Source organism: Molothrus aeneus, chromosome 1, assembly GCF_037042795.1.
Source record: "Molothrus aeneus isolate 106 chromosome 1, BPBGC_Maene_1.0, whole genome shotgun sequence".
Lineage (NCBI taxonomy): Eukaryota > Metazoa > Chordata > Aves > Passeriformes > Icteridae > Molothrus > Molothrus aeneus.
Genome location: NC_089646.1, coordinates 64557801 through 64801593, shown reverse-complemented (window position 1 = coordinate 64801593; position 243793 = coordinate 64557801). Strand labels below are relative to the sequence as shown.

The following is a 243793-nucleotide window of genomic DNA, read 5'->3' as shown; positions in this document are numbered from 1 at the left end:
GCATGGCAAAAATTTCAGGTGTTGTATAATTCTTTTTTTATAAAAAACATGTCTCAGATCAAGGACTGAGAAAAAACATTGGGAATGGGGAAGAAAAGGTTAAACCTTATTGATATAAAAACTCTTCTGCCTAAAATTATGTATCATATTCTGAACAAGATGTTTCAGTGATGTGAACCATGGGTGCAAAGATTTTTTAAAAAAATTAAATATATTCAAGTATGAACACAGTAAAAAAGCCAAATGTGCTTATAAAGTCCATGTCAAAAATTAGAAATTACAGTTTTCCATGACTGCAAGAATGGGATGTGATCATTGTATTTTAAGTAATTTTAACATGTTCTTTCTTACAGTAGGAAAAGAAATGTAGGACAAAGTCAGACCATACCTTGAGTCAAATGAACCGTAACATTTTCAACCCTAAAAAGTGTACGTGTTTTTAATATGCATTTAAGTGAAACAAAAATGTAACTGAGAAAGATGCAGCTATTTTTATTATTTTAGCTGGCTTTTTCAGAGCCAGTTAAAAAGTGTACGGTATTGTTAATAGAAAAATATAAACATTACACATTATGAATTTATTTTGGCTTTCTTCACTTAGGGAAAGTTCCAAGAATGATCAGTCAGTTTATTAGGGTAAGAACAATAATTACTTTTAAACAATACATTGGATCAGAGGTATATGTCCTGTTAGGGTTTAGATTCTTATAAAAAATAGGGCAACACCAGCACTCCTTTTTGTACAGGAGAGAAAGTAGCTGCCTTCATGCCGAGCTATTCTGTTTCTTTTTCTTCTTTTGCACTGGAGCTTCCACCTTTTGTTTCTCTTGAATATTTTTTCTCTTTCTTTTTGCTATTTTAACCCTTTTAGTAGTCCAAAAATCTTTGTTTATCCTGGCTATTGATGATTTTTCATCTTCTGTTTCTGAAAAAAAGCAAGGAATTATTCACACTGACCTTTATGCCCAGTCTTTGTAGTCTAAATGGCAGAGAGACTTATTTGTATCTCATTTTTTAAAAAAGGGTTATAAATATATTTTTATTTTACAGTAGAAAGTGCCATTTATGCTAGTTTTGCCTGTGAAATTAAAATACATAAAGATCAAGTATGCAAATAGATTACAATGCAGGAAAACAACAGCAGAAAACCCAAACAAATCTGAGCTAGACTTCTTAAGTTTGCCCCACTACAGTGGCCTCACACCTAATTTTGCTTATAGGAAAACAAGACATGCAGTTCTATCAGCTGTTTGTTTTCTTATCTGTCTCAAAAGTTTTGCAGTGGTTTCCTCAGTATGTTATTCCAGGAAACAGAAAGAGAACTTTAATAAAAGTGAAAAGAGGCTTATGCTCTCCAACAAACATATGGGCTTGAGACACTATCAGATTGCTAAGTGTATCTGTATCACTTGCCAGCATCATATCCCCACTTCAAAATACCAGAACATTTTCCAGTCGATATTGGAGAAGCCTCCCACTTGGTGTATTCCATTTCACAGTCACCTTAACAATTCAAAATACAAAGTTCTGTTACCTTGAGATGATGATGCAGTTTTATCAGAGTTTTCTTTCATTTCTGAAGCTTGGTCAAGCCACACTGCAAGACATGTCAGCCTAGCTTTGGTATTGACTTCACACAGTAAAGATGGCCCATCTCTAATCTGAACATAAAAGAAGATTATTTAAACCTTATTTTATTTCTGGTTAAATTTAATGAAGTATTTGAAGTGAGAAAGCACCTTACTGCCCACTTTCATTGTTAGGCAATTATATCACTCAGCTTTTGGAATACAAATATTCTATTACAGATATCAGGGGATAAAGTGTCACAGACACATGGGCAGTGTTAACAGCATCAACCCACTGGAAACTGCTGTATTAGGATATTCTACCCCTCAGAGCTGGACAGAGCAGCCCACACAGTTATGCAAAACTTTGCCTGCAGGGAAAGGAATTTGGTCAAAATAAATACAATGTTACACAGAAAGGCAAAGATCTCTCTGTCAGTTCTGTACAAGGGGAACAGAAATGTAAGGTGAAGAGGAAAAGGGGAGATCACTCCTGCACTTACAAGTATAAAAATAATCAGAGTGGGTGAAATTAAAAACAGGCAAATTCAGATTTGAAGTGTATATATGTTGAGAAATAATTATTTGAACTATCCAAGATACTTATCATAAAATATAGTAGATCCTTTGTAACTAAGCAATAAATTGTAAAAATCTATTTCTGATTTTAAGAGCAAACAATAAACACAATAAACGTTAAAGATAAGACATGATTCCTTGTTGAACTGTATTACTCAGAACTGTTTGAAAATACAGGAAATACAAGTACTTAGAACATTTATGTATTGGAATTTTTCCAAAGGATAAGTTCCTCCCCCGACATGAACAACCATCTTCCCCTGCCCAAACCATAGACTTTGTGTTTTCAGAAGAGTAGCAACAGTCATCAACATTACAGAAATTCACAGCAGTCCTTAACTAATTACATAGTCATAACATACATAACTGATTAGATAGTCATAAGCCCAGCTAGGTCTGATGGAAAGCATGACTGTACAAAAAGTGGAGATGAAATATCATAATATCATCAGGTTTTATAGTTTGTTAAAAAGGAAAAGATACAAAGATGAAAAAAACACGAGTGCATAAATAAATGTGCATAGACATACATCTCTACTGAGCATAACATGGAAGAAGATCAAGACATCCACATTTCACATAAAATTTCCTCTTAAAATGAACTCTTACAACAGAACTGTCTGCAATTTGGTTCTCTGTTGATTTTCTTAAATGTAACAAGCAGTGTAATATACCAACCTTATCAAGATCCAGATTCCACATTTTAATGTAACCGTCACTGGATGCAGTAACAATGACATGCTGTCCTTCTCTTTCAAAACTGTAAATATCTTTTATTCTGTGAAAAAGAATACATTTTTATCTTACAGCATCGCGGTTCACTTCAGACTAGTAAGCTGAGACAAATTAAAGATGAATAGGCAACAGTCTAAAAAATCAGTTTGAACAAAAATCCTCCAAGTGACAGGCAGGAACTTGGATCTGCTTTGAGTGCTGTCATTTATATTAGGAACATTTGCCTTTGCTAGGCTTATTAGGATTCAATTCAGAACTCTTTAGTACTGTAAAGCATACACTATTAGACACATCAGTGACATTACTGCTAATGCTTTTTTGTTTTGATGAATTCAAAGCAACATTTGGACAAATAATTGGTATTCAAAAACACAGAATACGTAATTACACTCCTATTGTTTGAACTGAATAAAACTAGTTTGTTTTTTTGAAGCATTCTAAAGAGTCAGATTCAGTAAAGACTGGTTAAACACAAGTACACACACTCACAAATTTACAATAGCAATATTCTTAATTCTGTACCCTATTGTTTTTGTAACATGCATGGACACAGTACTTGTGCTCATACAAAAAGCAAACAAGACTGTTTGGAATTTAGCACATAAATAAATTCACTTTCTATACTAAAACAAAAGCAAAATATGCCAAACATTACAAGCCATAGAACTTTAGAGAGGAATCAGCATTGCCATAAATATTTAAATAATAAACAAATATAAAATACCTGTTTTCATGAGCTTTAAATTCACACAAGCATTTTTGAGAGTCACAGCTGTAGAACCTAATCATTTCATCATCTCCAGCTATGGCAAGGACAGAATCCTTGGAATGGGGAAAAAGAAATGCAAGTGTGATTAATTTAATGTGTTTCAAACCAGTTCATTTCCCAACACCTCTCATTTTTGTACTTACTGTAATAAATCTAAGTGAAGAAATCCTCTTCTCTGTTGTAATGGTGCCAGTGATTGAAGCTGTGTCAAGTCTGTAGATATCCACTTTGTTTGCTATCACAGTCACATACTTCTCTCCATCAGGGGACCATTTAATTATGTGTGCATCTGTACACATTGATACAGAGAATCTAAAAGTAAGAATCTTTAGAAGCTGCTAGACACTGTTTTCTACCTAGACCTAAGAATATATTCAGTGAAAAATCAAATAAGCTAGAATAAACAGCTATGCTCTTAAATGTTTATTTCTGATTATCAGAATCATGTAAAGAAAAACAAACTGAAACACATTTATTTTAATGCTCTGACCTCAAATTTCAAGGAAAAAAAAGGATTTACTTTAGTGGTACTATGTTTTCCTTTTGCTAAATTATTATTAAGTACATGAGCTTACATATGCTTGCCTTCACGTGTAAAGAAGACATTGTATAAGTTTGCAGTTAACTGACTTGATTAATTCAGTCAACTTTTCTTTACACGAAAAATAAAGCTATCAAATTGCACTTAATTAGTGGATTTAGATTGATAAACTCACTTTGCTTCAGGTTTTTGATGAAGGCTGATCGTCCTTCAACAAGATTCCAAGTTCTGAAACACAACGACAGGCAATGTGCATTCTGGTTAAAAACAGCACAGCAAAACTGAAATCCAATCTGCTGTCATGAGGCACTCAAAGGAAGCTTTTAAGCCTCTCTAAGCATTTTTCTGCCTTCTTAATGCAAAAGAAAATGATGAGTTCATATATTGCTTGCATGCTATAATGTTGATCTTGTGTTATTTATTTTCTAAACCACCATTTGCAATACTGAGCCCAAAAGGAGACCAATAGAAATTTGTGCTATTAAAATAGCATTTTATATCTCTAAAACAGGTATCTACAGCAACATGGAAACACTCCAAGTGAAAACTGACACTAAACAAAACCTGTCACTTTTCAAAAGTTTAAGCAAATTGTGTTCCAAAATGCAAACATATTTATACATCTACAAGTGACTTGTGAAGAGTCAGAACTCACAAGAAGAAGGTATGAACAGCTGGCACTTAGAACTTCAAAAGACAAACAGATGGATCTTTGAACCATTTGATAACAAATATGTTTTATCAGTGTTGCCTAGTCCCAACATGGAACTGTTGCTTATAGCACCTTATTAAGAGTTACTGAATTATGATTCTCAGCATTCCTTCATCAGTTTTGACTCACCTTAATGTTTTATCTGTTCCAACTGACAAAGCTAATTTCCCAGAAGGATGAATAGAAAGAGATGTTACATGTCCCCTGATGAAAACAAAACATTAGTCACATGTATTATTTACAAGGAAAATAGTCATGAAAATGTATGTGAACATGAAGATTTAAGAAACTTACTTATGTGCCTTAATGGATTTCAGACATTCCCATCTCTTTGTATTCCAGATACAAATGAGTCCATCTTCAGCCCCACTCAGTAGATGTGCTGTTCCATAGAACTCCAAAGAAGTTATCGTGCCTAGAAATACAATTAACAATGTTGTACACACCAAACAGTTATTGCACAAATTAACAGAGAATGTAGAACTTAACAGAAAAGCTTCTTCCATCAAGGCATGCCAGCCACTACCCTAACCTTGGGAAAATCTAAATGATTTCCTAAGTATTTTTTAAAAAAACCCTCGAACTTTCTTGCTATATTCAATAGTCTGATATGCTCTATCAGGCACCCTTTACCCACACATGTCTGCACTCCATCTGGTCTGTTCTGTCACAGCAGTACTCAAACACTGGGGCAGAGAGAGCTTCTATTGGTGATAGGAATGCTCCCAGTCAAAGCCCTGCTCCTGACACACAGCTGAACTTACTGCACTTGTTGCTTCCCCATAATCACCAGATGTATCATACATGAGTTAAATGCAGTTACCATGCTCAGTCTAGCTCCTGGATCTTTTTGATTAATCAATACGGAGCTACAAATGACTCAAACAGATTTATTTGCACAGCCATTAACAGATGACTGTACCAATGATACAGACAGAGGGTGCACCCTCAGCTAGTTTACAGATGACACCAAACTCTGTGAGTGGTGAGGGATGGGATGCCATCCAGAGGGACACGAACAAGTTCAAGCAGTGGGCTTGAACCTCCAAGTTCCACAAAGCACAGTGCAAGCTGGTAGCAGCACAGGCTGGGGGATGGACAGATTGAGGGCAGCTCTGCTGAAAAGGACTTAGGCTTGCTGAGAGAGGCTGGACATGACCTAGAAATGTGTGCTTCCAGCCCAGAAAGCCAGATGTGTCCTGGGCTACATCTAAGGCAGCGTGGGCAGCAGATTGAGGAAGGGGATTCTGCCCCTCTGCTCTGCTCTTCAGAGACCCCACCTGGAACATTGCATCCAGCTCCAACATGTCCCCAGCATAAGAATGATGTGGACCTGTTGAAGTAAGTCCAGAGAAGGGCCATGAAGATGATCAGAGAGATGGAACACCTTGCTTGTGAGGAAAATCTGAAAGAACTGGAATATTTCAGATGGGAAGAGGCTGCAGGGAGACCTTATTGTGGCCTTCCAGTACTTGAAGGAGGCTTAGAAGAAAGATAGGGATAAACCTTTTAGCAGGACCTGTTGTGATAGGACAAGGCAATGGTTTTAGACTGAAGAGGGTCAATTTAGATTAGATGTAAGGAAGAAGTGTTTTTACAAGGACAGCAGTTTTTACTGGAACAGCTGTCCAGACATGTGGTTGATACTCTGTCCTTGGAAACACTCAAGGCCAAATTGGATGGAGCTCTGCGTAACCTGATCTGGTTGAAGATGCCCGTGCTCACTGCAGTAGGGTTGGACTAGACGACATTTAAAAGATCCTCTCCTATCCAAACTGTTCTGTGACTCTATCATGTACTTTGAAGCTGTAATTCAGGCAGCACACACAGGGGGAAATGTACCAGGTTAACTCCTCTGACAGCAGCAGCCTGCTTTCCCACACAAACTCTCTTTTGTGGGGTTCATGTACACTTGTGACAGGGCAAGAACACTGGGAAAGACAGTAGCTGAGAGTAGGCATGATCTAGATAAACCATCCTGATAGAAGAAAAACAGCACATAAGCCATTTGTGGCTCATAACTTCTTAATCACTTCTTAAAACTACAAATAATTTAAAGCAGCAGCAGCATTTGTGAGCTAATACCAGAATAATTGTTTTTACCTTCTATGCTCAAAAGCTTACCTTGTTTATATGATCACACCATCATGGCTGCAACACCACCACTACTAGAGTCTTATTAGAAAAAAAACAAGTCTTCTTCTAGCAAGGGCCAGTTTTTCAGCTACAATTTTTTATCATAAAGGTTTTTTACAAAGAAATGATCCCTTACCATTGTGCTGTAGCAGCGCCCCATGTTCAATCTTCTTTTTCATGTCATAGATTTGGATTGTCTCATCTCTGCTTCCAGTGACCACATATCTGTTATTCACTGCTACTGCTGACAATGAGGCAGTGTGGGCATGATGTGTAAAATCAGGGACGACTGTCCAAGACTGTAAACGAAATGCAAAACAAACAGGTCTTTCTCAAGCTTACCACAGAAAGCTTCCACTTCATTGTCCCATAATTTTATATTTTAAAAGCAAAAGCTGAAAAAGTATATGTGCAAAAATCAGAATCACAGAATCAAATAGGTTGGAAAAGACCTCTGGGATCATGATGTCCAACCCATGACTGAACATCACCTTGTCAACCAGACCACGGCACTGAGTTCCTTAACCTCCATGGATGGTGACTCCACCACCTCCCTGGGCAGGGCATTCCAATGTCTAATCACCCTTGCTATGAAGAAATTCTTGCTTGATGAAGGCTGAATGCCCAACCTGAATATCAGCTGGCACAGTGTGAGGCCATGTCCTCTTGCCCTGTCACTGGCTGCCTCAGAGGAGAGGCCAACCCTCACCTGGCTACAGCTTCCTTTCATACAGTTGTAGAGAATGGTAAGGTCCCCTTGAGCCTCCTTTTCTCCAGACTAAACATCCCAGCTCCCTCAGTCCCTCCTCATTGGACTTGTGCTCCAGACCCTTCAGCAGCTCCACTGCCTTTCTCTGGACTTGCTCCAGCATCTCAATGTCTTTTCTGATTTGAGGGGTCCAGAATTGAACACAGCACTCGAGCACCTCACGAGTACAGGCGGAGGAATTATACTTAGCTGTAAGCGTAATGGGATCTTCCTGAGTTAATGTGCTGTTAGAAGATTAGTCCAAAGGATTTAAGCGTGCAAACCACCCCTTGTAATCAGTGCTGTGCTTAGACGAAGCTATCTCTGCACAGAGATAAATCCCAAGAGCAGGAAAGGCGGACTCTCTCGTTTTCCATCACGGCAGGCTGGAGACACGCCTTCCACCTGCCCCCAGCCCACGTCCCATCCATCCTCCGCACCGCGCCGGGAGGAGCGGCCTCGCACCGCGGACCCCGCACGCACGTGGCTCCGCCGTAGCTGCCGGGAGCCCTTCGGGCCAGCGAAGGGGCCGAGTCTGGCGGCAGAGGCCGCGGAGAGGCCGCCCCGCCCCCGCAACGCGCTTTAAGAGCCCCGGCGGCTCCCGGAACCGCGGCTGCGGACGGGCGAGACGGTGAGTGCCGGGGCGCGCTTCCAGAGGGGCGGGCGGGGCATTTCCCCACACACCTCCCGGGAGGCGTTCGAGACCGGGCTGGATAGGGCTCCGAACACGCTGGTCTCGTAGCGGATGTCCCTACCCGCGGCAAGGGGTTGGAACGAGATGGCCTCCAAGGTCCCTTCCCACCCAGACCATTCTGTGCTTCTTCCCTCCCTCCCCCCCACCCCGTTCCCCCGGCTCCCGTTACCTGGCCGGGCCGCGTGGCGAACCCCAGCAGCACCTGCTCGTAGCACCCCGCCACCAGCTCCATCCGCCACCGCACGGCGCCGCCCCGGGGCTCCCGCTGGCTCTTCCGCCCGTCCGCCGCGCTGCCTGTGCCGCTCTGCGCTGGCCCCGCGCCTGGCGTCCGGCAGCGCTCGCTCCCTGCGGGTGAGGAGAATCCCTTGGGAGCCGCCGCGGAGCGGGAAGCGCGGGAGGTAGCGGTGAGGGTTCAGGCTGCGCGCGGGACAACCCGCGCAGGGGGGGCCTCGCGGGGCGGAAGCGGCGCTGGCGGTGATGGCGGCGGGGAGGACGAGAGGCGTTAGTGCCGGGATGGCGAGGGGGGGAGGGGGAGCGGTGCTCGGGATCGGGGGCTAGCGGGGAAAAGGGGCGCGGACCGATCTATTGGGAACGAGGCGGGGTGGGTTGGGCTGGGATGTTCGGCCCGTTCCCTTCCCCGGGGCGGCGGGGCGGGCGCGCTGGGCGAGGAGGCCCTGGCTGCGCTTGGGCCGAGGCACCAGAGAAACGAGCACCTCCCCAGCCCCGGGCCCCGCCGGCTTTTGTTATTTCGTCGGGTCGTTTTATATTTTTTCATTACTTATTTCTTATCGCGTAGTACGATAAGCAGGAAGCGCGGCCCTGGCGCCAGTGTGGCCGCTTATGGAGGGCCGCGGCCGGGCGGGGCGCACTTGTGGTCGGGCTCTTCCCGTCGTGCCGAGGGCTCAGTTAGAGAAATGCGTCACGGCTCGGGCCTGGGCTCGGCCGGAGTCACCGCGCCGGCCCCGAGAGCTCAGGGAGGCGCCCTCATCCCCGTGCCCTGCCCCAGCGCCTCGTATGAGCGAAATTAGTGCCAAAGGAAGGGGGGGGGATTGCCCGCTGCCTGCCTGAGCGGTGTTTGCACGGACGATTAGGGCCGTGAACAGCTTCGCCCACCTTTTTGCCGTATGAGGACACTAATGAAAGAAAGTGGAATAAAATAAAAAGCTGCTATGGTGTGGTGTGTAATCCAACTAAAGATCCGTTTGAATTCTGGAGGTTGAAGCTGTTTCAATGAAAGCTACCTGTGACTGTAGATACAGTTAAAGCAAATGTAAAAAAATGTATTATATCAGTACATGCTGTTTCAACTGCTTTTAAAATGATCTTGTTTTCTAGTGAAAAGGCAAACATTGGACAGGGAGGTGTACAAAACCATTTTTCATAAAAGTTGGTGATAACCTACCGAGAAGCCCTTGTATCACTTGCCTCCTGATAGCCTCTTGCAACACGAGCACTCTGTCGTGCGTGCCATCTTCCATCAGGTCTGCAGGAGTGAAAAGTGGTAAGTTTAAGAAAAGTTTCTGTGCAGTTGTGAATTCAAAAACCAGTATTTCAGTGTTGAGAGCATGGAGGAGTTGATGGTTCTTTTTATTGAAAGCTAACGTTACAATAACATTGTTACGTGGATATTTGTATTAGTAATGACAAGCCTTAAAGGAAGAGTTTGCTGCTGATAATTCTTCATAGTGAACACAATTACTTTCAGTTAGCATGTGTTCAGTGTAGCATACACTAACCTTACTAGTATTTTAGGCCTGTTTGTGCTTGACTCTTTTCTTGGCTTCACAACGGCTGTGATATGAAGTCCATAGTTATTCTGAATAGCACCATGCATGGATGCTCTAATTATGATTTATGGCTATGCTGTGTCAAATTAGTCTAATCCAAGTAGTGCTCTGAACTCTGCAGGCAAGCCTTGAAGGCATTGTAGATGCTCTGTGCTTATTGCATTATGTGGCTGTGGATTTAATCAGCCAGGATCTAAAACATTACATAAATAAATTCCTGCGTGGAAATGGGAACTAGAACTTTGGGCATCAAGTATCTGCACAGGATACACCAGATGTAAAAAATCGGTAGGGGCGAAGAACGCCTGTGTGTGAAAGTAGATGCAGAGTATTTTGCAAATGAAATTAGTTTTTGCACTGATTTATATTTGTTGGATGACTAGGGGAAAAAGCCTAAAGAAAGGATATTGGGATCAACGAAGATACATAGCTCTTCAGGAAAGTGTGTCCACTGGTTTAGCGATAGCAGTAAGATGTTATTTGCTGGTTTTGGTTTTGATGGTAATGAGTGGAATGTGTATGTGGAGAAGGCGAGAGGGAGGAGAAAAGGTGCAGAGAAAGATGTTTGCTTGTGCTGTGCCTTCATCCTGCTTTTATTTCTCATATCCTTTAGTACATAGGAAGTGTACCACTGCCTGTTTTCAGCTGCATATTTTGTGGTACAAGTAAATTTAAATTTGGCTAAAAGGGGAAGAAACTGACGAGGTTATACAAAACATACTGAAACCCCCATCTTTTGCCTTGCTTTTAACTATTTTAGAATCTTCTGGATTACTGGGTTATTATATGTAGGTATTTCAGAATTAAGGGTAAGGTATAGGGGACTTAAACAATCTCTAGAATTTTCTAGTGCTTTGGACAGTGGGAAAACTTTGTGGTCTGTTACAGTTTAGGACAGTGAAGATTACATCTAATCATAATCCTGTTAGCCATATATCCTTTTTATCTCCAATGTTTAAGCAGTGGCAAGTTGGAACTTAATGTTTTAAGTTTGGAATTAACAACATTAAAACATATGGTGGGGTGAACATATTTGAAAGTAATTAATATTGAGGATAAAGTCCTTCATCTTCTTCTCCCCTACATTTTTTTCAGCTGAAGGAGTGTAATAAATTGAACCTGTGCAGTTTTACTGTTTGAGAAAGACAGAAGACAGTTTGAACCATGGCAAGCCAGGTAAGATCATTTAGTCAGAAATACAGGCATGCAATGCCTAAATGGATTCCAGAACCATACTCAGAATTGCTAATAAATGTAAAGCTGACATAGCTAGCTTGCTCTGAGTTGGATGTTCTCTTAGTCCTAAGATTTCTTCTGGCAACTGTCCTCAGGACACTTCATTGTGTCAACTCAAGCAGGTTGGGGGGCATTACATTAAGCTTTGCAGTTTACATTGTTTGAGTGCAAGTTCTTCTGAAGGAGCTTGCACATAACACTCTCTGTATAAGATACATGTGGAGATGTTATAGAGGAAGAACATTAAAGCCTGCGTAAGTAAATGCTGTGGAACATCATTCTTATTTTTCGAAGTCCCTGTTCTTCAGAATCTTCATTGAGGGAGGCAACCGGTGTTAACAAGGCTGTTTCCCCATCTCTTTTGTGTAGTTGCCCCACTCACTTCCTTTTTGAGCTGTGTTTTTTGGGGTTTTATTGGTTTTTTTTTTTTTTCTTTTTTCCTTAATTTTTCCTTTTTTTTTTTTTTTTTTTTTTTTTTTTTAATTCCCTGAGGGGCACTTTTTATGCCTCTTTCCTCCTTGCCTTGCATCTGGGTTTGAGTTTTCCCTCAGCCGATCTAGTGCCTGATCCTGGTCTGCTTTCTCCTTAAATTCCATTAATCGGCCTCTTGTTGTTGTTGTTCCTGGCCTGGGAGAGTAACTCACTGCTGGGTAGTGAGGAGAGGCATCTCACTGAAGAATTCCTAGGTGAGGAGAGATAGGGACAGTGGAGATTCCTTCTAGGCAAGAGTGACAATTTCCCTGCCTCTTCATCATGCGGATTGTGCTGCGGCAGGGTTTTTTGCATCCTGGAGCTCAAGCGGAACACGGTCCAGTCCTGAAGCTAATTAACATTTAGGATTGGCCAGCATCAAAAGGCTATCTGGTTTGTCCCTAATTCCCAGAGGAAGCTGTCAATCCTTTAGCCAGCTTGACAAGTCAGGGGAATATGGCTGTTCATACAATCCTTTGGCTCTGTTATTTTTGCCAGGCGTTTTCCCCAGAGGCTGCTTTCCCTCATGGGAGGCGGAGGGAGAAATGGGACCCCAGGCTTCTTTCAAGGGCAAGGTGAATATGGGGAAATCACCTGTGGTGATGGGGAGTGGGAGGGAGGAATGTAAATGAGGCTAAATACTATAAAGGTCATTTTTTTCTCCCTACAGGACTTGATGGCAAAAAAAAGAGAATGTCTCCAGGCCTACAGCTGGTGGAGAACACCCCAGAAGAAACGGAAGAAAAAGAACAAAATAAAACCAGGAAGAATTGAGTTTGTCCCTAGTAGTACTAACACAACCAGGTAAAGACCTTTAGAAAGGAGCAGCTCTGACCCTTTATCTGTTTAAATTGCTAATGACTAGTGAATGTCATCAATTAATTTTAAAATCCTGAAATGGCACACCTGGTGCCTATATACTGAGTATTGTTTATGGAATTGTATTGCTATTTGAATAATGAAGATTTTTTTTTTCCTGGTTTGTCTCATAATCACTTGAGATGCGGTGTCAAAATAGTCTTGGGTCTTTTTGAATTCTGGCTGTAACTTAATATTTTTTTCTTGGTGTTTTTGGGTGTCCTGCCCTTCGGGCAACAAAGAAGTTTCTAAAACCCACTTCTCAAATTTATCAAAGAATCTTTAGTCTTTATTGAAATGCTTGCAGAAGTGGTAGAATGGACTCAGAGAAATTAAGAACTTGCTGGAGTGGATGGCATTGCAGTTCTGTACAGTGCTTAGCAGAGTTTTGCAGTTAATACTCTCTTCATATTTTGTCTCCTTATTTGTTCAGTGATAACTACTTGCTTGTATGTTAGGGACTTTATACTGACATGAACTGTTATTCTCAAACTTAATGGTGGTTCTCTTACCTTTTTAAAGACCGGACTATTCAATATTTGTTGGGGAGCTGACTCCAGAAGTAGATGATTTTCAGCTCTATGACTATTTCCTAAAGAGGTACCCTTCATGTATTGACTGCAAAATAGCAACAGACCTGCTGGGATATTCCAGGTAATGCCTGTGAAAATGTGTTAATGCTGTCAGTATGTTTGTTGCTATAAGTAATGTATAAGAACTTACATTTGAACTGGTTTTGTATTTTCTTCAGAGGCAGGAAGAGAGATTATTCTCTGGCATTATTTTTTAACAACCTAGATCCTTGGGGTTTTGAAACTTTGTGGTTAGTTATAGCTAACTAATGGGTTAAGATTCAATTTAGCCAAATGCATATCTGCATGAAAGCGGTTAGATGGTGGGAGAAAGGAGAGCTCTGCATGGGCATCTGTGCTTACTTACAGCAGTGTGTCCACCTAGTCAATGCAGTACTCAGGACAAAATAATTCCCTTTTTACATGTGGAAGAAAAGTGTAAGGCCTAGCAAATCTTAGGGGGTTGGGAGATGGAAATACTAGTATTAGTAAATAAATCTTAGTAGAAGTTAGACTGGCAAGGCAGAGAGTGAAGCAGGGATAAGTGAATTTGCTGTTCAGAAAACACTGGCTGTAATGGACTAATTCAAGAAACTTAAAAAGAAATCTGAGAGAGCAAATTTAGAAAGAAGGTTAGAGCTGTAGAGCATAGGAACGGGTTAATACTGATATATTGAATATACTGAACTGCTGTAAGTGCAGAAATATATAATCTGGTTACTTACACAGATAGCAGTTAACATACATTGTTTTGCTGGCTTTCAGCAAGTTGCATCTTAATGCTATCAACAAAGCTTTTTGCTTCTGGCCCAAGTTCTTAATTTTGTGAAAGCATCTTCTGTGCATGCGCACATGCCAGAGAGGTTGCTTAGGTAATACAAGCTATAGTAGCTACTATTTTCATGAAGACAGAAATTGAATTAATTGGCTTTGTAACTGTTATGAATACTAGAATTTGTTTTCTCCCTTTTGAAAATTGTAGAGGGTATGCCTTTGTCAGATTTGGTGAGCAAGGTGATCAGATGAGGGCACTGCAAGACTGCCAGAATGCACCAGGTCTGGGGGGAAAACGAATCCGGCTGAGCATAGGAATTTCTAAAAGGTAACAAATGAGTTGTGCATTGATAAAGTAATTCTGAATAATTGGATTCTTTTAGCTCTGCCTTTGTAAAGACTGTGGCCCTTGCTATAATGGCTGTACAGGATGCAAAATCAAAATCAAGAAGCATTATGTTTTGACTGCCTGGATCCATCAACCTCTTTGAGGATTGCTGGGGAAATCCAACTCTTAAGTCTAGCCAGATTGTATAACTTGGGCTTAGCTGCTCTTGTGACCAGCCTTAATGCTTATGGTAGTGAAGCTGAATGTATTTGTAAGTGTGTCACGTTTGGGCTTGAAGAAGGTAGAAGGGACAACAAGTGTTTATTTTTATGCTAGGAGGCTCTTCTGGGCCTTTCCCCTTGGCTTAGACAAGTTAGCACATTGCTAGTTTTAAAGTAGGCTGGCAGAGGAAGGAACTTTTCAGTGGGAAAACACAGAATATAGAGGGGAAGAAGCCAAAGGAGATGTTGCTTGAGCAGTTTGTTTAGAAGACTGCTCTTTGCTCCTCAAGTGATTAGGGCAGTAGGAAATTGAAAGTTGATTTGGTTTCAGAGGTTTTCTTCTCCTACCAGCTCAGTTCTCTCAGTCAGTTATTTAAGGCAATCCAGTTAGAGACTTGATACCAAATTTGATAAACTGTGATCCTGAATACAGACAAAAATAGAAGTGTCTATGAAACAATTTCAGTATATATTCATGAGGTTAGCTTGTGTGTTCTGTTAGAAGGCTAAAAATAACAGCTCCTGCTTCTCTTCCCTGGATAATTTTGCCAATGTTGCATCATTGCTTTGGAACAGAAATGCCCTTACCCAAGAGAGCACTGTCCAGATTTGCTTTCACTAACTTGCTCTGAAAATGAAGTCCCAAAAAGAGTTTTCTTCACTTCTGCTATCCAGAAGAATGTCAGCAGTATTTTTAGATGTTTCTTTCCTATAGAGATGGATGTAGGAGAGAAGTTGGAAGCAGAAGACGGAAGCAGGAGACATTATGAAACATCATTTATTTGCTACAGTAGTAAGACAATAAAATACCTATTTATTAGAATGTATGTGTAGCTTGATGGTAATGAAGCAGAAATGCAGTGTGAGTATTGACATACACACCTCTAATCTACACCTGTTTCTGAATGGCTGAGTACTATGCTCTCACAGCATCCAAAAATCCAGCCATCAGAGTAGTTTGTCATTAAGTTACTTACACTGGATATTGTTTCTGAGCTCCTTCAGTTTGTGGTCTTGGCAAAAAGCTCCAATCTGAATTTTCTGTAGCAAAGTGGAGATAAACACACATTGGACACTGCAAGCATAGGAGGTCTCCTTGTATGTAATCAGCAAGGAAATGTCTAAGCATAGGGGATTTCTTGGAATGTGTAGCTGATTTGTCCCAATGTTTTTCATGTGGTGTATCTCTGGTTTAGAACAGACTATTCTTGTTTGTTGATACTTGTTATTAGTCAACTTGAAGTTGCCCCTGGGAAAAAATCTGCTCAGGAGAGGGAAAGCAGTGAAAACTAATCACCTGGCCCTTTGGTCTTCATAACTAATAAGTTTTGTAATTTTCCTGCTGCTTTGGCTTCACTCTGGATAATGGCAGTGCTGACTTCACCTGACAGCTAAGCTTTGGCAACTGTTCATGGACCAAAACTTGAGAAGGTGAAGGTAGACATGGTAAATTGACAGGCAGTGTCAGATGCTTCTCTGAAATAGATAATCTGACTTTACCTCTTGTTTCTGGAAATAACAAGATTTCATGTTAACAAAACAAAAGATGGAAGGACTAATTAATCATTTAAAGTGTCATTTAAAAAGCAGTGCTTGGTGAAGGTCTCTGATCTTAATGAATCTTTTTTTTAATCAGTAATTTGCTTAAATAATACCAAAAGTATTCAAACCGAATACAGATAAATGTAACTCAAGTTAATCCAGAGAAATAATTATGTTTGGCATTGCTGAAGGCGAGCATTTGCTCTCCTCATAAACATGAGGTGTATTGTGCTGTGACATAAGACTTCCTGAAACTTTCTCAGGAGAGTTTCCTCATAAATTTGGAAGTATGTGAAATTCTTAACTTCAGCATTGGGTTTACAGTTGTTCTCCAACTCTTAACTGTATATACACCTTCTCATGTTTCAGACTGAAAGCAGAATTCCAGCGGTACCAGTCATACAACTATAATGATTATTATCAAGATTATCAGAACTACTATTCACAGTGGAATTACGATCCTTATGCTGACTACAACTACAGCTCCTATACTCCCTATGATAGCATGCAAGCTGTTGGAGACTGTTCTTTAGGAGATGCTGTTATGGCTCCAGCTGTTTTTGAGGTAAAGATACTACATAGTTAATTAAAAAACCCCCACAATTAACAAGTCATATGGATTGTGTAAATCAGAGCAAAAAAGTCCTAAAACTGAAATCATGCTGTCAGATAAGTGTGAAGGTTATGGTCAACATGACCTTTTGGATTTAAGTGCTTGAGTGCATTTGTAGAATTAGATATTTATGCAGTAATATTTGTTTTTGTATGTCAAATAACAGTTCTAACTGCAAGTTTTTGCAGTGTTTCTCTCATCCTGTGTTTGTGATGTACTTTGCTTAAAGCAAAGAATAGTTGTAATGATCAACTGGCTGACCTAGATATGATCATCTTACAACTTCCAAAGTGCATTTCAAGTGGAACTCTACTATGGTTTTCTCAAAAAACCCAACCAAAGCATTAAAAAGCAACCAACACCCCACAAGAAACCCTCTCTCAACAAACACTACCTGCTTCTGCTTATTTTATAGCTGTGGGAGGAAGGGAATGTTTGGGAGCATAAAATTATTTTGGATTTGTGATGCTTTCTGAAACTGATTATGAATACTTTCTCTTTTTTTTAGGAAGCTTCAGCTATGACTGAAATCAATGATGACCTAATAACTGAAGGTAATGATACTGCTTGAATTTAGCCATACTTCTGCCCTTTAACAATACAGGCCAGTGACTCTTGGGTAAAGAATGGGTTATAGCTGAGATGAGGTAGGATTTTTAAAGCTAATAGTGTACACTAGGTCAAGTAGAATGGGACATTGTCAACAATGCTTTGCAGTAGGTTTCTTGTAACTTTGCCTTCATTCTCTGTCCAGAATGGTCTGTTGGAGAAGGTACTAGATCTTTATATTGATTCTGTTAAGATTATTGTATGTTAAGCTCTTTAGTAGAGATATCTTGTAATGGTGTCCAAAAATTTTAGTTATCCCAAAATCTCTGCTTGATGTGGAAATACCAGTACAGTCCTAGCATTTGACTACACTAATTCGAAAAGAAGCTGGACTTCTTAGCTTTGTTAAAATTCTAGGTGAAAAAACATCTCACTAGGTGTATTATTAAGTTTGTTACATCGTTAAATTTACCCAAAGTACACTTTCTTAGGCATTTACTTCAGGTTTTTGTGTGCAAGCCTCCCAAGTTCTGACACTTGTACTTACCAGACTTTTATTTTTAGATCCACAGCTGTACTTGGATGTTGATGAAATGAACAGACAATTTATGGAGACAAGTGAAGAACTCTATGATGCCCTCATGAATTGTCACTGGCAACCTCTGGATACGGTCACTTCTGACATCCCCTCTGCTATTTAAGTGTCTTATATAGCATGACCGTTATGACCAAGGTGCTAAAATTACATTTCTTCTACATTACTCTAGATCATAAGTTTTAAAGCACAATGATAGGTTGGGGTTTTTTTTGCTATGCTTTTGGCAGTTTCTGTAATCTTCTTTGTTTTGTTTTGTTCATCACTTGGAGCATCTTGAAATCATGTAAATATTCTAGAAATGTAAAGAGTTCAATGGGGTCTAAAGATAGACTTGCCTGTGTAAATAAAATTTTGTTTCTGCAAACTGGCCAGCAAGGGATTTTACTTATATATGCGAAACACTTTCTCCTTCTGGCTTGTGGAGCTTAGCTGGAGGCAGTAGGGATATTTCACTTGTCATTGGTATGGGCATCAGCACTAGCAAGATACTCCCAAGATGCCTAGGCAATCTTACAAGCTCTTAATCTTAACGTGCTGTCCAGTTTTAACATACAGAAGGGTAAACTCAGAGCTGCTGTTGCTGCAAACATTCCAAAGACTAAGGATGATACCTACTGATAATTTTATTTCTGCCCTTCTTGTTAGTCTTCTCATCTGATCTTTTACAGCAAAGAAACTGGTGTAATATAATACCTGTTCTTACATGTAAAAATCCTTGGAGAAAACCCTGTGGTTTAAAGAGGGAAGAAAAACCCATCAGGAATTAGACTACCCCAGTACCCTCTTCAACTAAGTTGCACCCTATCCTAAACATCTGTTATTTGTTCAGTCTTCATGCTCAGATGTTTTATAGTGATGAGGTCTATAACATTTTAGGATGACAGTTCTCAGTATTGAAGTCAAAAGAGGTTAGGGGAGATGGCAATGAAGAAAGTTCTGCTTTAAGACAGCAACTTCTGAGTGGCTTAAAGGGTATAAAGTATTTTCCAGTCATAGGGTCTTAAGTTCCTGTTACTACTTAATGTACACAATGAAATAAATTCAGACTGGAAACAAAAGAATACTTTTTGAAGAGAAAAAGGTATAAATTATCATATAGCTAATACATGTGAAAGCTACTAAAGCTACTGAAGGCATTTTGGTACTGATGTGTGTTTTGGGGGCAGTCTAAACCATAATTGCTAGGATGGCAGGTTTTTTTTTCTTTAATGACTTAATTACATTGACGTGGTGGTCATAACCTATATGCTGTTCTTAAATGTGAAACTAGTACTGCATTGCAGAGTGATGACTTGGCACAGCAGGTCCCTTCTACCTGCTCACCAGAATCTCCCTCTTTTCACAGTTTACTTTCAGGCGGGATTTTTTTTTTAAGTCCCACCCGTGAAATCCAGATGCACTAAACTAGAAAGGTCTTCTGGTGTGATATAGGAACTTCATTCTTCCTGAATTTTGTGCATTGCGTATGTAGAAAGAGAGAAAACAAAAGCTGTTAATTTAGGCAGGGAGATTACTATCACAGTCTTAGAATGTTTTCCTGCTTTGGAGAGAACTAGTTGCAAAATGGCTGAAAACTGGGATTTTGTACATGAATGTTTCCCTGGTGTGAGCTGGGCAGTCTTTGGAGAGTCACAGGAGGGAGATTATTATTGGGAATGTGACAGAAAGTGGAATAAATGAAGCAAAGAGAATCTGGATGGTGAAGGGAATTGTGTGTCCGTATAGAATTGTTTCACAGGATTGCAGAAGGAGGAAACTCAAAATAGTAGATGCAGGCCCCTTGAATTTGGATGTGGGGGTGTTAAACTTTAAAAACCATGCTGGATTTGATGTCACTTCAGTTGTAGCGCACAGTTGTGGTGCCTGAGCCTGGTAGTACAAGCCAGTTGCTAGGCAAAGGATTTTGTATCTAGCAAGCACAGTCATCACAAGCTGGAAGATTACAACCCAGGCAGAGACCTGGAAGCTTCCTGCTTTGAAGTGCATATCCTGCTTTGCATAGCATTACCTAACACCATACTTCACTTGCAGCAAGTAATTTCTGGGAACCTTTCATTGTGTTATCAGATCCTAAGGGTGCACGTTCGCTTGGTAGAAATACTATAGAATATCCACTGATTTTTTAGCTTTTGGGAGGTTGATCCATGTGTGAATTATGTAATAAGGAGCCCATGTAGTTGTGTGATTTCACTTTGATCAGCACTGTATCAGCACAGCACATAAACCTCAGTCTGTAGTCACTATATTTATGCAGATTTTCCATCTCAGCAAGGTCTCCACACTCTGCATTAGAGAGTCTTTTTGGACATGCACCACCTGTTCTAGGCTGTAAAGTACCCATATAGTGAAAATACTGTTTATGCAATGTAGTGGAAGAGGTTGTTTGGGCCATTAGTTGTGCAAACCTGAGAGATGTTGGGGAATATATTTTCTTTAGTCAGCACAGAAGAAAAGTGAGGTGAAGGGGGAGTCTGCTGGTTGCAGCCTGTGTGATACTCTTTTAAATAGCTCTCTTTGATTTCTGTCTCCTGAGCCTTTCTAGTCTATACTGCTTACCAGTTAGGAGAGTGCATATGTGGGATCAAGATACTGTGTGCAGCACAATTCTTTACTGTAAATGCACACTGAAAAAGATTCTGTGTTGGTGTAAGCACAAATTTGGGAAAAAATGAGTGCATCATATCTGCTGGCATTCATTGCTGAGACTTTTAATTGAGGAAACTTCCAGCACTGGTCCAACTACTGCCTGAATTAGCAAGCTTACACAAAAACCTGAACATGTCCATCATACAGATGCCCTTTCTCAGTTCTACAAAGAGCTGATTGCAGTAGAAACATAAAAAAAAAAAAGTATTGGGAGCAATGTTTTCAACACCACACTATTTCACTTTGGTTGTGTTCTGTCTTTTTTACCCAGATGAAATGTTGTGGGGTTTTTTAAGTCTGATGAAGGGGGTTTTTTTGAAGAATCTTAGTATTGGTTTTATAAACTCTTCATTGTACCTAGCTGTGATAGATAGTGCCTTTACCTAAAACCCACTTATTTCTTGAAGAAGAGTAATGTTTTTGTTTTCCACTTCTCTGAACAGAAGAGCTTTAGTACTATGGTTTGAGGGGCTAATGATCCTGCAGTCAGTGAACAGGGAGAAAAAAACAGGCTAAAAACCAGTGAAGACTGAAAAGTGTTCAAAAAGGTTAAATGGTACTTAAGCCGTGAATGTTTCTTTTTGCAGGGATGCTCTTGGACCAACAGCTTCTTTCTAGTGCTACCTCAAAGTAACTTGCAGATATAACTCACAGGGAAGATTGATCAAATGGTGATGATCACTATCATTCTGCTGGAGATATATATATATATATTTGCCTTTTGTTTTGTCTCATTTTTAATGACATCTATTTAACTTCAATGACTCATGTCAATAGATGTTGTTTGACTACATCCACAAGTATTTCTGAGTCATGAGTTTCTTTAAAGGTATGTCACCATATGGAAATTGTTCTAAGTAGGTAAAATAAGTAAATAAAGCAGCACTTGAATTTACAGAGCAAATGTCTAGTGTAGCTGCATTTGACATGTATGTGGAAGGGAAAATTGTGTTTACAGCTTACCTTAATACTCTTAGCATGCACGAAGAGGGAGGCTTGTTTTAAATTTGTTCTGCTCCTACCTGACCAGCACAGGAATGATTTTAGTCAGTTCCACACACAGGTACCATTTTAGAAGCCAGCATTGTCACCAATGAATGTATGTTACCAATGGGCAGTTTCCATCCCCTCTGTAAATCTAGCTCTTCCCATCATGGAAACACATTATGCTAGCCTTCCTTCCCCTCCTCTTAAGCTGAAAGCTAGCATGGTAATTAGTTCTTGGACAAAATGAATTGCAAATCCAGGCAAAAATACTATTTTTTGTTTTGATAATTATATTGATGTAGATCTTGACATGCCCATTGTAGAAGCAGACCATCATCCTAAAATTAGTCAGCAGCTGTAGCACACCAGCCGTTTACACAAAATGAGGTGGTTCTTGCAGGTGACTTCAAACAGGCATGTTCCAGGATAGGGATTGTCTGTCACTGCAAGTCATCTCCTGCATGTAAAATTGTATTCCCAGTTGTGGGGCAGGAGAGTAAGAGTGCAGTTTATGAGGAGAAATATCTTGATAGTAATTCCACTCTGTGGGGTATTGGGTAATGGTTATTTCCTGTAGATAATGAAAAGGGGACAAAGAATTGAGGAGTTAAGTCGTGTAAGAGAACTGGTAGGACCCTGATGAAGTTCAAAAAAACCCAGTATGAAGCAGAGATGAGGCAGCACGAAATTCCCCAATACCATTTCTTGTTACAGCTGTTCCTCTGCAGCTGCTGCTGTTTACATTTCTGCATGCTTTCAGAATCACCCTTGCTTGAGCTCCTCATAATTCCCCCCATACCTCTCCTAGTTCCACACACCCTTTCTTCAGGTGTGTGCTGGGATAAATGCATAAATGCTTGCTTTGTTTTTTTTTTTTTTTTTGTGGAAGGGGTGGTGTGGTACATCAGGGCTCTGTCCTGACTAACAGTTTTATTGACTTGCACATAGGGAAGATGCTTGCGATTTTCTGCACTGGTCAGCTCCATCCTTCCCACAGCAAGTTGATACTAAAAATAAAATGTGAAACCATTGATTTTTCTCAACTTTCAGTAAGATAAAACCCCACATTTTTATGTATTTTAACTTGGTAATAGGAATGTACTCTTCCTCATGTTTTGAGGAAGTAAAAGTCATGGTGAAGCTTTTTCCTCCTACCTCCTTTCCACATGCCACCACTAAGCGATGAAAAACCTGCACCTGCTGTTTCTCTTGCTTACACAAACCCACTTGCTAGTGGCAGCACTGCAGACTTCCCGGTGCCGTTTTTCCTGCCGCGTTCTCCATGCTGTTCCTCAACAGGGGCAAGGGAAAACATCCCCCTCGTGCTGTCCCTTTGGGGAGGTTCAGCGTGGATAACTTGTGGATAGCACGCCGGGGGCAGAGTGTCAGGAGGACAGACGCAGGCTCTGCTCGGTGGTGTCAAGCAGTAGTAGGTCAAGAGGCAAGGGGCAGAAACCGATGCACAGGAAATTCCACTAAATACGAGGAAAAAAAAACTACTGCGTGAATGACTGCAGACTGGAACACGGTGCCCACAGAGGTTGTGGGGTTTCCCTCACTGAAGAAAGTCACGAAGTGTCCGGATGCAGTCCTGTGCCGTGTGCTCTGGGACGACACTGTTTGAGCGGAAAGGTTGGACCAGATGACTCACTATGGTCTCTTTCAACCTGAGTCATTCTGTGAACCGCCGCGGGAAGAGGGGAGGCGGCGGTGGAATCACCTGCGGCGAGACCCCGGCACAGACCTCCGCTCTTAGCGCTCAAGGCGTCCCTAAGCTGCGCCCGGGGGCAGCCGTTTCCCCCGCCACATCCCTTTGCGGGTCGCGGCAGATCCCAGCGAGCGCTTTTCCCGCGCAGCCGAGCCGGCCCGGCCCGGCCCGGCCCGGCCCCTCCCCTCCCCTCCCGCTTCCCTCGGGGCGGGGGCGGTGCGCGTGCGCGTGCGCGGCCGGGCCCTCGGCCCGGCGCCGCTTGTGTGACGCGCCCGCGCGGTCTGGTGACGCGCGCGCGGCCCGGGGCGGCCGCCGTGTGGTTGGTCGGCAGGGCAGGGGGGTGCGGCGGCGGCGGCTCGGGCCGCGGGCGGGCGGGCGGACAGCGCGCGGGGCGCCGCCGCCGGGCGGGAGAGCGCGAGCGAGGAGCGGCGGGCGGAGGGATCGCGGAGGGAACGCAGGGAAGGGAGAGACGCGCGAGAGGGAAAGACGCCCGAGCGCGCGCGCGCGCGGGTAGGGGCGGGGCGGAGGCCGCGGAGGAGCCCCCCGCGCGCGCACCAGAGGCCGCGCGCGGCGCGTGGCGAGCGGGAGCGGCGCGGGGGGAGAGAGGCCCGGCCGGGCGCGTCCCCGCGGGGACGGTGACAGCGACAGCGCTGCCGGGCCGCGGCGGAGCACAGCGGCCGCACCAGGAGGAGGAGGACGAGGCCGCCGGCGGCGGCGGGCCGGATCGCATCATGGCCTCGGGCGGCGGCGGCGGCGGCGGCGGCGGCAAGATCCGGACCCGACGGCACCACTTGGGAGCCGCGAAGCCGCCCTACGCGAGGGGCAAGCAGCAGGTGAGGTCGCGGGTCAGCCCCGTGAAGCCCTTCCCCTCCTACCCCGCTTGTCCCCCGGCGCTCCCCTCAGCGGCGGCAGGAGGCGCCCCGGAGGCCCGACCTCTTCCCTCCGCCACCCTCCCCCCCTCCGCTCTCCACGCAGTCCCACGTGCGCGGCTTCGGGCTGGGGTTTCCCGGTGGAGCGGCCTGTGGGGAGAGACGAGGGAAGGGTTTCCCGCCGGGGCTATGGGGATTGTGGGATTTCCGGGCGCTCACCCCGCTCCGGCGCCGCCGGGCTGCGGGGGGATTTCGCCTCCTCTTTGTCTCCCGCCTGTCCCCCGCTAGGCAGGAGCAAAGGCGGGAGGAGGAGGAGAAGGCGGCTAGGAAGGGGTAGGTGCGCATTCCCTCTCCTCGCGGTTGGAGCGGGCTGGCTCCCGCTCCGTAGGATGCTTGTTTTGTCTCCGCGCTGCCCGGTTAAATCGTGATTAAATTGACCTTAACTGGGTTATCAAGTTAGAGTTACTCGTCAGATTTAGGTGCATAGCTTCCAATATTTGCTTTTCTGACGAATTCCAGGTTCCAAATGAGTCTCTGAGGGTGCTTGGTAGTTAGGCATCTTCCATTGTGGTTTCTTTTTTTTTTTCCTTTTTTTTTTTTCCTTTTTTTTTTTTTTTTTTTTTAGTAGGATGCTGCCTGCGGAACCCTTAGGTTTCTTCACCCCTTCCTTATGCCTAAACGTGCTGTGTGCAAATGTGAGCAAAATTAATTCATGAGGCATTTGTTCTTCTTTGTATTGTAGAACAGAATAGATAGATAACATTTAAAAAACAGTTTTTAAATTGCAGTACATAGATCCTATGTCATTTAGAGTGGCTGCAGGGAGTAGAAGCAACGATCCTTCCCAACTCCTGTTTGTCAGAGAATTTCAAGATGCCTGGAGACAGTGCTCTGGAAATGCCTTTCACATGTATTTATGAATCTGAAATTGACTGTAAAACCAAAGCGTTTACATTATTAAATCGGTAATATAAGCCAGAACATTAAATACTGTATGTAAAATTGAGGATGTGTTATGCATAAATTGTTGCTCAATTAGTTTTTATTATTTGAGAAGTACTATACTTAATACTTTGTATAGCACACTGATCAGCAGTGTTGTCCTTGTAAAGCGGGCAGGGTGACGCTTCATCCAAAGAATCACTGCACTTCACTTGCAGAGCAAATGTTGAAAGCTCATACGTGAACAACAGAGTAATGTTGAAATTGCAATATCCTGCACGTGGTGATACTGTGTAGATAACCGATAAAACAGTTGAATTTAAAAGAATTAGGTTAGATGATTTTCGGATTATTCTATTGTCTCTTACCTCTGTGTTTTCTAGTAGGTTTATTTAAACAATGGGGCAAAGCAAACACGTGCTTGGGGGGATATCTGTGGGATTCTGCCCAGAGCATGGATGCTGCAAGTCAAATACATCAATCAAATTAACAAGTAATATATTGGGGAAGAAATGGTAGTCAAACAGATAGGTGTCAGATACGTGCATTTATTGTAAGGAATGACTTTTTAACCCTATGTATCTTGCTAACCTGCATTACATAAAAAGATGAGCTCTGGGTAGATAGCTTACTTGAATTGGAATTAATTGATAAGTGTTCTTATTTTCAATATAACATCCACTCTGCAGAAAGTATTCTGTGGTTTGGTGTTGTCCCTCAGTAATGAGTTTGGGAAGACATGGAAGTGCTCAATGCAGTCTGGACATGATCTCCTGCTCCCCAAACTATTATCAATAAGGAAGCTCATAGAAATACTGTATTAAAACTGTTCTAAGTGCTTGGGGTCAAGACTGCAGTCCTGAAAATTCAGTCTCTTATCACCAAGTTCCAAAGGTGTCTAAGCACTGAATGCCATGTTGCTAATACCTTTAAAATTCTTAGGATATTTGGTTCTTTTCCACTTGTATGAAAGATGAGTAGCATGATGCCAGGCTTACAATAGTAAGCCTGTTGTGTGTTTTTCTGAAGTTGTTATGCTTTCTTGATGTTGTTATTTTGCCATAGTCTCCTAGGGAGCTTGGTCAGGTGGGAATTCTCCAGTCAGCCCAGCATGCTGCAGAGTCAGTCTTCCATTAAGTGCAGCAACAGCTTTAGAAGACATTTGGAAGAGGAGATGCTGCTGCTTTTCAAAGATGATTAGCTAAAGCATTTGTTCAAAATGTGGTAGACCCTGCTTCAGATTTTTTTTTTTTGCCTAGAGACATCAACCTACATCTTCCACTTTCTGGGCAAATATCCCAGTTGCCAAGCTGTGTGCTGTCTTTGAGTTCTTCTGACTGAAACTGTGTTATTCAGAACAAGAATGTGTGATTCCTTGAGCCAGGAAGAGGATGTATAAGATGTTACCTTCCAAGAGTGGAGACATACAGCCTCTGATCCGTGGTTTCAGAAGTTATTTGTTTTATATATTCTTGGAATAAACATGGAAAGTGCAGAATTTCCTGCCCTTTTCTCCCCAGGTGCCTGATAGAGCCACATTTCATTACGTTGGTGTGTGTGTTTTTTTAACTGTAGAGTCTTTTTTTAAACCAGTCTCAAATAGGAGAGATGAACAGATGCTGCTTGGAGGATGTGACTTGCAGTTTGTATTTTCTCTTGGAAGATGGAGCTATGAGTAGATTTCCCCCACTAGTGAAGGAACTAAACCACAGTATTTTCTTTTCTGGGCTACCATCCTGCTTTATAAAAAGTGCACTGTCAGCAGCTGTATTATTAAACCAAGAAACAAAAAGTAGTAGCACCACGAGGTAAGGACAGTATCCACTCCCTTACCATGAAGATTTGAGGTGGGAGAGTCACATATCAGAATGAAAAGAGCCTTTTTGTATCTCTTTGGTGGGTGTTCTTGGAGTAGGATGGTGGAGTTCTTCCCATTGACTATGCTTTCCTTGGGGTAGAGTGTTGACAGCTCCACACTGAATGCATCGAGTTTAGGTTATGCTGTGCTCAGCACAGTGTTCACTTGGCCATCCCGTGCTGAAGTACCCTGCCTCCTCATGCACTTCTTAAGGAGCTTAGGCACTTGGGTTAAAATTACAGCTTCTCTGAGAACTAAGCTCATGCCAAGTGAGGGAGCTGTTGTGTCCGGCATCTCGGTTTCATCTTCCAGATGTGGCCCCAGTGTTTCTAAGTGCTAGTTTGTCCTGGTCATTTAGGTAGACCGATGATGGGAATTACCGATGCGGATGTGTTAAATGGGAGGGATGTTTGCATTGCTGGCTTATTAAACTGCTTCTAGAAGAGTATTTGTATGTTCCTATTGTTAATTTTATGTTTAATTTTGTGCTTTCGTGTGTGTGCTGGTTTAACTTGGAACAGTGCCATTCTCATCCAGGTAACAGATTTCAGAGATTTTAAGTGTGACTTAAAGGAGAAAATAATAAAATAACTTCTAGTGGTAATTTTTTTTTTTGAGTATTAAGCATTCAGATGAAGGAGTCAGAGAACTTTGATTTTCCTGCACTTTTATTTAAACTCATACAGGCAGATTTAAGCATGAGAAAAAAACAGTTACCTGAAAAGTGTTTATAACCTTCCCATAAACTTCTATATTCACATTAAGCTTTAGCTTAGAGCTGTTTGATATGAGAGATAATGTCTGTACATTAAAACTTCTGCCAAGGAGCAATGTTTTCCCTTTTTCCTACATGTGTATGTGCCAGTGCATATTTATAATATAGATGTCCAAATCCAAAGATGCTTTCCTTGATGAAACCAGCGTAAATCTGTGCATGTATTGTAGTTGGTCTTGTGCTGATGTAGTTAGGACATAACCTGACAAAGGGGACCAGAAGGCCTCTGGAAGTCACTTTCATAGGCCTGGGTCATGAAAGCCCCTCTGGATTTGTGAGTTTCACCAAGTCACTTGAGACATCATAAAAGGTTCTTCCCAGAGGGACTAGGTACAGGACTGGGAACTGAAAATTGTATGCAGCAGTGTCTAAAGCATTGCATTGCTGCCTGCTGCTGTCTTGAAGGTAGGCCTTGCTTGGCAGTGACTGCAGGCCGTGGGCAGAAGGGATCTTACAAACCACCAGGTTTATTTTGTGAGGAAATTTTGAAACTTTGATGCTTAAGAGTTCTTAGAGTATCATATTGAGCAATGTAACCTAGGTTTCATAGGCCTTAAACAGGAAAAGGATAATTTAAAAAGAGTTTATTAAGAATGTCCATATGGACCTACACAAATACCATTTTATTAACTCCAGTCAACAGGATTGCACCTTGAAGCACACTTAGTATGGTTGTATTTGTATGCAATTCTGCTTGATTTGGTTTAGTAGTAAGCTAGCACATTGAGCTAAAACAAATAGATTTGAAGAAATGTTTAATGTGTATTTAAAGATTTTTTTTAAAAGATGGGCTGATAGTCAACATCAGAAGTTTTGTCGTTGTCCCAGCAATATGATACTGTATTGGCAAAACAGGTACTTAAATTTGGCACTTGGCTTTCTACTGCTACTGTAAACAAAAATGTATCCTAATTGGGAAGAATTTATAACACTGAGATATTGACAGTTTTCTCTCATTTAGGCTAGCAGTACTATACACTTTACAAATTGTAGATGATGATTGCTATAGCATTTCATTAATATTCTAGGGTTTGTTTCAAAGTGTTGTTGTGACAGTCTTGGAGGCTGTGAAGTGTTGGGGACAAGCAGTATTAATGAGTGGTATCTTAGGAAAAGAAAAAAGCAGATGAAATAATTGAGTGTGTTAGCTGGGACACTGCAAATTGTCTTTGGTTGCTGGCAGCACATCACTTCCTCTGAGTTATTTATTCCTCCAGTCAGTAATTAGAACCAGTTCTTGCTCCCCTGCCATGGACAAACTGAGCTGCTGCTCAACAATGATTGATTCTAACAACTCGGTGGGACAGAGTTCAGAGTCTTTTGTGCGCCAAAAATGTTTGAGCAAAAGTATTGCAGGTTACTGCAGGTGGTGGGCTGCTGCCATAGCATTATGTACTGAATTCATAACACACTGGGATGACTGGCTCAGTGGTCATGGGGCAAACGGTGGATGTTGTTTACCTGGACTTTAGCAATGCCTGCAGCATGGTCTCCCATGTGATCCCTGATGTCCACTTGGTGAAATACGGACTTGTCAGGTGGACGGTAAAGTGATTGGAAAATTAGCAGGACCATTGACCTCAAAGGGTTGTGACCAGCAGTACAAAGATCCAGTGGCAGCCAATTGCTAATAGAGCTCTCCGAGGTTGATATTGAGGTTGTTCCATGTCTTTATTAACAACCAAGGAATGCCATGGATCCTCAGCAGATAATACCAACCCTTGGGAACTTCAGCCCTGTTGCATAATGAAGAATGGGGCTGCCATTGAGGGAACTTGGCAGAAGTCGGCTGCCAAGAACCTTGTGAGTCTTAATAAAGGCAAATGTGAAGTCCTTCATCTGGGACAAAACAACCCCACCTACCTGCTGGACAGCAAGTTGAATGTGAGTCAGCAGCACACTCTTGAGGTAAAGAGGCCAGCTGCATACTGGGAGGTATTAGTAAGTGTGTGGGAAGGATGTTAAGGGAGTCGCTTTTTCCCCTGAATGCAGCACTTCTAGGACTGCATCTGGACTGTTGTGTCTAGTTTTGTCCTCTCCAGTTCAAAAAAAGACAAGGAAAACATACAGGAGTGAGTCTGGTTGGGAGACATCAAAATCATAATGGCTTGGAGAACTGGGTGTGTTGAGATTAAGAGCAGCAAATACCTAATAAGACTACAGAGAAAGTGTAGCAAGCTCTTCTAGGAGATTCATAGCAATACAAAGGGACAATGGACTCAAGATGCCAAAATGGAAATTCTGATTTCATAATAGGAAAAATCTTTTAACTGTGAGACTCGCCAGCATGTTGGAAGAACTGCCCAGAGATGTCTCAAAACCCAGGTGGACCTGCTGGTTTTGGCCATTGTCTGAGGAGGAGGTTGCAGTAGTAGGTGATCTCTGGGGTGCCATGCAGCCTCTGTGTCTGTGGTTCTGTCAGAGCTGCTGCAGCTGGACCACAGAGCACATGCAGGCATAGTTTCAGTGTAAATGTCACTGTTGCTCTAGGTTGGTAATCCTTTTGCTGGTCTATCCTCTAATTCTGTCTTTGGGGTTGTGCTGTCTCTTGAGGATAATGCCTCTGTCTCACTGTTGCAGTTTTTCCGGAGTAAATTGCGAGCTTGCCCTCAAAAAGAGAGTAACTAAAAGGCTTTGTTCTAGGGTTCCTATTTTGCTGACCAATTTTTAAAAATGTCTCCTGTCTTAGTGGCAGGTCATGTGATATACTTTTCCATTTTTTTTCTGCCATTAAATTGAAAAAATCTCGTGTTTTTTGCTTTTTAATATTCTGTGTAATCAGTTTAGTATTTATTGTACTGCCCTTGGCTTGGTGCAACCCCAGTACCAATGCAAGCTGGGGCATGAGTAGATGGAGAGCAGCTCTGCCAAGGATTTGGGGTTGCTGATGCATGAGAGGCTGCCTATGAGTTGGCAATGTGTGCTTCCAGAAAGGCAAACATATCCTGGGCTGCATCCAAAGCAGTGTGGCCAGCAGGTTGAGGGAGAGGATTCTGTTCTTCCACTCCTCTCTGGTGAGGCCCCACCTGGAGTATTGCATCCAGCTCTGGGGTCCTCAGCCCAGGAAGGACATGGACCTGTTGGGAGTGAGGACAGAGATGGACGTCAAGAATTGTCAGGGGGCAGAAGAGCCTCTGCCATGAAGACAGGCTGGGAGAGTTAGTGCTCTTCAGCCTGGAGAAGAGAAGGTTCTGGGAAGACCTTATGAACACCTTTGAGAACCTAAAGAGGACTTAGACTCCTTTAACTGAAGGAGGAGGGTTGATTCACACTGGATGTAAGGAAGAATTTTTTAAGAAGAGAATGATGATAAATTGGAACAGGTTGCCTAGAGAGGTGTTTGAAGCTCCCTTCCTAGAAACATTCAAGGTCAGGTTAGATGGGGCTCTGAGCAACCTGATCTAGTTGAAGATGCGCCTGCTCATTGCAGGGAAGTTTGGACTAGATGACCTCTAAAGGTCCCTTCCAACCCAAAACATTCTATGAATCTATATGTGTTGCACTTAAGTGCAGGATTTTTGGATGGTTTTGGCTTGAGACTACTGTGGGTTTTTTCAACTGAAACATGAGTTCATCATCATCATTGCATTCCCATTTGCTGGGATGAAATGCTTGGGCTAACACAGATACACCAGCATGCATTGAGTCCTACACCTGTGAATAGCACATACACAATTTGCGAATACATGAGGCAGTAGAAAACTTTGCTTCTCTTTGCTGAGACTATTTAATGTTTTCTTGATGGTTTTGCTCTTGGAAAAAGTTGTGTGAGAGTGTCTTGGGGAGCTGGCTGACTTTGCTTTTAGTTATGATTGTATTTTGAATCAAATGTTTTTGAAGTAGATATGTCACAAAACTCTTTCCCCTATTAGAGCTCAAGGCCTGGTGACTTCCAAGACTGAAGTAAACCAAGCAAAGAGCTAAACTGTTCAGTTGTCATTTTCTTTGAGACTGAATTACAGTGAGGCACTGAAATATTTATAGTAATGAGATATAAAATTGGTGAGACTGTAATACAGGTGCACTTGTAATTAAAATTATCCTAAGCAAAACAGATAAAAACAAGGTTTAAACTGATTTAAATCTAGCTGTGTTCAGGAATTGCTGTGGTGCAACCAGATGTGTATTAAATTTATCTATATCAGTGCATGTGTTCTAATGTCAGCCCTCAGTATTTGTTACTAAACTTACTTTACAGAGCTGTAGAATATATACATATTTTAGACAATTTTTTAGTGACCTTGAGTCACCAAAAAAATAATCTCTACATGCAATAGCAATTTTTCATGTTGCTGGTAAAGGAAGTGTCTGAAGATACTGGTTATATGTTTAAAGTGAGGTGCTCTTGGTTCTGTCAGTTGCAGTGTGATGAAAAAATACAGCCAGAAAGATACTGCTGCCTCTCACAATGGAATATTACTGTCCTGCAGCAGAGTTGAGGCTACCTGGGCTTTCCAGTTTCAGAATATTACCTGAAAATGTCAAGGAATGTAACAATACCCCTCCCTGCTCCAGCTAAAGCAACTGTGTCCAAAGGTCATTTATTCCGTTTCTTTAAGCACCAATTCTTAATTCACCAAACGTTTTAGAATCTAGTCAGGAACTGTATGCACCAGGGTTAGATGTGTCCAATTTAAAGTAATTGCAGGTTATGCTGGTTAGATGAATTGTGAGGCATAACTTTTGTATGGTGCACATCTGTGGATGATACTTAAAAGGTAGGAAGGCTTTGAGTTTTGCTGAAGTACCAAATTATCACAGCAAATAACTAAATGCGATGATTTACTTACTTGATTTTAATTTACCTGTTAAAATTTGTGAATTAGATAACATACTGAGGGTGCAACAGGATTGGCTGTAGATTTTGCAAAATGACTGGTATGTGCTATTATCAGCTCAGTTTGTAGATCAACATGGACTGAAAAGATACTTCAGAGGGAGGATGTGAATATTTTGCGTTTTTTTACTAATACTGGTTTATCTTGAAAGATTTAATTCCAGTCTTCTGTTTTGATGACTGTGTTCTCCAAAAAGTCAGGAGTGAGATTTTGTAGCTTAGTTTTGTGAAATATGCTTCAAACCTTCAAGCCTTATCCTCAGTAGGAAGCACTGGACATAGGGATGGACATTGGCAAGCTCAGATGGCATTTAACTGCTGCTTCAGGAGTTGTTGCAGAATTTGGGCTGCCCGTTTTTGGGTTTAAATACATAGTGTGTCCTCACCACTATGTGCCATAGTGTGATGGTACCATGTTTTGTTTGTGAGTGCTTTCAGGCAAAATAACGTTGAAAATGTTTAGTTCTTTGCTGGGAGCCTTGTGCATTGTGGCAGGTAGCAAATTTGTAATGTGGGGTATGATGCATTGATAGCCTTTGTATGTATGCATGAACTCCTTGGCTATAAATGCAGGAAAGAGGAAGACTTTGCCATTACCAGTTATGTTTGGTGATATTGAAATACATAATGAATTGCATCTTAATGTGTATAGAGTGCCTATAAATAAGATAAACAATTTTATGTGCAAATAATGTATTTAAATCGTAAATATAAAATGCATGTTATACTTTGCAAAATCTGATAACTTGTGTTAATGAACTTGTAAAGACCATCTGTTGCCATGGGAAATGTACTTCTGATCATTCTAGTTTTAAACTTGTTCCTTGTGGTTATGTCAGAAATAAAAGTAATAAGTTTAGACTATATGGTTTCCTTAGAGGAAAGATATTCTGAGCAGCATTTCAATTAATATAATTCTAGATATTGCGTATGAAACTTACCTGGGGACACACTGTAGCAGCTGAGATGAGCAGTCCTCAATTAAAAAATACTAACTACTTGGAGTTCCTTCTTAAATTGGGAAAGAAAGAACTTTAAAACTGCTTTTAAAGTTGTAAGGGAAAATAGTGTGATGAATCTTCAATGTTTTGGTTTTGCTGCTGATAGATTTCCATCTCAAAGGGTAATACTGAATGTAATCTACAGCGCCCATTGCTGATTGCTGCTGAGAGTTAACTAGTGCCTGTGTAGTGCTTCTTAAAAGGAAGAAAGAAAGGTACCTTGTACTTTGTGGTGTGTTTTGTAATGTTGTCACTGTGTCAGCTGAAGTTGTGGACAAAACTTCAGGTAAAAACCATTCAGTGTCACAAGGATTTAACCTAGTGTGTTAGGCACTGATTTATCTCTCAGAGCGCATACTGGTGTTTTGCTCTCAGTTTTAAGTGATAATAATGTATACAGATGTGCATACAGTGCCAGAAAATACATTAATTTCCCTTGAACCTTTATTCTAAAGCTAACTAGACTAAGGAAAATAAGGCTCACCTAAGCAATAAGAAAGAAATACACATGCATCTGGTAATATAATCCTTTCTTCAAGACTTTCAGGAATAAAACTGAATTAGTCCACTTGCCTTAAATAAAATTGTTGTTTTTCAAATGTTACATAATTAATAACATTCCTGAAAAATATTGTTCATATTAAGTCATAAGTTTTATTGTCTTTTTTCTAAATGAAATATCAAACTCTGCTGTCCTACATCCAAATTGAAGCCACTCCCTGAATAGCAAAAGCAGAGTTAGTCTAATCCAGTCTAAGTCTGCTGCTACAAGAGACTATCATGTCATGTTTCCATTTCTATTCCTGCTGTTACATGAGCATCAATGCAGGCACATGGTAAGCTGTACCAGCAGCCTGATGCCCCCCTGAGGGGTAGTCCCTCACCATCATGGTCTATAGACAGATTTTTGGTTGGACCTATTTAATAGAGTCTTGCTACAGTTCATCATTTGGTTGCTTGTATGTGCTAGTGGCAGCACAAGGGAAGGGTGAGATGAAGAGGAGAATGGGACAGTGTCTTTAATGACAATATGGGCACAGGATGATTGAAAGAAAAGAGAAGTTTTATTTCATGTTCCTCTGGTTCTGACTGCCTGATCGTGCTTTCTCTCAGGCCAGTTCTGGTGCACTGAGCCAGTTTAACTCATTGGCCCAGCAGAGAAACATGTACTTTTTGCCAGATTAATGAATTCAGCTAGTATGGAGATTAGCCTGTTATGTGCCAGAGCTGGCATGAGCTAACTGTGGGGGGGTGGAGGGAAAGAAAATTCCTTTTTGGTGTTTGGAATTGGTTAGATTGATCTGCTCTGTCTCAGTGAACTTCACTGATAACTTTCTTTTTGAGGACTTACTGATTCATATGTTCTCATAGCTTTAACTTTGAAATTGGAAGCAAGGAAGTCTCTGAGAGGCAAGAATTTGATGCTTTACAGAGGTGTGTGTACAGTGAAGTGGAAATCAGCTCTTTTATCCAGTTGTGTATTTTGCATCTCTGACAAATTTCTCTAAGTGTATGACTGCTATATAATTTTTATACAATTTTTTCATACTTGAACCTTCTGGACTGAAACTCAGTTACAAAATGGATGTTTTTGAGTAATGTGTCACTGCTGAGTGCTTCTGCCAGTACTTTCCTCACCCTATGCTATGTGAAAGACCCTAACAAGCTGGAACAACTGTCCTATTCTGTAAATATTTTTGGCCAAGAAATATATTTTTGGCCAGCTATTGCCTGCTTTTAAGTTTGGAATTCAAACTATGACCACAAACTACTTATTTTTCTTTCTTTCTTTATATAAATCCTTTGAAGAAATGGTCTTTTAAAGTAGTAAATTATGACACCTGTTTGGTAACTGATACTTCTGTCTGCATCTTTTGCTTAGTGTTGCAGCCAGCATGGGTTTATGAAGACAGATCCTGCTTGACCAATCTGATCTCCTGTGGTAGAGTTACCCACTTGGTGGATGTTGGATGTTATCTACCTAGAATTTATTGTAAAGCCTTTGACACCATTTCCCATGGCATTTTCCTGGCTTCCCATGATGTTAATGGGTGTGATCTTTGCTGAATAAAAAACTGTGTGGATGGCCAGGCCCAGAGTGTGGTGGTGAATGGGATTGCATCCAGCTGGTGACCAGGCACAAATGGTGTTTGCCAGGGCTCAATATTGGGGCCAGTCCTTTTTAACATCTTCATCACTGACCTGGACAAGGGGGATTGATTGCACCCCAAGCCAGTTTGCAAGATGACACCCAGCTGGGCAGGAGTGTTGATCATCTGGAGGACAGGAAAGTTCTAGACAGGGTCTGGGAAGGCTTGGTAGGTGGGCTGAGGCCAGTTGTATGAGGTTCAGTAAGATGAAGTGCCAAGTCCTAAATTTGGGTCACAGTAACCCCCTGCTGGCTGGGGTAAAGGTGGCTGGAAAGCTGCATGGCGGAAAAGGACATGGTGGTGCTGGTCAGCAGTGTCTGAAGAGCAGCCAGCTGTGCACAGCTGGCCAGGAAGGCCAGTGGCATCCTGGTATCTATCAGCAATAATGTGGTCAGGAGGATCAGGGCAGTGATTATCCCCCTGTACTCAGCACTGGTGAGGCCACACCTGGAAACCTGTGTTCAGATTTGGGCCACTCTCTGTGAGGAGCACACTGAGGGGCTAGAACCTGTCCAGAGAAGGGCAGTTGGAGCTGGCACTTGAGGATGTGGTTGAATGGTGAACATGATGGTAGTGCTGAATTAACAGTTGGACTTGATGATCCTAAAGGTGTTTTCCAACCTTAATGATTCCATGACCTTATGAGAAGAGGGCTTTGGACCCTCCAAGGAAGGATTTGAGTCTCCAACACAGGAGTAGGTTTTTGGAGGTGAGTAGGAGGGTTTGAATGCTGCAGTTGGATTTTCTTGGATTTTGTGCCCTCAAATGATGCTTCAATACCTTGAACTGAGGCTCTGCTCCCTAGAAATGGGGTTTTGGAGGCACAGAGGAAGGCTTTGAGCCCATTAGATAAAGGCTGAATCCTAAATAGGAGGCTTTGGAAGCTAAGGTTTGGGCCTGGAGATGTGCCTTTGTACTTTATAAAGACTTTGAATTCTACAAGTGAGGCTTTGGGCCTTCCAAATCGGACGTGGAGCCTTCAAAATAATGCTCTGGGCCATTCAGATGAGTCTTGGGACCTAAGGAGCAGGGCTTGAAACTCACTAATGAGTGTTTGTGCCCAAACAAGGAGGGTTTGGACTCTTGGGTCCCAGTTGGACACAATGATCTAAGAAGTCTTTTCCAGCTTTAATAGTTCAGTGATTCCATGATGTCAAGCCAATATGCCTTGGAGTAGCTGTTACTGTAGTTACTGTTGCTATGATGTTTGTATACATAGACTTAGATCTAGCAGAGCTGCAGACACTTGAGATGATGCACAGATATTGAAAAACTGTTGTAAATACCTATTCATAAGACACTGGGTCTTTCTGGTGGATTTTCATTTTGTTCAGCTTTCCTGCTGATATTTTTTGGGGTGAGTGTATTTGAGGTGATAGCAGTTGATACTGACAGCAGCTCAAACCTCTGAAATCAGTCAGTTAAGGAGTAAAACATTTTCACTGAATAAAACACAGCAGTCACACAGTTGGGACTGCCCCTCTGAATCTTTTGCCCTTCCATGATACTAAGTTTGGTACCTGTGTGGCCTGTAGAAATGAGAAGTTATGAACATTAGACTGAGTGCCAGTGCCATGTCCTCTGCTCGCAACCTGAGACTGGGAACTAGAACAGTTTTTGTGCAGTAGCATGTTCAGAGTAGCTGTACTGAATGAAGGTGTTCTGGAAGAGGCTGGTTCATATTTGTGGCGTGAGAAGATCAGGATCTGAGCAGTTGGCTGGAGAATAAGCCTGCTAGAGTTGTCTCTTGCTGTGTCTTCTGTACTTCATATCTGAAGATCTGTTGGCATCAATGAGATGTGTACTATCCTTGTCAGCTTTCTAGAAGGATTAATGATTCCTCTCTGAGGAGATGGGATGAACAAAGTGCAGAGCTAGTGACACAGTAGTAGAGGGGGTGTGCTCTGCTGCTGACAGGGTTGGCTTGTTTGCATGTGCCGAGAGAGGGAAAGGGTGTTCAAATGCATGTGCTGAAGTTGAAGTATAAGAAAACTGCAAGTTAGGGTAAGATTAAAATGCCACCTTTAAAGACAGTAAGGCATGCCATTTTGCTGAATTGTTCTGGCAGGAATAAGCAGTATGCATGTTCAAATGTGTAGTTGGTCAGTGGTACCTTAACTGCCTGACTTGATCAGGAATCCAACCACAGAGCTTTATTGATTGGCTTTTAGCTCTGATGGGCAGATAAGAGATGATGGAAGGAATTCTGGTGGGTTTTCTTTTGGTGTGTCATCTGTGTGTATTTGAATAGGCATACCTGGGGAATGTGGAATACTTTTAGGGGGGAGGTGTTTTTTTTTAATGGAATCTGTTTTTGATGATGGCTCATTTATAATGCCTGCATAGTTCTATCACAGTGCCTTTAACATATTTTACTGACAGAAAATGTAGGTGCCTTTACATGTATTTTGCTTTCTCTTGCTTTGTCACTAAGCCAGAATTATTCTGGAGTATAAAACTATGCTCCTTGTCTACCACTGTGCCTAAGCTGGATGGAGCAGGCCATTAGTACTTGGTGCAGTACTGCTGTGCTGAGTTCCAGCTCATGGGCAGGTTTGGGAAGTTACCCTGTGTTATCCAGCTTGGAATGCTGACTATGTGGAGAATGGCAAGGCTGCCATTTGCATGAAAGGGTCAAACCAGTCTGGTGTCAGATATGGATGGTAAAACATCATCTTAGTTGATTACTAGTCTGGCTACATTCTCCAGTTACTCATTAGGATTACTAATGGTTGGGTGTTTACTCTTCTGGATGCCTGTGGCTTCTTCCATTTTGAGTCTCAGGTAGTTTTCAGTCCTGGGAGGATTTCCTCAGCAAGAGAATCATACTGGCACCTGTTTTATGTCCAGTAATGTCTCACTCTTTAATGGAGAGATTCTCTAGCAATACTGAATATAGTAATGCCTGTCTTTTTGGAAAGAGCAATTGCCTTGGATGCAGTTTGTGTCCTGAGCATTTGCTTATTTTGGCAAATTTTGACTCTGAGTTCCTGATATGCTTTTATTCGTAGCAGCAAAATACTCACTCCCCTAAAGGGGGACAGTGTGTCACAAGTAAAGGTGAAAATAAGGGGCTGGGAGCAGAGGTACAGGCTGCCTCTTTGCTGGTGCCAGGCACTGAACTGCTTTTGAAGCTCTGGTGTTGAGGCTTAGTATTTATGTAGAATAGCAGCAACACTCTAAGCATGGCATATTAGTGTGCATCTTAGTGTGGTAATTGTGATAGATGCATTTATTATGCTATATTCTATCTACTTCAGGCTGTCCCAGGCTAGTTATTCTGTCTTTGTGCAAGTAAAAGATTAAATTACAGATCATTATGAAACATGTCAAATTGTAAATTAAGATGACTTTCTTTCTGTGAATAGACTTTTGTTTTCTACCTTGCTTTTCTCCTCTTTGCCAGCCCCCCTCCTAACTCCAGATTCAAGGCTGTCCTGTAAGTTGGTGTTTGTGTTACTGTGTATGAAATATGTGAATGACAGATATGGACTTTTTCTTTCATGTGTGCTGAATTTTTAAAGAAAGTTGAATACAACAGGGTTCTTGTTTCAGAGTTGTTTACTAGACTAACTACTACATGTTCAAAGAATATTCTCCATTTTCTACGCATGAATAATAATTTTTAGAAATTTTTGTTGCCTAAACCCAGAAAAATAACGTAGTACCTTGATGCATGTGTTAGCAACTGGCAATGAAGTTCAACAAAAATCTTTTTTACGCTCTTGTTGCTTTTCAGTTTCCAAAGTATTGAAATTGTGGAGGTAGTTTTGGTGCTTTCTTAAGCTTGTGGAGGTTAGCAGCAGGTTCTGTGGCTGCTGTCAGTGTAAGAGGGGCAGCTCCATGCTGCAAGCACTCTGCTGCACAGGGTTGAGATTTGACAAGAAGGCATGTTGAAATTTTGAGGATATGATGGGGAACAAGCGACTGCCTAAACCAAAATGTTAAATAAATATTTCTTACTAGAATGTAAGCATTACAAATAATTGGTAAATGTCAAAATGGAAATGGCTTTTATGTATTCAGTAACTGCCAAATATTAAGGTTTGTAGATACAAAATGAAAATTGGTCAAATGGAATCTGATCAACAGTCCTGTAGTGAGGAGTCTGTTGTTCAGCTGTAGCTGTTTCTTTGGAGATTCTTTCAGGATCCCTTCACTATTCAGAGCAGAATAGTGGGGTTTTGGTGAGCATTGTTCCTGCAGTTCAGCATTAGAAAAAGAAATATTTAAGTTCACTGATTTTAGTAGCTATTACTGCTTATCATTATTGCTGTAGATAATTGCTGAGCTTCTGGGTTTGATGGTTTTTCAAGTGAAGGCGTCCTCAAAACATGTGTACATCAGGAGTTATTTAGAAATTTAATTTCTTTATGACTTTGTGACTCGACAAGCCTTTGGTGAACTTCAGCTGTATTTTCAGAATGTGGAAGTTTTGCCAAGGTGACTGGGAAGTGCAGAAACTGATGGGTTAGTAGTAAATCAGTGTTAAGTGCATTTTTGTCATGCACGTTCCAGAAGTATAGGAATTCTTTATGAAGGATCCACCACCTTCTTATCTTACTCATCTGAATATTGCTATCTAATGTCTGTCTTTGAGGTCTGTGCAAGGTTGCATCCCAGATCATGCTGCTGACTGTGCTCATATATTTTTCTTTCAAGCTGGGGCTCCTTAGCAGAGTGACCGAATCAGTGAAAAACATTGTACCAGGATGGTTGCAGAAGTATTTCAATAAAAGGGAAGATAAATGTGTAGATATGAATGAATCTGCAAACGAGGAAGAGAATCCAGTAAACTATCACCATGATTATGCAAATGAAGATGCCATGGTAATTGATGGGAGAGTCACGCCTGAATCAGCAAGAATTAATTTAGAAGGTATGTGCAATATCATTTAGTATTCTGACCATCTGTATTTATTCACAGATTTTTGGTTTTGAATCTACATTTCTAGGGGAGGCTGGAAGGAGCGTTTGGACAGAAAAAAAGCAACAAAAAACCCTGCAACACCCAAACCAAAATGACCAACCTGCCGAAAACCCCAACTCAAAATAACCCCACGTATTGGAAAAACAAAGGAATAAACCTCAGTAACTCAGTTTTTAGAACTGCCTTAGCTTCAAAGTTTAAACATACTGGAAGTTCACTTAGAGCCCTTGAAAGTCATGAGTTAACTTCAGGTAGTCAAGTAGCCAAGTGTAAAATACTGCTAGCATTCATTTGCAAGTGTGTTGGGTTACATTTTCTTTTTAAAGGATCTGGGATGAAAGTTTATCTAATTGCTTAAGGTAGTAGAAACATTAATCTGTTTTGTTGTCCTCAAAACAAAAGACCAGATGCTAGAATGCCAGAGGAGAAGTCCTTCATGTGTCCTGATATTTTTTTCTTTTCTTTTGAGCTTCTTCAATCAATTTATTAAATTTCTTTGTTAGTTTAGTGGAGATCTGGGGAACTTCGTTTATGACACTATTATTTTTGAAATATTTTGTAACATTGTGTGGCATTGCTAGCTTGGGGTCTTTGGAAACTATTTGGATCCTTGGCGAAGAAGTTTACTACTCTTTTATCATGTTAAAATTTAGCTGTGCTTTATATCTATGCCTCTCACTATTTCTGTAGTACTCTATGAATTTGCATATGCTCTCATTTGAGTTTCTCTTAAATTAGCAGTTTTGGGAACTCAGTTTTTAATTAGGGGAGAAATGTTGTCTGAGCACAAGTATGGAACCATCTGTGTGGACAGTCAGCTGCTTGTTGGCAGAATGAAAAGTAATGAGGAAATACCTTTCTCACCAATGTTATCTGATTGTAAATAAGGAGCTTTACAGCTCTCTGTGTAGCTGTAGCTTGAGCATAAGTTTGTATAAAGGAATAGAGAAGGTTTTCATGAATGAGTAACATGTGTTGGCTTTCCTGAAGAATTGTCTGAAAGGACCTTTCAGTGAGAACAGCTGCACAGCAAACTTTCTAGCTCCAAGAAATCAGGAGCAGATGGGACCCGCTAAAACCTTCAGAAGCTTCTGTTGCAGTTTGTGGACGTTGTAGTTAATTTTTCTAGCTATAGTTAATAATATTTTTTTATTGTTACTGGTGTTTTTATTTTAGAAAGCCTGTTTCTTTGGCTCTGAGGTACCAATGTGCAAGAGCCTATGTTCCTTTGCTTGGCTGGCCTTTGGTCTGATAAAATTTCTTTCATCTCAAACAAGACAGGCTTAAAAATCTACCAGTGCTTTGGAGAATTAATTACTAGCAGTGCAGTGCTTATGAAGATTGAAGTAGCTAGTTTAAGCTTCAGCAGAAATGTCAGGATGATAGTGTCTCAAAATTATGTTCATACCCAGAAATCGTGGGAGGGACTGTAGGCATATGGATATCAGGCAAGATGGTCATTAATTGCTATTCTGTTCATGTGGCAAGCTGGAGCTGTGAGACCACCTCTTGCAGGACACTGGCAGTGTTTACCGACCCTTTTAATGAGGAAAAAATGCCTGTCTTACAACTGAGGCCATGTTGCTTACTTGTCCTTTGTGCCAAAATCTCGAAAACGAATGGATAGGAGATAAATTGCCTATAGCATGACCTGATATGGTAGAATTTGGAAGGGAGGATGATGACACCACAACAAATAAACCCCTGAAAATCTTTGCAAATACATATTTTGATGTTACGTATTCAGACTGACACCATCTTTTTTACAAGAAAAAAAGATAAGTTTTGGACAACTCTGCAGTTTTTGTCATGTAATCGCAAATTTTGGAAAGCTTATTGTAAGCATTATCTGGAGGAGAAGGAATTTATAGATGTTTGATTTAGTGAAAGACACAGTTTAAGCGCTTGAGTGCAGGGTCAGATTTTGATGAAATTCAGAAAAATCCCATCCTTAAGTACTTGTTAATGCAACATTAATGCTTAGTATTGCAAGCAGTGTTGCTGTTGTAATCAGACAGATGAAACCCTATCTGGGTGAGGAAGTTAAATTCGGCTTCTCTATTTTTGTGCATAGAACTTGGCAATAAGCATGGCTGTTGATAGAAAACAGGTTTTGGCTTCTGTGAGCTTGTCTGTAGGGAAGCTGATTGGCTGTTGTTGTTTAGAACCATCCACGAGCAGGTCTGCATTGAACTTCTCGGATGTGTTGACAAGGCCCTCCCTTCACCGGAGCCATTTGAACTGCACCGTGTTGGATTCCACAGTCCCGCACTGTCAGCCCTCCACATCTTCCACACTTGGCATCGGCAGTCCTGGGCTGTCCCTTGTAAAGGAAATAAAAGATTCTACCTCTCAGCATGATGATGATAACATCTCAACAACCAGTGGCTTCTCCTCTAGAGCATCTGATAAAGGTAGCTTCTGTGTTCTCTCTTTGGTTTGTTTGATAGCATAAAGTACTATCTATTCTTTAATATTCCACATTGCCTTAGTAAATAAAGCAGGAGAATGTCAGCTCTCGATGTTAAATTTAATTTTTAGTATTTCAAAAGGATATAATCCCGTCACCTTTTAAATATAGCCATGCTTGGAAAACATTTATGAGTCCGTTATATTGTAAAGATTCAGTGCTGATAAATACAATTTTAGCTTGCTTATCTGTAAATCTTGAATGGGAATAATAGAAGATGAAGATGACTTTCTGTAGCTTGATAGCTGGGTTGGTTGCCTAGCAGGAGGATTGACTCAGAATATCTCTCAGCTGGCTAAATATGAGTAAATACGGTTGAAAAATAAAAACACAAGATATTCTTGAAATTTTTTTTTACCAGGAGTCAATAAAACAACTATTCTGATTGAACACGTTTGGGCTGCCTTTTTTTTTTTTTTTTTGCTATTCTTGATAGAGGGCATAATTTGTCAATACTTCCTTTTTTTTTGCCAAACTCATTAGAATCTACACCTTTTTAAGTAAGAAAACCCCCAAGACGTTGTATTTATGTAGAATGTGACCTAGGTGTCTCACTGAGAAAAGGCAAAACAGCAGGTTTGCAAATTATTCTAGTTCCCCATCTAAATGGGGATAGAGGTGTGCTCAGCCAGTTCTCTTGAGACCACAGTTTGACAATTCAGAGTAGGTGTTGCCAGGGCATAGCAATATAACCTGAGTTTGTTAGAACTTTCTGCTATGTCTCCATAAGACATAGAGAAAATAGGTGGTTAACTGTGTTAATTCAGCCTTTGGGTAATTTTTCAGGTTTAAGACCTGGTCAGTTCTGTCCTATGCTGGTTTCCAACCCTCTACCAATATAAGAAAAACTTTGCATTATTAGAGATGCACCAGTGTTTATGCAGTTCCTTTATTTTATCATGAAAGAAGAAAAAATAAAATTGTGTTGTATTGGAAATGTGCTGTTAACTTGTGAATGCTTTTGAAATATTGTTATTGGGTCAGTATTGAAAATACTGAAAGGTCATGTATTTGCAGTTCTGTGAACAGATTTTTAGGTTCAGAGTTGGTACTTGGGTTTCATACCATATGTGAAATTAATCTGTTTGAAGAGCTTTGAAGGTTAGAGTGCCAGAGAAATCAGTGTTAAGGGACCTTTTCATTTTGTGAGATGTTTTTGTAGAGAACTCTAGATTTGTGTGATGTTTAATACTAAATTTCTCTGTGTACACAAAGCATTTACATATGGCATTTGTCATTTTGGCAGATATCACAGTTTCAAAAAATACTTCAGCACCACTGCTCTGGTCCCCAGAGGCTGAAAGATCTCATTCCCTCGCACAACATCCTGCATCTAGCTCTAAAAAACCTGCATTCAATTTGTCTGCTTTTGGATCTCCCTCTCCTGTAAGTACTGCACAGTATTAATTTTAGTCAAGTTGCATGTGTAGCCATTTAACTAACCAGTTACCATAATACCTTTCTGTAGTCACTTGGAAACACTTCTGTCTTTAAGACAAGACAGCTCGGGGATTCTCCATTTTACCCAGGAAAGACATCTTATGGTGGTGCAGCTGCAGCAGCAAGACAGACAAAAGTGCAGATTTCTGCTTACCAGGTATGAGAACAGTAGTGCAGTAGGAGGGAAAACATAACTGAAATACGGAAAGGGGAGCTCAGCCAAAAAAGCTCTGAGCTGGGAACTTAACTTGAAAAATGTGGCAACAGTTCCTATCTTGCCCACTCAGCCTATAGTTTTTGTTTCAATTCTTGTGTAACACTTTATGTAGAAATGCTTATCATAAAGCAGAGAATGACAGTAGCATTTTAGTTCCTGGGCAGTTTCTTTTATTAGGGGTTTCCTCTGTTATGTCTTCCAGAAATTTCCATGTTCTGCCATGGTCTGCCTCTGACTGTATTATGGTAAAATAACATGTAAATAATTACAATGATGGCACAACTTCTAAAACTTTGTTAATAGCAGCAAAAGTTACCTCCCTGATACTTGCCTGTAGATCTTACACAAGCACTCAAACTATGAACACATTGCGCATTTTTAAATATAGGAGTATTCAAAAGGCAAATTTGTTCCATCCTTTGCAGTTCTGTTACTGAGAGGGAGGCATGCAAGTCCTACATGCTATATCACGATAAACAAAAAGATGCTCTCTATTTTACTGTCATTCAGATGGCTCATGAGAAAAGCTGTTTGTCCCCAAGTGTTCTTTGTGGTCTAAAATCAACCAGCAAACTAAAAATCCTGACTGCTCTCAGTAGCTAGAGTTGACTCTAAAAGCAAGTCAGTAAAATCTGATTTGGTTCTAATTTGTTTAAATGAGAATGCCCTTTGTTAAAAAACTGAAAAGTCAAAAGGAACTTTAAGGAACTGAAGATAAGTTTGCTGGACCTATTTTGGCAGTCTGTTTCTACCATGGAAAAAGGGTACTCATTTCCTGATTCAGGGAAATCTTGAACCTTGTGGGTTTTCCTGACTTGGTGTTGAGTCAAACTTGAGAACATTTAAAATTTCTGTAAGCTAGAAGTCCTCTTTGGTCGGCTATTTTTATTTTTTTTACAAAAAATCTGGCTTATGTCGAAAAGTGGAAGCAAATATTAGACTTTTAAAGGAGAGACAAGCTTGTTTTGTTGCTGCCTACAGCGAGTCTCACTTGCATGTTCTATGTGTTGTGTGGTCTGCTTCCTGTCTTCACGTAGTTGTGTGGGAAGCATGACATGGTTACATAAGAGGTGTAACATACTTTATTTCAAAAATGGTCACACTGAGGTTTTTTTAAATTGTTTTCAGTCATGTGGTACAACATTGACTTTTTCATTGTATTATTTTAGATCAGTGACGGTTCAAATCAGATCTGATCTTTCTAAACAGAGTGAAAAGATCTGCAGTCAGCTGCAGTCTTAGAGGAAGGGGGAAAACGAGAGAAGTTGAACTAGAAATTCATGATGATGGTTGTATACTCTGGCTTAAGATGCCATGCTTATGCCATCATGAAACTCAGAGATCTGTTTTGCTTCTTAAAGTACTTTCTGCAGCACAAGCTTTTGCTTCATTTCTGTTTTCCTCATCACTGCTTCAGAGACCCTATGACCCCAGCATCTCCGTTTTATGACCTTTTACATTTAAGGATTTCTTTTGTTGCTTTATCCCATGTGCAAGATACACAGGGCCCCACTTAAACTTCTGTAGAGTCAGTGGAGTATATTTTTCTTCTTCATGCCTAGAATGCTCAGTGAGTGTATTTTTCTCTGTCATTATGAGAGTATTGGTTGTATCACCAGTGTAGCCGTAGGGCATAAAATCCACACGTGTGGAACTCAGAATCCACTATTGTAACATTGGCAATGCTAATTTTTCAGCCACCAATAAAAAGACAAATGAAAGCTAAACAAGCAAACGTGCAGTCCTATGGTGTGACAAGTTCCACAGCACGGCGCATCTTGCAGACATTGGAGAAGATGTCAAGCCCTTTGGCGGTAAGGGGTGCTCCTTTTAACGTTTTACCGTGTGTTTGAAAAACACAGTGAATGTGCCAGTATAGGATGAAGATGTTACTTGATGTCATGTCCATTTTAATTTAGTGTACCTGTTTTTTCAACAGGATGCTAAAAGGATTCCATCTTCTGTTTCTAGTCCTCTGTCTTCTGTAAGTTGATCACAAACTCCCTCGTGTTTTTGTTGGATGGAACCCTCTTGTAGGGAAAAAAAATCCTCTAATTTTGGCTGTTTTTTCCCCTGTTAGCCTGGGGACAGGAGTGTGCTGAATATGACTAGCTTCCAATCCAGACAAAACCAGGTAAGAACCAGTAACATATTAAGCTGTGATAGGTAACCTTTTCTGCTTTACAGGTCTTAAAAGAAATGTCACAAACCTCAATGACAGCACACACATGAATTCAATGTGAGTTATAGCTGCCTTGGCTGTGTGGAAAATTCTAAAAATGTCTTTTCAATCCACACTGGATGAAGGACTGTGAAGATTACTCACTTCTTATCTTTTTGTGGTGTGCTGATAAATCAAGAACAATGTCTCTAGAACACACAAAGTGGTTTTATCTTGGCCTGCAACTTGGAGTTAAGTTGCATTATAACATTCTTGTTTCAGGAAAGCTTTCTCTTGCAGAAATAACAAGAAATACAAAAATATTGATTGATTGTTCAGATCTTGTGCAGATTTCCATGTTTATTTTAAGCAAAAAATAAATACTTCCATTTTTCATTACTGCTCAAGGCAAGGAGAAAATTGGACAGTCGTTAAATTTTGTTACTTCTGTAAATTTATGCTCCTAAATTCCTATTTGTAAGTAGCACAGAATTGTTTCTGTGGTAGATCATTATTTCCTTGGTTTTGTTTAAAAATTATATTTATTAAATTATGATACCACAAAGGGTCACTTTTAGCTCTGGCAACCAAAGGAACAAAAATGGTGTTTCTTTAATGCAGACTTTTAATCTGCTGTTTTAATGAGGAAGTGGACAGAATGTTTTTAAAAGTTTCTATGCCGTTGGCTTGGTTAGAAGTATAATTAATTCTGCAGTCACTTAGGAGTTTTTAAATCTCAGAATTTTTGTACTGTCTTTGGCCACATGATGAATTGAAAGAATGTTGAAAAGTAGAGAATGTAAGTTTTTTACCACCTCTTAAATATTATCCCAGTAATTGAAAACAAAATTGAAATGGATTCTGCATTAAAATGCAGAACCACACCTGTGATGAGGCATTAAAAAGATCTGCCAGATTTGCAGCATAGACCCTGGCATTGGTCAGAAAGTGAGTGTTGCATACAGCTGTCACTGGGTAAAAATAGAGAAATTGTCTAGCTCATAATGCTAGATTTCATAAAATTTGGCAGGGAGAAAGGGTAGCCCTTGATGAAAAGAGAGGACAGGATTGTCTGTGCCCAGAAGAGGGTTGTGCGTTTTCCTGCTAAAGCAAACAAATGGTTGACAGGACACTTCGACACTCAAGCAGAAGTTTTACAGGTGGTTTGGTTTTTTGGTTTTTCTTTTTTTTTTTTTTTTTTTGTTTTTTTGGGGGGGGGGTTTTTTTGTTTTTTTTTTTTTGTGTTTTGTTTTTTTTGTTTTTTTTTTGTTTTGTTTTTGTTTTTTTGGTTTTTTTTGTTTGGTTTGGTTTGTTTTTTTTTTTTTTGTTTTTGTGGTATTTTTCTTATTTTGAGGATCTACACTAGACAGAATAATTCTTAATGGATTGAACATGTTACTGTGTTACTTTTTTTTCTTGTTGTGCATACCTGTTTTACTAGTTTGATACCCTTTTGCAATAATGTCATCTGCCTGGCACGTGAAGATAAGGTGGCAGATGTAGTTTCCTGGATTTTTGTGTGACTTTTGGTACTGTCTCTCTTGCATCCTTCTGGGCAAGTTTTCCAGCTCTAGGACGAGCTGGTTGAACAGCAGGATGCAAAAGGTTGCGGTGAATTTTGCTACATCTGGCTGGTGAGCAGTCACCAGGGGTGTTCCTCAGGATCAGTTCTAGGGCCAGTGCTGTTCAAATACCTCTCAGTGATCTGGAGGCAGGAATTGAATGCCCCCTTAGCAGGCTTGCTGATGGTATGAAACAGGGAGGTGCTCCGACTCTCTTGGGGGACAAGAGTCTTTGCTGAGAGGTAGAGTGGAGCATTGGGCAGTCATAGTGGGATGAAATGTAACAAATCCAAATGCCAGATCATCATCATTGAGACCTTGGGACTGAGTGCACCCTCAGCAGGTTTGCAGGTGACACCAAACTGAGCGGTGCAGTTGACACATCGGAGGGATGCCATCCCGAAGGACCAGGACAAGCTCTAGAAGAATTGGGCCCATGTGAAGGTCATGTGGTTCTGCACCTGGGTTGGGGCACAACCCTCTGTTGATACTAATTTAAATAGTAGGTACATCCTAAGTCTCACTTTTCTTATCACCAAGGCTACAGATTATTTGATATATCATGGAGCCTTTTTGGGTCTTCCTTCTTTCTCTATTCAGTTTTGCAGAATGTATACTGCTTTCTGTTTAGTAATTAGCCTTTGTGTGTAAAAAAGCTTTGGCAAGAAGAATCAGACCAGTACTTTTAAGAGCATCAAATGCAAATCTAAAACATTGGAGCATGCATTAATGAGACTTCTTTAAAAATATTTCACAATTTATTTTTTTAAGTGTAACTTCAAAGGAAGAAAATGTAGGAAAAGGAGAAACCCAGAACGTGGTTTAGCTTTGCTTAAGAGTTTCAATACTAAATTAATGGATTTAGTTAGTGAAAAAAATCACAGTGAGGGCAGAGGAGTGGAAAGGATGGGAGCATATTATTGTAACATGAGTTATTTTGCTGTTAGGAATATAGTTTGTCTGTGAAGTAACTGCCAAAGTTTGACACAGGATTCAGTCAGACTTTGACTATTCCTGTAGCTTTTTGGATTTTATAACTGGTTTTCTGATGATTTCCTTCTGCAAGCTAAATATTTTCAACACTTCCACAGTTTTCACTGGGTGCTGAGACTGGTGGGAGGTTTGCATTTCTGTAACTTTTATCATCAGTCAATGCTGTGGTAAGTCAGGTGGGTGCAAGGATAAATTGATTGCTGCTTCCCTTTCAAAGGTGGATTCGCAACATCCTCCTGTCCAGAAACTTGTGACACCAAAGCCAATCTCCCTGACAGGGAGTCGGATCACGTATTTTAAACCATCTCTGAAATCAGCTACTAATTCCAGAAAAATTCACCAAAGGGTAGATACAGACCATCAAGTAAGCAAATTTTCATGTCCTAATTTGCCTGCTTCTTGCAAAATTGGAATGTGTCTAACCAGTCTACTAAGGTGCTCTTTTTTGCCAGAGCACCAATAGTATTCTTGAGGTAAACGTTAAGAAAAGACAGAGGGAAGCATTGTGAAAGAGATATTGAGAGGTTTTATGAATGTAATTGTATCTTTGGCATACTAAGAGGCTGGTGCTTATTTTCAGAATGTGGTGGTGTGCTGTTGGGCCAGGGTTTTTGCAGTGAAAGAATATTAAAATACAGAAACACAGATTTCCTTTACATATGCTGCTGTTCAGAAAGCTGATGGAAGGTGCTGATGTTGTGTATAAAATGTTTCAGGTGAACTGTGGGCTCCAAGTGAGACTTCTAGCAATTACCAATTCAGATTGCTTTTTAAATTGCCTATTCTGATCACTTTGGTATTGATGGAGTCCTTGATAAACTTTCCTTAAAACAATACTGGAATCTCTTTCAGAAAAAAAATCATCCATGGTTTTGGTATCATTCTGAATGTAAAAATGACCAGGTATTAAATATATGGGCTGGAGATGAGGTGGATAATCAGGGTAGTTAGGGAACAAGCTTAAGCACATGAGGTACATTTAGTGAAATAAATAAAATAACCAAAACAGTACAAAATGTGTGTTTTGGTTGTCTTCTCTTTGTGTTTTGTTTATAAATATATTCAGATAAATCTTGAAATAAATAAAACTTATTTTGCAGGACATGATGGAGGAGAGTTTTCCTGCAGAAAAGCCTGTAAAATCATCTGAAAGGTATGACAAATATATTAATTTAAAACACTTGAAAGAAGAAAGCCCCCCTGCTTTGTCAGTACAGTCTGCACGCTTGCCTTCTTTTGGAGGAGCAGGAATTGTTCTCAGTAAAAGGGAATTGAAAAAGTGAAAAAATTGTATTATGAGAGAGTTTAACTACTTGTGCAATTTGGTGTTCATTAGGGGAGCAGTTGTTAGTGTAAGGTAATTAAATAATTACTTGGAGTCTGAAGGCTTTGTCACTCCGGAATTTCTTTCTGAAAATTTTTTTATAATCTGAAGTATCTTACAGTTCAGGAGTAAATTAAATTTTTAGGGTTTTTTATGGTGTTGTTTTTGGTTGTTTGGGGTTTTGTCTGTTTTTGTTATTTATTTCTTTGTTTATTTATTTTGTTGTTATTTATTTATACAAGAAGCTAGAGGAAGATTGTTTTTTAATATTCCTTACATGACAAAGGCACTTGTCTGCTCTGTGAGTTTTCATGAAAAACAGAAGCTCTTTAGAGTCATCTGAAGACAAATGCCAGCTTGTCTCTGGAAAAAAAAAAGGGAGAGTTAATAATTGTATTTCTTCTTGAGGAGATTGTCTTGCATTATGCTGCTTGCTCAGCATAGAATAACATGAGATATTATTGATGATTCTTCCTTCTGGGGAACTAATCTTTTGGCTGAATTAAGGCACTGTGTGCTCAGAAGATATCCTTTTTTTTTGAGGATTTCAACCTTTCAAATAACATTATTAGGGAATCTGTTAATGTGCTGGCTCTGTGTTCATCTTCCAAGCAATTCTTACATTGCCTTGGGCATTCTTTGGCTTGCAGAAAACCCCAAAGCCAATCCTTTGTTTTACAGTCTAGGAGTTTGACTTTACAGGAACCATCTTTGGTTTTGGCAGAGGTGCTAGCAGGTGTTAGGTTTTAATTGTGGGTATTCAAGCTGTTCTGGAGCAGTTCCTTTCTCCATGTAGAAGGGAGATCCAGGAAACTGATACTGCTTTTCATTTGTTTCACAAGTTTTACTGCTGTGTTTCTACTTTTGACTTACGACTAGATGGTCCTTTCATTTTAACTCTTTTGTAAAGCCAGTCTCTATTGATTGTCGTATTATGGAGTAGGAATGCAAACTAATAAGGGCCAGAGTCTCTTCATGCAACTAACCTGCAGTACTTTGGTACATCTCTGTTCAGCCTAACAAAGGCTGTTTAGCTTTTAAACCAGTGTCAGAGTTGTAGATTAAACTGACTTGCTTGAAGACAGAACTGTCTTTGCCCCTTAGAAGCTGACAAGTGTTAACAGAAAAGAGGAATATGGACTATCATAGACATGCTATAATTGTCTGAATAAAGATTTATTTTGACATGAGATTTTATTTCATAATTCAAATTGATTGTCACTTTGGATTAGGGAAAAGTTTGAGCATATGGCCTTAAGGATCTGGTTTCCTCTCAGTGGTTGCAGTGCTGAGCAGATGTTTGCAACTATCTGAGAGATTTAGACAAATTCTTTTCCTCAGTTCTCTAGACACTTGACCTGGTATCTTCCAGTGTCATCCAATGTACTTTTGTAATGACTGACTGATTGGCTGCAGGATAAGCTATGGTAATTTTTTTCAGGGATACTTCATCATAATGCCATACTGCTTTTTATTGATATTATTCCTTAGTTCACTTCTGTTTTGGGATGTGGCTTTGGTTTGGTTTGGTTTGTTGTTGTTTGGGGGGGGGGGGAGGTGCACAGTTGTTTGTTTTGAGGTTTTTGTTTTGGTTTTTTTTTGTTTCCCCTTCCCACTTGGATTAGGGAGTCTTTCTGGTTTAGATCTAGGCTTTTGTAGTGAACAGAGAAATGCCTTTGTATGCCTTACAAAGGGATCTGTATTCATGTCTAAATAGACTTCTGGAATGCTGGCACACCCAAACACCTCTGTTGCTTCTGCTGATGGCCTCAGGAAAGCCAGAGCTGCTTATGAAGCTTCTGTCATATTTCCTTGCCACACAAGTTTAAGGCTCTCAATTCCATAAGAGCTGTTGGCAGCATTTCCTGTGCGCGCACACACGCCCGCCCCCTACCCGTATATTTTTAGTTATTCTTTTATGTCCCTTCAGAGATACATGCTCATCACAGAATCAGAGAACTGGCAGTCAAAATTTCCACTGTCTGGACTATTAAAAGCAAACATTAGAAAATAACAATCTAAATCAGTTCTTCTATTTCAGGTCTTCTGGCTTAGTCATCATTCATTTATGGATGTTGTGACTGTTTTTTATGTATGTTATTCTCACTGCTGCTCTTATTCATCTTTTGCTGTTTGGAACACCAGCTATTTACCAGCATTTAGGAACTTGTGGGATGGTTTTTTCTGATTCTAATTACCACATGACAGTTCTAGGATTAATAGTGGCTATAATAGCTTGAAACAATTACTTGATAAATTTTGGGGGTTTTCTCCTTTTTTTCTTTCTTTTTAATCCCCTTCCTCAACCTATGTATTTTTATTCCGTGCCAGCAATTTGAGCTACCCCAAACTCGACACTCCTGCATCCAACGGTCTCTCTTCAGGAGGAAGGATGGATAGTGCCTGTGGCAAGATGAGAAGGGAAAGGGAGCGATACTGTGCATCAAGACCTGGACAAAAACAACAACTGGTAAGGGTGTCTCAGGTTAATTGATCTCACTGTGATTACTGAGATAAGTAGCTTCATTGCCTCATAGTAATTTACAATAATGCCATTTCAGTTTTGTGGGTATTTGGCTGTAGGTTCAGAGCAGGCTCCAGTTTAGTTATCTGTATAAGTGCCTCAACTTTGGTTTTATATTTTTTAAATCTTCCATTGTCTTATCTTGGATATTCTTCACGCTATAAAGTTTCTTATTAGTTGTTGAATGAATAAATTTGGTAGAGATTTGTGGAGTGTTTAGAAAGGAATGAAGTGCCAAGTATTTAAAAAAAAAAGATTTTTTATTTTGTTGGGTTTTTTAATATGTAAGTCATGTAGAAAGGTATGAGCCAAGAGCCTGAAGCAGAAGACAGTGTTTTGCATGTTTGCTAATGATCATTCACAATTTTTGGCACTTGCTCAAACTCATTGTGAAGGATTTTTTTCCCTTGTTTTAATGGGGAAACTCCATTTAATGCAATGATAGTCATTATTATCCCAAGGACTATTTTTCTGCCTGAGTGTTACATAAGTGGCCTACTACTAGATCTTAAATCTAAAGAGGTTAACTTGGTCTTCTGGCTGATGCACAATGAAGAAGTAGTAAATGCTGGAGAATGTAACAGAAATGGTCTCAATATCAAGGTGTGATAGACTCTTCAGATCAGATCTCTGAAATATATAATCTGTGGGGTACATTAAATGTCTGTAGAAGCAATGTGCATCTCTGCTTAGTCACTTCTGAATAGACATTGGTACTACTGTCCAAATCCTGAAGAGATTGGCTATTCCCATTTAACTCTAACCAATCTAATCTTGGTAATCAAAGGGTTTAAAAGACAAGGGTAAGAACAGAAGTTTTTAAGGTGCGCTGATTTCTGAATTTTAAATTTGCATCCTGATACATAATACTGACTAGATTTACCAGAGTATGATATCCTGTATGTTGCTCGTCACGGTTTCATTTTTGACTTTCTGTGCTTTGGTTTGGTTTGGGGGTTTTGGTACTCAAAGGAACACACATCCTTCTTAAAATATGATGTTTTTCCAAGTTCAAGTGACTTCAGAGACTTCGTCAGCTGTCCTACCTAGGACACTTTCTTACTTGCCATGGAGTTGTGCTCTTAATTAAAGAGATAAGGGAATAATAGAATCCTAGAATGGTTATGTTTTTCTAGATCTGTACTAACTAAAGGACAAAACCAAAAATAAATCTTACCTGCACCCCTCTCTCTTCTGCTCAGGTAACAGTTTTGACCTTAGTTTCAGTACTCTTACTGTACAGGTGGTGGATGTAGTATTGCATAGAAACTTGCCTGCCATAAATAAAAATGATGTGGCAGACTCATGTGGGAGGTTAGGATTCCTTTGGAAAACCTGCTTTGTCTATAGATCTCCCTGCTATATTTAACTTTGTTAAGAAACTAATGGGGGGACAGGGTAGGATGGTAGTAGGTCTTGTGAAAAAGAAAAATAAAATTTATAACTTTTAAAAGAAAGATTGAAATCGAAAACTTTTCTAAAGAAAGTGAAAAATTAGATTTTGCAGCTTCTTTAAAGAAAAAGTTAACAAAAATTAAACTTTGCACCTAGGAGATGGAGCAAGAAGAGCTCCCTGAAGTACCCCTGCCCATCAGTACTTCATCGCTGCCGACGTTCAACTTCAGTTTCCCTGCCAGTAGTGCTGTCTCCTCATCACCCAGCATTATTTCAAAAGCAGTGATGAACAAGGTAAATCTTTGCTGTATACTATGAATACTTTTTCAGGGTGGGTATACATCCACCTTGCTGAATGTTAACTTCTTCTGTGGTGCTCATGAAACTAACCAACCTGAGTTTATAATCTGTTGGATTAAACAGGGTTTTATTCAGATTGGGGGTGGGGAGGATGACATATTTTGATATGGCTTCTTCTATCTTATACACTCACTGGCAAGCTTTCTCTTATAACTCTTAGCTGTGGATCAGAAATATCAAACATCAGATTTCCCAACTTCACTGCAGAGTATCTGTTGGAGAGTGAAATCAGGTAGTTGCTGTTGTTTCACTGGGACATTTCTCTCTTAGATACAAACTTTAATTCTTTTGAAAATACAGGTACAACCAGCAAGTAATGTTGGCAGTCCTACATTTGTATTTTCATCTCCAATTGTGAAATCTACTGAGGTGGAAGTGCTACCTCCCTCGTCTGTAAGTAAATCACAACATTTTCTCAAGGTTTTAGTAGAATACTGTGGAACAATAAAGCAGAATTGGCCCTGGTAAGGGGACAAACAAATGTATAGATTTCTGATTTGTTATTTTTTACCCAGCACCCACCAAAAGTTTGAAGACTGGATTTCAGATTATTTATTTGTATGTGAAACTTGATTAAACTTAAAATCTAAAAAAACCCTCTCTTTTTTTTATAGCAAATCAAGTTTACATTTAGTGTTCCTGTCGTAAAGTCGTCAGAGCTTTCCAGATCCACTGATACACCAGTGACATCCATCCTTAGTCCAGGTAACAAAAATTTTAGGGTTTCAAACAGACTGCTAATTCTTTTTTCTTTTTTGTATGTTAAATAGTTAAGCTGTCATTTCTAAGCTTGTTACAAATTCCAGGCAAAGTGTGTTTTCAGTGACAGGTCTGCTTTTAATCAGATTATAACTATAAACTCTTGTAAATAAGGTTAAATTTTAAAGATTCTTATTTAAGAAGAATGAAACATGGAAAGTCTTTTTTCTAGCAGATGTGAATGTATTCTAAGTGGATTTCTTTGTAAAGGGTGGGTTTTGTTTTATTTTTAAAGGTAGTGCCACTGTAAACAGCACCAGCAATAAGAAGGAAGAAGAAGAAGAATATGATGGGTTCTGCAAACCTGCTAAGTTCTTAAAGCAAGGAAGTGTGTTAGACATTCTAAAAAGCCCTGGTGAGATAATGAACTCTTTTAAAAAATATTTTCCAGAGAATACGCTTGCATATAGCTGCATTGATTTTTAAAAAGCTCAGCACAACAACAACCAAAAAAAACCCCAGACAATTTGTCACAGTTAAGGCAGTGTCAGCAGTAAAGACAGACTTAAATGCTACATCTGTTATGCTTCATGCCCCCTTCTGTTACAAGGGGCTTTCATTGCTGACGGGAAACCGAGCTCCTAACCGGATGTGTTGCTTCTCTATTACATATTAGGTTTTAATTCAAACTTAAGTATAAGAAGAATTAGTCAAAGAATCAGCGTTTTGTTTAAATAAATAAAATGTATGTAAATGGAAATTCCTCTCTTACCTTCACTGTCTCCAGAAATTAAGAATGGTAAAGATAATTTCATTCCTAAAGGTGTTTCAGAAGTTGCATATCTTTCTACCTAAAATGTTGACAGTTATTATGGGTTCAGATGTAAATTTTAAGTAGCAGTTAAGTAGCAGTCTCACTTCAAAAAAAAAAGGTTTCCAAGTCATTGTGATTGTTTTCAACTGTTGAGTAAAAAGTGTAGATGAGTAAAGTGTGTGTAGATGATGTTTTTTGTTTTAGGAAAAAGGACTTAATTGAACTTGATCTTTCCCATAAGCTTTGAGATCCAGCAGGACTTCTTATTACTAAATCTATGTACAGCTTAAGGCAGTGCCTATTTTTATATTGCAAAGAGCTAAGTAAGAGAAAATACACTGTGTGTTTTGTTTAAGGAGAGACCTGTGGGTGAAGGGGCTTTAGTTTTCTTCAGCAGTTTAACAGAACCAGGTTCTAAATCCACACTGTTCAAACATTCCAATTCTAATATGAAGAAACAATCCCAATGCAACAATAATATAACAATAAAAAGAGAAACTCTTTATTTTAGCTTTACAGTTAAACTGTGCTGATATTTAAGATGTGTTGCTATAGCATTTTCGTTTAGTGTTTCCGTATTGGTGATTCTTGTTTTCTGAAAAGTTTGCACCTTTAAATAAAGAGTTAGCTTGTGCCCAGCACATTTTGAACCAAGTTTATAGAAAAAAAATTGTGTGTCTGTCTTAATTTTTATTGCTTAATTATTACTCAGTATTTGTAGGGTAATACTGTGTGGATTGCTGCTCCAAGTACCAACTGCTGTACAGCTACTAAGTAAATATGAGTCATCTACTATGGCATAAATAGCTTTAGAAATTTTATTTGACTGGACATGGTGTCTTAAAATGAAATTGGATTGTTTCCAGTCTGTGACGGATCATCAGCTTTCAGTAGTGTTTGTTTATCCTTGTATCTACCAGTCTAGTGGCAGATAGAAATGAGATGTGTATTTAAAACTTTCTTGGAAGTGAAGAGTTAAATCAAGCTTTAAATAAGCGTTCTGTTGTGTCCCAGCTCAGCATATGAAATTTCATCCCTTTAGATAAGTTTTCCATGGACTTCCTCTTGCAGTTAGTTGGAATGTATAGTTGTAACCATTGGCACTAGGTTTAGATTTGTGCTGTCTGCTATTATAAGTAACTTCCATGTAGCCAGGGTACAGCTTCATTAGTAAGAGCTCTCCTTTTTCTTTGTTTTTTAAACTAGGCTTTATGTCTGGGAAATCACCCTCCTGTTCATCGGCACAGCCTGTGACAAGCACAGTGATCTATACCAGGCCTGCAATAAGTAGTTTTTCTGCAGCTAAAGACACCTCTAAACAAGCATCCTCGTTTTGGCAGTCTGACACACATGACCAGTGTCTGCAGAACAAAACCACAGATGGCAAATGTGTGACATGTGAAGCTGCTAAAGTGTCCACTGCTGAGAGTACGAAGCAGACGGTCAGTGTGAGTCCGTGTGTCTCCTCCAAGACAGCAGTCCCCACAGTGGGGACACTGGGCTTTGAAGACAAATTTAAACAGGCACCCAACATGTGGGATTGTGATACCTGTCTGGTCCAGAACAAACCTGAAGCTACAAAATGTATAGCATGTGAGACACCAAAGCCTGGGACAGGAGTGATGCCTGCTCTGACAATGCCAATGGTCACAGACAACTCAGTGACAGTGACATCCACCTCCAGCAGCACTGGCACAACAGTCACTCTGGGGTTTGGAGACAAATTTAAACAGCCAAAAGGCTCTTGGAACTGTTCAGTGTGCCTTCTACAAAATAAGGCAGAAGACAGCAAATGTGTATCTTGTCAGTCTGAGAAACCAGGTTTGTTCTTTTTTCTCTGTTGTTTCAGTCTTAGTCTATGTGTATTTTTAAAAGAATAAAATATGTTGCATATAAAAAATACTTTGAGCAGCATGGCGGTATGCCAGACAGGATGGATTAGCGGCTCTCTGCAGGAGTGGTTGCAGGCACTTTGGAGGTCTCAGCCCAGATTCCAACCTGTCGCATGAGTTGAACTGATTGTGAAATGTGTTAGTGCAGAGCTGAACTGAAGCAAATATACCCTGCTCTACTGAAGCAAATATACCCTGCTAGTGAGGAAAGATGACTAAAATGGATGCTTTGATTAGCTTAAAACCATTTGACTCATTTTCTTCGGGGAAAAATGTGAACTCCTTGAAAGGAGCTAAAAACTACTGGATTTGTTGGGCTTTTGTTTTCCTCTTTCAAAAAATAGGTAGAAGCAGTATTTGCACAACATGGCTTAAAATGTCTCCAGTCAGCATTTGTGTGGAATTGAGCAGAGGTATCAAGCCAGATTCCAAATCAGTGTAGTCTTTATCTAGTTGTCTTGTGCTAAACCAGAACCATATGTTCAAATTTGCACAGTTACATTATGTTTGTCAAGGGGATGAGTGAAGCCGGTAAAATGGGAGGACATAAATTTGCTGGATGTGCTGTGGAAAAGAAGAGCCATTCCTGTCTAGGAAACGTCACTGCTTTGAGCTTGAGAAATTACCTTGTGTCTCTCCCTTGAATTCCACCCTCAGTGGTTCATTGTAGGTGAAGAGTGCAATTATGTGATGCTTTTGTGCCTTTGGGATGTCTGCTTCACTCCTGACACTTGTGGAGCTGAAGTTTGCTCTTGGGGTGCAGCATCAAGTGTCATCTTTTCCTTTACAGGGGAGAAAAGTCAGAGGGCAAGTGTTGGATTTCACACCTCAGCAGCAGTAGGTTTCTGCTGCTGTTGAAGGCAGTGTAGCTTGTGTGGTGAACACAGGGTTGTGGGTTTGGAAGCTTTCAGTTCCTCTTTTAGTTTTGTTACTATATAGTTTGGATGTGTCCTGTCCTTGTGACTTGCTGATGAATCATTGTAGTAAATTCTCACCCTTGCATCATTTGACAGTGATCATTAACTCGAGTGATGCTAAGTTTGACTACTGGTAACTGGTGTCACCAGGAATTCTTTTAGTAGTTCTAGTTCAATACAGCACCTGTAATTTACATCTGAAATTGGCTGTGTTGCTGCATTTTATGAACTGCAGTTGCTGTTTAAATGTCACTGGTTCAATTTGTTCTTGAATTCATGTATAGATTATAAAGAAGAATCCAGGTGTTTCTATTGTTTACATTCTCAGATTGCGTTTGACTCAAATCAACTTGTAGCTTGAGGTTTTTTTACTGTTACACTTGTGTGCTTTGCAATTTAGCGAGCATTTCTTAAAAGATTTGTGTATTATTTAAGCAGGATGATTAACTATTTTTCTTCTTTTTCAGGGAGTTCAGTGCCTGTGACCAGTAGCAGTGTTTCTGCTTCTTCTGGAGGTTTTCTGGATTTAGACAAATTCAAGATGCCTGAAGGAAGTTGGGAATGTGAGGCCTGCTTGGTCCAAAACAAAGCAGAAGCCACAAAATGCATAGCCTGTGGAAGTGTGAAGCCAGGCACCAAAGCAGAGCTCAAAGGTAATACTTATTAAGAACAAGGATGTGCATTCTGCAACCTTTTTTTTTTTTTTTTAAGTATAGTGATTTTTCCTTTGAGTATGGCAAAACTGTCCATTTGTTGTTTAGCAATATTGCTTAAATAAGACGGTGTGCATGTTTCCACACCCATTTTCCAGATAAGGATTGGTTTTTTTAGAGGAAAGCTTGTGTCAGTGACACACTTGTTTGTTTCAAGCCCTTATGTGTGTTGTTCATTTGGAGTTTAGACAAAGACCACGGTCTTTCAAGGAGCTCAGCTGTGTGCCTTTCCAAGCCAGGTGCTGCACAGAAGAGCACCATGACAAAAAGATACAGAGAGGAAGTGTAGAGAGGAAGTGTGGAGTTTCCTTACTGGTCTGCGTGTGTGTGGGGTGTTTTGTTGAACAGTTTTGACTCTGGGAAAGCTCAAGACTAGAATCCCATCCATGTAGCTAAAGCCTGCATGTATTACATCATATATTGCAAATTTTACACTGTTGCTTATTTCTGCAGGTTTTGGTACTGCTACTGTGTCTACAAATGCTGCAATGCCATCATTTACATTTGGTGTCCCATCATCGTCCTCTGAATCCTCTCAAACATTAAGTAGCACAGGAAGTTTTAAATTTGGAGAACAAAGTAGCTTTAAGTTCGGCATTGCATCTGAATCTGCATCGTCCAACACTGTGACTGGAGGATTTAAATTTCCTACTGGTTCAGGAAACTTCAAATTTGGAGTTTCTTCCTCAGACTCTAAATCAGAAGACAGCAAAAATGAAAGTAAAAGTAACAGTTTTACCTTTGGACTTCCATCTACAAGCAGTCAGGCTCCTTCAACATTTCAGTTTGGAACGACGAGTCTGGGACAGCAGGAAAAGAAAGAGGAACCAGTTTTGGGAGGTTTTGGTTTTGCTACAAGTTCTACTTCTTCCATAGCTACTAATGAGAATAAAACTGGAGTCAGTGGCTTCACTTTTGGAACTGTGGCAGAAAAGGATGCAGCGTCACCTGCTTTGCCATTTAAGAAGTCAGATGAGAAAAAGGATGAAACTGCTTCAACGAAGGGAGGCTTTTCTTTTGGCAGTGTGGAGTCTGCACCTGCCTCACAGTTTGTTTTGGGAAGGGCAGAAGAGAAGCAGGATTCTGTCACTTCTGCTGGTCCATTAGCATTTGGAAAGAAAGCTGACAATGAAGAGTTAAAGGCACAGCCTATATTTTCATCTGGGACAGCTGAGAATACCAAAGAGGAGAACACAGCAAAACCTGTATTCAATTTTAGTTTTGGTAAACCATCAGAAAAGGAAAGTGAGCAAGCAAAGGCACCTTTTGCCTTTGGGGCACCAGCCAGTACTTCCGGTAAACAGAACATCTTTTGCCTTCACTTCTCTGCTCTATCAAATAATCCCTCTGAGGCTGTACTGGACAACATCTGTGGGATTGATATACTACCTGCAGCCTGTCTTTAGTCCTAGTTGTTGATGTGTAGGCAATATGTAGCAATTTCTTTGTAGATTTCAGTGAGTTTTAATACTATGTTGAGACAAAAAAAAAAATTGCCACACCTTAAGGAACCTGTATGTTGTACTGTCTCAATAGTAGCAGCTTAGTTGGTGATAAAATCTGTAATATGGTGCAGTATAGAGGCCTCATACTAGTGTTGTTTTTTATAGTGAAAGGGAAGAAGAGAGGGAATATCTTCTTTCTGTCTACTTGCAGCTGTGCTGCAGTTTCTCTACTGCTATAAAGGTGCAAAAATCGCTTCTTAGATAATCGCACAGTTTTGTATCCTTTAATTTGTTGAAAGTTTGCAGTGGAGGATTAAAGTTTTTCAGTGATGGTTGCTGTGTGAAAAGTTCTCTGTTGTTAAACGCCATTTGTGTGACTTAGTGGTAACTGTGTTTCTTCCTTTCAGATCAAGGAGCATCCTTCAGCTTCTTGAGCTCCAGTTCCTCCAGCACAGTGGTACCCACCACTTCAGCCAACAGCAGCAGCGTGTTTGGCAGCACCCTCTCTTCCTCAAACCCTCAGCCAGTTCCCACTCCCTTTGTGTTTGGACAACCCAGCAACACTGTGACCAGCTCTGTTTTTGGCAATCCTGCAGAATCTGCAACATCTCAGTCATTTGGCTTCTCTCAAGAAAACAAACCAGCAACCACATCTTCCAGCACTGTCTCGACTCTCACTCCGTTTCTCTTTCGTTCAGGAGAGAGCAGTACCAATGCAGCAAATTCAGGATTTACTTTTGGAGCCACAACTACATCAAATTCAACAGGTACGTTTTAAATAGCTGCTCTTCTCATTTTCTCCTTTTTGCCATTATGTAGTAGACTAAGGAGATGCTGTTCCATTAATATTTTTCTTCGGAAAATGTGCAGGCTCAATGCATAGAAGTAGAGAAAAATACTGAGGATTTATATTCAGCAATGTTAATTTTCCTTCAGTGTGGGAAATACAGTTTAGGAATGAATTGGCACCACAGTAGTTTTATTGTAAAGGACAAACCTTTACTGGATTTCAGTTTGTACAGGAGCTTTTCACCATGGGAATGATAATTTCTTTCTTGAGTCACTGTTAGTCCGGTGTTTACAGTTAGAAGTCAATGAATTACAACTTTCCTGCTTTTGCGCTTCTATACCTAAAACTCTGAATTCCTGGAAATAATGTCAAGCTTTGCCAAGTCCTTCCCTCACAAGTATCTATAAATGAAGTACCTCAATATGCAATTAATTAATGCTGCTTAAGGGTTGGTTTTTACTAAGGCCATGGCCAGTGCATGTTAATTTTCTAGCAATTCAGAGAAGACAGCAGTAAGAAATACAGAGTTTCTTCATATTTTATATTTGTTACTCCACTGCCTGAATTGCATGAACAAGTGCATGACTAAATACACCAAATTATCTGTATTCCTATGAGCCATGCAGGATGTTGGAAATAAGATTGAATCTGTCAGGAAAAGACTTAATCTAGTTTGATCCTGATGGCTTAACTTTGTCAGTCACAAAAGTTTAATTTGCACACTTTTTTGTGGATCAGAAACAGAGAAAACAGTCCTAAATTACAACAACCAGCAGATCAATTTGAACTGCTTACATTCAGTGTAATTTTGTTAGTAAGTGACACCATATTTCAAACATCTTCACAAATTCAGAAACCTGAGTTTTAGCATGTATCTCATCTTGGAAAGAAAGTCAGCTGTTCCGAGTTATGGCACAACTAGAGGGTATTTCCTGTTGCATGAGCATTAGTAATGCTGTTTAAAATGCCCCTTTGGCATAGCAGGTCTGCCATGTACTTTCAGAGTCACTGTTCAGGCTCATTTCATTATTTCTGCTGGCCATGTAGCTCAACTGCTGGGCTGCTTCTCTCTTGATGATAGGTAGAGAATTACTCTGCTAAACCAAGTTTTTGAGATTTCTGCAAGGTTGATTTGGCCTCCAGAAGTTGATAAACACTTAAACAGGAGAGAGGTGAAGCTGCTGAAAGAAAAAGATACATGTTCTCCTAGTCCTAATAAATCAGGAGCTGTATTTTGCAGGTTGGAAAAATCCAGTTTGAATGAATATTCCATGCGTATGGTAGAAACAGCTTTTAGTAAATGCAGATTAAAACACACTGTAGGAATCTATCTGCGCAACATGAAAAGGCAGCCAGCGTGTTTGAGATTTAATTTTATCTGACTCTCATAAACACCATATTTCTGATGTTGCTTAAAAGAAAAGATGCAATTCCTGTTGTAGCTGAGGTAGTGTCGGATATACTCACACGATTAGTTTGAAATTAGGATGAGTATTCAGCCAGCAGACCTGAGGCTTGAGAACCTTTTGTTTCTGGATTCATTCTGGAGGGTGGGAGGGAAGGGGCCCATTCTGACATCCCTCTCTGTCCCCAAGGGTCATCGTCTTCGTTTCTGTTTGGCTCTGGGCCTGCAGCGCCTGCTGCTGGCCCAGCCTTTGGCGCCACTCAGTTACCAGCATTCGGGCCAAGCCCAGGCTCCGGGCAGCAAAGCGCTCCAAGTTTTGGGTCGCTGTCCACACCGTTGTTTTCTGCTGGCTCTCAGCCCGCTCCCTCTGCCTTCGGCTCGGTGACAAGCAGCACTCAGCCCTCCGTGTTCGGACAGCAGGCAGCCCAGCAGCCAGCCTTTGGCTCCGGTACCCCCAGTGCTGGTGAGTGCTCACCGTCCTCTCCCGTTTAGGAATATATATATTTTATTTTATTTTTCATGAGTTATATGGAGAAAGATGACTTCAGCCTTGTGTGTGTATTTAAATATAGCAATTGCCGTCCATAAAAATAACGGGTATAGGGTTGTCATTTATGTCCCAGTCCTGACTGTGGAGACACAATGTGCCATGGGTATCCAGCTTCACAGGAAGCCTTTTCTGCAAGAGACTTAGCAGACATGGAGGTTGCAACTCTACAACTAAATTTTGAGCTTTATTTTCTTTAGAAATCTAATGATTAAAAGGAACTGTTGAAAATCACAGAGTAATCATTGCTAAGATTGTGTAATACAAAAGAGCAGACACAGTGCAAAATGGTTATTTTTTTATTTGAGAATTGAATCAGTCATTTTATTGCATAAAATACAGTCAGAATTCTTTGGGGTTTTTTTTAAGCATTTATGGGTTAAGACTGTATTAAGATCTTTTTACTAATGAAGTATAAAATGCCATGGGAAAGGGGCAGAGAATGAACCTTGTAACTTAAGAAAGACCTGTTCCATACTAGTAATAATGAAAAAACAAAACCAGTGCCAGAATGTCTATTTGATATCACATCAAATACTGAAAGGGAAAAGCGTCCTTTTTTCCTCTCAGAAGTTTTGCAAAATAACCTCCATTAAAAGTAGCTGACATTTTTGTACTGATCAGTAGATTAGTACAAGCAGATTAGTGCACAACACATTACTCAGTTGATCTTTCATTGATCAGATAGCATTTTAAAGGTAAAGTTCTCTCTGGATTTTCTGTATTACTTCTTAGTTTACTCTGATAATTGGAATGTTTGGAGTTTTTTCAGATCAAGGTACTCCTGGCACATTAAAGGAAAGGAAGTCCCCAGATCCATTGCATGAACACAGGAAAGTTTACCTGAATATAAATTTACAATTTAAGACTTGATTAATAAACTTCAGTATGCACAGGTATAAATCTAATAGTGGCATGGAAGCTAGCAAACAAGTAATTATCAGTGTGCCATCAGTATTTACTTTAAAAATTCCTCAGTCTGTGTGAATGGATGGATGGGCAGAGTCCAATGCGAGGAAGTTTAATAAGTTCAAGTGCCGAGTCCTGCATTTTGGCCACAATAACCCCCTGCAGTGTCATAGGCTAGGGATGGTGTGGCTGGACAGTGCCCAGGCAGAAAGGGACCTGGGGGTGCTGGTGACAGCCGGCTGAACATGAGCCAGCAGTGTGCCTTGGTGGCCAAGGGCATCCTGGCCTGTATCAGGAATAGTGTGGCCAGCAGGAGCAGGGAGGTCATTCTTACCCTGTACTTGGCACTGGTGAGGCCACACCTTGAGTGCTGTGTCCAGTTCTGGCCCCTCAGTTTGGGAAGGACATTGAGACACTGGAGCACGTCCAGAGGAGGGCAACGAGGCTGGTGAGGAGCTTGGAACACAGACCCTGTAAGGAACGACTGAGGGAGCTGGGGGTGTTTAGCCTGCAGAAAAGGAGACTCAGGGGTGACCTTGTCACTCTCTACAACTCCCTGAAAGGTGGCTGTAGTCAGGTGTGGGTTGGTCTCTTTCTCCAGGCAGCAACTGACAGAACCAGAGGACACAGCCTCAAGATGCGTCACAGGAAAATATAGGTTGGATATTAGGAAGAAGCTTTTTACAGAGAGATAAAGACTGGAATGGTCTGCCCACTGGAATGGTGGAGTCACCATCCCTGGATGTGTTTTAAAAAGAGACTGGATGTGGCACCTGCTGCCATGGTTTAGTTGAGGTGTTAGGGCATGGGTTGGACCCAAAGGTCTTGAAGGTCTCTTCAAACCTAGTGATTCTGTGAATTCTGTGAATTCAATAAACTGTTCCTGTAGTAATCTGATGCTTCTGGTGGACCCCCCTCCAACTTTGTCATCTTGAGCAACCTGTAAAAAGAATAATCTTTAAAGATAATGGGGAGGAACATGAGAATTTTACTGAAAAGCATGAACTCATATTTCAGCTTTCTTACTTCCTTCTGCTTCCACCCCATCTTCCCAGGTTCTGTATTCCAGTTTGGAAGTAATACTACTAATTTCAGCTTTCCAAATAACCCAGGAGTATTCACTTTTGGTGCAAATCCTCCTGCATCAGCAGCTCCTGCACCACCTTCTGGCACTTCAGGATTTTCGTTCAACCAGCCTCCAACATTTACAGTGGGGTAAGAGACCATATCAGAATTTCCCTTGAGCTTCGGGTAATATCAGTGGACAGTGTTCAGCCTCTGCTGCTGTTAAATCATGAGGTGTTCAGATGAACCTTGGAGTTTGAAACTAAATTTGGCATCCTTCCTTTTATTAGCCTGACTGGCTAACTAAGCACCGCTATCTGTAAAGGAGCCTAGCTGTCAGGAATGTCACACATCAACACATGTGAGATTCTCTTGTTCTTGAAAGGTAGAACCTGTATCCAGCCATTATGCTGCTGCTTACCTTCTGAATAAGAGAGATTAAATTGGTTTCTGGAACTCTCTTCCTTCTGTTCGTCATTTGCTGCTTGTTGCCAGCTGGTAACTAGTGAGACAAGACTATGAAACAGTTGTTCTGGAATATCTGCTCAGTGCTGCTACTGAATTTTCAGCTACACTGTCCTAAACTCTGAACTACTAATTTCTTTTAATAGGACTAATGGGAAAAATGTTTTCTCTGCCTCTGGATCTTCAGTTGCTGGTCGGAAGATAAAGACTGCAATTAGACGTAGAAAGTAAACTCCTGATCGGTAAAGCATCACAAACATTGGAAGCAGCTACTATCCTGAATTGTTCAGCTTCTACCCTGACTGAATTGTTCAGCTACTATCCTGAAATGTTCAGCTACTACCCTGAATTGTTCAGTTACTGGGATTGTACCTCACACTGGCTTGTTGGAAGTCAGATCTGCCTAAAGGAATATAAAACTTAGCTTTCCTGTCCTTCCCTCCCCTCTCCCCGTTATTTTTTTGGTAGCAAGTAAAGTTGGCAACAAGGCTGTTCTCAAGCAAAAGTCTCAAGTTACTTCTTTCACTGACTCGGCATGGTCTGGCTGTAGCCCTGAGTAGAGCCTGCACAGTGAATGGCTTGTCGATACCTCTTCATCCGCACCACTACGTGCGCTCATCCGCGTTTACTGACGCCTCGAAATTGTAATTATATCAGCGAGGGATGCTGTATAGAGTAGAGAATGTTGATAACGAATGATTTCTATGCTGAGTTTGTGCTGGTGTATGTGTGAAGTGAGTGAGTTTGGGTGTATTGTGCACTAAAATTTTCTGATAGGGGAAGACTGATTAAAGGATGATCCATGCTAAGGACTTGTTAGATCTGTAGTTCTTCATTTAATAATTATATGCTATTTCTATATTTTCATTCTTACAGCCCTTTATCACCTGTCTCGCCTTGTTATTTTATTATGAGATGTGTAAATACGATTTTGTTTCTCTATGTACTTTTTTGGCATAACAAATCTGTGAAATTGAAATTTTAATTTTGTGTGTTACAGCCATTTTTGTTTAGTATTGTCTCAGATTTTATGTAAATCCCATTATTCAAAGTTGCCTAAATCCATTTAGAAAATCTTTAAAATTGGGAATTCTTAAAGTAAGTTTATTGGCTTTTCTGATCCATTTTTGTTTGGACCAAAAACCAGTATTGTACAAAGTATTAAGTATATATTTTTATATTTACTGAAATGGACTGTGGTGACTTTGGATAATAAGGAAAAGTTTAATATTAAAGCCATGTTTATTACAGTATAATTAACATGTTAAACCATGGGATAAATGCCATCAATAAAAACTGCGAAATATTACCTGGCAATTTTAACTCTCTGTAAAGGCATCCCCAGCTGTAACTGTATGAGGTGGTTCCCTCAACCTGAGCAATGTCTTGTGCTTTCTTCAAGCTCTGCTTTTTCCCATTGATTTTAGAGGATCTTAAATTTAGAAGTCTCCTGTTAGGAAGGAGAATTTTATTGTGGGTTGAAGCTTGGAGCAGCTTAGCAATGTGTCAGCTGACTGCAGTTAATTTTTTTGTAGTGCTATTAAAGAAACCCAACCCAATGCTTATAAACATTCACCACTGTTCTAAGTGAAGACTGGAAATGAGTAATAGGGGGTGGGCGCTTCTGTAGCAGTTACAGGAACTTCTTGGAGAACAGACATTATTCTAGTAAAATCAGAGGAAATGCTTGTTCATCTGGGGACCCACAGCTGAATTTGTACCAAGTCACAGCAGTCTATCTCTGACTCAGATATTAATTCTCCCCTCAGCTAGAAGGGCAGAGACTGCATCACTGTCAGTGGTGTAAATGTCTTCAGAGGCACTGCTGGGGCCCTGGCTGGCACTTCTGTCATGCATCCCAGCACTGCTCCTGCAGGTGCTGCTGGTGTGAGATGCCTTTCAAGCACAAGCTGGACATGACAAGAGAGCAAAGGCCTACTGCTCTTTTCAGGGCCCCAGTCACTGTTTCTGAAACAGAAAATGCTCAGCAACTTGACTTTCAAACCACACACACAGTCTCACTGCTATTCAGGCAGTCAGATCATGCCACTGTAGCCATGAAAGGATTGTATGCAATTACCTGTTTACAGCTGTCTACATGTGAAAAATGCCACAGATTTCCACTTTGTCCCCCTTAGCCCTAAATCACCTGCCAAGCACTTGTCTTTCAAGCAGAAACAAGCCACATCTGGGACGAAGCTTGCATAAGAGACAGACTAAAAGCCAGCCAACAGCACAATGTATACCTATTTCCACGGACAGGCTCTGTGTTCTTGCATTGTAACTGTTTTCTTTACCTGCTGGAAAAGGTGGTATTTTTCTGCAGGGTAAGAGATACCTTCCCTTATACCTGAATTGGAGTAATAAAGTTTTAGCCAACAGTGTTGCTTTTCCCTTCCTCCCCCATCCCCCTCCTTTTGAATCCTAGTTTTTAGGTCACTGCTAGACTAAAGGAAATAAAAGTTCTTGTTGTGAATAGGCAAAAATTACCTTAGAAAGAACGTTTACGTTGGTTCTGATAGCTTTAGCTTTCATCAGGCTGATTGCCATGCACAGCCTCAGTGCTTAAGTCTGTGTAAGAATGGAGCACAAGCCCTGTCAGGAGCAGCTAAGGGAATTGGGGGTGTTTAGCCTCGAGAAAAGGGGGCTCAGGGGTGACCTTATTCTCTACAATTGCCTGAAAGGAAGCCGGGGGCGGGGCAAGGTTGGTCTCTCATCCCAGGTAAGAAGTGGTGGGACAAGGAATGGCTTCAAGTTGGTGTCACAAGGTTTAAACTGGATGTTAGGGGAAAAAAATTAATGGAAAGAGCTGTCAAGCATTGGAAGAGGCTGTCCATGTAAGTAGTAGGATCACCATCTCTGGGAGTATTCAAAAAATGTGATTAGGCAAGGGCTCTAAAACAGTGTTCTAGCCAAGACAACTTTTTTTTCCTTTACTTCACAAATAAATACTTAAAAGTAGTTACCTAAAATGTTAAGTGACCTCATTCTGGAGATGGATGGCAAAACATCATTCTGCAACTATAAGCATGGGATCTAGTCCTGAATAATCATTCCCAATGAAAACTGAAATGCGTGCACAATACAGTCAGACACAGAAGAACACAATTTGTCCAACAAAAATATTGCAGCGTATGAACATGTTACTGATTAAGATATTACACCTGGAGATAAGAGCCATAGCCAAGCTCTCAAACATTTCTCCTGTCAACCAAGCCATTGGGCAAAGTTGAAGGCAGGGCAAGAACTGCAGTCACTGAGAGTGGCATGTTAAGCCTAAGAGAGGAACATACAAAAACTGATTAAAGAGTTCCAGACTCGGAGTTCAGTAAAACATTAATACTGCTTACGTTAATTTCCTGAGATGCTAATAACAGGAGAATAAATGAATCATCGAAGCGATATATCATGCAAAATATTAGGTTTCTTTATTCAGTATTTAAGTTATTCTGAATATACAATTAGACAGAATGATAAAGTGAAAATAACCAGTATTTGTACTACTGCAGATTTACACCCATAACACATTTCAGTTAATGCTTTCTGCATGCTTCTGAAACACATTCACTTCTGTTCTGCATTATATGCAAGAAATGGACAAGTGCTTTCACTCCAAACAGAAGCAAAAAAGTTACCTTTCATTAGCATGGTCTGTATTGTTGATGGCTCCAGAATTATTTACACACACCAGATCACTAACACTGCAGTGTAACATACCCTTCCCGGAGGAAAAAGCAGCTATTGTTTCACTTCTTCATTAGCTTGGACAAGTGAAGTAAGTGACAGTGCTTGAGACAATCATGCAAAAAACCTTTTCACATCAATGTTGTGAGAAAATACTTAAAAGGTGAAGAAATACCATCTGTGAAGCAATAATAAAAGACGCTGATAACCACTGCTGATCTCTCTAAATACATGGCAATTTAATTAACATCATTTGCCTTGCTGTCTAATACTGCAGGTTTCTTCCTCCATATCCTTTGACAGGCAACTGCCTGGAGAAGAACTTCATTTTCTAGTTATCTGCCAACATTCAAAATTGTAGGAGCAACATTTCTTTTAAGGTGGCATATTCCTAGGGATCTGCTTTCCACAGACTGATGAACAGAACAGCTTTTTGCAGTTAAAGCAGGCAGGTTTTGTCTCATCAGTTAGAGGTTAATACTCCTGGATTTAATATGTATTTTCTCTCCCAAACTTCTTTGGTGTCCATGAAAACTCCAATATTTCAAAGGTAGTTGCTGGCATCATAGAGGAACCATACATTTTCTTCAGCTTCTGAATCAGTTCCTATTTAATTAGGGCAAAAGATTCCAACAGACACCTCAATTTCAGTTCTGGGGTAGGTCTTTTATTCACTGGGGTTTGGAGGGGATGTTTAGAACCAGTCCGGAAATCTCATTTTTTGGTATCATCTGACTCCATTTCTTCTGACCACAATAGTTCCTGCTACAATATCATAGGCGGTTCTGTTATGCTGGAAAAACAGCAGTGTAATGAATGCAGGAAAGAATGATGCAATAGAAAAATTCTTGATCAAAGCTCGTACTGTGGACCTGAAATCAGAATAGAACATTCAGTGCCTTACTTTCACTTTTCTGCTTACATTAGTAGTTAATTTCAAAGTTTAGTGCCCAAGTTTTGCACAGCACAAAAGTCAAGCTCTAGAGGAGATTTAATCACCTACCCTGAAAAATACTCCATGTGACTGAATAATTACCATTTTATTCTTAGATCACAGGATCTGACAATAGCTGTTGCAGTCTAATTATTGCAAAGGTCAACAACAAAGCAACAGTGAACTTCCTTCCAAATCCCACGCTCTCGACACTGTTAACCTGAAAGCAGCGAGACCGAGCCAGGAGCACTTACGTTGTCATGCTGACATTAGAGGATGGAATGACTAACACACGGCTGGGTGCAATAAGGACAGAAGTTTCACACGTCACAACTCGCAGTCCAAGCAAGAATTTCCCTGGGGTTGCTCCACCTGCTCCCCAAATACAGATTATCTGTAAAAGAAAGGTTATTTTAAGTCCACACATCACCATGTTGTTGACAGGTCTCCCAAACTTGGTTATCCTCAACTATGTGAATGTCATAAGCTTCAACATAATCCAAAATAGCGTTAAGAGGATTTACTTTATTGGCCAACGATAACATTATTTTTTAAAACCATTTCTTCAACAACTCACAACTATTAATTACAGGGGTTAATGCTTATGAGTAGTTACCTCATAAAAGCAGACTAATAACCTGTAGATGAGAGCTACTATCATCATTTTCTGCAAATCTTCCATGGACGTATCTTCATCTATTTCTTCTATGATGTAATGCATGGCAAATTTAGAGATGTCCCTGTACAAAATAAAACTGAACTTTAAAACCATCCTTCTCCCAATACCAGTGTTACCCCTTTAATACCAGAATTCACTCTCTCCATTCTGGTATTATAAGACAACAAAAGCTCCTTGCCCTCTCTGATACTAAACAAGTCATTAAAATTCAGAACACTCAGTTTCATTCTGAGTTACTGCCTAGTTTGTTTTGTCTTTTTCATTAAGAAAAGACCATTCTTTATTACCACTTTTGCACAATGGTGTCCCTGGGTAGTGAGCTGCAGAATTGTTCTGAAAATTCTCACACTTCTTGGGAGGTAAACAGATTTTGCACATAATCATCTCACTTGATACAAATGGAAGGCATCCAAGTCTCCAAGTATCTTCTTACACTACACTCAAGGAAAAAGAAAAGGGCACTCTTTACGAATGCAAGGGAGAAGCTGGCAGTCTCCCTAAGAAATCAGGGGAGCCCTATATCCTCCTCTGCATGATCAGGGTTTTCATCAGGGTTCCTCATTCTCATTCTTTACGGCTCACCATACTTGTCTGGAGGCACCTTGGTATGCAATAGGAGGATTCAAACATAAAGCAATTGAAACCTTAAGGTTTTAGGCCTAACAGAGCTATGCAAAGCATCCATTTGGAGTTAATGGCATATTTTCGTAAGATAAACTCCGCAGATGTAACATTCTTATCTGATACCTGGAATGGATATACTTGCAACACACTAAGGCAAGAATTTCTCACTCACGCATCTAATTAAGGCTCACATAGAACTGTGCAGTCCTACTTTGAAACAGTCCATCTAATATTTGTGCTACCTGCCCTCCTTTTTATTCACACTTGAGGACAGAAAAAACCCTCAAACAACCCAGGAATTAAAAAACCAATGTAGCACAACCTACATTTCCTTTCAATGCAGCTTTGGCCTGAAGTGTCTTTCTTGAGCCTGTGGCGGCCTATGTTTTCCATGACAATTCACCCTAACCCCAAGCACACTGTGTCTCTTAAGCAGAAAACCTCTCAGAACATTTCTCTGGAGTTCCCTGTAAGCAACTGTCTCACAAAACTATTAATATTGAAAATGCTGTAAATTCCTCTTTCATCACTTTACAGCAGCAATATACATATAGTTGTTCCCCATCTTTCCACTACTTCACTTTGTATCATTCTCCACTACTAAAGGCAAAGTAGAAACACAAACTGTCAGGTTACAGGTGATGGGATCTGGCCACTAAACAGAAATAAACGTTTGGCATTTTAATTGCTGCTTATCTGAACAAAACCCAGCAATCATTTACATTGACGTATTTATTGTTTTGGATTTGACCCTCTTCCACACCCCTTTCTAGCTGCAGGTGAAGGTGTCTGGAAGATGTTATCTGCATGCCTGTTATTAATTTACAGTCAGGCAACGTTTGGATGGTTCTTGAGCAGAAAGCCTGGGTTCCAAAATGTGTTTGTACAGTAGTGGAATTATCGACTGCACCCAAGATCTCATCTCTTAATCAGACTGGAATATTGAGTACACCAACCCAAAGCAAAAAGAGAGTTAAGGAGTAACATATCTACAGTTAAAGAAGCAGTTAAAAAAGGAAGTGTTTGAGGTAAACTACTACATCTGTGTACAAAAATGCGAAATGACGAATCTTTCAGTCTAATGTATGGTTGACACACACTTTGATTACTTGCACTTTTTAAGAAACCAATTTAAGTCCAGTGAAGCCTGCAGTGTGGCAGTATTCCTAGCAACCAGGATGTATTTTCAAAGTATATACATATCTGATCTGCTTGATCAGATTTTATTGTTTTTGTGGGGTTAGCATTGCTTAGGTCAGAAATCTAAAGTACAGCACCACAGAAGATGCTATACATTAACATGAAAGATGCTAAAATTAACTTAATCCCAGCCAGATCTAGTACATTTTGAACACTGTTTAAAAGTTTGTCAATGTTTTTTCTTCAAAAATTCAAAAGAACTTTTTTGTAATCTTGCTATTCCCCCCCCTCCATAAATGTGCAAGCCTAATCTTTCCTTAGTAGTTAGTGACTTTGAGATCCTACAGACCAGTACAAATTCTGTGTTTCCATAACTGACCCAAAATCAGGATGTATTTACAATGAAGTTAGCCTAATGGTGCTGTTCCTCAACTTCTGTCATTTATTTAATGATATCATATGCAAAAACATACCATAAATACAACCTGACACCTCAAAGAGCATGAAAAGCTTAAAGCTGTATGTAACAAAGCTTTAAATTGTTCAACTTACTTTATTCCACTGAGGTGCATAATACTTAAAATGATGGTTGCCTTTATAAAGAACAGAATAAAAAAATCCACCATCTCTGCTATGAACCTGTGTGCCAGTGAAGGGATAAGGAACTCCCGACCTGCAACAGAAATAGTTCACATTACCCAGATTTTACTGCACTAACACAAAGTTAACAATAATGTCTAAAGCAAAATCCACATTAACCTCTCTACAAGAACATAATCTAGAGCTCTGCTCACATGTTTTTTGAGAAAATTTATAAAGATGTATGCATAAAAACTAATCTGAATTGTTTAAGTTGAATTTGAAGAAGCTTCTTGAAGAACTGTAACTGTTTCAGAACCGAGCCTCTCATAATTAGGATCACAGGCAAAATCATACCCTGCTAAAGAACTGAAGTACAGAAGATCAGTTTTTGTGTTCTTTTGTTTAGAATAATCTCATAGAGAACAGATTTGTGTAAATCTGAGAGGTCAGATTAAAAAGAAAATCAGACCTACCACAACTTTTTTATCCCTCAGCACCAAGGCTTCTGTGTATACCAAGTACCAGTTCTCAGAGTAAAACACTATTTTATCTCCACTCAAATACAAACAGGAATGGATGAAAATACTTGACATAAACATTTCTACACGTTACTTTTAATAAAACACAGCATACTGCTCTACCTCCAGCCAGAAAACATAACATATTCTCCTATTTAACTGGCCACATGCAAATGGCCACAAAGTAAGGAGCCACAAGCTTTTGTTACCCAGGTGATTTAAGCAAAGAAAATATTAGAGAGTGTCTTAGAAAGTTTCCAAGAAATAGTGTTGCAAAATAATTTCATCTGGACCCAGCTACTCCTCTATTTTCCAAAGGACATGACTCTCACATGTAGCATGCAATGACTCACATCAATACTTCACTTAGAAATGCCCTTCTACTACCAGATGGAACCTGTGGAAACAGGGACTGGTTTTGTTACTGTTTCTGAGAATACTTATCCCCACACACAGTAAGGACAAAAGAGGAAATAAAATCACCCTACTCTCTAGTCTCAAAAATCATCATCAAATTTCATTGAGAATAAGCCTCCCCAGTTCAGCTGCTGAGACTGATGCTGCCAGCCATGGACCCAATGAGCTGTGAGAGCCAAGCCAAAAGCCCAGAGTACTTTTAAACGGGGTAAGAAGAATCTGGCAGAGATTAGGTAAGAGCCAGCTCTTATTTAAGATACCTGGGTTTATAGAACTCTGTTTCACACCTGCTGCACTCATCATCTGCATCGATAGCATCAAGCAGCCTGGTTTGAGGCAGCAGGGTGGCCACAAAGATGGACATGCTGCTGGCCAAAACTGGGCCACCGAGGGAGGCTGGGAATGCCTCTGTGATGGCATATTTAAGAAGAAAATCGAAACAAACTAATGGGTTTTGTTTCTTAGAGAAAAGGAGGAGGTGGGAATATGTGAGGGAAACAACATAGTGACAAGGTCAGTGGAGAAGGAGGGCAGGAGGTGCTCCAGGTGCCAGAGCTGAGATTCCTCTGCAGGCTGTGGTGAGACCATTGTGAAGGAGCTGTGCCCCTGCAGCCCATGGGGATCCACAGGGCATGCAGAGATCCACCCACAGCCTGTGGGGGAGCTGCCCATGCCAGAGCAGGTGGATGCCTGGAGGAGGCTGTGGTCCAATGGGAGACCCAGTGGAGAGAAGGAGTCCCTGCTTCCAGGCTGGAGCAGCCTGTCCTGGGAGGACTGCATCCCATGGAAATAGGCCCATGTCACAGCAGTTTTGGGAAGGCTGTCTGCCTGTGGGAGGGACTCATGTTTGCAGCAGGTGTGGTTGGGCTACTGCTCATGAGAGTGGACCCACGCTGGGGAAGCTCACAGAGAGCTGTCTCCTGTGGGAGGGACCCCCCAGTCTCATGGGGGAAGGACTCCTCTTCTGGAGCAGTGGAAGAAAATCTTGGTGATGAAGTGGCCAAAACCCCATGCCCTTTTTCCCTGCACTGTCGGTGGGAACAAGGGAGGGGCTGCGGGTGAAATGGTATTTTACAGGCTTATTTTACTTCTCATTATCCTCCTCTGATTCTGTTAGAAATAAAATGCACTTTGCAACTAAAGTTGAGCCTGTTTTTCCCTTGAAATAGTCCTCCTTGTCCTTATCTCACTCAAGAAGCCTTCCTTAGCTTTTTTTTTCTTTTTTCCCCTCCTTTACCCAGCTGTGGCAGAGGAGGGTGAGCAAGTGACTATCTTGGTACCTGGTGTTGGGCCAGTGTCAAACCGTGACATGTATAATACTAAAATGGATTCCACTGGCATTTTCAAAGCCTATCCAAGTTCTCTAATTCTAATTAGAGATTCTTCAACTAAGGCATGAGGGAACATAGCCAGTCTCCCAGTCCTGGCTTGAGTACACAGTGCCAAGTGAAAGCTTTCATCTGCTCTGTCAAAAGCAGCACATTTGTTGGAGTTGGTAGCAGAGACTGATTTATTCACCATTGAATACATTAAATTAAATGACTGCCTAAAGAAGAAGCTACATGGGGCTAGGAAAATAAGTATTCAAATTATGTTTAACTCCATCATATTAAGAAACCTTGGCAACCCTTAGATTCTGGCAGATTTACATTGCAGCAATTCAAGCTGTTCGTGATATCAGAAATCCACTCTTTTGCCAAGGGTTACTATTTATTCAGCAAGGACAGCCAAATTCAACATCCATCCAGCTCAATGTCTAGGATATTACATCCACATGGCGCTTAAGAGGAGTTTGCACCAGTCAGCCACAGGGCAGCTGGGGCCTGGATGCACCTTTTGCCCTACTGTTCCCAGTGGATCAGCAGTAATCTCCTGCAGTAAGGTAGGGAGGGACCAGGCAAGGAAGAGTCTTAAATCATGGACACTGTCCACAAAGAGCCTGCCACTGCCCAGGGTGCTGTTAAATTTTGCTGCTGTCACACACACCTGCAGGCAGACTGAAGAGGCAGTTAACAATCCCACTTTTTGACATTCCAGTTTGAAATCTTCAACATTAACATAAGCTGTCACTTATTTCAGCTTACATAAGCACATGGGCTGTAAACTGCTCTGGCACAGGGACAGATACATGACCTGCCCTGCCTCGCCTCACTGCTGTGTGGGCAATAATCTACAGCAGGGAAGAAGGAGCCATAATCACTTTAGCTGTTCCAGATATATCCATCTGCAATCTGAAGCCAAAGCATCAGCCCAGCAGCCTTTGTTTATAACTGTATTGTATTGCTGCATCACATACCTACTCCCCTCAAGAAGGCCAAGTGTATTGCAATAGTATGCAATATTCAGAATAACCATGTTCAGCAGCATGAAATGTTATTCATGCCCCAAATAACCTTTAACATATGGAATTAGCTCCCGAAAAAACAGGTAAAATTCCAAGAATCATTTCAGCCTAGCCTTTGTCCAACCCTCCCTTTAATGACTGGTAACATCAGTTCATAACCGGACTATAACAGAATCAGGGCATAATTGCAGAAAACACTATTCTGTGTCCTAACCATGTTTAAAAAAACATCTGCTTAAAAACATAAGAAAGAAACAAGCTCAGAGGCTAGGCTCCCTTCCCTTCAAAATAAGGAATAAAGGAACGAAAAACATCTTCCACACACATACGGCCACTAAGCTTATTTATAATGTCACAGATCAGCAATGTCGTACTTTGTCCTGCAGAAAGAAACGAGCTCTGGCTTTTTTCCAAAGTCCATCAGAAGTGCTCTCCTCCAGTTTCCTACATTGCTCACAGTAGTATGAACATTCAAGGAATGTGACCTAGGCACTCCTCAACTTGTGAGGAGTTGTTGCTGCTCCAGGTCTTACCTCTCATGTAATCAGAGTGAGTTTGCTTTATTCCTGAAAAATATAAACAGAAGGCCTGCTGCTGCACTGCCTTCAGCGTTTACAGCTGCAACAGACGTTTGTTTATCTCGGGTCCCACTGCCTAAGCTTGTTTAACGTCAGCATGTTTTCACTTCTCTGCTTCGATTCCACGAAATTATTTTATTTGAGCACCAAGAGCTCACTAAAACAGGCAAAGTTAGTTTAGATTACATAATCCAAACGGGCTACTTATAAAGCCAGATGCATCACAAGCCTGTGACCACAAGAATAAGTTCCAGGGGAAAAAAATCAACTCCTTCGTATGCAAGAAAACATCTTTACAAGCTCTGAAGCTGTAAGTCAATGCAAGCCAACCGCCCCAAACCTGCTTATGCATCAGGTTCTGGATTTAGAACCTCGGTATTAGGGCTGTCACCCTGTATCCAAACTTGTTTATGGACCAAGTTTCGGACTTACGGCCTCGGTATTAGGGCTGTCACCCTGTGTCACAAGGCACAGCCACATGCCCGGGGCCGCAGCCAACGGAAGCGCAGCGACTCCCAACGTCGCACAGCCCCGGCTTCCCTCCAAACCCCGCTGCCCGGAGCTACGGCTCTCCCCAGGCTCCCCTTCCTCCCCAGGCCCAGCCCCGGCCCCACTCACCCGCCGGCCGCCCCGTGTCCCTAGAGGCGCCGCTGGCGCTGCTGCTGGCGGCGCTGCCGGAGGCCGCCCTGGGCACGGGGGACACCGCGCCCGCCGCTCCCGGCCAGGCTGGGGTGGCAGCCGCGGGGGCGCGGGGCCCCGTCCCGGCGGAGGCCGTGTGTGCCGGCGGCGGAGCGAAGAGGTAGAAGGGGCTGTAGTAGGCAGCAGCGGCGGGTGGGGGCGGCTGCGCGGCGGCGGCGGCGGCGAGGAAGGCGGGCGGGCAGCCTTGCCAGCCCAGGTACCCGCAGTACGAGTCCCACAGCCACTGGTGTACGCGCCGCGCGTACTCCGCCGCGCTCAGGGGCTTCGTCCCGCCGCCCTCCGGAGGGGAGCACGGCGGTGGTGAGGACGCGGTGTTGGTGTTGGCTGCTTCATCTCCGGCGGGGCTGCCGCCCTCCGCCATCGCCGCTGCCCCGGCGCCAGCCCGGCCGCGCTCCGCCACCTCCTCCATCGCGGCGGGCACTGAGCGTTCACCGCGCGTGCGCTGGGGACGCGCCTCGCCTCTCCCACTTATCGCGGCGGAGGGGGGGGGAAGAGCCTGACGAGGAGAGCACGCGCCAGCGGATAAACAGGCTTCTCCCCCGCCCCTGCCACGAGATGGTATCGTCGAGCGCTGAGGCAGAGGCGCTGCCCCTGACGTGCGAACGAAGCGGTCTGCGGAGCTCGTCGCGGTGCGCGAGGTCTGTGGTTTTATTTTCCTGTATTAATGTTGTGGGGTTTTTTTTCCTCCTCTATCTCCCCCTTTTCATTTTTTCCCCTATACATATCATATTTGTCTTCTGAAAAAAACAAAACAATCGAAACCAACCAAACAAAACCACCCAAGTAAAAACAAACAAAACCAAAACCAACAAACAACTCCCCCCCGCCCCCCCCCCCAAAAAAAACAACCCCACAATCCACAGAGTCAATTTAGGTTGGAAAAGACCTCTGTAATCGAGTCCAACTTATGACTGAACATCACTGTGTCAACTAGACCAGGGCACCGAGTGCCACCTCCAGGCTTTCCTTGAACACCTCCAGGCACGATGACTCTACCACCTCCCTGGGCGGCCCAATCCAATGTCTAATCACTCCTTCTGCGAAGAAATTCTTCCTAATGTCCAACCTGAAACTCTCCGGAGAAGAGGCCGACCCCCGTTTGGCTACAGGCTCCTTTCAGGGAGTTACCGAGAGCGGTAAGGTCACCCCTGAGCCTCCTCCACGCTAAACACCCTCAGCTCCCTCAGCCGCTCCTCACAGCACTTGCTCCCTTCAAATGCTGGACAAAGAACCAGCAGCAAGTTTAAACACACTTCTTCTAACTAACTTTTAGTCTTTAAGGTTTCTGTGTTCTGTTAAGCATCTCAACCAGACCAAGAGTTCTGTCTGACAGAGATGCTAACACAGCTCAATACTGAATTAACCAGTAATACATACTGTGAACCTGAAATGTTTCCCATGTTGAAGGCAGCACAAGCCACAGCTAAACAAAACCAGAAGCTGCTCTTTCTGGTGAACTATTTTCCCATTTAACCTCACCTAATTTTAAAAAATGGAAGTAATTTCATAAAATCATAGAATGGCCTTGTTTGGAATGGACCTTAAAGATCCCTGCCCCATGGGATCTAGCCCACTACTTCCACTAGCCCAGGTGGCTCCAAACCCCATCCAACCTGGCCTTGAACACTTCCAGGGTTGGGGTATCCACAGCTTCTCTGGGCAACCTGTTCCACTGCCTCACCACCCTCACAGTAAAGAATTTTCCCCGTGTATCCAACAGAAATTTCCACTCTTTCAGTTCCAGAAGTTTGTGTGGAGCAAGTCTCTAATACAAGCAAGCTGAGATGAATTGCCTAAGTGATTATCAAATAGTGACCCATAAAAGATTATGCAGTTATGTAAGGTGCTGGCACTCACTATGTAGCTATAGTTTTAATTACCGTGGCATGTTTTGTAACATAGACCTTGGTGAAATCAATATGGGTAAATGTTTAGGGAAACACAGCAAGTTTTAGCATGATTAGGAAGAAAGAAAGGAGGGAAGATAGACATGTGTATAGAGGAAAACATGGTTTTAAACCATCTATTAATTCCTAATAGAAAAGCTATTTTGGAAAACTGACAATAAATTAAATGTAGCAAGACTTATTTTTCTGTAATATTTCACTTCTTCCTTCATGAATTACAGTCTATTTAATTTTTTTAAATTTGATTTCTACCACAAACCCTTCAGGACCACGGAGTATCTAGCCCTTTTTTATTTTATTTTTTTAATAGTTTGGGGTTTTTTTGTTTTGTTTTTTTTTTTTTGGTCTCTGTGGCCACAGGTTTTGGAAGCCAGATCAGATCTTAAAGTACAATTACAAGATCTCAGAGACTTCATATAATGCTGCCAGTCACGTGTAAATTTTAGGCTCACCAGCAGCAGCATTACACAGGCATAGCCATAGTTAGAACTCACTATGAGATTATTCTGGATATTCAAGGTGAAACAGAATCACTGACAGCAGAGAGCAGGGGACTAACAGGTAACAATGTGATGTTTCCTCATGCCCAAATTTTTCAGTTATTAGTTTTTCATTCTTCTGCTTAAAAAAAATACCCCACATCTGACCCACAAATTCTGGGAACATTCAGATTTTTCTGTTGTGGGACGCAGATGACAGAGATGCTGTGACAACATGGCTTGCCAGTAGTGAGAAACTCACAGCTTAGGCTTTTGATGGTAGAGGGTCTTGTTTCATTGCTGTGTCAGATTGCCACACAGGGCAGTATTTATAGTCTTCTGCAGCACCAGTTCCTTGCTACATTGCTTTCTCTTGTGGGTGGGAAGCTCACTGTACCAGCTGATGAAAGTAAGTAGTTGAATGCCTTGGCAGTTAAATATCCTCTCCCCTAGAAATGAGATTTAGGCAAGAGAAAATGTTTTGAACTAGATCAAAAGAATGTGTGTCATAATAGTTAAGGTTTAAGGGGAATCTGGAATCTCACCTTAAGCTCTTTAAGTGTAGGTAACGCTGAAAAACCTGATCAGTCACTCTTGAGTGGGGAAACCTTCATGGTCAGAAGGAGGTAATGAACACTGGTGTGCTGTAAAACTGGCTGATGTTCAGAGCCACAGACATTGTACCTTTGCTCATTTTTGCTATGCCTTCCAACATCTTGTTTTCAAGATGTTTTAAAACCAAGGAATCATCCAAGCATTGAAGTTCAGTTCTTTTCTTTGCTCAGGGATAACAGACCACATCTCCTGCATCATGCTGAAATATTCTAATAATAGGAGCTCTTCTAAAGAGTCCTTGGATGAGAGTTGTTGGACATTAATCAACAACAAGCTCTTGTCATTGCAAAGTGGTTAATTATTGTTGGGCCCAGCAGCTACAATTCATGCTATTTAGACATTTGTATCTGGTATTTATAATCATGTACAGAATGAAATTAAATACAAATGATGGTTAAAGAGATTCTTCATCAGTGAAACTATACAGAGTCACCAAAGAATGAGAACCTTCCCCCTTGTTGGGGCAAGCAGCCAGATACAGAACATGAAACTTGAGCCAGAAAATATATGTATGCATTTACATAATGTAAAATGTTATACATTTAGTGTGGAAAATGGTACAACTTTCTCCCAAATTAAATTAATTGAGCCTTTCACTCTGAAACTGATCTGTCTCATCCATCTAAGGAACTTGAGGGAGAGATTGGCTCTAAAGCCTTACACAGCTGACTGAGGCAACTTCTTTCTAATAGATGCAACTTCAAGTGGAATAGAGAAAACAGAATCCTGGCGGCCACAGTTGATAAAAAATACAACTTTTCCACTTTTATCTTAGGGTACACAAGTTTTTTGTGTCATTGCCTGTTTATTAGTACTGTCTGGTTTTAGGAGTTGTGCTTGAACACCTTTATTTGCCTTTTACCTTGGCCTTGTTTGAAGGAAAAGTAACAACAAAACAGCTTTACTCAGGAATGTGGCCCTGGGAAGCCTTACTGGTTACCTAACTCCCTTCTCTGTCACATTCCCTTCTCTTCCCAGGGAGGAAATATGGTGATGCCTCTGTTGAAGCAGCAGTGGGACTATGGCTTTGGAGAGTAGGAGTCTTTGGTGGTCAGTGGTGATCAGGTAGGGTCCTCAGCATGCCACAAGACCTAGGGAAGAAGGGTTAAACCTAGGAAGTCACCACTAGGGTCAGTTTTGGGTGGTGGAGTAGGGAATGTTCTCTGCTCTTCTACAAAACTTCTGGCACACAAAAAGATTTTTCAGTGTTATTTCAACCATAAAGACAGAACAGGTTCTTGTCTTCTGGTAGTCAGAACATTCCCTGGGGAGCATTATTTATGATTTTCATCTAATAAGAGGGGGATTTTATCACAAGTCAGGAGCCTGTTTATAGGCATCTTCAGAGAGCAGTAGCTACTTCTGGGCTATATTTTCACAGCAGCTGGGCCCAGATCATGTCCAGAAGAGAAGCTGAACCTGCTTTGTATGTTCTTGCTAACTGCTGTGCTTGCTAGCATATTGTGTCACCTCCATTTGTCTGGAAGCTTCCGTATTTTAGAAGGAGCCCAGTTGAACAGCACATCAGGAGAGTGCACTAAGGGTGCACACTGAACTGAGCCCCTGAAGCATTCCAAATGGCCAAATGTCTGATCTCTAGGAAAGACATGTGAGGCACAGGGTGATGAACACATAGTGCAGTAAGGAACTCCTGCAGATCCAGATATGTTGAGATTCAGGAAAGAGTAAGAACAAAAATTATTTGTATGCAAAATAACTATGGCACAGGGAAGCCTTAGCAAGTGCCTAATTCTCTAGCTCATGGAAAAGATTTCTGGTTTTCAAACACAGATTTGAAATTACTTACTCCTTTATCTTCAATGGCTCTGTTAAGTATTACTTTTAAGTTCAATCAGGTATTCTTTAAATGAAGATGTGCTTAGCAGTGTTAAAAAAAAAAAAAAAAAGAAGGAAAACCAACCCAAAGTATCTATTTAATAATTGGTAACAAGTAGTTATTTTTTATTCTTCCTCGTTCATCCCACTCAAACATTCACCTTTTACCAAGATGATGATTTCAAGATCAAGGTAATATTAAGTGTTTTACAGTGACTTTTAGAGGGCAGAATTCCCCAGCTCCATGGCAAAGAGCATTCACGCCCTTAGTAAACGCTGCAGTCCCGCAGGTTGTCATTACAAGCTTGCAAAGGCCTGGCCTCGGCTGTTTCCTGCCATCTGGTGGGTACTTGGAGTTACTACCTCGATGCTTGTAATTTCCGTGGGTTCTTGGTAACAACTAAGCGAGAATCACAGAACGCGGAAGGGCTGAGGTTGGCAGGGACCTCTGGAGTCCACCTGGCCCCTGCCCAAGCAGGGCCCCCTAGAGCTGGCTGTTCAGGGCCATGGCCATGGGACTTCTGAATTCTCCAAGGGGGGAGACTCCATTGCCTCTTTGTGTTAATGTTGGTCACTTGCACAAAAACAGTTTCTTGAGGGACAGAGGGAATCTCCTGTGTTTGTTTCAGTGTGTGCCCACTGTCTCTGGTCCTGTCACTGGGCACCCCTGAAGAGAGCCTGGCTCCCTCCTCTTTGCACCCCGTTCTATTTAAGAAAGTTTGACATCCATTGAAGCTTTTCATATGAAAAAAAGCTCTTTACCTTTAGACACTTCAATTAAAAACTCACCTTCCCTTTTATGTGTGTTTTACTGTCTGATTGAGACCATCTGTACTAGTGAATATTTGACCCATGCAGGTTTATAGAAATGAACTGGCTAATTCCACCAAACACATTTTTTACCTATTAATATATGAACCAAATTCACTGTTTTCTGTTTTGGCAGTGGTACTGACTTTAGGGCATGACCACAATATTAGTGCAGTGTAACTCAGAAATCAAGGGGTATATCTTGTGTGACAGCATGCAGTAAAAAAAAGATCAATGGGACCTTAGGGATGCTCAGCATTTAGCAATTCATTCCTTGCTGGAATCAACCATCAAACACAGATCAGTCTTGTGCTGAAAACTTGGTGGCTGCAACTGCTCATGGTTGAGATGACTCATCAAATGACTCTTCACAGTTTGTTGGCTATTTCTATTCTTAAGATAAACTTGATTTTTCACAAAATGAGTTTTTAACCTTTAATTGTACACAAATTCATGTAAAGTAGAAGCATAACTTTGTTGATTTAGCACTCCTTTGTAATTTTGAATTTAATGACAGGTTGCAGGGAAAGAACAGTCCAACCTACAGGAAATGTATGACAAGTATTTTTTATGATGACCAAACTGAACTGACAAAAGGTGGTTATAGGTTTGTTGTCGTTGTTACGTGGTTGACTAAGAGTGCTGGATATAATCTATTTTAGAAGTCTCTCTCCTACTTTTTTGGTGTTCAGTAATGCATTGGCTTGGTATCCTTTTCTTAGTTTGAAGCAATTGCCTTGGGTCTATCTATGCAGGGCCTTCTTCCTTTCTTTTAAACTTCTACCCTCTGACAAAGGTCTGAGGTGTGCTTAGACTGTCAGGCATGTGTTGTTACTTTACAGGACCTATTTCTGCTAAGTAACCAGTCAAAGCAATGTACTTAACATGAATGTTAAGGTGAAGGACTAGCCATGAAGGAGTTTGCCTTCAAATGTTTAAAGAAGAATCAGATCAGCTTTCGTAGACTTTGTATTTGATGGAGGAGTTAAATCTCTCAGAGGAACTATAAGAATTTTCCCCAGTAGTGATTCAGGGCTGTATTGCTGCTTTCTGTTCATCATCAGGATTTGATACTTGGTTTGTGTCTTACCTCCAAAAGCAGTAAGTGGCATCCTGCTGCTGCATAATGCCTTGTTCCCTCTTTGATGCTGTATGAAAGAAAACGTCAATATCTCAGGCCAGACTGCTCCAGAAGGAGATTATTTGTGGAACACGTTACAATTATGATTTACAGAATAAACAGCCCTTCAACAATCCTTTTATCGTGACAAGTATGCGAGACCCATTTTTCAGAGATTAGGCACATCCAAGTGATATACAGAATGGACCACCTGTGATTGAAGCCATATAGAGAAACAACAGGAAAAGCTAAAAATAGAAGGCAAACCATACCAACTTGCACTAGATCATGATCATCTCCCTAGACATAATCCCTGGAACATACAGGTGTACCTAGAAGTGAGAATCATGAAAAGCTCAATTTGCTGGCTGTCACCAAAGTTATGTGCATGACACTTCAGATTTATCTGCCAGCATACAGAATATCCTCTACTCACTGTGAGGTGGGTTATGGCAGCAAAAGTGGTGATATTTTAGTGAAATGGGAGGAGGAGCTACTTTTTCTCACCCCAGCTTTTGAAACAGGGTTTAAGGAAGAGAAAGCCTGTAGGACAAACAGTGCAATAGGTTAAGCTCTGAACAACTCTGTTTTTAAACAAGTACATTTTCCTTTTTATTTCATAAGAAGTTTACTGTTGAAAAAATGATATATATTAAAGCAAACACATTATACACATAGGTTAAACATCAGATAGCAAAACTGTAAGGAATGAGCACTACTGGTTGTATTGTATAGGGTTTACAATCAAAGGTATACTTAAAAACCCTTAAGAGTTAATGTACTTTCAAGATAAATTAGGCACAAAATTTAGCTTGTAACTAGCTCTGCAAGCATCTCACTGTGATTTAAGTGATACAAAGTATTACAAGTGATCAAAAACATAAATTGACTTTTAAAATTTTTTAAGTTTTATTTGTACTATGTGCTGAAATAGTACAAATGTATGCAATACTCCACCTTTGTTTAAAAAAAAAGTGTAGGGACTGTAAAGTAGAGTCAAAGGGCTAAACCAGTCCTTTATTTGGGCTCAGAATTAGTATGGCATAAATCTATGGCTTTGCTTTGTGAACATATTTGAAACTAACTCCTACAAATGTGGGGAAAAAACCCCCAGGATGATACTTTTAATGAACATGATGAGTTACAATACAAATATTTTAAAGGAACTTTATAAATAAGGGAAACTAGCTGGTATCAGATGTGTCTGTCTTTCTTGGTCTTCTGTATAAGATGCAACATAAAATGTGAAATTTTAAAAAGTGAGAGATTGTGTCACCCAAAAAAAAAAAAGAAATCCAAGGAGCAAAAAACCTTCAAGTAATTTCCTGCAAGGTTTTAGCATTGATGAGGCCCTAGCTTAGAGCGAATTACTAATTTGCAAGAAAAGAGAAGGCAGCAGCAAGTCTGTGAACCACAGTAAAATCTTCACAGAAAACTGTGGGATTTTCTAAATATGCATATTAAAAACATCTTTTATTAAACTACCAGATTTGTTTTTCATTTTCATTTTTTCATGTATTGCTGTGGTGAAAGTTGTCCTTTTTTGCTTGTTTGAAACGAAACACATTATGATTGCCACAGAACTGCAAGAAATTGCATACTTTCTATAGGTACATTTTTACTGCATCATACAGGAATTGCTTAATAGGCAAAAATAAACACCTTAAAGTCTTAATGCTGTTTTTGATTAGCAGAAATACAAAAAGGAATGCACTGAAGCAAGATGATAAAAAAAAGTGTATCATGCAGTATGTTGGCTTAATGTATACAAAATTTCAAACCAATGATGTGACTGGAGGGTGGGGGGGGTTTAACCTATTGCATTCTCATTCAGAATTAAAATTGTATGTGAAGGCAAACTCTGTGGAGATGTGACCAGGACCGGGATGCCTAACAAAAGGGTGCTAGATGTGTTATTGTTCCTAGCATGCAGAGCTAATGCTTGAAGGCCTATGACAGCAGCATGAACTCCTGCTATGTCTAGTTCTTTACATTACTGCTTTGTGTGTGCTGGCCGCAGTCTGGCCGCGGTCAGCAAGTGCTCCATGGCGTGAGGAAGTCAACCCACAATCTCTGCAGGTTCAGTGACCAACTTAGATCCATCCCATGCTGTCTTGAACTGTTCAGGAACCGGAAATTCTTTCTGGTAGGAAACAAAAGCAACAATGATGGTTAAACAAACTGAGGATAGCTCATGAAAACTGGTGGAATACTATTAGTTCTACATGACTGCGAAAGCATTGATAGCTCAGACATGCCGGGATTAGAGAGAAGCCTTCTTCATTACCCTAGGAAGTTATTTTACAATGCCACACAGGAAAAAGGCTGATTGCTACCCAGTTTCAAACAGCCTTGGTATGGTATGACTTTGCAATAATCTCTCTCACATCATTATCTTCATCAACTAAGTAAATAAGCCTCATGTCAGAAATGACTTCAGATTCCATTGATGTCTGGGTTGGAAGACAGTATAGAGGATTTAGATATGGAGATTAAGCCAGGAGTCTAATTTTAAGCAGCTGTAAAAAAGCAAATACTGTAATATGGAAGAATAAAATAAAAAAAAATCCCAGTCATTTTAAGTGTGATACACTTCAAAATAGTCAGCATCCTTTGTGGGGTACATAAAATGAAGCAGAACATCAAATAATATGCCCCTCTATTCTACAAATTCAGTGAAATGATGGGGGATGTTGTTGAGTATTTCTCTGTACCCAGTAAAGAAAAAAATATGTGAAGAGAAGTGTTTTTTGTTTAGACCTCGAAGAGATGTTTTGGTAGCCAGTAATTTCTGATGTTATGGTGATTTTGAGGTGAGACTGAACAAAAGGACTCTTCTTAAAAAAGAAATAAGTGAATATGAACCCACTAAAACTTGTTCCCTTTTTACTTGTGTAAAGCTGGGCATCTAGCAGTCACATTTGGAAATGTGAAGCACAAAAGTTCTCATTACACATTTTATTTCATAAAGCCTAAACCTCTGTATTAAATTCCAGCCCAATAGACTAGCAAGAAATTTAAGTTCTGTCTATGGCCATGCACTGCAATTTCAACTCTGCTCTATTGCCGACACCAGAGAACTGTTACGAGCACACTTTGCCTGCTTGTGTGTGAAGTGACAGAGCATGACTTTACTAGAAATGCCACTGTGCACAGTAGGAAAATTTTACTAGAACGGGAAAGGAACTGGAAAAATGCCAGTTTAAGTGGCTTTTAAGGACATATGTTGAAAATAGTACAAAGTACTACAGCTGCTGCCCGTGTATCAATAGCTGTAGAAAAAACAAGTATATAATACTGTATTATTTCACCTGTAATAGCGTTACATTTATCTTAGTTTTGGCCTCATCATCTTCCAACTTAAGTGCTCTTCTGTGAAGGTAATTTCTTTGGGAGACTATGTTTAGATATAAAAAAAAAGATCAAATGGATAGGACATGAAGCCATTATCCATCAGAATGGAAAGAGAGGACATGATTTTTGATCTCTGAAATTACTTTGTGCCCCAGAAAATAAAGAATTCTTCCTCCTGAGATACAGACACATAGAAATTAAATTGTTTTGCATCATTTTTGGTGACATAATTATGTGTGTTACATCAGTTTCTTTCCTACCAGCTTAAGTGCTCTTAACTGCCAAGACTAATATGAAAGAGAAAGGAAATTTAAAAAGATATCTCACTCACATAATCACCATCCTGGGGGATGAGAATGTTCATCTCAGATGACTTGGCACTCACAATCTCACAATCCAATGACTCCTCACTGAGGTAGATGTGGCAGCCTTCTGTTTTGTTAATAGAAATGGTTGGCACTTTCCCCATCACCTGCAAAATAAAATCTACTTAACATCAAATCTTAAAATACAAACAGAGATACTGCTAATAAAATCCTCATTGCCTTCTAGGTCTAATTTTTGCCACCAGCACCTGATCTATGTGTCACCTACCTGCGTGACGCTTTGATTTGATTTATTGGACACTGAAAATTCTTGGTGGTGGTAACAAAGACCTATACACAACAGCAAAACTGTAATGTACAGCAAGCTTTTAATATACAGTTTGATGACAGTACTTCTCTGATTCTCTCTAATTTCAGTGATACTTTTGTGCTGACATTTAGGCAGTGTTCACCTTGCTCAGCAGTGAGTATTGGCTTAGAAGTCAAACATGTCAACTTCAACCCAGTAAGGGCAAAGGCAAGACCCCAGCATAAAGCAGTACTCAACAAGTGATTTGTAATACACTCTGAAGACTTCAAAGCTCTTGTAGCATGCAACAGGAAAGGGTTTTTATCCTCTTCAGGCAAGCTACAGTTCTGAATATGTACTAAGATCAACTTAATTAAATCTCTAAAACTATTTCGTATGTCTCTTTAAGAGCAAGCACAGGATTTACTTGAGGTGAGGAAGGGAAATCTTCTCTTGTTTACAATTTTACAGATTGAAAGATATCTTCATGGCCAACAGTCTTGACTCACTTTTTGTCAGTAAAATTCCTGCTCCTGCCCTCTCTAGCAAGGACAGCAATATACTCTGGACATCAAAACACCAGAGATTATCCTAAGCCATAGAACAGTGATAGCATGTGACAGAGATGTACTTGTTAATGAGAATGTCTCCCATCACTTAATTAAAGAGTATCTTTCAACTTCAGTTCCTTAAATGTGGCAGTAAACCAAGTGGTCTGTCCTCTTGCATCCCACCCTTATCCTGAAGTCTGAGCTATGCAGTGGATCAATGCATCTTAAAGTTCTTCTTAAATGGGTTCTTATGCAATCAAGAACAGAAGGAAGGGGTGTTTAAAAATTTTTGCAAACATCTGGCAAAAAAAAAGATACCACTGAGATAAAGCAGAGACAAGCAATATGGCACTGAAATCACTATAGCAAAATCTCTAGGATTAATTTACTGAAATCTGTTGCCCTAACATATCATGTATTTGGACATTATGAACTCAGGTCTTCAAATTACTGAGAAAACTGAGGTGCTTAGCACTTGGCATACACCAGCCCTATGGGAGCTGCCTGATTCAAGCAGCATACAGCAGATAACCAGATCCTGCCTTCCTAAGTGGATGCCCACTCTGCTCCATGATATACATAGAAGCCTTATCAATATTCATAGAACATGCTTTATTTTGATTCCAAGAATTTTGATTCTTATAAAAGGTATTTCCACTTTATTTGAGTATTAGCAAGCTGGGGCTTTGCTATTTATTACATACTAATTTTTCAGCTTTCATGAATAGTTTAGGAGGTAATGATTAAAAATAATATAATTATTTTAAAACTGCTCAAATAAGTGCCTGGGATCCATAACTAACTGTCTCCTCTGCTGTAAAAAGACATGTAGTGATCATGAATAAAACTGATGTTATACTTCAGTCACTTGCATAAGGTTCAACATATAAAAATCCCATCTTGCTCCTATTCCCTGTGGTGGCTGTGACCATTATTTCTGAAGCATGGAGCAGGACTGCCTATATTTAATATCATACAGCAGGCACAGCCTCTTAAGCAAAAGACCTCACTTTGAAGAGTGGCAGTTTAATGTAATAATTAACATTTCTTTTTCACTCAAAATAATATGTCCTGGAGTCCCTTCTTGAGATTACACTTTGTGTGTCAGACACAACCCAGTATTAGAGCAGGTAGTTAGACCTCTGTGGAACAGGATGACTGAAGTGCTGTAAATGTTAGGTAGACGGTACATTTTGAGCAGGACAAGTGTCCCCAGTAGAGAGGGCAATGTATAGATTTAAAATACGTGCATTTTCTTTTCATGAGGATCATAAGGAAGATGATGTCTGATTAAGCTTTTTGAAGGCAAATAAGTACACTACTTCATTATATAAAGTATCACATCACTGGCCAGGGAGATTTTTTGAAATCCCAGCACCTACTTTTATGTTATAGCTTTTAGTTGTCCTTTGACAGTCTATTTTAACATTTCCTTTGAGAGGATAAGAAAAGAAAAAAATCTTGTGCACTTAGAAGTCAATTAGCTAACTGCTAGAATTTCTGCTGTAAGCACTACTGAACTTCAAAGTGCTGGGAGTTGCTTAGCATGAAAGCAAGCAGATCAGGGACAGAGGGAACAGTTCTGCCAGCGTACAGATCTCTCAGCTTCACCAGAACCAGAAGGCACTGGGCTATGGGAGGTTGGTTCAGTGATAGTAAATTTTCACAAGCATTTTCTAAAAACATCAGCAGAATTTAGAGCATATAAAGATCCATTTGGATACTTCTTAGTTTTGTTGTTCTCTGTGAGTTTTTAAAATCTCTTGTAACCATATGTTGGGCTTTTTCACCCCCACTTGTTCTAGGTCTGTCTTCATCTCTCAATTGGATATTTACCTGAATCTGAATATCCCTGGAGTTGATCACTTCCACGATTCCCACAACATTGTCAAACACAAGGCCAAACTTTTTACAGTTGTCTAAAATAAAGCAATCACAAATAAGAAAGGCAAGACAAAAGCAAATACATGCACACCTGCTACATTAACTATGAAAATTCCGAGTCCTGCACTGCATAGCTGAGTGACTTTACTCTCATAATCAATCATTAAAATGAATGGAATGATTCAGATGCATTATTAATCACATAAGTCAGTTTTTTCAAGACTGTCACTTGAAGCCCAGCTGAGCTACCCACTCACCAATAGTAATTGAGTTGATTTTTCCTTTTATCTGAAGTGTAGATTTGTTACACTTAAAAATATAGGCCACTTGCTTGAGTTCAGTGTTGGTAATGACCAGGTCATTCTTATCCTCTTGATATTCCTATTTCAAAAGAAAGTTTATTTAATTGGTTGTCTTTAACTAATGGTCTTTAGCTAACAGTCAGACAGAGTTTAGTACAATTTATCCTCGAGTCATTGCATCTTCAGTTACAACAGAGCAATATCCTTCCTGTGGCTTAAAATCCTAATCTGCTTGGTGACCAGGTATCTCACCTAACTGACCCTTAGATGACACTGTATCTTTTAGAGCTGCAGAGCTGAAGAAGTTAGCATAGAGAGTGATAAAATCCATTAATTTTGCAGCAAAGATGTTATGCTCACAACAATTTAAAAAAGGCACTCACAAAACTGCTGTTTGGCTCCCATCTGATTCAGACTGAAGAACAGAGCAAGTTTTTCTTCCCCAAGTGCTATATAATATTCGGAACACATACAGGCATTACCATATACAATAATGGAGTAATAGGCAGATAAACTTCCTTTCACTAGGCTTAAAAGAACAATTACACTCCAGGGATGTCCAGGAAAGCCTAGGGACCCACAAGGAAAGTTCCAAGTAGTAGAACCATAACAACATAACACAGGCAAACAGTGACTGCTCCTTACACAAACTGGACTCCACTGTAATATACACTGACTGTGTATATAACCTTCTGCATGACTAAATTGCATGTTCTTTCTGCTCTCTCTTAACCAACACAGTCACATCAATTTTCATTCATAGATTCTTTGGTATATGTCTACATAAATTAACACCCAAACTTTAAACAAATCTCCTTTTTCCATCTGCAGATTGGGCAAAAGGAAAACACTCCTCTACTTTTAAGCACGGAAGACATGCTTGAATAGAATGGGCAATGAAATATAAATGTATAATTCCATTGGCTAGGGAAACTGTAGAGTGTGGTCTGTGATAACTGTTCTCTCTCATTCACAGGAATGGCCTGCAAGAAGAGATTTTAATTGGTGTTCTCTAATGGACTTGTTTCTGGAGCATTGTTCTGATTTTGCAAGGAATTTATATGCTGGTTCTGATGTTCCCCAGTGAGATGAATTAATAAGTGATTCTCATAGACAAATGAATTAACTTAAAATCCTACAGAATAGTAAAAGTTGAACTGTAGCAAATGCAGAGAAATGGAGGACTCAGCCCTTTTTAGTTGTAACTTCGTTTTGTTGCATGTGAATGACAGACAAGATATTTCAGTGCTCCTCCTGGTTTGCAATGTGCAAGTTGCAATTCAGAGGTGTGACTGGAACTCACCACTCTCCACTTCTTTCCCTCTAGCTCCAAGACAGGGGGATGGTTCTGCTGTGGAGAATTCTTGGGAGAGGTAGGACTTGGAGTATGGCTTTTTGTTGGAGAACGAACAGGTGGACCTTGGGCCCGTAGGTTGGGGTTCTTGTGAGTCTTCTGGTCATCAGAGACATGCCGAAGCCCTAAAAACCAAAAAGAAAGGGTGCTTGTGAAAGAGAGTCTATTTTCCAATCCTTTAAGTGCTCATATTGAAGCATGAGAAGTTTGTTTGTAGTTGTGTTATTCTCTGAAATTACCTTTTAAAAAAATTTCCTCAAGGTTTAGCTGGGTAACAACCTGAAGTGTAACTGCTGACATACTTTTAGCAGATCATATAAAAACTCTTCTACTGTGGATGGGCTCTTAGTATCTTCAACAGAAAATTGCACAATGTCTTCTAGGTCCCTCTCTATCTGTAACAAGCTCTGAGAGCTTGTTGTATCATGTTTTTCCATCAGAGTTCCTTTTTCTAATTTATGACAATATTTGATCTATCCCTGCAGCATTAAATGCAAATATATCAATCATATGTATTTAAATTCACAGATATATACTTAAATTATAGCTGTCCAATATTAATACAAAAAGTTTTATTTCACCTGACACGTAAGACGTTTTGACACAGGTTTGTACACTCAATATGAGTCAGAAAGAGACATAAAACTTGATTGCAATTGCAACTTAAGAGGCTGACCAGCTATTGGGAGCTGAAGATATCCAGCTTGGCTGCCTTAAAATTAAAAGGAAACCTCTAAATGGTGTGAATGTCAGGTATACTGAACTTATTTGGATGCTAGGGCTTCTAAAGAAGGTTTTGGAGCAGCCTTCTCCATCGAACCATTGCAAGCCTCAGAAGGATCTGAGCTGCTAGAATGTAACTTAAAAATGCTGTGAGAGCTGTGAAATGCTGTGAAAAATGTAACAGCTCTTGATGTAGTTTGACTCCTGGATCACAATTCGATTTCTTGTCTCCTGACCTTTGGTAATTGCCTCGCCCTGGTTGAGCTGTGCAAAGAGGGCTGAGCGGGATGCAGTTCCTTCGTCCTTTGCGGTTTCCGTATCGAAGATGGGGGGCGGCCCCGGGGGTGGCGGTGGCGGAGGTGGCGGGGAAAGGCAGGAGCTGCTGGTTAGAACAGATCGCATGGACATGGGGGATGCAACAGGACCCTGTTGGAGACAGAGGGAAATATTTTACACACGGTGTTTCAAGGAACATTGTATATCACAACAGCTCTTATTTATTAACATCTTTGAATGCTGCAGGTTCGGGTGACTCTAGAAAGCCATAGACTCAGGAGAATTTCTGGCTTCATAATCGAATATAATCCTATGAATCCTTCCCTGCACCTGAGCAAGCACAGCTAGAAAGACTGACAGCCCACACTCCACCCTTACTGCAGAACGATTCCACCTAAAATATTTGTCTTAAACACTTCTAAGGGCTGATGTTAAAAATCTTTAACAGTAACTATTCCATAACTTATTCCAGTGTTTACTTACACAAAAAGGAAAATATCTCCTTTTTTTCCCCTACAAAGATGATGTTTTGATAGAACACAAATAACGGAGAGGTTCATGAACTGTCAGTTATACATAGGGAACATGATAAATTGTATGCAAGATGCAAAATGCTATTCTTGGAACTGTTCAAGTTATCTGTAAAGATTCAAATACCACAGAATGTAAAACTATGGTGATTCAAGTATCTTGATTCTGAAATTCAATTTTTGAGTTCTTAGTTCAATTTCTTAAATTCTTTTTTCCTTTTTTTTTCAGTTGCAGGAGATCACAGCACACGAGTTAGGAGTGAAGGGGGCCTTGGCAAAGTAAGTAACTAAATCTTTCTTTCAGTTTGCATAATCAAAAGTACATATTTTGGTCTGAATTACAATTGTTACATAGAATTTTATCAAAAAGACAGAAAATACTAATAATTATCTGGCTAAAATTTTATGAGAATGTTGTAACATCCTAATAATAGATGTTAGAGACAATCTGAGAATCACTTTTACTATCCTGCCACTGAGTGTCACTCTGATTCTACCTCTCTGCAGCACAGAGGGAACTTCTAAAAGAACTATTGAGAAAATTAGATTGGTTCTGATGAGTTCAGGTAGCTACAGAGATACTGTGCATTGCAGCAGCAAATATTAACAGGTGGGCAGATACAATGGGAAAATTACAGCGACTTATGGAGTCACAGCTCCTCTAACTGGCTGCCTTTGTTAAGAGATACAGGTTGTTACTGCGCCCCTGGTAATCCATCCTGGAAACAGATATTGCTTAGCTGGCCTCTGAGGATATTTTTAACCATTTATGGTACTACTCTTTCTGCTTTCCACTAAACTGAAACAGCAAAGCATTGATCTGATTCATGCATCTCACGGGAGTGGAAACTACAGCTATTTTTTAAAAAGTAAAACTTGTTCTGGCCTGTAATCCCAAACTGATAACAGGAAAAGGGCTGAGGTCCACATACTCCTTTTTAACTTACTCTTCAGATATACTTTAAAAACAAAATAAAAATCCAAGATCTCCTAAGGGGATAAGCTCTCTTCTTCTTATTAAATCTTTTCGATCAAATGTAAACAAATTAGAAGAGTCTCCTTTTGGAACCAATCATAATTTATTGTCAAGATATACTGGAACTAAAGTCAACTGCTTTTAGAGACATTCAAGTGTTGCATGGATACATTTAGCTCAGAGCTTCTGCTTACATATTTCCTTATTACAGGTCAATGTCTTAGGCTGGGGACAACTTCTTCACTGGGCCCTCAGTTTATAGTGCCTGTTCCCTGCCTCTGCTAATGCCAGTGAAGTTACCTGCAGCAGAGTCAGCAGAACAATGAATTCTTGTAATTAAAAAAATAAAAGAATGTAAGTGGATTTAGTGGTACAATCAGTTATTGCTGCCTGAGGTGCAATACAGATCTTCCCCTTCTGTTGCCTGCAACCATAGCAACTGAATCCACTATGCCCTGGTTATCCAGAATTATGAACATTGCATTTGCAGGGCTTTTTAAAACACTCAGATACTCAGAAATGGCACTCACCATTCACAGTGTGAACATGCAGTTATGAATTATGTACACTTTATGAAAGGCAATTAATAGCAGTAGTGGTAATGGCTAATAACTTTTAGTCTGAGATGAAAATTTGCTTGCCAAATTCCAGACTGACATGTGATTTCTCAAAAATACCTCCTGCTTCCACCTGCCTATCAGTACAGTGCTGTAATTTTCCAGAAACTTGTGTAAGACTCACACATCCACTTAGAATTAACACCATCTAAATTGTGCAAAGGCTGCAAGGGTGCACGAGAGAAAAAATTTCTGGAAGCTATCTGGGTATTCTGCATATAACACAGAGTGGTAGGTCACTCTGGCAGTGTCTTTGCTTCAAGTGTCAAACTCAAGGCCATCACAGACCAATGCAAGACACTCTGGGCTAAAATAATTCTGCTGAGTAGTGTATCAAAGGCAGTTTCCCAAATGGCAACTGAAGTATGGGAATATCCATGTAATGAGACAGAACTAAAACTTAGGAGGGTTTATCTGTGGAAGGAGGTCATCTCTGTCTCAGAACTCTGATAGAACTTCCTTGTCAAAGTACAGATAAAAGGAGGGATTTTAAATACATCAGTTAAGTTTGGACATGGTTTTGTATGACTGGAGATTGTTATATTTATTTTCAAGGAACAGAGGAGGTAGGAAAGGATCTGGGAAACTAGGAGCTTTTTTCCTTTTAGTGGAGTACTGATGAAAAAACAAGTCTACTCAAAAATCTCAATTCTTGACCTGAGCAGCTAAGACATTCTAGTCCTTTTAAGTGGATTTCAAAAGTAAGAAAAAAATGTATTCATTGCACTCATGCTGCTCATCTGCCTCTTCTTTCCTTTACAAGCCTGGTCCCTCTACCAAAGTCAGTGGTTATCTCCACTGAGCACAAAAGATTTTGAGTTAGATCTAATTAAGAACATAGAAGCTATCACAAGGTAAAGACACCTGAGGTTCTGTCACCCTTCCCACTCCTTTATTTTGTGCAGTCATAGAAATAAAAGACAGACTGAACCCTGGTTGTTAGCTTTTCTCCTGCATGGCAAATCTTGTCTAGTTTAAGACCTGAGTTACAGCTACACAAGCTAACTGATATCGTAGCATGCTATTTTCAATATCTAGGGTCATTCTGGAAACTGCAAACAATTTCAATCATAAATTAGGCCAGGCAAAATTGAAAGAGAAATCACAGGAAAAAAAGGTCTCCAAAGTACATGGTTTAACTGCTCCACTGTAGATCTCCCATCTTACAACATGGACTCCAGTAGGACAATCTCCCATTGAAATAAAATGGCCTGGAAAAGACCGACAAGTCTCACTAATGAGAAGGTGCACAGACCTGCTGGGAAGAATGGTACAGTCTAACTCTGGCTACAGTCTTCTTTTCCTTGCCATTTTAACGTACCTAACTGAAATCAAATAAAAATTCATATGAGGTGAAATTCTTTGTGGGAGAGTGGCTCAGGGAAACTCTCAAAAGGGGGCAGAAAGCGCAAAAGTGAACTGGAAACATAGAATACGCATTTCACTTCTTGCATTCCCTGCATGCCAGGAAGATGGGACCTGTGCTGCACTCAGACACACTGATGTAAAGGGCAACTTAAAAATCAGCCAAGTGAAGTAGGTTTTCCAGTTGTTTTTTTTTTTTTAATTCATTTTGACATCTATTAATAAATGAACCTCCAAGTTACCAACCTCAGTCATTGACAATTACTTTAGTTCCTCTTCTAAGACAACTTACATCCTTCAGGCTCTAGAATACTTCTGAACCAGGCTCTTAAACTGTTCTGGTATCTGGTAATACTTGTGTATAGTCCTATCCAATTTCAACAGAAGTTCCCTTCACAAAGTCCATTCATTTCTGTTCTGTATAGGGTGGTGTTTGTGAGAGCTGCTGGGAATAAAATAGCATGTTACATGCCCACAAAAGTTCATCTATCCTAAAGCAGCAGGTGCTTAGCAGCTTTGCTATTTGCAAACAACTCTTCAGATTAACTTCACGCAGATGTTAACAACAGTGTGTCTTTACATAAAAAGTATTAGGAGCCATTTGGACCAGTGAAGGCGGTTGTTTGCAAGCTGCCTTTCTTCCTCTTTTATTTCAGCTGTTTGCCTCAGCAACAGCTGCTGCTCTCAGTGCTGTGGTGTCTGCATACACACATCAAGTTACACTGATTGCTGACTGCTCCTATTAACATGTTTGTGTGGTCATTTTTCCATCATTTACAAATACGCCCCTAGTGGGAATTAGCAGGGGGCAACAGATAGAGTCATCCTTACTGTGTGAAAATATAACACAAAAGTAAGCTGTAACTTATAACCTGGTACCTTTGCATCATAGTGAACTTGAGTACTTTGAAATGTGCTCCTGGAGCTTTTTGAAATGGAGGAAAATGTAATTCCCTGAGTAAGGTCCTATCAGGAACAGGAGATGCAGGCCCTGTGGCCATGTACTAAGAGCTCTATAGGGGATAAAACATTTCAGAAATTTCCCCCCAGGGCTGTCTTCAGCTTCCACCCATGCTCTAAATGGGGTGACAGGAATGAATCAGGGTTTGCTCCTTGCTGGATAGCCCCAAGCCATCTGCAGAGAGGCCCAAGGGCCTCCCATTGACTGTGGCAGAGAAGCTTCCTTTAGCAACAGTGTCTGATGCTGCTCACATTGCTGGGTCTGATAAATTTCACTGTGCAGGTTTGCAGGATTGTGGTACAGACTCAAAGTATCATCTTGTACAACTGGCAGAAGGGTGAGGTACACTTCTTTTTCTCACCTAACTGCCTTGCTGGAAGAAATAAATGATTGTTTATGTTGAGATAGCTGCCTGGTTGAAATTCTCATTTAATTCTCTTGAAATTACAGCAGAGCTGAGTGATGCCGTTTGCTTTTGAGAAGCTGGGCCTTCTTAAGCACATTTCTCCTAAAGGCTTCCTTCCCCCGGAGCACAGGGCAAAGCAATCTTGTGAGAGAAATAAAATGCTGTTCAGATATAGCACAAGTGCTCTCGATGCCATACTGTCACTAATTTTCAGTGGCCATATGCAGCTTGATGTGTCTTCAGGTCTGAGCCCAGCTACGAGAGACAGTAAGAATTTCTTTTTATGTCTTATCACAGATGTTACTATTTCCTGAGCTATTCTTAATGAACAGCTCCCTGGGTTAGCCTTCCATGTCACTGTTACTATATTTGTAGAAGTGCAGCAGCAAGGAGCCCCAGTCAGAGGCTCCTATCTCTGGGGATATGAGGGGCTTACGTGCCAGACCCTGTACAAACACCCGCAGTGTTCCTCTGTGTTTATCCAGCTTTTGGCTGACACAGTGCTGCATGGACACTGAGGGCAACAAAGTTCTTGTGCTGGGAACGGGCTGGGGAGCATCTGAACAATTCATTTCTTGTAGCTGCAATGGTTGAGTTTACTCAGAGCCAGAAGATTATAAGCATCTATATAATGCATTTAAATAAATGATACATGCATGTGTATGATATACAGTACCTATTTTGTTGGTCATTCCTATTAAGAGGTAAGTATCTATTTGCAGCTCTAGCAACAGGTGGCTTAGAGAGAGGTCATGAAATTCCTCCCTTAATTTATTGAAAAGCCTTCTTTTCATGGCAGCAGACAAACAGGAATCCTAATGGGGAATACATTCTTCCCCCCCAAAAAAGGAAGAATATCACTGTTTTCTCCCCCTTTATAGTAATCCTAGTTTCACACCTAAAATTATTACGGCATTCTGTATTGTTCTTTTCATACATATGCACAGCCAAAGACAAGAATTGTGAAGCTCAAAATATCACATATCAACCTCTGGGAACAGGTGGACTGTGACTCAGAGGCACAGAGCTCTTGTTAAGGTGTTTTTTGTGTAAAAGTAGCTTAGCACAACAGTTCTATTACCTACTCTATTTAAGCCACCTGTCTGCAAGGAGTTATGCTGCCTAGAGAGCTGCAATTTACTGGATGAAACAGCTGACTTACAGGGCCTGTAATCTTTGTCAGTTAAAACACAAAGCAAGAAAAACCCGGCTCCGTTCTTTTCTTGTTACTGAGTCTCAGCAGAATTATTTATCTGCAGAGTTTTCAAGCTTTGCAGCCCCCTGTAATATACTTTTGCCATTCATCATCTGTTCAGGATTTAAAATGATGCTCACATCTTCAGAGTTACCCAACCAGAAAAGTTTTATACAGCTATGCTCTCTCTAAATCATTTGAGAACTGTATGATAATGTAATTGCCAACACGTAATGTGCTCCAACAGGCAAATTCAACCATCTTTTACTTATAGAAAATTTTGGTTTAAAAAAAGACCAATCCCTTTAGCAAGATAGTGAAGTTTTAAAAGATATACCTTTCCTTTTCTCTCTTCCACGCTTTCAATTTTGTATTTCCTTTCCCTTTTCCACTGGAACTAGGCTGCAGGCCTCGCCCAGTTTTTTCCCTAACATGTCTGAATGGTGCTTGTTCCAAGTTAGAGAATACAATTGATATACAGTAAAGACAAATATTTTCACCCACTGTTGGAATAAGAGAGTAAAAATACTTTCTTTCAAAGGGACAGGGATGTGATTGAGGCAGTCTCCACCAAAAAGGCAACTATTGTAGAGGTGCCAGGATAGCCAGTTTTTTAATTGACCCTGCACCAAAAACCAGAACACTGCCTATTTTGAGAAAGAAACACTTACAACTAAAGGATGCATTTTTTTCAACAAAAAAAAAAAAAGGGAATAGGGAAGGGTAGAGAAAGGAATGGAAGGTATACAGAAAAGGAGAGAAAAAGCTATTACTGAGAAAAACTGAGCACTGTGGAAATGTCTACATCTTCTCCGAGATACAGGCATCTAAATTGGTATATCTGTGCTGCCCTTCCTTCTCTCTGAATAAGGCCTCTGGGATTGCAGTCCTGGCTGTGGCTGGAATTTGGCACTACAGTTTTGACCTTTAGCTTTAGTGAAGTGGCTCAGATGATGGCTGCTTGATAAGTAGGTCAAACTAAACACAGCACAGAAGAGATACTGGACAGATAATAGGAGGCTTTTGCCTGCAGAAGTTGGTCTTCTGCAGCTTGTTCACATCAATATGTATAGAGATGATGTATTACAGGAAAATGTTTTGATAGAACAGGAGAAAGGCAGGGCCAATTTATAAGAAAATGTCTGGAGGTAATTATTTTAGACTAGAATAAAATGCCCAAGTCTGCACTGAGACTAGGATAATTGCACTCAATATGGCTAATGTAGGAATTATGATGGTACTTCTTGGTGTGGAGCTTGTGGAGATTTTCAGCTTTTAAAGAATGTTTTTAGAGTACTATCTAAGGAGTAATAAATGTTTTTAAAAATGCTATTTTAGGGGAAAAAAATACTTGAAGATACTGGCTTCAATGGTAACAGGATTTAAATAAATCTCAACTGCTTTTAAAGATGTGCAGACTTCATCCTAAGTTGTTTTGATTTGTAAAGGGAGAGAGGATTTCACTTATCACTTGAGTGAAATTCTGTATTCTGCTGGTAAAATCTATCCTAAATTACAATTGTATACAAAGAAGAAAATGTTAAGTACAGATCCACCTGCAACTGAAACATTCAAGACAATTATCTTTGAGCAAGATTTGTGTCTTAAATATTATTTGATATATGGAAAACTACAGCAGTCTCTTATTATTACTGGTTGTTTTCTTGCTGCAAGGTTAACCTACAGAAATAGGAGCTGAAGATTCACTTCCCCCAGATTACTCACACAGGCCTTGCATCAAACAAACTTTTCATTAGGCATTCTTGTGAAAAAGGACAGGTCACCATTACAGCTGTGGATTGCTTATTAAAAACAGAAAGCTGTAGCAAGCAAAAATGACAATTACTGCATGCTACCCTGGGCACTTAAAATATTTCAGTGTAACAACAGCTTTTTCCAAAGACTCACTGACATCTAAGAATGTCATATCTGGTAGCAAATTAAAACAAATCTCCATTAGGCTGGTAATTGCTTATTGTCCCCATTGCCAAGATAGCTAAATTGAGATGTAGTGAGTATAGTGAATGGCCACTCAGCACAAGGTGTAGGAGGCAGAAGGACACTTTACATCCAAGATAACAAACTACAAAATTACACTTTTAAGGAAATATTGTAGATCCATCTGACTTGCACTGACAAGCATATTTTCTCTGCCACAGGCACAATCAATGAATGAAAATGACTATTTCAGATTATGTTGAAAATACATGGAACTTTTTACTCTCTGGGACAATCCTGCTCACAAACATACATTAGATACGTACTTTTGTTCTGTGAGCACAGTACCATCAAATATCCTAACCATATCCATCATGCCTTGAAATGCCAGCTTACACAGTCCAGTCTGGTTCTGTACCACCACTCCCCACGAGGAGCAAAACAGGTTCAGATGCACAGAAGTCTAAAGGTCCTTAACTACACTATTTCCTTCTATGTGTATTCTTGAATACACTACATTCTTCACTATTTCCTTGGCTTTCTCCTCACACAGGCACACATTTCAATAGAGTGCCCTTAATAAGTAAAATATTGTCACACAACTTGGCACAACCAAAGTAAGACAGAACTGTGTTAGATCCAAAAATCCATGAACATCTGTTTTTATCACAAACTTTTTATAAAGCAGATAGAGATAAGTGTTATTGTCAGAAGTGACTGCTTGAACATTATTTCAATCCTTTGCACCAGTTTTTGTGTCTGTCTTCTAATTTATTAAGACATTTCTTTCTCTTTCCTCTGAAGTGTCTGCCTGTGTGCCTGCTGCCAGAGCCAGGAACACTTTCCTGTGTGTACTAGTGATCTGTTCCAAGGCTGGCTGCAGCTGCCCTGTGCAGCTTGATGGAAGGGTATGGGGGGCTGGAAATGGCACAGCTTTGGGATATTGCATGCACACAAATGTGCACACCACAGTATAGCTTAGTGGGCCAAGCACCAACTCAAAAATCCTGTCCCCTTTTTGGAAACCCAAGCATAGGAAATCCTCTGATCTAGGCTTATGCTCCTGGGGTTGTTGGAGTTCAAGCATTGACAATACAGCTGGGAGAGAAGAAGTAGTTAATATTCTTCCTGACTCTTCACTCTCGTTAGAAATATCCAAATGTGCTACTTAAGAGCTTTTTATAGAAACTTCATGCATTGCTTTGTTGACTTCTGCAGATATGAAGGGTAAATTATTGGTATAATAGACTTTGAAATCTGTACTTACATGCCCCAAGACATTTCTCTCTTTCTCTCCCCCTCTATAATAAAATACCTTTTTTACACCAATGTCTGCCTCTCATAAACGTTCCACTTTGTTAACGCCTTGCCAAACTAATGCTTTTTCCTTTTTTCCTTTTATGCATGTAAGTGGAAGGTGCTGTGTGCAATGATTAACAACTGTGTCTGGAATATATCTACAGCCTTTTTACATATCACATTTTTTGTCTAGACCCTGCTTCTGCAGACCTTTATGCTTAACTTCACACAATGTGAATCTGTGACTTCCTTCCTCACTTTAAAATGTATAACAAAAATGAAATTATCACTTGAGCAGCTCGTTACTTTCTGGAATGTATTTGTTACCAAGCTTCATAGAAATATTTAAATAACATTTAAGCGATTTAAACAACCTGCTAACTTACTGGATTCTAATTTTCTTACATACACATTTGGTAAAACTTAAAAAATATATACATCCATAAAAATGAGTCTGCAATTTAATCTTTGAGACTTGTATTACATAAAGGATAATTTAAATGAAGCATACTTCCAAGACAACTTCCAGATATGAGTGATATCCAAAGTGAAGTGAAATCAGTACTTCACATGCAGTGATGGGCTCATCACTCATGATGGAATGAGCACTGTTGGCAGGAAACGATGCTTAATATAAATAAACAAGTCGCACCTAGATTTCAGCAATTTCTTGGACAGCTGAAGACAGAGAAATATAAAGACACAATGGCCGAGGTACTGGTTTTAGGACCAATCAAACTTAATCTGCAACAGCTACCCTTCTGAGTAAGACAACCAGTACTCACCAGCACTGAGAGCTCCTCCTGTTTGACCAAATGGCTCTAACAAGCCTTTACCTTATAACACTATTTCCATATTTGTGAAGTTCTATTAAAGGTGACGATTATTCCTTTTCTGTATTAACAGAATGAATTATGTCCCAGATTCTCAGGCTAATTCAGCTAATGGGGTACTACAATTCCTTTTCCTTTTGTAATAATAATTTAGCAATCATTAGGTCTTCTCACGTTCACTGATCATAACAGAATAGGATGCACCAAGTGTGAAATTCTGTACTAAATAAAGGAATCATGGTTAGTATTTAACTTTTTTGCTACAGAAACTTACAACGTAGCTAATAATTACAGTCTTCTAATTTATCCTGTTCAAACATTTTTGCATTGCTTCAGACTAAGATGTACGTGCAGATCACAGTTCTCTCCCATGTTTGAACCTGCACTCAAATACTTGAGAACTGAAAGGCCTTGTACAATGCCTCATGAAGGCTATGAAGGGAAAGCTGCAGCCTGTTGCTGAGCACAAGTAACTTACATTCTCCTCACATGGTTATAACCTCCATTGAGGGAGAGAGAAAACAACGTTTCCAGGTACCATAGAATCAAGGGAATGTTTGGCTGGAAGGGACCTTGAAGATCATCCAGTTCCAACCCCCTGACATGGGCAGGGACACCTTTCATAGACCACGTTGATCAGAGTCCCACCCAACCTGGCCTTGAACACTTCCAGGGATGGGGCATCTACAGCTTCTCTGGGCAACCTGTTCCAGTGTCTCATCACCCTCAAAATAAAAAATTTCTTCCTTATATTCAATCTTTCAATTTAAAACTACTGCCCTCTGTCCTGTCATTACAAGCCTTGGTGATGTCTTTCCCAGTCTTTCTCACAAGCCCACTTTATATATTGCAATGTTACAAAAAGGTCTCTATGAAGCCTTCTCTTCTCCAGGCTGAAAAAAATCTCAACTCTCTCAGCCTGTCTTCACAGGAAGGGTGTTGCAGCTCTTATTCCATGTTAAGCTCCACTTCATAGAATCACAGAATGGTTTGGATTGGAAGGCCATTAATCTGAAAGTTCTACTTCCCTTCCCTATGTTCCCAAGTTCTTAAAACTGTTTGTTTTGAGAACTAAATGGTGGCCTGTATTAGTCCTCTGAATATTAAAATTAAAAATAATGATATTTGTGTACACCTAAGAAATTATAAATTTGGTGTGAAAGACTGCATGTGCAAGTATATGGTAGGTTTAGGAGATGATATCAGTAAAGAGCAGGATGATTGCATTTTTTATACATTTCAGCAGTTCTCCTAATCTGATGATAAACACGAGCACATTATTAAAGTAAAATAGAACACTGTATCAATGTAGATGGTGGACATAAACTCTTACATTTATACCCAACGTAAAATTAATTTTTCATGTTTATACCTCTCTTAGAGAAAAATATTCATTGCTGCCATCTCATATGTAACACACAGAAGCAGGTTATATAAGGAGCATAAATAATTAGGTATGCAGTTATATTTACTCTCTCTGTTTCCAGAAGCTATTTCTATATATCTAAAATAATAGTTTTATAAAGCTATAAATCTACAAAATTATGTATCCCTTGTCTTTGTCTTCCCTGTTATTAAATCTCTCTCTTTGTTCAGATTCTTCCCACCATCCTTCTTCTTTCCATGACATGCCCCCTCCCTTTCCTTTGGTCTGACATGTCCTTCAATTTTTTGCATGCCTTCTACAGACATGGACAACTGTGTCTGTCTCTCTTTACCATCTGCAGCTAAGGGTTATGGCTATAATAATCCCGAGTAATTATTTTCTCTTCCTCCAAACATGTACCATAATGGCCTGAACATCTCCACCTATATGTCAAACATTTATTGGCTTGGCTGGGAAATCCATGGACCATGACTTCTGTTCCTGGCATAGATATTTATTTTTCCTGAGCTAATGACCCACATTAGAAGACAAAGAGGTTACTGGCTTTTTATGGTTCTTCTTGAAGAAAGAAAGAGTACTTACAGTTTTACTCCATGTGAGACCTGTCGTGTGATGCTCTTTGATATAAGCTTGAAGCTCAGACCAGATGTTCAGATATGACTTCACCCAATCAACATGGCGTGTGTCACTGTAAAAACAGAGGCAATATTTATCTGTGAATTTATTTAAAAACAGAGAGCAGTGCTGCTCTTGCTTAAAGCAGGTAAAACCCAATGACCGGCTAAAAGCCATGGACAAATCAGTTAGCACGCAGACAACCAGCCCAGTGCTGCAAAGACTGAAGCTACTACATTGGAAAGCTTCTAGATCCTTCTAGAGGACAAACAAGAGCAAAGGACGCCTCTAGCAGAGAGTGCTTCCTGCTAGAAATGTGTGTCACCATTCTTCTAAGGCTCAAAGTCAACTGAAAAAGCACTAAAGGCACATTGAGCCTTACAGCAGGTACCCAGACACAATTTCAGGGTACTGAACTTTAGAAAATTAAATACCCATGGATTCTGTAAGATATTCTGGCTGCCATGTTCAAATGTGGCCAGGGCAATACTGGGTCATGTTACAGTCATCAGACTAAAATATTTATACATGAAGAATTTTTAAAGTACAAGTCAAAGTTGGCTTTAGAATCTTTGTCGTTAGTCCTTCAATGGGACTCATAAATGAAACCAGGAAATAATGAAGAGAAAAGCTGCTTGTAAGATGAAGCCCATATGAAGTCCAGTTATAACCAATTATTAGTGAATAGTGATTGCTTACAAGGATTTGTGTGTCTACCTTCTATTTATTTCCTTTGGAATTTTATCCTTAATAATGCGGAGCACCTGGTTCAACATGTTTAATCCAAAGCCTACTGAAGTCAAGGGAAAGCCTTCCATACTTTGAAAGACATTGTGGTCTGATTCAGTGAAAAACAGGAAAATAATTCCTCATTAAAGGAAGAATTAAATACCTAAATAATGTACTCCATTTATACCATTACACGAGACATTTTTTTTCTCCAGTGTAAACACTGATACTATGCTGTAAAAATCATCAGTTACCCCAGCATCAGTTACTACCTTCAGTAGGTAAACTCAGGCTTTAGGAATAAGATATAACATATAATATATAAAAAATAACATATTATAGATAGCATATAATTTCTATTTCTACATATTCAAGAAACATAAATACATGTGAAAGGTTTTAATACTTAAAACCTTCTCCTCACTAATGAGGAAAAATTCAATAGCAAATACTGTTCTTCACTGGGATATGAAAATCAAGAGCCAAAATCTGGCCTTCAAAAGCATCAAGTCAGCAGGATTTATACTTGACTTTTCAAAGAGGGCATAAGAAGGACCTGAATTTTTTTCCCTTTCTCCATCAGTTCACAGATATCATTCATGGAACTTTTTTTGTGAATTCCTTGTGCTCTTTAAGAATAGTGAAGTGGTGCAGAGAAAAATCAAATCAGGAGCTATGGAATTTGAATCTGTATATATCTTCCACCTAAATACACATTTTCAAGCCAAGAGCAAGAACAGCAACAGTATGAGAGCACAAATGAGAGGAGGATGCACAGCAGCCAGCTAGCCACACGTTGCTATGTAAACAGGCATTTGCATATAAGCTCATGATGCTGGAATGCCAGAAAAATTAAAACTAATCTTAAAATGTGCAGAGGGTGAAAGCCAGCACTGCTAATGCTGCTGCCATTCTCACTGCAGCATGCTGCAGGTCAGAGGTAAGGAGGGGAAACTATGCTACTGCAAGAAGGTTTCACCAAATGCTTTTTAGTTTACAAAACACTTCCCGTGATAGCACTGTGAACCCTACTGGTATGGTTAACGCTCTGTTCTCTGGCTAGTCCATACTGGAGCTTGGTAACATACCTGTTCTTGTAGTCCTTTAATACCCTGTTAGTATAAAAGGTAGCAGCATCATTCATCTCCTTGACATAAGGGCCTGGTTTAGGAGACTAGGACCATCACCCCATGGTAGCAGGAAACAACAGAAGGAGAAAGGAAGTAAAACATTAGTCAGACACCTCCCCTGACATACTAGGTTTATTACCTTCTTGGGTGTAGTAGACTGAAGAACTATATAGATGAGACTGCAGAGCACTGCAAGATTTGGAACTATCCTGGGCTGCACCATCCAGAAGCTTCTTAACAGCCCTCCCAACCATACCATTTGTCACTCACCACTGCTATCCACCCAAGGGCAGGGATGCTCTCACTGACAGCTGACAGGTGGTTGAACATTTTACTTCCTCTGTTCCTTTCTCTGAAGTTCTGGATTTCCTGAATCTTCTCTGATATTGGCTTGAGAAGCATTGCCACCTCATTCTGCAAAAAAAAAGAGGAGAGGGGGAAAAAGAAAAAGAAAAAGAAAAAGAAAAAGAAAAAGAAAAAGAAAAAGAAAAAGAAAAAGAAAAAGAAAAAGAAAAAGAAAAAGAAAAAGAAAAAGAAAAAGACTGCTGTTAACAGTGGGTGGTCCAAAAGCACCAAGTAGTTTAATACTGTCCTCCTTGCCTTCTGATTTAACATCCATAAAGAAAGGTCATCATAAATTACAGCAACAGTTTAATTACTCTCCTACAGTTGCAGTGATAAAATGCACAGACATTAAGTATTAATAATGTGTTGTAGCAAAAATTGTTCTCAGCACTGGCAGCATTTCACATGCTGCCCAGACTAAGACCCACATCAACCCCATAGCTCAGAGTCAGCAGAATGACTGTCATTTTCATCTGATATCCCTGGAACTTCTTCAGATTCTTGAGTTTTTCATGTTATTAACCAAGTTGTTTTTCCCAAGAAACACAAACTACTTATTAGTTGCCTGTTATCATCTGGCAATAAGACTGAGAAAGTAATACACTGTAGGCAAGATCAATTTTACCTGTCCTTCTTGATACATTTTAATGTTTTGGCTGCAAGCAATGCAGGAGGATTTCATGGGAAATTGCTGCCTGCAAGCCATGGTTTGGGGAAGTTCTCTTGGGTTAATCAGAAACGAATGGTATCCATGGGAATGACTGCTGAGTGGAAGGACTAGTGTCTGGAGAAAAGCAAAATGAATGCAGAAGCTATCCAAGCTCTTTCCTGTGCAAAGTGAATGCTAATCACACTGGTCCAGTGTCTCAGAAAAACTAATTTAGAGCACTAATTCACTGGGGAAAATTCTTCCACTCAGAAAACAGCAGACTGAGGGACACGGACTCATCAGTTTACAGGCAAAACAACTGCTGTACCTTGCAACCCTATAACATTGCAAAAGTATGCTCCCCAAACCCATACAATGTCCCACCAAAGGCAGTGCACCATTCTGATCCTCCCTGGCACTTCACTTGGAAATCACTCAGGATTGCAGCAGAACTCTGCCTTTTTTCTCACCTTTTCCAGGACTATTTGTGATGTGCTTGCTGGAGACAACTAATCCTCATGATCTTGAGGACTAATGCTGCCATGACACACAAAAAATGATGGGCACATATGTCCTGCTTGATCTCTGTCATCTTAAGGTTTTTCTTTTCACCTTTCCAGAAGATTTCAGCATTAGAGAATTCTATGTCAGCTTAGAATAAGCATGTTTGCTATGGATCAGCACAGGTCAAAGACACTTCAAAAATGTGTCAAAAAGAGGTTGTGCATTTTGAAAAGTATTTTGATCTACCTACAGAGCCTGAACATTTTAGTGGTAGAGCAATTTTGAGAAAGACCTATGCATCAGAAATATATAGGCATATGTGATCTTCCCTACAACAAAATGGGTTGGGAGAAAACAAATATTTACAGTATTACTGTGAAATTATAAGATTTTTTGTTGATGACCTAATGACCAGCACAAGTCATTAAGTCTGAAAAAGCCCTGAAACCCCCATGATTTGTAGTTCTGAAAACATGATGTTGTTGCCATAACATGATAAAGTCTGCAGAAATTGTCCTTTCTAATTTTTGCTTGTTTACAACATGTTGCAGCTGGTATTTTCTTGGGTATTTTCTTATTTTTCAGGGAAATCTTTCAAGTATGACAGTAGTTAACAAAACTGAAATTTAAGAAAGTGCTTGTTCTGCTTTGATATTATGCCAGTTTTCCTCCCATAAAGTCTGAGGGATATTTACAGTCCTGAGCTTACTGTGAATCTTCATGGCCCAGTTCCAGACAAAGAGAATATCAGGCCTAAAAATACAGCTCCACAGATGCTTGGTATATCTAGACAGCACTGGGAGGCAGTACATTTCTGTGGATAGTGCATTGAAGTGGGAGTCCTTAAATGGGGGTTCTCTTTGCAGCTCTCCCACCAAATTTCATCAGGTTTCAGTAAAGCTGGGTTAGCTTTCTGTGCTTCAATTTCCTAGATATAAAATGGCATTAACATAGCGGTTTTATTTTGTAGAATACTTTGATTTCTAAAGATAAGAAGGCAAAGTTAGGGTCAAACATTTCTCTGAATGACCCACAATGACCCAAACCTTCTTCTATTCCTTCTAGAAAAGCTCTCAGCCACTTTTCTGAGGATCTGTCAGTGGCACAGAGATTCCGTCCCTCAAAACACAGGACTTAATCTATCCAATAATTACATATTTATAAGAAATGTTTATAAAAATGTAGTGGATTTATTTAATTTCACAGAACCTGTGCAAGTTTGAAAGATTAAATACGTATTGCTAGGGAAACTTTCTCAAAGTAATCATTCCCTTGGCACTGCAGTGACACCAGAGTGGGCTTGAGGCTCTGCTCAGCTCTGTCCCACGTGAGAGATCTTGGCAGAGCAGCAGAGTCTGCCTCCCCTTCACTCTGCACTCATCCTGTTCTGCAATGGCTGCACAAAATATGTGTGTTTGTGGAAGCTTTTTGTCTTCCAAGTTTCTGTGTAAGGGTTTGACACAGGAACACAGCCTGCAAGGAATCACTGAATTGAGTTCTGTCTCAGTTCTAAATTTTTAGTTAGTGATTAAACTGCAGATCAATTACACTGTATATGGCATATGGGTATAGAAAGGCTCATTAATTCTGGCAGTAATCAGTCTTGTTTGGCTTTACAATGCAGAAACAGTTGTGCTGAGGGTTCTAGAAGAATAATCTTTTTATTGCAATGAATATTAAAACAGCTGACTTAAAAAATTAATGTCTATATTGTATCTCTAAGACAAGGGAATTCCAGGAGACGAATCAGAACTGTTGGAAAAATCTTCAGCATGCCTTTGGCATGTGCTAGATAAAATTTCTTGTCATTTAAGACACAGCACAGTTGTTTAACAGAAATTTAAGAGTCTCTTTATAAACACCATTCCTATTATAATATCAGTTTTGCTGAAATGCTTAAAAATGCAACATGGGCAGAACTGACAAATATCAGAAGTAATTCCCAGTATCCTTTTTTCCTTTTAAAATAATGATTAAAACCAGATTGTCACTTTAAACACAAATAACTAGACAACCAGCCAACTTATAATATTTTATAATTCTTATTAGAAAATCAAGAGTAGTAAGACTGTTGCCATGATTAGCCAAAACACTCCAAAAAGTTCCAGCATGCAAAAGAACTGCCTTAGGCTTTGGCTGCAGAGACTTAACAGTCTCAGCCCAGTCTCATAAAATGGCCTGGAATACCGGTACTCCAACAGACCACACTACACAGACTTTCTTCTCCTTCACCTATCTGCATTACCCATACAAGAAATACCTCAGGTGACAGGCTTAATAGGACTGGTGGACAGGGACACTCAGTTCAGCAGAAAGGCCAAAGTTTTGGATTTTGTGATGTTTGAAATCTGCCTGTAAAGTCACATTAAACTGAATAGCTTGCCTAAATTTTGGCTGCTTGAGCCAGTGATTACTTGAAAATCTCAGCTTTAATTTGGGAAAATGGGTATTTTCTCAGGACCACTGTTGCCCAGTAACCTGCCAGCATGAATCACAAAGGCACAAAACACAGCAGGTAAATAAAAACTATAGTTTGAAAGATCTTATGTATTTTTAAGCTAATCTTACATGGTTTTGAGGGGTGAGATTGTTTACCAAAGGATTTTTATGTTGATGAGTGGCAACACAATTCAGACCTCACTATTACAGTGTTCGAATCAACCTGACCTATTATGAAAAAAACATGTCAAGAGAACAAATACCCTTTTAAGTTATGCAAAATGAGGGCATGGCAACCTCTGGTGTAGGAGCAGCAAAAGAAAACTCAGAGAACTTGGAATCAACAGCCCCTTCCTTCTACTCATTTGCAACCCAAACAGGGTGAGTACAACCTTTATTCCATGGTGTACAGTTCTGTTAGTTTCTCCTTCATACTTACATAAAATCTCCATCATACTTGCTTTGTATTTTTAAGGGGCAAGTTTGAAACATGGAGTTGATCTGAATCAGCTGTCTTTGTATGTGTTGGCAAGCAGTACAGCCTAATAGGAATGGTTCTGCAGAGCAAAACAGTTGGTGCTGAGGCTCCAACATTCACAGTATACATTTAAAGGGGGGAGGGGGGGTGCAATTTGGGACTAGCTGTAAATTGTGGTTTAGATGCTGCCTGGGAGTGGATCTTCCATTTCATCAGAAAGATCCCCACTTTGTACACATTAGGCTGCTATAATGTGAAACACAACATAGTAAATGGGGCTGATTTGAAGGAGAAATACAGTCCCACAGTGAGCTAAAACACTAACAGAGACACAGCTATTATCTCTGCAAACAGCCTAGTACAGTCCCATCCCACATCCCATCCTTTCAAGGGATGAAAGACGTCATGGATAGCAACCACCACACTCAGTTCTAACAATTTAACAGACCAGCATCTGCTCTCAGCTGAGACTTGATTCCTTCTACTGTAAATGAGGAAAGAAATATCCCTGAGGAATTATTTGCACACGTTAATAGATACTAGATGACTATATGTTAGAAGATATTAATAGATGTGAAGAAATGGACTCTAGAGGTGCTGGCCATTACTGTTAAGAGAGCCTAGAAAAATACCTTATACAAGGTATAAGGTGTGTCTACAGGAATAAGATCACCAGTGAGATGCATTTCTGCTATGAGTGGCTGTGATTCTAGAACTGAAATAGTTTTTGATTAACTGTAATTTCCCAATTTTTGTATTTTCAAAATATGTAAAGAAGATTTTAACTTCATACTTTTTTTGGTAGGTATGCAGTTTAAGGAAAGCATGTGTTTTTCTTTAAGTCTTTATACACAGGCTGGATGGAATCAGTGTTCAGATTAGGCTGAGAAATAACCTATTTATTTAAATTTATATAAAATAATTTTTTTACCCTACTCCACCTAAATCCAATATTTTCTCTGCAACTATTTTCTGACTGGCTGTAGAGACCATAAGTGAGATTTTTCTCTGAGATCACTACATTAATACTCTAGTATTCTGATATTTTCAGGGTTCAAACCTCTCCTCCTACCTAACTACATTAATTTATTTATGGCCTAGTTTTCTTAGACTGTAAATTTTCAACACAGTGGTGTAACAAGTATTTGACGTGTTGATCAACAGTACAGGTTTTGCCACTTCAACTCACTGCTGTGCAGCAGCAGGACTATGACACAGAGAGACAAATCTGCATAACTGTCAGGTCAGCTTCATCAGCACAGAAGCTTAGACACATTTGTGTGCTTCCAAAGTGACTTAATTGGTATTTGGCTTTTATTCCTCTTAGATAGCACAAAAATTCTCAATCTAAAAAAAACTGCTGTAGCAGTTTTGTCCTTTGTGGGAAAAAAACAGGGAATACCAAATCACAACCCCACATGACAAATTACTACTTTAGTCACTTGTGAATTTATTTTTAAATATAAACTCTGAGGCAGGGCAAATTGAGAGAAATGTGAAAGACAAATCGCTTCTAACCAGTGGAGAAATCCAGGGCCTGATACAACCTGCATGCGTCAGTTTACAGCAGTGCAGAATCACACCCACTGCCTTTGGCTGGGACTGGTTCATTTTAAATTGACTTGAATGTTCTGTGTGTTGTGTTCTTGTCCACTGCAGCTCTCTGTGGGCAGCATTTTCAACAAGAAAGGGTCCTCCTCCTTAAGGCACACAGGCAACACCCCACAATTAATCAACAAGAACAATGACAACTTAATAAACTGCTTTCAACTTTTTGATTTACTACTCCTCATTCCTGCTGCTGTGATTATAGTCCATGTCGGTGGGGTCCAGGGCATTCCAGGTAGCAAGAAGATTCTGTTAAGCCACAGTTTCTTTGTTCACAACATCTGAGATCCTATGAATCTTTGCTAAGAGCAATCACCTTTCATGGGGCATGTCCCAGGAAAGAGATGTTAGATATTGCAGGTTTCCAACTTTGGCCAAACTGTAAGACTGTCCAGTTCGTTGAGCAGTGCTGGAACTGACATAACTTTTGGAATTCACAAATGTGGTCTGATTTAGACCAAAATAAAATTTGAAAAAAAGAAAATAACTAACTTGTGAATCAAAAAGCCCTGCTTTTCAGTCATCTGTACCCCCTGTGCTTTCCTTTTCAGAAGGTTATGTGCATAAATCCCAGGAAAGAATTGCATAACACAGAGAAAGGAGAGTACTAGTTGGGATTTGCATATAGCAGAAATAAAGAATATGGTACTTAAAGGGAGAGGAAGTGTCCTATCAGCTTAGCTCAGTAGGGTCTCACATGGCACAGTGTGAACATGAACATTGCTACAGGGACTGAAAACTATCCTGGTGATTTTTGGACATTATCTTACAAACAGCAGAAATCCAGTAAAGGCTTGAAGATCCCTAGAATTGCTTAGCATGTCAAATGAGGATCCAGAGTACACAGGTACACTGGAGGTCACAAGTGCAAGGAGCCTTTGGTTACTGGAGCCTGATTCTTTCAGAATGTGAACTGCTGGCAAGTCTGTGCCTGGGGATGTTTGTGTGAGCCAGTCTAGAGCTGCCACTGATGTGAATCTCTGCCTCTACTCTGTACAAGCTGGGTGATGCTGCACTGATCATGGCCCTTCTGCATTCCCATGATCCCTGAGTGCCTCTGGGCCTTCTTACTGCTGAGTGCACTGCCCCTCGGGCAGAAGTGAATCTCAAATGCATCCACCTTTTATTGACTTGGGGTTTTGGCAAACACAAGTGAAGAAAGTGAAATGGGACCAGGATTCCCAGAGAAGTTAACTAAAAGAGAGACATTGAGGGCTGGAGTGTGTCCAGAGAAGGGCAATGAAGCTGGTCAAGGATCTAGAGAGTGAATCCTATGAGGGGCCAGTTAAGGACCTGGGAGTGTTTAGCCTGGAGAAAAAGAGGCACAAACAGACCTTATTGCTCTCTACCACTACCTGAAACGGAGTTGCAGTGAGGTGGAGGTCAGTTTCTACATCCAGATAACAAGTGACAGGACACAAGAAAATGGCCTCAAGATGCAACAGGGGAGGTTCAGATTGGAGTTTAGGAAAAATTTCTTCCCCAAAATGGTTGTTAAGTACTGGTACAACCTTCCCAGGAAAGAGGCTGAGCCACCATCCTTGAAGGTATTTAAAAGATGTGCAAATGTGGTGCTTAGAGACACAGTTTAGTGGTGGAGTTGGAAGTGCTGGGTTTATGATTGATGACCTTAAAGATCTTTTCCAACCTAAACGATTCTATGAACTGAAAATACAATGAGTTTGAGGCTGATAAAATGCAGATGAGTGATTTTGAGACAGAATTATGAGGTAACAGGTGTCAGGGGCTATCTGGATGTGAAACAGAGTAAGAGCTTGCAACAATATCCAAAAATGAGCCTGTGAACTCTGCACTGCAGTGGGTAAGTGACTGGAAACTGTTGGTCCATCCCTGTGGCTGTGACCACGCGTCACATGCAGTTGTAGGCTTGCAGATAACAGAAGTATGCCAACAGTTTGGCAAGATTTCAGAGAACAGGACCGGGGGAAGGGGTTTCCTTTCGAGCTCAGCACGCTCAGGCTCCTGTCCATGTCACTCTTGGCACCTTCTCTGAGTTTGAGGCCTGAGTACCTTAAAAGGCTTGAACTAAATTCTTCCTTAAGCTATTTCTAGACACAGAGGAGCAGGTTAGCAGCAGTAAACTCTCAGCAGCTGAGAGAATGGCATCAAAACTCTTTTGCATAAGAATGTAGTAAATTAACAAGGTGAGAAGTATCCTACTGTTTGTATTTTTGGAAAACAGTAATGGTGATCCCAGTAAGTATGAGGAAAAGTAGGGGGAAATGGAATGACATAAGCAAGTCAAGGTAATTAGAAAACAAATCCTGCTAGAATGCAGAATAATAAGTCCCAGGAGTCCTGTAATTGAAGTACTTTAAAATAGAGAAGAAAATGAGCAGTCCCACACTGACAGAGAGTAGGGAACTGTGAATCTTCATCTCTTGATTTCTACATAAAAATCCTGAGAATGAGTCCTTTACTCAAAGATTTTGCCACAACTATTCTAATCCTACAATAGATTTTTTTTTTCTTTTTGCTTGGCTATAAAAAATAAAAACAGAAGGACTTGTTCTCATGGCTTTAAGTCCAAATTCAAATACAGTTTCTTGGGTTTCTATGAGGTGGGGTCAGGTCTCCCTTTTCTAGGAAAAAAAGGGAAAGCTCTCCTTTACCTCTCACTTTTTTCCACCCCTCTCTTCCCACCTGTGTGCAGGATCTGGATATTTAAGCTAGGTATTTAATTGGATTGTTTGTCTGCACAATGTTAGGAATAAATCCATGAGCTTCGGCAGTCATATGAACTCAGCATTCTTCTTTAATGAGAAATTACGTAATCATTTATAGTCTGAACTGCATCTGTCATTTAAATCTGTTTGTAGTACTTCTCACCACGAACACGCTCATCCTGCATATGCTTATATTGATTCACAAAAATAACAATCTCATTAATTTGTTCTCAGCATAGGAACAATGGATTCCTCAAGCCCTCAAAGCAACTCTTAAAACTGTTTGAACATTTAAAGTAAAATATAACAACTCATAAAGAGAAGGCAGTATATGAGTCACCATTCACAAAGAATTTAATACAGTGACTTTGAGCAGCGATCAGCATTCGTGATCGCAAATTCAAAGAAGTTGTTAAACAGATAAATTTGCTCAGGAACACTAAAAACTTTTAAAATTATTATGCAATGAAATAAAAAACACATTTCAGTCAGAATTGCATTTGGCTTAGACTGTGGGAAATAGAAAACCAGATCCAAACTGTTTCAGAATGTTTTGTGAAGGTTCATGCTGAAACCTCTCTTCTGAATAGCCCAAGCAACATGCAAACATATGGTCTGAAAATATCTTTTTAAACAACTTCTCACAGATTACAGCAAAATTCTAATTTATTTTCCCATCTTCTTTGCATTCTTTTATAAACTCATCTATTCTCTTATACTATTTATAGTAGTAAACAATTTATAACAGACTTTTTGTTTTAATGTTTGAAGTTTTGCATCAGATAATAATTTCTCATAAGTAGATGGACTGAAAAATCCCATCTTGCTGAATGAGCCTGTATCTAGCAGCCATTAGCTGGGACATACACAAACAGGAATATCAACTGCTGGTTTTGTCATGTGATCTCTTCCACTGCACATACAAATATAGAACATGACCATAAAAAGTAACAGAACATGCTCTCTGCAAAGTAATTTATTGCAGTTGATGCTAGACTGGTATGCCAGCTGGAATTACCTTCCTGGCTCCTACTATTTTCACATATACAGATAATAAAGGCTGTGCACTGCAACAGATTCCAAATGAAAAAAACCCAACATTATTAACAAGAAGCAAAACTCCACAAAAGCATCTTTTAGGAATCTTGACTGTTTGAAAATGTTTGCTAGTGACTCAGAGCACAAACTGAAGAGTGAAATGAATTCTATAACTTCACCATTTTCATAGAGAGAAAAAAACCCCCACTTTTGATGATATATGTTTCCCTCTTTGCTGAGCACAAAAATATCCAAGGATTATTATAGATATAGGAGCTTTCTTTTTGTTTGAAATCCTTATTCATTAGTTTGTAAGCTGCAAGAGCTGAGCTAATTTATTTTTCCAGCACATTTTCCCCTCCCTCTTTTTTTTTTAAAGGCACCATGTATGACATCCCAACCTGACAGGAACTCAGTAAATCCCCTCAGTCTCCACACCGCTGTCTCTGAATGTCTACAAAGCTCCTATGCCATAATTGCAACTCGCTGGCTCATTCACAGCTTTACATTATAAAGCAAACAGTCTAGACAGCTGAATGACAGAATTACTCTCTTTTCTCTTGCATTTATAGATATGCTGTCATCTTCTTTTGCTTTTCTCTACTCTGTGCATTCTGATACACTAATGATCAGCTTTCCTGTTTGGATTCCACACTGACTCCATGGCTCTAGGCTATAAATACAACCAGAGCCGAGATGACATCACAGCAATAAGGTCCCGGGGGAGCAGGGGCAGGATGCCTATTTCTTTCCTTCTCCTGGGTTAGCTGGTGATTACCAGCTTTTTCAAAATGCTTAACCAATGTGACTTTATAATAGAAAGTTTTTTCCTTATTGTGATGGAGATATAAAAAACCTAATGCCTGGAACCATCACTCTCTGCGGTGGGAAAAAAAATCTCAATTTATACAGAATAGGCAGCCTTCAATTACTTTCACATCTGTCTATAGTATAATTGAGTGTATCTGTGCAAAAAAAGTATGCAAAAAGAGAAAGAATGGACAACAGTGTGCGTTTTGATGTCTATAAAAATGTGTAGCTAAAAAAAGTAGTCTTTAAAAAAAGGTAAGTAACTGGACTGGGTTTGCTCTCACTGATAAAAAGAAAATTTAGTCTGTAATAGTCCTGGTATTTTAACTTTGGAATGATGTGTATACACATATCATGTGGCAATTCCTCTGTTCTAAAGGATAGTAAAATGATAAAAGTGTACTTTCTTGCCTTCAACAAGATGCAGAAATCTATGCAAGCCTAATAATGTACAACTAAGACATATGGATGGCCAGCTCTGGTGATGTTTTAACAAGATTTTTATTATTTATTGCTTTTCTTAATGCTTCTGTAACCATCATCCTAGATTGCTAGAGAATCTCTTTTTACCTCTACTCTTTCATTGTTGTTTGTTTTTTAGCATTGTTTTGTTGACATTAAAAAAAAAATTCTAAACTTTACAGTTGAAAAATCTCAAACTTGACCTCTGACTTGAGGTCAGAAAGTTGTAAGGGTAGGAGTAGGCAGAAGCCATTGCCACTCTCACTGGAAAAGCAGAGAGAATCCTACTGATAGCACATCAGCACAGAGGCCAAAGCAGGACCCACAGCTTATTCTTTTACCAGAGCTGGGACAATCCCAACACTCCAGAACACTGCATTACATTACATTATAGGCCATCAGAAACTGGTCACTGGGGAATATTTTACCTATGAACGTGTAGAATTTTGTGGGCCACTGGGTGCCATCATATTCACAGCCAATATAAATGACTGCTTGAGGCCTGTACCAATGGGAATTTTGCCTGTTCTGTGTGAGCCATGACCCACTTTTACTCCCTGAGATCAGGGACAGCTGGAAAAACAACTGATCCTTTCTTGCTTGGAACTCTGAAGTCTACCCTTGAATATCTATGGGCTTTTTTTTCTTTTCCTTAAGCACCCTTGCCATTAAAACATACTGATTAGAAAAACTTCTAATTTGCGTCTCTAAGAACAATAGTGACAGCGTAACTTCAATAAATTATACCATGTGCAGAGAGTTCTGATTTGCAAAAATGGATTTTAATGTACTTTGGAGCAGGGAACTAGTGGAAAAAGGCACAACTGAAGGCCATGATGAGACTGTGCAAGGGAAGACTTAATTCTCTGCATACTCCAAGAAGGAAGGTTCAAGGGTGGTCCCACAGAAGAGCTAACTGATTGCTATTCCCAGGAATGATAAAGTGCTATTGGCCCGGAGCCTTCTAAAAACTACAAATGAGATTCATAACAACTCCACAGATTCCATGAGCTTTGTAGTGAGGGGAGAATTTAAACAGTTGCCACTCAAACAAGTATATAAATCAACTTGATAAAAGTTTAGTTTTAATTTTCTTGACAAAATGCTTTCCCCTCCTCCCAGAACTGGCCTAACCTGGACCTCAGTTTGAGGAACACCGAGTGTATGGGCTAATACTGGTTTTTCTCTCACTAGCATCTACCGTGTAGCATCCCTGGAGGACTGGCAAATAGCCATTTCCAGCTTCCAGAGAAAGACTGATCCCACTTTCAAATGTAAAGTGGACACTTCTTTGCTTTCTTCAATGATCTTATATTCATAGGTTCATCACAGAAAAGGTTCTTAACCCCAGATCATGGCTTTCTGATTATTACAGCACCATGCTTATGAAAGTGAAAGCAAGCCCCCAGTTGCACTGTATAAATAAAGGAACAAACAAAGCAAACGCAGGATCAATAACATACAGCAATGCAGACTTTTTTATACACTGCCTCTTGAAGCTCCAGGTCACTTTCCTTACCTCTTGAGGCTCTTGACATTGAGATGCTAACAGCAAGAAAGATCTCTGTGCTTGGAAAGCAGCACGTACCATCTCTGCCTGTAACAAAAGGAGGAATATAAATTAAACCTTAGCCTGTAACCTCCAATGCCTCTTTGTGGCAGCTGAAAGTCAAGTGTGACAGCTCAAATCTTCCTTGCTGCTTTTCATCTAAATCACAGCAATGCTGACTGGAAGAAATGTATTAAAGAACTAGCTTAGCTATAATTTTTTTTTTTTTTACACCTAAGGTTAAATTCCCTATCTTCTTCAGACAGGAAATAAAATGAGTTGATAAGCAGGCTTTTAGTTATAATTCCTACTTTTAGTCACAGGAGGACTTAATTTTAACACTTCAGAGTACGTCTAGGCATTTTAATGGTGATGCTTATACCCAAGTGCATAGCAAAAACTTATTACCACTGGGAACAGCAATCTGCAAGCTTTGTGTTGAACTGCAGCTTAGGCTGTGGTGATGTTCAGGATGAGTTGAACTCAGCATATTTGCTGAGCGACTATGCTGCAATTCATTCCTTGCCTGTGATCTGTGGGCACAATTGATGGCCAGGAGAGATGGTGGCTGAAGGTTTTTGGGCACTTTTCCACTCACAGAACTCTAACATTTGGGTTAAAGCTGCACCTGACAGTATGCTTTCATGTCACCAGTTTGGATGGGTGATAAATCTCTACACTCATGGCTGTTTACTAATGTTCAAATTTCTGGTCTTTTTCGTTTATTTGAACCCTATATATTTTCTGTACATTCTTATTGATATATACTGATTTAAATGAGTATTCCACCTCTACCTCATCTAGGTGGAGGAGTAGTGACTAGGAAAAAGCATTACTGGTATAGAAAAGAATTATTCATAACTAGTATATATTGCTAAATACAAACCAAGCCAAACCAAATGCCATTAAGTTAACCTAATATGAATAGGTACATTTATAATCACTTTGTGAAAGGGTGGGGAAGTGCATGCCATTTTTCCTTGGGGTTTTTTCAATCTAAAAAGAAAACAAGGTAATTATATATACAGACCCATGTGGATGCAACTTAAAATACATGAAAGTCAGGAAATTTGATGTTGTAGCAAAGTAAAACAGCTAAATTGTGTTTATTCATCTTAAAATGTGATGGCATGAATAAAACATAATCTGTTAGGATGAAAGTCACTGCAAGGAAGATGGTAAAAGAGACCCAGCTTGGACAGCATTTGGGGAGAAAGGGATAATATGGTCTGACATCTGAGATTTGGAAGGGTATAATCATCTCTATAAATAGATAAAGAAATAAATAATAAGGGAAACCTAAATTTTCCAGAGATATAAATATAATCAATAATAGCAAGGTTTAGATATTCTTAGAAATGTCAGATGACGTCTTTTTGGTACAGAAATTCATAAAACAACAAGGTGTGGGTTATTTTAAGCTTAGGAGGGGTTTTTGTGTGTGTGAGGAGAACCTTGTAAAACAGCTGAGAAAAAACTGATTCCTGAGGAGGAAGTGATTATGAATGAATTCAGTGCTGCTTAGATTGCAAGATGGATAAAAATAAATCTGTAACTAAGGCTTGGTATAAGGCAAACTTTTAGAAAACAGAAAAATCAATGAAAGAAGATGATTGGTCTGAGTAACTTAATTACTTGAATGAAGGAAAGGATGGATTTACACTGAGAATGGAAATAACCTGTGTGCGCTGGGCAGGAGAGAGAAATTGTAGGAAAGGGTTAGAGTCTCTACATGAACAAATAATGAAAGCAATATAATAAGAATAGGTACAAAACCCTCACAGAGTGAGAGGAGGCCTGGATTATCAAGCAGAACTTCTTTTCAGGTACTGTAACATATACAGCAAAGGAGCGATGGATAAAGGCTTTTCTGAACTGCACCTTGCATGGGGAAGTAAAACAAAGACGTATTTTTTTAGCTACTGGAACAATAAAGAAACAAAGAAATGAAGTGAAGCCCTGACACTGCTCTGAAGGGCAAGTTTGATATGTCTACATTATTTTTGATGTATAGATTATCTGCTGCTGAATAACATGCTCTTCCCCAGTTTCAAGGAAGTCAATGTACATAAAGATATTGAAAGGGTAGCTAAGGAGAATGATGGCAAATCAATGGGAATTACATTATTTGAAAGGGAAGTCAAATATCCACAGCTCAGTGACAGAATCATTGGGTCCACATTATCTTTTTTCCAGAGTACTGAAGACACTGGCAGATGGAAGCACAAGTAGAAAATATTTTAAATATATATTATTTGGAGATGGTACTACATGTCAGAAATATGCAATGACAGCAAAGATGCCCAAGAAGAGGGAGGGAAGTTAAGTCAAGTGATATCATAACTCTTAGCTTGACTTCAGCACCATGAACATTTAAACCAGATTTGAAACAAGTGATTAAAACATATGGAAATGAAAAGCAGGAGAAACTACAATGGGATTACCTATGGTTCAAATCATTACTTTACTTTTTACACAAAGATAATGTGTCAGATCTAGTATTTCTGGGTATCATATAAAATGCTTATTGTGGGTCCTCATGGGAAACTGATACTTTGAGTGGAAATGACACAAATTAGTAATAAAATTTTTCACTTGGATAAGAAGCTTGATAAGCAGAGGCAATAATAAGGTATATTATAGATGGTATTACTTGAGAGGAGGAAAGTTGCTAGTTGTTCTTCTCAGGGATTAATTTTAGGAGCAATCAATATGTTTCTTAGTATCATAAGAGCAAGAATTAGGTGTGCACTCATAACATTCTTGGGCAACCCAAGGTTAGGAGGTTTTAACACAGTCAAGAAGGACTCATCACTTAAGAAAAGTAAGTCAATTTTGTTGGTACAGATAATATGAATTGGAAAAAATTAGCAATCCTCCCTGGTACCTTTTTAAAACAATGCATAGTTCTCAGTGTAAATATGGAACTGATTAAATGGAAATGCTGAAAACTGGAAAACACAAGTAAAAATGCCAGGAAGGTGGCTTTGTGAAAAGAACATATGCAGTTCTACAGAGGATATGGCAAAGTATTTTCAGCAGATCTACAGAAGTGTCATTAGAGAGAATCTCCTCTGGAATTATGTGCTCAGAATTAACAGTCACCTGTGTTAAAAAAGAAAAAGAGCTTAAATCAGAGTTGATGCTGAAACAAGCTACTTGGATTTTTAAAACAATGACTATCTGTCACACAAAGAAAATGTAAGTGTCACTTATTTTTCTTAGCAAGAAAGTGGCTGAGGAATATGACAATTCTTTCTGATAGACAATGCAAATAGAGAATGAAAAAAATGGTAGTGTCAGCACATAATCACAGGTCTGAAAACTGGGCCATGAGTAAATATGGTCTCAAATTTATAAGACTTCCAACAATGCAAAAAGTGAAATTCAGAAGGGATCTTTCCAATTCCTCCAAAAAGGCAGCATTATTTTAAGACTGAGCTTTAAATGCTGATCAAACAGATCATAAACATGAGAAAAGAGTCCTTAGATATAGAAAGTTAAGATTCTTTATTGAGTTCCTGAACACATACTGAGCTGTAACATCAATGAGGTTTGAAAAATGTGCCTGTCTGGCACTTTGTCTACACTGCATTAAATACACACTTTCGGGATCCTAGTGGTCACTATGGAGGCTGAAGAGGATTTTTTCCTCCACTCTGAGTACAAAGCAACAACTGATTTCTTGTCTCATTGTTCATTTCTCTTTGATGAAGCACTGGAATTTGGTCAGAGCTGGAGACAGACCATAGGATGATACACACAGTGTTCCTAAAAGACTGACATTCCTTGACTATGCCTCATGTGTGTGTCAAAACTATTGTTGGATGTGGAATCAGGATTCACTTCTCCTCCAGAACTCTATAATTTCTTCTCTAGTGCAGAGTGTGGCCAAGGCCACTTTCTCAAAATGTCTGGGAACGGTCTTTAAGAAATCTTGTGCTATTGAGTGCATACAAGCACAGAAGCCATAGGGAACACTCACTCTTTTGAGTTACCTCAAAAGAATGCTACATTTAAATGATGGCTTCTTGCATTTTTTTTATTATACAAAATTTATTAAAGATGTTTGAAACATTCAGTTGTCAGTAGACTATGTATTGATTGCAAGGCTTGTGCTATGTGCCCAAAATTTATCCACTCCCAAAAGCTTTTAACTGCGTAGGGATCAGAGCAGCCAGATCTCCCGCCTCTGAATGTAAATCTTAATAAAATGATCATGCTAACACAGTATTTGCATTTTACAAGTAGAATTTTATAAGAATTCTGCCACAGTGACTTTCTTCTTTCTGCAACAGCATTAAAAACAGCTTTCAGACTTTTACTGCTTCTGAGCATGCTGTATTTCTTTCCCTGCATCCCTTCAAAGTAACAGAAGAGTTTCTTCTCATTAAGAATGCATTAGTTCAGTCTATCACCATTCCACTTCTTTCTTGTAGTCTTTCAAACATGACACTTCACTGCTACCTCCTTGTGCTTAGCAGCCAGGCTGTGTAACTAAGCAGGCAGCACTACAATTTTGGAGGGAGATGACTCTTTCATGAGAACCCCCATCAAAACCAGCAAAGACTAATGAGTGAAAACACAACAGAGGGCATCTTTCTCAACAGCTTGTGTGGTTCAGAAAAAAGACTGCTACAGAAGAAATCAGCTGAAACTCTTTCAGTTACATTCAATTATAGTAATGAAGCTTGAATGTCAAAAGTAGTATAGGAATCATGATTAAATTTGTCAGAATAGAGTACACCACCAACTTGCACACATCTATCTACAGACAAAAATGGACATGTTCTGGAGCAACAGAAAATTGACACCTGATAACTTAGGGTAATCCTTTTGGCTTTCCTGGGATTACATACAGACACATCAATCATCAGACAGATTCCTCAGATGAGGTGAATATTTTGAAGGAAGCAAATTCCTCAAAGCATTTCCTACTCTGCTTTTAGCAATTTGTTCTAGAGGCTGGAGGAGACAGCTGTGACTTAGGACTTGAACTCCAGGACCATGTGGAGTTCCATGCACCACCCCAATTTCCCCACTGGTAAAGTGTGGAATAATGCATCTTAATCCTTCACCTCAGGTCTGTTTGACAGCTGACTCAAGTGACTGATGTGGCTGGAAGAGCTGAAGTTGGACATGTGTGCCATGACAGCCCAGTTCCATGCTGTGGAAATCTGTAGTTGACCACAGTGAGTGATCTCTCTGTTGCCACTGCAGTAACAGCACAGACTGGTCTCTTCTCAGTTAAGCCTGCAGAGGTTAATGGAGGAATCATATGTATTTAGAAATAATCTTTTAAATAGCAACTGGTTTAACCTTCTCTGTCATAACATAATGCCAAACTCTGATATTTGTCAGAAGCCACTGCTTGAAAACTTGCCAGAGGCTCTGTGAGAGATGTCAAATGAAGACAACACTGCTGACCCGTTTGAAGGAGCATGAGTACAAATTCCACTCAAACTTGCACTGTTTCAAACTGAGTAGATGCAGATGCACTGGACCCGAAGCTTAAATTTCCAGTTTGTTTTGCTGAGGTTCAGCTCTCCAGAGCACATGTAGCTTCATGATCTGCCTCTTTCTCATTTTAAATGTTCTGTTCAATCTAAGTTGACCTTCACTCTGGTATCCAAGTACCAATAAAGAAATATTATTTATGTGCCAAGCAAGCTACAAGAACAAGCAGGCACATGCACTCTGATCAAGTTACATTTAAATTCACTAGTTGAAAAAAACCCAAAACTAAATAGAAATAAGAGAAACAAACAAAAGATTTCCTAACGAAATTTTAGTCAAGAAAATTACCCTACTGACTTTATAATATTGAATTTGTTAAATACTATTTTATTTAATACTGTATTTCCTCAAAATCATAGCATTTAAAAGCACAGCATAAATATCAGAATCCACTGGACTTCTATTGTTGGAGAATATTACAAATCTGCTTAGATATACATGCTAACTTTAACAGAGATAATTAGCAAATCAAAATACAGTTCTAGACAGTAAAGAGAACACAAGGGAAAAATGGGATTTAGTGGTCCTTAGTTCAAAATGTAGTTTCTGCAGAAATAATTATGGGTCCTTTGTATCTATCAAAGGACACAGTGACTGACTGTAGTTTTCATTTCAGCAGATGAAAACTACAGATGCAGCTTCATTGACCCCAGCCTTTCTCTAAGAGTGACAGCACTACCAGAGGAAAAGACACAGTTTGTCTTTTACATTTTGCTTCCAAAAGCCTCTTCAAAGTGAAGTAGTAAAGTGGCTGCTGGCTTGAAGGGAGAGGAAAGAAATGGAATAAGAATTGAGCTTAAGTTAAGATGGGACTGCTATAGAAACCACCCAGGCTAGCGAAATAGACAGTATTTATTTTGAACAGCTAATTGGCTGATAGAGATTTTTAAAAACTGGACCAAGCCTTAAAGAGTCACTGGCAGTTCTACAAACAAAGCACTTTTTACTCTGGAAAACAAAAAGGAAAAAAGAAGAAAACTGTCACCTTTCTCCCACTGGTCCATGCAGAAAACAGAGTTGAAATTCAAATCAAAATCAAAGTCAGTGGGAGATTAGCCATTGGTATTCACAGAACCAGATACCACCTGAGATATTTTCTTTTCTACTTTCAGACAGATACATTGACTACCACCACTTAGCTGTCCCCTGTACTGAGGTTTTCTGGTGTTTTTCAGCCTTTATGGTTATGTCTATATTAGGGAATTTTAGCTGAAATTTCTCAGCAGTGCTACTGCCTATACAGTACCAATCAGTGCTGGTCTCTTTGGATGTTTATATCTGCCAGTGTATTAAACACTGTGTCATGCAACAGGGCACAGTTTCACTTGCTTCAGCGTAGCAGCCGTATCTCTGTTCATTAACTTTAATTTCTAGTAAGCTTCACTGTGACTTAAACCGCTCTTACTTCTGGTGGAAAACCAAACCATACCATTCTTTAAGATCTCTCAGTGCTAATTAATGATGTAAAATGGATAGAATCCTTTAGGGTAAATTGTTGCTGTCATTTTATTTCTCCATCTGAAACTTGAACTGTACAGATCAACTGGAGAAAAGGGATACTTAAAAACACAACCGTTGTTTTTAAATTAATTGCCTTAGGTAAAGAATATACATGTTCTGCACCATTTGCACCAATAAAGTTTGCCGCAATGTTCCAGAATGTCCTCTAAACTCTCTCAGTTTTGAATGAAATGTGGTTTTCTGATTGATTTCAAGGGACTGTTAAGTTTAAAACGTAATGAATACTATTTAAATGTCAGCTTTGTTAATTAATTAATTATTAATATTAGTAGCAGAAATAGTCAATTATTTTGTTCATCTGTCACTACTTCAAATGGATATAAATATTTTGCTTTAGGGCCATTGCAGCTATTTATTTTTGCCAAGTGAAGCAAGAGGAGATCATATTCTCCAAAAATGTCTCAAATAACTTTCACCACCCATAAGAGAGGAAGAGCAAGGCCAGACCAAAGCTATTGACTAGCTGATGATTTCCTAAAGCTCAGACTGCTTTTTTTCCTTCCAGATTCACAAATTCTTCATTACTCTCTTTGACAACAGCCAAAAATATATAAGTCTCTTGACCTCTGTTCATTTCAACTTTTACACAGAAGTTCCAAAAACAGATGTAACATACTCATAGTTAGAGATTCCAGAAGATTCAGCACAGAAAAACATCGCCATCTTATTGCAGGGATTCCATACTGTTGTCTCCTTATCACAAAAGTTTCACACCTTCTTAGTGTTTCTCACAGGCAGCTCCTCAGAGCACTGACTCTTTCTTCTTCATAAAGCAGCCAACTGACTCCAGTTCTCTTCTTAACGAGCCACCCCACTCTTGTATAGCACTCTTCTTCTCATGGGTTACAGCTGTGGCCTGTTAAAGTCAGGCCTGTTCCTAATCTTTGATAACTGGCCCAGCTGCAATTCCTTAGGTGTAAGATTGTTGGTGGTTTTACACCAGCTTTCTTTTCTGAGCAGTTTTGAAAATGTTCGAGAATTCAAGTTTGCCATTTCCATCACAGACTTCTGCAAAGGGCCGAGTCACCTCATGGAGATTTCCTGCCACCTCACTGCACAGCACACAGCCATGGATCCACGTTTAGAGGCCTCCACATCAGTAGAAGTAAAGGGTGCTATTGTCACATTTCAGCACCTGATCTAGATGTAAGCGCCTTGTCCCTGGTACTTATCTATAGACCAGACACAGCCACAAAATTGTTTGTCAGCTCTGAGGGATTTGTGCTGTGACTTTCTGCCTCTGTAATATGTCATTAGCGATCACCATAGAAACAAACAACAGATAAAAAGAGCCAAACATTTTAAAAACAAGCATAAAACCACCATAAGAACAAATGGCTTCTCTTCATCACTAAAATACCAGGCCACCATTTTTGGCTGGACCTTCTAATAACCAAAGACTGTCAATACTGTATTTTATGAGCATTAGAGTATGAGTAACAGCAATCAGTGATAAGCAGGATTTGACCTGCCTCCATTTTGTTAAATAACCCAGGACTCCTGAGATGAAAGGCTTTTCCAGGGGGAATACATTTAAGTGAAAACATTACATGAATATTCTTTGTATCACATGATCACATGTCAAAGATTATGCCGTGACTTTTTTTTTTTTTTTTTTTTTTTTGGTAACTGTATTAGGGAGAGTAGACAGAAAGCACCCCAACCTGCACAGGGAGGAAATTGGCCACAATCTTCCTGAGAGCTCTTACAGCTCCTCATCCTGACTAGTCTACAAAAACCACGCAGGTTTCTCCAAGAGTGATGGCAAAGGGAAACCAGCTCAGTTCATGATTTGACTGAGGAACAGAAAGCGGGGTACATTAACATTTCACAGCCCTTTGAAGCCTCCATTTTCTCCTGTTACCTGCAGCTACATTATGTATCTCTGAAAAAGTGCATTACTTCTTTAAATAAACAAAAACTGCATACAATGCACTGAAGTAATGAAGTCTAAACTTTGTTATTACCAAGATCAACAGTTTTTTAAATTCAGGTGCCTTTTTTCTTTCCCATGAACATTTGAGCTCAGAGTTCTTTGGAGGACCTGGTTGCTAGTATTGAGGAACTATTTGTGGAAAGACCTCATTTCCCTGAGGAAAAGCAAACCTACATTTCCTCCCTGGAGCACATGTAGTAAGCCAGCACATCAGAGAACCACAGAGATCTCGGGGCCTGCAGGTCTCATTGTGATGTGCACAAACACACTTTTGCTGTGCTGGTTGCAGGCACTCTGGTTATTTCTCTGCTGGGCTGCTTTGCCCCTGAGGCTGCTACTGAGTGCCCCCACTCTCTATCACCAGCTGTTCTGCCAGAAGCCCTTCTCAGTGAAGGTCCAAATCCATACTAAGGGAATTTCAGAAAAGACTTTAAAATTTCACAGGCCTTAGATGTGTCCCTGATTTAACAAATACAAGTTCTAGGAAGTTCAGATGTTTCTGTAAATTAAAAAGATTACAGCACTTCTTGAGGTTTTACTTCAGAAATATTCTTCTAGCAGTTATCACTGAGCACCGTTGTGAAGAACTGGTTTCTTGACTTTGTCTGACAAGTTGTCTGATAAAGACTGGAGACCCACTGATTTCTAAGAAATTGTACTACCTTTAGAGAGAAAGCTTGGACAAATAGGTTCTTATATAGAAAAGACTTTTTTGTATGTTCTGCCTCTCATGCACTTCAAGACAACTGGTGACATTGCCACCTCACTCTGCAAGTAGTCCCACCGAGCTCTCTGAAAGCAACTCAAAGGCTGAAGGTGCCAGACCTTGTCCCCTTGTAAATTCACTTCCACTTTCATCACCTTGAAAGAATCCCAGGTGCCCAACCAAAATTTGCTAACATGGAAGTCAGTTAACAACTTAAAGCTCAGACATCTATAATAATATTTTAGTATTTCTTCCCACCTGAACAATATTTTCCTTTTCAGAGGTGCTAAATAACAAAAGCCTTCATGTACTTGGAGAGGGAGCCTCAGCCTCTCTGAAATGCAAGGATGTGATTAAAAAGCAGATCTGAACTAAAGTGTTTTAAAAAACAGAACATGTATTAAAGCAACAAGAAAGAAATATTTCAGCCTCAAAGTTCTACATAAAGATGCTTAATGAATCTTTTTACTGTGTCTCTGGGATAAAACACATAATTAAACTTATAAAACTCTGCACCAATACTTAAACTGCTTTGCAGTGCAGATTAATTGTGGAAATACATAGTTCCATTTATGGGTGTCAGTAGACTAAAAGAAGTTAGCAGTGACAGTGACACGGTTTAATCTATCCTAATGGACTCTTCAACATTCAGAAATGTGACCATATTGATCATGCAATTCATACTGGATAAAAAGAGGCAATGCACGTTTGTGGCCACATTATACCCTCATCATTCCTGACAGCACTCCCAGCTTATTTAAAACAACATTCAAACCGCACACTGGTTTCCCTTGTGGCTTAATTCTCATTATTCACTGAACTCCTTTTTACTAGAAACTAACTGAAGAGCCAGATTCTGAGCTCATTGTTTGGTTTTTTGCTGACGACAATGAACAGCCTTCTCAGTTTCCATGCCCAGCATTTCTATACACTCAAAACAGTTGCAACCAACTAGCAAAATAAAAGCAGGTCAGGGATGGGGAGGCAGATGAGTGAAAAGAGTGTACACGTGCTCTTCAGAAAGAATGAGACTGAAAATTAATAAAAGACTTATAGCCTGTAGCAACAAATGACATCATTCAAGCATGTGTTGCAAAACAAAAACAAAGGGGAAAAAAAGCATTCATGGATGTGTATTTCTCAGATTGAGGCAAATGGGTTTGAATTACATTACCACTCCAACTCATAATCTTCACCAGAGATATAAGAACTATGAGCACCAGTAAAAAGAATTTTCAGTCCCAAGAGGTTCATGCTGATGATAATAGCAAGGATGCTGTCTTTGTTTTTCTGATGGATCGAGAAAGTGTAACTTGGCAGTGGTTCACCAGAAATTACTGCTGTGAGAACCACACACCTTACAGCAGTTGTGAAGCTGAGTGCCTGAGATGGCTGTCACCTATATGCTCTCTTGATCCTGGACTGCTTTGAAACAGAGAGAAAAGTCATTACCAAGGCTTCCTCATGGACCCTGGCTCTGTGCCAACTCCATATATTCAATCCTCCCTGATAAGTTTTCTCCTGACTTTACACTAGCACGTGTCCTAGGAAATGGCTTTGCAATGGGCTCGTGGAGACACTATCACACTGTATTTGTGGCTCTGAGTGTAGGTGGTTCAAACTCTAAAGCCATCTGTGATTTAGCTCGCTCTTTTAGCGATGCAATTTTATCACCTTATGATTTTTGGTTAAGCTGACGCAGTGGTTTTCAACTTGTGGAACTCTTATGCTTCTAGTCTTTACACTGCTTCTCTTGGAAAACCACCAAGAAAAACTGGTTTCCTGCCAGTTAACTCAAATATTCTCTTAAAGGGCTTCAATGAAAAATTGTATAGGGATAGCAAAATTAGCATGACCTAAAGCATATGATCAGTTCTGACTTTGACTTCAAATGGCCAGAAATGCAATGCATGCCTTGATTAATTGCTCCATTGATTAAGTAAATTGATTGGTAAAACATGGACCTTATAACTCATCTGAACACTGAATATTATTCTGAATTCATCTGGTCAATAAAGAACCCTTCATGATCAGATTTTTTTCGTAAGAGTGACTTATCTAACATTTTCTTGGGCAAACATGATGAATTTTTCTTTGTTTTCACACTGCATATAAAGTTTCCCACTCAAGTCATTCTGATATCTTTTTCTAGCATCCTTGGGAGATCAGAAAATCCCATTGCACTGAGCAACCATATACACATAATATCCTTTTTAGTGGGCAATAGTTTTAGACCTTGGTCAAAATGGTCTGTTATGCTCCCTGATCAACTGCGCTATACTTTGAAATCAATGCTTATGGATTAAGTCAGGAACACCTCCATATGCAAAGAACCCCCATGAAAACAGGTTATGAATAACTCTTGATAGCCTTGAGTGTTTCTGATTTCTTATGTTTCTGACTAAATGCCATATGGAATGTTCTCATTCTATATTCCCACCCCTATCCCCCCCAGATTTACAGGTGCATGTTTCTCGTGCCAGCAATACACAACTCAAAGCCCAGTACTGGCCACTATGGCATTGATTTTTCAATACTTGTTTGACTTTTATCTCTTCCTTGCCTTTTTAAATAATAAGAAAAACAAGTGGTATTTACTGCAATGTCAGTGTCAAGAAACCAACAGCCTGATCCAGTTCCCATCAAAATTATTGGAAAAACATGCACTTTTTCAGGAGGTGGTGTTCTAGACTTGGAATGGACAGGTCCTTCTTGCTCAGGAGCCATCTTTATTCCCAAACAGGTTTCTTACAGTCCAACAGGTACAAGCATGTTTGCACACCACTGCACCTGCCTGAAAAAATCCTGCTTGTTTTGAAAGCCAGACTCAGTCCCTAGGCCATATGGGAAGTTGTCCTTTAGAGCAGAGAAATCAAAAGTTGTAAAACTTCTAGAAATGTCAGGTTTTTTCTAAACTAACCTCTAAAATAGCCTCTTGGCTAGATTGTATATGTTGCATTTCCATCTTTCTTCTCCTATTAAAGTGACCATTCTTTTTTGCTCATGTTATGAAGTACCTTGTAGTACATATACAGGGTGAGAAACACAGCTGAGTTAGCGTTACAAAATCAAGTTTAACTCTGACAGAATTCCAAGGCTGATGATTTGATTTTATTTTCCCTTTTGGTGGACAGCACTACCATTTTCTACGCTCTAAGACTCTTTCTCTCAGTTGAGTGCACTTTGTATGCTGTCAAAAATATCTATATTTTTATTATATTTTTTTATGCATTCAATTTTCCCCAGTCCTGCACTAGCACCTTGGTTTGGTGTTTATTCCATGTAGCAGAAAATACCTCTCACAGAAATGCAAAGGCAGCCTGACAGCAAGCTTCTCTTTGGGCATGTTGACATCATCCTCTTCTCTGAGCTCTAATTCAACTTTCAACACAATGCCTAAAACCACACAGCCTCTGAGCACAAAAGATGAACACGAGAGTACACTTGTGCATTCTGTTGCCCTGTAAGCAAATTGCCTTGTGAATGAGGAATCAGTCAAATAATGGGGTTGATAGTCTGCATTTAGATAAGCTAAGATAAAGTGCAAAAGTGGGGTTTTTTTGGTGTAGCGCAGACAGCAGTACATCCTACTCAAAGTTCAGGGCTATGAACATCATTGACTCCTTCTACAGCATCTCTCACATGAAAAGACAACATGCAGCTATTTCATGTGTCATAACTACTCTTTTGAAATAAACCAGGAAGGTAGGATTTTTTAACTTCACTGACAGTCCAAACCAGGGTGGCACTCTGCAAAGTGCATATATATCTCATAAAACATATCTCCTGCTTTCAGCTCTCTATTTACGTGGACTTTACTGAGAAGAAGAGAAGAATGTCACTGCTTTCATGTAACAGATAAAGAAATTCTCTGGGTACGTGCATACGACATTTGTGGGGGTGCACATTGCTTTCTCTGCTCACCGTGATAAGAAACAAGTGCATGCACACAGAGAACTCTTGCAGATTGGATAATGTGCTGCGAATTACTTCTCGGTGCTAACCTTGTTCAGGTAGTCATACATTTAATGGATTGCGTCCAAACCCTCTTCCAATAAGGAGCAACTGAACCACCTACCACTTAATTTCTGAATGCTCCAAGCTCTTTGAGCTTTTGCTTTGAGCTCTGCATTTCAGCAGCTGGAAGTTGATGGAAGAAGGGAGGGAAAAGGCATCCATATTTTTATAGTTTTCCATTCCAAGATAAATAGGCTTGGATGAGAGAAGAGGGAACATAAATGAATCACACAGACAATCTGTTCTTTCAACTGGTGGGGTTGGGAGGTTAAAAGATTTTTACAAATAAACACTTTTTAAAAGGCAAGTATTAGCTTATGTGTTTGACAGAAGGCTGCAATTATGCTCTGCTCTGTACCACATAAAATACTAAAATATGGAAATGTGAGGTTATCTATCCTTCTCTTGTAGAACCAGTACATTCTCTTCCTATCATGATGTCTCATCTGGTACATTACTCAAATTCAGGCCAAAGTATTCCACCACTTGAGATAGCACATAAACAAAAATAATGTGAAGAAATTCATAATAAACACATTACTAAAACCTGCTTCTTGGCCTTCTGAAGTCTTGCTTTCTTTGCTCTGCCAATGCGAAGAGCCCATCAAACCTGCTTGAACCCAGCTTCCTCTCTGGGACACAATCTAAAGGTACACTATGTCTTCCAGAAGCAGCTCTTTGTCATCCTTAACACATTTTCTGCAGTGCTGGTTTCATGGCCTATGTTGTAGAGTCACAATCTGTTTCATACTGATTTTGAATTTCCCTCATTCTGACAGAAGGACAGTTTTTGGTGTTGGCATATATGGTGAGTCAGCTTCAGGGCTGTTACAGCCTGTAATGGTTGGTGACAGCCTCCAAGACACTGGTATGTCAGGCCAAAGACAGCTGGTTGGTAGCAGTCCAGACTTTCCCTCTTTTACAGACTTCACATGCTCTAGTTGTGACATGGACAGCAGAAAGTGTTTTCATAAAACCTGTGCCTATAGGGGACTTTGCATTTCATAGAAATATCCATATAAATCACCAGATCTTTATTCCATAGTGACAGAATAGGGGAAAGATCTTATCTTAGCTGTTTAGGGCTATTTATTTAAAATAGAGTATGTAACCACTCTCCCTGTCTTTTAAAAAGTGGTTTATTTCTTCAGTGCAGTTGACCTCAGACATTCACCACTATATGTACTGTAATTTGAATGAGAAATATCTTGCTCTCAAGAGCCTAAGCAGGACTCTGATAAACGAATCTTTATAAAGCCCACTGTACTGCTGTGTTTAAGAGAGCCAGAAGCTAGCTATTAGTTATTTTTTGTGGTTTGCTTGTTTTGTTCTCTTTCAGCAGACTTTTTAGAGTACAGCATGCTGAAAAAATAGGAACAAGGCTCCCCAACAGATACCAGTTGTGTCTGAATTCTTCCTTTTGCCAGGCACACAAACCACACAACCGTTGCAGCCATCAGCACAAAACACATCATGTTAAATCCCTCATTTCTTTAACATAATATGAAGTCTCTCTTTCTCTCATATTACCATTCTGGTCCGTCAGGTATGTGAGGTTTTTCAAGGCAACAGGTGTTTTTTGAAATAAAATACAACCTTCCCTTCAGCTCATTATGTGAAAGAGACAGCAGCTGCAAGTATAATGCTGAGGACACATGGTCTATAAGACACCCAGAAGAAAAATACTCCTTGTTCCACTTGTTAAGGTAAAGCGCAGATGTTGCTTCAGTGATAAGCATGAGCATAAGGCAACCACAGTCTGCTCCACGTTGTAAATGCAGAATCTATGATTTCAGAATATTTAGTAGGCTGCAATCAGAATCACCGGTTTCTTTATGTAAAGAAAGCTAATGCAATGTCTAAGCTCCCAGCACTAACAAATACTCCATATCACAGCTTGCATTACACTATCATCAACAATATGCTAGGGACTGTCCACAGACTTGGCTGACAAATTATTAATAATCTTTTATATGGACTCAATTATGAGTAAGAAATAGTGACAAATGCATAAATTAATACACTTACTGATTTAATGATTTAAACATTTACAGATAGTGTATATTAAAAAGGGTTTAGCAATTTAGAATGTTTAATGCAATCCCTTTCCCTGCTTAGTATTGGTAGGAAGACCAATTTTGTATCACTCAGATCTAAACTGTTGAGAAATCAACTGCAAAATAATGATGTCTAATGAATGTAAAAACCAAGTTAGAATCAATCCTTTCCAGGGAGCAATCCTCTGTTCAGTTAGGTCCATAATTCTTCCTCCAACCCTCCGACCCCCATTTATTTATATTCCCCTAGTTTCTCTGAAGAACAAAGTACATATATTGTAGCTTATAGTATAGTCTGGTCTTTTTCAAATAAAAAGGGAGTGCAGCATTTCCTTAGAAAAACAAAGATCATCTAGGATTGCCTGGTCTTCTTATTCCCTCCTGTTTTCTAGGCCTAACTAGGTCAGACACTCTGTCCTACAAACCAGAACATGTAACACCAGAGGAAAAAAACACAGATCACAAAATAATCCAGTCATCTTTCTCTGTAAGTAGATATAAATAGGAATATTTATGTTGGCCCTGCAACATGAATCTCAGTAGCTTGTAGGACTGCATGTTTTTCTGGCTACAGTGTTTGTTACATAGAGCAGCAGCAGCAATCAACTGGGAACCGTACACACGGAGGAAAGCCTGATAGCATGGATCTACTAGAAAAGTCAAAAGTATCACACTCCTTCAGATCCAGCTTGCACTGACTCCAGTTCTCTTGTGTGTGGGATGGTTTTTTGTTGGTTATTTTTTCTCCCAAATTTATATTGGTAAGCTGTTGGTAAAATGACTCCATCCCTTGTCAATTACATCACCACCCATTTTAGGGAAGACCAGCTTAAAAAAATAAAACAACACAAACAAGTTCTGATCACAAGGTTAAGATCATAAGGTTAGAAAGTATTGTCATCATGAAAATGATACCATAGTACTTCCTTGCTGCAACTTATATTTTTAACAAAGGGTCATATAAATGGCTGAATTTTTAGTGTGCTACATTGTTACAAATGAAAGAGATGTGAGTAATAAAAAGTGAACAACCAGAACAAAATCTCTATATTAACTGGAATGATGATACACATGCCTAGAAAACAACCACAGGAAATTATCATTGCTTGGGCCCACCTGTTGTTTGCTACTAATTTGTTGGCATGTGTTCTTAATTGTGTTCCTGCCCTGCAAAGAGCTCAGCAGCCAACAGAACTATTCAAATTGCTTGGGACTGAGAATATTTATATATTTTGCATTTTATGATGTTCAACTTTGGTGCTGTAGAAAGCGAGCAATCTCTTCTTATGAATCCACACAACCGTGTGCCATTCCCGAACCAACTGTACTCAGTGTGTAATGCCAGGCTATCTCTACTACAAGAATTAATAACTTAGAGTTTGTTTTGCTATTAAGATACTCCTCTACTCAGAAATCAAGGCTGATGACACAGATTCCAAGATTTTTACACTTCCATCATCACGGGAAAATCTGAGTAAATACTTACATGTGTCTTCACATCACCTTCAAGAATCTTGCTGTACCTGAGAAACTCAGCAACACTTCCATTCAGCAGCCTATCAAAGGCTTCCACATATGGTGCTATGCCTGTAGAAGAGGAACATTCCGTTATAATGGGTTCATAAAGTATATAATGCATAGGATGTGTAGCAGATGGAGGAGATGTAACATAGAAACTGAGGAGATTGCAGTAACTTCATTTCTGGTTTATGAAATCAGTGAAAAAGGATGTAAAATTATTTTCGTCCTAGATAGAAAGAAGAGGAAAAAATCCTGCTCTTGGTAGAACTTGAATAGGAACCTGTAAGAAAATTTCCTGTGTATAATGTAATGGGAAGCCTCTTTTGTCTTAAAATAACATGTGCTAAAACAAACAGCCCTTCAAAGGACCTGAGGAGTGTAATTCTCTTAACAAAAATTCCCTATTGTACTTTAACCAAATATCATCCCCTAAAAAGAACCTGCACTGTACTTAACCACTCTTTTTATACTACTCCATTCCTGAAGATCTCTGTGATGTTTGGTGGCTTTTAATAGCAACCAATCCCATTTCCAGGAAGAGAGTCCTTGGAATGGGTTGACAGTAGATTTATGCGGTGATATATGGCTTTGTAATCACCTCATTTTGTTGTCTCACCTTGTGAAACTGTCACTGGGTAAAGAAAGCTCAAACAAGTCTTCCAGACAACATATCCTATTGACTTTATATATACTATACATTACAAAGTTCCAGTGCTTGGTCACCTGCTATTTTCTATATGGTGCACAGAGCAGTTTCCTGATTAGGTGAACAATCAGAAAATGCAGATCAGTCTCAGTTTCTTAAGCACGTGGCTTCTACCTAGCACTACGTGGTACCTGTTAAGATAGCAAAAATAATCTTTCCTTGGATGCTTTCCAACCCTTTCTTTACTCCATCGTGTCTTGTCAATGCTCAGAACCTTTGCCAGATCCAGCATCAATGACACACATGTGAATCTATGACATATGCAGGATCTGAGAGAACAAGGTTAAAATTCTTCCCTGCCTCTCTCCCTCATTAATAAAGCCTGAGGATTGCTCTGAAGGAGTACCAAGCTTTCCCCAGAGAATTTGCTTTAACCTTTTGGCACTATATAACAATTGTGTCCAAATTCATAGTTATGAAAGCCCTCTTTATTCCACAAGAGTCATCTGGCTCCATGACAGAATAAAAGACAGGCTCTGGCAACTGGAGTTTGCAGTGGCCTGTGTGAAAAAGAAAATGTAGTTAGTCAGCTAGGTGGGATTTCAAGGCTCCTTTTGTTCTCTTGATGCCATTCACCTATAATTCTGAGGAATTTCTGGGCTTTCTTCCATATTAAGTGTTTGTGTGTAAACCCCTCAACTGACCCAATGCACAAAAGGTTTTAGCTGGGGAGATGCTTTCCAAAGCCCATTTATGTTCTTTTTCAAAATCTGTGCATGCTTCCAAGAGATTCATTGTAACATTTTCCTTTTAGAGCAGAGTTTTACATAACAGTTCACAAATTCTCCTATGCAGAACTAGAAAGCAACTATGCTATTTTTTACTATTCAATGCAGCTCACTCCCAAAAGCACTTACTAGAATTTGCTGTGGGCCATGCAGAGCAACAGAATGATTTATTTGCACTTCTGCTGCTGTAATGCCCTTTAGGAAAACAGTAAAGGTACAGATCTCCCATCCTGTTTCTGAAAATGTACTAATTGAAAAGACAAGGTTATTTTTTTATTAATTCTAATTATGGAATGGTCTTTTAGGGGATAGAGGTCATGGTTGAAGAAATATATCTCCATTTCAACTGGAGATTTTAAAAAGGTCACACTCTGGCCTGAGTGACAGTTTTGAAGGAGAAAAAGAAACAAGATACCTGTAAGACTGTTTCCTTTGCAGTGTCTGTGGCAATGTGAACCTCTGCAGAGGCACAGTGACACAGGCACACAGAGTGATGTTTGGGGCACTGTAGGCGGTACCAGCCACACAAACTGAAGACTTTCCCAACTGCACCAGCAAAAGCTAATTCCTGAGTCCCTGTGTGAGACAGCTCTGCCTGGAGACATCATGCAGCCTGGCAAGCACCCCATGGTGTTGCTCATCTCAGCTTCTTACTGCAGTCTCCCAGTGGGTGTATTTTATAATCACACTTCAACAAGGCTTCTCAGTTGGTTTCTTCTAGGGATCTGCAGGGGTGTTCAGGCTCTGGTTCCCTGTGGGGGGTGAATCTCTTCACCTAACTGAGCTCTTAGGTCAGGTCAAGAATACAAGCAGTTTTCATGGAAGTACTTGGCATGGTGAGTTATCTCCTGTTCTGAAAGTAGCCCTGGTTCTGCAATACTGTGCTCTGGATAAATACAGATTCACCTGAATGGCCTCATTACATGACTAAATTCTTTTGAAAATTGCACAATTCCTAGTGGTGATTGATTTATTTGTCAGTTTGTATATGGATATTTCTCCCTGACTTTGCTACAGTTTGCTAGCTGCCTAGGTTCTCTCTGGACTGCAAGCACTGTTTTTTAGTGAAGCTTTCTGTGCCTGGCTAACTCATCTGCCATGGAAGCCTGCTGGAAGATGCTCCTTTCCTGCCACAGAAACACACTGCTCTCAGTCAGCTGCGCCACAGCAGCTGCCAGTGTGCAGGCCCATTGCACACAATGGTGCAGGGAACATCCCTCACATGTGTCAGCTGGCACAGGGGACAACACAGCATCTCACACACTTCACTTGTTGCTGTGTCAGTAAAGGAAGATGCCTGCAACTTTAGATGTGTCCTGCAGCTCCTGTACAGCAGCTGAGTCCATGCTGAGATGTGCTCTTCTCTGAAAAATGCAAGAAAGGGCAAGCAATACAGAAAGCAAAGAACATGAAGCTAATAATGAGATGCATGTTGGGGTTCTGGATGGAAAAAAGTCTTGGAGAAAGAAAAGAGCATTTTGATTCCATCATATTTAGAAGTACCACATATGTAAAGTTACTTAGCCTATAACTTCAAGAACCACAAAATTAAGGCATGAAAAAGTATGATTCAATGATATGATATGAGTAGACAAAGAACAAGCTTTTTTAGTATATTCTCCACTGTAGTGCTTTGGAGAGCCACTTGAGAACAGAGAGCTCAAGAGATAAGAATGTATGGCCATGGATTTATAGCAGTCTTTAGTGAGCAAATGCTTCCAAACAAACTCATGTTTGATTAAGGATGTTAAACAAATTAAGTGGGTCTGCACCATGAAATTCAGAGAGAGCTGGCAAATCAACAGGGTTTATATTAGTGACTTCTACAGGAATATTTATGCTGCACATTTAGGGGATGTCTCATTTATTCTGCTGATTGGGCTCAAGCAGATATTTTCACCTGGGGAGTTATTTACAATAAAAGATCCTTCAGGTATTTGAACTGGGTTATTCCACTTTACATGGAAAGAGTAATAAAGCTTGAGACATGAACAGTATATTTAAGAAACAGTAAAATCATTCATTTTCTAGGCCATATTAGTTTAGAGTTGTGCATGCTGCTAAGCTTGTCACATGGCACTTCTAAATAAATTTTTAAAAATATTACTTTTTTTTGATACAGAATTTGTAGGAGGTGGGATCGTATTCCCTCTTAGAAGACAAACATATACATTATTTGCAATTTTTTAATGACAGAGAGATGGTACTTCAAAACAACATACTTACTTCCATTGACTCCATTGATGCCATCACACTCCATTCCACCAGATCTGTGTGAATCTGAAAACAATGATTCAAGTCGAGTCACTGCTTTCTCCAATCTCTCCATCAAGCCATGAGTCTCTGCCATTCTGAAAAAAATCGTTACGGATAGAAACAGTGTTAGACCCCTCTCAGTAAAGTCCTTGCTTCATGCTGCAGTTCTGTTCATCTTGTGGCTTTTTCTTTTATGGTAAAACTCTCATTTTTTAAGCACTGTCTTTCTGGCACATAAGCATTTGCAGTGAAGCAGCTGACAAAGGGTAAGTTGCTTCTTTGTCAGCAGGGATCAGCACTCAACTCCGGCTCTTCCTTCTAAGTAGCAGGTTCCAACCACTGCTAGTGTAGCTTTTAATAGTCTGCACATGAACAGCTTATGACAAAATGCAAATATATGCTCCCAACCAAATATTGAGATGACCGGAATAGTCATAGAAGTAACTAGTAAAATCTTATGCCTACAATGATTTGAGTCAGCATTTACAGAGACTAACATACAGACCCAATTAATACTCTCTGATTTTTGAAAAGGTTAATTCTGAAATTTGCCTCCATCTTTTATACTTTCTAGTAGGACCCAGCCACTTGACTGAAGACTACACAAAAATCCAAGAAGGTCTCCTGTTTATTTTTCTTATATGCTTTACCATCACTTTTTTTCTTACAGAAGCACCCGATATGAACCAGTGTTTCCCAAGCTTTTAAAATCAAATGCAGATTAACATTTGGATAGGAAAAAAAATCCAGAGGCCTGCTTGTGCAGTACTGCTGCAGTGCTTTTGGTTTAAGATTAAACAGAAATTAGGTTACATTTTTAACAACTCACACATTGCCTTCTTTCTTCACAATGTGATTATCTGCTCTCTTACATGTGAGGCAGTGTAGGCATTGACATTTTTGAATATTGGCCAATCTCTTGGGAAAAAAGTGCTGTATACCATACAGAGTGAGAAAGAGTTACATAAGCAAAGGCAAAGCTATGTTTAAATCCCCTATCATTTAACAGAGCGAGTTTAATGTACACGTTCCCCACTGAAGGTTGTGAGTGTTTGATGCTGGTAAGTGACATTTGGCAAGGGGTGCATGTGGTGATGATGGCTCTTGATTATCATGCTCCCTGTGGCCACTTCCAGCCCAGCCCCCACACCAGGCTGCATCCCCTGCCCAGCACCGGGATGTGCAAAAGCAGGAGCAACATGGGAATGCACATCCCCAGCTGGGGCAAGCAGGGAGTCAGAGGCTCTCTGGGGCCATCATCCTGTGGAGTTCTTCCACAAGACATTGATTCCTCTATGGCTCGGAGACTAGAATGGTTAGGCAGACATGGAACAAAAGTGTAAATGTATTAGTTCCTAAAGAACAGCCTGCTAGTATTACAGAGATATTAAAGCCTAATAGCAGATTCCAATAAAATGCACCACTATGAAACACTCAGCAAACAAACTAAACATTGCTGCTTCAGTGTCTCCACAGCCAGTGCTGAGTGCCTAAATGTTATAATTAATAAGTAACGTACCATGGAAACAAATGTTTTCATTTACAAACAAGTACTACTAATTCTTATTAGTAAAATATAGTAATATTTTTCTACTAAAAATTTAAACATGAGAGGAAATTAGAGGAAATTAGCTACTAGGACTGTGGAAACACGTGCAAAGCTCTTGTGCTCTGAGTCATGCTGCCTTTCAAACAGGGTGGGACTTTCAGACTTTACTCTATAAATGTAATGAGGTTTGTGTTTGACCTAAAAGTGAGGCAGAAGATTTTACAGCATTAAGCCCTTGAAAGAATCATTCTTGTGAGAAAGTTTTGTTTCGAATTTATGGGGTTTTCCTATTTATATTAAATAAAAAAATCAAACCCACAAAGAGGATGACATTAAACAGCATGCACATGAACAGTGTAAAAATTCAGAGGGGCTCTCTTGTCTTATCACAGAATGGGTCAGGTTGGAAGGGACCTCAGAGGGGTCATCTGGTACAACCTTCCCACTTAAACAGTCATCCCAGAGCACATGGCACAGGATTGCATCCAGACAGTTCCTGAATATCACCAGTGAAGGAGATTCCACAACCCCTTTGGGCAACCAGTTCCAGTGCTTGGTCACCTGCACAGTAAAGTTCTTCCTCATATTCAGGTGGAACATCTGGGCATCAGCTGCTGCCCACTGCCTCTTGTGCTATTGCTGGGAACCACTGAGAAGAGCCTGGATCTGCCCTCTGGGCACCCTCCCTTCAGATACTGATAGACATTGATGAGGTCCCCTCTCAGCTGCCTCCTGAGGCTGAACAGGCCCAGCTCCCTCACCCTTTCCACTCTTTCCATGAAAGAGATGCTCCACTTGATTGGTCAGCTTTGCATCTGTCCACTGGACCTGCTCCAGGAGCTCCATGTCTCCCTTGTGCTGAGGAGCCCAGAACTGGACACAGCACTCCAGGTGTGACCTCACCAGGACTCATTAGTCATGTAATGAGTCCATTTAGGTGAATCTGTATTTATCCAGAGCACAGTATTGCAGAACCAGGGCTGCTTTCTCAGAACAGGAGACAACACACCATGCCAGGTGAGTTATCCATGAAAACTGCTTGTATTCTTGACCTGACCTAAGAGTTCAGTCAGGTGAAGAGCAGAGGGGTGGGATCACTTCTCTTGACCCACTGGCAAATACTTTCTTTATACTGCAAAATGCACAAATTGATTCTGTTTGAAAAATCAATTCGCTTTAAAAAAACACACCTTAAATTTTTGTAAGGTTACAAATATCTTGGCAGGAATTAGATGAATGGATCAGGGAAGCTTCTGAAATATTCAAACTTTTATGAGAATATTAAAACTTTTCTTAAAACAAAGCACTGTTAATCCTAAAAAATATTATGAGTACATACTTTTCACATTTTACCCTACTACATAAAAGCCTAAAATGCCGTCTATTTTAAAACTCCTGTTTTCAACCACGCTAAAGTCTGGATGGTGTAACACAGCATACTAATATATAACATAGCATACAGTCAACTAATTTCATCAGTATTTTAAAATATATTTTTAGTATAGTACCTATTTTTTATGTAAAGATACAGTCTGGTAAGTTGCGTTTTTTTCATTTGCCTTAAAATTTTCCTTAATGATGTCATCAAATGCCACAAAAATTATGCAGAAACTTCTATGGAAGACCTGTTACTTTTTGGCCTCTTCAGCCTGATTTTGCCTGGGAAAGAATCCGATTGCTTGATTACAAACTCAATGATTTGAGTGCACACACCAGGAGGTCTGAGGAGTCTCACAAATGAGCAGACTTCTAATGTATTACCCAATAAATGACCTTCAGTAAGGTCAATGTAAGGGAGTAAAAATACACATTATGGTGTCCGAAGTTCAGGGGAATAACCCAGCTCAAAAACCTGAAGGATCTTTTTATGCAACACCTTCCTGCTACCACATAGTCTTTTACTCACTATATTCTCCACTGTTTTATTCTAGTCCCATTAACTGGAGAACTAAATGTTCTTCCAAAAGCAGGCATCACCAGCAATCATAGAATAATATATTGTCAGAGTCCTTAAACAGAAGTAGAAACTGTTTTTACCCTAATATTAGGGATGTCAGGTTTCTCTTCTTTTTATACAGAATATTACACTCAATAATCGTCATCTTTACACTGTCTACCTTTATATCTGTAGATTTACATGAGTACATGTTATTTCCATCTATTTCTATACATATATGTACATGCATATAAGATTACACACAGTTATGCCTGTCATGTATGAATAAAGTGCAAAAACATTTTTGTGATTACTGTCCATAACACTAAAAGAGCAATCAGTTGTACATAGTCAAATCTTACATTTACACCTCTCTTTACCATTAAATGACACAGTGTTATCTACCTTACAAACAACACAGGAATTAAAGTTACTGTTCTAAACATCCACTGAACAACAGCATGAAAACTCTCTTCATCCATTCTCCATCTAAACACTGATATCTTTGCCTATACATTGAGATTTACATATTTGGCTCACATTATGACACGCTTCAGCATTTTCTGGGCCTATATTCAGCTGTTTATCTGATTACTTATTCCACACTGCACATTGCCTGGTCAGAGACACCACAAAGCCACAGCTCAAAAGGAATCAGAATACAAATGGCAAAGCTTGACTCTGTGAAGATACTATCTGCCATGATACAGCATCAGAGCTTTTATTATAAATAAATAATAAGACTGGTCTACTTACAGTGTCAAATTAAATCTCTGCACATTAAAGAAAAGGGATGTAAATATGTCTGTGGCATGCTTCCAGTCTCATAAAACATGTTTTTACTTCAAGACAGACTCTCTATCTCACCTGTCAAGATTTTAATTAAAGAATTGAAGAGATTATCAGGGTTAACCATGTACCTTTTCCCAGAGCTGATGCTGACCACCTATGAAGAGTTAAAATAACAATGCTTTAACTCCCATGTAATCCTCAACCAGTTGTTCTCCTGGTGAAGAACGCTGTCCTTCACTGAAAGTAAGGTCACCTAAGAGTCACGGAAGGTGTTAACACACATCTACCGACAATCATTTAAACACAACATCGTTAACCGTCTCTTGGGCACAAAATCAAGACAGAAGATCCACAGCTCTGCCCTGTTTACTGTTAGTGGTATCTTTTTTGGGAGTGCTAAAGGCATGTGGTAGTACTACCATCTGTCATTTCTTCCACAAAAGAAGTAAAGCCAAAACCAGGTAGAAGAAAGCATGCTGAAACTCAAAGAGTGGATTTCTTCTTATAGATAGGCCTTGGGAGATCACTGCTTTCCTCCCCAGCTGTTTCAAAGCACCATTTATCTATTATCAGGGGAAAAAAACTTGGCTGTAGACTAGAATTTCCTGACATACTGATCCCAAACAGCAAACTGTAAGTCAAAACACACACATACTATTCCTGTTACTACTGTATGTGACTTACAACAGAGGACAATATTGCTCCATCCTCAAGAAGAAACAAGTTGTAATGAATGCACAGGGAAAAGCAGTACAGTAGCATAAAGGGGAAAAAAAAAACATATGATGACATACCAGACATGTAAAAATGGAGTTTTGAACAAAGGAATGGTGCTACCTTGTAAAGTATGAAATGATTCTCACAAACATCAGCAAGAGATAGAGTACAAAGTTCCACAGTTTTTTTACTTCCTAGCATTCTACTAATTTGAAAGGAAAAGAAATTACCTGTTAATTTATTTGTTTTCCTCCCCTGCCCCCACTCAGTACCAGTTCTTCCAAATTCATCTAGCATCTGAAAATTGATGCCAGGTCTCACTCATGCACATCATCTGATATCCTACATGTCAGATTTGGATTTCTTCTCTATGCCAAAAAAGGGCAGACGCCTAAACCAGAATATAGGCAGCAATGTGCATTTTAATTGTATTCACCATTGCTGCACTGCCTTGGAAGTGGAAAATCACACTGTCGCTGGAAGTACAGCACCTTGCACATGTGCTTTCTCTCTTAATCTTTTAATAAATTGCTACCAAGTTATTAAATAAAATACACAACTCCCCAGATTGCCAGCTGGTACTATCAGAGAGCGAGTCAGGAACATTTTATAGATCTAAAGCACCGTGTCCTCTGAGAGTTCCTCTGTACAATTTATGTCAACATACATCAAGGGAGGAGAAATGCATTCCTGACTATCCCCTCAAATTACAAAAGCATCTTACAGCACTTCATTTCTGACACAAACACAGACAGCCTGGGTCTGAAATGGCTCTTTTTCCTACATCATCATTCGAACACCTACAAATCCAAGCTGTTTTGAGTAAGCAGTCTCTTTGCCAACTTTGCCATGAGACCCAAATTCCTTTGTTCAGAACCCCACTGGCTTGGGGTCTCTGGAGTTCCTCATTCCCAGATAGAGCTTGGAAGCAGCTCAGTACTGGCTGGGTGGTAAGAAGGAGCACTTGACATTCTTTGGGTTGCTATCACAAAAGATTCTGGGCAGAGAATGCAAAGGGAACAGTGGTGAGAAGAAAGTATGTGTTGGTAGACCAATGTGTTGGTAGACCATTACCTTGTATGGTTTGTATTTTGTTTTCCATTAGCTGTAGGGGAGGAATGTAAACAGAGTCTTCTCAAATTGATGTCAATTTGGATTAAACCAGAAGACCTCTCAGTAAGGTCCTGTGTGAGAAGAATGATTTGAGTTTCAAATCAGAGCCTTTTTTATTGTTTTGCCCCTAAATCTACTACAAGCTCATTGGGGAGCAATTAATTCTGAAGTATAGAGAATTATTTAATTTTTAAACCTAGTTAAAATATTTAGTTTTGTATATCAAACAGTAATAGAATTTTGACTTTTTTTTTGTTAAGATGGACAGTTATACCTGAAATAGCAAAAAGACAAAAATGTCTGTATGACTTCTGCTTTTTGTGGATGAATGTGCCATTTTCACTATTAAGTTGATCTGAAGTCTTGGCTGACTCTAGCATACTCATCATAAAATATTTCTGTCTGTAGCTCACTGTGTGTGTTAAAGCCACTGCTATGCTATAAATGAGTCCCTTATGGCTGTGCATAAGAGTGTGCTACATCAACTATCTTGTGTGTGGACTTCTTTCTTTGGCATAATCTCTGTGTTTTTAAAGGGCTACTTTTTATAAGCAAAAAACCATTTGCATAGAAGAAGTAAAAGCAGGTTCACGTTGAATCTCCCATTTAACCCAAGTGTTTTCCTTTGTCTGGCCTTATGCTGTTGGTACCACAAAGCATTATTTTCTGTTTGCATTCTGGCTTCTCCTCTGCTTCTCTCCCTCTCCTAGTGATCAGGCTGCTGTCTACAAAACCATGTTGAAAAAGAATAGAACCCTTTATTCATCCCACTGTTCAGAAAAATTGTAAAATTTGCATCATAAAACAATCTCTGTTTTGACAAATACCTCTAAGACTGTTGATGCATTTTAGATTTCTTATTACATCCCAGTTTAGTCCCATAATATGGGTGAGTAACTGCACACATCAAGCTGTATGTCTGCAAGTCAATGTAATAATAACAACATGGACTGCAAGTAGGCCTCTGATAATTTAATATGAATTCTTTAAAATATGGCATGTGTTCATGTATGTGCTTAGTATCTCCTGGAGTATCAATTCACTTCCTAATTATTGGGAAGTTCTGTGAAGAGCTTCTATCCCTTGCCGAATAATTTTCACTGTCATGAATTTTGTGATCACAAAGAGCGAGTTCATTATTTAATGATATACTGAAGCAGTCAAGACTGCTTGACAGTTTGTGTAAGCATGATTGACTTAAAATAACCAAGGCAACCCAGTTTCTAAGTACATTCTCTTATTTCTTTTATGCTCACTTTTCATGTCACCACTGCTCATGGTCTTTTGTCTTGGTTTTATTTTCTTCTCTCCCTCAAATGAAGTGTACAAGTTTTAGTATCTGTGCAATCAACAGAAATGCAGTGTTCTTAGCCACCTCATTTACTATATATTAGTGTTGTGCTCTTCATGTAATCAAGCATCCTAAAGGCCTTACAAGCCATTTAATTACCTGTCACAAGTCCAATTACCGTATGTAAGCAGACTGCCTCGCTGAACTGAGAAAATACTGTATGCATTGATTTTATTCAAGTGCTTCAGTGCAGTTCATAATAACTGAACAGTAAGATCTTTATGCTATGGTTCCAAACAAATTGAATTTGAACTCTCTGAAAGGGTAAATTCCACAAAGTACAAATGTTTCAGTACTTCCAGGAAGTGAAAGGAAAAAAACAAAGGAGGAAGTTAAAACTAAGTGAAAGTTATTGCAAGCTCTAAAAACAGAAACTGTGAAATTACTTCTGAAGAAAAGACTAGAGTTATTCAGTACCAAGGTTTGTAAAAGTTTTGTTTGCTGTGCTGGTGGCCTTTCACAAAGCTTCCACACCCTACTTCTCATGCATATCCATATTATGTTGAAGCCTGAATAGTTGGGCTTGATTTGAGCCAAGTTTGCAAGTGTTCCTGTTCTTACCAGAACACCCTGCTGCAATCTGTGTCTGATGGTCTCAGGTTCATCATGGCTGCTCTACTCAGCCTGTAGCCAGTGGCTCTTCCTCCAGCATAGCAGCAGCCAACGGGGCTTAAGCAAACTTTTTGCCATATGAGTCCTCTCTCTGCTCTGTAGCTCAATTGGGATCTTTATTGGTCACAAAAACTTAAGGTCTTCATGCATCTCCCATTCTAAAACTCATCCCACTGATTTTGCAGTACTGCTGGCATTGCAATTTGTGCCTTTGCTTCTGATTCAGGATGAAATGGGCCAGCTGCTACTAAAACAGACCTTTATTTCCAGATATAACCTGGTTACTACTTAAGAGGCCCTAAGCTTTAATGGTAATCCATACAACCTGCTCACATACAAGATCTTAGACATTTAACTGTTTATCCTTCCTGTATTTCAGTGTGAGGTCTTGCTAAACACAGAGAAATCAAACTGGACCTATTCTAGAGGCTTGTAAAAGTCAGCCTTTTTGAGGAAGGCTGTTGCTTTAGAGGACCCAGAGCTGCTAGGTGAATTAGTCTGCTGTTTCTAGACAATGACAGATTACGCACAGAAATGTAAATGATTCTTTGCATTCCTTCCAAAGAGCAATTAATTAAATATTTAAACTAATACAAAACATAGCTTAAAGCTTAGGATCTGAGCAGATCTTCTTGGAAAAATGTGCCACTATTTAATGATGTAATTGAGCATTTTCCTGTTTCATTTTTTTATATAGCCCACAAAAGCATTAAGGCTTTAATTCCCAGCATACAACTGGTATTTGGAATTCTACAAGCAACCTATTTTGCTTGCCGTTCCCTGAAAAATTGTGGGTCAGACAAAGCAATTGCCATTAGCATATACTCAGGAAAGTAGTCTCAATGGGACTTTTTAAATAACAAAAAGTCCCTGAAACTGGTACTCAGAATACCTTAAGTACACAGGTGAAATTAACACAGCAGTAGGCAGTATGTGTATACACTGTAGTGGTGTCTGTGCCATAAAGTCTTGCTAAATGGTGACAGAGGTCACAGAGACTTAAGAAGCTCCACACTCCCTACTCTTGATGAAGCATCTGAATCAGCATAATCATTGCCAGAGATGCAGCTCTGCTCACACATGCTTTTGTCACTTCAGCATACAGTGCTGAGTAAAGGTGTTGCTATTCTGGTATAGTTGTTAGCAGTGATATTCTGAAGAAGAGCTTAATCTTTAGAGTTTGAAGTATTATGTAAGCAACTGGAGTGGACTCTACCACATGAAAATGACAAGTTCCCATTTGTCCCCTCTACTGCAAAAGATGCACTTGAAGTTTTAGAAAAAGGAATTAAAATTATTTTTATATATCAGGGGTACTTTATCAAGCAAAATCCTTTAACCAGTTCATAATAAAGCAGAAGAATAACTGCAAAAAATGTATGCCTTATCTATCATAGGTGTTTCTTTGGTTCTGCCCCAATAAGCACAGAATGTTCTCTTTCATGTAGTCAGATGTTCCAGTAGGCAGCAGCTGCAGCTACTGAGTTTGCTGCTGATGCACGTGATGTTAGAACTCGTGCAGAACCACTAAGAATATTCTTTAACATATTTGGCAGTTCATCATTTCTCTCCCTAGAGTTCAAACCAACTGCAACTTTATTGCCACTGATAGGCCACAGATTAAAGCATAGATTATCTGACTTTGTTCAGGTGATGTTGCAAGTCAACATTGAGCCTGAGAGTTGAATACAAGTTGCCTGGTTTCCAGTCCTCCTTATTCACTCTATTTTTCCAGTACCTGCTAATTCAGATTACCAAGAATTTTGGACCTGGGTGGATTTTAATGACTTTTTTTTTTTTTAACTTAGGGTGCCCAATGTATTTTGCATGGTTAATAAAAATGATACAGTGGGATCAGAATATCTAATGATGGGAGGGAATTTAATACATGTAATCTTAGTACCCTTGCTCCTTAAGATATAATAAGAAGCACTTTTCTCCGTTGAAGTGAGAGCCACAGCTGACAAAGAATAATGAAAACATGTCAGAGGTTGGTTCTACCATTATAGTAAATAATGCACATCCTCTTCATTTTTATTTAATTGAGAAAACATATTTTATTCATTAAGTTTGGAGTTCTGCCTGTCCACCTTCCACATCTGAGCAGCATTCAAGGGGAAAGACACAAAGGAAAGACACAAAGGAATCATAGGAGTATTCAGAAGACTTGCATTTTTGTTAAGCTCAAGACCAAAAAGACCATATTGTTTTATGTGCCTGGCTTTGTTACAGAAGGTAGACTGCCTTTGTTCTTGTGCAAACTTGCTCAAAATAGAGCCAGTGTTATGAAATCCTGGTACTGAAAATACATGAAACCAGAAAAAAGTTTACTATCATTTGCATAATAAGCAATTAAAAGGAAATGCTAGGATAAAATTTGCACAAAAATTAGGGTATCACAGTAATGTCTTAAAAGGCCGTATTTGAGAGTAGTGTATTGAGTTCCAACTCATTCCATCTACCATGTTACTATTCTAAATTACTTTTCCAGTTACATTTCTGAAGTAGGATGAATCTTCTCATTACAATTTCACAAAACAATGAAACGTGGTAGTCCATAAACCACTGCCACTTTTGCCTGGCTTAGAAACAAATTTATAAAATCTGCAGGTTTATCCCACTCAGATCCCCTGCTAAACAGATCCCTTCCATCTACTTCCAAATGGACTGGCCACTATGAAGGGGTTTTTTTCTGAAATTTTCCATCACTCAGAAAACAATTAGGTAGGGTATATTAAAAAAGCTTTCTTCACCAGATGGTCTTTGTTTTTTAAGACTGCCCCTACACATTACAAAATCTGAATTCTACTTGATAAAAATTTTCAGTGTTGATGCTGTAATGCCAAGATACAAATCTACAGCAATCCCCAAAGCAAAGGACAGATTGCACATTTTTGGGTGAGGTCACAACAAGTTCTTCTCGGCTTTGTGCTGGCTGCGTCTCTGGAGGAGTGCTCCTGATGTCAAGATACTGCAAAATGCAGTATCGGCTTCACTTCTGCCTTCCTCTCGCTCCCTCTGAAAGCTACCTGTATTCGAAGTATCCTTTATATATTTTTATGTAAAGGTATATATTACGCCTTTAGGTCGCTCACCCTAAGATGCTATTTAACCCTTTCTTCTGGGCTAAACCTGCAGGCTCTTCTGCCACCTCCACCACACGCACACCTCCGGCTCCAAGGGCTCCAAGGGCGAGGGGATCCAAGGGCTCGGCGCCCCAACACCCAGCGGCACTATAGCCACCTGCCTCAGAATTAGATCATCTTACACTGATTAAGAGAGTTCAGGACCGGCACCGCTTGACAGCCAGGTCTGCACAAACAAGCCGAGGGCATTTTTAATAACCCGCCGGCTGCCGGGTCCCGGGGCGGGGGCTGGGCCGCAGCAGAAAGCACCCTCGGAGTCGCTCCCGGCGCTGACGGGGGGCTCGGCGGAGGAGGTCCAGCTTCGGCCCCAAAGAGGATCCCTCGCATGCCGTGGTATTTCGCTCGGGTCTCCCCTCTGCCAGCCCAGATTGCTCCCTTCCCACTCAGCACCCGGGGGAAGGGAGGGAGGCAGGGAGGGGGAGGTTTTCCGTGCGCAGGCCGGCGCAGGTGACAGGAGGGAGGTCGAGGGGCAGCGCGGGTCCCTGACCCAGATACCTCCAGAGCACTGCCCGCCCAAGGAATAACTCTGCCGCCCTTCCACCCCCGGCCGAGCCCGGAGTCTCCCCCACATCACTTTCCCCCCTCCCCAAGATGTCCGCTGAGGCCGCTCCTGCCGCCGCTACCGGCGGGAGCGCACCCGCGGCCCTGGCCGCGCCTGCCCGGGGCCAGGGGGGTCGGGCCGCTCCCGGCATCCCGCCCCTCCCGCCGCCGCCTGCTCTTGAGTTACCTGTTTTGATGACCCGCGTAGTCTTTTTTTTTCCCCCCTCCTCTCTGCAATGAAAATCCGCGGCCGGTCACTCGCTCCCCCCCTCCCTCGCCTCGCCGCTGCTCTCCTTCCTCCTCCTACTCCTCTTCCTCCTCCTTCTCCTCCTCCTCCTCAGCGGGAGCCGGTGTCAGTCAGTCACATCAGCTGCCCGGGCAGGCAGGGAGAGCAATGCCCAGCGGCTTCCGGGAGTGCCAAATAAAGACAAGTCCAGAGAGGGAGAGAGACGGTGGCAGAGATGGAGAAAGAAAGCAAAAAGTGGGTGGAGTGTGAAAATGGAGAGAGAGGGAGAGGGAGAGGTGTCTCACGGCGGCGGCTGGGAATCTGCGGGGAAATGGCAGTGGTGGAGCATCACGGAGGAGCAGGGGACACTGCAGGCAGCCCAGGGTGGAGGGCACCCATGGCCGCTGATATGGTGGCCCTGCTTTTGCCCGTCGGGCACAGCTTGAGAGGGTTGGAAGTGAGCATCCCACAAGACACTGGTCTGGTCCACAGTGGGAAGGGAAGACCCCTCACCTCACACGGCAGGGAAAGTCGAGGACATCCTCATGTACACCTGGACACTTCATTGCCTGCTCTGGGCTGGACTAAAGTGTGCCAGCCTGACCACAGCTTAGCTGGGCCCATGGTGGGGCTGCTGCCTTCATTCAGTGTGGCCATGAAATCAGGACTTCAGTGGGCAAACCCTGGTGCTTAGGCCTCATTTGTCAGGCTCACCGGGCTTAGCACCAGTCCGTACCCTGTGCCAAATGGAAGCGTGAGTGTTCTGCAATTGTGCAGTGCTTGTCACCACATGGTCCAAAGGGACCTTCACCTGAAATCTGCTTCACGTGCTCATAGCAAATGAATTGGCTTTTCTGCACAGAAGTCTTGGGAGAAGACCATGAATTCACAGCCTCTAGAGAAACAGTATGCTCTGAATGGAAAAAAAAAAAAATCATTAGATGGTAATTATAAAAAAGACCACATATATTTTTCAAGTCAATATATTTTTCAAGTCAACCATGTGGTTATGTGAAAAACAGTAGCGCATTTTTTTCTCATATATATATAACTTATTTTAGAAGAATTTATGTTTCATTTGTGATGGTCTGACAGCACCACTATAAAACATAGAACACAAGGATTTGTTTTAATTGTGCAGCAGTTAAATGTGGGCTGAGGAAAGTAATATTTTAACAAGAATGCCATGGTTAATAGCAGCTCACAGACCTCACATGCCTAAAGTCGTTGTTAAGCAAAAGCGAGCAGACTGCAAGGATCTGTCTGGGATCCAAACTCAGTAATGTAGACAATGTAATTGGCATTGGAAATTGCAAAAAAAATCACTGGCACAGTATGAAGTGAAACGAACTAGTTCTCCTTGGCATGTACAAGCGGACAGATGAAATCAACAGAACAGCACATGTTTTAACCAGAGGGTCTTGCCAAACCTTCCAAAAGGGTAAAGGTAGTATGGAATTGAAAACCTGATTGAAAAAATGCACAGAACACAGAAACTACTCAAGAGAGACAAGAAACAAGCCAGAAGATCTCCTTCTGGAAGGAAAACCCAAAAGAATTAAGAAACAGTGAAACTACTACACTTAGAGTAAAACTCCAGGTCTGTATTTCTTACAACTCAGAGGAAAAAGAAATCTCAAGACTTGTGTAGTGTCTGCATAATAAGTTGAAACTTTAGGATGATAAATGCAGTAGAGTTTCTGTAGAGTCTCAATTTAATTTGAGAAAATGTAGTTAAGTGATGTGGTAAATAGGTATGATTCATGCTGACAAAATTGAAACAGTAATCAATATTGATACAGTAATTAATATTTGAAAATAATAATAAAACAGTTAAAATATGTAATGCCAAGAAAGAAAGGGAGAGGAGGGGTTCCACCCCCACTTCCTGCAGATGTTCAAGGACAGGAAAAAGCAAGAGATAACAGTTACTAAAAATTAACAGAAAGGAGGGAAAATCTGGTTGGGTCCCAGGAAAATGCCAGCTATAAGAGATTTATTGCTTTGATGCTTAAATGTAGTAATATGTTAGTTTTGGCTTACATTGTACTGGCTTGGTGCGCATGTGTAACCCAGGGGTGAGTTGAAGGACATCGAAGAAGAGGAGAGTCCTTCATCAAAAATGACCCCTGAAGACTTGTGTGACCACCTAAAAGAGTGGTGGAGCATGCGCGGTAAAGGTGATGAGGGCGGAGGTAGAAGTGTGATGAATCGAAAATGGGAGGAGATGGCATTGACACATGGCATATAAGGGGGGAATCTTCACTTGGCAAGCTCATATGTGAGGTGGCAAGGGTCCAAGAACCTTGCACTCCATACCCCATGGTTATCTTTTACTTATGCTCTATTATTGGAACCAAATTATCCCTTATTTTAATCAAATTATATTGTCAATATTTCAAGTGCATCCAATTTTATGTATTTTCTAAACTATTCAATTAAATTGCTGCTACCTCTAATATTGTTTGGTTTTTTTATGATGGGATAATTGGGCAAACATAACAGTGATGAAAAGTTTTATAAGCTCTTATTGTAAGAGCTCAGTTGAGCACTTCACATCATCCTTTTATATAATGGGCATACAGAAAAGAAGGAGAAACTATGAGGCATTTCTTTTCTATAGAAAGTTTTATGAGGCTACCAAACAACCATATGCCCTACATGTCTAAAACATGTGCTGTAATCCATCTTTGCTCCTGTCTTCTAGTCCTTTCTTCACAAAACAGTCAACTTTATTCTTATCCCAAGGAGAATTTTGGCAAACATAAAAGGCTTAGTCTAAGGCAAAAGGAACAACAAGAAATAATAAATTTAGAATGAAGAGGAAAAAAGGAGATTCAGTAACTGTAAAGTGACCTCATAAAAGGCAGGAAACCCAATGGCAAGCAAAGATACAAGATGTAGTGCCTGAAAATGCTAGAGAAGAAAGCCTTGCAGTTTCTGTAATAAATAAAGGTAATCTAAAAGGGCAGTTCTACTAAAGAACTTCAGAACTTTCAATTCAGGCTGAGTAACATCCCCCTAAAGAGAATATGAAGGATGTGCAAATTTCGGACTTTGCAAAATATTGGATGTCCAAAACATTGAGTAGGAATAAGTTTTGAAAGTGGGTATTGGAATTGACGTCAAGTGAAACACTGAGCAAGAAATGACTGGAACATCAGGCCTTGGGACTGGCCAATTTGCCCTCAATCTAACAATACATTCAGATATATAGAAAATACATTGATGCCTGTAATTGAAACATTAACAGTTAAAGATTTTTATCGATGTACTTTTTTAGTGAAGACAGGGTCACCAGCTTCCAGATCAAAACATTCCAAAGAAGCCTTAAAATTCTAACTTGGGCCATAGTCCTCTTGAAATTTTGAGGAGCTCCTCTTAAGCAAAGAGGTGCAGTAATAGCCCTCTTGCAGGAAGTTACCCTGGTAAAATGTAGCAGCTCATGGAGTCTAGTAGATTTGATTTAATATAACTTTATGATTCTTTTTTCATTTTACTTCCCAACATTGATGCTGCAGACAATCTGTGCCAAGGCTGACATGTTTTATTCCCTTTTATAGAAGAGTGTATTTCTAAAGTTGTGCAGGGATCCCAAAGTACACATCAGAAGCTGTAGATGCAGGCTATCAAAATCTCTGTAGAATGACAACATTGTAACCTACTTAGAAGAAAATACTCTGATGCATCTTTTATTTGCATACATTTTTTTTCCACAGAAGAAGACTTAAAAATGTTAATTGTTACTTTCCTAGTCTGTGTTGAAAATGGACTTTCAATGTATATGATTGTAAAATTTCTCTATTGATGAAAGTTGCATCTAAATGATTCATAGATGAGTCTGGAGAAAACCACCAATATTTTTGCTTATTGCCTTAATTTCATGCAGTCTGTCTTTGCTGGGGGAATGCAGAAAATATGGATTAAAATTGCAGAAGCACTTACTGACGTGAAAAGAAATTGGACTATCATGTGAAAATATTGGTAGTGTGATTTGCTAGAGGTACTAAAATAATATTGGTGTGCATTCAGGACATGTCAGGATTGTTTTTGCTTACCAAATCTGCTGTTCAGTCTACAGAATTTGAAAAACAACATATAGCTAATTAGCAAAATGGATCCCTGAAGAGCCCTTTGTGGTTATCTTGTACAGATCAAGTGTCAAAACACGCAGGAAAAAATAAAGGGAAGATTCTGCCAAAGAAGTGGACAGCTTTTCCTCTTTCAAACTGGGGTGAAATCTGTCATTCATTCACCTGTAAAATATGCAGGCAGATTCAAATTACATTTCATTTCATAGCTGTCACTCTATTGCTTTTTTATCTCTTCTCTGTATTCTTTTTTATGCAGTAAGCTCTGGGGGTGGGGGCTCTCATAATTGTACATTAATTAGTCGCATGCTTCTTTTTAGACATGGCAACATAAAAAGTGAAGTAATGAGCACGCGCTTATCATGAAGTGTGTGAGTAATGGCAGCCCCATGTAGCAGAGCACTTAAGCATTCCTGTTGTATTTAAGCAGCTTGTCACATAGGGATGGAATTACTCACTTCTTTATAATTCAGTATATGTTTAAGGGCTTTGCTGTTTCCAAGGGGAAACTGTTCTGATCTCACAAATACTAGTCTTTGTGACTACTTTTACTAATGGTAGTTGTGTGATTTAATTCAGTTCTGTAGAAGTTTTGGGAAAGCTCCTCAGTGGATATGGTAGCTCAGCTCTGCAAAGTATTTATATTGCCCTGTCTATTGATGAGCATGGTTGTGTTTTTGCTAAACAACCTGTTTAATACATTACTGCATTCTGATATGGATTTCAAGGGAAATTTTGTGGTTTTCATTTAATTACAGGAAGAAATTTGCAAGGAACTTCTAGTGAGGATGATTTGACTGAGCAAATCTTCCAAGTATGTGAGTGTAGTGTTATTGTGCCACCTTGAACTCTCTTGCTATGGATCAAAGCTATGGAAGCAGTAGTCAAAAGGAATAACAAAGTCTTACTCATTGGTCAGTGTTAGTTTTCCCATTTTAGGATCTTAGCATTTCTGTTTAAGCTTCCCGGTTCTGTTTTCACCTTCCTTTCACTCTGGGATGCAGAAGATTGTTTAAGAGAGACTGACAGTATTCTCTAGTGAGGCCCCAACACAACTAAACAAAGCAAGCTACTGCTTCCAGCTGAGTAGTTGAATGTATAGTTCTGCTTTGGTAGTTTCAGGACAACTTTACCATGATGCTGGCTGACTGTTCCAGACCCAGATGTGAGCTGTGAACCATCTGAGTAGGATAATTGCAGCTACTTAAATGTCCATGCTCTCAGCCTAGTCTTTGCCAGTGCTTTGTAAGCCATCTGCAACAGAGAAAAATGCAAGTGCACCCAAACACTGCTGGAAGTTAAATGTTTTTCATGGTCATTTTCATGGCACAGCTTCTTTGACTCATGTGTCCCACCATCCCTGAAGCTCCAGTCACTTTCAGAATGTGCAAATGGGTCAGGCATGGAAGTCTGGCATTTTAATCTGTGTATTCTTGCGGCTGCATTTTTTTCTTTGTAGGTGACATGTTTTTCCCTGTTGTCTGCTGCTGTGTTTCTTTCATCGCCATGTGTGTGATGGCATCAGTGTTGTGATCAGAACTTGTCAAGACTTGCTGTGTATACCTCATCAGTAAAATGCATCAGTCTTCTTCATGTACTACTGACAGTAAAAATCACTCATTTAGTGATCAGTCAAAGTCATTTTTGCTTATTGCTGAGGAGGTGACTTCCTTTTTTCCCCCCAGTAAATCCTGGTTGTAGTTTGTTTTATTTTTCCATCTGCTAGAGGTAGAAAGCATGGAGTCAGCTCTAAACTTTTTCCTGGAAAGACTTAAAAATGATTACCAGAGATCAATATTCTTGTTGCATAGGAAAGCCCTGACAGCTGGTGCAGCAGAGGTACTGAAAAATCCAGATGCACAGAAAATAAGATTTTTTTTCTCAAAAACTGGGGATATGAGATATGAGATTCTTTTTGTTAATGAATTCAAGGTTTACTGTGCAAGCCACTGGGCTTGAAACTTTGAAACTTTTTTTGTTTGTTTAAAATACAGAATTGCCTGATTCTAGGGAATGGTGCTTCAAAGAAAACACCTAATTGTGCAATATTTGTGGTAAAATCACATTAATTGATAATAAGATTTTTTTACAGAGAGAACACTTTGTAGGATATAATCAAATAGCAATGAGGGCAGATAACCAATGTGTTCTGAAAGATATAAATTTAGTGTTGTTCCCAGCATTTAAATAGACTGTGCCTTTATTTAAACAGTAGTTCCTAAGTAGTGTAACCCCAGTTGTAGTCATTAAAGGCCAAGTAAATCAAAGACAAAGCCCCTTATAGACAGAATTCCTCTGTTCTTCCTCAAAAGTTATTAAGCTGCTTGTTGACACTTGCTACCCCCTTCTCCCAAGGCTGTACCTAGTTGGTTTTGTCCATCTCCAAGCTCCTTTGCACTGTGTGGGTGAGGAGAAAGCAAGAAAAGCATTTAGTCCCGTAAGATCATTTCACTCAGGCAGTAAATAGACCTTTACCTCAACATAGTCACCGTGCTTGGTCTTCTCCTGTAAGAACCCATTTAGCTATTGACAGTTATCTTCTGTAAATACACTTACAACCCTAGTACAGAGGAGGCAAACCCATGAGTTTTGAATGTGAGTCTTTGAAATATTTTACCTAGTTCTTGAAAGAATCTGAGGTGATTTATGCTTTTCCCCATGCAGAATGCCAGGACCAACAGCAATGTGAGTTTTCTTCTGATCTTTCTACCTCTTCCTCAACCAAGAACTTGAAGAGTTAGGATATCTCAGTTTTATATCCTCCTGCAAAATGATGCTGCTGGCAAGGATCCCTAGGTACAGTACGTTAGTATATTATTATGCAGTTTTGTTAGACTAAGTTATTATTTTGCAATTTATGACTACCTAGATTAGGGATGCAGAGCTGATCAGGCACAGCAGCAGAGAGTGTAGCACAATCATTTACTCCAGCTTTTATATTCTTCATAGCAAGTGGAGTGGCATCTTTTTATTTTACAATATTTTGAGAACTTTTTAAGACTAGGCTCCTATTCTGAAATCTTTCACAATACATGATTTCCCCATACATCTGTGGCAGAAGGATTTCCTCTGTTGAATAAAGAAGGTGTTACTTTGGAAATGTAAAGCCAAAAAAGGTTTTAGGATGAATCAAACCAAGGAATAGAATAGAATAGAATAGAATAGAATAGAATAGAATAGAATATTTCAGTTGGAAAGGACCTACAAATGATCATCTAGTCCAAATAGCCACATTACCTTGCTTTTTTTTTTCCTTAAAAAGGGAGGACGAGCAAAGTAAAGTAACAAAAAAAGAAATGTAACAAAATATACTTAATTTTAATATCTGAAATGGATCGGAGGAATTATAAATATTTCACACTGATGGGGTGAAATCCTGTTTCTCCTCAAGTTAGTAAGTGTTTTGCTGCTGGCTGACAGGGTCAGCATTTCACCCTACATGTTGGAATGAATGTTTTCCTTGAATAAATGTAGGCCAATCATGTAGGTATCAGAACTAGTATTTTTGTTTCAAAACCAGTCATTTATTTCATTCTTATTTTCTTGCTTCCCTATATTTACAAAGGCTCTGCATATATTGCACTGTGTTTCTAAAAGCTATCATTTTCTTTAGAAAAGAATATTGTTTGCTCTCATGAATAATTTATCTTGGAGTTCTCTTTTAATCCCTCATCAGATGTGCCATTCTTGTATCTTCATAAAGGAAAAGAAAGGAAAACAACACTCTAAGGCTGATTTATGAAGTAAACCACGAACAGTAAAAATATATAAAACTTTGGTATAAATAAGGACTTCAGTTTTAAATTTGAGTCAGTTATTTCAGTACTTCTGGAACAATACTATTGATTATATACAGATTTCCACTATTCTAACTGACTTATCACAGAGTATGAAAAAAGCATGAACAATAAATATGATGAAGTTTTGATATTTAACCTTGAGCTAATAAGGCTAATCATATATGTAGGTTTTGAAGGGAAAAATACTTGAAGTCCAGTATAAATGAAACTGTGAATAGTATGTAATTTATAATATTTGTGAAACAAATAGTCGATAAAAGAACTTTCAATCCAAGTTCCTATATATCCCATTAGGTTGAAGTATAAATAATTTAGATGCAAAGGAAAAAACCTAGAAGCACCTTCATAGACAATCTGTAGTCTACAGATGCTTGTTATTAGGCTGCTGTTGTTCATTTGATGTGCACATCAGATTAGCAAGAGACCTTTCCACATCCCAATGAAGTTCAGGTTTATCTTGTCCCTCTGATCTCTAGGAGGTCATCTACCTCTACTGCCCAGCTGCTGAGCTGGGACATTTTTCCAACTCATTTTCCCACTATAAGATAGACTCAGGTACTGCAGATTGAGTAAAGTGTGTTTAAAGTATCAAAACTGCATGTTGTGGTACTTATAAAAGGTTAAATGTTTTTAATGCATATAGTTGGGTATTACCATGAGGAATGTATTTACAAAGTCAAACCAGTAGGCATTCATCTGTGCCATGGCTTACAAAAGGTTGTTCAGGTAACTGAGCAGACCAATCCAGCCTCTTCCAGCCACCAGCTTCATTCAGCCTGTGATAATCAGTGAAACCTGTTCTGCTTACCTGTGCTTGGCTGCCTCAGTGTGCTTCAGTGGTTTGTGTGTGGCTCCTGTCACCTCTTGTGTATGTACCTTAGAGATCAGCAAAGTTAGGGGCTGCACTGGGGACCTTGGGGTCAGCAGCAGCAGGAAGTGAATTGCAGAGAGTTCTTCTGCAAAGCACTTCATAAAAAGAAAATAAAATGTGTCATAGGAGCACTGGAGTGAAATCTTCTGGGGAAACAAAAGATGGGCCACTTAAGATTCTTGGAACCACAGGCTCATCTACATCATCAGCTGTGCTGAACAACACATATAATTCCTTTCCAGAGTAATTCATCAGTATTTATAATGGTTAATCAGCATTAATGTTATAAAATTTAAGAAGCTTAAATATTTCCTGAAGTGCAGCTTTTCCAGGAATCCCTTTGGTATTCACAACATATCTTCCTTAAAATGTTAATTTTAGTGTTATTGAACAAATTTGGTAGAGAACCTGATGTGCTGCACATATGGGAGTTGCTGGAGATTGATTATACTGATTATTGTATGATACAGATCTCCAGCCTAAAGATTGTATGTATATGTTCTGTGGTAATTTACTGTTCAATTAATAAAAGCAGAATAGAAGGGACAATTGCTGTTTTGGTATTACTAGTAATTTTGATATTTGTTACTACATTTTCCACTTTCCTGTTGTTGTTTTGGATGTCAGTTCTATAACATTGATCTCAACCTTTTAAATGTTTTCATTTTCTGAAATGCAAATACTAATTTTCAAGAGTACAACCAAAACTCAAAAGTTAGTGTCACATTTCTGACTGTTGGCTGAGTGACAACAAATATCAAGCGTTAGACCCCCTTAGTATAGGTGAAAATACACTTACTAATTCATGTTTCCTGATACTCTCCAGGAGGAGAATGATGAGCAAAAGCTCAGCTCCTGAGAGGTGTTTAGGTTTTCTACAAAGCTACATTTCAGTAGAGAGACTTGATGGATGATGGGCAGTGCATCTGTATGTGTCCAGGGGCTGTTTTTAGTAGTTGGAAGTTCATCCTGGAGCCTTTCTGAGCAAAACACCTGCTGACTTTCGTCCATTTTTGTTTGAGGGAGAGCCTCAGGTTTAAAGGTCTGTTTATTCCAGGGTGATTGAAGTCAACACAAGTTTAGTCATTGATTTGAGAGAGTGGGTGGCAGTATTCAGGAAATAATTAGCAAAAATGTCCTTAAACCCTTGTGCAGTTGAATCAGCTCACCTTTGAAAAAGTCTCTCTTCTTCTCTTGGGGCTATTGACAGGAACAGCAGTAGCAGCTGCTGTGTGGGAGTGTGTGTGTGTGTGTCTTGCCCGGCAACCTCATTCACTGATAGTAGATTTCACCTCCCACGCTCCACCTGCAAAGGCCGGGACTACTGAGTTTTTCTCCAGCACTGGTGGATGCAGCCGATGTTAATACTTGGCTGGAAAGCAGTTGCAGTTTCCCTTTTCAAAAATTTTGGGTGCTGGAAATACACATCCATCCCCCCACCAAATGCAAATTCGTGATCTTCAAGATAGGTGGAAAGGTGTGACTGCACGCAGAATTATGAATGGAAATGAACCGGTGTTCTATTGGGACTGGTTTGTCGTGTGTGTGTGTGTGTGTGTGTGTGTGTGTGTGTGTGTGTGTGTGTACAGACACATAGATCCATTTGTATAAGGATCCATTGATCCATTTGTATAAGGAATTGCAGTGCTAACAGTCATAGTGGCTACTCCTTTGTTGTCACTGTACACATTGAACTGGAGACTGCTGTTAAAATACTCCATCAAGAGCACAGGAACATCTGGTTTTCTCTCTTACTATTTTTTGCCAGTACTTCTTTAGTTTGTAGCTTTATTTAAAGAAAAATGGCCACATTATCTCCTGTTTGATTTTGTTTTATTTGCATGATAGAATATACAATGTAAAATGTATAATACAATGCATAAAATTGCATAATGTGTAATGAAAATATTTAATATTAACTAATATTTATAAGTAAAATAAAATAGAAAGTTTATTAAATTTTTGAGGTATAGAAAATATAATATATAAAAATATCTATCAGAGAATCCCAGAATTTTTTACGTTGGAAGGGACCTCTTGAGGTCATCTAATCCACAGGCCCCTAAATTATCTTTTTTTTCCAAAGAAAGCAACTTTTTCATTTCAGCAAGACTTGTTTCATACAGCTTCTCCTGTCTTATTTAAACCATTTATTTGATGCATCTTTGAAAAAGAAACCAAAGATAAGGATTTAAATTACATAAAGTATAGAAAAGAAACTCACTTTTTAGAAAACTACTAGTAGTTTAATCTAGAAGAATGATCACAAAGTTCAGCAGTGTCAGCAGCTACTGGTCCTTTGGAACTAATAATAATAGGATGATTTTTTATCATCCTATTTTAATAGGATGATAGCATTTGCAATTCCATATCTGAGTTATTCTATGATTCTTTAAAATAATCATTCTAATTGTGGAGGTGTCGCCTCTTTAAAAACTGGTTTGTTCATTCCGTGTGTGAGGCACACCCTGAAAAACCGAAAGGCTTTGCACATGCCTAATTTAAGATTTAACCTAGCATCAGTGTTAAACCTGTTTCAGTCTGTCATTCTCTTGCTGAAAATGCTGTGTAACTCAAGAGTTTCTATTGGCTCCTTTAGCAAATCAATTATAATCTGCCTTGGCCCACAACTTAATTCCTGCAGCTGAAGGTGCACAGTGTTCTATTCTTCCCCTGAAAATAACTGGGGAAAAAAAATTCACTGCCTTTTTATTTTTTCGTTGTATTGAATGTAACAAGAAGAGCCAGCTTGATAGCACTGTAAGCTAAACTCTCATAATTGTGCTCAGGGCAAACAAGAGACAATCAGAGCTCCTCACACAGACACAGAAACCTTCAGCCTTTCACCTACATGCAGCTGGTTTTGTGTGTTCTTACAGCACTTTTCAACAATGTCTTGGTTGCTGATAACCAAGAACTGGACTGATATCACTCCTGATTGCTCCTGGACTTCTGAAAAGGTTTTGTGGGAATCTAAAAAAAGGGTTTATTTATTCATATTTCTTTAGGCTATCATGATGCTATAGTCTAAAAGATCCCTAGCTTTAGAGTTGCAGAATCCCTGGGAAGTTCAGGAACCTGACTCTGCAGTGACCTTTTCTGAAATAAAGGTCAGTGAGCCATAGGCAGACTTGCCAAGTCAACTGCTTTTCCCTGCAGACTAAAGCTTTGTGGTCTTATCCACAGATCTGTTAGGAAACTTGGCCAAGCTACTGCTTTTTGTTGTCTGAGGCACAATATGTGTGTCAAATGAAGTTTCATGCTAAGTGAGAGTGATTTCAGTAAATGGAAGAAAACTTTGTGTTGAAAGAGCTTAAAATCCATCCTGTGGCTCCATATATGTTATTTCCAATTTATTACAGTTTTAATGATTTCCTAGATTCATTCATAGGATGTGTTTTTGTACAAACCTCACTCCTATTTTCATGCTTCTTTTTTTGTTCTCTCAAAGTTGAGAGGGATGGAATTTATTTGGCACATTAGGGAATTATCTTCCAACTGTTTGGATTAGCTTGGGATCAAAAAATTACCTCATTACTGCTGTTGACACCTCATTATTGTTAACTCATTGTTTCCTATGCCAATGACCTTTTAAACACAGGGGTTTAATTCCTTTATTTTAGGGATCATTTTAGGAATAAGAAATCTGGAGAGGCCATTAAAGTTATTTTAAACAGAGTCATAGAAATGTTTTGACAGTTGGAGGTGGCTTGGGGTGGCAGTTTTGCTTTTACAGTGTTGTGGGGCTTTTTAGATTTGAATGAAGATTAAATTTGGACTATGACAAATATGTGATCTTTCCCCCTCTTCCTTCAAACTTCTGGTTTTGTGAGAAATAGACCTTAATACTGAAAAGGCTGTGAAAGCTGAAGATTTTACTGTATTGAATCTCTCCAGTATAATATTTTTCCTATTTTCCTTTATCTGTGTTTATTTGCATCTTAGATTAGGGTACCTGTTTAAGGCAAGAACTGTGTGTTCAGGTAGTATTAATCAGCCAGTATATCTTTGGAGACAAATTCAGTAAATTTTTCCATTGATATTTTAGAAGGGGCTCTGTTTTTACCTAAGTACACTTTGGGTTAGATGCTCAGTTCTTCTAGGTCTCCAGACCTTACAGGAAGCTCAGAGATCTGCTGGTTTATAGCCACTGCACATCTGACCCAGTGTCCATGGAGTTATTTCAATGAAATATGATCTGAAACTAGGAATGTATATGCTGCTAAAGGATTTAAAACTTCATTTGTGTGACTGGTGTAGCAAAAATACATGCCAATCAAACATAACTTCTATATTGAATATTTTTAGGTCATTGTCCAGTCATGCCCACACAGACTTCCTACTAGACCTAGAATTCAGACATTGGACACAGATATGACCCTGGGAAGTGGGAACACTGAGGTGTTGACAGGGATCAGTGAATTGTGGACTGATATCAGTCAAATATGCTACCTCATAATTTTTTATTAACTTCAGAAGCCTCAATTAAGGTACTTACAGCAAAGCATGAATATGTCAAACTCCTGTGTGAGTGACAGACCAGATCCTGTGGATCAAAAGCTCCACAGGATCTGTGGCTGAACTTTGCACTGGGCTTTATAAGAACAACTTGCACTTGAGAGTTCCGGTGATACCCGTTGCTGCTGCAGGGTCTGGGGTCAGATAGCTCTGCAGTGTTGCAGCTCAACACAAATACACTCACCTGGAATTTGTTATGTGCTCTAAGGAATAGCTTGTCATCAAACCTGCATACCAGTAATTGTATATGCAGTGAATAAAGATAGATTGTGCTTCTCTATGGCAAAAGGCAGGGGAATATACATCACTTGGCTGTTTCGCTTTTTTATTATTCACTTGGCTCAATTGACTCAAATTAACTTTTTGATAATTTTCCGATCAGGTTCCATCTGTTTCAGAAGGATGACAGATCTGAATTTGTGGGACTCTGTCCTTTTGTGTTATCAGGAGGACATAATGACAGAATTTGAGTCTGACAGCACTATTGGCTATTTTGGCCAGTGTTGTACAGGATGAGGCGGGATTGGCCATTACCAGCTCCATGAATGTGTTGTAACAGCAAACATTTGGTTGGCTCTACAAGTTGTCACTACTGACACTACACTTGTGGTGCTGTCCATAAAAAAGGAAGGATAGTAGTGGTAGTGCATTAGATAATGCTCAAATTAATACAATCAGGGTTTCAGTAATTGAGGGAATGTTGGGCTTCATTGCATGTCCCTGATCAGTTCTGAAATTCTGATGCAGCTTTGTGAAGAAATGAAACTTTCTATCATAATTTTGCTTGTATGCCACAACTTTTTACACTTTTTTGCAACTTCTTAGCCCATCTTTTAAAAGTTATGGGTCTACTATGACTAGTTATTCATTAAATGCCTGCTACTTTCTTTTGTTTGAAGATAATTCATTTAACAAATAGATACACTGTATTGATTCACTGTCTTGGCTAGGAAGAAATGGCCATTAAGATCACAATAATTCCAGCTCAAATATCTCAAAATAACTTGTATAATCTGCCCTTCTCTTTTTATTTTAAAAAAAAGGCTGTTTTTTCTAGCAGGTTTGTTTTGTTTTGTTTTAACAACAGCCACAACAATATGTCACAAGATAAACTGGGTGAAGCTACACAAGGACAAAACCTGGCCCAGACACTGAGTTTATTTGAAATTCATGCACACAGTCATATGAGGCTTTTGTGTTTGCAGCTTTGTACCATTCCACCTGTGCTAGCTACCTGGCAAGCACATCTTAGGTGCTCCACATATTGTCTGGCTCTCTGTCCACACACAGATGCATGCATGTGTGTGTGTTCACAGTGAGCAGAAGTTACTAAACACAGTTGACACACTGAGCAACCAAACAAAGTAGAAATGTTCAGGAAAAGGCTACATAGAAAAGATTTTTGAATTTTGCCCAACTATGTTTGGCTGTATGTGTGTAAGAGAAAACTGGCAACTTTGTGTCAGCAGTAAAATGATTTGTTGATTAGAATAAAAAAAAAACCAACATGTTGTATGCATAAAGTGAGTGTGTTACATACATGTTTGGTACTCCACAGCATACATAAGATAAATTCAATATGCAATTATGTGATAATTTTTTACTATATTTGGTTAATTCTTTCATACCCTAGTATTTCATGATAGGGATTCAAGTCTGTGGCATCTGTTCTTATCTTACAGTCTGTGGTCTTTAGAGAATTACAAATGTTCATTTGCAGAAGCTACATGGGAATACATATCACATGTAATGTGAATGTTGTACAGCATCCCCACTGTGTCAGCTCTGTTAACTAGATGCTGACACTAGATTTACCAGTAAATTTGAAAATAACCAAATCAAAAATATAGTTCTCACCAAGCACTTGGTGATCACTGTGCACTTCCATTTCCCCTCATAAAAGAACATTTAATTGGATTATGTACTTACAAAATTTCAAATGACGAAAAGTGTGGTGCTATATGTTTCTTCAATTTTTTATTTCTCTTTGACTTTTTTTTTTCTTTAAAGAACTCTGTACTGGAGACACCACTTTTTGATATCATATCTATCAACCTGGTAGTGAGTTAGCAGTAGAGTTGCTGTTGATACAATACATTCATAATTTATTGTGGTTTTATATTGCTTTTGTGATTGTCTCTAGGAACTCTCTTTAGGATTTAAATCAGTATTAATCAGAGAGGCAAAGCTAGGCAATCACTGTCTTCTATTTCTATTTGAAAAACAAACAAAAAAAATCAGCAGAAAATCTTTTACATTGAGAAAATAACACTACAGAAGAAACCTTTACCTTAGGTGAGCTAGTCCCCTTTGCATCCTTTTACAAGCAGGAGAAGGAGGATCCTTCTGACAGTAATTCAGAGGATTTATGTGTCTGTCTCTTGACCCCAGAACAGGACTAGGGAGATTTTTCTCAAGTAAAGTTAAGTCTCTGGGGATAACTCTCAATTTGTTTCTAGTTTTCTGCTTTGCCTCAGACTACAGTATTCAGTGCTAAAGTGTAAGATAGAGAATCATAGGATTTGGCATTATCTGCTAATGCTTATCTAATTAATTACAGGAACAAGATATATACTATCCTGTATATACTATTTGATATTTTTTTTAAGAAGGAAAGTACTTAAACCCATTCTTGCCATTTAACTCAATGCAGCCTAGATATAGAAAGTGATTCTGTGTTTTGTATACTGAATATGTAATCCCATTCTCATTTCTCACTGTCAAAGATATCTAGTGATCTCATGTGGAAAGTTCAGAGTGCTGTGTCATGGTCAGCATATTTGGTTTCTTTGGAACTAGGCAACCCCGACTTTGTCTATTCCAAATAACAACATTTCTTAGTAATAGGGTTCTTTTTAGAGTATTGATAGTACTTGGCAGGAATGGAGAACTATGTGTACTAGTTGATGGTCCTAAACCAGGACACCTAGTTAATTGTGGAATTTGGTTCTCCTTTATTTCATGAGCTGACTTGCAAATTCCTTCTCTTTGTAGCAGAGAAGCATTTTGCAAGCAATAAAAACCAAACTGGGAAGGAACCTGAGATTTTTGTTCTCAGGTCTGGTAACAATCTAATTTCTTGAAAAAATCTCACAGCTCTTAGGACTTTTGAGGTGTTTTTAAAAATGTCTGCTAATGCACCTTATTAAATCCATCTAATCTGAAGACAAGACCACAGGACCCAACACAAAGTTCTCTGAAGGTATCTGGAGAGCTCTCCATAATTTCACTGTGCTGTGGAGAGCACCACTAGACCCTTTAAGAGGAAAACTGTTTTCAGACAGTATGAAAATGTTTGTGATTCTGTTAAAAACCTCTCTTCCAACCTCTCCTCTGTTTGAACCTGCCAATTCTATGGTTGCTTCTGTACTGACCATTGTAGTGACCTAACTGGTTCTTAAAATCAAGCTGCAAGCTCCTCTTAGTGTTTTTCAAGGCCTCATAATACAGTTCCTTTCTCCCTCTAACACTTTTAGAATGAGCACACAGATCCAGAAGTCCTTTTCCTCTTCCTGTATGTCCTGATTTAGGCCAGTTGTTCTCCAGTTAGAATGGAACTGCAGCACTGTGCTATGAGTTGCAGAGAGGAGAATGGAAGAAGATGAGCAGAGAATCCTTCCTCCACAGTGGTAGAGAAGGGTTCCTTTCTCAGACATCACCAAACATGTGTCTTGTTCTACAGCCTGGTGCAATGTTTATAAATGGATTTTCTGAGTTCATGGCCTATTTCAAAACAAGTGCCAGAAGCCAACACATTTTGTCCTGGCTCATCTGGGCACAGTGGGCACCTGTTGCACAAAGATTCTTCACCCAACCTCTCCCGTGGCAAAATCTGAGCTTCTGTCTGGATAAGAAAAGGTCTTGAATAAAAAGGAACAGCTCTGAGGTAATCACATAGAAACTTAAATGATATGCAGATCTTTGGGGTTTTAAAAATTATAATTATTTTCTGAGCATTCAAGTATGTTTATTCAAATAGCATTGTTAAAATCCAGTTAGGATTTTATAATTTCTAAGTGCCTCATATGACCAGATTCCATTTTACTTTTACCCAAATGTGGAAAAAAAGGAAGACAAATAGCTTTGAAATTTGAGTACATTTAATTAGATGGCAATTAGAATTCCCTATAACCATAGAAGTTTGGGACAAAATTTTACAAACCATTCTACATTAAAGCATTACCTGCTTTCTAAAGTATAGAAAAATGCATGAGAATCACCACCAGGTGTGTCTAAACAGTCTCTTATGCAGTTAAGAGGAATCTGTGTATAAAGATTTTTTGTTGACCATGACAGTTAAAGGACTAACATGTACCAATCTATGTTTCTTAAAAATACATAGAGGCTTTTCCATGTCAGTTCCAGAGGCTGCAGTCTGCAGGAGTAGTGTAAGGATTTGGGATGCTCTTGGGCTAGTGATTCCAAATTGTAAGCTGAAATGACCTGAATTTTCTTCTAAATTTCAGAGATGTTGCATACAATGTGGGAGATTTGACAGGTTCTAAGAGAAGGGAGAACCAAGATACATGAGATCTCTGGAACAGCAAGAGGTGAGATTTGATTATCTGGTCATAGATCATTATATTTTTACCACTTTGGTGATTTAGCACCATGCTCTCCTCCTCCTCTCAGCTTCCCAGCATTCACTAACAGCAAAAATAAAAATTTCAGTTTGGTGCATGAAAGGACTGAAATGAGATTCCTATTAGGATAGAAATAGGCTTTGGAAATCTGCTGTCATCCCATCAGCCCACAGAAACACTCCAAAATACCGTATTCTGGGGGAGAGAATGGAAAATATCTAGAGCAACAAATGTGGCAGCTGGAAATAATTTTTAAAAAATTGGGTAGGCCAGTCATGTTATGAGGGGTAAGCGAGGCAGCTGGGAGATTTAAAAGAGAAGGCCTGGGAACAGCTGAAAGGTGCCAGCAGTCTGTTAGTGAGAGCATCTGAGAGCTAAACGGCTGCATGTGATGAGAAAACATGCCAAAACGATAAGAAAAACAGCTGGAGAAAAACAAAATTTCAAAGGGATGGATATGCAAATTCTGCTGACTATTAAATGGGTAAATGTATTACTTGGGTTTTTTTTTTTTTTTTCTCTCTGCTCTCCTAAGTTCCTCTTGTTTTCACAGATCTTTTTTCAGAATCTGCAAGTGGCTTTTTCTGCTGCCTCTTTATCCTCTTGACCTTTTGTTTCCTCCACAGAAAACCAGTATTTCTGAACAATACTGTTCATTTGTTTACAGTCTCTAAGACCAATATTTTAACTGCTTAATTGTCTGTTTCCTCCCCTGCCTGTTATTCTGAATGTGAAAACCTTTTTGTGGAACATCATTTTCTGTGAAGGAAATGCACAGGTAGCAGTGGATTTCAGTAGCTCCAAGTGTCATTCTGGGTAGGACCTGTAAGATTTAGATGGCTTTGTATTACAGAGGTCTAGCTGGAGGAGCTGGCAGGCTTGGCAGGCCTGGTCAGCTGCCTCTAGAATGTGGCAGCGTCTAAACCAAGTTTGTAGTAAGAACATGGTGACTTTGGAAAGTAAACTTTAAAAATGCACAGATTTTCAAGGTTTTACACTTTACACTTGCAAGTGTATTATTGTATGTATTTTACCATACGTGGAATTTTTAGTTTACTTTTATGTGATCATATATTTGAATCTAGTGGAGGTGTGTGCACCAGTGATGTAAAGACATATGCCAATATCTGATACAATAGCATGTTCTTTACCTTTGTTTGCTGTTTTTCAGCTGTGAAAGCAAGAGACAGTATGTATGTACTTTTTCCCCATAGATCATAAGGAACAAAGAGCTTATGTGAGAAAAAGAGTACAGGAGAAGATCTTAATAGATTCTGTGCTATCAAAAACTGAAATACAGCAACATAAAAAGAGCAAACATGCTGTCTGGCTTCTCTGAAGCTGTTTGCTAATGACCTCCAATGAACTAGAAAATGTTAGAGAGCATAGTTTCTGCTTGAAGCCTGTGAGAAGAAAAAATAGCAGACTGAGAGAAGGATGCAAAGCACATTAAAGAGAATGGAGATAGTTAATAATTATTTTGCAACAACAAAGCCATAATCAGGCTTCAAATTCTTGATATCTTTCATGCTGCCTGAAGCACACTGTTGTGTCCAGGAAGAGCAACAGCATTTTTGAAGGGCATGAAAATAGACTTGTGGAGTAATAATGTAATAGAGCAAATTGAAAGGGGGAAAGAGTATAAAACTGCATGTTAAAATATACTAGAATGAACCTTTTTTAAAGAGCTCTGAATTATTACCACATATTGCTGAAATATAATTCATTATGCAGCTTATACTTAAAATTTTAATTAAAGAAAATAATAGTGTCCTGTCAAAGGATTGCAGTCCAATATGATAAGATACTGAATGGAACAGAAAGCACAGGAAGCACTTTCCCTTTTCCAGTAATGGAAAGTTATGCTTGTCTGGCAAAGAGAAAAATTCTTGGAGTGAGTAAAAAAAACATGTTCATAGTGCAAAGGAATTGTTTTCAATGAAAGCATTGAAATTAAGTTTTCAGTCACCTGAAAGCCTTTGACTGTGTCTTTTAAATAAGATCTATTTTTTTTTTGGAAGTCTTTGACATCATATATCTCTAACAGGAGCAATTAAACAAAAGTATAGACTTGCAAGAAATTCTACATATAAGATGTAGTGTTGGATGTTTTATACTTATGTAATTTATTCTCTTGGAATAAGAAATTTCATCTTCACTTTTTTATTTTCTCCATTATTAGCAGCAGACTAGGCAATTCATTATTCTACATTCTGGTGTAAATATAGATGGCTTCTGCTTAAAAAAAAAGTAAATTGAGAAATGGGCGCTGGTGCACGTATCTGAAAAGAAGTGAGATAGTGGATTTGAGAACTAATGGGGGAGGCACTGCCCAGCTAGGTTTTTTCAGTGCATTGCTTTTGAAATCACTCAGCCTTCTGCACATCCTGCTTTCCAGCCTGTACCTTAAGAAGGTGTTTGTCAGTAGCTTGCACCACCTTGTGACTTAGGAGAATTTTCCCCCCAGGAAAGTTGCCCAGGGTCATGTAGCTGTAGAATTTGAGAAAGGAGGATTCCAGTTGCAGAATGAAAAATGGTTTGGTCAGTTATATTTTTATTTAAAATGAGGCAGTCATGGAGAGACTGAATTTGCAGGACCTCCTGCAGCAGGAGCATGAACCTGTATATCCAGACAAGCTGCTGTGAGATCTACAAACTAGGGATGTGCTTAGGCAGCTCCATTTAAATGGATCACGATACATACATTTCATAGTTGGCATGGCTTCCACACATTCTGCTCTTTGAGTGAGTGATCTTAGTCAAAACATCATTTCTCAAACAATCCCAAGATTGCTTTTTACTGTTCCTCAAAAAATGAGAACATGTGAAGTTTTACCACGGATTATTTGCTTCAAACTCTGGGAAAGAAACTGAGCATCACTTAAATATTTCTTTTTCCCCTCCTCTCCTCTGCACCGAGTCATTATCTGAAGAGGACCCTTCATCACAAACGTGAACATGTTCCTGCCTTTTTCTTCTTTCCAGCACATCAAATTGAACAGCAGAATTGTTCTTCCACTAAACCCACACAGGTATTAAGAGTTGTTCCCATTCTCTAAGTTTGAGAGCTGATCAATGCCTGGTAGAACACAAAGCTGCTTGAAGGGTCTGCATGCTGCTTGCTCTGCTCCACAACAAGGCCCTTATAAGTTGTTCTCTGGGGTAGCCGGACAGACTTGCAAACACCAATAATCTTCTGAACACCAGTATAAGTGAGCAGTGCAGTTAAATGTTCTTTGCTTGAGATCACTGTGAATTAGGAATTAAAAGTCAGTATCATTAGATCTTTTACCTGTATGAGTGACAGAACCTGAGACTTTGTAGGTAAACCTCCTTAGATTGAAGAACAACCCACCAAGAAACAATTTCTTTTCATGTTGGCATATTTATGATTTTGTCCTCAGAGGTCAACAAATAGGCAGTAACTGCCCTTGTTCTCATCCAGTTTTTGATCTCCAGACAGTCATACCATATTCATAATTGCATTAAACACCACAATAAATGTTGAGAATCCAGTAAACTCTTTTAATGTTTGCAATTACTTGTACTTTTACCACTACCAAGCAGACTAGTTTTTACCCCTTTGGAGCAAAATTTTCTGGTCTCCTGCAGTTCTCTCAGGGCACATTCATGCATTCTGTTTTCAGTCTGGGCCCTGGCTGGATATTAAGCTCATTTGATTGTGCCTAAAGCTTGCTATTCTGTTCTCTCTGCAGCAATGGCTGTGGCAGTCAGCATCCCAGCTGTCCTGCTGAAACAAGGGGTCATTAATATAGAGCAGCCACATTTCAAACAAACTGTATCTTAAATGCAATAGAGACAGCGCCTGCTTCTGCCTAATACTGCCATTCCCTGCATTTAGGAAAGCCAGATTCCTTGAGGCTCCTCCACACAGTGTTTGTATCTCTGCCAACCTGTATTCTTAGAGAACTGCTGGCAAGCACCACTGCTGTTGTCGGGATCTGGCTAAGGCACTCTGTACAGTTTTTTAAATTATATTGAAGACAAGACACAAGATCTTTGAAGCCAGCTTCATTCTTGAAGTTCTAGTGGGCACCAAAACCTTCTTCCCCAGAAAGACACTACAGAGCTGCTTTCTTTGCCCTTTGACTGGCCTTTGCTAAGCTAAGCTGATGCATGCAGGCAAAGAAAGCCTCTGAGCTGTGATGTGCCCTTCTCAGACACTCGCTCAGCTCAGTGCGCTGCAGCCACGTCAGGGGCAGCTCCCTGCTGACAGCAGCCCTCTGAAAGCTGGTGGGCACACTTCTGTTTTCACACTCAGCTGCTGTTCTCAGAACTCTATCTCAGATTCTGATTTCTTTTGGCAAGATCCCAGGTGTTGTTAGAGTAGACAGCCCTTTTTGATAAGGTCAGAGGAAAACCAGTTTCAAGACACAGTAGTGTACACGGAACTGGTGACATTTACAGAAGAATAAAGCCTGGAGATCTCTTCATTCTCACTTAGCATGAAAACCAGTATAAATGATGATGGCACTTAGGTTAGTGAAATTATTCACTTTACAGAAAAGAAGAAAATATTTTAGTTGATAAAGCAGTTCTCTAATGGAGAAAAAGCTAATACTGATGAAAATCAAGAAAGATTGATGCATGAACTTACATACTGTGATGCCTAAGCCTTGGTTAATGAAGAACAGATTTTCCTTAAATAGTGCTCATAACATAAATTCATATAAAGGAATGCACACTACTCCATAACCAAATATTGAAAAAGAAATTGTGAACATTCCTTTTTCCACTAATATGCTACTTACCATTTTCTAAGGCTAGGGCAAGAGCATACTGGACAAAGAGAGCAGCCACTTTTAAGGTCCTTCATTGCTATTGCGATGAAGAAATTACATTTTAATTGAGAGTGTCAGTCACTTAAAAAAGCTTTGGCCATTATATGAAAAAAAAGTCTTGTGCTTCAGCTTTGTTATGCTTGCGTTGTTCTTCCCTGTGCCTACTTGTCTGGATAAAGCAACATGGTTAAACTTGATGATCTTAAAATTCTTTACCTAACCTTCTGTGATTCCTAAGTTGTCCACCAACCCCTAGTGAAAACAAGGTTTTCCTCTAGACTTCCATTATTACTATCCTCATTCAGAAATATTACTAGTGATCAAATTTGGAGATGAATTCCAGCAGTTTGAACAAGTAGCCAGGGAATCCCAATTTTTGGCAACATCTTAGTATCCACAGCCTTGAGCAAGTAATCAACCTTCCCTTTGTAGCAGCTGGAATATGCAGTAGTGTGTTTGTGGAAAGCCTTTCAGTTCTACTGGTTCTTGTCAGGAAAAAACAAAAACAATCTACTCTTCTTACTTCTACTTCTACGTGCAGGGATGTTTTGCTTTTAAGCAATTTATTATTTTAAAAAATGGGGGGGGGTAATATAAAATGTTTTTTAAATTATCCAGTTTTACTCTTATGGGAAACAATTTTGTTTACTTCAGGGTTTTATACTTTAGATTATTTTTGTTATCACTACAAATCTAAAAAATATAATCAACAACTACAAATGTCCAAGTTTTTCACAGGATGGCAAAATCCCGTACCTGCATTTCTGGATAAAAATGTGTTCTGTTCTTCAAGTGTGTTGTAAAGATTGATTCATGTCCTTGCAAGTGCAATGAAAAAACTCTTTTAACAGCCTAATGAGAGGTGATGGATTCACTGAGCTTTGCTTATGACCCAGCTCTGTCGGTTTTGGTATTTTGACATCTTTTCCTCAGGTTCAAATGGAGTCATCAAATTCAGAAGAAGATGAGTTGCAATGAGTTGCAGATAAAAAGAGCTATTTTGTAAAGACTTTTCCAGATTTTGTAAATTTTGAGCTGAAAGACAATGGGCTTTTCTTATTTTACCTAGTTTAAGTCTTAAGAAGGAAGTGATTGGGCAGCTGCAAGAGCCCTTGCACTGTAAAGGAGTGGGGAACAAATCATCCACAACAGCCACATGAAGAGAACAGGGAAGAAGCAGGAGGCATAGCGAAGTCTGGTCCAACGATTAACATGAGGATACTGAGCTGAGGATTATATGTATGTCAGAGACCTCTAACCAATTAATTTGGATAGCATCTTTTGACTTTCAGATGCTTGGTGATGAAACAGACTTTGGTGGATTCCTCCCTATTCCCAGATTGTTTAGGTCAAAAATTATGATAGTGTAAGCTAGCCCAAGTTCATGGCTTATCTCAACAAAATTGGCACCTGGAACTGGGAAACATTCCAGAGCTAATTTTCTTTAGGATGAGAAAAGCTTATAATTGTTCTATATGCTCATCTGAATGCAGTCACGGTTGTAGTTTTCTCTTTATTCTTTGACGCTGCATCAATTTTTTTTTTCTCATAATTTTACACTGCATTTTGGACGGATAAAGGTATCTGCAAACAAGCCCCCAAAGCCCAATCATCAGTCATAGTAAGCATTTTGTAAATTCACACAAAACCATGTTATTTTTAAACATATGCAGGCTCTTAAGAATCGATGCATAGGTTCAAAATACAATGATTTTTCTCACAAGGGTTTGAACATAGCTAGGGAATTGCTCAGTTTAAAATGGGTAAGCATCTGATGAACAAGACTAAGAGGTGCTTTGAGTGGTTGCATCATTATTTTCATCCTAATATAGTCCTTCTACATGTTTGAAAAACCCAAGAACAAGTAGAATCAATGAAGTTATCAATGCCAAGTTATGTTCACTAGTTAATAGGAAAATAACTATACTAGGGAAAACTGCAATTGTAGGAGCCAAGTCATCAATGTAACCTTTCAAGGTATTACACCTTTTTTGATCTACAAATTCCTTAGCAATGTTTCCTAGTTTCAGCTTCTTCCTCCCTCTGCAAGAAACTCAGCACTGGTCACTTTTCGGTATAGAAACTCTCTTGAAGGTTTTGGAAACTCAACTGGAAATTTTATTGTGAGCAGCTTTTTGCATATATACCATCTCTCAAGTAAAATGCTAACTTTTTTCTGAGTGTTCACATATTTAATAATTATGTGCTGCTATTTCTCAGTTTTTTTATTTTGGTCCTGGTAATGTGAGCTGTTGACATTTCATGTATGTGAGGTGTTACTGAGGTGTATTTTATGTACAAAGGTCTGTTCAGCTACTCATTTATCAAAAGAAAGCATTAATGTTCAAGTTGTGTGCTCAAAGCTAAGTTTGCTAGTGGAGCTCACACATTTACATTTTTGCTGATGTTATTTATTCTGTCAAGTTAGAGCCAGCATGCAATTGACCTTTATAAGCTCAGTCATAAACTTTTATTTTGTTGCCATTGTGGCTTACCACAAGATAGACCCCTCCAGGGCAGCAAACATTCCCCTTCACACCCCTCCCTGGGGGTGTCTGTCACCTCCAGGCAGAGGCAGGGGAAGACCCAAGGACATTGTCAGTGGCATGCATCAGTAGGGAAAGGATGCTGTCTTCACCCTGTATCAAAGAGAAGGTTAGCGTGCCAGCAGTGTGCTCAGCCCTTCTCTCAGAGGCACTTCTGACTTTGATTCCTACTTCATACCATGTCTTCTAGGCAAGCCCCTTGGAGCAAGACCAGGGTAAGGAAATAGAGGAACAGAGTAGAAAACGGCATTTATTGTTTCCTGCTCAGTTCCTTGCTGGGGGTTTACACACTTATTAGCAGAAAGAGCACTACAGTGTGCTCTGCCAGGTCGAAGATCTTAAGGTCAGATTGCAAAAGGCAGTTCAGCAACACTTCTCAGCAGCCAGGCTTGAAACACTTGTTAAAGAACCATGACAGCATCAGGCCTGGATGTTAGTGAATGTTCCAGTTCTGGAGTTTCATAATTGTCCATGATGAAATGAAGTCTGACCCCAAGACCAGGAAAAATCTTTTCTATCCCTTCTATTTCACTACTCCCTTCTTTTGCAGATGAAAAAGACCCTTTTTGTGGATGAAAGAGCAGCTCAAATTCTGCAGTCAAGCTTGTGCTTCTGCTGAAGTCACAGTAAGTGTGACAGCTGCAGTGATGAATTTCAGTATGAAGATTGTATGAACATCCCCCCATTCCCCAAAGAACTGGCTAACGCTGCCATGGATTTCACACAGCCTTCTTTCAGATATCAGGTGGCAACTCCTTTTGGTCATTAGTGGCTTGGACTGACACTGAAATGTTAAGTAGTCCTAAAGATTACAAATCCATCACCAGCTGGATCTGAGCAGCTTCTTGACTGCTTCCCAGTTCAATTACTGTATGCAAAAAAGGTGTCCTGACCTTTAGATTTTTAGTAACATCACTTTGCTTGTAGGAAGGGTTCAAGGACAAAAACTGCCAGGTGTGGAAGGAGATTGATTCAGGGACCTCTTGAGGAAGCTCAGTCCACATAAACCCATTAGACTTGATGGGCTGCACCATCATTCTGAGGCTGCTTGCTATCGTCACTGAAAGGTCATGGAGACTGGAGACATCTTCTGAGACTGCAGAAAAGCAGATGATGCACCCATCTTCAGAAAAAGGGCATGCAGGACAATCTAGGGAAATACTGAACAATCATGGAACCATGGTGTCTGGAACAGCGGAAGAATTGCAGCACACAATACGCATGAACAACAAATCTTAAAGTTTATTGATAGCTCACACATATTTATATTGGTGTTAATGAAGCTTATACATATTGCAAAGCTGAGCTCATTATTGGTTAAAGCACACATGAATCAACCACACCTACTTCTATGCTCTAATGATTATTTTGTTTCTATGTTTACATTCTTGTGGCTATTCTACCTAGGCTATCTTCATTTTTCTGGCAAAAGATTTTCTCCCCCATCTTCATGGTGCAGCAAAGGTCACCATGACCCTTTGTCAGTGATTGGACACTGACTACTTAATCCCCAGCTTGTTTCCCCTATCCTTATCCAACGGTATCACATCAAAGTGGCCTTTCTCAGCTAGCCAATTATCCACAAAGCTCTCCACACCATGGAGCCATCTTGGCAGAAGTTTCCAGGCACAGGAAGGAGAATATGGTGATTTGGAACAGCCAGCATGAATTTACAAGGGTAAATCACGCCAGACCAACTTAATTGTCTCTTGTGATGAGGTGAGTTCATCTGTCAAAGAGGGGAAAGCAGACAATGTTGTCTACCTTTAGAGTTTAGCAAGGCTTTCCATGTAGTCTCCCACAGAATCCTTGTATCCAATTTCAAATGGATAGTTAGGTAAAAAAACTAACTGAATCATTAGTCAAAAGGGTTTATGCTCTGTCTCCGCTGGTTACAGTGGAGTTTCTTCAGGAGCTGGCTGGTCTGATACTTTTATGAATGGCTTGGAGGAAGAGATGGGATGCAGTATAGTGAGGTCTGGAGACTGATGATACTTACTGGAGGGTGTACTTGACATGCAAGAGATCAGGCCTGCCATTCAGGGGGATCTATACTTACCAGAGGACTAGACAAACAGGAACATCATGAAGTTCTGTCAGGAGAAACAGAGCACTCCTTATCTCAGGTGGACTAACTCCCACAGCTTGATTAGCTGCTTTGCTGAAAAGGACATGGGAGGCTTGGGGCATGCTGCACAGGAGTCAGTGGTAAATTCTGGCAGCAGTGAAAGTGCATCAGACTGTATCAACAGGAGCACAGATGGCAGATCAAGGAGATTGATTATTCCATTTTACTCAGCACTCATTAGACCACAGCTGGCATAGTGGGTCCAGTCTAGAGACTCCCAGTACATGACAGCTGCTGGCAGACTTGGAACGACTCCACTGAAGGGTCAGCAGGATGGCCGGAGGTTGAAGCATGAGAATTGTGAGGAGAGGGTGAGGCATTGAGGTTTGTTCAGCTTATGGACGAGAACAGCAATTTTCCAGTTCCTAACAGAAGATTACCAAGAAGATAGGGCTGGGCTTTCTGCCAAACAATGAGACTAGGGCTGTAACCAGCAGGGGAGGTGCTGGTTAGATAGAAGGGAGAAAAAAAATGACACAACGGGAATAATTAGGTAGTGGAATAGAATACCCAGTGTTGTGCAGTCTCCACATGGGGATTTTTAAAGACCTGACTGGACAAAGACATAAGCGACCTCAGACCTTCCAAAGTCCCTTCCATTCTGAATTACTTTATGACAAACCTCAAATGGATCTTCTCCATCTCCTCAACAGAATCTCCTCTATGTAATACAGTTCCCATCAATCTGTGTATTTGAAGTCAGTGGACATGCTGCTATTCACGCAACAGACCAGGAAAACTATATAAAAGATTTCCCCTCTAGTTTTAATTAAACAAGATCTAAGACAATTTGGGCAAGAACAACACTAGACAGGATGAGACAACATTTTTTTTATTGTTTTAATACGAGTGAATAGATTAAGAGATCTGAAATGTTGTAAAGCAATATACATACTGAATAAATAATATGCACAGGAGAGTCATGTCTACATTGTAACACTGGCTAGTATTCAGAATACTTCAAATAAATCCAGTGACATTGGATAAAGTCCATAAAAATGCTATCCTGTCTTCCCTTGTATGAAATTGTTCAAGTATAAAAAAATCCAATACAGTGTAAAATATTAAATTCCATTTCGGTCAAGAATAAAAATTGCAAGTATTGTAGTTTCACAGGACAATGTAAAGCAGCATTTTCTAGCAAAGGGAAAAATAGTCAGTCTACGTACAGATGAGTGAGAAAACGGCACTAATGTATTTGAGAGGTCTACATGAATAACTAGTAGAGGGAAAAAGAATGAACTAGCAATATTTTATGTAAAAACCTAAAAAAGTGTTAATTTAAGAGTACCCTCATACAGTGCACATACTGAATTTAAATAAATCCAAGTCAACATCCTTAGTTAATTAGGTTAATATTTAATATGCTACATCTAAGCCTACTAAATAATTTATACCATGAGATGAATACATAATTTTACAGTGTCACATCTAAAGTCGCTTTCTTTAGAGCGCAGCATAGTAAAACTTTCAAAATAAATATTTTTTTTTAAATAGCATAACAATTAAGGCACAGTATAAATCACATACCATTAACCCTTCAGGAACTGCAGTCTTGGTAACAAAAAGTTGCCTTGTGTACTGTATGTTTGCTAATAAATACTTTAAATATAATCCTGAAATAGATATTAAAATTGTACAAATGGTTTCAGAAAAGAAAATTCCCTTAAAACAGTTCTTAAAAGGTTTTAATTAATTAGGCTTCTTCCTGCCTTTATTCACAAGTTACTAATAGATGCAATAAATAGAAAGAGAAGGCTGTTGTAGTAAAGGGCTGATCCTATTTTAGAATCAGAATAGCTGACACCAGCAGTTAAAGTTTCCCAAAAGTGAAACGGGATGGGGCGAGGGATTAGGATGTGACAAGCTCATCACATGAGCACAAGTGATGTGTTCTGTCCAGAACTGTCTGTGTTATTGATTGTCTCTACAGCTGTTGCACCCCTTACTTCCACATCACTTGCTCCATAGTTCCACTCATCCAGAGGACAGAGAAGAAAATAACTTTGGTGCCTGTCCGCCATCTTACCAGCCGGCCATCTTCCTTGGGTTGTTCGGTGCCCGTCAGTGAGACAGTGACAAGGTCCTGTCTCACAAAGACAACTTCTGAAAGCTAGAAAGGACAATCAGTGCTTTAAGCTCATTTCCTCTTAAATGGTTAAAGGTTACATATTGCTGACTCAAGTTTTTTCCCTGGTTCAAACTTTTCAGATACCATTTTCTTACTTATAAAAGGCAGTTTTGCTTCCCTGATACTGTAGAAAATACATCTTTGCTTTTTTTTTTGGTTCTTTTTTGTTCATTTGAAAAGATAAAGTCCCATGGCTACTCCTGCCACTCTTTCATGACAGTACAGTATTTTTCCCCCCATTTTCTTCTTGCTTGATACTTGAAACTAGACATGCCGCACTACCCTTCCCCTCTAACAACAAGATTTGGATGCATACTGTATGAAGACAGCGGAATAAAAATCTTTAGTTTCGCAATAGCATCTCTTTCCTTAAAGCTCCTTAGTTACTACGAATTGTCTCTGTTAACTACTTCTACTGGAAGGCCGAGAAGAGGAAGAGAGAGGTGGCGAGCTTCCTTCGGGAGTCCATCCGCTATTGCATGCGGTCTGCCTGCAGCTGTTGGGGCTGGTACTGGCCGAACGCCGCCGCAGCCGCCGCGGCCGTGCCGGGCGCTGCTGCGGTCAGGGGCTGCTGCACGGCATAGCCGTAGCCCCCGGCCGCCACGTAGCCAGCGGCGGCGGCTGGGGAGGCGGCGTACGGGTACTGCTCATAGGCGGCCGCTGCCGCCGAGTACTGCGCGTACGCCGCGCCGGTGTAGTCGATGTAGGGCGTGGTGGAAGCAGCGGCCGCCGCGGGCTGCACGTGGGGAATTACCACTCCAGGCTGCACAAAAGCCTGTGGATAGACATAGTGAGCGGGTATCCTGTTGAAAGATGGGAGAGGGAGTTAGAGTCGGTACGCGAGTCAGCGCCTAAGTGTCATATCCATACTCCGAACTAAAACAAACTCAATTTAGTTGTTGTTATGTGCATAGGGTTGCCACAATAACTTGACTCAATGGACCAATTATCAGTTCACTGGCCCGAAGAGATGCATCGCTCCAAAGCACAGCGTTGTAGCTGAGTTAAGCCGGGGTGTTCAGTGTTCCTTGAGGATATTATCTTTAAGGCCATTCAAAGTACCAGCATTACTGATGTCTGTTTTAAGACAATTCTGAAGGACTAAGCTTGATTATTCCATCTGGAAAATTGCAGAACTTGTTTTTCAAATCACCTGCAAGTCGTTTTTATTACCCCTCTTCTCCCTTAACTATTTTACTCTTAGTAAAATTACTTCCTGCAGTACTTTTATTATTAGTAACTGAGCAGTTTGACAGCATCACTGTAATGAGTTCGACAACAGCCAATAAGGCAACAAAATTATTGAACTCTGACTTTATGTCAAGTCTTCCCAGGGAGGCATGTTAAGAGTGTATTGTGGCAACCCTACTTAAGTTGCTATGCAGACTCAGCACACATTAATTTCTCTGCAACCTCAGTCACCCTTATTAAAAATAAGAAAAAAAACCAACACAGGCGACAAAGGAGTTTAAATAGAGTTCACAAGTGTGGTAAACACAGCAAGAATCACACTTTCCAAACGAACGATAGTGCAGCTCACTCCGTCACAAGAGGCCATTGAGGGGAAGCTACATAGATGCTATTAAAATCCATAACAGTGACTCCTAAGTACATGTGCATCACACTTTTATAAAAGTTCGTAAGGACACAAGAGTCAAACCTGTTTGATTATCAGGTCACTGATGTCCTGTTTTGTGCCAGCTTGTTTATTTCTATGCAAGACATACAGCATAGAGTTTTTTGGGAGGTGGGCATAAGATTAAGTCTAAATAGATCTGGTGCTTAACAAAAGCAAAAAAACCACAAATTTACAGTTTAAGAAAGAAACATTCTGAATAGATCAGTAAACACTTTCCTATCTTGTCCAAGTCACATAATTTGCTTTCTTGGCTTGTTTACTTAGCCCTTTAGTTTTAAAAACTGGTCATATCTTTGTCTTAGCACACAAGTGTACATACATGTTAATCTCATGGTTGGATTTTATATTATGATTTAAAAAAATACTTTTACATTCATAACCCTGTCTTGCATCTGGATTTCCAAAGAGAAGTCCTTCATATATGCAACTCCTTCCCAGCCAGTGAATCTCTATAAATGCATGAAAAACTTCTTGTACAGATTCACTGCTATTTCATACTGAACTTTCTTTACCTTTACAGACACCTCTAAAGACTGCACCAACCTTTGAACACACTTTAGGCACAGATGAAAACTGTAGTAGTAAAAAGTGTCTTCTGTTCTCCAAATTCAAGATTTCATGGAAAGGTTTGTTGGGGGATTTTTTGTTTCATTTTTAAAACAGCTTTAAGGTGTACTTAAGGGGTCAACAAGGAAACATTTGCAATCAGAGAGGACACTGTCAACTGGAATCATAGCAAAACGTAGTTTAAAATAAGTGATAGACTTTAAAACAGCTTAGTTTTCTTTTTCAGAAAAAAAAGAGCTCAGTTGCTTGAATAGGAGTATTAGCAGAGAGAAATGTTCAGTTGCCATGTTTAAGACATGAACACCACAATCATAAAAACCCAACATGTAAATGAAATTCATTTCCTATTGTGGGAAGGGGAAAAAAAAGAGTGACAAATAGGGAGGGATTGGGAAGGGAAAGAAAACATAAAACGAAACCATAAGTTGGGTTTTTAACACTCACCTAATTTATGAAGTGATTAGCCAGAAGTGCATTTGAAGCATACTTAAGCTGGCTCTGTGCATTTAAATACACATCATTACCTGAGCTCTCCATATGGATGAGCATAAGCAAGCATTTTGTATTGGTCACCAACCAAGTACAATTCTAATAAACATTACACCATATTTCTTAAGCGTTTAGGGAAAGAAGTATAAAAACAAATCTGAAGTCACAGAGAGCCTCTTTTGCATCACGAAGAGTCCATTTAACACCACATCAAAGCAATCTTTACATTCAGCACTTATGGAAGAGAGTAATTCTAACAGAAGAGACAATAAGAAAGCTTTTCAGGCTGCTTGTGTTGCCTTGAACTGATGTTACTAAGATTTTCTGAAGACACTTGGATACTCGGCCATATCCTTGAAAAAGACAGAAAGATACATGTGCTTCTACTTAAGCTCTTGTGACTTGGTTTCTTTAAGCCAAGAAACTAACAGGTGGTGAAGTTATGAAACATTATCTGTTTGCTACATCTTACCCTACAATAAACATAAACCCTGTGCAGGCTCCTCTCCACCATGCCATTTAACACATGATGATTGACAGCATAAGCTGCAGTGGGGCTATTTTTGATCATCTGTCATGCTACAACTGTTTTCAGTCAAGTAAAATGGCTTTATATGGCCAAAGTAAATTTCTACCTACTGCAGAGGCCAGGACACGAAGATCTCAGCCATTCAGAACCCAACTGCTTTTCATGCTCTGCCAGGTCAAAAGCTGAAAAAGCAATTCCCAGTTACACTAGAAATCCTTAGTGTCCTTCATTTTAAATAAAAGCTGCTGCTTTACTTTTCAGAGTGATAGTGTGAGAAATTGACAGGATTTAAGCTCTCTTTCCTGGCAGTAGTTTTTATTTTGGAACGTGTATTTACTGTTTTATGCTTTTGCAATAAAGGAAAATAGAAGCCGTATTTAACTTTAGCAGTAACTGTAGCTTTGAGATACTCAAAATTCAATGACCTACATCCCTGCCACATGCCTTAAGACTTTCTTTGTTGTTGTAACAGAAGATTTACGTTTAACTAAAGACCTCAAGAATAATCCTATAGGCAACAATAAAGTGAACGATAATTTCAAACGAAAGAAGACTTTTGAGATTAATGCAGAGAGCTGTGGCATATAGAAATTCAGCAGGAGTAGTGCATCTTTAACTCTCAGCATTACATTCTCAAAAAAACTAGATATTCAACTTTAAAAAAAATGTTTTGCTTTGGCCCTTGCATGGCATTGTTTGCTTTTGTAAGCATAGTTAAAGAGCAGATTTTCACCAATGAACAGCTCTCCTTTTAAGAGAAATAGGTTGCATAAACATTAAACATACAAGACCCTTACTATGTTTCCTTTTATCTGATAACCACTAAGAGGACGTAACAGCAGGCTAACTTCTGACTGTTCCAGCTTCATTCCCTCTTTTCAGACTATCTGTAGTCTAGTATTATACAGATCTTTTAATCAAAAACTCAGGAGGGGGATTTTCCTTCTCTCTTAAGAAAGGCAGATTTGCCTAAATCTTGGAAGATATCAAGCATGTTGTATCAGCTAACTGTTTGATAATGGGCTTAATAATTTTGGATTTAACTCTGGTCTTACTGAAAACAATGGGTATGTTTTCATTTTGATATAAGTACAGGTTTTAGACAGAAAATAAAAAAATCTCCACACCAGTTATGTCCTTCAGCAGTACCTCTGAATAACCTTGAATTTTCCCACCAATATTAAAGTAAAAATTACATCAGCAAAATACAAAAAGCTATCTTGGGAAGCAAAGTCATCTTCCCCCTCCATAAATTCCTGTTGAATTCAGGGATAGTATTTTAATAAACAATCCTGAAAACAAAGCTGTATAAATAACCAATTCTGTGATCAAATAGCTTTCTATGAAACACATCACCATAAGATAGATGCTGAATGTAAAGAGCAGGAAGAAATGTTATTCTGCAGCACTGAATAAAAAAAAATTCCCTGCATTTTAAATGTATCATGCGTTGAAGCTAATCTAGTTTCTGTCTCCCTCCACCACAACTGCGTTGTACTTAAGTCAGAATATTGAACTTCTGCATCTTCTCAGTAAAAGTAATGTAACATAATCAAATTATTTTAAGTTTATTATTTGATAGATGTGAAACCTTATGTTGTGGATGCCCCGTCTCTGAGAGTGTTCAAGGCCAGGCTGGATGGAGCTCTGAGCAACATGGTCTAGGGAAAGGTGTCCTTGTCCATGGCAGGGGTTGGAACAACATGATCTGTAAGGTCCCTTCCAACCCAGGCTGTTCTATGATTCTGTGATTCTAAAACACAGCTGACCGTACCAAAATATGGCAGCACCTCACTAATTTGCACTGTTAGGGAAAAAACCCAAAACTCAACCACAAAACATCTGAAGCTTTTGTGTATGGATTAGCTGAGTATTGGCACTGAATCACCACTAAAGCCTGTTTCACACAGCGTATTAAGGAAGTGTACTTCCAAAGTGCAACTGCACAGGAAGAAAAAAGGCTTTAGGGTGACCATGTATTTCAATGCAAACTGCACAGCAAAAGTGAACTCTTCAACAGAAGGAGATTCAAATAAGTGCTGAAACATCTCCTCTTACTTTCAATGAAGTGAATGAACATGTTCATTCATCCTAATGAATGCTGTTCTCCTTAATCTGAACTACATACTTTAGATAAAGGTACAGGTCACTGGAAATTTTGAGGAGGAAGAAGGATTGGTAATCTCTGTTGTTTACACATAGTAAAAGAAATGCAACAGCCAAGGATGAATGAAAAATTACCAATTTCATATATACATGACTCTGTGACCAACATTCTTTCAGATTTATGTGCAATGCATTAGAAATCTAACCTTATTCAGCTTGCTGGAAGGATTTCCCTGACTTAAATATGGTTTATGTCATCTATTGTTGGCTTTGGGTAAGGAAAGCAAGAAAGACTCCTACATTTGCAGAGTCCTTTAAGCAAGGGACTGCCACTGATCCTCCCTTTCTGTTGTGCTCAGCAAATAGTCTCTCCACAGCTGATCCCTGCACAATTCAGTAGTTCCCTTTTCAACAAGTGTTTTAACAGCTCTGGAGAGGTGTTCTGCCTCCTGCCTACCTTAGTGCAGGCATCATAAACTGATCACTGCATACCCACTGTCATCTCACACTTCAAAGAAGCAAGCAAAATACAGTAGAGGATAATCATAACAAGGTAAAAAAAAAAAAAAAGACAGTTTTTACAGCCTCCCCACTCTTGGAAGAATCAGCATGCTCTTTTAAAATGAAGTTTCTAGGAAAAACTTTTTCCTGTCATTTTCAGGATAGGAACTGTTTTTTCCTTCCATTCTGACAAATCAAATTACTGAGAAGCTGTTGTTGCTTAAATAACAGGTAAGTATGATATTCTAAAGCCATTCTAACCAAATAAACAAAATACATATATGACACATTTTCCCTACTTAATTGTTAGCTTATGTATTAATTAGCAAAAGGCACTATTTTGCAATGAGTTTCTCAGTCACTGTGCATTAGTGAAGTGGCGCTACGGAAAGCTTAAAGCAGACTTCAACTCCTAATGATATGCCTATAAAAAGCAAGAGTTAGATCCACTTAGGAATAGTTTATACTCAAATTCAGGAGAAATGCACTACATATAAAAGACAGATTGAAGAAAAAATCCCCTCAAATTAGAAAGCCCAAATGGACGCACATTGTTAATAAGGAGATCCACACCCTTCCCAAGAACAAACCTCCCAAAAATTATGAACATGCAAGCAATATGTTGATTTACTTAAAAATCAAGAAGTCACACAATTTAGCACTCACTACAAAATATGGTTAAAAAAGTCACAGGCTACAGCTTGAAAGCAAGGAAAAAAAAGGCCCTTTGCTCCCCATGGCAAAGTCACTCCTCAACAACAAAACCAAAATTAAAAAAGATCCCCCCCCAAAAACTTTCACTACAGCTCTTTCAATTAAATAAAAGCACACAGTTTAGCTATCAACACCACTTCATTACTGTAATAAATAAAAAAAAAGCACACGGAGGTCTATTGACTATATGAAAAAACATACATGCATCGTTAATCACCATTTTAGCTTGTTTGTGTTTGAGTCTACTGGTTACAGAGTTTAATTCCAAACAGAACTATTCCACCTCTTATCATCATATCCTTCTGATCAGTTATCTTAACTGTAAACGATCCCTGTCAGATTAGAAAGAGATAAATAACATTGAGTCAAGCTGAAAAAAGAGAAATGGGGCACAGCAATCTTGCATCAAGTCATACCTCCTTGTTTTATCATAGGGTCATGTGGGACTGGAGTGCTTAGTCGGAAGGGCCACGTCCCACACAACTTGACTCAGCTGCGGCATTTAGAACATGACCGACAAGGTGAGCGCATTTATGAGTATACATTTATAAATCTGAGAGCTTTAAGGATGCTATTGCAAGAGGCTTTCAACAATCATACTTTTTCTTTCCTTTTTTTTTAAAAAAAGATTTTTTTTTCCTCCCCTGTTTGAGGTCCCATTGAGACTTACCCGAAAGGCCTCTGTATGAGAGCGGGATGAAGCTGCTGGACACCAAAGGCAAAACCTACCAACAAAAACACATTGCATTCTCTGTATGGGTGTTTTTTGGCCACTTATTTATGCTATATGTATACACACACACACAAAAAAACGCAGAGTAAGAGCCTTTACTAACAGTCTGCAGTAACAACAGCTAAAAGGCTGTAGAACCAAAACTTAGAAAGTAAAATATAACAGTCCATACACACATACAGACACACACACACAGAACTTAAACCAGTAAAGCACACGCTTTCGTAGAGATGTTTAGGAAAATGACTTTTTCTAAACAAGTACAGAGTTTTTGTTCACATTTTACATGGTGCACCATTTGGATCCCTAACTTTAACATCTGAATGACTGTGTGGTACTTTCCATTCATCGGTGTATTTGTGTAATTTCTACAGACTTAAAGATTTAAGTCACCCCTACTCATCAGGACTTAGCACAGGGGGTCAAATCCCAACTTCATTTCTGTTCTCCAGACACCCTAGCGTAAACCCTGTCTTTCCTTGGCGGGCACTTAATTACTCGCACAAGTGTTCATCAGGCTAAACACGGGGGAATTCAGAATGACCTCCTTTAGAGCACAAATGTGCACACACTCCATGCTCCTCTCACTCTTGCTGCAAAGCAGCAGTCTGGGAAGTGGCTAGGACATCAGATTGTCTCAGATGTGGTCTTAGGAAAAGCCATTTCATTTTAAAATCTGCATAATAGCTCCCATCTGCTTGAGAAGTTTGTATTAAGATATTGTTTGTAGTAATAAGACCGCACACATTGGAAGCGATTCACTCTTAGGCCAATCTTACCCTGCAACGATACTGTAAATGGTCAGCGCCACCACATTCCCAGCAGCAGGAATAACCAATGAAGTGTTTGAGCTGTGGAAGTCTTCCTGGGGAACTCCAGATATTTTATCTTTGATCGCTTTTTTTTTTAAATAAGGCACATGTGCAAAATAGCCAGAAAATTACTACATGCTGCATTTAAACATCAAAACCAAAGCACGCCTAACTGTGCGTGTACTTCAGGAAGGTGGAGGGCAGCACTACCTTTTTTTGAAGTTTTACTCTCTTCAGAAACCTGAGGTACGGAGAGAAAAGCCATTCAGGGCTGCTTCCTCACCTGGCTGCATTATCCGCGGCTTGGCACCCAGGTACGCCAGGTTCACGTTGGCTTTCCTGCCATCGATGATGGGGTTGGGGTCTTTACAAGCCCTTTCAGCAGCAGCTCTGTCAGCCATGGTGACCTTAACGGGCGATGCCGCGCATTAGATCCCTTTCCGCGGGGAAGGGGAAGCCTCCCGCCCACAGCAGCGACCCGGCCGTACCCGCGGGCGGCGCCGAGGGGCCCTCGGCCGGACCCCGGCCCCGGCCCGCCCGCCGAGCGGAGCAGGGCGCCGGCAGCCGCGGCGGGCGCAGGGCGGAGGGCGCGGGCCGAGCTCGGCCGCCGGCAGATAAACCCCGCAGCGGCCGTATCAGCGAGCAACAGGCGCGCCGGCGGTGTGCGAGGAATTGGGTAATTCCCCCCCTCAATCTCCTTATTCAGTAATTCCCCCCCCACCCCCTCCGCCTCCATCCAAACTCCCCAGCAGGGAGAGAGAAAAATAAAAAGGGAAAAAAAAAAAAAAAAAAGAGAGAAAAGCAAAAAGCCGGACGCTCGGTAGCCCCTCCCGGCCCCCGAGCTCTCACAGCGGCCCCCGCGGAAGTTTCCCCGCGATGCCCCCCCGCAGCCGCCCACCGCCCTGCCCCGCGCCCCGGCACTTACAAAGCCGTATCCCCGGGACTTGCCCGTCTGCCGGTCGGTGATGACCACCGCCTCCTCGATGTCCCCGAAGACCTCAAAGTACTTGCGCAGGCTGGAGTCGGTGGTGTGGTAGGGCAAGCCCCCGACGAAGATCTTGGTGTAAGTGGTGTCCTTCTGCGTCGTGTGCATCTTCAGCCCGGCCCTGCGCGCCGCGATCTGCACCCACGCGTGGCGGCCGGGGCGTGCGGGTCCTGGGCGGCGAGACCCGCTTCCAGACTCAGCCCCGCTCCTTTTTTCCTTTTAATTTTTTTTCTCTCTCCTCTCTTCCCCCGCCCCCCGTTTTCCCCCCGCCACCCAGCTACAATGCAATTCCCTTCTGCCTTTGCAGACCCAGCTTCCTCCTCCTTCAAGAGCGGAGCCTCGCAGCCTCGGGCGGTTTTGAGGTAGGTACCGGCAAAAGGAGGAGGGGAGGCCGGGCAGCAGCCAGCCTGGCGGCCGTAGTGCTGGAAACGAGCAGAAACAGCAGCTGGAAGAGGAGTGCAGGGCCTGGGCTCTAACAACTGAGTGGCCTCCCCCCTAAAAGCCACCGGGTCGGTCACTCTCGGTTCCTCCTCCTCCTCCTCGCAGGGGCGGGGACGCCGGCGGGGCGGACCCCGCGCTCGGCCGCGGCGCGGCCGGGGCTGACACACAGCTGTTGGCAACAGCTGGATGCCCCCCGTGCGGCGGCAGCCGGGCCTCGGGGCCGCCAGGCAAAGGGGCGGCCTCAGGGGTGCCCCTCGGGGACGCCCGGTGCCCTTCGAGACAGGTTTGCTGCCAACAGCAAGTGCCAGGAGACATGGTCCGGTGGGGTCAGAGGTGCCCGGTCGGCCAGAGAGCCTGCTGGCGGCCCTCAAATGCTTCGATCCCTCCCCGAGGGCTTGTGGTCAAACCTCTGCAACCTTCAGTTACTGCTCTCAACAGGCTAACGAGACTACGGTGCTGCAACACGTCCATTTTTATTGTGGTGGTGCTGGTGGTTGTGGTTCTTGCTGTTCGTTTGGTCACAAGATGAAAAAAAAATGGTAAAGCTTTTCCCCTTGTTTTTCTCTTCTTTTGCTGCCTCTGCCCAATGCTGGGACTGGAAAGGATGAAGAGAAACATAAAGAAAGGAATGTCTGTGTGACATGAAGAGACAGAGGACTGTGGGAGTTGGGGGGAAGGGAAACTCACAGGGAGACGGGAAGGATGGGATGAAAGTTAAAGACTGGGGAAAACAGATGTGCGTATGTGTATAGACTTCTAAACCATTCTCCTGCAGTCCCAAAGTCTTGATGAGTACTGTGCGTCTCTTTCCTCTTTCACCTTCTTCTTCTGTCTGCTAGGCTTTTCCCTATGAAGACTCTCATGCTTAGAAAAATGAGCAGTGAATCATTTGCAGGACAGACTTTCACTAAGTTCTTCAGCCCCTCTGGTACCAAACATTAACCATAATGAGAGCACTTAGCCCCAAACTCAGGCCCTGTTTGCCCATATCTAACCTTAGCTCTCCATTTGATTTTGTCATCAGTAGTTTTCCTAGTTCTAATGGCCTATACCTATACCGATCCTAAGCCATGCTGTCACTAAACCCTACTTGACTCTTCAGACTCTCCAGATTAAATCTGGTTTAACATGTTAAGGCTAACTCAAGTGAAATCCAGCAGCACCCACAGGATGAGACATAAATGTTGCTTTTCAATTGAAATTATGACAAGCCCTTAATGTTCACCTGAATTCAGTTAGGTCAGCTCACTCTGTGCCCAGATGTCTTCCAGCTTGACTCTCCTGTTGGTCTGGAACATTGTGTTAAACCTGACACTCCAGCCACTTCTGTTTCGAGGGCTAATTGTAACTTTAAACTCTAGCCCAGTGACCTGAACTTAAATAGTAGCCCAGCTAAGGGTGTCAGTGCTCAATGGAGCCCTATAGCACACAGCCCACTTAGTAGTGCATTTACCTTCTCAGACCCCTGTGGACCTGGAAGATGAACTTCTAAAACGTTAATCTCAAACCAAATGCAGTCCACCCCATCATGTTTCCTTTCCCTTGCTGAGCCCAGCACTCCTGAGTGTCTTGTGTCTGCACAAAGGGTGAATTAGCCTGGCTTTCCAGTCATTGCACAAACTTCTGTATTAAGGCCAGAAAAGCAACATTTGGCTGTCCCAGAAATACTTGCAGATGTATTTAGGAGTTCAGCTTTTTCAGCCCAAGGGGAAGACTGATGACATTGACAGACCCAAAACCAAAATCTAGCTTTTTGGTCTAGCAGCAACAGCAGGTCTTTGAGGACTCAGAAAAAATCCTGGTTTGTTTTTTTTTTTGTTTTTTTTTTTTTTCAGAAAAAAACCCTAATTTTCCATGCCTATGTCTCAACAAAAGACAAACTTCTTGCATGTAGGTACGGTTCATCACGCAGCCCTTGTTTGTACTGCTAATTCAAAATATCTGCAGTACAGTTTTTGACCTACTCTGACAGGCTAACACATCCTCTTCTGTAAAACCAGAAGTGAAGCTGGCCATTAACAGATCAAAATATATCCTCTAAGCTATGCTACAACATCCTACTACTGTATTAGCACCCTCAATTTATGATGGCAATCCCAGTAAAATTCAGGAATAAATACAGTTCTCTAGCCCATTCATTCCTATAACTGAACTGTATCACTAACACCATAACAAGGGGAAAACATCCCCTACTATTGGAGTATAATTCCTCAAAACTCAGTTTTACCTTACATCCCTTCTAGCATCAGACCTTTTTCTGCTTTTGTGGTCCTGACAGAATCTAGGGTATGATTTTTCCAGCCTTTAGATTCCTAGGAATCCTTACCTAAACCCCAGGGATACTTCATCATTTGCAACCTCCTCTAGTCCATTCAGTCCACTGTCATCAAGCCTTTATTTTTGCATCACATAACCTGTGAAAAACAGGCCTCCAGCTCTTGGATGCATGATCTTATGACCTAACTGTGGCTGATACAATTCTATTAGCACCAGGCTATCTACTCCTTCAGCAGCCCTCAGAAATAAAAATCTTTTCCAACCATATCTCAGTCTTAATCATCACTTTAGGTTTACCCAAAGAGAAAGGTGACCTCTATCATATGGAAATTAATTAAAGACCATTTGAACACTTTAGTGATCAGGAATACATTGTATACTTCTCTCCTATACCATATGTTAACTCCAGATTTTGGGCTAGTCTTAGCCCAAAGGAGGTTACCATGTACAGCCTAGGAAGGGAGTTCTTTCTGATTCACCCATTGTGAAAATATTCTGGACTGACTGGGGTTTGTGTCTTTGTGGTAGGGCTGGGTTTCTCCAAAGCCTGAAGAGTGAAGATTATCTACAGAACCTGTAGGTCCCACAGGAAAATGATGAATCTGGATGAATTCAGATGAGGATTAGCCTGAAGTTAGCTTGAGTTGATGGGATAGTGTTTACCTGGCCATGCTGGATGTCTGGCTAAGTTTACAGTCAGACTAATGGATTTTAAGATTTAAAGGCATGGACTGTACAACATTTATTGTGCTGAAGGGAAGTCTGTGAACAACTTCACTGGTGTCATTTCTCCACTTGCTTAAGATAATATGTATTTTGGTGTATTTTGGTGTTTTGAGATGGATCAGCTGGCTGATACTTATTGCTAGGGATCTGGTTGTGGCTTCGGAATGCAAGTGTAGCAGAAAGAAATGTATTCCTATATGCTGCATATTTTGCAGGAATGATGCCACTGGTGAAAGTGTGGCAGTTTGGGAAAGAAGTGAGAACATGTGGAAGAGGAGTGTAGAGCATTCCTGGGAGAGATGTGAAACTGATGTTCCTAAACACATGGAAATTTGGAAATTGAACCAGGGTTACCCATGTTTTGGTAATTACCACAAACAGCAGATCACTGTAAAAGAGCAGGATTGTTCCTGTAGGCAGCTATTTTGGCCTTTTCAGGATCTCAGTTTTAAATCAAAGTAGAACATAGGCACCCAGCTCCTGCTGCAGTCTTATATATTGCTGGGAATCTCTCCTAGGTATGGAGGTATTGTTGCTGAAGGGTATTGTAGCTGCCAATTACGTTCTATGTAATTTTAATGGTTTTAAAATATATATCTGAACCTATAAATGAGAAAGTGATCTAGTGTTTCATTTGGAACCTAGTAACACAGCTTAATCGGAGGAAACCCCAAAAGCTAATCAGTCACAATTAATTGGTTTTACTCAGAGATTTTGTGTTTTTGCTGTCGAGGTAGGATAGAATAGACAGCTTTCCAGTTTACCAAATGTTGCCACTCAGTGGTATCAGCGTAACTGTAATATCATGCTTTTTATTTATTTATGAACACCATATGCCTGTCATGTTGGAAACCAATGGATGTTGTGTGTTCATCCATTAGGTTTCTGGAAGCAACAAAGACCTGTGATTATATTGCACACCAGTCATTCTTGCTAGTGCTTTATTTCAGTGAATAATTGTGGTCTTCAGAACATTCACTGCACCATCAATTAAATGCAGCTGGAATTTCTATATACGTATACATCATATACATATACTTACATGCACACTTTATTTGCTAACACTATTATTAGAATGCCTGGGGCAAACACCACCATGATTTGTTATGCAGGGATGAAAATAAAAGTAATCCTTTCTCTGTTAACCTAGCAAGACTATCAGTTGGGTCAGTGAGACATTTCTGCTGAAGTTCCATAACGCCATAGCTCTGTGAAAGCATTTGGCTAATAACATTAGGCACAGCTTTGTCTGCTAATCTGTGCACTTCCACCAACCACATCCCATTACAGAGGAGAGCAGAATGTCTAACCTCTGCTCTGCTCAGTGTGTGCTACATGGGTGTTAGTTTGACTTTGTCTAGGGAAGCATAAAGTAGGTAGTACACTCATGTTCCAACAGATCACAGTGAGGGAAACTTAGAAGTCTCATCATCTTCTCACTCTTCTTGATGATCTACAATCTTTATCTAGGATAAGTTCTTGAATTGTGAATTTCTGCTAAAAGTTTCCTAACTGGGGAAGCTTCCACCACCTCTTTCCCGATAGTGTTCCTATTATAACAGATTTCATCATAGGATTCTTTTTTTCCCCGAAACCTATTAATATTGCCATATTCCAAAGTCCCCTTTGTTACAGTATCAGAGCTCTAAACCACATGAACTTCAACTATGAAAACATCCTTATTCCCAATTAAATCACCAAATGTCAACCACCAGGTGTAGTTTCTGATGGGAATATTTTTCTCTTTAAAGCACAGTGGAAGAGGTGATGCAGAATTTCAGTGATCCAGCAAACAAAATTCAAAGCTTGTGTAACTGTAGATTAAAGACACATTGCCTATCTGTAGGAAAATAATAGGCATGTCAGGGGAAGCAGGGGTGAATGATGAGTGAAGCCAGAGGTGGAAGGCATCAATAAAAGTTACAATGCATGTCGTGTTTGTAGGGGAACATAAGGAAAAGGTATGTTAGGAAATAAAACCCAAGGGAAAGGGTTTATGAATACCAAGTCATGGGTACACTGAACAGTGCTGGCCAGTGCTACAACAGTTCAGAAAGTAGAATGAAGCTGGTGCCTGGTGTGAACTGAAGTTGTCCTATGATGCTGTAATGGAGGGAGCGCCAATGCCAGAGGCTGAACCTGCAAAATCACAAAGCTCTCACACCCACCATGTGACACACTCAGGGTTAGAAAAATGATTCTTAATGTTGACAAAAAGCAAGGCAGTTGTGTCAGGGAAGCAATAAACTGGGATTTGCAGACTAGCTAAAACTTAGAAATTGGAGTGTGAAACACCTGAGTCTCATGCTTACCTGTCCTGAGCACAGGCAACTAAGAGACAGACATTTGACAAATCTGCAAAATCCCATTGGTGTTCTGTGTGGTGTGATAGCTGAATGACTGCCTGCTAAGCACACTCCTGTGCATCTTAAAAATGTTGTACACCCACCCCACCATAGTGCCCAATGGGAAAACCAATGCTTGGACCTGTCTGCTGAGCCATATACACATAGTCTGGACTGATAAAACACAAAACTCATTACTTACTTGTATTTTGTATGCAAAAGAAGAAGTCTGGTACAAAGAATACTGTTGAGAAAAAAATTCTCAATCAGTCTAAACTGGTGAAGCACTGCTAAAAGCAAAGAAATTAAACCAAATTTCATCAGGTTGCATCTGACCTGCAGTCAAATAAGTGGGGGGGAAACAAATATGGGGATGCTGGTGAAAGACAGCCACTAAACCGTCACCAGTTATTATTACAAGGGATTAAACTGGCAGTCGACAAGCTGTATGCCAGACATCAGCCTCATAGAACTCTGCACATCTCTTAGCAGAAGTAGGTTAGTAGAAATGAAATGTGGATACACGGATAGAAATGCAGAGAAGAGCTCATTCAAACATGCTTCAGCCCCTTAGTCCTTAGTGAGAAACTGATGACATGAATGCAGCTCTGGATTCAGGAATAGCTGTGTCAGTGGCCTCGTGCACTCTCAACCCTCCAGAGGAGTGACTTGTGCTTTCCTGTCAGAGAGCTGGAAGGTTCTAATTTATGGCCAGAAAATACCACATCCTCATTTGTCAAGTTCAACCCAACCCTTTGGGTTTTTTTAAAGGACTTAGTTTTTCTTGTATTGCTTGTACTGGGGAAACTGAGTTTGCAAGAAAATTTGCTTTCACCTCACTGCTTAAGCAATTAAAGTAGATTCCAAAATGTTCCCTTGACTACTTTTTCATTAAGAGGAAAAGAGAGGTTTCGGTGTTCCTCAGCACTCACCCAGGGATGTCTGCTAATCATAGCATAAGCAAAGAAGAGAGAGAACTGCTCCAGAGAACTGTCCTCTCCTTTCCTTTGGAGGTATGTGGGGCACAAAGACATGTAGAGGAAATGCAGATGAATTAGGTTTGTGCTCCATCTTCTTCTCACAACATCTTTTGATAGGGATGTGGAGGACTTCTTCATGTTGTGACTTGGACAATCAGATTAAAGCTTGAGACTTTCTTTGCAAGGGCTGAAGAGAGGATTTAGGAGGGAAGATGGACTTAAGCTGGAGGTTATTCCATTTATGCGCTGTTGTCTCTTTGGATAGACAGTGTATTGCCAGTCTCACCCATCCTGTGCTCATGAGTTGTGCTGTAGGAGAAAATAGTTTGTTTACTAGCTCAACCATGTTTTCTGATCCAAAGATATCATGTTGCTGTCAAGTATTTTTAGTCTGTGCTTCTTACTATCCAGTTTACTTTGCAGTCTTGGTTTCTTCAACTAAAAATAGCTGCAATATAACAATAGCTTTTAGGTGGTTTCACTTGTTGGATTAGATGTGATTTGTTAAAAAAAAATAGCAGCCTGTGATGGCTGTTCAGTGCCTTCATTCCAGAAGGACCTTGAGGAGATTTACTACCCTGCGCTGAGTCTCACCACCTGCTGCTGCGGTACGGCCAGTGCTCCTCTGTAACACAGCATTCCTCTTCTTCAAGGACTGTCAGACCACATTATCTTTGCTGCTTCAGAGATATTTTTTTTCCCCTCTCTGTTGTCTTTCTTTGGTAGGTAGGAACAAGGTAAGTTAGAATTTGGCCCAAACACTAAAGTGGAATAACCCTCCATGCGCAAAAGATCGTGGAGGCTTTCTTCGCCCCCTGCCAAAAGGTCAGGATCTCTGTAGTATGATCCCTGGGTAAGGTGACACCTTCAGGTCTACAGTACTGCTCCCGTCTTCCTGTGATATCCAAGCAGAAGTGACTCAGAAGGGAGGAGCTCTGCCTGCACTGAGTCACCACTACTTTCTGCATTTACCTTACAAATTTGAAAGTCAAATTCTGTCAAAAATTTACCTGTAAGTTTAACCTGTAAGATTCCAGCCCCAAAGGCTACAGATTCAAAACTATGCAGCAGGTTGGTTTTTTTATTGTTTTGTTTTGCAGAATAAGTGGAAGTTTGAGCATGTTACCGCTTGAGTAGCGGGACTTTCGTCAGTGTAGCATCTACGTACTTATTGCTGCAACCCAGTAAGGTAATGTGAGGTTTCTAAGCATTCTTACAGCCTTTATTGTCCTCAGTTGGAAAAGGCATGACTTTTGCCTTTAAAAAGAAGTAAAAAAACCCAACCAACCAAACTCAGGCTTTGTCATGAGAATAAAAATAGTACTGTTTGGCTGGTTTGTCATGTTTGTCCCTTAGTCTTAAGTTTCACAGTTCATATAAGGTGTAAGGTTATGAAGTAGGACACAGAAAGCATGTTGTGCTCTAATGCCTCCATTTTCACCTCTAGAAAGGACCTTTGCTGAGAAAATACAGTGAGTGTGTTAACACTGTGTAGAAAAGATACTACATTGTTCTTTGGTAAGCCATGTAGAAGGATCAAATTGGATTTAATTCTACCAAAGAATTAATGTGGCTTTGAAAAATGGACCAGGCAACATGAAACAATTAAAATTTCATATTAGTTGCATATAAGAATCAGGTATAGTGCTTGGATTTTTTAAGACACAAAAGGCAGACTGTATTTTGAGACCCAAGATAAGCATCTTGCCTAGCCAATTAGCATTCGTCAAAGTCTGTTAATTTTCACTGAGGTTTATAAATTCGTTTAAAAATTAGAGTCTGAGCAATAATTTTTCTGAGATTTGCTCAATTTACCAAGATCTGTAATGAAGTATGAGGTGACATGAAGAGATCAGCCCACTTGCTGACTTGATCCTGCACATTGTCTTTTCACTGGGAGCTGCAAGTATGTTGCCATGCACTGTGTCCCTAGGGAATCTGGGGAAAGGTAAGGATATTGCATCTGCTGCAGGCAAGTGCGGGGGACCTCAGTGGGTCGGTGCAAAACTGACTTGCTGTCTGATCTGTACATATTCTACCATTTGAACAGGGATGGACTAAGCAGGATTGCCTCACTTCAGAGCACAACAGTCATTTAAGGGTGTAAAATGCAATATCATTAAATCAGAATTAGAAGGAACTGCATTCCTGCACAGTGATTTTACTATACTGGCTTGCTGTCTACTCTCATACACAGAATGTCATGCATTCCATATTAAAAGCAGGTATATTAAATGAAATAATGAGACACCAACATCTTCATATTAAAGCATTTTTTTAAACATCCCTGGGAAAATTCTTGGTCATTTCAGTCTATCAGCTATTTCCTTGGTACTTATTTTTCTCTTTTCATCTTTGAAACTCAATAAGGAAATAAAATACCAACATAAATAAATAAAGAAGAGGGTTTCTCAACACCAATAAGCTAGACAAAAGAAACGGAACACTAGAGAATGTTTATTTATTCATGACATCTTCATGAATGCCATACTTTGGAGGGAATGGGAGATTTTTGTTCATGTTTGACTCTCAAGCGTGTTAACAGGTTTTATTAAAATTGGATGGGTGGGAGGAGGGCAGCTGGCTTGAAAAAAATAGAGACCCTAAATGCAACCAGATGAGAAGTTCATGAGAAATACTAGTGAGTAAGAAAAGTAATTTAAATTTGACGTTATATTCAGGAGATGGAAAAATATTTTCAGAATCTTATTTAAATGGAGGAAATCTTTGTGAAAGGATGCATAGTTGTGTATTAGAAATACAGCTTGTTCTGGAGGATTTGTTCCGTTCTCCTCCCTCTTCTGTAAAGGCATCCTTTGTAAGTTTATTGGTTTTGTCTGTGCTGTCATCCTAATAGGCATCTTCTGAAACATGTGAAAAGACCCTAGAAAATAATAAAGAGTTCCTTTTAATGAGTTCAGTACATGCACAAGTGTTTTCAAGATCTCAGAGTATCTCTGTGGTTGAGATCCATACCGCCTGTCTCTCTTTGTGATTGTTTTGAGTTAGTGTGTAGCACAGGGAGTTCTGGCTTGGGGATTCTCTGTACTGCTGTGACCCTGGATGCATCAGGAAAACAGTCCTAAAAGTGAAATTCAGGGATTATGTAACAGTTTTCTCATCTCACTGACTAAGAATTGACAGCAAAGTACGAGAAGATAGAAGGAGGGAAAAACAACCCCCTGCACTGGCAAGGGTATAAATAAAAATTTCAGATCAGTCCCCAACATGTGACATTTCTCAGAGCCCTGACCTTGCTTGCAATATATTGTGTAACTTCTCTTACCACAGAAGCTTAGGGACTCAGGCGGTGTCCAGCAACCTTAAAATCTACATGTAGCAAAACCATGCTGCACCTCAGATCAGATCCAAGGAAACAGTCACTAGAGTCTGTCTGCTGTTTGTATGGTCTGTCTAATGTCATTTCAAGTTATCTGATAGCAGCTCTTAAAATGCTGGCAGTTTCCATGCTGTTAGGCAAATGAGGCTTAGAAGAATTAACATATATATATATATATATATAGTCAGTGAAACAATACAGAGCAATATGCGGGCTTTTCATTAAGTGGGCTTCTTTGTAAATATTTTTCTCTCCTCAGGATTCCTTTGCATTTGTTTACATTTACATTATTCTTTTTGAAACAGCATGTGCATTAGAAAACAAATGTCAGATAACCCTGCATTGCAGTTGTCACCCCACTGACAAACAGCCACACTGAGGGCGGGGGTACCCTCTCAATGCAACATAAAGGATCCCAGATTTTATGAATCCCTCACCCATGCCCAGGGGGAGCATGAAGACATTCTTTAACATAAGACAAGTCTAGTAGCATTTAATTTTACTAGGAATATTTGCTTTAAGACACTGTATGAGTAAAGAAGATAAATATTATGCCAAAATCCAACTGCATATTCCCAGAGCAACCTGGCCTAATGCGCTGGTACTGCTGCTGTGGGAGCTGATGTGGGTGAGAGGTCATCAGTTTCCTTTGCTCTCTTTGCTGTATCCAAAAGGTGAGTTGTGTCAGGAGGGGCTTGGAGGCTAGAGATCAGAGGGAAAGAAGTCATGTCAGCTCCAAGTATTTTGTTGCTGATTTTCTAAATACCTCATTTCAGCTATAGCTCCTTTGTTAGCATGAATTTCCTGCATTGATAAAAGAGAAGAAAAACAACCCCCAAATTTTGCAAGTCAGAGGCTTGCTGAGCATATCCTTTGCTCTGGCATCTCTGTATGGCTTTGCTGCTGTTTTGGTTGTGTGGAGGGTGTGGCTTGAGCTTTACAAACCTAATGCCTCTCTTGCATAAATAGATTTCTCCAAAATATCACATGATAATTATCATAAATAAATAAATGAATAAATCTACACTGGAGAGTGACCTCAATCTAAACCCTCCCATCTGAATTGGCACAGGTAACTGTGAAGAGTTACTTAATAATCAATATTAACAATTTAATCATCTGTATAAGATTGGCAAGGTCAGGTGCACTGGGAGACACAAAGGCTGATTTCATGAAGAGCCATGATTTATATCACTGTTTAAAAAAGGTGTCAGCTCCCACTGAACCTTTTCCCTTGAGTGGGGCAATAGAAGCATGGGTACTTTTTTGCCTCTTGCCCCAGTGCTAACACAGATTCTTGCACAGGTGATAAGTGAACAAACTTTTCTGGCAGTCATGGCATGGAAAAGATCACTTCTCTCTACCAAAGAACTGCTTTCATGAAACTTGTACAATCTTGACAATCTCTGAGGACTGACCTCCTTTGCTGCATTTGGTGGACACTGCCAATGGAGTTGTTAGTTTTTAAGCGAAGGAAAAAAGTAGGTGGACTGACTGCATACCTTTGAGGCCACTGATTATAAAAAAACCAGGAAAGTAAAACCGGAGAAGAAATACAGACCTGTCCTGGAAATGCCCTCTAATTTAGCAATGGACAAGATGGGTGTTTGAAACTATCTTTGAAATGTTGCTTTATGTACTCATGGAAAAAAAAATAAAAGCGAAAACGAGCTCAGACAACTCCTTGGTGTTTTTGAGTTCCACCAAGTGCAGACAAATTCACAAACTCCTCTGAGAAATCTACAACCTATCAAAGACCCAATCCACAAAGCATGAAATTTGCAAAACTCCAAGGAGGCTGTGGCCAGGTTGGTGAGTTCAGAGACTATGTGCATGAACAGGACATGATCTGGACATTTCCAGCATGTACTGCATGTAGAGCCTAACTTTTGTGATTGACATGGCCAGAAGTATATTTTGCAGGTGGGGTCTGGTGAAGTGTGAGCACCTTTTATTTTCTGTTTTTGTTTAATATTGACAAAGGAGTCAGCCAGCACTGCCTGTCAAAAACAGCAATTTGGTTTGTGGTGGTTTTTCTTTCTAACCTGCTTTGAGCTGTTGTTGGTGGTGAAGGGATCACTTTTATATCTGAATGCAGAGTTACAGCCTATGAAATTTCTCATATATTCTCATATATTCTGAGTCTAGCAGAGACTCACTCTGTACCAGGGAGGCAGGAGAGCAATAAGAAGATGGGAAAACAATGAATTTATTTTTCAAGTTCCTGATATTTTTTCCAACTAGTGTAAAATATTTCTGAAAAGGGACCTTTGTCTAAAATACTTGAACGTTACATTTATTGTTTTACTCTGTAAAAACACATTTAATACAAACAGGCAAACAAGAAAAAAAGCCTGACAACTTTTGCCATTGTTAGGAACATGGGGATGCCATTGCTGATTAGAAGCGAAATTACATCCAGAAATATTTGTTGCCATAGTGACCATATTTCGTTGATTCCTTTTTCTGCTGTACAGATCTGATTTAATTATTTCAGATATTTATAAATAGCTTCCCGTGGGGCCAAAACTAATGGCTTACAAAGTAAAGTGCAAAGACTTTGGATTTGCAGCACAGTATGGTCAGATGGAGACCCCACTTAAGCAAAGCAGTCAATGTGAGCACATGGTTTTAAGCACCGCATCTCTTTCCAAAGAACTGCACGTGTGCTTAAAATCATGCATGGGCTGAAATAGTCTGCTGCAGCTCACAGCAGATAGTGAGAATTTCTATTTTAAACTGTGTGGTTTGTTTTGATTTAACTTTCATAAACTTCAGTGGAAATAAGTCCTTAAGTAGTTACACCATTAGTCATACTAGGAGTGGCCATTTGCTTACTCAGTAGTTGCTGTGACCATTAGAGAAAATATGGGCATATACACCTTTCATGGTTTCATGTTCCTTCCTCTAATCCTCAGCCTCTCTGAATCGTCCTCTGCAGCCCTCTTTTCCTTATTTTTGTTTATTCTAGTGCCACGGAAATGGTTGAAACACATGCATGTTACAATTGCCTAAAAGGGAATTTTTCTGTAAGTCTGCAAGCTGAGTATGCAGTATGTGTAATCTCCTATAGTTCAGGTTCCTTCAAGAGGAAATGCTCTTGAAAGCTTCATCATACTCAGGTGCCAAAAGTCCTGCAGCTACTCTTCATTGTTGGCTTAGAAGATGAATTCCACATCCTTTGACTCTGTATTCTCACATGTTAATTCTGCCTTTTCATGCAATCACAGTCAGTTTGTGTGAGAAAGAAGAAAAGGTTAAAAATTTACAATTCCTGCTGCTTTTCATAGGTTTTATCCCCTCCTGTAAAGCATGACATATGCAACTGGTTCTCTCCCCATTTGGCACAACAGAGGGCATTAGAATGTGGTCCAGAGTGATAGGATTGCAAGGGACAGCTGAATCTGGAGAAACAGAAAGGGAGAATTCCAGAAGCAGCTTAAAAATTACACTGACATAAAGTGCCATCTGCAAAGACAAATAATCAGAAAACTGGTTGACACCTCTGACATCATCTTTATCCATACTACTTCCACGTATTTTCAGAACATAGTTTATATCAGATATTTGACACCTTTCTAACCTTCTGCACTCAGACTTTCCTAAAATATGCAAATTTGCATTGCAAATCTGTTTTTGTCAGAATCCAGGTGGCATCTTTGCAAAAAAAGTCAGGTTTGGGTTTTAGTTTTTAATGCTCCTCAGCCTCCCTGGGGTGCCAGTCGCACTTCCTCCCGCCAGAAATTGTATGGTATTTGCAACTTTTTTAGACTTATGAAGAGTCAAACTCCAGGTCACTCAGACTACATACAAAGAGAGGACAAGATGTTCAGAATTCACTCTTTCACCTGCTCTGTGAATCCACAGGAAACAGTCAAGACATCCTGAGACTGTAACTGAAGGCATCCCATGGCAACACCTGATCTGCAAATGCCCCTCTTGAAGCTGTGCTGCTGGACAGGAGAAAGGTCTCTTCCTGTGACGTTTGTTTTGGAATATTCATCAGCTAAGGAGGCCTGGTATCTACTTTCCTTACTTACCATGTGTGTTTGTGGGCAGCTTGCCCTCCATTTTACCCTGCTGAAGTATTCTGGGATGTGCTACTGTAGTTCTCTGCCATGGAGTGGCTTTTCAGGGAGGAACAGCGGTCTTCCCAGAGCTGGGATTAAGGCTAGCAAAGAGGGCCAAAGCTTGCTGTGTCATGGTCCTTGTGTCTCATGGGACCAAGGGTAACAGTGTCTCCCTCAGCAGCAGGTTTCCTGGGATAATTACGTGATAATGGTGAGCTTTTCTGTTCAGCAGTCCTCACTGTAGTTTCCTCTCAGTACAGTTGCATTGAACTTAGTGGGAGATTGTTCAAATAAATAAGAAGTGTCTCAGATTTTAACCCAGTAAGTTCCTGTCTTAGAGCAGCAGTGTCATGACTAAGAGATTATTTGTTCTGGTGCTGTATTTAGTAGAGGTTTGTAACTTTTACATATCAAACCCATGCAATTAGTGGGGAAAGGAAAAGCCCTCTTCTATGCATCTCACAACACCTCTGGGTGAGGAAGGGCCATTTTGTGTCAGAAGCTGAAACAGGCAAAATCCAGTAAAGGAGTCAGGGACCGGCATTCCTGTGCCTTGGCAAAACCAGAAAAGGAGATGGGGGAGAACCCTCAGAGGAGGATCAGACAAGTACAGAAGGATTAGTCTGTGATATACTGTACAAGGTAACCAGAGCTGAGCCTGGCAACAGGCAGCCCCCAAAGCACGGCTCCAATGCTCTGTGTGCAAGGGGCTGTTGTCCATCAGCTCCAGCATGACCCTGCACGGGCTGTTATCACAGCTGTTGGAAACTGTTATGTCAGTGTACCCTTTCAGTCTCTTCAGGAATAGAAGAAGCGGTGCTCTTTTGGATTTTTTAATGCCCTGCTTAGTCTGGATCACAAGTTAGTGAGACATTGATAATTTTAACCCTGTACTATAGAGGCCTATTTATTTGTATTCCTGGGGTGAGCTTTTTGTTTCTGGCAAACACTTCCAGAGCAAGTTTATGCAGAAAAGAACTGGAATAATTTATCTTTCCTAATACCTTTATCTTTTTCTGCTAAACATTGCCATGTTATCACCACATTTTTTTAAAATAATCTTCTTCTGTAGGAAGTTTCCTTTTGGCACTGTGTCATTTTTTCCCCAATAATTTTGTAAGGCACAGTGTCAGTTTGGGTTTTACTTTCATTAAAAATGCACTACAATTTGTGCTCTCAACTTTCACAAATACACCGTAATGCCAATTTTACAATTGAGTTCCCTGCTTTTCTAGCCCTGCTGCTGTTTGATTTTCAGAGAGAAATGGAGAAGCTAAATATTTATACAAGGGAAACTGTATTTGCATAATCAATAAATGGAAAAAGCAGAGAAATAATTCCACCTCTGCTCTTTAAGTTTCAGTAATGCTGCATGTAAGCTGTTTCAAAGAGAAGTTGTACCCCTGTCCCAGCTGCAGCAGACATCCCTTTAACTGCTTGTACTCCTTTTAGACTCCTTTGCATAAAAGAAAAACTCCCATTGTCTCTCAGAAATTCAATATAATATGGAAACTAGATAGGTTGGGTTGTTTTTTTTTAAATAAATGTCTTCTGCCCAACTTTAGTATGGCAAGGAAATTTGATTATCACTTGCTGACAGGTATGCAGGTCATGTCAAGTGTTTCTGACATGTCTATTTTAAGTTAAGCTACAATTTGTATTTTGATTATGACAGAGTAAAAATACTTGGACAACAGATAGTCTTTGCCTGTGAATGAAAATTGGAACATGCAAGTTGTGGTCAGACAGCCTTCTGTTAGGGAGATGAGGCTTTGATTGGGTCACTGCCCAGAGGTGCTAATTAAAAATAAAGAAAGAAACAAAACTCCACATCACCCTCACTCTCTTTGAAACAAAAACATCAGAGCAACACAGGAGAAGTAACATGAAATGACTTGTGAAAGGCAACTAGAGATTTTTCTGCTCGCCCATTTTGGGAAAGTGATGAAGTATCCATCTTCTGCTTAACTGTCTGTTTTATTCCACAAGCCTGCATTTCTGCAGCATTGCAGGATGTTTTAAGAGTGAAATACCCTGTGGGTCCTGGCTCCTTTGGCTCTCATCAGTGAGTAAGTCAGCCACAGTCAGCAGCTGGCACCCAGAAGGAAGCTGGTGTGAGGTCAGGAGCTGGAGTCCTAGCTGGCTTGCCAGTGTACTGGAATCAGTCACCCCCTTCATTCCTTTGAGACTCAGCAGCAACAGGATCACTGCACAGCCCTCTGCCAGTCCCCAGCTCTGAAACTGGGGGTTGTGTCTCGGTGTGGGGTCTGTAATGTTAGGAGCAAAATGGAGAGCCCAGTTAGAGGCCATTTATCTATGCCAGTATTAGGAGACACGGGCTCAGAAGAAGTGGAGTCCCAATTTGGCTAACAAGGGCACTAGACTTGAGACTAGTCCTCAATAGAACAAACTTCAAGTGTTGCTTTCCAAGCAGTTGTCATGTAAAGTCTGGAAGCAAGGAGTGTGTTGGTCAGTATTCAGTTCTCTCTTTTTGGAAGCAGACTGGTTCTTGGAAGAAAAAAGTTGTCAGAGGATAAGAAGAGGGGGATGCTGAAATTTTGCTGGATTCAGTGTCTGTTTGGTCTTTATCCAGCTCTGAGCTCAAAGGCAACACTTGTGATAATGCATTTTCTTCACCATAGAGACAAATGCACCTCCTGAGGGAAAAAACAGTTGCTTTGACATTTCAGGCTGGGAAACCTGTCCTTGACACATGCACAGGCCCTGATACATGGTGTCTTGGCTTTGCATGCTTACGGCTGTCTGGGAGGTTGGCACCGTCCCTGTTCAAAGGCAGTGGCATGCCAGCACTGCAGTGGTGAGGTCCCCAGCAGAGATGTTTGCACTGGGAGGGCAGCAGAGCATGGCGAATGCCATCTCTGTCATAGGAGAGGATGTTCCCTGCATTAGCCGTGGCATCATGCACTTGCTCACCCGTGGTAACGTATTTATGTCAGCAAAATCCCCAATGAAACAGGGGAGAAAAGAAACGGAGCTTATGTTATGTTGTGGCTGCCAGCAGTCACAAACTGCACTGTGGCAGGAAGCTGAGTGTAAGAATCAACTGTTTTGAGACTTCTTCTAGGAGCTGCAGTCTTGATTTGCAAAGCTGCCAAAGACCCGCAGTGCTTATGCTTTCAGCTGGATGGGGGAGTCATTCTGGAAACCTGTCCAAGGGATTTAAAACCAAGCCCCTGGCTAGTAACAGCACGGCATGACTAAATATTGGTGTCTAAAGGAACAGATAGCACAGAAAAATGACTGGGCACAGAGGTGACCATGCTGGAACATAAATCATTAATATGAGAGATAAGGTGAAGGAGAATATTGGTATTCTACAGTATTACCCCAGTGGTTCTGCAGCCATAGTCATCATTTCATAGCACTGGCTGGCCAAGACTGTGTAAAAACTCAACCCAAACAAATGTACTCTTGGCTTTAGTGATGAGGCTCTGATAGTTTTGCAGAGTTCAATACAGCCAGCTTTACTGCCTGTCTGTGCTTCTTCACCACGATAATTCTCCTTCAGCAGAGTAAGTGCTTACTGACTATCTGATTATAGAGCTGAGGTTATGGGCTCATAAAACCAGAGGACACTAAGAGATGATCTCTACATGTGACAGCAAGATGCACAATCACATCCAAACACAAACTATGCCATTAGTATTACTTACTTTTAAAGCACCATTATCCCTGCATTGTTCTCTCTCATTAACAATTAGTCATGCAGACCCTTGAGAACTTTAATATGATATCCCTACCAGCTCATCAGGCAAATCTCACATGGTTGTGATGTTCCATGCAAGATTTATAAGACGGAACTGGCTGGATGTGAATGTGGGAGTAACGGTCCATAAGCAAATGTGACATAAAAAGAAGTCAGCCAGGAATGCTGCCTACTGAACTCAGAAAGCCTAGCTGTAGTGGGAGTGCTGTTATTTCAAAATGGCTTTCATGTTTTGGGGTGGAAGGGAGTCATTTTGTCATACGAGAAGAAGCAACTGCATAATGTCCATGGTATTTACACACTGGTCAATGAAAGTCAGCCCTTGCTTTTGAAATCGTGTAGCTGTATGCATTTTCTATTTGAATGCTGTGTTAGGAGAGCCTGTGCTCCTCCACTCCCTCCCCCTTCTTTCCCTTCTTTTCAGCAAAAAGAGACCTCACCAACAAAGAGAAAATAGATTGAAAGCTCCTGCATCCAGGCTCTTTCAAGCAAAGCTTGAGAGAGACTTTGGCACATAATGTCTTTAACATTATGTTCACTGCCCTTAGAAAGCAATAACCCAATACATTCTGCTGGCAGTTAGCAAGTGCAGTGATTTCAACACAGATGAGAGAAGAGAGGACAAAGAAAGAATATGCTTAGAGCATCCCTTTCACTATGAACCTAGGGGCCAGCTGGAGTGTTTACAAAGCTCTAAGGCCAGCCAGCAGGGAGTTGCAATAATCTAATTTTAATTATGTGACAAAAGCATGAAGAATCATTTCAAGGGCTAACAGAGGAAAATGGTTGCAGCCTGCCAATATTCCTTAGATGGTAAAAGAAGACAAGTTAGCTCACAGAATTTAGTTGTTTCTCAAAAGACTAAATGGGATCTATCACAACTCCCAGCCTGCTGTTGTTAGAGAACAAACTGGTTGCCAGAAAAAGGCTTTAGATGTCAAAGAAAGTTCCCAAGAGGCATCCAGGAAAAACAGCAATACCTACGCTCCTCTTATTAAATAAAAGATATACTCTCCCAGCAAGCAAGCCAAGTCCCATCATCATGTGACACTGGCTGATATGAAATGCTGTGTATACAAATATACGTATATTATATATATATGTACACTGGGTATAAATTGATAGATCTTTAATCCGAGATCTCCAGGACCACACCAATAAAACAGCTGTTTTTGCTGTTCCAAGCAAAGCACAGAAAGGGAAGGAAAGGGAAAGGGAAGGGGGAAGGGGCAACAGGCAAGGGGGAGAGGGCAAGGCCCAAGTCTTCCTGCTTTGCACACATCCCAGCTTTTTGGCAGAAAAGGAGTGCTGTGTCCTGACAATAACAGAACAGAGAGTTCACAGCAATGAGCCAAATAATTCTGACTCCACTGCACAGAGGGTCGCAGTGACAGTGTAGGGAAAACAGTGACATTTCATGCTACCAGAAGATGAATCCATAGGTAGTTATTGTAGGATTTTCTTTCTGGATGAAGACTGAATCCAAACACTGAATACAAGACTATCCTTAATTTTATTTTTCAGTAATACTATATGCTCTCTTCATTCTCTTTAATTTGCTGTTGCATAGGGATTTCATGCTTTGATTTTATTATTGCTTGAGACATCTAGTAGTGAGCAAAACTTCAGTCTTTTGCAAAGGAGTTGCTGGAAATGCTGTATTTTCAAGCAATTCACATTCAATAATTTAACAGTCACTGGGGCTTCATGGAAACTTTCACATCATGGCATAGCTTGTTTCAGGGCTTAGTGATACGCTTGAGCTGTTCCCCTTGCCACAGCATCACTTTGATGACAATGCTACATAGGATGCCAAAAAGTGCAGGTAGCCTGGTTTTGCTCCTACACTTCATTATTCCATTAAGTGGAATAGCATGCTGCTGAATAAGTGCATGGCTTTCAAGTTCAAGAAATGTTTATAAATGGTAAAAATTTAGTTAAAGTACTTTATTATAGTTCAGACCAACTGTCATTTGAAATAGGAAATTGCATACCGCAATAATTTGTATATTTTAGGCAAATGCAGAGTATGTTGTGTATACTCACTGTTTTAGCATAGTTCTGTTTACATTTGGGTCTACAGTTTTGCAGAGACAGTATGTGGTAGAAAGAGGATTTCTCTCCTGTACAGCCAACAGAAGAGCAAGTGAAAGTGATGTAATATTTATTGTGCATGTCTTCAAAATCAGTGTGGTTCTCTCCATAGAATCAATTAGGTCTCTCTGCAGAGTGACTTTTGTAATGAAGGCCTCTACACAAATATAAATGATGACTAATAAGGCTTTATCATTATTAATAAAGTAACAAATGAAACTTTTCTCTGTTATCACCCTATACTCTTTTCTTCTTTAAAATGGTCTCAGTGATAATCATTACTAAATTGAACTTCAGAGTGATTAGTTACAGCAATACTGCCAGCGGATATTGCCATGTGCAGATTACTTTTCCCCATTAGGTGACAGTGATGTTTTTATTCTTAATTAATATTGTCATTCATATTTGCATAAACTGAGGTCTTTTTTCTGTCAATTTAGCCACTGTCGCTTGGGTTTTCCTTCCAACATCAAGTGCTTTTGGCTCAGGTTAATACTGTCATTTTGCATTTCTCTGGAGTAGGGTTTTAAGGTGTAATTTAGCATTCCTTTGCTTATTTTAAACCTTTCCCAGGCCCAGGTTTTATTGCTGACATCTTGCATAGACTGTGAAAATAAGGGTGCTGTCAGGTGTTGACACGTTCTGCCATCACACCTTGAATCAGGAGCAGCTTCAGGCACAGATAAAAGAGGCAATTTCCTGTCTCCAGTGGTCCATCCTCCTCAGTGACTGCCTGTGGTACCTGTGCTGGGGGAGATGACAATGAGCTGTTGGAGCACTCTTTGCTGTCTGGGATCCATTTTTGTTACCAGTGACTGAAAGGGAGCAAGGTGAGCAAAGCAATAATTACTGTTTGTGTGGGCTGGGCTCTCTCTTGCAGATAAAGTTCCTGATGCCTCTCTCTTGAGGTGCTACTGGGGCTATTGAGAGATGTAGCATGATGCTACATCAGGTCTTAAAATGTAAAATAAATTGGTGTTGCAGCTAAACAACAACCATTAGCCTGTCAATGCTTGAATTCAGCTAAATGCCAGGTTTACATGAGTAAAAGAAACTTATTTTTCAGTCCTTCTAACCAAGCTGTAAGCTGTTCCCACCTCCTTGGAGCATATCCTAGCCATAAAGTCAGATGGATGAATTCTGGGCAAACCATTGGATTCATTTAGGAAGCACGTTAGAAAAGGGAAGAGTGAGGGGAAAAAATTAAGAGAAGAATTTAGGGTTGTCATCAGCTTTCTGGTGATATAAATGTTTGTATAAAGGTTTATGACTAACTGCTGACATGAATAATTCTTCAAATAGCTCTCACGCAAACATTAAATACTCTACTGTTATTTTCTTAGTAATCTGGTGAGGGACATCTGCACTTTTTGGAAAACTGAAGTGATTTGCTATGAAACTGGCAAACTAGGGCAGGTTTTGATAAACAATCCAGAGGGCAAAAAACCAAGGAAGGGTAAGACCTTAAAACAATTGTTATTTTAAAAACAATCCTCTTTTTCATTTTAGAAGTGACCCTCTTTCATTTTTACAATTAATTTTCAAATGTAGCAATAACTCCATATGCAACCCACAGGATTTTTTATTCTCTTATTTGAGAGAGCCTGAAGTGAAAAGTCCATTATTCAATCAGTTCCAAAGGGTGTGAGTTTCAGAAGCCAGAACAGGTTTCTGAGATGGGAGAGCAGGGCAGAGTGGAGGCAGTGATAAGCTCAGCACTAGCTGTTGCTTGACATGACAAAGATGGTTTTTGTCAAGGAAAGAGGTGAAAATATTCCCTCCCCTTTTCTATTTCTTGTACTTTAAAGAAAGCTGAAGTCCACACTGGCATTCCAAAATGCTTAAAAGCTATTCATTTCAGCATTCCCCTTTCCTTCCAAGTTACCTTAAGAATCATGAGGCTGTTTCCTAACAATATGCTTTTTCCTCTCCAACAAGATAACTTTTTCTTCAACTGGGAAAATGCCTGAAACCCAAACCAGATGCCTTGTGAAAATTTCTCCCCCTTCATATACATTTTGAGTTTTCTAATGTTAGGAACACCCTATATTGGGAATCTTCAAACACCAAGGAAGACCAGAGTCTTTGTCTCTCAACTATGAAAAAGCTGTGATATTTTTGTAAGGCAGACAAGGCAAAATGCACAATCCATAATTAAAAAGGAAGGTCTGGTTTTGATTTTCCTGACTGATGTCCTCAGCAGTCAAATGATAAGTGGGATACTGTGGACTTACAGATCCTTAGTGAAAATCTTCAAAAAGGATGCATATTAGTCAAAACTGTTAGACAAAGAAGAATGTACAAACATCTAAGAGTACATCCTGGAATGTGGCCACCAGTTACACATCAGTGTTAATTGCCCTGAATCCAAAGAGTCCTGTGGACTAATGGTTCAGCCCTACCCAAGGCACACTTGTCTTCACAAACTACTGACCTGGCATCAGCTTGTCTGCTCAGGTTCCAAGAGGGCTATCTGGTAACTTCATGGATTGAATAAAAGAGAGAGTCCAGACGTTTACCCACTGCTCCATCTAGTGCTTGTTTTCAGTATCCTATAGGATCATGGAATATCTTTTTTTTTTGAAGGCTGATATGGATATACCTAGGAGCAGCTTAGTTGCTGGAGAGCACTTGTAGCCCACTGACTTCCTAGCTTATGAGGGCTATCCATCAGAAAGTTTTCTTTTTTTTCTATTTTTTTTTCCTGTTTGCCTGTCAGCCACCAAGTGCTCACAAAGAGTGTTTGAACTGCCGTTGCAAAGCAGTGATCTTTCAGGAACTTTTAAGGGAAAAGGAACATGGTAAAGCATGAGACTTATCAATTGCTAGAGCTGGTGATAAAAACACAGTATTTGTGACAAGCAGATTGGGTACAGGTTAATGAGTTTCATATTTCACATGGCTGTTTATTAACTAAAGTAGCTCGTTTCTACCAGGTAAGTATTCAATAGTGGGATAATTGTAAGTATTTTGGTAGTACAGTCAAAGGCACATTTTATTGAGGATAGAGGAAGGAATAGTATGCTGGGCAGAAATGTGAGGAAAACAGTTTCAGACAGGTTGTGCCTACTCTAGTAATTGAAAGTGTCAAGGAAGATTTCTGAGAATAAACAAACTTGTAATGAGTTCAAATGTCAGAACAACCTCTGGCAGTTGTTACATTGGCCAGCTAGCACTGTCCCAACAGCTCCCAGGCACAGTTCAGAGGATACTCTGGATCAAGGACCATTTAATAGGATATATATTGGCATCCCATGCCACTTGACCCCAGGCATGTTTAATTTCCCACTGTAGAGGAAGTCACAGTGTTTTACTGAGGATCATGATCCATTGCAATCCCAGGCTGAGAGCTTTGGCTCAGTAATTCCAACTCTAATAGCTCATGTTTTTAGCTCTAGTCATCCAGGGAGTGTTACAGGAAACGTAAGGGCTCTCACAACTAAATAAGAGTACCACTTCAGAAGGAAGTTTTTAGTGCCAGCAGGACTTTCGGCAGCAGGGTCTTACTTTTGATTTTGAAGTGTGACTCATGTCTAAACAGCTCTCAGAGATGCCATCACCAATAACCATTACCTTTCATATCACTAGCTGGCTTTAATATCTTCCAGAATATAAAGAGAATGAAAATAATTGAAGCAGACATACCAGCATACTGTAGTGGCCAGTCACTACATATTGCCACAGCACACTAAATGCTCTCATGTGGAGGAGAGAAAATTTTCCCAGTGCTGTCTTTGCAAATATTTTTCTGAATTTGTTTATGTTTACCTTATTCATTTTCTTTCCCCACTTTCCTCCAAAGCCAAACAATTCTTATGCTAAAACTGCCAGGGAGAAAGAACAGATCTAGCACCTGCCAGAGATGTTCAAATATTAAAAATAAAAGATGGCCTGTTAAACACAAAAGGAACAAGAGAAAACTGAATTTAATGGGAGTGGAAAAGTGATGATAGTGGGCAAGTTTATTCTGCTATGTATATATCAGTCAGGTCTCTATTTCAGAACAAATCACTCCACAGAATTAAATCCCAGGCAATGGAGTAGCTGTGAGCGAGGGCACACAGGGGTCACACACTTGGGTAGGACATTCTATCTTGTCTTTGTCCTCACCCCCTCACCCTCTGTGAGATAGTGTCAATCAGCTGGAAACACATCTCCAGAGCTGGCTGCTCCATGGTAAGGAGAGATTGTGACCAGACCTTATGGATGGTATCTTTGCAGGAGAGCTCCCTTAATATATATCCCTGACAAGATCTCTTTATCCTGTGCCTTCCTAATCTGCAAGTCAGCAGGAAAAGAGAGGGAATTCACTGTGCTAAATTGAGTTCCTGCTGTGTGTGATTGATACTGGCTTTACTTTGTAAAGTTACCTCTTTGTTTTATCAAAACTTCGTGTTTTCTTTTGCTTTGCTTTGTTTTTCAAAAGGAGGAGGGAAATAATTTTGTTACTGCCATTCTGGGAGGGACTTTTCTATCCTAAAGCATCCTGGTCCAGACCTCCCTCCTCATTAATCCTGCCCTTTCCCTATGCCCACTGCTCCCAAACCTTCCCTGCACATTTAAACGTAGGAATCTTACACCAATTGGGATATTTTCAGTAGTTGCTTCTACAGTCACTGAAGTCTCTTTTCAGTGCTTGTTGACTATGTGCTGAGAAAACATGGTTTCTCTTGATATGCTGCCTGAAATAAGAACTTCTGGCTCCTCAAAGGAAACCAGCACTTCTGACGGAAATTGAAAAGAGGACGAGTTGTTTTGAAATGTAAAGGTAACATTGAAAAACAAAGGGAGGTTGAAGGCTCCTTTTTTTTTTTTGAAGATTCTTTTTTTTTTTTTCATTTACAATCCTTCTGTACCCTTGTTACTACAGTCTGTAATTAAATTTAAAGTTCTGTATATATAGGGAGTAATGACATTATTTACTGACCCTTTCTGGCATTAAGCTTCTTGAACTCATGCCAAAGCATTGCATTGTGCAGCACAATTGTGCTCCCACCATTCAGTATTTTGGCTTGGTCTGAAGCGCGCTGACAGAGACAGGCAGTTAATGCAAAGCTCTAAGGAACAAATTTAGTTTCATCATTCTGGATAATATTAAAAGTGAGAACAGAGTAATTTAGGAAACAGTGTGGCTTCACAAGAGAGAGCTCCCAAGAGCTGCTGCAGCACACTGTCTCAGCACTACTGTTTATAAAACAGAGACTTATGCAACATAAAACCATTTGGATGTTGAGTTCAAATGCCTCAAAACTGGAGACATCTCAGTTCCTGCCAGCTACTCCTGTCTATCGAATATTAGGGGCTTATTTGAGAATGTGGTCTAGGTGTGTATTTTTTGTCTCCCCGAGGACGTAGGGCATAGTGGTCAATTGTGTCTTGCTTTTTGTGAGAAAAAAATTTGTCCCAGCTGTTCAGACATTGTTTTGAAATCGGAGGGTTTTGGTGGTTCAGCAGCAATGGCTGGTATTTTAAATGGAACATTCTTGTTCAGCGTATAAAGAACTGCAGTGCACCAAGGACAGGAAAAAGCCTAGTGGCTCCTCTGCATGCTGGAGAGAAGGCAAACTGGGTCATAAGGAACAGTATCAGAGGAATAGAGGAACAAAATGAGGAAAGGAAGAGACTAAATCAGTATGAGGGGAGAAGAAACACAGACTCATGAAGGGCGGAGCTCTGACCATGCCCCACAGGGACCTCCAGCAGCACTCACACCGGAATGAGCTCTATGGACCAACACGAGTGTCAGCCTCAGGCAAAGGAGCCTGGCTCTGGGAGCTCCAACCCACACAGGGTCCTGCCTACTGCCTTTCCTTCAGGCAGATGTAACCCCACAAAAAAAATCAAACCTGCTCCCTGATCCACTGATTATTTTGAGTATTTCTTTCCCTTCCTTTGAACTTTTAATTTCAGCATCACACAGAACATTTCCCTTCAATAGAGGTGACTCTTGTAGGAAAAATCTCTGAGGAGTATGGCTGGCATTGCTTCCTGTGGCAGAGTTGCCTGTGGAGTAAGAGAAAAAGCAAACTGATAGTACATACATAATTTTACTTCCCTTGAACTTGTCTTTCTGTATTCTTGGAACTCTATTTTTTCTCCCGTTTTTCTTCCTGGTGACAGCGTGAACGAAGTTATTCCCATCTTTCTTGTAGCTGGGTATCTTAGGAAACTGACTTAAAAGGGATGGCGGCATAAATACAGCATGCACGGAATATTCTCCCTTCCTGTTCAGAAGCTCAGGGGGAAAAAAAAAAAAAAGCCGCAGGAATAAACAGCTGACCGCCCCGGTGGAAGTGCTGGGGCGGGAGCGGCGGCGCCGGGACAGAGTTCCGCGGGGCAGGGTGACCCCTGCCGGGGGCGCTTTGTGCTGGAATTCCTGGGAAAATCCCAGCGCAGGAGCAGCGAGCTGCGCTCAAGCCTGTGTGCTCAGAGGAGCCTGATTACGTGTTACAGCACCGTGCACCGACCATTTCTTCATCATGCAAGCAGGGGGCTCAGGGACTGCGGGCTAGTCCCCAAACAGCAGGGGTAGGAATCCTCTGGCCTGCACCAGTGATGCTGATGCACTCAAACATCTGCAGCTCCGACTCTGTTCATCTGGTTGCTCTGCCAGTTCGAGTTCAGTCTCAGAAAGCTGGCTGCCCTCTGGTAAAGATCAAGGGAATAAATTCAGGCAAATTACTCCAATGGAAACAGGTCTGTGATGGTTATGTCTGAGGAGAGCAAGCCCTGGCTGGGCTGACCTCCAGAGATGCTTCTCCTCAAGTCACCCTTGCCTAGACTTGTGTGTCTCCCTCCATGCATGGCTAGCAGAGAGAGATTGCCACTGACAAGGAAACCAGTGCTCTCCTCCACAGTTGCCATGGAGTTGTGGGCTTCTGTTGCTTTGCTGGTGCCTTTTCAACCTGTCAAGGGACAGGGAGCAGTGCAAATGTGACTGTGACACAAGTCTGTGGAGCTTAGTCGTAGGAGCTGTTGAACTGTGCCCCGAGGGTTTTGGTAAGAGACCCAGCAGTCAAACAGGAGGAGATCTAATACTTGAAGGCATTTTAAAAGCAGACACCTGGCACCTATTTGCTGTCCTGGTTTTTTTTGTTCAGTTAGCCATGGCGAGGAGCCCTGCAGTTGTCAGCTACATCTCAGTGTAATTTTATACACAGGAATATTCACAATGTACTGTTCACTTAAACTAAGTCAAAACAGCAAGCTGTTTCTTTGCTAAGAAATGTAACTTAGCTCTCCCTGCTTAGCTATTCTCTTAAGCATCAAGAGACAAAGTCCAACATCCACTGAAAGTAATGGAAAGACATGGATGGTTTTCAGTGGGAGTTAGATCAGTGTTCAGTTAAATACACAATTCAATAAGGCAGGCTTTAACTGCTTCTCTTATTAATAACACAGAAATTAGTTTACTCAACAGAGACATTTGGTCTTTATTTTAAAATTATTTCTAAATCCAGAAAATATTTAAACTGTGTGCCCAGCCAAGAGTTTGTATCTTCTATTGCAGGAAGAGGCTCAGAAGCTTATTGTGTTAAAAAGCATGAAATTTTGGATTTCAGCAGATCCTCCTAATAAAGGCAATTATTAAAGTTGTTGTGAAGTTTGTAAAAGGAGAAATCCATGTGAGGTTTTTTCCTGAAGTTGCCTTCCACACAGTGCTCAGCCTCTTCCAAAAAGCATCCTAGAAAGACTCAGAATGTTACTGGTCTAACATGGTCAGACAACACAACAACCCCTTCACAAAGCATGTACCAGGCTACCTACCTTTAACATGCACCCTGCCCCAATAGATGCAGGTGGAAAAGTTACCTGCTCTGGGTTAAGTCCTTGGATGTGCACAGGATGGAGAATTGAGTGTTTCACTTCTGAAACAGATTTGTGCCCTCCCCAAGTGAAGCTGACAAGCTAGACAGCATCACTTCTCAGCCCACCAGTTGAACTACACCATGCCCCAGCTTCATCTTAAGTTTTTGATTCTAGGAAGTTTATCTGAGGTAGCCTGCTACTAGTCCTACACTTCTTGTTGCTTTTTCCAAGGTATCTTTGCTGCAGAGTTGATTTGAGAGATTAACAATCACGTGTGACACACAGATGAGCCAGACGGATACACATGAGTGGTCCTGCTACAAAAAGGCACTTTTACTGATGCTGTGCTTTTCTCTCTGTATCATCAGGGGTTTATGGGGTTTTGTGCTTCAGGGAGTTAAAATTCTTGCCCAGGAAATAATGGAAGAAATGGCACTGGCTGCAAAGAGATGATCATTTGCCCTTCTGAAAACATGACAAGGCACTGGGAGACTATTAGCACTTGAGTAACTTCATTGCCAGTGGAACAGTCTGTATAGATGTGTGTATATGCATACAACAGCTTTTATTCCATACCTGGCCAGATAACCTTAGCTAAATGTACCTAAGAAACAAAATTCAAGGAACAGCTTGGGTTAACTGTGTGGAGAGAATGTATCCTCAGGTCTCTTATTTCTCCTATTTGTCAGGTTGTTGGAAAATTTTGAACCAGCTGAATAAAGTTTCTCTATTTTCTAAGGGTTTTTTTTCTCATTTTCCTGTTTCTTCATTGTTCTTTCCAGGCAACACAGGGTGATTTTCAGGTTTTCTTCTCTATTGCTAATACAATTTTTTTGCAAAACATGCCAACTGGACCAGGCCTGGAGGTGGGCTGAAAAAGTAGGCTCTATCTAATGGACTGCCTTTCTCAGCTTCTCAGGTGGGATCACAGCTGCTTAGGAAACGAGATGATCTCTTGCTCCTCCCCTTAGTGATTTAGTACAAGTCTGTCAAGAGAGGAGAAAGCAGGAAAGCTTTTTTTATTCCTGAGAGTGCTAGGAGAACTGCCACAAAGCTGTAAAAATCGGGGCTATCTTTTAATCTGTTCTGCAGTGCTTGCCTGTGATTTGAGGGAAGAGTGGTCCTGTGCTGCAGCTGGATTTCCTTGGCTGGGAAAGTGGAAAGGAAGAATGTGTCACCTGTAGCTGAAGGTAAGAAAGTAAAAAGCCAGGCTGGAAGCAGAGATGAGCATGGTGTGAGATTGGTGAGGAAGGGAGGTGGGCAAAGCCAGTGGCCCAAATGGAAGTGGGCATGGACCAGGAGGTGATGGCAGGGCTGATAGCAGGAAGACTGCAAATGGCATAATTGCTTTACTGGTTTTTTGGAAGAGCTTTACTGTTTTTTTTGGAAGAGCTGGCTCTAATAAATGTTTTATGCCCATTCAAGGTAGGGCATAGAGGATTCCAAAGTCAAGAGACTGACCAGACATACAACTCTGGAATAGAAAGAGTCATCTCCTTGCAACTCATCTGTGCTCTGTATATCTCAGCCCATCAGTTGTTTTCTGCATTATAATTTTGGTACTTGTTCTGTCTTTCCCTCATATGCTCAATGCTTGTCAAATATATGTTCTTGGGACCTGTTGTCACCTTATTGTCTGAAGGTCTCACCTCTCTGCCAGTCTCTCTGCATGGTATGTTAAAATTCTTAGGGTCCCACCATGTTTTTCTACTGCCCCAAATCCCTGCTGGTCACAGCTTTATCCCTGTGTGCTCCTACTTTTATGTCTTTTTGTGTGTATACAATGTGTTTCCAACCTCCTGATCCCTAGGAAAAGGGAATCGTGTCATGGAGCCAATAAAGAAGTTGGATAAATTTAATAATATAATAATAGTAAGTTAAATTTGATAGACTCATGATAATGTGAATGTGCTTGAATTTAGTGACTGGCTCATTACTAACTTGCCTCTTCCTGCTTCTTCTCACCTGTTTCTTCTAATTAGTGTGTTGTTACACACAGATGAGATACCTTTTCCCAGGTGAGACAGGTAGTAGCAAGACTCAGCTGTGCTCCATTATAAATCATTTACTTCTGCTCTCAAAAAAGACATTTGCAGGGAACAGAGGAGCTCTTCATATTTGCAAGCCAGAGCCAGATTGATTCATTGATGCAGCTGTAAGTTACCAAGACTCAGTGACAGTGTCCTCCTCAGTACAATTGTTTGTTCTGTCTATTGCAGTTATTTTCTTCAGCAGTAGCCCTGGCTCAGCATCTAAAGGTGAGGGCTGAGGGTGTCTGTACCTCCCTGGCTTTCAAAACTCAGGCAATCCTTTTCAGTCTGTTTCTTTGTGGTTTGGTGAGCAGTTTCTGGGGGGAAAAATGATGTGATGTGTTGTGGCGTTTTAGTCAGTTCCTCTTCCCTAATCTAGAACAAAATCCAAAATGTGCAATGCTCTGTATTGAGGGATGGAAGTAGGTATTTGTCAAAAACATGCAGCAGTTCTTTCTGTCTTTCTACCCCAAATGTGATCAGAAGATTACTCCAGTTGTCACTGAATTTAGTCAATTTGTTCTGGTGTCCATGGACTGTGAATCTTTTGCTGTAGGAACAAAAAAAGACAGCTCCAGAAGTTTCCTCTCTTGTGAATATTTTTAGAGTATTCTTCCAGGCTTTCAGCAAAAAAAACCCTGGACTTGTAATGTCTCTGAGATGGATATAAGACCCACTGTACTGCAGTTAATCATATTTGGTAGTAGGTTGTACATAAACTGTCTACATTAGCTTGATCTATTAAAAAGTAGAGAGTTTTAGGTGATAAAACAAACACTGGAAAAATACACAGCAGAATTAGATGACCTGTTTCTTTGCTTTAGCAGAAGGCTTCATGTCTTTCACTGTAAAATCACCCACTTTCTCATTTCCAATTTTTTTCCAGCCTAGCTGGGGGTTTCTTCTATGTCTTTCCCAGAGCATCTCTCTGTAGAGACATTAAAAGCTTTCAGCAGGGTATATTTTGTTGTTGGGGTGACACTTTGCTGCGTGCCTTCTGCCTTGTTGTTTCATGCTTGGAGATGATGGACTCCAATACCAGTATAAGCCTAGAAGTAATGATGTGTTAATAACCTCAGTACGCACTAATGAGGGAGTGTTGCCTGCAGCGAGAATTCCCCTTTGCTGGTGAGTGATGTATCTGTGGAGCTTGCTATGTTGCTGTTCACCCAGTAGACATGGGGATGGGGTAATGAGGTCCTGAGGATTTAGAGAAGTTACTTTATCACTGCTGAAGAGATTTAAGAATGGTTTTGTTAAAGCTTAGTAATCATAACACTGGTCTCTGCTGCATACAAATGAGCAACCCAATCCTACAACCCTGCTGCTGAGGGCAGCACTTAGTCCTGGAAGATGTAGTGATTATGTGATTAGCCAGGAGGCTGAATTCTGCCGTTTTCTATGTGAGGTTTAGCAGTGTTAAACCTACACCGAGGACCTAGAGTTGAGGTAATCACTATCCTGTTACAAGTTTCCTGAGTTATCTGCTCCTCAGCCTTTTATTGCCATAAATAACTCTAGAAGTCAGGCCTCACTGCCAGAAGTGTTAAGTGCTGCAAATAGTAGAGAAGATGACTCATGAAGTGAGATGAAGGTGGAGCATGAATCAGTAGGAAGAAAACTGATATACAAAGGAGACATTCTGAATGCAGATGACACAAAAAGTCTGAACAAAGCAATGTTCAATCATCATAAAAATGAATCAAAAGGGTTTTTTGTAAAAAAAAAAAAAAAAGAAACTCTTCTATTTAATGAGAGAGATTATTCCAGTGAAAGCACAAAGGTGTTGCACACTGACCATGTTATTCCTTACTGAAGATAAACTGTAGACTGCATATAAAGAGATGGTTGGAAAATTCTTCCCAATGTCCATACAAAGCAGAGTATTCAGCAAGCAGGTTGCTTTCCAGATTGTTCTGTGTCTATACAAGCTAAGAAAAGAACTTGTCTTTGAGCTAAACAGTTTTGGAGATCAAGAGTCCTTGTAGCTTCAATGAACCCACACTGAAAGCTAACAGCAAAAGAAGCACTAAAATAACCTGAGCACATTCCTTGTAAATGATAACTCATGATAAGGAGATTAAATTCCCACAGACTGTTCCATTTGAAATGACAGCTTTTGGTGCTTTTGCTTACCCTCCAAAAGCTTGTACATGTAAGAGTGCCTTTAAAAGCAGACTTGGGAAAAAAGGTACCTGATAGATGACATCCTACAGCTGTTAGTGCACTAAAGCATCCTGTTCTGCCTATAATTCAACTCCTGCCACTTCTGGGAGAAGGGGTGTCTATTAAGGGTTCCATGTAACTCCTCAGAGGTGAGAATTAAATATTTTCATGTTGACATCACAATGGTACTTTAGGCATTAGAAAAGGCTTCCTTGTTAAGGGGATGGTCAGGCCTTGGAACAGGCTGCCCAGGGAAGTGGTCATGGCACTAGGCCAGTCAGGGTTCAAGAAGCATCTGAATGGCACTTAGTCATGTGGTCCAGTTTTTGGTAGTCCTGCAAAAAGCAGGAAGTTTGACTCAATGATTTTTATGGATCTCTTCCAACTTGAGATATCCCATGATAAGCAATCTCTTTGAAGCAACAAAGGGTTAAAGAGATTCCCCCTGCCCCCAATTTCCAGCAGTTGCTAAAATGTAATAACGGAAAGAAGACTAGATATCTATGTCTTAGGTGAAAGCTGTCTCTGCTAGCATTTTTAATAAGAACCACTGTGAAAATTGTAGAGGTTGATTTATCCTCCATACATGGTGTGTATGGCTTGGCTTTGTGATGCTAGATCAATAAAATGTTGCTCTCAAAGGTGCTGCTCCTTTAGGGCAGTAATGCTTAGAGAAAGAAGTGTAACAAGACATCCTAACTTGTACTGCTTTGAGTTCCTTTGTTCAAGATAAAGTAAGGGATGGTTGGAAGACAAAAGCTTCTAATGTGGCTGTTTCACAGTATTGGCTGTGGCAGGAAATCTGGAGAAGATGGGTGATGCTGCCAAGGCTTAAGGGAGGCAGATACTTATGTGAAGCAGAACTATGCACACAAAGGGAAAGCTCTAGCAAGGTTCTCTCCCGAGTATTACTGTAAAAATAATCTCAAACCTGGTTGTACTCATCTTTTATAGTGTTGTGATGTGTTAATGTGTGTAATAACCTGTGTGTTAATGAGCAAAATTCAGAGCTGCATGTTATAATTTGCAGTATGTCTGGGTACTGCACCTTTTCTACTGTGTCTCTGTTTGATCTGCCTATTCATAGGAAATCTGCTGGATTTGAGCTTTAATGGAGTAAGTTATTCTCAAGGAAGGCAGCACAAGCTGCGTTTTCTGTTGCTGCTAAGGGAGAGCTAATAGTTAACAGCTACTGATAGAGATTTATGTTTTCACTTGTAGGCTACCCAGCAGTGGGCCCAGCTCAAATATAAAGTATTGCTTGGAAAAGTTGGCTTTGTTGGCAAAAAATATGAAGTTCATTTTAAAAGCTGTACTCATTTTAAGACTGAAAAAAGTGCCTTCTTCCTGTTGGGAGAATAGAAATTCTCTAAGGAGAAATAGCAAAGACTGAGTTCCTGTCAATAAAAGAGTGTGTGTAATTTAATACCAGGCAGCTTTTTAATACAATAGGAGAAAAAGAGCAGACAATTGCCTCTGTTATGAAGGGGAAAAATACAAAAACCTGCCTGCAGTATGTTACCTAAATTTAGCCACAGAGGGACCAATCCTCTTGGATACTCAAAAATCTGAGTGAAGTAAAGGCTATAGAGAAGCTGTACTTGGTGACCCTCTATCCCCGTTTTCCAAAGTGCTGGTAATAGGAGATGCGTTAGGCAGCACCAGTGGCCAGACTGTAACACAGCCCTTGCTTGTTTAGTCCTTTTTTATTGCAGAATCACAGAATATCAAAGTTTCTGTGAAATTTTCTTTTCAATAATGTAAGTGGCTGAGGTTAGAGATCTGTGAATGGCTTCCCTCAAATGATAAAGCTACCCAGAATCATCCTGGGTTCAAGCTTGAATTGCTGCAGTGTTCAAGCAGTGGTGGGACCATGCTTTGAACAATGCATATCCATAAAGGTGTTAAACTCCTTACAGATGTCCTGCAGACCCTCTCTTTCTTGACATCTGTACTCAAAAGCCTATCTAGAAGAGGCATCTGATCCTCAGCACAATGCTTGACAACAAAATAAAAAACTTGAGTTCAGAAGCCAAAATAAGCCATGAATGCAAAGAAAATGGACACTAGCTTCTTAGTCAAATACCAGTTCTAGATTTTTTTTTAAATCAATTTTGTAAAGGTTGCTTAGGTTGAGATCAAATATGAACTGTAGATTTCTCAGAAGTGTTGCTATTAGAGATTTCTGATGTCTTAACTTAAGTTTCATTTTAAGTCCTGATAGCAACTTTTCTTCTAGTTTCATGGGCCTGAGAAACAAGCTCGTATCCCTTACTGGTATGCCCTTCCAGTGAGTTTTTCAAAGAGCAGGTTATTTAGTACTGTTATTACCTTTGTCCGCATTTGAAACAAGCCCAGAAACTGTAAACAACTGGAAACTATTGCCAACTTCTGTTGTGTTAACACTCCTACAACACAGTTCTCTGTTAAACAACTTGCTTCTAAACGTCTTAGAGGACAAATGTGTGGATGCTTTTAGCATGCAAAAGCTGCATCTCAGGGTGCTCACAGCAGAGCCAGAGCTGTAGCAGGAGTCCAGTTTCATATGACACTTACCTTGGTCTCATATGCTTCTACAGTTCTGGCAGTGGTACTTTGACTCTTGATTACTCCCTGCATCCTCAGCTCCTCAAGAATGATGATTTTTGCCTCTCTGTTTCCTCTAAGGGTCATGATTTACTGATGAACTCATTGGTGAGCAGTGTGTTGTCAAAAGATGTAAACATTAAAGCACAATACTTGTGTACAGCACTTGGTGTTCAAGCAAAGCTTCAGGATGTATTTCCAATGCCAGAGTTTTTGTTTAAGAGGTTGCATAGACTGAGACTGTCCAGTGGAGAAGGCCAGCTGGAGCCTCTCTTCACCACTTTAAGTTTGCAGTAAATATTTTAGTGGCTTGAAGAATGGTGCAGGTGCCAAGTCCAGTTACACCCAGAGAGGTATGTTCTGGAAAGCATGGAAGCTTATGCTGAAGACCCGTGAAGCCAATTTTTAAGGATGTTCCCAAAAGAGTCCATAGGAGCTCCTGATAGTTTGAATTCTTAGGGGTTTTGTGATCTGGTTGGAGAAAGCCAGGCTAGGATGGTGTAGTACAAGTCTACTAATGAGCCGTGTTGTAAAGATCACTGTTTGTCTGTTAAATACACCCAAATGTTCATGCATTTCTGTGGTATGTGATTTTTGTTGTAACAGCATTGCTACATTTGAGTCTGATCATAAGCATTTCAACAATTATATGTTTATAGACAGCATTAGGACTAAAACCCAAGTTATCAAATAACTCTTCTGAGTATCTATTTAGTTTCCACATATTAGACATGAATAAACAATGAGCAACTTTAGGGCCAAGACCCATTGTGTTCTGAAGCCCTCAGCTGACTGTTCTACCATCTGCCCAATCTCTACTGGCAGAAGTGAGAGCTCTTGTATGAAAAATGCTTGGACCAAATCAAAATTGCAGATATTTGACATCTGCTAGTCTTCATAAGCAGAGGGAGTATGACAACGTTGTCTTGTTTTTTAGTTGTAAAACAAAAATACAGAACATCTACCACCCTGAAGCTGACTCTGCTCCTAAAATAACCAAACCAGTTACCCAAAAAGCACTGGGGTTCAGCTGTCAGTCAGAACATGCAAATGTCAGAAGCCAGTATACAGCAAAATGCACCCTGGCAAAAAATAAAAGCAGGATGAGTGGGCAACGCTGTCAAGTGATGTGAATTTGTATTGGTTTTACTAATCCATTCAGGAGAAAAATGTGGTTGAAGTGTCTTGGTATGGTATGTCTTTTTTTGGTGTTGGAAAAAGAAGATTGAAGCATGATCTCAAAACTTTCTGTTTAGAAATTTCCTGTGAAGTTATCCTTTAGAAAGTGGGAGGAAAGCGAGGTTAAAATTAAATGAAACCATTTCAGAACAAGCAAATAATTTTGTTCAATATGAAATAAAATCCTTTCATTACATCCTTCTGTGGTATTGGGAGTTAAGTCTTTTTTAATGATTAGCAAACACCACTTTTTTTTGTGTTCTATTTGAAATACTTTATTACAACTTTTGTTTATTATAGAGAGTAAACAACCACTGTAGATACTCCATTTAGCATGTTTGTGAAACATAACATGTTCACAGCACTTGAAAAATACAAGAGGTAAACTTTGAAATAAAGGGGCTCAGATAAACCAAAAAATGGTCCTGCTTCTCCATTAGCAACTCTTACTGCAATGGTATCCTAACATTAGAGAAAAGTTTGGGTTTAAGTTCTCACTTGCATTTGAAAGAAAAAGTTCTTTGCACACATTTGCTTGTTGCCATGATGATTTCTGGAGTTTTTTGGGTTTTTTTTCCTATTATACCCGGCTTTGCAACCTCTGGTTGCAAATATGAAGAAATAAAAGGATATTTACTTACTGTCTCTACCTGCTGCTTGTCAGGGCATTGTATTGGCTGTGGTAAAAACTGGTTCATTGTAACATCAGACTGAGAGCCCTCCTGTGGGCAACCTCCCTTCCCAATGTACTGTAATCCCAGTTAGAGAGGGTCCCCTTGTACCCCTGGGGACAAGGCTGGGTTTGTCCTCTTGGTCTGTTCTGGGCATCTTCCAAGAAAAGTATTGACCCTGCTTCCTCTTCTGGTAGTGAGGGTTGAGTCATGCAGAAGAACATCATCGTCATCATCAGCTACTTTGTGTTACTGTGGCATGGCTTTATACCAGTGCTAAGAGCTCAGTCTGCATGGTGTCACAGCATGAACGATTCCTAGTGTGGAAGTTGGCTGTAGCAATAGACCTTTGAGATTATTTCCTCCTAGATCTGTGTTTGTTAAGCTGTTATGAACTTCTGTTATTGTTAACCTGTGCTTGGGTTATCTGAAAAGAAGTAAATCTTCATGGTGGTTCCTTGGGGAAGATTTCCTCACTTGTCTCATCAAGTTTGGCTCGATCCTTGAAGTCCCTTTTAGTCAAGCTGCCCCAGCCTGTGAGGCTCTGTCTCTGTTCCATCAATGCTGTCATTTCTAGTCTACAGCAAGACGAAGAAACAAATGTGAAAAGCTCCTTGGGCTTCTAAAGGTGTAAGGAACTCTCTAGAGTAGTCCTATAGAATTGTGAGGTTCAGAGTACAGTGGAAGGCAGAGGCATTCCTGATACCTTATCCATGTTCTGTCACAGGTGGATGGTGAGGGAAGGTCTCTTGGACCATTTCAAAATTAATTTTTTATTTTCCAATTTCAAAACAAAGCATAACTTTAAGCTTAAATGTGGCCACAGTCCATTTGACTGTATTGAGAGTATTGTTTCAGTACTTGAAGGGCCTTCTATGTGCGGAACATTGGTTAGAAATTTAAAACTGAGTTTTAAATTAGCACTAGGTAAGGTGTTAGCCTGTGCACCTTCTAAGCAATAGCTTTGAACCTCCTAATAATGGAGGATTAGAGCCTAGATGTAATTTGTCTCTTCTCTGTATGTTTGGGCTTAAGCCAACTCAACTTTGTAAGCTTCACAAAGTGCCTTCACATATATATCTTGCATACATAATATTTGCATCTATACAAGCCCCCTGCCTCAAAATAACTTTTTGAGGCAAAATCCACCTTGCTGCAGTGTTGTAATTCATCACTGGTGTGGGAGATAAGTGTCTATAATTGTATCTTTAATGAGGCAAGTGGGACAGACTGTGAAAATCAACTTTTCAGGTGCTGTGAAATCAGATCATGCCTGTGGCCAAATGGTGAATCTGCTTTCCCTGTAGCAGGATTGTATTGAGCTGAGTGAGTGATAGCCTTTCTCCTTAAGAGAAAGGCTCCCTGACAGAGCTAGGGCTACCCCCAACATCAGCAAAACTATGTCCCTGTGTGCCCATGTCCTCCTGGTACACTCGTGTGCTAAGGCATCTGCTAATGTATTTCAGACAGAGTCCATGGGGAAGAGGTCACCCCCTGGCTTTTGGCTCCCTGGTTGTTCTGCAGGCCCTCAGAAGGCAGCTCTGCCACTGCAGCCTGGATAGAAATATTGTAGCCCATGGTGAAATTGTGACCATCTGCTCCTTGCTGCAAGTCTGGGGAGTAGGAATGCCCAATTCTCTTCCTTGAGAGCCTGGTTATTTGTTATCACCATGGAGTCTAACTGTTGCCAGGGCCTGTTTCTACAATAAATAACTCCACATACACAAAGCTTTCTACTTATGTCCTGGCAGACATAAGACAGACAGACATCATTGTCCTTGTTCAGACACTCCTCTCAGAAGATGAGAGGGAGGATGTTTCATCTGTGGAGCTGGGATGCTGGTCTTGGTGTCCCAAGTCTCTATAGGGCATTCAGGGTGTTAGCAAACCTCCTGTGGGAACTCAAGCTGTTGGATGAACAAGATACTGTCATGTAAAATACACACATTTCAATGTCTGGTTGAATTTGTTAAGTATACTTCAACACCACCATTATTAGCCATGGAAAAAGATCAGTTCTAAATTTGGAATTTCAGGCAAGCTTCTAAATGGGAGAAAATGTCATTGGGAGACAGGGACAGGCTAGGGAGAATGTTTTAAGCATCCTTTGAGATCATTGTACAATTTCTTGATTACTGTTTGAGCCTGTTCACATCCTTAGAAGTAGATGTCTGTAGGAGATTTTAAAAAAGAAAAAAGCAGCCATAGTTTATGCTTTCAAGAGGTTGTTATAAAAGACAGCAGAGAAATGTTAAGACAGTGCTGTCAGTTGAAGATCATGTCTTGGGTCAGTTGTGCTGACATCATCAGCTAGTTATAGTTAGAAGAAAGAGAATATTTTTCCCCCAAATATTTACATGAAACAGACTCTTTGTATGAACTAAGGATTCAAAACCTTTTGAAGGGGAGCAAAAGCTCAAATAATTGCTAATAACAATGGAGTTTGGGTTTTTTTAAACTTCCTGGGACTCTGGTAACAAATGAATATCACTTTATGACCTTACTCTGACTTGTGGCAACATTTCTTTAAAACTTGTCATATTTTCAGTGTATTTATGAGAAACTGAGATGTTTACATGACTAATGTCCCTTTTAAACAGTAAGGCCAGTGGACTTTCAGAATCCAATGAACCCCACTGCTGAGACAGTGTGACTCCAGCCTAAGCGATCGCTCTGGCCGGCTGGCTGCAGGCAGCCTTCTGCATTCCTCTTGCCTCCAGTCCAAGCTCTCAGCTGCTCTGCCTGGAAAGCTGAATAAACTCATTTGCATGGCAGGGAGCCCGAAGTGATCTTCCCTGCCCCAGTGCGCCCTGCCTGACTGTGCAGCACTGCCCTAAGGTTCCTGTAGGGCTCCCAGGTTCTCTCTAGGCAGCGCCTCTGCCGAGCCCGGAGCACGTGGGGGGGGGGGCTGTGCCTGGCGCTGCAGGGCGGGCTCAAATGTGCACCTGCTGGCTCTCGAGAAACTGCTGTCTTCCAAAACATCTTGTTCTTTTCTCATCCCTGATCAACAGGGACTTGACTCTTGTGTTCAGTCTGAATTCACACAGAATGCAAGTCAAGTAACCTTTCGGTGTGTGGGTATTTTGTTGTTGCCGCTGTTCTGTTTTCTCTCTAGCAGATGTTTGCATATTGCACGAGGTAATGCTGAAATGTGATTGATGCTTGATGTCGGGCAGAACAGGATGTACAGGTTGAGCTTCTTGTTTGCATTTCTGATTAAATGCTTACTGTGATGGTGCAGTTCTAAAACTTGGTTTTAAGTAAATAGTAGATGAAATTTTAATCTTTCAAAGAGGTGACTTTTATTTGTTCCTTCAAACACAGATAAGATGATAAAATGGAAATAACATCACTTATCAAAGTAAGAAAATTGATTAAATGCTAAATCATAGGCTGTAGCATAATCAAAAACTAGGTAAGCTTTATGATTTATGCTTTACAAATTGATTATTGGCACATAAAAGAGAAGACAAGGGATAGTTTGAAGAAGTAAGTATACATGGGATGTAACAAGGGGCATGAAATTGGCCCTCATTAATATTTATGGCAAAGAACTTTCTCAGATCTCGACAAGATTTGTGCACTTAGAGCCTGAACTTTTAATATCTGATGCACAAGATTCAACTGACATGGTGAACGGTATGTTTTTGAACAATCAGAGCTAGAGGCTTTCAAGAGCAGACTGCTCTCATGCTGATGCTGACTGATGATAGAAAATCCTTTCTGATTCTAGCAGCTTTTCATTAATATGTAACATTAAAAATAAGCAAGTTTCAGTACAGTCAAGGCAGCAGGATGTGTGCTACGTGAAAAAATACCAGATTTTCATAAACACAAATTAAGACATTTCCCTTTAAGAAAACCCATGGAATGGATCCCGTGTGAAGCACAACATGGAAACTGGAGAGAAAGAGGAGCTGTGAGAAGACCAGTAATGGTGGGAAAGGGGAAAAAAGTGCAGGTCTCTCCATGCTTTGTCTTAGGAGAATGGAAACAAAAGCCAGTCACAGGGATGTGCATGTTGGGGAATAATCACTACAAAATCAGAAAGCTGTTTCTATAATTGCTAGTGGTATGTGGAGGAAATTGAATTGTATGATTATTTTAAAATGAGGAGAGTTGTTTTCAAAACTTCCAAATCTGAAGCTGTTTGATGGCTTGCAGGATGCTTGGGAAAACTAAATGGGAGGGAGGACATCTTGGCATCTGTGACCTTATCAGCTGTCTCTGATTTATGCACCTAAATTAGTGAGCTGCTGCAGAGAGGGGAGAAAAGTACTCTCCATGGAATGGCATTTCTGATACACAGCAAGGCTTTGCTGGTCCTGCTTAAGTGAATGATTTCCCATTTAATATCGCCACCCTGACATATATGCAGATAAAAAACATTCTTCTAAGGTTTGGAAGCTGACTGCAGTTATTAACGAAGGAAAGGTTGGCTGGTTTGAAAGGGAGGGGCAAATTTCTGAGATTCTTAGTCTGGTAATAGTCCTGCTGACTTTGAAGAATAGAAGGTGATGGTGGATTTTTCAGGGACTTTGAGTAACCATATTTCTCTTTGAAAACAGGAGTGAATAGTCAGGTGGCTAAAGAGGAAGTGCCCTGACAACTAGTGAGCACAAGTAGTCATTTGGAGGGGAGTTTGAAGCCAAAAAGACTGCAAAACTGCAGCCCATACTGTGCCTGAAGAAGGAAAAGGGTGCTCATTTTCTCTGTGCTCTGGTGACTCCCCCTGGGGTGCTATTACAGCCCCGAGGAGGAAGCTTGGGGACATGGGTGATGGAGTAGAGGGGGAAAAGTCTACCCTGGGAGAGGGGGGCTGAAGCTGGGTTTGAGTCCAAGGCTGTTGGGGGCAGTAGGCAAAAAAATGAGCTGGCTTGTGGAATAAGCGGAAGGAAGGGCTAGAGAGAGAGATGAGGAGGTAGGCTTGGATGCATGGGATGACTGGAAACCAAAGGTGTCAGACATGGACCAAACCTAAGAATTTTTGCAAGTCAAAGCCTCTACAGACTGTACAAGAACTGCTGCACTTCAGTGACTGGCTGCTTAGCTAAATCCAAACAGGCCTTCACACACAGGCACTAGAGGATGTTTCTTTCCCTGTGGTTTTCTTCCATTCTTAATTTAAAATTTTACATGGGTAGTGGTAGATCAATATGTGAGTGCTTCCATCTCTGTCTCATGCATGTCTTGTTAGGCTCTAGGTACTCCCAGATGGACTAAACAGCTTGCAGAGCTGACCTTTAATGCAGAGCATGATTTTTGACAGATAGCTTAATATTTGTAAGACTGGGATGATGGCTAAAATGGTGGCTGTAGTCAGTGGAGACCTGACTTGGTTGTGCTTTGCTAAACCAGCTCCATGGCTGGCTCTCTTGTGTGTGTGTTGTATTTCAGTGCTGTATGTGATCCAAATGCTGTACGTAATCTCTCCATGGTGACTGCACAGTATTTGTTTCTATTTAGGGAGAGAAAGAGGTCTGGGTTTTCTGCCAGAATTCCCACTCAGGTAATTACACTTCTGCCTGCAGAATTTCCCTGTAGCTTCAATTGTAGTAGCTGTTCTTTGCTCCCGCTACTAAAAAGTGTGAACATAGACCTGCTGCTGTGTTTTGGGAACACAGCAGTGCCTGCTTGGCTCAGGCAAGTGAAGTGACCCTGCTATGCACCCTTTATGCTAGACTTGCCCCTAGTAAAAACTGCTGCATCCAGTCATGCCACTCTGCAGCTCTCATCTTTCTGAGCCTGACTTTGGCATAGCAAGTTGGTCTTGATAGTGAGACAGCCAGCTGGAAGCCAATGAAAAGATGATTAAGAGCCAAGAGAAAGCCATATGGAGAGAGAGAGAGAGGGATTTCTCTTTACAGAGTTATAAGTAAAAGTGTTTATGTCTTTGGATCCCTCTAGCTGTTTTTTTTCCCCTTATTTGCATCAGTTTTATGGGTGGGAAGTAGTTGCAGTTGATTAGCAAATGCTACCAAATCGCTTTAGCTAGAACAAATGTTGTAAACAGTAGATATTTTGGACAGCTCTGTCAATATTAAAAATCAACATGCCAACATTGTAATGGTAATAGCACATATGTCATCATTATTATGTTAATGTTAACTCCAATACTAGATACGATATCAACATAATATAAAAAAATATTGTTTTGCAAAATAAGAGATACTAAATGAAGGGCCTCTTGCTTCAAATTGACATAATGCAGGGATTTTTTTTCCGATCTTAAGACAGCAGAGCTAATAAAGTCCATCGCAGTCTGAAAACTCTTCAGCAGTTGCTGAATTATCTTTGAAGTCAAAGTAAACACATACTGTGTTCACTCAGAGCCTTATACAGAGATTTCAAACAGAGGATGTCCAACATTAATAAGTTAAGACTCATCAAACATAGCGTAGATAGTAAACAGAACCAAGACAATTGAAGCAAATTCTTGATTCATGGAATTCATTCTTTCACTTCACAGAATGTTCACATGCAGATTGTGTTCTCTAGAATGCAGTTCTTATTCAGATTTACTAAATGAATGTTATGGTGAGTGTGTGGGTTTAAAGAAAAAAATTCTGTTAACTAATTCTGTATAGATCATATCCTCAAGATTCAAGCTGTTTCACATATGTTATTGTTTCAGCTTCCCTGACTGACTGAATGTTATTCAAGTGAATAGCACTGAAACCCTGCTTGAATTGCTACTAGGAGTCAGGGTGCTTAAAGTGTTTTCTTTGGAGTTGTAAGTTTCTCATGAACATGGAACGGTTTAAGAAAAGGCTGACAAATAGGAAATGGGAATTTCTGTTAAAACTTGCTGCTCACCTTCCTGTCCAGCAAATAAAAGTTAATTCTGCTTATTAGTTACTAGTAGAGTCAGGAACTGTGCTACGTAGTTGAGAGTAGGGGATGTAATGTTCAAGGCAACTTTTGCCCAGTTGCTCTTTTGAACAAGGATTCAGACTGGCTTCTCATGATTTTAGTTGTAATATGGTAAAGTACTAATTGTGTGTGTGTGTAGGTGGGGGCACGGGTATTTGACTGCAAGTTTTGATGGACTGATCTTCATGGTGTTCAGAACCTCTGTGTTGTGTCCCACCTTTGCATCCAATTCCTGCAGAACACAGCTTGCCTGAGGGGGGTACAAGAGCTTTTTCTTTCCCATCCAACTAGGAAAAAAACTTCATAAAGCTTAAGGGTGGTGGTTTTCTGAAATACATCTGCATCTCTCTGTATTCTTTTTCCCCCTCCCAGGCAACAGCAAAAAATTCCTGCTCCTCTCTCAAGTTGATCTCGATGAAAGCTGCTCATGGCTATTTTAGATCATTTTGCTTTCAGTCTGAATACACCAGGCCTTTTCCTTCTTGCTGAAATTGCCTATGAGTCTTTTGAATATGTCTACTGGTCTCAATGAGATGCTATTTGAATTTGTGGTTGTCACTGTTTTCTGTTAAAGCTTGTGTTTCTGCCACTGAAGAGTCCTTGCAGACTTCACACCATGCAGGTATGAAATAACTCGTAGTGGCATCTGTTCTCCAAAAATATTCAATGCACATTAATTGGGTGGGTTGGGAATAGTTCAGAAGTGTTGCATCAGTTTGGGCTGAGTTGGCCTTTTCCCCAGGCCTTTTCAGAACCATACTATTTTACCTGGATCACTTGATGCCAGGTTTGACATCAGATTTTAAGCCAATGAGTAAGTTCTCAAAGGTACAGTAGAAATTGCCAAGCTTTTACTCTTAAGCTGTTGAACTAAGCTGAAAATACACTTTCCTAAGGGAATACAGGAACCTGGAAGTGCAAACACAGGGGCAAACCAAAGTCCTATCAGAATAGGGAATGCTCTTAGAATCATAGAATGTTAAGGTTTGGAGGGGACCTTAAGGATTATTCAGTCCAAATACCCCTGCCATGGACAGGGACACCTCCCACTAGACCAGGTTGCCCAAGGCCTTATATAACCTGGCCTCAAACACTGTCAGGGTTGGGGCATCCACAGTTTCTCTGGGTAACTTGTTCCAGGGTCTCGCCATTCTCACGGTAAACAATTTTTCTTCCTAATCTCTAATCTGAATTCCCCCTCTTTCAATTTGTACCTATTAGTCCTTGTCCTATCACTACAGTTCCTGACAGAGAGTCCTTCTTTGGCTTCCCTGTAGATCCACTTCAAATACAGGAAGGTTTCTATGAGGTATCCACACAACCTTCTCTTACCCAGGCTGAACAGCCTCAACGTTTTCAGCCTTCAAAGGGCAGTCCTCTTATCAACTTTGTGGATTTGCTCCAACAGTTCCACGTCCTTCTTATTTCAGGGACCCCAGAGCTGGATGCAGCACTCTTAGTGAGGTCCTCACCAGAGCAGAGTGGAGGGGCAGAATCCCCTCCCTCACCCTGCTGGCCATTCTCCTTTGGATGCAGCCCAGGATTCTGTTGGGTTTCTGGGCTGTGAGCACACACTACTCTCATGTGAGTTTTTCCTCAACTACTACCCCCAAGTCTTTCTCTGCAGGGTTGCTCTCAATCACTGTTTTGCCCAACCTGCAGATGTGCCCACATGTGTGGTTGGAAGGATATGTAACAAGAGGATCTCTTGGCAATATTTCTCCAGTCCTGGGTACAAGCTACATGAGATGCTGTGCTAATGGAGAAGGAAGTGTGGATGTACAGATAGCTTCACCTCATCCCTAGGATAGGACTGTGGTTAGGGGCAAGTTATTCTGACGGGAATGAAATTGGCCTGTGATCTCAAGCACTTGTAGTTGCTGGAATGGACTAGGAATGTTCTAGACATCAGCCTTGCTCTGTTGTGAAGTGGTGCTAGAGGTCCTTTGGTGGGACAGGACAGCTCTGCTCCTGGAAAAGTGCAGTTCCAAGAGAGCACCACCAGGCTCTGAAGTGACCCAGGCTGATGGACAGCCCTGAAGCCTGGGTGAGCTGGTGTCCTTGCTTGTCCTGACTGCAGTTTGGGCTTCATGGAAGGACTCAGGGGAAATGCCGTTTGGAATCTACGTGTCTGGCATGCAGTCAAGCCAATCTTCCTTTGTAACTTTCTTACACTAGGGGTGAAGGAGATTTGTGAAGTTAATTAGACTCCAGATTTGAACATTCCTCCTGGGTGTTGGAAACTGGCATTCTCCTTTCAGCTTATATGCATATAAAGCTGCTTGCTACACATTGGACTTGGGATGCTCCTGGAATGAGAAATGGAGTGTATGACATATCTATCTGCTTTCCAGGGACTGCCTTGTCAGAGTCTGTGATTCAGCTCTTTGCCTTATGGATGAACTGGGAGTATTCATGTACTTTTAAAATTTCTTTTAAAACATTTTGCTGAGATGAAATCTGTGCAGTTAATTAGAGCTCTGCCACTGTTCACAGAATGCTGGCTGTGCTGAGCAAAGCTCTTCAAACACCTTTTTCCTGAATTTGAACAGGCAAAGCACCGGGCTCTCATGCTTTCTTGGCAGGCAGAAATGGTGAGGTAAGGAGCTACTAGTTCCTGGTGGCATTTCTGTGCTGCTGGGAGACTGGCTGTGCAGTGAGGTGGAGCCAGCACTCCTCATCTCCTGTGTCTGGCAGAAGCATGGGGCAGAGAGTGGCTTTGCTTTGCCAAATGTAGTCTGTCCTTCCTGGGAGCCACACATCAGAGATGTCCTTTTGGCACAGTGGTCAAATACTGTTTTAGCAGATGTTTAATGCAAAATTATCAGAGCTTCTACGGAAGCTTGCCACAGTTTTGCTTCTCTGCTTGACAGCAAATTTCTTCAGACTCCCAGGCTGGTTCATAGTCCTGTATCCATATTTGAACCCATTGTGATCACTTCTTCCATCCCTTGAATTCAGTGCGTCCTTTCCCTTAGGCCAGGAAACATCCCTCCAGCTTCTGCCCTCTTCTGAGTGAGCAGTTTTCATGCTTTGCCTATCCTTGCCCAGAGCCAGTTCTGTTCAGAAATAGATTGATTCCATTTTTCCATCTAAATGTGGAATGGTCCAGATTTGTATGTGAGAGCTGAGATCAAAAACTTGTTGTTTGCTTCTACTTAAACAAAATATGTTTTTTTAAAAAAATAATCTGAAGATGTTCCAAAATTTCTCCTGAAACATTTTTCACTTTCTTCTATTTCAAAAAAGATTAGCAGAAACATGGAACTGCTTTGGCAGTTGTGGAAATAAAATTTAAAAAACATGAGTTAAAATGCAACTGCTCAAGCCTGTGGGGCGGAGGCCGAAGAGTGTTTACTAGAAACACACTTGCTGTGTGGCTGGGACAGCTTTCTGTTTGGGGAAATATTGCAAATCTATTCCCTTTACATATGGACAAGTGGTGATATATCAGTGTGCTGCATATTGTGCATGTACCGCGAGTACAGAAATGCCTTGTTCTCAGGAAGCTTCCATCTCTGGAGTGAAAGGCAGCAGCTATTTTTAGTAGTGTGCTGCAGCATTGCATAGGAGAGCACAGGATGATGCTGCTTCCCCAGCTCACTTCATGGATGACACTGCTAATTTATTGAGGACTGATGACAAACTAGTACCACCAGAGGAGCACAGACACAGCTTCATGCTTTTTTAAAAGAAGTCAGCAAGGGTTGTAGTGGGGAGCAGTCTAAAACCAAATAACAAAAATTATTTCATTGGCGAAGAGCTCATAAAGCTAAGCCCTGAAACTGTAAATGCTTGAAATTCCAGCTTTGGAAAGAAACATTACAGTGCAAAGCCTGGGCTGTTTCTGTCAGGTGCCCAGAAGAGTGGGCAGTGATATGTAGTAGCTGGTAGTCAGAATGGAAGATGTCCCCTGTGTAGAGACAGCAAAAGACTTGCATCTTTACTCCTGCTCAAACCCCTTTCCTGAAGATTTAACAGATTCTGACCAGGTACTGCCCTCTCTCTATGCACAAGATGCTGTATTCCTAAGCACTAACAACAATCCCACGTTTTGACATGTGTGGTCAATTGGAGATTAAATCCTAATGTGAAACCTTACAACAAAAGGTTGCAGTGAGCTTTCACAGGCTTGTCAGGTTGCTGGAGTTCCAAAGTCAGTATTTTGCTTGGGTGCTGGCACCAGGACCATCACATTTACTCTTCTGTTGACAGCTGCTCTGCTGATTTCCCTCTACAAATGGCTTTGGGTTTTGTAAGTGTAACGGGTGAAGAGCCACGTGAGTGCAACAGAACAGTTTGTTTCTGCAGTAAGTGGAAAAAGCAAAATGCAAACACACAGTAGAAATCTTGCCTCCTGTATTTCAATTGCTCATTTTTTAAGGAAAATTGTGTGGCTGATGTTTGTTGGAATTTTTACGCCTTTTCCTAGTGTGCATTTGTGTATTTCTTCTCTCCAGACTCGCTTCATTATTGCAAAAAAGAAGTTAGTGTGCCCAAGAAAATGCTGTTGTTGAGGGTGATAACATGGAATTTGGTGAGTTAGTTACTAAAGAATATTATTTCAGCAGTTATCAGAGAATATATATGTAAAATGTAAAACTGTTTCAACTTGGCAAGAGCATCCAATATCTGCATTTTCCTGATTAGAGCTGCTAGAGATATTGTAAAAGCGAAGCATAATTGCAGCTTACTCTGTTTACCTGCGTTTTTGTTTTTTTTTTTTTAACTGAAATATACACAGAAAAACATTTGGAAATTAAGGATTTCAATGCAGTTTGAAGACCTGTGAAGAACCAGCCTTTAAGAATTTTATAAAAGTCTTGCTGGGAATGTTTTAGCAATTTATACAGATGCATTTATATCAATGCATAGTGGGAGGAGAAATTATATTTTCTTGTGCATTTGTGAGCAAGAATTTTCAGTTATATTCACATTATAAAGATGAAAAATATCAATAAAGTCATTCAGTCATGTTCTGAACTCTGAAACTTGCATTCTTGCAGAGGAATATTGCGAATGGATTTCAGACCATTTGGGACTGTGATTTGGTTTGTATTACCTGTCACCACAGATCTTCAGTGCTGTACTTAGTTTAACATAGGGCCAAAAAATGGTACTACTAATGTTTGTCTTCAGAGTAAATGAAGTAATTGTTCAGCCTTTCAATATCCATGATAATTTCTCCTGTTGTTTAAAAGGGACTCCCATTGTGGCTATTTAAGGAGAACATATGGCTTATTGATACCATGTCAGCTTCTCAAGGTGTTTCACACTCTGGCCTGTTCTAGAACTGACTGTTAGCTGATGTGCACTCTGGAAAAAATATCTTTAGATGCCAAAACCAGTTCCCAGGTGAGAGCCTTACAGCCAAAAAGAAGTAAAAAGTGCCCTCTGGCCTTCCACCATCATTCACCTCCCCAATCCCCATGCTTTTCTTCTAAGATATACTGATTTATATTTAGCTTCCTTTGAAAAGAATTTCAAGCTTTTAATGCAGTTTGTCATTTTATGCAAACCTTTACAACACAGTTTGCCCTTAGTTAGCGGGTGTCCATGCTGGATGGTGAGACACTAAGCACTCTGTCCTTCATAAATTTTATGACAGCCTGTAAAATAATAGTGCTAAAATAAATTTCAAAGTGTGGCCTTAGTGGTTTTCTCTAAGAACTCTGACAGGTAAGAACTGGCAGGGTTTGCTGTAATCTTTTATAGCATTATATTCTTGCATACAGCCTTATATTTTTGTCATAAGCTGCCTGTGAAGACTACATAAAAGAGCAGTATTTTTCCACTCCTATTACAGGAGCAGTAACCTCTGGCTGAAAGCAAGGTGGAGAAGAAAGAGGATGCTATTTGGATTTACCATGGCTAAATTCAGCAGTGCCTGTTTAAGGGACTTCTAAGTTTTTTATTGGGTCATTTTGGATGTGTATGAATTTTTTTGATTGTTTCTGTAATAGTTGATGCCTCCAAATGCTTGGAATAATTCTGCTTTGCTTACCTAAAGAGAAGTCTTGCTTCTGGACTCTGTGAAGTTGTTGCAATCTAAGCCTGGCCTGAATCTGGAATCTGTATTGGCATACTTAATGGAAAGTATCTCAGGGCTTAAATAACTAAGCTGTAAAGGTTTTCCTTCTTTCCTTCCTAACCCTAATTAAAAAAAAAAAAAAAGGAAAAGCAAGACATTGGTACGGTTATGCTGTATCTTATTTACATGGATATTCTGGTGTCCAAGCTGCTGTTTCATGTGATGAGGGGACCTCTGTTGTGTGGCTGGTTCAAACACTTAAAAGTAGACCTTCTGGCACAGGTGATACAAGCCAGATGAATCAGCAGCTTCAACTCCAGCTCAGCTACAGAACTGAAATGAAGTCCGTGTGTGTCAGCCACCAGTTTGTCATGGCACAGCCTTTGCAGAAGGACTGTGTTCTCTGTAAGGGGGCCTCAGCCCAATTATGGGGGTCATCTTGCTCAGCCTTTTGGACCAAATGATCATCAAAATCAGCCATAAGACAGGCTTTGGGTGTTTTACTGAAGGAGTTGGTTTTGGTGTTGTTGGTTTGTTTGGGTTTTGGTGGTATGCTGTTTTGTTTGGCTGGTTTTTTTTTAATTAGGAAATCAAACCAGGTTGGCCTTGTGAATCTCTGTCCTGCCTTAGTCAGGTCAACATATTAGACTTGGAATGGCACTAAGGTTCTGGACTGCTGGCAAGTAGTCTGCACCAAGGAGGAAGTGTTTTCCAGAAGCACTGCCTCTCCCATGACCCAATCAAACTCTACTTTTCTTGCAGAGTACCCACAGTATAGCTTTGAGGGCTGGTTCCTGTAAAACTGTCAGACTCAGCTGAGCATAGCATAATGCAAACTTTTGTCTGCATTCCTGTTCCCTGACCCAAGTCTGCCCTGCAATGACTGTATCTAGGGTTAGGAGAAGAGCTGGGCTTGTCCTTTAGTGCATTCATTCTTGGAATACTCCTGTAGTTATTCCAGGGTATTGCTGAATCTCTAGTAGAGAGCTGGGCAACTGATCACCACAGAAACCTCTGAGAGAGGTAAGCCTCAAGCCAAAGATGATCCCCTAAGTGTGGGGATGGCCTTCCTCTCTTTGACAGTCCCCACTGGTCTTGCTAAAGCTGCCAGTGGCAAGCTGTGAGTTAAAAATGCTCACTTCTGGAAAGCCCCTCTGCAGCCCTGCTGAGCAGCAGTTCAAAGATTGTTTTCGTGCTTAGCATGTTTCACTCCTGCCTCTTCAGAGATCATGTTAATATTATCAGCTCTCATCAAACATTAATCTGTACATCATTTGCCAATTGAAGGATGAGTAGGTTGCACAGATTTATTCAGCAAGCAGCAATTGCTGCCTAGACTCTGTGGTCTAGTTGTTAACAGCTGGCTGTTTGGGTTGTGTTTTTGTTAAGTGGAGAGCCTATTTATAGGCAGCAGAACACATGCACATCCTTGTCTGTGCTACTGCAGATCCTGGGTAATCTTCTCCAGTACAAAATCCTAGTCTACCAGCTAGCATAATGTGTACTTAAGTCAGCATGGGAGAGTTAGAGGTGTTGGGTT

The 243793-nt window shown here is 40.2% G+C and overlaps 7 protein-coding genes across 16 annotated transcripts; 2 read left to right on the top strand and 5 right to left on the bottom strand.

The window, feature by feature from the left end:
* Positions 1-466: 466 nt before the first annotated feature.
* PAK1IP1 (PAK1 interacting protein 1) lies at positions 467-8780 on the bottom strand. Of its 3 annotated transcripts, none has more exons than XM_066558295.1 (10): positions 8652-8780; positions 7177-7339; positions 5199-5319; positions 5034-5108; positions 4368-4420; positions 3795-3940; positions 3607-3704; positions 2826-2925; positions 1535-1661; positions 467-925 (listed from the first exon to the last, which is right to left on the bottom strand). In XM_066558295.1, exons 1-10 carry the CDS (start codon positions 8712-8714, stop codon positions 765-767), a joined length of 1107 nt encoding a protein of 368 aa, XP_066414392.1. In that variant the 5' UTR covers positions 8715-8780; the 3' UTR covers positions 467-764. The 3 variants fall into 3 exon arrangements, with proteins under 3 accessions (XP_066414392.1, XP_066414400.1, XP_066414409.1); XM_066558303.1 differs by having other exon boundaries at positions 467-919; XM_066558312.1 differs by lacking the exon at positions 5034-5108.
* Positions 8307-21572, top strand: LOC136561826 (tRNA selenocysteine 1-associated protein 1-like). 6 transcript variants are annotated; one of them, XM_066558347.1, is made up of 11 exons: positions 8931-8983; positions 9818-9983; positions 11365-11445; positions 12475-12551; positions 12647-12780; positions 13357-13488; positions 14389-14508; positions 16641-16836; positions 17393-17438; positions 17998-18166; positions 21265-21572. In XM_066558347.1, exons 4-10 carry the CDS (start codon positions 12522-12524, stop codon positions 18132-18134), a joined length of 795 nt encoding a protein of 264 aa, XP_066414444.1. In that variant the 5' UTR covers positions 8931-8983; positions 9818-9983; positions 11365-11445; positions 12475-12521; the 3' UTR covers positions 18135-18166; positions 21265-21572. The 6 variants fall into 6 exon arrangements, with proteins under 6 accessions (XP_066414428.1, XP_066414435.1, XP_066414444.1 ...); XM_066558331.1 differs by lacking the exon at positions 8931-8983 and adding an exon at positions 8307-8419 and having other exon boundaries at positions 17998-21572; XM_066558338.1 differs by lacking the exon at positions 8931-8983 and adding an exon at positions 8766-8833 and having other exon boundaries at positions 17998-21572.
* A 2432-nt stretch (positions 21573-24004) lies between these two features.
* On the top strand, positions 24005-68150 carry NUP153 (nucleoporin 153). 3 transcript variants are annotated; one of them, XM_066558273.1, is made up of 22 exons: positions 24005-24205; positions 40467-40683; positions 42900-43148; positions 44451-44590; positions 44673-44801; positions 46559-46675; positions 46801-46845; positions 46942-46995; positions 49795-49941; positions 50678-50730; positions 53233-53371; positions 54980-55114; positions 55481-55573; positions 55795-55885; positions 56175-56294; positions 57900-58514; positions 59970-60155; positions 60669-61511; positions 62068-62427; positions 64046-64318; positions 66367-66526; positions 66988-68150. In XM_066558273.1, exons 1-22 carry the CDS (start codon positions 24104-24106, stop codon positions 67070-67072), a joined length of 4353 nt encoding a protein of 1450 aa, XP_066414370.1. In that variant the 5' UTR covers positions 24005-24103; the 3' UTR covers positions 67073-68150. The 3 variants fall into 3 exon arrangements, with proteins under 3 accessions (XP_066414370.1, XP_066414361.1, XP_066414378.1); XM_066558264.1 differs by having other exon boundaries at positions 54977-55114; XM_066558281.1 differs by lacking the exon at positions 49795-49941 and having other exon boundaries at positions 54977-55114.
* Positions 68151-70245: 2095 nt separating this feature from the next.
* On the bottom strand, positions 70246-79449 carry FAM8A1 (family with sequence similarity 8 member A1). The gene is made up of 5 exons (XM_066558252.1): positions 78960-79449; positions 74455-74575; positions 72076-72199; positions 71714-71853; positions 70246-71397 (listed from the first exon to the last, which is right to left on the bottom strand). The coding sequence occupies exons 1-5, from the start codon at positions 79447-79449 to the stop codon at positions 71253-71255; spliced, it is 1020 nt and encodes a 339-aa protein (XP_066414349.1). The 3' UTR covers positions 70246-71252.
* Positions 79450-85860: 6411 nt separating this feature from the next.
* CAP2 (cyclase associated actin cytoskeleton regulatory protein 2) lies at positions 85861-154585 on the bottom strand. Its single transcript, XM_066558240.1, has 13 exons — positions 154325-154585; positions 142352-142476; positions 138657-138757; positions 121387-121464; positions 109118-109261; positions 108806-108891; positions 106956-107061; positions 94827-95016; positions 93817-93992; positions 92469-92592; positions 92164-92246; positions 89493-89633; positions 85861-87950 (listed from the first exon to the last, which is right to left on the bottom strand). The coding sequence occupies exons 2-13, from the start codon at positions 142473-142475 to the stop codon at positions 87867-87869; spliced, it is 1437 nt and encodes a 478-aa protein (XP_066414337.1). The 5' UTR covers position 142476; positions 154325-154585; the 3' UTR covers positions 85861-87866.
* Positions 154586-182518: 27933 nt separating this feature from the next.
* On the bottom strand, positions 182519-193208 carry RBM24 (RNA binding motif protein 24). Its single transcript, XM_066558229.1, has 4 exons — positions 192849-193208; positions 192207-192330; positions 191049-191103; positions 182519-184636 (listed from the first exon to the last, which is right to left on the bottom strand). Exons 1-4 carry the CDS (start codon positions 193014-193016, stop codon positions 184306-184308), a joined length of 678 nt encoding a protein of 225 aa, XP_066414326.1. The 5' UTR covers positions 193017-193208; the 3' UTR covers positions 182519-184305.
* Positions 193209-222794: 29586 nt separating this feature from the next.
* STMND1 (stathmin domain containing 1) lies at positions 222795-230927 on the bottom strand. The gene is given in 8 exon segments (XM_066571894.1): positions 222795-222881; positions 222884-222990; positions 222993-223122; positions 223555-223618; positions 223620-223675; positions 227470-227552; positions 227555-227651; positions 230841-230927. Coding segments are annotated over 8 exon segments (711 nt in total).
* Positions 230928-243793: the final 12866 nt, after the last annotated feature.

Excerpts from the sequence above, each read along its gene's own strand:
- PAK1IP1 (XM_066558295.1), bottom strand. The coding sequence starts at position 8,714 with ATGGAGCTGGTGGCGGGGTGCTACGAGCAGGTGCTGCTGGGGTTCGCC. Across the intron at positions 1,662-2,825 it reads GGAATCTGGATCTTGATAAG|ATTAGAGATGGGCCATCTTT; the intron begins GTTGGTATATTA and ends TTTTATGTTCAG. Across the intron at positions 926-1,534 it reads AACTGCATCATCATCTCAAG|AAACAGAAGATGAAAAATCA; the intron begins GTAACAGAACTT and ends GCTTTTTTTCAG.
- RBM24 (XM_066558229.1), bottom strand. The coding sequence starts at position 193,016 with ATGCACACGACGCAGAAGGACACCACTTACACCAAGATCTTCGTCGGG. Across the intron at positions 192,331-192,848 it reads AGTCCCGGGGATACGGCTTT|GTCACCATGGCTGACAGAGC; the intron begins GTAAGTGCCGGG and ends TCGCCCGTTAAG. Across the intron at positions 191,104-192,206 it reads GCCGCGGATAATGCAGCCAG|GTTTTGCCTTTGGTGTCCAG; the intron begins GTGAGGAAGCAG and ends TTTTGTTGGTAG.
- FAM8A1 (XM_066558252.1), bottom strand. The coding sequence starts at position 79,449 with ATGGAGGAGGTGGCGGAGCGCGGCCGGGCTGGCGCCGGGGCAGCGGCG. Across the intron at positions 71,854-72,075 it reads TATTAGTCTGCTTTTATGAG|ATAATCTGTATTTGGGGAGC; the intron begins GTAACTACTCAT and ends TTTCTTTTACAG. Across the intron at positions 71,398-71,713 it reads TCTAATGTCAGCATGACAAC|GTCCACAGTACGAGCTTTGA; the intron begins GTAAGTGCTCCT and ends TTCTGATTTCAG.
- LOC136561826 (XM_066558331.1), top strand. The coding sequence starts at position 12,522 with ATGGGACCCCAGGCTTCTTTCAAGGGCAAG. Across the intron at positions 14,509-16,640 it reads AGCATAGGAATTTCTAAAAG|ACTGAAAGCAGAATTCCAGC; the intron begins GTAACAAATGAG and ends CTCATGTTTCAG. Across the intron at positions 16,837-17,392 it reads TGGCTCCAGCTGTTTTTGAG|GAAGCTTCAGCTATGACTGA; the intron begins GTAAAGATACTA and ends TCTTTTTTTTAG.
- CAP2 (XM_066558240.1), bottom strand. The coding sequence starts at position 142,475 with ATGGCAGAGACTCATGGCTTGATGGAGAGATTGGAGAAAGCAGTGACT. Across the intron at positions 95,017-106,955 it reads GTCTCACATGGAGTAAAACT|GGTCCTGTTGCATCCCCCAT; the intron begins GTAAGTACTCTT and ends TGTCTCCAACAG. Across the intron at positions 92,593-93,816 it reads AGGGAAAGAAGTGGAGAGTG|GAATATCAAGAGGATAAGAA; the intron begins GTGAGTTCCAGT and ends CTTTTGAAATAG.
- NUP153 (XM_066558264.1), top strand. The coding sequence starts at position 24,104 with ATGGCCTCGGGCGGCGGCGGCGGCGGCGGCGGCGGCAAGATCCGGACC. Across the intron at positions 56,295-57,899 it reads AGACATTCTAAAAAGCCCTG|GCTTTATGTCTGGGAAATCA; the intron begins GTGAGATAATGA and ends TTTTTAAACTAG. Across the intron at positions 66,527-66,987 it reads CCTCCAACATTTACAGTGGG|GACTAATGGGAAAAATGTTT; the intron begins GTAAGAGACCAT and ends TTCTTTTAATAG.